This window comes from Glandiceps talaboti, chromosome 5, assembly GCF_964340395.1.
Source record: "Glandiceps talaboti chromosome 5, keGlaTala1.1, whole genome shotgun sequence".
NCBI lineage: Eukaryota > Metazoa > Hemichordata > Enteropneusta > Spengelidae > Glandiceps > Glandiceps talaboti.
Window position 1 is genome coordinate 9,872,501 of NC_135553.1, and position 222,996 is coordinate 10,095,496.

The window sequence follows — 222,996 nt, forward strand, 5'->3', positions numbered from 1 at the left end:
CGATCATGTATGTCTATATGCTATCCTGTCAATCTTAATCTATAGCTCACATTTAAAATTTAATAACCACTTCGTGTGCCAGTGCTTGAAGAACAATGGAAATGTCTATTAATTGTAGTTGCTTGTGGCTACTGATGTATTTTGAGTAGGAATGTAAAATAATGTTTTGCGTGCTCTATTTCTAGAGAAATAATCATGGTTATATAACATCTGGTATTGACGTCATACATCACGTGACTATCAAGTCAAGAAATTTAAAAAAAAAATAACAGTGGTAGTTTCCTTGCAGCCAAGTTGAATGTAATTGAGCATAGTCAGATACGGTTCTGTTGTACTTTTATACGCATATAGTAAGCAATATTTATAGAATTCTGGTTAAGTTGTCAGGCTACGTGACTGAAATCAATCACACTTTGACCATTTATGACTTCTTTGACGATCAGTTGCTTGGAAACCTACCCTCTGTTTGTATTTTCCAGTTGGCTGGCTGTAACATATTGTCCCACTAATCGAGAACCCGTTTCAAACTGTAATTAATTTTGCGTTTTCAGACAACAGACAAAAGTGTCGGGAATAACAGGAACGCTGTCGTTAGCAATTTGTGTAGAAGAAAGACTAAACGTGTTGTCCTATGTAACCTGCAATTACAAAGCCTACTTGAGTATGTTTACTGATGCATTTAAACAGCACGAACTAGACTAGGACTGTGTGTGGAACATTACTCGGCCATAGCAAATCACACCAGTCCTGACTATGCATACAGGTTGTACGGGCACCGTATGTGCCAAACACCGGTCTGGGCCAGAACCAAGTTATGGAGTATACCGGATAGTGCGTTCCTTAATCACAGCTCCACGAATTATCACATTTTAATAAACAAAATCGGATTAGGGTCAAAAATTTGGCGTGAAAAATCAGTGGTATGGTAGCTATAGAAAAATGTAGTCCAGAACAAAAGAATAACCCAATCTAATGGTTCCACAGATAAGATAACACCCATGCAAGAACCTGGGATTGAAACCCTCGCCTTTAAATACAATCGTAATATGAATGTGAGAAGTGATGCGTGAACATGATCGAAGTATTAAAACTATAAAGATTGGCAGAGAACATTCTCCGTGTTTGCAATACAATATTAAATGACAAAACCTGTCCAGGGTACCAGGGGAGAAGCTAGTTAATTCAATGCGACTATCGTGTTTTCTCAACTGAGTACAGTTTTTCAGCCGGTCGATAGCGCCACTTGATCGATGTTTGGCTGACATACCACGATCGTGATCTCGGCAACTGTCGTATTATAATGGGGACTGGAGTTGCAATACACACTTTTGTGTCTCACAAGTCTAACTTAGGAAGGCAGGTAAGTAGGTAAGAAAGTAAAAAAAAAACGTGTACATATTTGTCGACAAACAACCACGTGTCTAATAGGTCATTTGGGTGCTGAATAGGTCACCTTTGTGTTCTCTTCTTTACGCAATGAGTATAGAAATTTTGTGTACTCTTTATTCCGTTAAAGAAATGTTGAAACAGGACTTCTGTCTAAGACTTGAACCGTGATTGTGTAACGAAAAGTCAACAGTCAAAGATATAGAACGTCGCGACTTGAACTACACTGACAGCCAGTTGACTTGAAACCAAACGTCAGGCTCAACAAAAATCTTACGTTGTTATAATATTATCATCTGGTGTGGCAAAATCATACCAATAGTGCTAAAGTTTCTTTTGCTTGAGCTGCCCTTTTACTTAGCACACTGTCGCCAAATCATACACATTTGCAACAATGTATATTTTTTCAGAATAATATGTAGCAGTTTCTATTGTTGCAGACAATAAGATGTAGCAATGTTATCCTAAGATTTTTGTCGAGCCAGACCACATGACTCGTCGCGGTGCGAAAGAAGTAGCTAAATATGCGCAGAGGTTAGAGGGCCGATACTGTAACCTTTTATGAATTTATTGGTAACCAAAAAAATATGTTATAATGACATTTTTTACCATTCCTGGTGACAGTCCTACCAGTTACTAAACTTGGGATTGACATGTTTTAGTTGTTGGGATAACGTAAATACATATTTCAAAATAAAACAAAAGTAACAATCAACGACTGTTCCCTTTTAAAACAAAAGTAACCTAAAAAAACCCACAAAATTACAGACTCTATCGCTTTACAAGCAGTAAGGTCTCATGATGTTTCAATTTCGTGAAATCAGCTTTTTTTCTGTCAAGATGCAAGTATACGTATGGACGGCATTATTCAATAAAGTTTAGGATGAAAGAAATACTAGTATATAGCTGTCTACGTTTAAAATGTACTGTGGATGGAATCCTAAATGAGGTAAATTACAACTTGCTATACTAACATTGGTTACAATCCTTCATAAAGCCAAATCCATATTGTCAGAGTCTTGAGAATTGAAATAATTAAACCTCTTGAAGAATGGAGTGAATTGGACAGTCATGGGAAAAGTATTATCCGATTTCGATATGTTTCCTAAAAATCTCTTTCTTTGTGGGTTCATGCCTGTAAAAAAAAAACATTTGCAGTGATGCAAACAGTGAGTTCGGAGATATTTATTGTATAGGGGGAAAATCGAACAGTTCAATGGTGTTGCTTCAGTCTCAGGCTTTATGTCACGTGATAAATGTACTTAGTGATGACGACTAATGTTCAACTGTTGTCTGTTGGTGGGCAACCACAATATTCTATTCCTGTTGACAAAGACTATAAGTTATCTATCTCTGCCACGATTACCCTAGATTCATTTCGCATATATGGACGGTTTTGGTGATTTACTTTTTCCGAAGGTGTTCTGGTAGTTCAGGTTCTTCGATGATTCCTAACGTTGCATGTCCCGATGTTTTGTAAGCCATTACCTCCCTGTCAAGATTCTGTCCCACGTCTTCCATCTCGTCAACGGCTACGTCGGTGTAAAGTTGTGCAAATGTCTTTAGGAGTCTCTGTTCCGAGGTTTTTGGATTGACGTCGCCGGTCGCGGCATTTACCTTGGACCAATCTATACTTGGTTTGGATCTACTTTTCATTGGTTCGTTATTATTGGTTTCTGTGTTCATGTCGGGGAGGTCGCTAAATGTTACCTTTGTTGGAGACCTAGGCTGACTTTCCGATTCCTGATCTTTGTCAGTGCTAACAGCCCTGGTGTTTTCACCTTCCAAAGATAATATTTTGCTAAGTGAAGGTACTTCTTTCTTTCTCTGCTTACGATCAACGCCCCCAGATCGTTTCTTTGATTGTTGCGGTTGACTGCCAGTTGTTGTAATTTCTCCGTTGCCAGCCGCGAACACGTACTCGTCCGAACTGGGTAAGTTTGTAAAACCACGTGGATTGTTTCTTCCAGAACTGCTCTTCTTTTTGTCCACGAAAGCTTTCCTGCGGTCTACGATGTCACTGATTTCTCTCTTCAAAATCTTACTTGCTCTTTTGCTCTCAAATGCACTTGCAGGAGCGTTTGCACGATCCTCTCTCAAATCGTCTACATAAGCTGGTCTTGGAAAACTTGCATCGTTGTAAATGAATTCTTTGATAGTAGTCACTGTAGTTTTAGAAGGGCTGGGTGATATGAATGGGTAACGGACACCTGACTCTCCTATTAGGTTTGTCTCACCTGCACTCGTTGCTGTGTTTTTCCTTAGTGTACTCGTCGTGGGTCTTGTATTCGTAATTCTGAAATACTCTCCGAAGCAACCACGCCTTCCCCTGCCCTCAGGTCGATAAAGTGGTTCCGTGTGAGAAACCAGTGACTCTATAGCTCTATCGAGCACTGATTTCGTTTTTAAATGATCATAAATTCGGCTTCTTTCGCACAGACGAGATCGAGTCGTCATCGTTTCCACTTTATCTCTCCAATTCTCGATTTTGTTGAAGTTTTCCGAGTCATACGAGCTCTCGTCAGTGGTTGGTGATTCACGGCGGTGGTTGCTAGACACAACTCCGTTGACCATGATATGTTGTCTCGGCATGTTGGCGGGGAATTTACCCTGTCATGAAAAAAAATCGATCGCACAGTTTTCCACACAAACAAAGGGGTTTTTGTTATATGTTCTATCTTTTCTGTAGGAATTGCACTCTAAATAACTTTCAACGTCTCTCTGGGCTCCACATATCATATCAGGATGGTTGTTCCTCTGATCCAAACTAGAACGAACCGCTGAATACGTATTTGTTTTTATTATCACAGAGATAGTTACCACGGTTTGCAGCACTTCACTGACGTGTATAAGCCAAAGTGGTGTGTATTATCGGCTTTAAATCAAATTAATTGAAGAACACCCAGGTCAGAAGCGCTGACACCTTGATAATTCGTCATATCTTTTTTTAAAGTCCGACTATAATAACACAGTTTACCACACATCCCTAACGAGATCGCCGATGTTCACTTGTATAACACATGTAAAACTGTTTTCCCCAGCCAAGTTCAGCGTCCATTAGCTCTTCCTTTCCCTCCAATGACTGCGTCAACCACAAATCAACTGGCACGGTGCAGCTAGCTACAGGTATGAACTCTATTTAGCGACAGTATATTGTTTAAACTGAGTGTCTCACTCGAGCGTTTCCTTAGGTACCTCACAAATTGTGGGTCTCACAATACCCGGGCGACGACGCAGTTCACTATCCCGAAGCCCCATAAACAAGTCACCATTTCAACACAGGACACAAAATTAATCCCCGAAAAGATACCACTCCTGGTTCGTTAAAGAAACCGTGACAGCGATCAGTGAATTGGTAGTTTCCCACCTGTCCGATTAGATATACGTAGCTCGTAATCATCACCTTTTAAAGTGACTGATCGCCTGTCAATTGTGTTTGGCAATCCTCCGTCGCTGTTGATACATGGCATGTTGCCAATGACCTTACACCCCCGTTTCTACACAACGATGCACACACAACATTGTATGTGCTGCATTGTTACCACTATTGACATCCTTGGGGCGACCAGAATAATGAAGTATTCACTGAAACTATGCTGAGCAAAGTCTGACAAAAAATATCACCAGTTGAAAAAAAATGTGTAGACTGAATGCAACAAAGAAAATGATAGCCTCTCGCGATTACCCACTCGTTGGTGTTTTGCTTACATTAATCTAATGAAAGTGTTACCTTGATTGTAAATATGGCTGAAAACTATATGTTTGTCCTGAGGAAAGTCGCTCCTTCTAAAGCTAACACAATAGGATCGTGTTACACTCCCGTACTATACTTGCCAAATCGTCACCCTTATGCTGATCACTTCCAATTAACACAGAGATAAAAAGAACATGCAGGGTTCGAAAAAACTGTCAGTAAATTGTGAATTCTATGGAAAGAACAACCTATTTTCGACACTAGTGTTACACTCTCGTGAAATGTCCTTGGGGCATATGACTTTTAATTTTTAGTCTCCGTCTCTGCTTTTGTTAACCCTTATATCCACATGAGTTGCGTTTCTGGAGCTTTGAGGAGCATTAAGCCAAAACTTTTCAATTTCACACAGAGAATAGAAAAAAATAGAGCTTATTTGTGCAAAAGTGCTGGGGGTTTGTCCAAACATTTGGAAAGCCTCTGTGTGTATTTTCACATTCAAGAAGCCGAGGGGTCGATCCCCTTCTGTGTAGTGCATTGAATGAGACAGGCTCTTCAAGAGCTATTCAGTTGCGGAAGAATGTGCCGTAGAGATGTGTTTTGAATAAAAAAAATCAAACATCCATCGTTACAGAAAGTCCTCTGTAATGAAGGCCTGTGCTAAGCCCTCTTTTGAAAATGAGGACGATTTAATGACCGGTCATGTACATGAAAAAAACCCTGATATATTCTCGTCGAGTTGCTACACAGCACAACGCCCATCTTGAACAAATATTGGTGGCAATTTCTTATATTTGTCATTTACTTGACAAAACAGACTCAGCTCTATGGCTACCTGTTTCTCCTGGACTTAAAAGAGTGAAGATGGTTTCTTTTCACACTGCAAATGTTGTTGTTGTTGTTGTTGTTTTTCAAAAAATAGTTTCCCCTTTTCAGTGAATGCGTCACACCATCAATTTATCATTTATAATGAAAGAAATACCTAAATTAGCGGGTAAAGTAAATGTTTACGTGTTTCATTTTATCAAATATTACCATGCTAAGTACCGAACATGTGAAGTAATGATTTTATCTACAGTTGCTCAAAATTATACTATATAATTAATTGGTATTTAGATGCACATATTGTACTTTAATCTATCTAATCTATTAATTAGCATTTTCACTCCAATACTTTAAAATGGGAGGTATTCTATGGCTTTTCTGTAAAATTATGTTTCCTTCAAGTTTTTGTTCACAATCTAAATTCCCGGGTTCGATTCTCCAAACTATTTACTTGTCAATAAATCACCCTTATAAACACAATAACTGGGAACTAAAATATCCCCATTTTGGCTACATTTAGTTCCCACATCCTTCAATATATTCGTGTTTTTACGGTATTCATGTTTAGGGGACGGGTGTACGACTATATTATATATTCATGTCCAAGACTACACCTTTTGGTAGAGTATAGACTGTCTACATAACACCATCACAATCCCATATTGCAGCAAATAGAACAACAGAGGGTTGTCGTACAGAAGTGCCAAACATAAATAAGCCATACTGAAGACCTGTTGTTCTGTGACCGATGCCTTAGTCAGTGTACGAAATGAGATACATAGTACATGTACACACTAAAATCTATATTTAGAAACAACACGATTCGTTCAAACTGTCTCCAAAAAGGGGCATTGAAATCAATACTATGTTTTTCTAATTTATTAGTAACCAAATAATTATATCATAATATGTTTATATAATTAGATTATATGAATCCCTTTTTGAGAGCCCGTCAAGTTACTAGACATACTAGTAATTCAAAACGTTTTAATAGTTGGAATAACACACATATGTACGCATGCGCACACTGTCACAGATAAAAAAGTGCACACTTAAAGTTACAGACTGTATACCTTTAATAACTCGGATACGGTGCAGTAGTCACAGAATAGAAAAGGTGGTACTAGACATGCCAAACTAAGCAAAGTTTATAATGTTATGCTTGATTAAATTTCACAGTCTCGAAGGCTAAAAGCAGCCATATTACACTTTTTCAAATCACGTACTTGGTAGACTAATGATGCACCTGAAGGCATGTTTTACTAGTACTACAAGACGTGTTGTTTCTAAGGGCCACGACACCTCTGTCACCTTCTTATCCTTAATCCTCGGATGACGTGTACAATGGAACCAGTCAGGTGTGTCTCAGTAGATAATTCGCTAGGTGGCCAAACACTGGTCGTATAAACACGAACTGTATACACTGTCGACAACTGAAAAAAAAAAGAACTAAATGTGACAATCTTTGTCGGTAAAGGGGAACAGACAAAGTCTCAGGGGAGCTGATACGTGTCACTTTGCTGCACAGTTATATGTTCTCATTGGAGTCAGGTCTTAAAGTGGCACAACCTAAATGTACAAGCTTTTATACTCGCGATCGGTGGAGAAAATATTTACATGAACCTCGACTATACCAATCCAGTATAAAGTTAAAGTCAATGTATGCCTGCCATGGCATTACAGTTCTTCTGACATGGCTAGCACGGGGATTTCCTCGACATTTTGTTATACGTATTATAAATTGTATTATGTCTGAATATCAGGTTTGAGTTTCTGCCGATAACAAGTGGTGATTTAATGCAAGTTCCTTTGATACGCAAAAAAAAACTGTCCCAAAAACGTACATATCTACCGTGTATCTCTTGAACAGCCAGCAATTTTAATATTTCTGACATTTACAGATATAGTATATATGTATGTGAAAATCTTTGTGGTAAATTTTTTTTTATGAACCCAGGACGTTGAAATCCAGCATGGTGTACTAGGTGTAAACTGTACATGTTTGCTTTTATCATATAGACAATGAATGATATGGGGGTGTTCCCCTCTATCGTATCGTGCTTTTATTCAGCTGTGTTTCTGATGCCACAGATGAACGTACAAGAAGCCAAGACACGAAGCGACAGTCTATTCACTGCTATGTGATTGATGGATATCTGGCGCGACCCCTTTAGAGGCAACTCACTGACCTTCCGATCATACAACCAAGGTCCGTATATAACTGATCTAAAGCAGATCTAAACCGTCCGAATATATTACAGAAAGTGTATTCACAGTAAATCTGTAGAAATGTATGGCATGTGTCATATTATCTTTAGAATTGTTGTTTCAAAGTCAAGTAGTACAGACAGTGCCTTCTTTTTTCGTCCATGAGACTACACTTTTTGCTTTATCATATGGATAATATGGGAGATCTTCCCCTCTATCGTCTATGCTTTTATTATTATTTTTATTTAAGCTTTTTTTTGTCCTCTCCCTGTGTCTGCTTCGAATTCAACCTGTCTCTCCGTCTATCTTTTTCATCTCTGTCTGTGTCTCCCTGTTCTCTCCCCCAGCATCGCAATTTCTCCTCCTTAATTTATCTCTTTATCATATTATGACGTAATCTGACACGTGTTGTTCATCGGTTTCAGTGCATTCTACCAATTTTTAGTATTTTATTAAGTAGGTGATTGCATAAATGCAGTGTGTTAAAGGTTTAGACGTCCATTACGGTATCTTTTCAATGAATGAATTACGCTTTGTTATCTGATGTTTGTTAAAGAGAGCCTAATGAATTGGCAATACCATTCTGTAACTGATACATAGATGATAGGACATAAAACCTTCCATTACAATCAGAATTCGATGTTGTCAGTGACCAAGCACTGTGTTGTATATACTCCCATGCGAAAGTGTAATAATTAGAAGTGAAATAATTGAATCGGTGTTCAGAAATCATAGACATATCGAATGTGTAATATGATAACCAGAACCTCAGGCCACTATAGAGAATTCTCTATAGTGGTCTGAGCCAGAACATATGCATATGGGTACCAAGGTGTTCTACTATGACTGGGGAGATAGTTTGGTGTAAATTAATACAACTTAGACTCCTCTCAATGAAAATCATGTCACCTACAAAATAAAAATGCGCCAAATAAAGACATTTGTAAATATTTATTAAAAGTGCTAACATTATTACATCTAATGTACAAGGCAACTTCAAAAATATTTCAGAAATTAAACTTGCAGTTAACACCGACGCTAATTGGTAACTGGTATTTTCTACATGTTCAATCAAGTATTCGTTAGATCAGTGACATAACAGTTAGGCAGACAGAATAAATGATACATTGACATACTTGTTGATGCACGTGACCCATAAAGTGCTACTCAGTGACATCTGGATTTGAGAAAATGTGAAATGATTCTCAAGTAGGCCGATATCACCCATGCAAGCCGTAAACCATGATTAACTGGAGGCGTATATGAAGCTATTTGTCTACGTTACGTAGGTTTTCACTCCTCACCGCAGCTGAAATATAAAAATACAATGAATGGTCTTCAAATGGAAATCATCTGTGTTGGTAAACCATATACTAGTAGTTACTTTATTGAATTTAACTTTTGTTGCAAATACAAATTTGAAAATTTTACCTGAAATCTGTTGACAAACACTGCAGTGTGTGGTCGCAAATTTCAGGTAAAATTTTTAAAAGTTGTGATTCGAACAAAAGTTAAATTCAATACTTATTGTGAAAAGTACATTTTATACCATTCGAAATATAATGATATCTCGTGATCAGCCTGAAAATAAATCCATACCAGGAAACTATGCATAACAATGCAATGTCATAACAGACAGTCGGGTTTTTTTTAAATATCGTCGTCAACAACAGCCTCTTTTACGGCACCGTCCATGTCGTGAGAGTGAGCTGAAAAATACACTCTCCCTTAGGAGAATCTTTTATAATGATTTGCGCTGCCCCTACTATTGAAAGAAGTCTTTTTTATTTCACGACAATCGCGCCAGTATTTTAACGACAGGGAAGATCAAGACATGTGTAAAATGTTCAGATATTGCGGGAAACATTTTTTAACGTACCTGTCAGGAACGACCCAGGTATCAATGAATTCCTGTATCCCAGCATCGTCAAGAGTCTCAATGTCGATGCCCCCATCAGCGTTACCAAGGAGACCGCAGACGTGTCCAAAAGTAGCCGGATTAAGAGACACCTTTACAGACTTGGCTCCATCCCAGTAAATGTTCATGTCAGGTTGCATGTTTACAACAAATATCTCGTCGTCTGTGTATTCAATCCCGACTGACGGACCAGATGGTGAAGGTAACAGAATCGGTAGTGAACTTAAGGATAAATAACCACCATTGATCTATATGTGAAAATATATCATGGGAATGATAGCAACTTGCAACTCAGTTTTTTACCATGGAAATAAGTATATTTAATCAGATCAAAGAAAAACAAGGTAACGGGGTCAAAATGGCGAGCTCGTCGAGTCTAATCCACCACCAACACCACCACCACCACCACCACCACCACCACCACCAAAAACAACAACAGTAAACAAAACATGTTTTTTTTTTTTAAATATTCCATGCGCTTTGAAAATTAACATCAAAGTAAATACAACGTCCGACCCCCCCCCCCCCTTAACACCAGGACAATACATAAGATGATTATTAGGCAAAGTTTGAAATGCCATAATTTGTCACATCTGATCACGTCCAGAAACAAGTGGACAATATTTGGATTTCTACAGCCAGAACGATGCCTCTTTATAACGGATTATACACACCAAACTAGTAAGAGACTACCACGATGTTCTCTAAGAACAATAATAGTATGAGGCCTAAAAAATTGTATAGTTCCGGTTACCGGACCCCACCTTGTCTTTCACTGCCAACCCTAAACTTTCTTTTTACATATTCAAGAAAAAACTAATAAAATCGCGAAAATTGTGTGAAGTCTGGACAGAAATAATGCATGCGGAAAGTGACAGCAACTTAAAAGACACTATTAACCGTTCTTCCAATCTGTACTAGTAATGGCTGTACATCTGATGAGAAGAAATAACACAGAAAACATATGGAAAACAACGGAAAACATACTAGTGACTACCTGAACTAGACACACATAAAAAAAATAATAAAGTAAAATAAAAAATCTACCTATCCACCTTTTCTAAAATTGAGCGTAATCGGAACCACACATTTTTTTATTAGGCCTGAGCTGACAGGGAACGTTATCACATTGTACTTTCTATACTGTGTGCTCTGTCCTTAAGTTGTTTCAGTCCTATGCATGAATCAAAACGTGTGTATGATTATTAAAATAACTTGATAAACAATGTGGGCGTTCAGGAGTACAGCTACTGTACCCAGTCCCATGCGGCCTGAGATGACCAGTACTCATATTACTTAGTACTTACTTTCAACTGCCTGTGATTGTGAAGCTCGACGATGTAGTCTCCGAAATAAATAAACACAGTGGTTATCCGACTAACTACTTGATGATGGTACTGTCCTGCGTCTTGCTGAACCTCTACTCTAAAAGTTGGTTCCTCGTTGAAGCAGTCTTCGACCAGAATGTATCGACACACGCCTTGGAAACTGAACTTAATGCCATCGAAAGTTTTGTAGTGAGGGTCTCCACTGCCGCCACCATCTTGTCACAAAACAGAATGGTGAAATATAAAAAAAAAAACATACGATTTATTAGAGGGTTGTTAAGTTGAATTACTGGTCTGTCGTCTCTAGTACTATGCTACTACACATCACGTAGAATAATTAATGTGAATATAACCTAGATGGTTGTAATATTAATCATTTTTTTAAATGTTGTTAAAACATTGTATAATTACGCCCTGTGATTTGCATTGATAACATAAAACCGTGAAGTCGCACTTTCTTCATAGTATTTCTGAAACACACACGCACGTACGCACACCATGCACAAACAGACAGACAGACAGACATACATACATACATACATACATACATACATACATACATACATACATACATACATGCACGCAAGGATGCATCCTGCCAGCCAGACAGACAGACAGACAGACAGACAGACAGACAGACAGACAGACAAGCACGCACGCACGCACGCACACACACACACACACACACACACACACACACACATACATACATACATACATACATACATACATACATACATACATACATACATACATACATACATACATACAGAACAGTCAATAATGGCCATCATTGGTTCATTGATGGCGTCTTTATATGGAAAGCCACAACTGACTTAAGTGTGCAATTACTATTATTGTATGTGCAAATACTATGTTATTACGTGCATTCAATAGTTTATTATGTGCTTACCTTAAATTATTATGTGCATACTGTATTATTCTATGTACAGTTACTATTACTATATGTGCAAACACTATGTTATTATGTGCATTAAATAGTTTATTATGTACAGTTACTATTATTGTATGTGCAAACACTATGTTAGTATGTGCATTTAATAGTTTATTATGTACAGTTACTATTATTGTATGTGCAAACACTATGTTAGTATGTGCATTTAATAGTTTATTATGTACAGTTATTATTATTGTATGTGCAAACACTATGTTATTATGTGCATTGAATAGTTTATGTACAGTTAGTGTTATTGTATGTGCAAACACTATGTTATTATGTGCATTAAATAGTTTATTATGTGCAAATCTTAAGTTATTATGTGCATACTGTATTATTATATGTACAGTTACTATTATTATATGCGCTAACACTATGTTATTATGTGCAAATCTTAAGTTATTATGTGCATACTGTATTATTATATGTACAGTTACTATTATTATATGTGCTAACACTATGTTATTATGTGCATTAAATAGTTTATTATGTGCAAATCTTAAGTTATTATGTGCATACTGTATTATTATATGTACAGTTACTATTATTATATGCGCTAACACTATGTTATTATGTGCATTAAATATTTTATTATGTGCAAATCTTAAGTTATTATGTGCATACTGTATTATTATATGTACAGTTACTATTATTATATGCGCTAACACTATGTTATTATGTGCAAATCTTAAGTTATTATGTGCATACTGTATTATTATATGTACAGTTACTATTATTATATGCGGTAACACTACGTCGTTATGTGCATACAGTAGTTTATTAAGGGCTTTCGTTAAGATCCCCCGCTAGAGGGCACACTTTCTCGCCGATTCAAACACGCACGCGCAGACTCGAGTTGCTGTTGTGTTATCCTTTTGTGAGCACGTCCCGTCGTCGTCTAGTCTGTCATGGAGTCCCACGTCTGTTCTGTCAGATTTAGGTCTGTCAGCTTTCACAGCACGTTTCTTGACAGAGGGAGTCACTTTCTCTCATGTGCTCGACATGACTGAGGAAAATTTAATAAGTTTTGGTGTCAGAAGATTGGGTATGACCGACTTGATTTAAGAAGTCGGTGCCGGGAAGCTTTGGGGCGGGCCGGGCCTGGGAGCTGACAGGGGGTCCAACTCGTGCGGCAACTAGATCGCCTCGTGACGTCTAGATCGAGATCTACCGTAACTAAGGGGAGAACCGTTTGATTTCTGGGGGGGGGGGGTATGGAGGAAGTAGGTATGGGAGCAAATTTTTTTCCCAGTCAGAGTGACAGCAATTTTTTTTTCTACTGTCAGTCCTGCATCAATTTTTTTTTCAAATGGAGTAGCAGTGCAATTTTTTTTTTAATTAATCATTAAGTTTGAATGCGTTGTTCATACTTATACCACGTCACAATGGTTCACAACTGTACCTCTAAATAACTTGTTCTGTGCAAGTAGAAGAATTAGCAGTTAGTATGAAAGACGTCTGTCTACGTTAAATTACAACTTTAAATTATAGAACAGTTCCAAAATCAACTCTGATCAGTACTAAACTTGCTTTTCTTTGAATCAGTCAATTCCTGTAAGTTCTCAGGGAAGATATTATTTTTTGTATTTCGTTATATTTGTTGTTCCTCAATTTTCATTCTCAACTTGAGAAAGATTTATTTGTACATCTTTATAAGAGATTTATATTGAAAGAAAAACACTAGATTTTAACACTAGTCTATTGACTCCTGTCTTGTTTTTTAAATTGTCTTAATTTACAGAAACCAAATAGTCCCCTTCAGATATTGACTGTGTCATTGAGATATTGCAACAAAAATCCTGAAATATGTTTTCTTGGGTCAGAAAAGGAAAGGAAAACTTATTAAATTTTCCTCAGTCATGTCGAGCACATGAGAGAAAGTGACTCCCTTTGTCAAGAAACGTGCTGTGAAAGCTGACAGACCTAAATCTGACAGAACAGACGTGGGACTCCATGACAGACGACGACGGGACGTGCTCACAAAAGGATAACACAACAGCAACTCGAGTCTGCGCGTGCGTGATTGAATCGGCGAGAAAGTGTGCCCTCTAGCGGGGGATCTTAACGAAAGCCCTTAATAAACTACTGTATGCACATAACGACGTAGTGTTACCGCATATAATAATAGTAACTGTACATATAATAATACAGTATGCACATAATAACTTAAGATTTGCACATAATAACATAGTGTTAGCGCATATAATACTAGTAACTGTACATATAATAATACAGTATGCACATAATAACTTAAGATTTGCACATAATAAAATATTTAATGCACATAATAACATAGTGTTAGCGCATATAATAATAGTAACTGTACATATAATAATACAGTATGCACATAATAAAATATTTAATGCACATAATAACATAGTGTTAGCGCATATAATAATAGTAACTGTACATATAATAATACAGTATGCACATAATAACTTAATATTTGCACATAATAAAATATTTAATGCACATAATAACATAGTGTTAGCGCATATAATAATAGTAACTGTACATAGAATAATACAGTATGCACATAATAACTTAAGATTTGCACATAATAAAATATTTAATGCACATAATAACATAGTGTTAGCGCATATAATAATAGTAACTGTACATAGAATAATACAGTATGCACATAATAACTTAAGATTTGCACATAATAAAATATTTAATGCACATAATAACATAGTATTTGCTCATACAATAATAGTAATTGCACACTTAAGTCAGCTGTGGCTTTCCATATCTTTACCTTTGGTTGGGGGTTCTGTTGGTGCTGGACTACCAGGTACTGTAAGTCATATATGAGAAAGATCATAATTATAATTTACTAACATTAATGTTTGGTGTAACGGTGTTCATATAAATCGCTAACATATAGCTGACTTACTATTTACATGTAAATTCTAAAATATCTCGAGTTCGTTATGTACATGTTGATTGTTACATGTTGCTATGGCTAACACCTTACAGCATCTCTTGATTTGGTTTCATTTGAATTGCTAAGTTATACAAACACACTATTAGAAAGTCTTCTGTTTGATAACTTGGATTGTACATAGCATATAATGACTTTCCTGTAATTACACCAAACGCCAAGTATGACCGATACAGCCAGTTGTGGATAATTCTCAGGCTGTCAGATCTAGTGTAGGCAATTACAAGTATAAAAGAGAGCAAGTCATTCACACCTCGTGATCAATTATCAATGTTACTCTACAGTTAAGAGTGCCTATCATTGCGGTATCCCGTGTTCCACTTGGGAACACGGGCCATTCTGTCATCCTCGTCCCAGCATAGATTTGTTCCTGACTCGTTTGTCTCTAAATCCAAGGTGCAAGAACAACACTCACGTATTAATAATTACAATTTTTGAAGGTTTCGAAACACTAGGGGACATTATAGTTCATATGACCTCAAATATCTTAATATTATCCTCGAGTTAAGGAGTCTTCGATCTTCTACTGGATGATGATTCACTGATTTCAACAAGAAATTTATGACATTTCTGTTATGTCTCTATATCTTTGCTGAATGTAATACTCTATAAGGTTCGCCGAGTTTGGAGCGCCCTCAAGCATCTGCCAAACCGGAGAAGCGACACAGCGTATCTCACAGACGCTCTGTGATCAGGGCGAAAGTCAGTCGCGTTTTTCTTTGTTTGTTTTTGTTTGTTTGTTTGTTTGTTTGTTTGTTTTAGACATTTTGATTTGATTTTTCTAGACCAGCTAGCAATTAACAAGTCTCGAACCATTAATTACTTGAAAGTTAAGTGTCATACTCACCAATGCAACACGTTGTACTTTCACTGAAATGAGACTGTTCGCACACGCAATCGCTTGGTGCAGGAACTGAGTCACCTAGGCAACCAAAGTTTTGACATACACCTTCACACACCTCTGAACACCTATGTACATCCGGATCATCTACAGATTTCAATATAAAATATTTGATTTCACCAATATATTCGTCATTATGGCACATCCTTTGACGCGAAGGAAGCCCTATTTGAAGTAACTTGTTAGCCCCTATTTGAAGTAACTTGTTAGCCCAGGTTAGTACTGGTTATAGCTGGTTAGTAACTGGTAACATGACCAAGTCTGCAAGCATCCTTCAATAACCCAATCGTTTATCTGGATCACCTTTGATCCTATACAGTTTCAATTACTATCGTTCAGGGACGGTTAGGAGCCAAGAGAAAGATTTATTCTGGCAATGATGTGTTGAGATTCGTGCTTATGGACCGGAGGGGTGGGGATAACTTGGGGTGGGGCATCATAACATTTCATAAACACAACTAAAATAATGAAAACTATCATGACAAAGTGTAGACGTAATATACGTCGTATCGCTCAGCAACCAATGGGCTTGCTTCTAAAATGAAAGTATAAGTGGTTGACTTGTTAGGTGTGAGGGCGCCCCAACACGACGTACATACTGGAGAAAGTTGGCCAAGTAAGATATTCACAGCGTGATATGTACTGTAATAGGTTCTATAATATGTGCATATGCTTCAGTGTGTGGCAATTTCAAAGATTTCTCAAAATTCGTCTCCCAAAATGTCTTTTTGGCGAAATGACTATTCTTAATATCCCTTAAGTTGTCATAAATATTTGTTCACTCAACAGAACGTGTATATTGACTTCTTGCATATTGCCCTCTCAATAAATCAAAACATCAAAATGCTCATGAGTGATTGTTTTCCTTTGGGGGAATATTTGTCTATTTTCCAGATAAATTTATCCGATCCCGATTTCTAACATCTGAGAAGATTTTCTACACTGTTTATATGTCTTACAGGCCAGGCTGTTAGAATATTACAAAAGACCAATAAGAGTATTGCTTACCAACACAACACTTCAGACTTGGTCCGTACGCCGACAAGCAAGTACAGTCGCCCTCTGGCTCTTTCTCGTCTATTTTACATTCTTCTCGACAAACGCCACCACAGTCAGCATCACACTGCAATGCATCGGGATCCGCTGGCAACAGAACAGATTATGACTTCACTGACACTTAAAAACCGACACGTTACTTTGATCAAACAAAGGAAATGTAATTATCCACGTTTGAGAGCCTCTCCAACGTCCACGATATAATTACACACATAGTAGGGTAGCGTCTCTGAAAGCAAATTTTCCTCGAGTTGCTGCACATCGTGATTATGTATACTATATTGATTACCAAGCGATTATATCCACATAATCAATGCACCGCTAATCACCCACTTGTGTAACGGATGACGCGCACATGCAACTTTAGTTTATGAAATATTGGTTTGCCCATAGCTTGACTTCCGTAGTAGTATATTCCATGCATAATACACGATAGATGGAACTCGAGGATTGTTGCTAAATCACAACATCACAAGAGGAGCTACTATAAAAGCATGACTAGCAAATTTAAACGAATCGTACTTACGGACACAGCAGTACTGACCGTCTTCACAGGTACACGGTTCGTCGTCGTCTCCTATAGCTTTTTCTCCGCCTTGACATTCGTCTCGACATATGCCATCACAGTCTGCATAACATGTGGATGGTGTTTCACTCTCTGTGAATATAAATGTACATGTTGCAATGTGGTGCGTAGTTCGAGGGCTATATTTTTGATATTTGAACCGCTGAAAACAAGTATTCAGTAACTCATCAGTGACAAACAAGCGATTCGAAAATGACAAAACTGTTTTCAAAAAACCACGGATAATGATGAGATTTGTATGAAGACGCTTTTGTGTGTGAGTGCAAATCAGAGAGAATTATGGGTAACATATTGTACAGTGGTGCCTGCATGACACATAAGTTGGTCTAAGAAACTATTTAATGTGCGTTTATCTGACAAAATGATGATCGTATAATCCCAATAGTACAATGCAATGAAATAACTATAATCCAAAGGTAATCTCAAAAGTGATACATTCCGATCCTCTGACGTCACTGCAGAACCAGCAAGTCAACCAATGAATACCATGGTGTACGTTCTTTACTCACCAACACAGCATTTTGTCCAAAACGACATGCCACAGTCACAACTCGCGGCTTCCTCTTCACCCTCTCGGCAATTCCACAAAAATTCACGACATTGGCCATCACAGTTCCGCTCACAGTTACCATTAAATTCTAAACAACGTGAAATATACTAGAACTAATTTGATAGCAAAAATAGGGTCACGTGACCCTTACAGGACGATGAAACATGATCAAAAATTTAACCTGATCATTACTTCAATGTTTTATATATACACAGTACTAGTAGTTTACTATAATGACATTTAGATTTGAAACTAAATTACAATAAATGAAAAACAAGTAAACATCTGCCTAGTTCCTTCGGGCTTTTAGTCACTTTTTTTCCTAAAGTAACTTAATAAACAAACAAACAAACAAACAAACACACACACACACAAACAAACAAACAAACAAATAAACAAACAAACAAACAAACAAACAAAGAGAACGACTTTTGGTATTTCACAGTGTACGTATGTAAATATAGAAGAAAAGTAAAATACAGCCCACAACCGCAGTGATTATTTCTCTAAACAAACGACAACTCAGCGCGGGCTACGTCATTGGTTCTGCGGTTCTCGTAATATCATTCAAACTTTCCAAACCGCCATTATTTTTTTTTATATTTTTCATAAATTATACTTGGGGAGGTATACATACGAGTGACCTAAGGGTTTTGTCAATAATAGTCTAGCGACTCGAAGTGAAAAGGCCACTTAGGTCACTCCGAATTTTCCTGGGCTGAACGAAGACAAATGTTTGGTAGCACTATAATAAATATCCTTGATACGTTTACGTGATATTAAAGGCATAATGAAAATTAACTTACGGCGGTTCTTCAAGTGTGAGAGGAGGTCCACCTCGTTCTGTTTATCAATAAAGAATTCAGAATAAATGTACTTGTGCACGTGTTAAATTCTGACCTACACACACACACATACACACACACACACACATGCGCACGCACACACACGCACGCACGCACATACATACATACATACATACATACATACATACATACATACATACATACATACAGACAGACATATACATATACATACATACATACATACACACACACATACATACATACATACATACATACATACATACATACATACATACATACATACATATATGCATGCATTCATGCATGCTTGCATGCATACATACATACATACATACGCACGCACGCACGCACGCACGCACGCACACACACACACATACATACATACATACATACATACATACATACATACATACATATTTGACTCACCTTAGTTTTATTCGTCTTCGCTGTTTGAATCTCGGAAAAAACAGCGAGAAATATTACCAACAATATGAATTTCGCCATAGTCGTCGTGGTTTGTTGTGTTGGAGATGACTTGGGAACAATAAAAGAGAAGCTAATCCAATCTCTAATGACAATGTGATAGTCAACAGTTATTATCCCAAACCATATAGTCTAGATGCCAACGTGGTCGCTAACTAAACCTGTGAGTGGAGGTGTAAATCGTAACGATACCATATGGGAACGAGACTATTTACCTGAAAGCCCACTTCGGATTCTCTCAGGGTCTTGGTAGAACAAAAGAAATTATATGTTGAGAATATCTTTTTAGACTGACTAGCCAAGCTGGTGCTAATTTTCTGTTTAAAAGCATAGCATTTAAAGCAAGTGTAATATTTTTCTGTTGGCGCATTTGTGTTGCTAAGTTACATCTTCCTTTGCAATTCGTAAGGGTATTTTTGTTCTATAAAATACAAATACAAATTTGATGCTCAAAATGTATAGAATGTGGCTAATGAAGGAAGTTATAATAATAATAGGAACATCCAAGAATGCAAAACTCAGAGTGAGCTCCAATAAAATATTGTACTGCGTGTTGTTGCCATGGAGTCATGGTACAATCTATGAGAACCAGGTTTTCTTGGTGATGGCGCTGTTTATGACTTTGTCCATCATGCATAGCTCCACTTTTCCACACATTATGGTCGAATGATACTACTACGAAAATCAAGCTATATGCAATTTAAACTAACGCAAACTAGAACTCTCGTTGTCAAATTTGGTAAATTACACAAATTGGTGATATTGTGCCTGTAATCAAAATAATGTAAGTAAATCTATCATAGACGCATCTCTACTAGTACTGGTACTGTGTCTGTGAGTTTATAATGGCAGGCAACACGTTTTGGAACGAAGTCTCAGGGTCCTTAGTCTGGATGCCAACATGGTTTCTAACTAAACCACGTCTAGTCAAAGTCCCTCAATCAGCAAAAAGTTGTTCATCCAATCAGTGAACCCCACCTGTTATAGTTACGTAAACAGTGTATAAGTAGCACCCTGAGCTGACGAGTATACCATATTTGGACATTACATAACTGCCCTAATAAACACTAACTTTATGAGGGACTGTGTTATTGAATTCTGAGATTGCTTAACAAAGATATGATGTTAATGACTGTGTGGGTGGCTGTGGATGAATTTTAAATTGCATCTCATGCATCTCAGAACTTCTAGAGTAATGACTTTCACTAAAACTGTGAGTGGAAGTGTAAATGGTAACGATATTGTATAGGAACTAGACTACAGGGTACTAGGATTGGTTTGAGTTTTAACAGTGTGTATAACATATGATCAACAATATTCTTGTTTGGTACAATTTGCTCATGCGACCTTCAGACTAATATGCAGACCGGATGTACGAATTGGACGGCGGAAATAATTTATTTACAATCTGATAAATATCTTGTACGCTTGACATAAAGTGTTCTAGTAGTAGTGCAAATTTGACAATGTGATTGAGTTGTGTACGGGGGGGGGGGGGCAACTGCCATTTACAACTACATATGGATCCGTTGGAAAGGAGTGGTTGTTTTTGTGTTTATAACGTGTGGGATTTATAACCTATTAAGATTTTGGAAAGATCTGCCCAACTGGACAGGTTGATATTTCTTCAATTTTAGAATCTTTTTCCAAATTTTGCCCATAATTGTTAAAAGTAAGATTTTATTTCTCAAAAACAGTTATTTTGGTCATTGTATATGTTTTGTGCGATACATGTACAGTTGGTATGAGAAAAGGTCTCCTATTTTTGGGTGTGACGTACGTGTGACAAAGGTCTTGGTTTGGTGGTCTCAGAGAAGCTTTCCCCTCCCCCCATATCATTTTACGCAGAGGTGACCCCCCTGGGGGAACTTATTTACAAATCGATAACGCTTGAAAATGGAAATACTTCCAAGGTCGATCAAGATTTAACAATGTACATGTATTTAATCGTTACGTCAACGTTTCAACTTGAACTATGACATCATCATGGTCACAGGTGTCAAATTCCTGAACCTGGCGAATGCTTCGCTGGCCCTGCAGTGCTACTGTAGTCATGATCTCCAAATAACAACACGTGCTATAATTTGGAACGTGGATTTTACAAGTAGTAAAATTACAAAAGTGTTGAGCTATTGAAAGTTGATATTGTAACTTTTCAGAATCGGATAACTGTTTCCCGCCACGAATTCTTTTATTGTTGAACAGTGACATGAAATTCGTAGTCAGCTACTTTGAATTCATCATATATGGACGAGTTCTGTATCACGTGTAGAGTATGCGGTGAAAGACAAATAAGGAGTACTAAGATGTTGTGCAAACACGAATATAAGTAATCTTGACGTCGTTGTTCTTCTGGGAGGTGGCGTAAAATAGTTGTTTTGTTGCTGATGTCGTCGTTGTTTTGTCGTCGTCGTCGTAGTCGTCGTTGTTGTTGTTTTGTTATTGTGTGTTGTTGTTGTTGTTGTGGTGGTGGTGGTGGTGGTGGTGGTGATGGTGGTGGTGGTGGTGGTGGTGGTGGTGGTGGTGGTGGTGGTGGTGGTGGTGGTGGTGGTGGTGGTGACGGTAACGTCGGCGGTGGTGACGGTGGTGAGTGAGGGAGGGAGGGAGGGAGGGGTAGGGAAGGTGAAATAGATAACTAATCCGAGGAAAATTCGCAACCGTCTTTCCGAGCTTTGATTTCATTTCTCCACGGTTCCATGGTATTTTGAAAATGATAATCTTTTGTTAAATCTCTAAATTATGTAATAAATTCAACTTTTAAATAATATCATCACGAACCATGCAATTCTAATCCAAATAGTTCAATGAGACTGAGCTCATCTTCCAATTCAGTGGGTCAATGTATAATAAATTCAAATTATATTAAATCCACTGAACTAAACTTTGAAGCGGTATACCTACATTCCATACTATGACTGTAATAAGTAAACTGAAGCGGTGAACTTCAGCTTGGTGTGTCATTTACTTATCGAATAATGAAGACTTAATACAAAATCTTATTAAAATAATATGTGTCTCACCTTGCTGTATTACACGTCCCCCTGGGTGGAGCAGAATGCTGTATTCTACTGACACCCAGTTGTGATGTCCTTTTTATCGAGAACTGAAAAGTACAGCCACGTGGTTATATTGTACTTTGTGAATCACCAACTTCCGATATATCTTGACCGAGTCAACAATAAAACTTTTTCGTCCAATGATATTAGAACTTTAAGTAAAGTTTAGTTGCATATGACCCTCACACATATACCCCGTGATGACCCTATCTGACCCTCTCCAGTAAAAAACTTTGTTTCAATGTGTCGACCCACATCAACCTCAACAGTTAAAGAATTTGAATTACTCGAATCCTAGCAACGGTATTTACTGTCGAGGCACAATATTTTTTCTGCAAAGGTTGACAATGTTTTGTCCCGTTACGCACCATGTGAAACATAATTTAATATATGATATCGAAGAGTGAATAAATAGCTAAATATTTATGACCAGAGTTTGCGGATAATTCTATTCTAATAGACTATTACATCATGTAGAGTCTATGATTGAAGACTGAGTATTATGCTTGACATCAGTGAGATGGGACTGGTATACGTACGTGACGTAAAAGGGTTCGTCTGGTGCATGGTGTTACTATAGCAACATTGGATGACTCAACCATCGAAGTGCCACGATGCAAAAAATGAGGAACGCTGTAAACACGTCCTTGGCTATGTGTGTTCCCTATTCTCAAATCTCCAATTTGTAACTTTTTATCTGCACGGTGAACCGTCAACTTCAAATTATAAGTCAAACCATAGACAGTGGAGAAGTTTGCTCAAATGAACATTGAAACCATGAAAAGAATCAAAGAAAATGACATATAGCAGGAAAATGAGAGAGGGAGAGAGAGAGAGAGAGAGAGAGAGAGAGAGAGAGAGAGAGAGAGAGAGAGAGAGAGAGAGAGAGAGAGAGAGAGAGAGAGAGAGAGAGAGACAGGGAGAGAGAGACAGAGAGACAGAGAGAGATAGAGAGAGAGGCAGATATAACTTTGACAGCGAATCTATAAACTTAATTATAAAATATATTAAAACACTTTTCGTTTTAGAGATGATCCAAATGATTGATTATGAGTTAGATCACCACTCTTGCCATCATTGTGACGTCACTGCGCTGTACATGTACTGTGGTGAAAATTATAATTGCACGTTTACCTAATTATTTAATGAGATATATCTTTTGAGAGGAACACCTAATGCATCTCTAGCCGTTATCATGGGGGGGGGGGGGGGGTTAAACGGTAGATAATACTGTAGAGCCGTTTGTGGTTCTTGTAGCCAATGGCGTATATTCTGAAACCATATGTCCAGAGCAAGCCTTTTTGTACGTAGGATACTGCAAGGTTGCAAATACAAGTGCAAGCAAAATGTGTCCATGGTTTTGAAGGTAAATTATTTTTTTTAATTTAACGCATCAAATAAGTACAGCTAGAGTCAGAGATAGATGTGGAGTCATGATGGGTGAATGGTTAACCGGCTTGGAATCTCCAAGTTGCAGGTTCGAGCCCCGTTCTTCTGAGTGGCTAAGATTTGAACATTGGGCAAGATTTGAACCACGACTGTGCCTCAGTCAACCCAGCTGTATAAATGGCGATAGGATGTAGGTTGCAATGTGAAGGCTTTAATCCTATGCGCTTAAATGGCTGCAATGGATTGTATGCTCCCCGGGGAGTTGAGGAAGACTAAAGGGCCGTTGTGCTGTTCTGATCCGAGCCAGGGGTAATAATTGTAAAGCGCTATATAAGAACCCAACATTATTATTATAGCAACAACTTCCAATGTAAGTTGAATTTAGATAATTGTTATCATCGAAATAAACACACACGCACACATTGTAAAGCCTGCATGATCTATTGATGGCCTTGTGTCACTGTCACCATATCCGTGATATATTTTGTAATTTGTTTGAAAAACAACTTTATATTGTACGCAATATCGCTTGTTTGATCATCGCCACTTACTGACATAAAAAATGTAAAGATAGGCCATTGGACATTTTGTAAATCATCTAATGACGTCATTTCAGTGTGGTGTGACGTTATCCAATTAATTACATATTTTCATCTGGTCAATCAGTAGATAAAAAATGATATAAGTAACTTTGACATAAACAGAGAGTTGTAAAGTCGAGGGAAGAAGAAAGACTACACGATGTGTCATATAAGCTTTGTCTGATGAAATTTACAAGAAAGTCAGATTACTACATATGTTTAACTTGAGTGTTCAAAATTTGCTCGAATTGATAACATACACGTATTTTGTATTGGTTACTCCATCAGTCCAAGTGCACTGTGTTGTTATCCAATGAACCAGGGTTTGAGTGGAATAAATATTTAGGTTTAAAAAGAAGTATCTAGGTCCAATTGTATCAGTTAAATCTATTTGTGGTTCGGTCTCTCACAGGACACATCCCCGAGAATCCGAAAAAGAATTGCCGTAGGTTATGAAACTCTGATTTTGGTAAAATCGAGACAATTTTTTCAAGACGAAGATTCTTGACTGGTACTCAGTAAAAGGTCTTTACTCTTTACCCAGATTATGACAACACCTGCAGCTGTGGGTCGTGTTTGTTGCTAAAGGTCAGGGATACTTCATAGGTTAGGTCATATCTACTCACTGAAACCATGGTAACGCTATCTCAAATGAGTAGAAGCACTTTTACAAAATAAATGCCACTGCGACGTAATGTTCAAAAAAAGCTCCACGTCACCAGTTTGATTATTGGAATGTATCAGCACCGTCACTGTTTGTAAAGTACAAAATATTATTTTGCTTTTTTTCAGAGCGTTTGCATGAAGATCGAGTTTGTCTGGTCTAGATTTAAAAGTAAATTCTCAAATCAAATTACTCCGATTTCATACTAGATAGTTCGAAAAGTTGGCTCTCCGATAATATTTCAATATTAAATGTGTAGAGTGTGCTAACGTGACGTTGATGTCGAACCCTGACCCTCGTTCTTATAAGTTATAACTCTTCGACTAAGTTATATCCAAACCAGTCCCTTGAACACACACACACACACACACACACACACACACACACACGCACACGCACGCACGCACGCACGCACGCACACACGCACACACGCACACCTACCGTGTACGTAGACATCCGACCAGATAAGATGCTCGTGAGTCTTGTCACGGGTAAAGTCAAGTGTAATAAAAAGTAACAGAATATAAAGGGGCACGACCTTTAAGACGTTATTAATATTTAAATTATGTTAAATACTTAAAAACTAATCTAGTCTGTTGATTTGTGCTTTGAAAGGAGTATAAAGTTTCCATTTTACATTGGCAAGTTTATGTACCTGCATATTCTAAACAATCCTTTGCATTTTTGGAAGCACCAAAAAATAAATAATTTATTCGGTTATTCGGGTTACCTAGTGTTATGCCACAGTTGTCATGGTTACCGTATGTTCATCAGCTTAGTAGATCAAATGATTTACACGGGTTATAACATACAAACAGTTCATAGTATTTTCGCATTGAACTATCGATTTGTCTTGGGCAACTATCAATGCTAGATACATGTAGTTCGATGCCCCGCCTCTGTTGACCTTGGATTATAGCGTCAGTTGTTAGCCCCCACCCCACCCCTCGATCTTTATCGGGAACTCGAGTGTGGATGTATCAATAATGGTCAGAGAGTCGCATGGCCCAGTCGATCGTCATGACTGTAGCTACGGGAGTGTTCAGCTAAAGCCGATGCTAAAGTGTTTGTCCCTCACAGATTTGTGATGTTCTTCGATCCTGGTTTTCAATTGTCTTCCCTATTCGCCAATACATATTTGATCACAGTCCTTACACGGTACCTTATATATCACCCCACAGATGAATTTGAAGTGAAAATGAATTTGAAATAAAAATCGATTTGCACGTAAAAATAATAACGAATTTAAATCTCAAAAAATAATGAAAGGACTTGCTAATGCAATTTGATATGAAAGAAACTGTTTTGTTCTTTTTTTTAAAAAATCAAAATTGATTTGTGATATCATGAGACTTCTCGTTTGCCGTACCACAGTGATGTCCAGGCACTGTCTTATCCCTGGCCTTGGGTGTGAGACGGCAAAGTGCATCGTAGAGTGGCACAGCGTGGTACAACCATGATTTGAAATTTGTATTGAGGCCTATTAGTTAATTTGATTAGGCAAAATGTCGATTTTGCTATTTTTATATGTAGCAGTTTCTTGTTGGTTTCTACATGGTTGTATCAAACAGAGCCAGTTAAACGTCAGATGGGTTTTACAAATAACACACTGATATGAGAAAGACGATCAGATCAGATCAATATCCCTTTTGGCAAGGACATGTACCAAACTACGGCATATAAGGAATAAAACTCGTAAACAGACATTTGCTTGCTTCTTTTAGTTTACTGTGTTCTATATATAGGCATACTGAACAACAAAGTTTTCCGTGAAACTTGCCTTTTTCTTGAAAGGGAATAAAGATAAGGCTGACTTTGTCTTATTTACCTGCATTTCTTATACTCAGGAACCCAGAAAATTAAAGTTGTGTAAAACACGTCTCTTCTGAGACAGATTTGCATATTTTCATAGCCCTACTTAAAGAGACTTAAACTCTAAAAAATGCACCTAAAGATGAAATCAGTCTCTCTCTTGTGTCCCCTTTTAATGATGTCATGACTTGATACCGCTGCTGTAAGCCCAGTGGTACTAAATCGGTACTAATTTATCAATATAGTTTGTTGATGTCTTGGAAGGAGCGATTTTTTTTGTTCAGTATGCCTAAATGAAATATACATGTACTCAATCGCCTATAAAGTAAAATATATTAAAGATTCCGTGCAAATATTTGGCAATAAAATTCATATAGGCAGATTCCGAAGAACAGAAATAGATATATTAGCTGTAAAGGGTAACTAGAACTCTTGAAAGAGGTGAAGTAACGATGTTGTATTGGTGCCATGGTGATGAATGGATCAAATGCTGGCTGATATAACATCACTCTGACGTGACGTCATAACTCGTTCTCTTGACCTCTGACCTATACTTCAGCGTAGCAGTCTTAGCAGCTGAAAAAAGAAGGGTTTTTTTTATCAGTTTACTATGTAGCTAATAGTATCACAGTGTTACAGAAATGTCAAGTTTGAAGCCTACCCAATGTCACTGATTTCACATTATAATTTCCACAAACTGAATTTATACAACGCATATTTAAAAGATTCTCACAGTACTCTACTTGCTGAAGAATACATCATAACCATTGCTGGTAATAAGGTATAACTTGTGAACGGTCCAATGACGTTATTTATTGTACGTACGAGGGCTAACAGGTGTTGTGTCATGGGACGACCAGGCTATGAATCTTATGTTCTATGTTTGAACACTATAACTTGCTCTTCTTCTCTTTTAACACAAATTAATGCTGTCTTACTTTTCATCTACCTTCCACGATTCTAGAAATGTGTCGATATCGACGGTGGCCCCATTCCTATCGACCATGTCGTTGGTAGAATCTCCGTCAGCGTTGCCTAGGAGACCGGTAACTCGTCCGGCCAAAGATTCATGGATGTGAACAAGAACGTTCTTTTTTCCATCCCAGACGACAGAAAGATCCGGCATAATGGTCGCATGAATGACACCTTGCTCATGGGATATAGTTGTGACAGGGCTTTCGCTATCCGTCAAGATACACGGCAATGTACTCAGCGTAACCAGTCCATTGTCAACCTATACATTCGGGTTTTTAAAAAAAATTGTGCATTTCATTAAAATTAGTTAATATGATAACAATTTGAAAACAAGAGTATTTTTTCACGTTATCAGTATTATCATAGTTATGTTGGAGAGTCTTACTTTTTTAAAAAATGTTAATGTCATGACAATACATCCTGGAAGGAGACCAGGGGATAGGTTGAAAGCTATGATAAATATCCAAGCAATTTAGTGCAGTGCAGTGTTCCGTTGTTTTTCTTTTTTGTAAACATATATTTACAACAAAATGTAAATCATTCTCGTAAGGTCTCTCCTAGACGTCTTCTAAAAGGAGGAACCTGAGACCACTATTTTCTATAGTGGCCTGAGGAGGAACCCAAGGGGCAACGTACATAATAACAGACAGTTAACCCGAGACAGAGCATCGTCTGACTCGAAAACAATCTTATTAATATTTACTACATTTTATCGTCTACATCGATAGAAGTCTTAGTAAAATTGGCACATTTCATCGTCTGGCGCTACAAACATCTTGCTGTTTCAATTTCTTTGCGTGATCTATATGTATGTGATGTTTATAAAAGATTGAAATGTAATATATGTAGTTAATTTTGTGTCCCTGCAGACGATAAAATGTAGCAACCTTAGTGAGATTTTGTCGAGCCAGATATTGTCCGGTTCCAGGTAAACTGAGTTCATTTGTACAAGATTACAATGTAAAACATCAGTTGACTGGCAGAACATGCTGTGAGTGAATAAAAGGTTATCGTCTGCTTACAATTAGAACTTTATGTTGGTCCATTTCTATCTCATGGTCGCCAACTCGAATGGTGACGGCATGTATCCGTGACACAATCTTATCTTTGAGTGTCCCAATTTCGTTCTTTATTTCGACAACAAATTGAGGGATGTCGCTGACGCTATCCTGGACCAGTACATACGAACAGTTGCCCTGGAAACTGTATTTGCTCTCGTCAAAGGTCATCATATGTGGATCTCCACTTCCGGTGCCATCTATTTGCAACAAAATGGAAATGTAGGCTTTATTACGCCATAAAAAAGTTAACTGGTTGACACTACACGTCATACGACTGTGGAAAGTCAGCTTTCAGCTATTTTTATAGACCTCTATGATCTTCATGTTTACATTTTGGCAGATTTCCAGTATTGTCTCCTTGAGTAATCTACCCCAATGAACAACAATAGTTTAGTTTGAAAGTAACTTTGTTACCCGAAAGCTGGCATTCCGCAGTGGTATCCGTCAAATTCTCAGTTCAAGTGAGACGTTGCCTACATGATAGCAACACTTAAAAGACCACGAATTAGTCTCGTTTAATCATTCGAATATGACTCATATCAGTAACAATAGAAAATATATCATTACGTTCTCTTTCAGACTGACTATACTACTGTAACACGCGTACGTTTATTAACATATCAAATGTAGTCACCGTGTTGCTACTATATAATTAGTCTCAAACTCCTTCAAATAAAATATGTGCGATATATACACTCGCATTTTGTTTTGATAAATTCCTGCTTTTTCCCTCCAAAATCTTACACGATCCAATAATAGTGTACTTTTTCCGTACAGTTTCAGCCATATATTCATGTATCAAACGTATAGTCTTCTTACCCTCTGTTGGTCCCTCGGTTGGCAATGGTACTCCATCTGGTTCTAAATAACATAATGGAGACAGAAATAAGCCATGATTTTATGGAATAATACTTTGAAATCTCTCTCTCTCTCTCTCTCTCTCTCTCTCTCTCTCTCTCTCTCTCTCTCTCTCTCTCTCTCTCTCTCTCTCTCTCTCTCTCTCTCTCTCTCTCTCTCTCTCTCTCTCTCTCTCTCTCTCTCTCTCTCTCTCTCTCTCTCTCTCTCTGGACTATCGACAAACAGTAACCTTTTGGCTACCTTGGCAGCAAACTCTGTTCCCACCGGATCCCTGCAAGCAGTCGCAGTTCGTCGGAGCATCAAGTTCGTCTTGTCGACATCGATTGTACCGACATATGCCGTCACATTCTTGACCACACACTTGAACATCGGGGTCATCTAGGAAACGAAAAAGACACGAGACCACGTGCGTATTACTTCAGCCTGCAACAATTACGACGCGGGAAACCGGATGTTCGGCTAACTAATAATTTAAAAATAGACATAACCTACAACAATACTGATACGACGACATATTCATGTCAGCGTAACGCTGCGCCATTGATATATTAGTACTGGTCACTGTCTCAATTCCACCTCTATGCTATAAAATTACGTTAAACTCCACAAAGTTTCTCTTTCTCCTAACACATCAAGTACTGGGATCCTCGATCTTGGGTGGAGGGGAGGATAACTCAGACTACATGCGATTTTCATGGTTAAATTGAAACCCTTAGATACAGCATCGGAGCTGACCTTTGACCTTGACCTCCATATTCAAGGTCAAATAGAAAAATGGTCAATAAATTATGAAGTTTTGTATCCAGAGACACCATTCAAATTTGCACAATTTTGCAATAAAACACACCACACTCTTTTATATTAAGTATTGTGTAGCATTACAAGAAGGCAAAATCGTGTCATCCTTACCGACACAACAGAACGAAGGCTCTTCACCATTCGCCATACAATAACAAGGCCCTGTAGAAAGTCTTTCACCAAGAAGGCATTGTGTTCGGCATCTCCCACCACAGTCAGCGTTGCAACGTTGAACAGTAGGATCAGCTATGGCAAGTCATAAACAAAAGACAGTGACACATGAAACTTCTAGTCGTGTAATAATGTTAAAGTATGTATTAAGCCTGTTGGCACGCTACTCCGGGAAATAAAAGTATTTTCGTAAACTATGGGGAGTCACTCACTCACTCACTCACTCACTCACTCATGTTACTTTACTTACACACACTACAAACTGATCATGGTAGGTTGTTAGGCATAGTACACATGATACGAATACTACATAAAACAGAGAGAAACATTGCCGTCTTTCTTACGAATGCAACATGTTCGGTCCTGTCCACATGTACATGCACCCGGTGCAACCATTTCACCAAAGTTACAGGTTTCTCGACACATGCCGTTACACTCGGAGCAAGGGATAGCTGTAGGATCGTCTGTCAAGAGAGAATAAAAAATTTAAGTGAATTAACATATACATGTACTACTATAATATCAAATAAGATACAATTAAAATAAATCATTTATCTTTTAGCAATATACGAATGGAAGTCAATGTATAATATCTTGCAAGTGAATCTTTCGGTCTCGACCGTCTGTGCAACCTTCTTATCAAGACGAACAGCCCACTTTCAAGGTCACGAGCTTCAGTTTCGAACTCTATAATACGACGGGATCCGACCTTGCCGAAAGGGGTACATGTATTTGATTGTACACAGGTAATTACTCGTTCTGACTAGTTGTTGAGATTCTTTTGTGAAAAATAAGTTCATTAGCCTGAAAGAGTCGTCGTTGCGGGCGCTCCACGTTAGGGAAGCGATCGAATCTTTCAAGCTAACAGTAACACTAGTTCACAAGAAATCCACAAAGACGGAGATATTTCAAAGTGCTACGTCAGTATAAAGTACTTCACCTAACTAAACGTTATCACACTCTCGCAACTTGAGGCCAGGGCACATTTTACCGCTGACGTGACAGTGTACGTGAGGTAGCATTGCAGTAAACAGTTTTGACGGCGTTAATTTTGATGTATTTTCCTACCATTCCGCGGCTGTTCCCATTTCACTCCTTTAGTGACATTAATAGTCTTAGAGTCTAAAATTAGCTGAGAATTTAAAACTAGACTCTTTAATACAGTGATAAATTCATTTAAATAGACAAACTTCAATCTAGTGGCTCAACTGACGGATGTAAACAAAATTATGAGAACAATCATCACAGTCCCATTTTCAGAATAGAAAACTTGTCTGACAAACTCACTTATACAGCATACTGAATTCCCGCCACACTTGCATCCTTTCGGTGCTTGCATTTCTAATGCCAGACAGAAATTCAGACGACACACGCCATTACAATCTGCTGCACAGCCCTTTGCAGTTGGATCACCTGTGGATGAAATAATAGTATACGTAATGATAATGATTTTTCAACATATGGTTATTTGATTCTAAATAACATCGTCTTCTTATATTTTCAATGACAGTTATAATAAAGTAAGACCAAAAAATCACACTTTTATACTTTTAATCTGCGTATCTTTGACGGAATGAATCACCATGTCATGACTCTACCCATTGCACCTCACATACAAAGCAAATTTCAGGCCAATCTTTCGATGAGCCGCACAGCGCCGCCAGCGATAAAACTGATAGTTAGCGCTTACCGCGATATGGCGAGTGTTCAGGATATTACGATTTTATTTTATCTCGAATGTCCATGTTGCTGGCGCTGTACAGTGCTTACTTTAGTAGTAGACGAGAGCTAGCGCAGATACAGTCCTGCTTCTAGACCTTAAGGCTTTCCTCTGATATGTATGCGACCGAAGGTCGCTTAATTATTAAGGGCAGAACGCACGAATGGCTAGACCTCTTTTATAAGACATCATTGTAGACCAAAATGCATAATCAGCGATATGAAAAGAGAAATTATTATGTGGTTCCATCCAGGACTCCACTTTAGACCAAACAAAATCGAAAAATTGTCTAAAGAGGACCCCATTTTAGACGCCTTATCTCTACAGAATACAGTACCCAATAAACCCAATAAGTGGAAGTACCCACGTTTTTATCCTGAACTCACCCCATGAGCGGTCAAGCCCACCCTCTATCACTGAGAACACTCAAACTCTAGATTACATGTAGCTCCTTCACTATCACGTGATATGTTTTTTAAAAGAATAACTTACTAATACAGCACTGGAATGATGAGTCACATGTACAACCGGAAGGAGCTACCATTTCATCGGCTCTGCAGTCCCTCGAATTAGTACGACATATCCCCTGACACAGTCCACTGTTGCACGTATTAGCTGACGAGACAGGACATAGATGGTGGCAAAATTTAGGAGGGTAAATAAACTCTTTATCAAATGAATGAAAATGTTATCAAATATTGGCAAATTATGAACTGACTATATTGTATTAAAGAGAGGGTATCTATCTATCTATCTATCTATCTATTTATCTATCTATCTATCTATCTATCTATCTATCTATCTATCTATCTCTTTATCAATCAATCTATCTATCCATTTATCTGTCTATATAGTATGTATATCCATCTATTTATCTATCTATGTATCCATTTATCTATATATCTATTTATTTATTTATTTATCTATCGATCCATTCATCCATATATTTATCTATTCATCTATCTTTATATGCATCTATCTGCCTATATATATATCTATATATCTATCTTTATATGTGTCTTTCCATCTATTTTATCTATATTTACTGTATACATATTAACGTCTATCTCTCTCTTCGTTCATTATCATTCGATTTATACATTTATACGTATATCTACATGTATCTATCACGATGCAATTGTCTGCCTGTCCCCTTCCAGAACCATCAGTTTGTTTGTTTGTGTCTGGCTGTCTGTCTGTCTGTCTGTCTGTCTGTGTCAGTCTGTCTATCTGTGTGTGTGTCTGTCTGTCTGTCTGTCTGTCTATCTGCCTGTGTCAGTCTGTCTATCTGTGTCTCTGTCTGTCTGTCTGTGTCAGTCTGTATATCTGTGTCTCTGTCTGTCTGTCTGTCTGTCTGTTTGTCTGTCTGTCTGTCTGTCTGTCTGTCTGTCTTTCTGTCTGTGTCTTTAGCAGTCTAACCCACCCACAAGTACTGCTTTTATCATCATCAATCTGTCGTTTAGCGTGGATGACTATTTTAACTATCTCTTATATCGTATCTACTCACAGTGTAATTTTTTTTTTCAAAACAGACTACTTACCTAACACATTTCTTTGTATGTAGAGTCTATACATTCTTAGCCATACATATACTCATCGTATAGGCACTATCAGACTGATAGTAGTACAGAGTTTCAATTAGGCTGCATAATGTTCAATACGTCTCACACAAACAAATCACAGGTACTGTAGCAGGCTTATAAATTGTTATATCTTATCTAACTGTGAACACAAATACAAGTTGTACATAGTTTTGTGTTCGAATGTTCCCTGTCTCATCTGACCGTGAGATCAAATGTATCATTTTATAAGTTTTCATCCTATTAGTGTCTGTATTTTGTTTTGTAAACGTTGTGTTAGATGTACACAGAATCGTGTCCCCTAATTGAACTCTCTCTAGGTTGGTACTTTGTTGTCTAATTTGTATATTACGTGTATTTTGCATATCTGATGAAGTTACAACTGAGCTAATAATCACATCACCTTTCGTCATTCTCTGATTCAAGTTTCAATACTGTACATTGTCATGATAGCATGAACACATATCTAGGTACAACGTGTATCACAAAGGCATATTGTAAATATAGGTTTCATTCCCTACATGTTAGTGAGTGAGATGCCATACGTGACAGTCACTTGCTATACGGCCTGTATGACTTACGAGATTGCCGTTGGTACACGTGAAGCATAAGATCGGAAGCTTTTTCATTTCCATCTTTCTGCAATTGAAAGAAATTAATCGAATGTGTAACATTTAACATTAACATATCTGGGGTTAAAGCTTCATTTACACCAGTGGACTAGACAGTTCTTTGGATTGTATAAACTTACTATCTTCTGCATCACTCTCATCATTTAATTCTGGCGAAATTGCGCGGTTTTATTAGAAAAAAATGACCCCGGGGCATCTCGATAAAACCATGTAGTAATAAATGCTATCGGCGACGAATCATATTACGTATTACATATTATACGAATGCATATATATATAATACATTGTACATATAAGCCATAGCAATAGTTACTATTACATACAGTTACTAGAAATAATTTCCATACCCATACCATATCTACTATAAACGTACAATTTCTTAGTAGTAGCTACCATTAACATATTACACTTTCTTAATAATAGCTACCATAAACGTACAATTTCTTAATAATAGCTACCATAAACGGACAATTTTTTAGAAATATAGCCAAAAACTTATCAATCACCAACAAACAGCAAAAATATTCCAGTGGAAACGTTGTTTTTTTTTATGTTTCACCTATCTATCTATGCCAACAGTGTACGAGTACTACGTGTGTATAACAAGGACATAACATCTCGAAAATGTTTAGTACATCCTATTTGGGGTTGTCCATTATTTTATGGGAAGTACTCTCGAAATTTTATGAATTGAAAAAAAGAAAGTTCAAATTTACCTCGCTTTTGGAACTTCGGCTTTCTTTGATATTACTACACCAAATGATACATATTATCAGTAACGTGGAAAACCTTTTCATCATGGTATCTTTTTCTGAAAAGAACATAAAACTGTTTTCAGTATCACGTGATTTTTTAACGCACATGCAGAACAGGAATACTCCATTTGTCAATAGAGGGTATTCCTCGTTCTTTTCCCGTTTTTTTTAGAACTGAAATAATGTTTATCACATTCTCGACGAGATTTCACTTTGTTGGACAATTTAAACTTGTTTTGAATGTGAACATTTGAACATTCTGGTACTCTCTCAATAAACAAGTACATCCAATAGCAATTATTCTTTGCAACAAGCAAACACTGGGGACCCTACTCAGAGTAATGCAAACCCTACACTCGAGTCTGTACTATAAATCTGTTTGCGATCATCTTTGTGCCAGTTTCAAGTATTATTCTTAATATACCGTAATTGATAGCCGCTCGAGAGTGTGGTTTTTGGGATTAGTTGTTGGTATTTTACTGTAGCTATGAGCTAACGACAGCTTGCGCTACACAAAGTCAGCTTAGTACAACACAGAATATCGACACACATGTTTGTAATTCATCACTAGTACTGCTTTTCAAATTTGCGACAGCATTGAACAGGGAATGTTGCCTTTGACATGGTCCCTTTCATTTTACTATAATAATCCAATGACTGTGCCTACATACAGCTTGCAGGAGCTCAATGCCGTCTCCACCACCACCACCACCACCACCACCACCACCACCACTATCACCATCACTGTCATGGCCACCACCATAGTTATCATCGTCGTCGTCATCGTCGTTACCACCACCACCACCACCACCACCACCATCATCATCATCATCCATCATCCACATAATAGATCTATATCACCAAACATTGGATAAACCTTGTCACCATCTTATCGTCACAAATAAATGAAATATTTGATATCTGACTAAAACTCATACATACATACATACATACATACATACATACATACATACATACATACATACATACATACATGTACGTATTCCTCCGATGATCGTTAGCATATTGTCATACATACATTTTACAAAGTATAGAGTAAATTAATTTTTTCCCCTATATATTCTTTCCCCTTTCACCCTCGCCATATTGAGACAAATCTCAATATGAAGGATGACGTCATAAAGTTTGCTAGCAAATTTCATAAATAGCTTCTAATTTCATACAAAGCACTAGCTGCAGCTGGGACGTTTTTATGTTTTGTTAATGTTAGGTACAATAACATACTCGTTCTTAACGTACACCCCGGACAATGATGCATCACCTGTTGTTGTATCTGTTTACATAGTAAATCTAATCAGAGTGATTTTGAGATCCGTGTGGATACTATCGACTCCTGATTAACAATACATCCTGTGGTTGTCTGTTCAAAAAATGGTACTCCACTTTGGCTGGCGTCAGAATTTATGGCAGGGGAGGGGGGGAGAAATTATCTTGGTCAAAAGAAATCGCAGCCCCCCCCCCCCCCCGAAATGAACCCAAGAATTTTCGTATCCGCCCTTCCCGGCTACACATATTTTAATGTGTAATGATACAGTACCCCCCCCCCCCACTCCACTTCAGTGTTGTATAGTATGGTGCACTTCATTAAAGTAACAGTGGAAATCAATTTCAGCATCCATTCATAATAATGAGATATTTCTTTAATGTGGGCTTTGCGAAAAAAGGTCTAACAGTAGGGTGCACTTTGAGATACTTTGTCAGCAGCGTTTTATCTTTCAATCTTGATTCTCGGCAGAGAGAGAGAGAGAGAGACAGAGACAGACAGACAGACAGACAGACAGACAGACAGACAGACAGACAGACAGACAGACAGACAGACAGACAGACAGACAGACAAAACAAACAACAAACAAGCGGATGGTTCTGGAATCTTGATTCTTGGCACAGAGAGACAGACAGACAGACAGACAGACAGACAGACAGACAGACAGACAGACAGACAGACAGACAGACAGACAGACAGACAGACAGAGGAAGGCATACACAAATACATTCGCATGGCTGTCACCCAACTCATCACTGAATATAGGTTTTAGAAGGTATTGAGATTCTTTTAATTTACTCGGTAAACCACCGCTCATGAGGTTTTATTTGGTTCAAATCATGAGCAAAATATTTCGGCCCCTCCTTTCAGAATTGTCATGGTCCCTCCCCTTTGAACCCTCATTTTTTTCATGGTCCCCAATTCTCCCCCCCCCCCCCACCGTAAATTCTGACTCCAGCTTTACAACTAGTACAGTTTCATAGCGACTGATTTAAAAACCAAGCTTTTACTAGCCAGTGTAGAATTAAAACCAATATCATACATTTAGTATGTTTAGGTCTATAACGTGTTATTGATCTATCATCATTCGGTCAAATGTGTTCGTTGCCGATAGATCATACACGTCATGTGCTTTTGGAGTCGCCCTCTAACAACACATCAGGGAAATGATTCTGTCAAATGTCAAACCTCTCCTTCCCCACATGTATCATATCAGACCACTAACGTTAGTGGTCTGAGGTATCATGCATGCATTTTCATATATCCTTCGAAGTAAGATAGCCACATGAAATGAGGTTAAAATGCTATGAAAGTGTGTATAATTGTTAGGAGATAGTAAAACTTGTACACCTCTTAGATAATGTGGCATCTGATCAAGTACAAACACGATGGTTAGGAGCTCATGAACTGTTCATACGTACTTCTCTCTCTCTCTCTCTCTCTCTCTCTCTCTCTCTCTCTCTCTCTCTCTCTCTCTCTCTCTCTCTCTCTCTCTCTCTCTCTCTCTCTCTCTCTCTCTCTCTCTCTCTCTCTCTCTCTCTGAGAGAGACATTAATTGTTATGGATCTTTTCGCACCTTATCACTTTTCATGACCTGATATTTCATAAACGCTACATTTAATCATTTTGAAGAGGGAGAAAGACGTGGAGAAAGACGTATAGAAAAATGAACAAAAAAAAATAAGTAATCTATTGATGTTCCGAACTCATCATCTTCCTGCGCAATTCACCGACACGTAACTGTGACGTCACTAGATTAATACGAAACAGTTTTGAATGGCCCTCATGTCCAAAGTACTTTGACATGTGTCGCCTATGATACCATATTTGGCAAATATATCACTTTCGCTCACTTACTCTTTCAAACCGTTATTGTTGCATGTTGTTGATGATAGCGATTGAGTAGCAAGGGTTGAACTCGTGGAATGAAAGAAAATTGACTTTTTAAATTCGTCTCGGGGATCGCATTTTTAAAGCCACTTGTTGATCGTTCAACCCAAAACCCTGGTTATTAGGTCACAACTGAGGTGTCACATATCATCTCATAGGTGGTTGATAGATTCTATATATTAAAAACAACATTGAGAAATCCATCTTTTTGTCACAATTGTGCGATGTAACTGAGTATAACTGTTAAACACGTAGAAACCGGCTTACTTGAAACAGATCGTCGTCTGACTCCCGGGGGGAGGGGGTACTCAAATAGAAAGCTATACTGGTATGTGCCGCCTTGATGGGTCACTTTAATTATACCAGCCTTCACAACATCAGAAAGGTAATTGACCGGATGGTTGTGACTGAAAATCCCTAATGGGTCTGGTTTTTTTTAGATTATACATGAGTCAGTGTTTTAAACTTTTAGTGCACACCCCCGTCTGAAAATTGTGGGGTATACCCCACCCCCAGGGGGTTTGACTCCTCAAATATGTTACGAACAATGCCCCCAATTCATCACCTGGTGCGACAAAAATCTCATTACAATTATTGCCATCATTTTAAGAGTTGGTGTGAATCACCTACAAATAGCTCACCTACAGAAAATGTAAGAACAAATTTTTGTCGCGTCGTATGATAAAATGAAGCAAATATTAATACGAGTTTTCAGTGTGGAATCAGACGATGTTCTATGTCAGGTCAAGTGGACTCGTTTGTAAATTATGACCAGCTGCAGTGTGAATGCCCTTTCCACTTTTTTTCCGATGTTTTAGTACGACGTGTACAATCCTCAACACGGACTTTATATGTTGTATGTTGATTTGTCTAAATTTCGGCTACCAGGCTGATGTGGTCACTCTTTCGTCATATACAAACACTAAGATTTCATAGACATGGAAACATGGTGTTGCTATCAAAAGTAAGATGGTTGCTGCCCTGAATAGTTTTCACAGCTCTATTCTGAATACATGACAGATTTTGATACCAATGAAATACACAAACATTAAGTTATTACTAACACAAACACAATGGTCCCAATTTTTTTTTTTAGAAAGTTGCGCTGTATACCCTACCTGTAAGAAGACTGCAAATCGTCCAATGATTTCACCGTACTTCGAGATTGTTTACAGAGGCCACCACAGAAACACAGAACTCACTCACTCTCGCGAGAACAGAAAATCTCGCAAATTCCCACTCGGTTCTTGTGTGCAAGTTCAAAACCTCAGATTAATGAAGAAAACGTAAATAAATGTGCGATACTTTTCGTCATCTACTGAACTTTGAATTTTTTTATTTAAGTTTTTGACTTCATACATAAGTACCCTGGTAATAAAATAGTTAATACACTTCATATGGACAAAGCCAAAAAATCTTTTAAAATTTAAAGCTGACGCTGAAACATAAGCTTAGAACGGTTTTCGTATTAGACCTGCTGTAGATTTTATGGGTGTTTGCGATGTATAATCGTAGGCCTAACAAAAAGAAAAATTTCCTCTTCAAGGTGATTGCAATATATATAGGAGATGTATTTTGTCTGAATATGTCAGCCCCGGGGGATGTCAGCGAATCTACTCACCCACGCATACACCTGATGATCCCTTTGCAGTTTTGGTGAAACGGACCGTAGTGTAAATACATAATGTAATAACATACTCGTCTTCTTTCATTTTTATGTATGTAATACTATGTATATATATGTTTATATAAGAGACGTATTTTGTCTGTATATGGTATTTTAATTGTATTTTCACATCGCATATTCTAACAGGTAAATATTATTATATAGCAACTTACAGGGTTTATCGAAAGTTTTTAATTTATTTTTAAGATGGAGAAATGGAAAAGAGTGAAAAATTCTTCAACTTTGATCGTGTACTGAAACAGGCCTAATGCGAAAGAACACAAAGAGACGTTATCACGAAACACAAACGGCTTGTCGCAACAGTCATTAATTACTATATGACGTTAAACTGGAAACCTTGGTTCGATGAATTCATTGCCTCTCGACTCGATGGATTCGTGACTTGCCACAGAATTTTTAAAGTGGAAATCGTGTAGACACCATTCCTCCGTATTGTGGCACCAACAAAGTCCTTGTCTAAATACCAGGCCTTCAGTTCGGTAAAAAATGACACTTGAAATCTGTTTACTATACGATCGGAGGGCAAGGTACGATTTTCTCTATCATTTTACATGACTGTGCACTACTATATCTGAATATCTGGCAAAACCGTTGAACTTGAACGAAAAAACGAATTATAACTACTTTTCAATTATTTTCTATTCACGTCAATTTATGATTTTCTACTTTCTTATCTTTTCACTTCTAAAAAGTTAGTTTGAACAGTCGATTTCTTTCTTTTAAAAAAAAAACAGACTCGAACAATTTTTTAAAAGTGTGAAACTTACCCGTTAAGGTGTATAGCAGAAGAGTAACGAGACTTTATAAACAGCACACTGCAGTCTAAAAGTACTGGCGTCGTCGCTGATGACGTTTTCTCTAAATGGTATCCAATACAACTGTACAAATGCCTATATAGACGTATTTCAAGAGTTAATATGTCATACCGTGACAGAATGTTTACTCACTAAATAAAAAACAACTAAATATGCTTATCGACTTTAGGCGACTGGTCCATGAAAATTCATTTCGTCATGATCCTGTCAAGGGGGCTAATTACTCAACATCATAATTTTGATACAATGAAGTTGTTTGCGGTCCAGGTATCAAAAAATTAGGAAATGTAGCGACTCAGTCTACTCCACCTGTGCATCAATTACTTGGTCGAGTTGTACATATCCTGTTCTACTTAAGATTAGGAGCATGTATATTAATCTTTATGAGTCCCTACAAGTCAATATAGCTCTGTCGGAAATGAATCAATATTTTCAGATGTGGTGACAAGTTTTTAAAAAAATCTCGCCACGTGGTGTTAATTTTCAGCACTTTTTAAGTACGGAAGGCTGATTTTCTTTGGCCCTATGATGTCAAAAATTTGAGGTGAGTTTAACTTTCCATGCAGTACCCCCCCCCCCCCCACCCACAAGAACAAATAATAATTCTTCGTTTCTTCAATATATATTGCCATATGAAACATCATTGTAATATGTTGTCACATTGTTATCAAACTACGGCAGCCATATATATTTAGATGAATCAATGTGGCTTGAACGCCGGTTCTCCTAAACATCCAACTAAATCTAAATAACACCTGATTTTTGTACCTGTTTTCTGTAGAGTTTGATAAAATAATGTTACTCCAGGATCCAACAGTTTCAGGTGACTTTCATTTAAGCAAACTTTTTTCCAACTATCGCGTACATTCTGCAGTTGTGTCCTAAGTCAATTCCGTATCCAGAAACTAATCCGTTATCTTTCAACGCGAGTACCAAGGACCGATCGAGTATGCTATATTAATGAATTCGAAAGTGCAAGACGTAATTGATCTGTAATTGTTATGCTGTTAAGCAGAAACTTCGGGTAATCTTGTGAACAGCTGTTGGAAAACATTGTGACCCTATGGAGAGCAAAGCCTATAAGCAAATTTACTCGATATGGTATTCAGGTAGATTGTATTACCATTAATCAAAACTGAGACGAAAACCAAACATTAGACATATGCTGTACATGCCGAAAGTGGTTGGAATCTCCTTGTCGCAATGGTACCGATTGACTTCATTTATATAGGAATGTGCTAGTTGTCGTCTCAGCAGCTATTGCATGGTTTGTCAGCAATTGGCGCCTAATTTTTATATGATGATGATGATGATGATGATGATGATGATGGTGATGGTGATGATGATGATGATGATGATGATGGTGATGATGATGATGATGATGATGATGATGATGATGATGATGATGATGGTGATGATGATGATGATGATGATGATGATGATGATGATGATGATGATGATGATGATGATGATGATGATGATGATGATGATGATGATGATGATGATCAAGGAGACCTCAATGTTTGAAACCCTTTACTTGAAATCGAAGGGTTTGTTCTGCTCTCAAGTCAAGTCCGAATATTTGAATAAGTAACACGACGTGGCAAACAAAAACTTACACATGTACACATTGTCATTGATGTCTTTCAGAAACGTACTATTTGACCTCTTGACCGTTGAAGTGAGTTTACCATTACGACACTGTTTGCCTATGGAATGTTAAGTTTTGGAAGGTATAATATGCATACGTGGCTGAGAAGTAAAATAAAGAAAAAAATAAAAAGTGTAGGCATTTATCAGACTTGTCGAATAAAACATATAGAATACTTTGATAAACAGGCTTTGATAAAAAGCATCCGTACAACACTTTGATACAAATTACAAAAACACACTGGGTTTGTATACTTTTACCGTCATTTGCACAAAACACTGTCGAAACTGTGTGCATCACACATATATTTTTAACTTTATCTGTGACATTTTGCAATGTATCTATCCAGACCTCTGTACCTCAGACTGTTTTCTCCACGTAATAACTTCAACGGTAACAAACAACGTTGTGTGGAGTGGGGTGGGGGTTATACCCTTCCTACATCACTATTCACCAGGAACTAAAACTCTGATTCGGCGCCATTCATCAGTGTTTTACATTACGATTACATCTGTTGTTTCTGTAACGACTCGACATTTCTGTAGAGTTCTCCTAATCTAAATATACGGATGGACGCGCATAGGACGGAGCCCATTCACGTTTTATACGTACATGACGCACACACCGTAACAGTTGGTCGGCGTCAACACGAGTATGCAACACGGTTTCGACCGACTATCTCGATCTCAGACGTTTACTGTTTACCTTCCAACTAACTCGTCTTATACCGGTCTACTATAAAAGTGCTCAACTTCTATGAAACATTTCAACCAGTCAAATATATGGAAACGCCAATATAATAAAGTGATATATGTAATTTGTAATGAATATAGAGATGAATTTAAAGTTCGATATAAATATTGATTAATTAAAAAAAAAAGTTTGGTATACAGTGCCTTGCAGGTCACTGTTCACTGGCCCTGTTTGAAACAACCATGGAGAAGCCAATAATAAGAAACTATTCGTGCACAAGAGACAGCAAGATTCGACGAATATAGTTTCTTGCTACATTTTGTCTATTAAAATGAAATTAACTTTCTCGCCACCATGCAGATATCAAATGCAGACGTCAACACACAGGAACTCGCGTGGCTGTGTCTAGTTACAGTATGATCATTAAATAGTTTATTCCATTCAGGTAATATGTAGCAAGTAATTTCGATCATGCTATGTTAAAGTCAGTCTGTATTGAGACTCGGATTATATTTTGTCATATTCCTAAAAAAAAAACTTCTGAAATACTTTTTTATTGAAATACTAATTGTGTGCACATACATAACCTATGTGACATGCGATATAGTCAGCATGTACAGTGTAATTCTGTGTTCTATACACATGATACAGAACGCGCGCTACTCCGCACTAACACTGAGGATTCGAACACATAAACATAACCCGTCTTGACTTCAACAAACGTCCAACGCACACCATGTTTTAATTCTATTAATTTCAGCGGCAAAAATAATATTAAAAGATAGATTGCAAAAAATTCAAGATGACTGTTGACAGTCTATGTTAAAGTGTAGAATGTGTAGTATTGGTTTCTGCATGGTTGTATCAAACAGAGTCAGTGAACAGCTACCTGAAACACATTATATTTTCTAGTTGGAGAATCATCTTTTCATGAGTTCTCAACCAAATTTTAAGCCTACCTTTTCACAGTGTCCTAAAAATGTTGTCTAAAACTGTTTCAGCTTACTGACAAAACGAACGTACAGTATATAACTACATTTGAAGCATCTCGCAAACAGTTTTTAAACGGTCTTCATTGACACGGTAATTATTTTAAAAACACTTAATAGAGATGTGCTCTTCAAAATGAAATGTCACCAGGGCGAACAAACGTTCCCTGTGTTGTCTTGACATGTTTCTGTTTGCTTGCCTAACGTCAAGTGGTGGCATGGTGTAATAAATCTTGATAGTTTGAATACACTGCCCTCTGCATGATATATCATCCGGGTACTAAGTGTCAAGCGTATGGTTCATACTACTACTATTACTAGTAATGCCATTTATGTATTAAATTCACACCACAGTGTCATTATGCCCCACCATCGAAGATTTAAAGAAATAAGCTACAGGATTTATCGTTGTGACCATGGGTAAATAGAAAAACCGGTAGATTCAGATAGAGACAGACAGACAGACAGACAGACAGACAGACAGACAGACAGACACAGACAGACAGACAGACAGACAGACAGGCAGACAGGCAGAAAGACAGAGACAGACAGACAGACAGACAGACAGACACAGACGCACACATACATACATACATACATACATACATACATACATACATACATACATACATACATACATACATACATACATACATACATACACACACACATACATACATACACACACACACACACACACAGGGGAGCTCAGCGTGTCATAGTGACATGAGATATGTTATATTCTAGGTTTAGATTGTTGCCTCACAGAATAGAAACTTACACAAAAGTGGGTTTTTTTCCAAACCTCGAAATGTGTTTATGAAATATAAAATACTTGAACTGTTTTGACATAGTTTGAAATAATATCATTACATACTAGTCGTATGCAACATAGTTGAGTCACGGATTACATATGGTGTCTTTCTCCATGGCAGTGTAGACAGAAAAGATTATAACAAAACACAATCCAATAATAAGGCTTCCGACACCAGAATGTCTCATTATGTAGTAAGTCGGATCGGTCCCTGAAGGCCACGAATTGCGGTTGGAAGATGAAGATGAATATCCGTCGTCTTCTGTTGAATCTGTATCATCAAAGGCATATCCAAACGCTAGAAGTAAAATTCCCCCAAAGAGGAATCCTATCATAAAAACGAGCAACCAGCAGAAAACCCAGCCTTGTGGAGTGCTCTCACGGTAAGGTCTGTTTCGGTAATCACGAGACGAATAATACGGCATGATGCTTTACTTCAACTTCCTGCAAAATACAAAAGTCATACTACAGGAAAATGGAATATTTCACATGTTGCAACATGAGGGTGACCTTATTTTTTCTGTTTCTCATCACTTTTTTTCAAAGCAACTATGGGTCGATTTTTAAAAAATTAGTATGAAAAAATCATCTTCTTCATATTTCTCTGCCTCTCCTTTTTCTCCTCTCTATCTTCTTTTTATTGGATTCATAGGCCCTTTCCCATCTTCCCTACACAATTGGCATTGCTTCTTCTCTAAAACCCTTCCCCCTACTTTAATAACTTCCTTCATCTGTTCGTGAACAAGCGTCGTCGCCGCCACGACTGAAGATAGCGTCGACAGTCCAAACACTTATTTATTCTTGCCAGAAAGGGCGCTGTTCCGCAAAATATTAGGGTTGGGCGAAAATAAAATAAAATACAAATTTTATTTTGATGTTTGAGCTAAAAATTTGGGTAGGTCGGGTAATGAGAAACAGGAAAAAATATGGCCACTCTTAGTATCTGAACAGAGACTATCTATTCACTCAGACGCTTTGGAATACAAGCCTTTCTACCCACCGTGCAACGAACGAGGCTCGTCATACACGGTGTGCATGTGGGACATTATATTACCAGCAGGAAAATTGTTCCACAGAATCATTAAGTCCCAGTCCGAGGGCCTAAGAAAGCTTTCCTCTAAAATAATTGTTTTGAACAGAAACCCCAAATACGATGTCAAAACTAATCTACCACTTGTCGAGTTTGCAAACTGAATGTAGGTATAACTGATATGAACGGTCGTGTCAACTAGCACTAATATTACATGTATTGAAATTGTGCCCAAGTACTATCGACGGACAAAGTCGCCTAAAAGGTTAAATCTTCATCCTGTTTCATATTGTCTGTATTTAACCTGCCACTGTCAAATATTTGGCTTCAGAGTTGGGCAAGGTTTACAAAGGGTGTGGCACTTTTCTTCTTCATGTGATTGCTCAAACACGGTTGGTTCTCTTTTTAAAAAGCAGGGAACAAAGAGAACCTAGAACGTTCACACTCTTTTAATACACACATTGTAATAAGGTTACAAATAAGGTCACGCATGCTAGTTCCTATTAAACGCCCATCAGATACCATACAGTTTACTCTCAAACCAAGTAATATTATATTAATTAATTATATAGCTTTTAAAAAATCTGTCAATGTTTCATCGGCCATTATTCTAGTAAACGTATAAATGTAAAGCATCGATACTATGCCATACTAACTACTGTCTGAAATGTGAACTCGTGCATCGCACATATCGAGAATTTCACTCCTATGGAAGTACGTGGAATATCGAGAGAAAATTATCTCGCAATGTTTGCTACCCTGTACGTCTCTTTGGTTGTTTTCATTTGCAGTGTCTTCCTTTTTTCTGTTGTCATGACTTTCGTCAGAGCTAATAGAGAAACTGGTTTCTACATCATTACTAGTAACACAGCCAAGATCGTATCAAAGGACAATATTTAGTTAATTATTCAGATGTCTATCGTTAGATTTAGGAAATTCTTGAATAAATATGAAACTACGTGTACAACAAATGAGATACTGTAACAGTAGCCATGCACTGACATCTTTTACTGTGGAGACTTGTAACGATGACTTGTTATACCATGTTACACAACGTGAATAAAGTGTCTCAATATATACATATATACTGTGGTATAGTAGTCTGAGAAATATTATAACGAGTGGTCCTACTTGCAGACGGAGTAAATGGGGACTTGGTTCTAAAAGGGAGAATGTGAGTATCGAGTCCAGACTTTAATACTCCGTCTCCAAACAGGACTATAACAGCTTTATATAACAAAGATATTTTACCTTCAATGAAGTAAGCTTACTACATACAAAAAATGTATGACACCTTTTCAGTCATAATGTTCACGATGCTGCTGGTTGCTGACGTCTCCCTTCTGGTGTGTGAAATAAGAGTTGGGAAGTATTGTTTACGCTGACCATGATCTACTCTCTATGAGGTTACATGACGCATTTTTCGGTAAATACTTTCCGTGCTAGCGAGAAATTGTTACTCAGTACTACTTTGTTTTTGCCATAACACTTCCGTTCATGCGCACAAGAGACCTTCACTAACTCCAGCGTGTTATGACCTTATAATGATCTCCATAGCAATAATGGTAGACTGTCGACAGTCGTTCGTGCCTTTTGTTCGTTCATTTTTGTAGCTGGCTGGGGGGGGGGGTGAATTTGGTGCGTACCGGGACTGCCCCCCCCCCCTTCGTCGACAAGTGACCGGCCCGTAAATACGAGACCAAAGTTAGGACGTTAAATCAAGTTTGTACGTATGAAAGTGATAACACACTAGGGTTTTGTTCGCTTAAAATTGACGATAAGTGTGAAACACTATTACCTGTGTTGTGCTATTTTAATACCACTTTTTTACATGGTTGTGCCGTGCGATAAAAATAACAAGATCATCCAATTCAAATTTAAACTACGACTCTGTGTTCTTCTTCCACTCTTGAATTATAACTGTAAAGACCGTTCAAAAGACAAACAACAACACACTTTCATCAAGACCTGTATGAAGTATTTCTCTTATAGATTTATTAGTATCCCAGTCTCTTTATAATGTCGAAAATTTAACTCCTTTAGCGTTACGACCTCTGTAATCCATCTGATCTCTACCAAGCTGATGAACATTTTAGTCATTATGCACGTGAATATAGTTCTTTCCAAAGGCCCAGGTGTACTATAAGTTTACAGGATGTAATGTAACACACAATGAGTCACATACTATGACTTTGCAATGTCCACAGCGGAACACCAAAATGTGTTGCATTTCATGAAAAAAAAGTCGTAGTCAATAACTGTAGAAAGTTCATTTTATTCGAACGCAATGTATACGTACATATGTACATACTATCAAACACTTTAAGGCTATATTCGGTAGACGAAAGGTAAACTTAAGACGTGTCTGCGGCAATATTTGCAATAGTGTATTTCAAAACAAAAACACAATTCGTAATAAGTAGTAATCCTATAGTATATTATACAATGTTTTTACAACAAATGCCAAGTCGAAGGTCAGAGTTCAAAGTTAAAAGAGGTAGTTAGTCACGAAAAAAGTCACCCCTCAGTGTATATATATATACATACGTGTACACTCATTAAAATTTGCTGTAAAACCTCCATAATTGTACGTTTAGAAAATTGGTGACGTCATATACAACGTCACTTAACTTCAAACCGTGACGTCATATTTTCTGTGTAAAAGCACGAATTTGATGAGTAACACGTCTTGACAAGATGTTGTGTGTCAACTCAAATACATTAATGCATTACTATTGAATCACTTTTTACAATATGTATTTTAAAAGATCTTTCAAAATTTTCAAATTTAGTAAGACTGTCTAAATCCCGATGAAAAGACTATTATGTAAGAATACCTGACATGATACAGAGAATTTTATGTGTGAAAATGTCATGTGACAAGTATATGGGTCCCTCATGAACTGTTTAGCGCGAAAAAAAATGAAGTGGAGTATTAAATCTTCATTAAAACACTGTTTTCAACAATTTAAAACAAAAAGTCCCTTGAAGTAAAACCATTTTCTGACCGCAGGGGGCGGGCTTCAGATACATTTATCTCGATCTTGGGACGATATATACCTTGGTAAGTCAAAATACGTACACACGAACACACCAAACTATTGTTGTTTTTTTCATCAATTATGCAGTATCTGTTCAAATGTATTAAGTAGGATCAGTCAACAATGAGCTATAGAGCAAATGCAATTTTTTTTTCTCCTAGATATTAATAATGGGAGGAAACGTGGAAATGTTAAGACCACAGCTCCCCTTTCGGTGGTTTTTATGTCTTTACTTATTAATATTTTACTGGTGTCATGTCGGTCTGAGATCCTTGCGTTTTATTTTCACCATCAAATCCTTCGTTCTTATGCCATCCTTTCTCCAGTTGTCCATCCGTCACGGCGTGTACCTTGGTCTTTTGTCCTACATCTTTCGTCACCATTTCCTGTCCTTCATTTCCATCATCGTCACCATAGTCACAGGCAAGGCAGTGACCACGCTTGTAAAGCATCCTGTAAATGACTATGACAAGCGACAGCTCAGCTATCTGGATAGGGCCGTAGAGGGATGAGATGACCAACATCCGGGCTCTCTGTGGACCAGCTGGAAACGATGTGTTGATGACGCTGAGGGCAAGCGCGATATTCTGGCAACCTGTTTCTATACCAACGGTGCGTCTCTTTGAGCATGGAAGGCGTATGATAGTGGAAGTGATGAAACCTAGTGATGCTGCGAACATCGGGAGGAAAAGTGCTATCAGCCAGATGTACCAAGATGATGTGAATGCATCGGGTTTGATATAGGCACGAAGAATGATACTAATGACAATACCGATTGTTCCGATCAAGGCACACACCTGTAAAGACACAAATAAACAAATAAAAACATTATCTAGTGTACACCAAATACAAAATGTAATGGGTTTTTGGCAATACAATAATGTAGGTTGAACATCTTACATCTATAGCGTCATGCTGGTCAAAGATGGGACGGTAGCAGACATATCTGACGTATCCAAACTGGAAATTAAAATTGTTAATGTTAAGATTCCTAACGCCACCTTCTGAGATTTTTTCCATTGCTTAAAAGTGAGATGAGAGCTCATAATTATATAACTTTCAATCTAATTTGTAACAGCTTGGTAAGGTGGATACACACACGCATGCAATATCTATATACTGACCCCTTTCGGACAAACAAGTGCAAAAAAAACCATGAAGATGTAAAACAAGTATTTTTCACTTACGTTTGTTATTTTGTTGATATATTTTGGTAATTTATAGCGTAGAAGTAAGCCAAAGGCAGCTGGTACAAGTAATATTAACAATGTGACAGTTACGATCAGATATGGAACTGTGAAGTTGGCACCTGAGGTCCACGAACGTCCGTATAGAAACAGGCACAGTGGCATTGCACCCACAGCCAGAATGGTAGAACATGTTGTTAAACATACACTGAAAGAAAACAGTTTGTAGAAATTGAAATTTTCTCCTTTTATTTTTAAAAAACAATCATTTTTTCTTGCATTACGTGTTTTATTTGTGTTACATATATTTGTACTTGGAAGGTATGAATGTTTTGGGCCTCTGTGGGTCACAGTAACATGTGAGTTTGAATAGCGCCAGCAACGTCTGACTGTGGCGATACATCACCATTTAGTGTAGTGTGGTATAACATGTTCGCTGTCCCCCTATCATCTTCTACAAGAAGGGGTCGGTGACCTATTGAACGAGCATCGGGAGGGTTTTTGTTGACGGAAGAGACCCCGGACCCGTCTCTTCGAAGACGCGTTGCGGTCCTCGTAGCATATATACAGAACTAGCAGTACATGTATAAGGTTTAGCGAGTTGTATCTGCATGGATCCCAACCCGTCATTCAAATATCGTGTCGATCTATACGACTGCTAGAGTTACAACTTGCCGAAGAATATTGGTGGTATGTGGAATGTGTGATATAGTTACATGTCAAATTCGGATTATTTTGTTACCACCTTGTCTAAAATATACACTGCAAGGAATAGATCGAAGTCTTTAAAGGTATGAACTTATTTGAGTTCACTAAATGGTTTACCAACATAAAGAGGCAAGGGTGCATGTATGCATTATTGTACTAGTACTCCAGTGAGTGCATATATATATCATTCCTGTGGTTCTCTTTCTATCCAAAAGATTAAATGGGCAAGTCGATGTCATCGGTTGTCTACAGATAATAGCGTGTGATTTTCTTTTCGCGTCTAAAGCACAGACAGTGTCCTTCGCATGCTGGTATATTTGATTTTACTTCGAAGTGTTTTTGTATAGCAACTGTACCACAATTTAACGTGTCAGGCTTCCAACACATTGACAATGTTTTCAATGCCCAGATTTTGAAGACTCGGTGTTTCTATTTCGGCCTGTGACACTCAAGAGTTTATTATAGTAAATGTCCACCGTTATTCGCCGCTTTCTTGTAATCTGTGGTAGATTTAGAGAGAGTGGGAAAAGATGAAGACAAAAAAGGTACACTCGAGGTGTTCAAATTCTATATCAAAGTGACACAAGCGGAGTTTGCCTGTAAGGTTATCTACTACTATTTAAGTTGAACACACTTACAGATGCACAATTTTTTGACGCGTTTGTTGATTTGAATAGAGGAAAAATTTCACTTCCTTAACGTACGATGCTCACGTCGTATAGCTATATACTGTATGTGTATAATGCTTTTAAGAGAAGGAAAACAATGTTTAGATAAATATCACCATAGGTGTACATATGTTCTTTGTATTTTTCTTCTATATTTACATACTGTATGTAAGTTTATAGATGTTCTGTTTGCTTAATTTCTTTTGGAAAACGGTGACTTATACGACAGTCCGAAGGGCTGGGCAATTATATATCTTTCCATATATTCATTGTAATTTATTTTTAAAACTGCATGTCACTATAATAAACTACTACTAGACAGACTAGACTAGACTATAGGAAATCCCTACTATACAGTCAACATTTGTAATGTCATAGAATTTAGACATGTATCGACATTAACAATACTGTAACACTTGAAAGGGTTTTATGTAAGTATTTTTTACTTATGACAAAGGCCTTAAACTGAATTTGTGCCACTTTCAAAATCATCTCCTGACATTGTAAGTACAGTCGACGGCATAATAATCTAATATACATATAATAATTTATGTTATCGAATCGTTTTTAGCATGCCTAAAATGTAAGGTTTAAGTTTTATCAACAGGAAGTGGTCGATATCTACACTTCAGTTCAAAAAACACCCGGGCCGTAAAACGTATAAATTGAGTGGTCCCTTCAGACAGAAAATCTTCACGATAACATATGTGACACGAGTTTTATTATATATCGCAGTGACGACTTCGGGGTGTCGAACGTGGGGCTATGGTTGATGTGAGAAATAAAAGTTTCAACATAATCAATCAGCCCCTGAATTTACTGTTGGGTCGTCTTCTTATTGTCGACCTAGGCCTGCTGTAAGTATAACTTAAGGTGGCAATTTCAACGATAATTGGCCTCAAGAGGTCCTTCACTGAGGAGGAATTTTATTAACCACCGGGATTCTGCGCGAGTGATTTAAATTCATTTGCGACGATTAAAAGACGTTGAATTATAGATCCTATATGTCATAATTTCTCGTTTGAAGCAAACTGTCAATTTCTTGCACGTTAAGTTAGTACTAAAAATTAACAACGAGCTAACAACTTGTCTCGAGTGATTTTTCTAGAAATTACCAGCGCCACGAAAGGAAGCCACAGCGCCACGAAATTTAAGAAAGCTATATCCCTCTCCCTTGATGTACGATTGTGCGGGGAAAATGTTTCCATGGGCAACGGTTTGATTCACCGAGGAAGGGGTTCATCAGTTTGGTCCTTAAAAGGCCCAACTTTTATGCACTTTCCAAAGTTACAGGGACCACGGAAGAAACCTGAGTGACTGAAGAAACCACCTGTTGTACGCAGTATTGTATTGTTGTTATGATGTCCTTGATGTAAATAAGTCAAGGCCAATTAACTACAAAAGTACAGTCACACAAACTATTTTGCTTTTGCGGACGGACAAAACATAAAGCAACCCGCATTTTTTTTTCAGTGATTGAATTCGTATCAGAGACTAGAACACAGAGATTCATCAAGTAGCAACAACACTCAAAACTATATTAATTACAATGAAAGTTTGTAAACACTTTTCAGAGTAGGTATTCGACTTCAAATTTATGGGTTTTGGAGACATTTCATATTCTCAAGGTTAGGATTTGTACAATGTACATATGAATCTTAATCGATAAACAATTCTGAGTCAGTAAAGAATACGTATACATCGATAAAATTACAGTGCTGTCTTGGAAGAAACCAATGATTAAATTTTACTTCAGGTTGGACATTTTTTTTAATTTCTATAAAATTTTGAATGCAGTATAGAGATACTAGAATCAAATTAAACGCAGATAACTAACGAAAATTAACTTATTGTTCGATGAGGTTATGAAATTTGCGATTTCTCATTTTTTTAAGAGATCCATATGAAAAACAAAGCACAAAGTGTATTCGATTGTTTTGTCAACTTGGGCATGCATGTTTCACGTGAAGAAAAATATATACTATTCGAGAGCATTACCTTAGAGTGACGTTACCTCTAGCGTAGTAAGCAAAGACATTGGAAAGACTGCCACCGGGTGATGAACATTGTACGATCAACCCAATGGCGAACTCAGCTGGAAGGTTTGCTGCGTGGGCTAAACCAAACCCTAATAACGGCATGATGATGAACTGTGACAACCAACAGATCAAAATTGCCCACGGTCGTCGTAGACTTTTCTTCAATTCTGGAACTTCAGTCTGACCCCCCATTCCGATCATTATGAGCACCATGATGACGTATATCATGTATTGATCAACTTTCTGTAAGGTAAGGAGATGAGGAGCTAGCTGCTCCATCACAGTTGAGTTGGTGTCCGCTGTCGACATCATTTCAGTAGTCGTTGCCATCTTGGAAGAAGTTGAGTTGTGATCTGTGAGACGTTCGTACTAACTGTTCGCAACTGATTATTTGGCAGTGCGGGAAAGTTTATATAAATGCTTATGAAATATATATCCCAATAAAAAGACAATAAATTCTTCCACCTGCCTGTCAAATTATACATATGGACAAAGTGCTAAATCAAAATAAACACAATAATATAGACCTTCCCCTTCATTCCGTTGGTGCTGGCAACAAAACATCCCTAACAACAACGTTCAGATATATCTTTTACATCTCTGGTGAATTCAAAAGTTGTGACTTGTCCAGGTAAATTCTATCCATGTCTAGTCAAACGTTATTCTTGTTTCAGAAGCAGAGTCCAACTTAACATGTAGTGTATATAGGATAGCCATAGATGAACACCGTGCATTTTTCTCATGAAAAGTACAGTTTAGGAACCTAAACATTATTTGAGATCACCTTCCAAACCCACCATCAAACCTCATGATCCCCAATAATACACTCTGATTGTGAGGAAACAAAAATGATTTACAGAACACTTGATATTTGCAAACATTTACATAAAAGCAATGAAAGACGTTCACATGATGACATCTCCACTGAATATACAAGACAAGGGAATTGTTATTATCCAGTACCCTTCAAACAACGTGTATGTACGTATGTATGTATGTATGTATGTATGTATGTATGTATGTATGTATGTATGTATGTATGTATGTATGTATGTATGTATGTATGTATGTATGTATGTATGTACGTACGTACGTACGTATGTATGTATGTATGTATGTATGTATGTATGTACGTACGTACGTATGTATGTATGTATGTATGTATGTGTGTGTGTGTGTGTGTGTGTGTATGTATGTATGTATGTATGTATGTATGTATGTATGTACGTACGTACGTACGTACGTGTGTGTGTATGTATGTATATGTATGTATGTATGTATGTATGTATGTATGTATGTATGTATGTATGTACGTACGTACGTACGTATGTATGTATGTATGTATGTATGTATGTACGTACGTACGTAGGTAGGTAGGTAGGTAGGTAGGTATGTATGTATGTATATACGTATGTATATATGTATGTGTGTTAGAGATATAAGAATAACACTTTATTTTAGTGTAACTAGAATTTAAAGAACTCCTTTCTCCGTTCATGGTAATACAAAGCGGAAAGGGGAAAATAATTTAAAGAACCTAAAACTCAAATATCTTCACTTGACAACGAATATCAACATTACTTCGTTCATAGTCGTTGGTTGGAGATATTAAGGCACGGACAATCAAACTCTAAACAATATTTACAACCCAAATTTGTCCCTGAATTTAGGCCGCGGCCGGTTATCAACATAGCGACCCAAATATGTCTCTTACTTGCGACCATGGATCTATAACTGAGTTATATATAGATCCATGCTGTTGAAAAATATTGCTTGAAGGAGACTTTCATCTAAACAATGAACATTGTATTCTCTATGCAGGCACTTTCCTTCTGAATAGTTAGTGTTCGCTGGTGCTGTTTGATACAAGCACTCAGAAACCAATGAGAAACCGCACATGATACACATAAGGGGGAGCCACTCCTGGAAATAGAGATATTGTCATAAACCATGTGCTCTGGAGAGTCCTGTCATGATGTTACATTATCTACAATTACTTGCGATTTCAGAGAAGCTGATTTTGTGTCTCTATAGGTACAAACAATGTACCACAGCAAATATATCCTATAATAAATGCACAAGATCAACTTTAAATCGTAAGTAAGTGTACGTGATTTAAAATCAGGAAATGACTCTCTAGAATCCATACTTTATAAAAATGACTTCAAAAACAGAGCCAGAGAACACTAACATGAAATGGGCCGTATCGTTGAAATGCTGTAATATAAACTCATACATACATACATACATACATACATACATACATACATACATACATACATACATACATACATACATACATACATACATACATACATACATACATACATACATACATACATACATACAAACATACATACATACATACATACATACATACATACATACGGGGAGAGACTCAGACAGACAGACAGACAGACAGACACACACACACACACAGACAGACACACAGACACACACACAGAGAGAGACACACACACACACACACACACATATATATATATATATATATATATATATATATATATATATATATATATATATATATATATATATATATATATATATATATATATATATATGAAAATAGTACAGTATCAAGTAAGATACAAGTAAGATACACAGGAGCCGTTACACAGTGTTTCATGTTTTTCATTTGTATGTATTTGTGTGTGTACTTACAATCAATTTTGAATGGATAATGATGAAAACAAGCCGACAATCTACTGATCAAAGATTATATTTATGTGAAAAAAAGTATCTTATGGCAAAGCCAATGCCAGACACTCTCGCCAATCAATTTACAATGAATGACATTTGACGTCTCGAATCATTATTATGCATTCGCTTATCGCTCCTTGCCTCCGTTTCTGCAGCTTTGAAGTATCGTTGAGACCCATACTAGTTGATGTAGCATACTGTATATGCTACATCACTGACAAGAGGCGACATGCTATAGAGTAACACTTATGTATGTTGGCATTTTACTTGAAAGACAACCAGAGTGCTATTCGCATGCATGTGAACTGTATGGTGTTGCTTTTGCAGAATCATATACTGTATGTGCCGCCAGAACACATTTAATTGTTAATAGCGTAACTAGTGTACATTCACTTGCAGTCTTGTCTTTATCCATCTCTCTCTCTCTCTCTCTCTCTCTCTCTCTCTCTCTCTCTCTCTCTCTCTCTCTCTCTCTCTCTCTCTCTCTCTCTCTCTCTCTCTCTCTCTCTCTCAGACAGACAGACAGACAGACAGACAGACAGACAGACAGACAGACAGACAGACAGACAGACAGACAGACAGACAGACAGACAGACAGACAGACAGATAGATAGATAGATAGATAGATAGATAGATAGATAGATAGATAGATAGATAGATAGATAGATAGATAGATAGATAGATAGATAGATAGATAGATAGATAATACAAATAACTCGAACAGGTTGAAATGCTTCGGCATTGCTTTCAATCCATTGTGACTATAACACCTTTCTCGTGTTATTCGTGATACATCTATCCAGCCATCCAACCAACCACCCAGCTATACATCAAGAGTATCTGTATATTCGCCCACCTGAAATTGAATCGTTACAAGTTGTCTCAATACATTTAGGTTATGTACAATCTGTATTTGATGAAAACATGTAAATTGTTCGATCGCGTGCGATATGAAGGTTACAGTGCACTGGTGAAAGGGACGAAGTATCGAGCCATAGTTATTAAAATGCCAACAACTCGACGAAAAACTACTTGATAGCTCGTTGGTGCCAGTACACTGTTTGATACAGAGTTATAAAATTAAGGTCGCTTTCACACAAGAGGTTACCTTTTAGATAACATCTGACCCCGAATCATTCGCTTTCCAACTACGATCCACAATGCTTTAGCTGTACTGGTATACATGATTGATCTTAGATTGCGATAAGATATGTTATTTAAACCTACATAATTTACAAGACTTGAGTAAGTCTGGCCCGAATTCTTTCGATGAGACTCGCTTTAATACTTTCCTCCTACCTACCAAAAATTTAGCGTCCCGTGTGCAAAATCTGTCAGCAACTTTTAAATGGGATGAAGTGGTTGATTTATTAAAAGACGTGGTTTTGTCTTATCAATGTCTGTGATGATACTTTGCGACTTCAACAGCCGGTCTAGTGAAATCGGTGAGTCTTGAACATGCCCGGGAGCAAAGGGTCGCCTCGTTATTTTCTAGCTCAGACAGTCAAAACTGAATTTCGAGACATAGGTACACTTCTAGCCACTCAAACTGTTTTATTAATTCTTGTTTTTCTCTCAAGAAAAATAGTACAACATTGTGTGTTTCCAAGTATGAGCAACTGAATGTCTGCAGATTTCACTGAGGCAAGAAATAGGCCAACTGTTTTGTGTTTAGTTTCATGGCAATCTCTTGAGTACACGTTAATTTGTCGGGTACAGGCTCAAAATAATAATCACTGCTTAAGTTACAGAATTTACTCAAAATGTTTTTACTTTATCGATACTACAATAGTATCAATACCAAAGCCCGCATCTGTTTACCATTCCATAGTTTGTCGTGTGTCAGACTGTTCGATAAGTGAAGTAAGCTGATCGCCAGAGTAACCGCATATTTCGTCATAAATAAACAGGGACGTGCACACGTACTCGTGACATAGGAAACTACACAACGTAGAAACTGATGAAAGGCCAGGACCCCTAACACCTTTTGTTTGGAGAGGTACAACGAAATGTAAAATTCACATGGCTCTATGATATATAATAATTGGTTCAATATTTACTGGTTTTATTCAGGAATAGTAAAATGTACCAACACACTAGATAAGGAAATATTTTCATGATGGCTACAATTTTGAAAATACAGTCGCCACAAAAGATGAACAAACAGAACGATCAGTAGCATAAATAAACATTAGCACGATTATTTCCACAGTAGAATTACTTACTCGTGAAGTGGTCTAATTGTTCAAGCTCAGTAACAAATCCAATTTTTTGTTTAGAATTCTAACATTTCAGTACGTTGTCCTATTTCTGAATCAGTTTGATTAACATAAAAAATTACAAAGGTAATGTTACTAACAAAGGGACAATAATACTCACCATTGCACTAAACGCGACATAGATGACTTTAAAAAGGATAATCTATCATGCTAAATTTGTTTTACATTCGATCAGGACAAGGTGACACACAGTTCGCCCCCGCTTGTTGTTGTATCTTGATTATCTGATATGCCAAACAAATGAACAACCATTACTCGTGAATCTTATAATAAGACTATTTACGACTTTACTAGTTTAATTTCGAAGTCTTCACAAGTCAACGTTACAGGCCTAGTATTAACATTCATCCAGCATGCGTTTTCAACTGTAGACCACTTTTGGCTGTGTCAACTAGAATTCCCTAAATATTCTCAATTATTATTATTACCAAACTACAAATTGTAAATAAAAATCTCAACTCATAGGCTTCATTTTAATTGAAGCACCCTGACTAGTGCTACCTTTCGATCTGTTCATCGTCAGAGGACCCACAAAATATACATACACTACTTTCCTACCAATATCTAATACACTATATTGATTAAATCCGAGAAAGTAATAACGACTTAACTTCCTTTAAAAATCAAACAAATTTTCAAAATAAGTGAGGATAGTTGTGTCAATGATTTAACAGAAGTCAGCTATAACATTGAATAATTATGTTCTAATTTACCTGATAATGGTGGGGTACGGGTGAGCTGTTAAAATCATATCAAGAGCGAAACGTGACCCCCATTTGTAGCAATATTGCTAAGATCTTTGTCGAACCAGACGTTATTCTGATTTAGGATCACTGGCTTTCATAACCTTCACCAGACTATGTTATCAGTGGCTACAGACATGCAAACTAGAATATTAAGATTGACAATGAAACAGCCAATCACAAACATCAGATAAACTCACAAAAACTGAAGTAGTACATGGAAGAAGGCATTTGGACGCACTTTCTCTTGACAAATCCACGTGATCTTGCATAAAGTCTTGTAGCCAATCAGAAAGCTTATTTCTCTTGGTAGTGTGTGTTTTAATACTTTCACAGCCAATTCGTCCCCAGTACAGACACCCACTGCGTCACAAGAGGTGACTTTCGAAGAACCTTTGTCGCGTGATGCTGGAAATGTGCCTTTACAGTGGACGAAAATGGACATAAACTGGGAATTGTTATCATCTCTGAGATGGTCAAATCTGTGCTTGTTTTCGTTAAGGATACAATATGATTGAAGAGGGTTTGTTTTTCACAGCGACTTGTCAATTTTGGACCACCCATTGAAAAAATAAGATACTACTAGTATTTGCTGTGCAAGAACTTAAGTTTGGAACTCAAAAAAGTAAGCAGTTGATAAAGAAACTCAGTATTACAGAAAATTGTATTTCCTACATGCTAGAACAATGTAAAATAACTCAAATGTGTCAGTTTTCCTGAACTAGTTCTATGAAAGAGTTTAAATGAAATGGGGGCGTTTAGTCTAATGAAACAAATAACACGCAAAAGTCACCATGAAACGAAAACTATCAGGATATTTAGGATATTTAGTATTTGGTTAGGAGTTTTTTAAAAGTGTACTTCTCGGTCGTCAGATTCTACGTATTTGTTCCACTACTTGGGAATAAGGTCTTCGTATTACTATGCTAAAATACAAGACTGACCAACAGAGGAGATGCAAACCGTGTTGTTGACGATTTAAAATGAATCACTCCAAACCAAGATGAGAGATCTTCGTATTACTATGCTAAAATACAAGACTTACCAACAGAGGAGATGCAAACCGTGTTGTTGACGATTTAAAATGAATCACTCCAAACCAAGATGAGAGATAGTCCTTGATTCTATTAATTATAAAGAAACTTGAACGTGAGGAAATGGATCAACTAGTATATTTTCACCTCCACGAGTAGAGGTTTGTGATACACAAGATAATGCTGGTATACCTACATCTGACTCCGCACACGTGTTGGATGATGCTAACTCACTACAATCGTCCAAATTGATGACAAAATCGAAGACAAAATTTGCATTGGATAAATGTTTAGACACAAGGTAATTTTGTCAAGTAACAATATTGGTATTCATATATGAAAGTTGATATTTTGATATAATTCCTTGAATTTCTACTGGTTCAGAAATTGAAGTAAAGCTTGATTCAGAGTCCAGTCTAGTCTAGTGTATTGCAGTGTAGCGTTTGTAGTGTATATGTGCAGTGTTGTATTCTGTTGTATTGTTTTGTGTTGTGTTGTGTTGTGTTGTGTTGTGTTGTGTTGTGTTGTGTTGTATTGTGTTGTGTTGTGTTGTGTTGTGTTTTGTTGCGCAGTGTTGTATAGTGTTGTATAGGGTTCTGTAGTATTGTGTTGTGTTGTGTTGTGTTGTGTTGTGTTGTGTTGTGTTGTGTTGTGCAGTGCTGTGCTGTGTTGTGTTGTGTTGTGTTGTGTTGTGCTGTGTTGTGTTGTGCTGTGCTGTGCTGTGCTGTGCTGTGTTGTGTTGTGTTGTGTTGTGTTGTGTTGTGTTGTGTTGTGTTGTGTTGTGTTGTGTTGTGTTGTGTTGTGTTGTGCTGTGCTGTGCTGTGTTGTGCTGTCCTGTGCTGTGCTGTGTTGTGTTGTGTTGTGTTGTGCTGTGTGTGTTGTGTTGTGTTGTGTTGAGGGTGGGTGAACAAACGACGACATTGTACGTGTAATTGATTCTGTTCGTGTGCCAATGATATTCCACTCTTATTCGAGTCAACAGTCGATATGTCGACTATATTTTCCTGCGCCGCTGACACTGAAGTGTTCATGGTTGACGATCTATTACATTTATACAAATTGACATGAAATTACTCACACAGTACTACATTAACGGAGTATGAGAATGTTTCCCTATAAAGATGTACAACCAATCGAGAATTCGTGATAGTTTTGATATGTAGTGATGATGCCTGTAATATCAGTTTTTTTCTGTGCGTATTTCTTCGACTAAAACCCAAAATAAAAACAAGAAGTCTTAAATTTGTTGACATCAGTTATCGACATTTATGTGGTCAATTGAGGTCAAACATTAATGTATGTTTGCTTTATACTCAGATCAATGCAGTGAATTGTCTTTATACGTCATAATAGCGGTCGTATCAATATTACAAATGCACTCCCTCCTTCCACCCCACCATAACTGATGTCCCTCACATTGAACAGTATAGACTCAATACAAGGTTAAAATCTTCCAATATACGGTGTTATATGTTGTATCATTCAAAGCCCTAGATCTACTGAACTCACTATTTTTCTCTTTAGTTTTTACGGCAATTCAGACTCAGTGTGACATTGGGGAAAGGGACTGATGGCACGTCGTAGCTACAAAGGTACCGAATACTTCAGAAAAAAACAAGGTGATGTGATCGTTCGGCACACTTTGATACTAGGTTGTAAAACCAAGGTCGCTTTCACACTAGAGATTACTTGTAGATAACCGTTGACCCGAATTCGCTTTCTGATTACAATCAACAATACTTACCCGTACCAGTACGGATTTGATTTGACCGTAATTTATGATTAGATTACGATTAGATATGCTAGCCTCATACCTCCTTGCTCAGACCACGTAGCGGGCTGTAGACAAACCCTGGTTAGCCACGTAGCAGTGGGGTAGATCATGTAGAAACACATAAACGAAGTCTATTTTATTTCAACAAAAAGGGCCTTTCGAAATAATACCATCGTCCATGTATTGAACACCTGACATGCACCCATATAGACAGACGCACGAACGGACAGCAGGTGGACGCAGGAAAGGATAGTGTGAGTTTGTGAGTGAGTGAGTGAGTGAGTTTGTTTGTTTGTTTGTTTGTTTGTTTGTTTGTTTGTTTGTTTGTTTGTTTGTTTGTTAGTGAGTGAGTGAGTGAGTGAGTGAGTGAATGGGTGGCTATCTATCTATCTATCTATCTATCTATCTATCTATCTATCTATCTGACGGCCTGTCTGTCCGTATAACTACATGTCTACATGTCTTTGAGGATAGCTGACTGCAAGTCGGTCTGACTCATTCCGAATTGAAGGCTTCTAGTATATATATAGTTCGTTTGTATGAAATGGTATGATTTATACTGGAAATATCACTCAACAACCATTTCTGATGAGCTTGATCATAAATTCCAATCGTTTCTTTGTCAGTACTTTTTTGTAAGAAATTTTAGAAAATTAAACCTGTACTCTTTCAAGATTTTGTGTGGTTTATTTTTTGTTTATTTGGAGAGACACGTTTTCTCTCTTCTGTGACATGCAGTACGAACGAGAAATGTATGGATATATCAAATTACTAACATGCAAGTTTCAAGATATACATGTATCAAAAGTACCTAAAGAAGGGTATAATTGTTCGATGTTTTATGGTAGTTGTTTTTTCCAAACAGGGTGCAACTACAAATAAAACTATATGTAGCCTTTACGACCTTGCTTACTAACTTCAAATCTGCTATAAAGTGAACGTGACTGGCGGTAGCAACTCAACAACCTTAATTATTTTCGCTATGATCGGCATTTCGTTTTACTCTTTGATGGTGATTTATTGTAACGAAAGTGTAAGGTGACTTGGCAACCTATAAAGTTTCTTATTTTGGCAATTTATTCAAGGATTCTTATTGGTTCGCTTATCATTGCAGCAATTCAAACACTCTCGAAAGGTTTTAAAGGTATTTATCACTCCTCCAATCTGTATAAAACGTTATCGCTAGATCTCTCACCTTATCGACCAGTTAAAACTGACGAATTCTTGAAGATAATAAACGTGACAATTCTAGACCTGATGCAGACATTCCTGAAGTGGTATATACGTGTGTGTACATACCATACCATTCTTTGTAGGCATGTAGGACTGTCACTAATATTTAAGAAAACTAACCCTCGTTCCACGATGAAACGACGGTAAGAAGATTTTTTGTCGAAATGTTATGATTGAGGTTATATTTTCACTTTACCATGAATATGAATATTGAAATGTAATTGAATCATGCGTAGAATATATATACATATGTTGTTTCATGCACGAACATAGTTGATTACATGCATCATAAATAAATGCCTTAGTACGTGTAGGTCATCGTTCGACCGCACGGGGGCGTGATTTGTTACCCTACTTACGACCAGGAGCAGGGTCAAACGACGGAAATACAAATTATTGACAAGAATCGATGTTTACAGGTGGTCGGGTATGGTCATCAAAGCTACAGGAAGAGTGACGTTCGGCTGTGGTAATATTTGTTTACTCGTGTGAATCATTTGTCCTCGTCATTTTTTTTGCCAAGGTAGGAGTCGCATGCGTCAGAAAATAACGACAGAACTTTTATTGCGTTAAAAACAACTTTGATTAATAAACACAAAAAACACGACTGCCCGCGGCCGAAGCAAACTGGACAGCCCGAGAAAACAAAAAAGAGCTAATTGCCAGCTACTGTCGCAGGTTTATATCTAACTAACCGCTCACAGTATATACTGACCCCCAAAACACAATAGGCCTAATTCTAGCTCAACCCACAGACTATAAAGTTTAAACAGTGACTACTAACTGAGAGAAGTTGATGGGGCAAGTTTTAATACCTGATCATCTCCTTGTGAATCTTACAGATTCTTTTTCCTCACCTTGTGTATAACGACTCAATAGCGTAAGCCATGGTTATTACATATATTTTAGTTCACTGATGACTCTTCATACCAAAGACACTTGCGACGCAAGATATTTTTCAGAATACAATGAATTATAGATAATATCGACGTATTTGGCCGATAATAAGTGAAAGGGGTAAAATAAGACGTGTTTCTAAGATGGTGTAATTCCACGAAAGGCTGTTGTGATATCACACTATATGAATAATGTGGTCCTAGAATCCGTGTTATTTTACCCTTTTACCCCTTACCCTTATCTGCCATATAGTCTATATTTCCGATAATTTATTTATACTTTTAAACATACCTCGGGTCAAAGTGTCCGTGCTTCCTAGACAAAAGTTCACCAAGCTTTCAAGTTGAAGAACAAACAATGTTTGACTAAGATACGTAACAGAGGTCACAACTATTAAAATGAAACAATATATGGACTTTCTGTTGACTGTTATTGCGACTACGGGATTTTTCGAATAATTTCACTAATCGTAGCGCTTAATATAGACAGAGAAGAGTTGTCCCATCGTTCCACACGAACGTCTATGTATGTGTTCTCAGACCATCTATAGTCACGTGGTCTGAGATGGTTAAAAAATGAAACATTTTTTTTATAATAATCGCAGAAAAAAAGTTTATATAAATATGGATGACTCCAAAAAGAATAAAGAAAAAAGAAAGTATACGGATAGACATGGTGCAAAATCGACGCTTAGTGCGCTCGCGACAGCTGACGAGCTCCGCTGCTTGGCGTGTTCGAGCTCAAACGTATTCCTTGCTTAAACTTGTAATACAGAGCAGGAGCATGAGGCAACAATTCTGGTGAAACCCGAAAATGATAATGATGTGCTACAGGTGACAAAGGCCCAAGTTAGCTATGAGTCACATTTACATACTTATTTCTTTATTTAAAGTATATTTTAATAAACTCATACATATATATATTTGTTATTTTGGGTATGAGGCCAGAAATGATTTGTACGTATGTATTTGTACACTTTCTGGAAACATTTGTAATAATCGCAGAAAAAGTTTATAATATATAAATATGGAAGACTCTAAAAAAGAATAAAGGAAAAGAAAGTATACGGATAGATTTAGTCTGTAATGCTTTAATGGAACATGATCGATCATGGTGCAAAATCGACGCTTAGTTCTCTCGCGACAGCTGACGCGTGACGCGCTGCTTGCCATGCTCGAGCTCCGAACGCATTCCTTGCTTAAACTTGTAATACAGAGGGGTAGGACACGGCATCGAATAAACCAATCAGGACGCTTCAAATCGAACATGTGACCCATGGATTTTCGCTCGCAGCTCGATACCACCTGCTGCCCTCTTGTGGTGAGATATATTTTTCGCATGCTGCAATACATTGTGGAGTCTGTGGGACATTAAAACAGATAGCCGAAACAGCACATTATTTGAAATGAAGCTCCGAAACGTCGCTTCTGTTGTGGGCGATGTGGTTCCAATCTTGCGACGAAAAAGAACACCAGAGTGTGCTACCCCTCCTTTTTTAGCAAATGAGCAAATTGAGCAAATTGAGCAAATGCCGAGCTCGTGGAGATTGAATTTTCAAAATCCAGTACTTTTATGGACGGTTGCAAAGATTCGAATCATTCGAGCTCGCGCGACAAGACATATAATTTATATGACCGTTGAGGGCGCTACTCAATGGGTACACCACAGCATACACATGCAGCACACATAGTTAGACATAGTTAGACAAACTAAATCACATAAAAGTGTCGTGGCATCGATATCATCAAGGTTCCCCTGTGCTATTTTGTCAAAAGATGTAAGGCACATAAGGTTTACTTCATAGGAACGGAAAGTACTAGAATACTGTTCTTGTTTACTAAGAGCCCAGCGTAATTGAAAATATATTAGGTATACCCTCCCTATTTAAAGAAGCACCTATATTTGTATTTGTATATTGGAAACGAAATGTTAATGAAAATTCAAGTCATGTGATCAGATTCTATACGGTTTCCAACTGCAAAATTGTGAAAGCGTTTGAACATATTACCAGTAGCTAGAACATAGTCATATTTACGCTTTATACCCGGTTCTGATATGTAAGTGAAACTGCCACTTCTGTGTTCATGAAAAAGTCTACCATTAACTATATAGTATCCTGTTGAGGAGCAGAATTCAAGCAATTCTTGACCGTAATTATTGACTTCATCTTCAGAAATAAGATAAGGTATATCATAATTATTACATCGTGTATCGTCGAGTGGTAAATACGTTGTGATCTAAAGCATTTCCAGTCCTACAATGAAAGTCTCCAGCTACAACAGCTTCGCACTCGTACGCATGTACTCGTACGTACGTACGTACGTACATACATGTATACATACATACACATACATACATACATACATACATACATACATACATACATACATACAGACAGACAGACAGACATACATACATACATACATACATACATACATACATACATACATACATACATATACATACATACATACATACATGTATCTATGTAGAGACCTGCTCTGACTACGATCAACAGTTTAAATCTTTCCAACCTACACAAGTGTATATTGTCCGAGTTTTAAATTTGTGTGTATGCATGCGCTTATTTGCCAAAACAAGACAACTATATTTCTTATCGGATTACTTACAGCGTTAATACGGTTTTCTTGGACATCAACAACGGCAACGCCATGAAAAATTTTCTCATACTTTCTTTTCATGGGTATTCCTAGACCTTCAATGTTTTGCACAAACTCTCCAATGTCCATTTCGTTCTGAAAGGCAAAAAGACAAATTCTCTTACTTGGCGAAGACAGTTACTGCTCTTTAAATTTTAAAGTCAATACTTTAATTGTTCATTAACAAATTAAACAAATAAAACTATGTAAATTTTCTAGCGTAAGACTAGATTATCTAACTGTACATCAGAATCTGTGTGGCGTTACCATATGTATGTATGTATGTATGTATGTATGTATGTATGTATGTATGTATGTATGTATGTATGTATGTATGTATGTATGTTTTCATAGAAATTTGTTGTGTACACATATATTCTATTTTACCTTAAGTTTGATCATGTAGCTGTGGCGAACAGCTTTCCCTGGCTTAGCCTTGAAAAGGGGTGCTAAGTGATGTCTAGCTGCTCCAGCGGCAGCGACAAACAATGCCAAAATGATGAGTCTCATGGCTATGTAATGTCGTATCTGAAATAAAAGACAAGCGCACTTAGCGAGTTTCGAATGTTCATGGAGTTCGATATAAGGGTTTTTTTTCAATTGGTTTACAACTGGTATCGATATATATACCACAGGTTGGAAGTTATGATTGAAAAGTGACGGAATTCCATGTATTTCTGAGCACAAATACACAAATGTAAAATGATTGACGCAAGACGAGAATAATAGAATCCATGTTTTTGACTGGAAAGCAAATTTCGAAAAACGAAAAAGATTCGTACTCACCGAATGATTGAGTAAATCTGATAGATGAGCATCGGGACCTTGTTTTTATCACACAGCTTACTAGAATCGTGTGCAAAATATAATTCTTATTAAAACACCTTTTGTATGTATTTCTTCCTGTAAATGTACGTATGTGGTGATACGTGGCGTGGTGTACGTGGCCGGTTGAAAGTTCATATTGTCGTACGGTAATTGTGTTGCAAACCTTGTCTATATCACAGGGTGAGTGGACTTGCGCGATCACAGAAACAAGTGTTATGTTACCCCTTTCATCAATATTATTGATATTATCAACATTTCATTTATTCTGATAGAAATATGTATCTCGGGAAACAAGTGCCTGTTATGTATGGTAGCTAGGAGTACGTGTGCATACACAGGAACTCGTTTCCCGAGATACGTTCTTTATGTGAACGACACATTAAATTTTGCACATCATCAAACTTTTATCATACGCATGCTATTTGTTACATCGGTATACATTCAAGATTCAATGACTTTAAAGTCTTGCAATCTTAACATATTTTACTGTCAGGCCGTGATATGTTTGATTAAAGCAAATATTTCCGTCTACTGTATTTCCATCTAGTGCACTGGAAAAGTTAATGTCAGACCAAGGTCACCATTAAGGTTATCGTAGTTGCACTTCTAATATGTATTTACAACAACAACAACAACAACAACAACAACAACAACAACAACCCCATCCCCACCCACCCACCCACCCACCACCACCACCCCCAACAACTTTAATAGTTGTACAAATCACAAGTGAATATCGTGCTAGTCAAGGATGACCGACAAATAAGGGGACATGAATTGTACATCTGGTATGAAAACAAAACTTTTGAATTATTATGTATGTATGTATGTATGTATGTATGTATGTATGTATGTATGAATACAAACAACACATGACTCCTACGTCGGCGTGTATTGCCCGGATGGCATTTGTGTTGTACCCCCCCCCCCCCCCGGCTATATAGTCCCTTTTGACATATTCTTCCCATGAAGAATTTCATACACTCATCGACTATGTTTTGATTTTTGATAAGAAGACTGACGTCTAATAAACCGACATGTGTCAACAAAGTGGATACACGCCTGTGTCAACATTCAATGTCACACACATATATCGTTACGTTGTGACGAAAATAGCCTACACCATTCAAATATTAAGAGTAGCGGGCGATATTCTTAACTTTTACACAAAAGAAAATCTCGTGATTTACATAAACAAGCTTTGTCAGGTGTCTGACATTCAGACAATTACAAGTTGGAAGAGACGCATTCCACCACTTTTGTGTCTTTCACCACTTTTGTGTGAATGAATAGACAATTTCTGGAATTTTGGGAATATTACCGTACCTGAGTTTTACAGGCTAAAATTTGATAAACTGTGGGTAAGTCGGGGGAGCGGAACCCTTAATGTGATCTCTGGAATGACTTGCAGTAATAAATTCCAGGACACCGGGAATTATAAAAAGACTGTATAAATATTCAAAAATATCTATGCCGGCAAAATTATCTGACTGTGCTGTGAATTATCAAATGAACTCGGAGTCCGAATGCGGGTGCATACACAACGAAGGGATTGGCAGTCACGCAATTGGTACAGCTGGCTCAAACCTCAGACCGCTAAAAATACTGAAGATTCCATTGGCCGTAGAACTGTCTTTAGATGCACAATACTGCTACCACTGTGCGTTACTTGCAAACTTGAATCTGGGCTCTGCTCCCACTGTTCGGTTTGGTCTGTGGATAATGTTGTCCCACCTATTTTAGACAGAGCATGATGTACTTTTCCGCGCGCCAAATACGAACTAAGGGAACAAACAGAATTTACGGAAAGGGGGGGGGGGCTGATGAGAAAATATTTTCTAAAAATTTTTTTTCAAAGTCCCCTTTTCCGTTCAAGAAATGTCGTCGGTCCCCACAGGCTACACTGATTTTTAGTTTTGCTGTTATACCACTTCCCGTATTCTGGAGATGTGCACATGTATGATACACAACATTAATATAACAGTGGCAATCGACTTCAGTGTCCATACATAATAAGAGATTTCTTTACAAATAGATGTGGGATTTACAAGGAGAGGTTGGGTTGTAACCTAGACTTGGAGATACTCAGCCACCAGCTCCCCTACCCCTTAAATTATGATTTTGAGCAGGCACAGCATCCCCATGATCACTCGTGGGGAGGGTGTGGAAGGGAGTGTTTGACTCCCACGTACGGTGAGCACTTTTCTGAATATAAAACAATATTTTGAATTTGTTTCCGGTACCTCCACCTACCCTCCCTTACGATTTTGCAAAAATGTAAAATGTTAACAATTTACTTCTATTTTCATGTACATCCATGTACATCAGCATGCCTTCGCCTTTGTAACAGGAAACAAACACTTCCTAAAGACACGTAGAAGGCCGTTTAGAGGCATAGATTTTAACACTATACACATTGTTGAAGGCCATGAACTAGTAGAATATTGTCGATACCCCAATTTTTCTCTCAGTACATTATTATATCTTATCGACATTTCAACCCATAATTAGAAAGAGTGAAACTCTTTAGTTATGGCTAAGGTCTCCTAATGTCTTGGATTGTATCTATAACACTCTGCAACTAATAAATGCATTGAACACTCTTCTCTCCAGTTTGCCGTCTTTATATATATAACCCCATTTTCTCTTCAGCCCCCCCCCCCCCCGTAAATTTTGCTTTTTCCCTAAATGTGAATCTTATAGAAAATTGTTGCAAATTGTTTGGCGGGCAAAGAGTGTGAATCATTTTTAAAAATATTACTGAGACAAAGCTCGACCCATATCTTCTTTGTGGTGTGTCGGTAAACTCAAAGAAACTATTATGTTGAAAATGGCAAAAGCGAAAATGGGGAAATACAGAGGTAAGCTTAAGAAGTGTGCTTTATTCTATCTGATGATGTCAGAGGAAGTGTGATCAAGCAAAACCAACATGACAGGGTATTTTCCTTCAATACATACGATTGTTTGATCATCTCAGTGAACACTAAAATGAATATAAACGATATAGTGTTAACATTGTTCAATATTTCACGATTTAAAGGAAAATGGACCTGTTATTAACCTTCTCTGAAAATTTTGAAAGGGGTTTTAACGACGGTTATGTATGTATGTATGTATGTATGTATGTATGTATGTATGTATGTATGTATGTATGTATGTATGTATGTATGTATGTATGTATGTATGTATGTATGTGTGTGTGCGTGCATGCATGTATGCATGTATGTATGTATGTATGTATGTATGTATGTATGTATGTATGTATGTATGTATGTATGTATGTATGTATGTATGTATATGTGTGTGTGTGTGCGTGCGTGCGTGCATGCATGCATGCATGCATGTATGTATGTATGTATGTATGTATGTATGTATGTATGTATTATAAAGGTAGAGGACGAATATCACTTTCTCGTAATATGCCCACTTTATGATAATTTAAGAATCCAATACTTGCCATGTGATATGTTTTTAGAACCAAATTACTTTAAGTTTACTAAGTTTATGAGATCAACCGATTCAAATATTTTGCTTAAACTCTGCAATTTTGTACATAAAGCAATCAGGCTTAGAGACTAGGTATGTTTGACGTGGTTGCTCCCATTATCATTTGATTGTATATATCAATTTTCAGTGAATTTCTCTCAGAACGCTTGTATTTTCAGAGTCTTTCACATTGTATTTATCTTTTCATTTGTTTTTGTTAATACCACTTTTTTTTCTGATGCATCCACCTTTGCATTTGGGCCGGTGGCCGTGAAACGCAAATAAAACCTATTATGTATGTATGTATGTATGTATGTATGTATGTATGTATGTATGTATGTATGTATGTATGTATGTATGTATGTATGTATGTATGTATGTATGTATGTATGTATGCAGGTACATGTACGTAGATAGTTACTCATGCTTGCCTTTACATAAGCTTATGTCGTTTTATGTCCTTGGCTATTACAGATATCTGAGATATGACACTCATTTTAGGTGTATCATAATGTTTCCTGAACATGAGACATGACAAAGTTTCAACCAAAAGTCAAACAGCTTTACTACCATATTATCTGTAATAAACCCAAACTATGTGAACTATGTGAAAGGAGACGACACACCCGTCCCTCTCACCTCAATTGACCCTCTTATTTCATACATGCGCAGTACTGCTACTGGATTTACGCATTACAATTGTCATGCAAATGAGTTCCCATCATACCTTGCGGAAACCTATTAAACATTAGAAAGTGTTGAACAGTACATACGTGTTGAGAATCGATCTGTAAACCAAACAATCAACATGTCCACCAAGGACTGGCATCCCTATACTAAATATATCATTGCCCTGGTTGTTCTAGGGACAGCTGCTTTCCTTTTCTTGGGAGCAGGTTCGGGAACAGACTACTGGGTCACTACCACTCATGCTAATATGACGGGAGAGTACTTGGAGAGTAACAGGGGTTTATGGAGGGAGTGTTACCATCCTGAAACAGTGCCGAACCCAGGTATATTTATGGTTTTATTCTTACTTATTCAGGACTGTCTATTAGTAATGAAATAATATATCGGATGGACTGGTGGTTGACTGACAATATTGCCTCAATTGTAACGTTTCCGGGTAAAAAAGTGGAAGTTTAATCACAGCAAGGCCGTGACCGAATGTTGTGTATTGTATTCACTACCCACCTTTGTTAAGTCATATATTGTATGCTGTAACTGGGTTCTCAGACCATTTGGTCCGTTTTACTGCACGGGTGTATTATTCGAACGGTAATACGCACAATGCCCGTTATCTCTTCAGGTATGACTGTCCTAATTGGCACTGGTATAACCGTTTGTGCAACTTTTCCTATGTGGTTTTAACAATTTCTGTAAATATTGCCGTGCGTGTAACAAAGCCAGCATGGTTTCCTTTGAACTTTGGTGTCATATAGGTATGTCTACCCGACACCAACGATTTTTACAAGTGGTACAATACAACGTACTAAACAAGTATGCATTTAGTCTTCCTCGGATCAAAAGTGTTTTGTTCCAGAGGTTGTTTTCACTTACTTAACCACAATTCCGTAGTTTGCAAACTAACGTGACAGAAATAAAGTACTATGGCGATATAAAAAAAATGATCGTAAGTATGACCAGCTATTCAACGGCGACCTTTTTATAACAAAAATGTGTGCCTCGTGACATTTCATTCAAGAGACATCAACATGTTGTACGACTTGCTTCATTGAAAAAACTTATCCATTCCATGGTCAAAAGAAATTCCCAAGGTTGAATCGTTAACAATGGATGGAAAGTGATTTTATCCCAGCAACACGATCGCTTTTCGGTATGCATGAATGTACACGAAGCTAAACCTAAGTAAAAACTAATAATGCTTTGGAATCACTTGGGAAAGGGTGGAAGGTGTTCTTTTGTGTGACTCTTGGACAAATTTAAGCAAATTGAAACAAAAATCACGAAACGAGAAAACCGACAGTGATTTGGAAGAAAAAAAAGTCATTCAGTCGGTCGGTCGGTCGGTCGGTCAGATCAGACCAAACTGTTCTATCAGAAACTAAATGACGTATAAAGAAATTGTCGACTCTTTGTTGAGTTTGAGTGTCTCTCATACAGATTCAATAGACATTTATGGTGACCTCGACCATAGCTACCGTCTACTAAATTAGGGCAACCAGGCGGGACAGTCAACATAGAACTATTTCTATTCATCACGGTAAAATCTTGTCTTTCCTTTTTTGAAGTAGGTTTGCATTTTTATCAGAAATTTGACATATATGTCATAGCAAACATTGTGTAGGCGAACGCTATTAGGTTTACAATGAATACAACACAGATTTGATTAAAATGCAAACCCTAGAGAGGCATTTATGAAGCTAAATTTCATTATGTACTCTAATTCCCAATTGTTAATCATACATTTCATCAGTTTTTACTCTCCTAGTAACTAACAATTGAAAATTCAATACACGAATCAAAATTTGACATCATCACAATGCCACAATACCACTGTCGTATTTTTATTTTCACTTTTACGGCTTGGGACAAGCCTTGGTCGCAAGCCTTGGAGGAGAAAGAATAATGTCATGAACTTGTAATTACCGTGTTTGGGTTCAGACATGACGCTGTTTATATATGTCGCCAAACACCTAGTTAAAGAAATAAATATCTTGTATTGCATAACTGTGGGATCAGTAATAAGTATGTGTAGTGGAAGGATGTACTGCATACGAGGCAGATCTATGGAGTAAAAGTGGAACATAGACTTTATTTCGTGTTAGCCAGGAATTTGGTCTAACGGCGTCACTCCAAAGCCAGGGCCAGGAGAGACAGTTGCTCCCAGCTCCACGGTGAAAACCAAAGTATTTATTGATCATGACAATAAATCACGCATAAGATGGTCGTCCTAAGATAACAATAGGTTATGCATAATTATGAGCGTCTGCTGGGGCATGAAACAAAGGACGCTATATAGTACCTATTGTCTTGACACCCAACTATTGCAATAAAAGGTATTCATTTCTCCTAACTAGGTGTTTGGTGACATGTATAAACAGAATCATGTCTGAACCTTTAGTAATTACAAATTCATGACACTACCATGACCTTTATACTTTACACTGTTGTTACAGATACATTTTACAATCATGGAAGTTAACACTAATAATAGTAATTTTACTATCAGTGTGACTTTTATTCCTGTAGCTAGATAGCGTTCGACAGAGCCCCATCTCAAATTAATTTGTTGAGATTTAACGCAGTCAAAACCAAAGACCTATTTCCACTATGAATCGTACGTATAAATTGAGTAATGTAAACTATATGTATTATAACATTTCGCTGTTATTATTATTAGCCTTTATTTCAACTCGATAGACTGTTGAGCCAAATGGCTCTTTTCACACAGTGTCGAGCAATAGAAAAAAATTACACTTGATACATTATACATGATAAAAACGTAAAAACGCAGACAGGTATAGACTACACTGTTTCTTATTACTTTCAGAGAACTCCAGAACATCTCGATGTAAAAACGTTGATTTTAGAGCCATGCCAAACAAATTCTCTCCTGGTTATGACTACAAAATTACAATGTACGGTAAGTACGCTTTAAGAATGTGAATTGTCAAACCAAAAGGTAAGTTTGAGCACCAAGGTCTATGTAGCCAGTTTCTTCACAACTCTACCGAGTTGCCTTTAACTGGGGTGACCTTGCACATCTGAAGAATTGGGGAAAACAGCGTGAGTAGCACTTACAGCATTAAAATTGCATCGTATGTATGTATGTATGTATGTATGTATGTATGTATGTATGTATGTATGTATGTATGTACAAGGATGTTAATCCAGTGTACATGTACACAATACCATCAATGACTAGTAGACAGATGATGCAGTTAATTACTCTGTTCTAGTTTAGTTCCCATACAAATAGTTATGCCCAATCTTTCTAGATATTAAGCTATAGAGGCATCACGAATGCCATATTATTGTAGGGATTCGAACAGACAGGATAACCTTATCAAAAGTACTCGTACACAAGTAATAATATTTACCTACATTCAAATAGTGAGAGGTATATTAAGTTTATTCAAACATTTCAATCGTGCCAGGAATACGAATATCTTACATCGAATGAGTAAACCGTAGAAATGAGTTGGCAGTGAGCCTTGGCACATACATAGAAAGATAATTATATTTCTCGATGCTCGAGACGCTCGGCTGAACAAAAGGAAACGTGTTGATGCGATTCTGTCTTTTCTTTGTCTGTAGTTTGGGAATTCATTGCAATCTTTACGGGTCACTTTGCCTTTAATTCCGGCTTTCGAATCCGCGGTGTCCTTCAATACCGACCAACAGCCATGGATACAGACTAGTCTTTCCATGCATCGTTAGTTTGTCGAAAAATGACAATTTATTTATTCAGTACGTATGTCTCAAATACTAATGAAGTAGTTGAGCATATACGTTAAAAAGTCATAAATTGAAGTTGAATACCATTGAAACTACTTTAAAAGCTGAACACCACGGCCCGGCGTGGTGAACTCTTACTTAGTTCAGTTAATTGCTATTATGCTCTACTTCATGCCTGGACTTAGCGAGGCGATGCAACTGAAATACCCTAATTGCTGATGAATGCCTTTCCCGTTCGTATACCTTGACAAATTATATGAAACCATTCTTTTTTTGACATGCACTACTAATTTCCAGACACTTTTCATTAAGCAAGCCGCTTCGTTTCATTTAGCAAGACGTTCGACTCTTACATCTCGGGATTGACTTCGTAATGCTTTGGAACAAGATTGTGTAATGTTAGGATTGAAATTGATGGTGAAATTAGTTTGACAAACTGAGTAAGTCTTGAAAGAATTCAGTGCATATTTCCTCTGATTAAGGCTTTAAGTCTGGTATTCCGGTGACGAATTGGTGTACTCGATTCATCACTTTACGTGAAACGTAACTTGCATACGAAATCAAGGGAAGCGAAGTTACAGTGCTAGGCGTACATTGCCTTGTCCATTTCATCTGGTTTCTGGATTTATTTTTTAAAGGGAACTCCTTAATTATGTCCAATGTCATGGCAAGTTATATATGCACATTGCATGAAATATCGCATACTAAATATTCAAACCGACTACCAGTTGCTATCTGTACAGCATTGCGTTGGAATTTAATACCATGTTTAATTTTTAAAATCACATCACATCACATCACATCATACCACATAACATCACACCACAGTACAGTACAGTACACCACACCACACCACATCGCATCACACCACACCACACCACATCGCATCACACCACACCACATCACACCACACCACACCACACTACACCACACCACACCACACCACACCACATCACATCACACTACACCACACCACATCACACTACACCACACCACATCACACCACACCACACTACACCTCACCACACCACCTCATATCACATTACACCCTCTTCCGAATTGTAAAACAATCGTTAATACCATTGTCCAGAGTACATATAACTGCACAAGTCTGGAATGTAACCAATGCCTTAAACTTACTTTAGTCTCACTTTGGCTCGAAACTGGATATGAAATTTCCAGAAGATGAGTGTGCCTTGTGTATATAGAAGCCACGAAACTTCGATTCGACAGCATGACGCGAAACGTGTCTCATAAACATTTTGAAGCAAATCCCAACCTTTCATGTTGTCCCATTTCCATTTTCGATAAACATTAAGCTTATTAGCTTGAAAAAATTCTGACTGGGTCTGTAGCTGAAATGTTGACACAAACGTGCATTTCACAATATATTCATGAAATAGGAGACCAAAAGGAGACCTTAACCAATGAAACAACCACCTGTTGATCGTCTTGTTATCAGCCGCTCAGTTAGTATCAACCATCTGACAAGACACCTAGGATTTCGAATTGTTCTTCAAAAGTAAATTGCTAATAACGGTTTCAGTTTAGATCAAACAGTTGGTATTTCATAAACACACACTCATGTGTTCTTTAAGTATATCATAGAAATCATCAATCATCCGCACTTATCATTTTAATTAATTAATCACACTGACAGACAGACAGACATACACACACACACACACACACACACACACACACACAAACACACAAAACAAACACCAGACAGACAGACAGACAGACTGACTGACTGACTGACTGACACATACACATACACATACACATACACACAAATACACAGAAATACAAATACAGAGAGAGAGAGAGAGAGAGAGAGAGAGAGAGAGAGAGAGAGAGAGAGAGAGAGAGAGAGAGAGAGAGAGAGAGAGAGATACGCACATACATACGTACTTATATCAGCACACCCAAGGAACAGATACAAGCATAGACAGATAGTAACATGCTCAGAAATACATACTCAGACACAGAAAGCAACATATGTATGCACAGAGACAGATGCATATACATTATTTACACATGTATTTATCGTCTAACAGCGACCGACAGGTGACCGACGGACTGAAATACAATGACATTTTACCCGTAGTGTACTTGAAATATTTTTATACCTTAAATACCATTAAATCTATATATTTCTTTATTTTAATATTCCAGCATTAGAATTATCGTCACTAATTCTAATTATAAGTGGTCTATTATTGGTTTTCTTTGGGGATCTACTATCTCTGTGTACTTTGGGAATGCGGAGAAAATCATGGTTTGTTGCAGCTGGCACGTTTCACTTACTTGGAGGTAAGACCGCATAATATTTGTAAAATAATAATGAACTCTGATATATAATTTACCAAAGTCGACTAATATATCTAATTAACTATTGTGTCGTGTGTTGAATGTATGACTTGGTATACTTGTATTACTTGTATTAAACTCAAAACAAGTCTCAATTCACTAATTGGCGATATTCTATATACAAAATGTAATACCTTGTGTGTTTAATAGCGTAAACTTTATATAATGTGATTCCGACGACCACCATCACTACTTTTTGTTATTTTTGTTGATGTATTTTATTGGCAATTCTGTGTAGATATTACAGTTAACTTAGTGTCAGTCTGTCATTAGTTCATGCGATTCTGTTTGTAACAAAAACACGCTTAGCTTTTCAACGTTTCAGCCAAAGCTTGTTCTTTCCTTTTGTACGCTAAAGTGGTCTTAATCACGGAAAAGTAAAACGTATTTTATTGTGTTCATAATCAAATCACACATTTAACGATATGTTCCGATTACAAAATAATGTTGACATCTACATTTTTTTGATCATTGCCATATTTTTTCAAACAGGAATATGTGCCCTTGTCGGAGTCTGTGTCTTCATCACCATGGTCACACACCAACACAAATGGTGGCCAATTTCGGAGCTCGGAGAACCCCCAGATATCGTAATGAAGTTCAGTTGGTCATTTGCTCTCATCTGGATCGGATTAACATTTGCTATAGTAGTTGGGGGAACATATATTTGGTTATCACGTCTTTATGTCGAAGATATGTTATAGACTTGTACAATGCGAGAACTACTCTTTGAACGGAAATCAGACAATATCTTTCGGTTGGCTTGTAGTATACTGTATATGCTGTATATGGATTTTGATACAGCGCCAGTTCGCAACAGAAATCTCGGCTACAGCCTTCTTGTCGGCACTGTAATTTAAACTGTACTTTTAGACATTTATTGTTATTTGACGTCGCTAAGCTTATTTCATGAGTTTTAGGCAAAAATTCAATCGATGGTCAATAGGCATTCAAAGAGTGGGAAAACTGGTCCTACAATTTATGCACATATACTAGTATTATACAGCGTACCTCGAACCCTGAGTATTTACAGTTTTGTACGCAGCGCAAAGACAGACAGCTTGGTAAACTACTTTATCTTCATTTCTGGAGAACAGTGTGTAGGATTTACAAGCTTAAAGCTTCATTTAATTCTCATATTACAGGATTTGGGTTCGGTATAAGCCACAGCTTATGAATCGATAGTACGACATGATAATACAAGTTTTGAATCGCGTAAACGAAATGAAAATTAAAGGCTCAATTTATTTATCTTTTTTGAAAAAAAAACCAACTCTAACTGAAATACAATATGCATGAATTGGATTTACGCATGTGCAGTCAAATGTAGTGTGTGAATCAATATTTAGCTTGCCGAAACTAGAAAACAAAAGCAAAACTAACATTCGTTTCATTTGAGAATTTGCCTCCATTTATTATTCTCAGACTGATATACCGTTTTATCAGATTAACAAACCATATCTCATTCAGACAGTATTTTCTCTAAATACCTCGATAGCTAATCAATACTGTATGATTGATCTACACATACTTGCACACGCACACGCACACGCACACACACACACACACACACACACATTTGCATAGACAAAAGTACAACTATACACAATACACACACAGACCAACACACACACACACACACACACACACACACACACACATTTGCATAGACAAAAGTACAACTATACACAATACACACACAGACCAACACACACACACACACACACACACACACACACACACATTCATTCATATATACAAAATCAAACCTACATAGACATACGCATATACGAACTTACAAAATATTTTTTCACATAATTATTTTTGGAGTTAGTCCATTTTAGGATAAGGATATATTACGTTACATTACGATACATAATATTACATTACATTACATTACATTACATTACATTGCATTGCATCACATTACATTACATTGCATTGCATTACATTACATTACATTACATTACATCACATTACATCTCATTACATCTCATTACATCACATTACATCACATCACATTACATTACATTACATCTCATTACATCTCATTACATCACATCACATTACATCACATTACATTACATTACATTACATTACATTACATTACATTACATTACATTACATTATATTCAAGACAAAGCACACGCTTTCCATATTCAGCCGCACTTCACATATTGTATCAATGTCTATACCTAACCATGCATTGTCTCCATGGAGACCGAGGTACAAAGTTTTAGGTTTTTATACCACATCCAGGCATGCAACTACACGTACAAGTAAAATGACACAGTGTACAATAACTCCAGGTGAGCTTTTAGTTTATAATGGAAAAAAAACCTAAATATAATCGCTATCTGTAATCTGTATGTTTGTTTACACCAACAACATTTTTTCGAACACATAATGAATCATATATAGGGGCCGTATTGTGAACCGGCACATATACTAGTATTGGAAACTGAAACTACCATCAATACGACCTATAGATATATCTGCTTTGCTAAAATGGCAATATATATACGCCTGCGCGTTTATAACATTTACATACGTCAGGGAATGTGCCCCAGTATCTGTGTATTCCCACATAGGTATTTTCGCTTACTACACTTGGCAATGGTGAAATTGCAGTCTCGCTATACCTGATAGGGACATTGGTGAAATATATACATTGTATATACATTTAAAGTGGTCATTTAATCTATGAAGTACAATGGCGTCAATTCATAATTTAAATTTTGTATTAAAAAGACAGTACTAACGTTATCTAGAAGACATTTCAATTGTCAACATATTAGTAGGGCTTCCATTTTATGTTGTATGTCTGTTTAACAGAACTTCTCTCCAATATTGTAATGTACAGCTTGTTGCAATTTTTGTTCATAATTAAGGAACTTGAAATGATATTGTTTGATAAATGTATCATGTCTCATATATATATATATATATATATATATATATATATATATATATATATATATATATATATATATATATATATATATATATATATATATATACTCTTTCTTGGTTGTATATAACATATAGATATATATAACACGAGGAAACTGACACATAGCATCCCTGTTTATGTTTAATATAGGGTCAGTAGTTATTAACTATTTTTTTCAGGGTGAAGGGAAAGAGACTAGTGTCTTACAATTGGATTTTATAAATATCCTCCAGCGTCACCTGAGAGGCGCTGAATTGTTTTAAAATCTACGATAATATATTATATTTCATCGTACTTTAAAAAATACAACGTAACGATAACTACAAATAAGATTATTGAAGAATCTGAATAAAAAACTAAGGTTTAACCTTGGCAAGTTAATTTTTTACTCAGATTCATTAATCAAACAAATACACCCTCCATTCACATATTGGAAGTGTTCATCTCACATGAGTATTTCCTTTCCATTTCATTATATATATTACTCCTGGCCATGAGGAAAATGTCACTATTTTATTTATTATTGTAAATGAGGATTTTCATGATAGAGTGTTGATCAGCTGCTGTCTGGTAAATAAACCATCATCAGTGGAATTTTTTTTTCTTTTTACAGCTTTTTTTGACAAAATAAAGACCTAAAATGTTTACATAAATGTTTTACAAACTCCCGTGCTGACATTATCTCCCAAGTTTTAATGTAACCTCAACAATGTCTGTCACTGTTGTAGCAAATCTAGAGACAAATTCTGAAACCAATATAATACGAGTATTAACCTATCAACATCTATGTAAACATTTTTCTTCTTTATTTTGTCAAAAAGGCTGTAATTTGTTTGACGTGTGTATAATGAGTTCGTCGGATGCCTATGTGTGGATGTTATACACCACCAAAGTTGCTGGTAACACCACAGGGATAGGAAAAATACATTTACAGTATCATCTTTATTGAACATAATAGTACTCAAAATCACTCGTTAATCTTAATATTTTTCCCATCCCCTGTGGTAACACTAGATTTCATACAGTCAAGCATAAAAACAAAGGCTAATATTAAGTTTCATGATTCGATTAACTATCCGCACATGACATTTATCCAATGCATATAAACACGCCAAATAAATCCTAAAGTTGTTGATAAGTATTTTATATAATACAAAAGGGGAGAATACATAAAACACTCGACTAGAGCCAGCTAGTCTGGAGAGAACACAAACTGTGGCACAACTCGAGATAAAATACAGTTTTTTTAATGATAGTCGGTAGGAGTAAATGAATAAAGATTGAATTATTCTTCAAGTTTTACATGTAAAGGTGTACGTGTATGACCTATTTATTTTTGAATGGTGTTTGTTGATAGTGTGCATATCGTTCACCAAAGCATAAATATACCATAACTCATTGTTTTGAACTCAGACTACCTTAATTTATTGTGAGACGTAAAAACAACAATGAAAAGAATTCTAAATCTTGGTATGTATGTCATTGTTAGCTTTATGATTGAAAGCAGTCTTTAAACTTTGGATCGACTGTGCACTCTGGCGTTTTAAGAATAGAATCGTCTGTCCAACTTCTATTCTTCTGACCATGAGAGCATTCCATGTTTGCTCAATTGTGTGAATTTTGAACAGGCACTATGAAAATGGAGACAAAACTAAGTTCTATACTTCGAAACAATTGAATAAGTCTGGGCCCCCCCCCCCTCCCTCAGTTTCTGAAGTTAGTAGCATAGTTTACGAGCTGAATCGAGCAAAGTTGTATTCATTTGTTGTTACACAGGTGAGTGATTTAATCCATCCTATCGCAATGTGGTTATAGTTGGGTCTGACCACCGTAAACGTCACCGGAGTGTTTCGTAGAACTACTATACATGATTTGGGTATGACGTATACTTGTTTCTTTACATCCCTCAAAACCCTTAATTATTTATGTCATCATTGAAGTTATAGACAATTTTTGATCTACATATTCAAAACTACTGCCAGTAACGCAGTGTTTGTCTATGAGGCGTTGTATATAACAGTGGGGTCAAAATGTCACCTTGAGAGATTGGAAAGACTGCTAGCTGTTCGTGCATGGAGAAACCCCGCGGGATCGACAATTTTACGGGCTGTACTTTGAGATATGTTGTTCGTTGTTGAAGTAGGTAACCTAGGAATGGAGACAATTTTATGTTTCTCGATATGTTCACTCTGGTTACAGACAGACCATCAATAGACTAAATATCGGATCCTGGGAAAAACTTACTTGGAATGACGGGGTATATAAAAGCGAGATAATATCGTCAAGTTAGTCAAACCCATATCTGTTTATCCAACTTCAACAAAAATTGGCATAACAGTCTGTGTGTACAAATAATGCAGCGTTCTCCTTTCCTTGCAGAGACAGGGCCTGACAAAGTTGTACAAACTTTTGATACTTCATAACAAATTATTTGACTGGTTATATACCCAGTGTAATTCAATGTAGGGAGGGAGGGGGATATGGAGAATACTAAGGTGTAATTAGTCTATCTGCTAGACCTCGGATGTTCTTCCGATAGAATGCGACACACGACCGAACATCGCTATCGAGGATGTTCGGGCAAGCCATCACTGCGAACTTCGTTCGCTTATAGTATCGAAAGAAAGCCCGAACGTCTAGCAGCAAGACTAAGGTGTAATCTGCACTTTCCTTTGTTTTACTAAAAGGACGGGTAGATGGGGGGGGGGGGGGGAGAATGACCAGATGGATAAAGTGAAATGAAATAAGTCGTGTAAAAACATTTAGGTAATTCTTATAGACCCTTTTTATTTCTTTATTTACTAATTCATAATGGGAAAGGAAGGGGTGGGGAAAGGGGTCAAGAATAAATCAGATGAACGATACATGACGGTAGCTAGCATTAAGTTGTAGTGTATTTTTTATTTTACAAAATGATCAGCAAACATTGAACATTGTCATATACACTAACAACACTATCATGTACATTGCACACTTATATCAAAATCATCCAAAAAATCCACATCAAGATTCCACTGGGTAACCCTTTCTGTGGCCATTGGTTTTTCATTGACATGGTCACACTTTTTTTTTTTTTTTTTTGCTCTGTTCAGGAAATCATACAGCCCCTGAAAGTAATATTGGTGAAAACACCTGTCTTTAGATTAATCGTATGTACATACGACTTTATTGGTACTGAAGATGAGCAGCTTAAAGGGGGAGGCTCCTAAATGTTTGGATGATGGGAGTTACTTCAACATGAAGAGTGATACGTGTCATGTTAACTAGGCATGTCAAATAGTGAACACATAGATCAGAGGGTTACATATTTTTCAATCTGTCAATCCTTCATACCATGAAAGAAGGTCAACCTCATAAACATGTACTGGAACACAAAATGGCCGCAATCTGGAATGGTGCCAAGAACTACATGTTGAATGGCAAATACCCCTTTGAGAACACAAAATGGCCATAATCTGGAATGGTGCCAAGAACTACATGTTGAATGGCAAATACCTCTTTGAGAACACAAAATGGCCATAATCTGGAATGGTGCCAAGAACTACATGTTGAATGGCAAATACCTCTTTGAGAACACAAAATGGCCACAATCTGGAATGGTGCCAAGAACTACATGTTGAATGGCAAATACCTCTTTGATATCCAAGTCTTAATTTTAGAGCCTACATGGATATTACCACACTGATCCTTAGTCATTTCAACAAAAACAAGTGCATTTGTTTATTCATACTATTTTTTACTTCTGTAAAGGGTGGAGAACAGTACATGTAAAACAACACTCTAATGGTAATGCAGCACATGACAAACAATTTCTATATACAACTTGAAACACTGGAATATCAGATATTTCAAAATTGTAGGATTCCTTCTGAATATTCCTGATTCCAATATTTCTTTCTTTTAAAAAAAAAAAAATTTGTTTGATTCTCTGCAGCATCAGGTTGTACTTGATTAAAATTTGACAAGTGTTTAAATATATCATAACATATATTCATATATTTACAAGTGTTTGAACATCATATTTCAATTCAGAAATATTACATGGACATCAACATGTAACATTTATTTCAATTTTATAAAAAAACCAAAAACAGAATAGAACAAAATATTATCCCTGAATCTTTTCTTGATATTTTGGAAGAAATTTCAATGTTAAAAGTGATATTGTTGATGGCATCATTGTTTCATCATATTTTATATATACTGAGGCAGGTGGTCTATGCACATGATGTTAAGTTAACAGATCTAGCCCCATGGTTTACACATACATCAAATGAACATGGGTCTATATGTTAGCAAAGTTGGTGTACTTAAAATACAAGAAGTGTTATTTTACAGCAAAAGATTTATACTCTTTAAAATATAGAGAGAACATACAAATGTTATTCCACAGCAATGGTTAGTTGCATATCAATACAAACTGCTATATAGTATTACTTGAGTGATAGATGTCTCTGTTAGCACATTTTTTCCAAAATGAACTCCAGTAAAACAAAACAATTCTGAGACATAACATGAATCTAGTCATCGGTGTTCTCCTACTTTCATTGACAGAGACACAGTTGCTGGAGGACATCCCAATCATGGAGAGTTAGGGGTGCTTCATCTTGCTAGTGAGGAGTGGCTTCATTATACCCTAGTGAGGTGTGGCCTCATTTCCTCTAGGAGGGTATCTTCATTCCTCATAAAGAGGATGGCTTACTTTCTCCAGTATGGGGTACCTTCCCAAGTGGAGATAGCTTCAATTTCTCAAATGAGGGGTACTTCATTACTTCTAGAGAGGGTAGTTTCATTCCCCCCGTTAGAGTAATTCAAGCCCCCCCCCCTCCACCCGAGGGTAGCTTCATTTCCCCAAATACTACACTAGTTGATGTCAAAGCTGACAATATCACTGTGTTATAAGCTCTGGTGTCTTCTCGCTGCCTTTCTCATAGATCTTCTTTTTGTTGATGAGAAGTAGCAGTATAAGTAAGGGTAGATGAAGTAAACTGAATTTAAAAAGTTTCCTTGCTGATTCAGAATCTGCGTTCTTGTAAAATTTCCACCCTAACCATGTCAGGTACAAGTTCAAGGGTAGAGAGTCTAAAGCAAATGTCCAGGTGGTCACTTCAAATACAGGTGCTAGCGTAGATAAACCAATCATTGCTACACAGTGCCGGAGTGCTACTCGTCTACAAAGTCCCGGATCGGTGGTTGCCATCATGCGGTAACCACCTCGTGAATAATCTCCACGTAAATTCCAACTTAGGGCATTGAAGTGAGGAAACTGCCATGCGTACAGGAAACCAGCTAACAACAGTGCTCCTGAAAAAAAAGATCATTTATTGATACATTTGAGATATGAATTCTGACAACTTGGGAGAGCAGCGGCGAAAACTAAGTTTGTACAAGTTCAAGGTGATGGTCATGCGTACACAAACACTATGATCTTACAGACCTATTTCTATGATTACATTGAACATTGAACTACATCACCTCAAAATAATTTGGGCTATTATCACCATGCTATTGATGGTAAAAAAAGTATATATCAAAAATGTAAACGCATAAGCCCTATGGCAGTACCGGTAATAGCAATCAAGGTCTGCATGAAGAAGGGGACCATGTATATTTATAAATAAAGTATATGGAAAAGAGGGGGAGGGGGTTTCATAACACCAAAATTTATTTTCGTTGAACTTCTTACACTTTTAATTTGCCTAGTGAGGGTTGCTTCAGTTCCCTCAGTAAAGGTAGCTGCATTTTCCTAATGTGAAGTGTTTCATTTGGCACTAAAGAAGATGGCTTCTTTAAAGTGTAAAACGGGAAATACAAATATAAATGACTCTGTATTTGGATTATGTTCAATTACTTTCAGTTTTGATGACACTCGACAATGAGTAAGCAAAGCTCTTTTGATATTTTAGAGGCACCCGGAGTAGGTAGTAAAAACAACCTGTTGGCATTTAATATTACTCTACATACAAAAGTCCTAGATTGATCATGCTAATTGCAGTTTTCATGGTTATGATGTTTTCTGTTGACAAACAAGGGTTTTGGCCTCTTGAGGTTGTACCTTACAAAGACTGACTGTCATCACTTATGGAAATCACTGTGTCAAAATTTCTCAAAGCTTAAGTACATTTTGACTGGTTTTCAAATTACAAGTATTAGCATGTAAAATTTTAAGAGTAATATTTGTAAAAAATACAGATTATTGTGGAATGTTTTTTTAACAACTGGGTTCAATTTTTGCACACTTGGTGAAAATGACATAATAATTTGTATTGTTGACAGCCTAGAATACGCTGTAAAGAATTTCCACAGAAACAGTGCTTTCTGCGGAGATACTTAACTGCATAAATAAAGTATTCCACCTGATACAAAAATCCTCAACTTTGCTTTCATCTCAATACATAATTTTTGACTTACCATAATCAAGGTGTCCTGTACATGCAGCCCATCCCATGATTGGTGGTACAGCACCAACTACTGCTCCTATCCAGGTATTCACAATACTGACACGTTTCATTGGTGTATATACCAATGTGTAGAGAGCAAGATTACCAAGACCTAGGGCAGCAGTTAATGGATTTGCACCTAGTGCCAGCAAGGCCACACCAGCTGTTCCTGAGATTGCAGCAAAACTGACGGCATGTAGTGGACTGGGGAGGGAAAACAAGAAGTACAAAAAATGAGATTTTTTTTACCAAGATAAATAAATGTCCAAAACTTGTACATGTAGTGGACCAAGAAAACAATTTGTACTAAATGAAGATGAAGCTGAAAAACTACTTAGACATAAGTGACAAAGAGATGAAATCTGGAATCTGGATTCACATTTACTAATGAAAATTTGTATTCGTGGTCAAATAATTCTACAGCCCATAGTACTACATTCCTGATGATACTGCTGAGGCATCAGCAAAAAATTGGGATTTGCTTCCAAGGAATTTTTTGACTCTGTGATTTTTATGAGTAACTGTTGACCATACAAGATGTCAATGAAATGCTAAAGTACAGTATTACCTTATCAATTGTTGAACTAGAACTCTATTTCTGGTCCTGGCCATTTGGGAATCATAGGGTACTTCAAAGAACTGTAACAAGATAACACATACAGATGTAATGTGAACCCCAACATGTGTACATGTGGTGAAATGATTGTGGACAGCTTACCGGCATGGAAACAACAGTAGACTGAACTGAGTGATTGAATGATGCAAATGGTGACATCACCTGTGATGAATGGCAGTAGTGTTATTTCTATGTGTTAAATAAGATATTGCAATTATTATAAATACCGTAACGATTGGGCAGGTTGTCATATCAGCATTAAATTTTACTTTAAAATAAGAAACATTGTGTTATATGAAACGACAATATCCCTATATCTTAAGGGTCATTGATGGATTAGGATCGATCAAAATATGTGAAAAGGTGATGTAGCTCCACATATCAACAATCATTTATGGGTTTGAAAAAACAGGTGTTTGGCAGAGCTATCAAAGAAATTGGTCCAGAACAAAAGAATGATCCAATGTAATCCTTATCGCTCAACTGATAACGTAGCAGCTAATCAGAGACTGTGGGATTGAAATATTGGGGTTTAAGTTAAGAAATTTAGAACTGTTTGTTGTACTTTTGGTTTCAACATCATAATACACATCATAACCTGTGGATGTTGGAAACAGTAATAACAGACTTTATGTCCACACAAACAAACACAAGCCATTGTCACATGTAGATAACAATAAATTGCGGTAAATAACATAAAATACCAATATTCTATTACCACAATAAAAGACTAACAGACGACTGTATTGGAAATTAAAATGGGTATAATGAAGAACTCAGATGGATAGAGATTCAATTATCATAAAACAGAGTGACAAAAAATACATGAATGAAATAATTGTCAATTCTTGTTTATATGGTATATTTCAATGCTATTGTCAATTCCCTGTGTACCAATCCACTTATCACCATGGCATAAAAATTGAGACGAAAAAGGGAAAGGAAGTGCATGAAGTAAACATTTCAGATAAAAAGTAGGTGAATACAGTAGTTAAGTATACCTGGTTGATTGCATTAGCTGAACTTGATGTGAGGGCAGTTCCAACAGATGTAATTAAGAGGGTGATTAGATGGAAATCACCTGGTGCCATAATGTAACCACCAGCTGCTGTGATCACCACCAACACTGTAATTACCATCAAATGTATTCAATTTAGTGAATGCAATAGTTTCTCATTTACATTTCTTGTTTTGTTTTTTTATCAATATATGTGCATCTCCTGGTTAATATTGATATTGTATCATATATCTACTTTGTTTTCTGTTCTGACTCCTGTTTAACTTAAGTAAATATATCCTTTTCATCAACATGTGCATATGTAATGACAATCTATCTTTATCTATCAACCTACCTACCTACCTACCTACCAATTGAGTAATCAATCAATCAATCAATCAATCTGTCTGTCTGTCAATCAGTCAGTCAGCCTGTCTGTCTGACTGTCTACCTATCCATCCACCCACCCACCAAGATGCCTACATGTACCTACCCAACCAACCACATTGGCAAGTTGGGAAAAAGTTAATCAATAACGTGATTTTGACATACAACAATAAGTGTTTCAATGGGTCTGACTCAGTGACAATCATTAGATTCATTACCCAGATTAGGAAAAAAGTACATGGAAAAAATAGCTGATATAATTTTGACTTGTTCTAATATTACACTTTACCGATGTTTGTAACATGGAACAAATGTACGTAAAACTTGTGTGATACTTTATGAAATCAAATTATTGAAATATGCAATATTCTATAAGCACACTTACTTGTCAGTCTACTTTTGGACAATTGTAAATAATACGAAGGTAGTTTAGAGAGATCCAGTTTTTGTTCAGTCCATGGTTTCTCTGGTGGAAAGGGATCTTTGTTGCCATCATCGGGTTCAAGAGGACAGGGTGATATTGTTGTTAATGTATTCGCTAGTGTTGTATCCAGTTTACTTGGTATGGCTTCATCAGCTGGTTCAGGTTTAGCTCCTGTGGACTTCACCACTGAGAGGTCATCGACCTTTAATCTGGTTGCTCCAAAGAATGTGGATGATTTTGTAGTCAACTGTAATGATGAAAGTGAGAAAGAGTGCTCTAAGTTTTAGTTCTGGTTCTAGTCTAAAAGGTACATGATGACTTACTCCCTATCTGTTTTTCACATCTAATTTCGATCATAATCTGATACTATTGTTGGATTTCAAATAAAATGTTGGAGTGAAAAAAGTTGTCTAGTAGAGCGATAGGAAAAGTTGGTTCCTGAATAGAAGTATGATCAGTTTTAATGACTCCACTGACACAGTTGATATGATGTTAGTTTGGTGTTTCACTCATGTAACACGACATTTTTACAGTCAAACATCATCTATTGTACAAGAAACATAGGTGCCATGCACAGTGGGGATGTAGAAGTACCGTAGTCAAGTTGATATGTTGATTATCGGTTAGAAAATAACCAACTGAAGCCATTACATGTAAAATCATCAAGTCCATGTGTATTGTTTTCATTAGAAGTCTGTTTTTACTGCACTGTGAAAGAACAGCAATGCTTATCACTGTTCAATGTGATTGGGCAAAGGGTTTTGCTGCATGTGTTGTGTCTCTCTTATTGTTAATCTAAAGTTGAAATATGTCTATCTCTGTGTCAAAAACGTAATGTCCCATGAGTGAAACACCAAACTAACATCACTTTTAGATTAAACTTGCACTATTTGGGATGTAAATCAGTAAATCCAGTGATTGCCCAGAATCAAATCCAGATCTTAATAACATGTTTAATATCAATATACCATATGCTGGTTATTATAAACTGAGAAGGAAAGATGAAAGAATGAAAAGTTTGGCCTCTTGGAGTGCTGTTCAGAAGATACTGCTTGACTGGAGATGCAGGACAGAATATTGAAAGAAGTTTTTTCCCAGAATTTTCAGGCAAATATTTATGGCATTCTTAATCTTAACAAGTTAGCATATTTGAACCACTACAACAAATAGCTTCATGTAAAAATTGTTGTATACCAAATGACAAAAAATGAGACACAATAAACGGTATTTTCCAGTGATGTTGATAATTTTCATCAGAATGTTATTTCAAGCCATTATAAAACAACAAATATATATCGAATGAATAAATTAATTGAATTGAGTGCACATCAGGCTTTTAGCTGCCCTAATAAAGTTAGTAGATACACAATACATTGACCTCCTTCAATATGCTCAAATGATTTATTGATTTCTTATCATGCAATAGTGATATATAACTCATAATATTTGTTATCTTGTTTGTAGTTACAATTATATACCAAAAGAATGGTTTGTAAATTTAGTTACAATAACATTTTCAGAATTCTTTGTATACATTAGTAATTTTACAAAAAAAATACACAAAAAAAACAAACATTTTAAAGACTAATTCTTGGTCATAGATATCACAATACAGTGTACTATAAATTCCATTATTTAGATTAGTGTTTACGTATACTTGGGTATTCATATATTTTCATTTATTTACAGCAATGCTGGTGTACTACTACGAGTATTTTCTTGGCCTCTACTCACGGTCAATCAATATGTCATTCGATCTAGGACACGTCGATAAGTAAATAAAAATTAACATAACCCACCTTTCGAATTGAAATTGTTGGTGAAAATGAGGTATATTGATGTGATAAAGCCGTTGAATATTTTGGTTTATATTGTGATGTGTGTATAGAGCCTTCTACGCTGGTGGTTCTAACGTTTACAACTTTGCTGTGGTGTGTTCTGCTAATGTAGGCCATGAACCGACCGACGTCACGTACACCACCGGTTGAAAACACGCGGTGGCCATATCCAGCCATCAACCTCTCTCCACACAGGCCTGTGGAAAAAAAGGACTCAAATGATTTGTGGAAACAAAATATGTTTAGGAAACATCGTAATCGACATTTGTAACAGATCACATGTTCAATATCGCTTGAAAATTTTGAAGGTACTCACAGCAAAGTTGACCGGCAGCAACCATTTTGGTTGACCCTTTCACGCATGTGCAGAGTAGTAAAAGTTGTACAATTTATTTACCGGAAGTTACCTTTGACCACTGGATCAGACATAAGACAACGACATCCACACAACACGAGTACAAGATACTATATGGCATGATGCAAGATAATGCAAAGGCTGTGATCGAAAAGTGACAGTGCATAGTAATTCTGAAATTCGTTATTTCTGAAAGGTTTACTTATTGTAACTGACTATGAAAAAACGTGGATCAAAAGCAGCCAAGAAATGGCATGTACCAAACAGAGAAGCATTTCAAAGAATGAACTTTTTGTATCAGGTGAGATTGAGTGTATCCATGGCAACACTACATTATAGTAATGTACCTTATTCTAAAACATTAGTGATACCCACATAGTTTAGAGAAAATCATTTATATCGTCATGTGTCTTATAACTTCAAAAGATATTTTTTTATATATTTTAATATTTGTGTATTTTCTTTCTTATATCAGGGATGGATTGGCTGTGGGTGTGCTGGTAGCATTTCTGATTAACAGTCATGTTGCAAACCATTTGTACTCAAATCCTGAAATGAAATTAACACAGGTCTGGGTACATTTTTTCCCCAAAGATATTGTCAATTTCATCCTAATTGAGTCTCTTTCAAATCTGTATCTAGGCAGCTCACAGTACACTGGTACAGAACCCAGATAATGTGGAGTTAGCCAGGTTCTACATTGCCACAATGAGGACTATAGCCAAGAGATTGGTACTACGAATGTAAGTTAAGTTAGAGCTAAAAATTTTATTTGCATAAAAAATCAACAAAGCTGTCCTACATTACAGTGAAAGCTCAGTCAAGTCTTGATAATTTGTGATTTTTAACTGATGTGGGTCACCCGTAATAATTTGACTCTCGAGTCCCTGATCACCTAGGTAACTATTCTGCCTTTTTCATGAAGTCAATTTTGTACATTTAGCTTTAATAGTCAGCTTCAGTCAGTACCCAATTATGCCACAAGGTTTATGTGTGTTGCATTATTAGTCCCAAAGCGTGTTTCTTTATCAGAGAATTGCATGGATGTCCTTCAAGTATGAAAAAAATTATTATTTCTGTAATATTCCAAAAATGACCAGGATCGTGTATTGTATCCAATACAGAGTCAAAATAGTATTTATGATGTCTATAGCTGTATCTTTGCTTTCTGCACTAATGTATAATTAGATGTTTCCCTAATATTTTTCTTCATTCAGCCAAGGAAAATATGAGTGACCTAAGGGGCCTTTGTCACTACGAGCCACTAGACTCGTAGTGACAACCCTTAGGTTATGAGCGTTTTCTGGCTGAATAAAGAAAAATATTGGATAATAACATTGATATACCGATGCAAGTAATATCAAAGAAAAATTGGAGAAAGTAATGGCAATTTTGACTCATATTTCGAACACAGCACAACCAGTGCAGTGATGTAGACATGCATTGTCATGACATAGAATGACCAAAGTATATATTCCATATTTTTTGTTTCAACTTGGCTTGTGCATGGTATGATATACTGTATTCACATTATTGAGCACTATAGGTACCAATACTTCATCATGGGCATTGTAAATAATTCAAACATTTGTTTACTTTTGTAGTGATCCCTCCATCAAGAGAACTATTTGTAAGAAATGCAACTTACTTCTTATACCAGGTATTACTGCCACAGTAAGGATGAGAGGTAATGACATTAATTTATATCAACAGTTTTTGTTTGCCAAATTCTTGATTTTTTCTTTTGATATTAAATTCCAACCTGCAGTGGTTCTTTTCTACCCGAGCAATAGAAATGCTATTTGTATTTTTATATGAAGTTTTGATAATTCCTTAGATCTGACATGACTCAAGGACTGACAGACAGACAGACAGACAGACATACAGACAGACAGACAGACAGACAAAGTCACAGACAAAGATACAGACACACATACACATAATACTTAAATATATTTCTGTATGACAGGAAAGTGCTTTTACCAAAATAGCACATAGATGTACAATAATGCAAATGATAAAAAACAACAAAAATTCTCAACTGAAAAGTTGTAACGTTGTATTCATGTTGTTTCTCATTCTCTTTCCAGCTAAACGTGAACAGCATGTAGTAGTGACATGTTTGTTTTGTAAAATGGTGAAAAGGTTCTTGGCTAGAGAAAATTACCAACTATGGTCAGAAAGACCTGAACTGAGACTTGGAAGTGAAACAGGTATTAATTGTTTGATATACTGTCATGTAAAATTACACAAGTACTTTCAATTTTTGTTATAAAACGCTGGTTTTTGACATCAACATAATTTGATTTCTGTCTTCAAATGACTGCAGAATATATGTGTGTAAGATGTTATATAATTACATCACTGCTTTCATAGTACACATTTTTTCCTCATTTATTAGCATTTTAACAGATTTTTGAAAATACCTGTATTTTTATAGGGTAATGAAGTTTGAATAGTCAGAATGTAATGTTGGTGAACGATGTGTGTTAACAAGGAAAGAGTCAGAAGGAAAACAATGTCATGCATGATTGTGAATCTAGATATTCTAAATATTTGACTGCATTTGATACATTGTGATATGTAGGATGCTATGTCAACACTTGTCAGTGAAGTACGCCCTCTAGTGACGTATATGAGTAACCTGCTAACACCTTATCGCACAGTTGGTGCATTGGGAACCTAGAGTGTTTCTTAGGAATGTTACACTGTAATGGAGTAGACTATTTCTTCAATTCCTCAGTATTCATACATTATAACTATATTTGTAATTTGGTGGCATAATTGTGGATAATTCCTTGACATTAAGTTGTGCATTATTTTAATGTGTTGTGACTGAATACTAGGTGTGATTTGTGCCAATAGCAAGCAATGGTTAAATATGCATAAGTTAGTACAAGATTATCGGTACAGTGGTAACTGCAACAAAAAGTACCCTAGAGAACATAAATTAACTTATGACATTTTTATTTGTCTTGTTTTTTGTCTTTGCACGTTCTGTTGTAATGCATAAGTTGCCAAACTAATAGGACGAAAGACAGAAGGTACAAAAACAGCAAAAAGATATGGTGAATAATGCAATGTGAGAGCTACACTCTAATCATTCGCTGATTGAATGGTTAAAGAAGTGTACACAACAGCAGAATTTGCAGTCTATGTGAAACCTTTCCTTCGTATAATATCAGATTGTCATTATTTATTCACATCATGTAACATTTTCCTTTCAATCATATTACAGATGTAACAGTGACAACAGAGAAAACATCATGATGGAGAATCAAACTGTTACAAAGTATAGTTGCAGATGAAATCAAGACAGAGCCTGTGCTATGTATATATCCATGATATCAAACAGCTTGTGTATCATCAGGTTTTAATCTGATGTATGTCACACACTGTGCCCTCCAGTGAAAGACAAAACGTTTTGTAATGGGTGGAAATGATAGAAACTGGGTTTTCTAGTACGTGGGTTAAGTCACCACCTAGTCAAGAAATAGGTTAACACCAGATTTTAAGGCATCAGCAGAAACTGTTACGCATTAGTGACATGTCAAATTGACTTAGAGGGCATAATGGTAGCACAACAACATGACCCAACAGTGTGACAGAATGTGTCATCTGGAACCAAGACAAACACACACCATGAAATAGGAAAGATATAAATTTCAGACTTGGCCATATGAAATGTCTATTTCTTTATCGTGTTTGTACATCATGGGTGCCGATATCTAGTTTGTCTTTTCAATAGGGAGGCCATTGAAATAAAGAATACTGAAACTATGTACTTGAGATGTTGTATTTATTCTCACTATTATCTCTATCTACATTACAAAAGTGTTAGACATAACATCTGTATGGTAGTAGTATGTACAATACACAGGACACATGTAGAACAGTGGACCATCGGCATTTCGTGTTACATATTTTAGTTAAGTTAGGGAGCCTAACACTTTCAGGTCAAATACCTGTAATTCCATTTATAAAAATATGAACTAAATCTGTTCCTAGCGTAACCTGAACTCCCTCATTTGAATGTATGTTTCTTATACAGCTGCTCCACTGTTCCAAGCAAATTGTTGCCCAATACTGATTCACAAGAAATAGTAATGATTTCACACTGTAAAACAATACAGTGACAATTCTACACTTCTAGAAATATAACACATGATAGGGCTGAAAGAAGTACAAAAAACAGGAGATACTGACAGGAAACAATGCAGATCCTCTCTTCTGCACCTGACTAATTTGTAAAGTAAACATTAGTTGCTGAATTTTTGTATTTCACACTATACGTTAGTCTAGAGGCTATCCACTGGGTTTGAATCTAAAGAGCTTCAGATTCAAAGCCCTGGGTAAAGATATCTCCAGATTCAAAGCCCTGGGTAAAGATATCTCCAGATTCAAAGCCCAGGGTAAAGCTATCTCCAGATTCAAAGCCCTGGGTAAAGATATCTCCAGATTCAAAGCCCAGGGTAAAGATATCTTCAGATTCAAAGCCCAGGGTAAAGATATCTTCAGATTCAAAGCCCAGGCTAAAGATATCTTCAGATTCAAAGCCCAGGGTAAAGATATCTTCAGATTCAAAGCCCAGGCTAAAGATATCTTCAGATTCAAAACCCAGGGTAAAGATATCTTCAGATTCAAAGCCCAGGGTAAAGATATCTTTAGATTCAAAGCCCAGGGTAAAGATATCTCCAGATTCAAAGCCCAGGGTAAAGATATCTCCAGATTCAAAGCCCAGGGTAAAGATATCTCCAGATTCAAAGCCCAGGGTAAAGATATCTCCAGATTCAAAGCCCAGGGTAAAGATATCTCCAGATTCAAAGCCCAGGGTAAAGATATCTCCAGATTCAAAGCCCAGGGTAAAGATATCTCCAGATTCAAAGCCCAGGGTAAAGATATCTCCAGATTCAAAGCCCAGGGTAAAGATATCTCCAGATTCAAAGCCCAGGGTAAAGATATCTCCAGATTCAAAGCCCAGGGTAAAGATATCTCCAGATTCAAAGCCCAGGGTAAAGATATCTCCAGATTCAAAGCCCAGGGTAAAGATATCTCCAGATTCAAAGCCCAGGGTAAAGATATCTTCAGATTCAAAGCCCAGGGTAAAGATATCTCCAGATTTAAAGCCCAGGGTAAAGATATCTTCAGATTTAAAGCCCAGGGTAAAGATATCTTCAGATTCAAAGCCCAGGGTAAAGATATCTTCAGATTCAAAACCCAGGGTAAAGATATCTTTAGATTCAAAGCCCAGGGTAAAGATATCTCCAGATTCAAAGCCCAGGGTAAAGATATCTTCAGATTCAAAGCCCAGGGTAAAGATATCTCCAGATTCAAAGCCCAGGGTAAAGATATCTCCAGATTCAAAGCCCAGGGTAAAGATATCTCCAGATTCAAAGCCCAGGGTAAAGATATCTCCAGATTCAAAGCCCAGGGTAAAGATATCTCCAGATTCAAAGCCCAGGGTAAAGATATCTCCAGATTCAAAGCCCAGGGTAAAGATATCTCCAGATTCAAAGCCCAGGGTAAAGATATCTTCAGATTCAAAGCCCAGGGTAAAGATATCTCCAGATTCAAAGCCCAGGGTAAAGATATCTTTAGATTCAAAGCCCAGGGTAAAGATATCTTCAGATTCAAAGCCCAGGGTAAAGATATCTTTAGATTCAAAGTCCAGGGTAAAGATATCTCCAGATTCAAAGCCCAGGGTAAAGATATCTCCAGATTCAAACCCAACAGATAGCCTCTAGACTACCTATGTGTATGAGCATTGGAAAATGTAGGTTTCTTACAAGTCTTACATAAAAAGTGTCTCAAAAATTTCTTATGCCACGGTAAAAGAAAAACATCATTATTGTTGGGAATACCAATGCCAGACATTTCCATGTAAGGAAAACACATATTCCAAGTGACATCACAGGAAAAGGATTGAAGGTTGTTCAGACTTATGCATCTGTATTTGAACTTGTCTGTTTCTAATACCAGTAAGTAATTCATGCACCAAAGCAAAAAACAAAACGACCTGGTAAACTCAATAGCAACTGTCTAAAAGCTACAATAGCTGACATCTAGGGTAAATGGCTTTACTTTTTTGGTCAATATGACAGCTTTTTAATTTGTTAGTTGCGTTCATAAAATACTCCCCCCCCCCCCCCCCCCCCCCCCAATATGTTTGGTTGCATTGCTCAGAGATCTGTGTACACAAACCATGGGGTACATAGCGAATGAAAGAAATATCTTGGTGTTTGTATTTTAAAACTGAAATTATCAACACAAACCAAAGTGTACAATAAAATTGATACTTGACTCCATTTTATTATAGTAATAGTAATAAAGTTACCTTTGTGGATCACTAAACTGATGGTGTCTGAGTACTTTTCCCAAGTGAGTCAAGATGAAAGTTATGTAATCGCTTCAAAACTAGATTCCAAAATGTAACTTTGTTTATACAGGTGAGATTGTACAACCCATAACCCCAAAGTAAGTTGTTTTCTGCTTATACCACAATCCCCTTATAGCATCCGTACCAAGTGTAAAAATATACTGTTTCATTTGCTAATTGACCACAATAGAGAAAGACCATGTGCTAGGTTTGTAAATAAACCAACTGAAACAGTATACTTTTACACTTGATATAAATGCTATAAACGAGTGTAGCACATAGAGAAAGTGCTTTACTTTGGTGTTATGAGTTGTGTATATGAAATTTAGTTAATGCCTGTGGTAACTATTAGTGACCATTTTATAACAAAAACATTGCAGTACCCACTGACAAACAAAAGTATAATACCCCGGTAATTATAATTCAGAATTTAACAGATTTCTTGTACATTTAGACAACAATGCACTATGTTCATCTTCTGGTTAAAATTAATATGACTTGCTGTATTGAATAATTCCAATACAAACTTGTGAATTCTAAATCACATCCAGAGTTGATATTTTTCTTGAAATATAGTTTTTCACTTTGAGTTTACAATGAATACATTCTTAGATTTGACTATAGACGTTAGAATATCGAGGTCTTGTATTTTATTACAATTATGAGATCACAAAAATGAGATTACAGGATACTCAAAATTATATCCTATCAAAATGCTTAGTATGACATATAAAAAGAATACATATTTACTAAAACTTGGGACATCTATGCTGTTGGTCAGTACTAAATGTGGTAAATATCCATTGTTCAGATAAGTACTTTCACTTATGCCTTGAATGCACCATATTCCAGTTATCACAGGACAAAGACAAAAGAAGTCATGGTTCTGCCACTAGGAGTGCTGTTCACAAACCATTTCAGGTCTGGAAGTGAGGCTCAGAATAGTTGATAATTGTAACGCCAAGACAGCAGACATGAAGATGCTACTTATTTTTCGAGTTGTTCCCACTGTACTGTTTTATTAGTAAATACCAGTAATCAAAACGTGCCTAACCACTGCTGTAATGCTTTTTTTTAAAAGAGCACACACAGTTCTTTGACACACATTTCACTCAAGGCTGTGTGCATGGCCATACAATCAGTAGCCAAGACCAAACTCTAGCCTTCACTTTCATAGCCAAATCTGGAGCGCCCTCTTGTGGTGATTACGTACAAAATAGCCAGAACTTCAGTAACTGGAATATGGTGTATTTTGGGTCTCACCAGTACCAAGAAAAGTAAAAAAAAAACTATCACTAAATCTACAACCAATTCCAATGCTCTCTCTGAAAAAATAACTAGGCCCTGTTGTAATTTCTGAGCAACCTTGTCATAAAATGAAAATCATACTCTAATTCACTAACTTTATTTTATGCAAAAATAATTTTCAAAGTATCCATTAGATACAAGATGCACCCTTCGTGGTCTCTAAATGGCAAGTACAGAAAGCATCACTAAGCCCACTGAGACACATTCTAGGGAGAACACTGAACTAACGAGGGATTCTAGTGGAAAGTTTTACATTTGCAGCAACAGACTACAAATGTCTCATATACAACACTTGGATAGTGATGAAGGGAAGACAGACAATTTCACATTAGGAGGTGTCTTTGGTTAATTCATACAAAATGAGACACTGCGTATATATAAAGGTATATCCCTCCCACATCATTGCCATGAAAGCATGGCCATATCATCCATTTTGTAGTACCAGATCTACCATCTAATAATATCTTCTACCCATCTAACATTTCTTTCAGAAACTTGGCTTGCTAAAGGTATGACTATGTTTTATACCCCTATTATTTTCTGACATATTGTAGAGAAATGCTTGATGAAGGGTCTTGTAAGTGCTCGACTCCGAGTCGGACTGAGAGTGGAGTGACCATCATTATGTCATCTGATTTCTGATCAGGTAAACACAGAAAAGTGATGGACATGTTACAAAAGTTGAATGGAGTAGTACCCTTGGGGATGGAGCTGGAAACCTGTACCAATCCCCACCCTCTCACAATGCCATTGTAAACAGGGGGATTATCGTGAATACGAAGACCAAAATTATGGAACCAATTCGGCCCAAATATTCACTCAGAATGTTTACATAGTAGCAATTTAAGTTTAACTGTATGGGGACATAAAAAATGTGTTTCCATGGAAACAGGATGATGGATGTTTACTTTGGTTTGCCCATGGCCATTTCTTCTCTGGATTTGTGTGCTAGAGCTGGACTGAGGAAAGCCAAGTGACCTTTTGGGCATTTATTTGCATAATGACCTTTCTCTCCGCACTGAAAAAAACATGAAAAATTTCTTAAGTTATTCAAATAGCAGAAAGACCATAAATAAGCATATTCTGACAGGAAATGCAATTGAAGACAATAGCATCACATTCGGCATCGTCACTAGTCTGGAAGATTTGCTGTGTCAGGGCACTGTTATCAACCTGTAGTGAGAGTGGTGGCTGATAGGGTGTGTGGCCACCATGACATGGCATATCTTACAGTTTACATGTTCACTCATGTTCTACTTTATGGTGTCTTGCACACCCTTGCACTTCCATATATATGAAAATTGTCAAACTTACTTTGAAACATGTAACTGACTCTATCGGCCTGATGGGTCCTTTAGGATGAGGATGATATGATCTTTCTTCATGATGATTGCTCATACTGGGAGGTGCACCCATAACTTGAATCTGTTGCTGTGAAACAAGTTTTATACAAGTGAATATTAGTTCATATCAGTATATTAAATAGCATGTATTGTCTCTAGATGGTGCTATTGAATGTTGGAATGATTGTAAAAGTGTGTGTATGTTTGTACCAGGTACATCAAGTCACTACCAATGAAAATCCTAATTATAAAACTCAACATACATTTCATATCATACTTTAATGCAAGTTACACTCACTCGGCATGTACTAGAAATATTACAACTCTAACATGTGCTTTTGAGACTTTAGATCAGGATGTTATCCCCTCCACTCATGTTGGACAGATTATCATCCAACCCTCGTGCACGACACCAATATTTTGACAGTATTATATCATATTTACCTTGTCGCTCTGTGACATTGGATATTTTGGACAATTGATGGCCTTGTGTCCCTGTTCACCACAACTGTGACATGTTATGTTAGCTTTCTTCTGTGCTGTTATTGGATCTGATATCACTGGTAGTTCAAATTTAGGACTGAAAACATAAAAGGGAGACCAAACATGACATAATTCTGAAGTATGAGCGATTTTTTTGATATCGAGATACACAAACTGTTATGTATGAGGGGAGAAAGATTATTTTTGACATCTGTGTTCAAGTTTGTCATGAACCCATCACAACGTTCAAAGGGTAAAGAGATTAATGCAATAGGTTTGTAATGAAATTAAATTGAACACAGATGGCAAATATCACAAAATCAGTCTGTATGCTCATAATGAGGGAAAGAGTGGCCTTTGAACCTTGACGCCACTACATGAACTGTGCAATAAGTATGACAATATTGGTATTACATAAACTTCTGCATATCGTACCTTCGTAATAGAAAGATTTTAGGAACGTGTCAAAATGAAAATGATTCATTATTGGAACATGTGACTGATCATTTTAACAACTCTACTTCTTATAAATTGAAATTTGTCAATTTAATATATATGGTTATGGTAATTAATTTATGAATGCTATCATTCATTAATTTATGAACATCGACATTGTCCAGGACTCCTGCTAATGTGGGGAGTTCCCTTGGTATTCTGATGATGGCATTTGAAGTCATGACTAAACTAACACAATTGAAATGATACCAGAACAGGCACCTTAGTGGAGTCATAAATCAAACCAGTAGACAGGCTATAAACCGACAATCCTGTCTGATCATGAGTTCTTATTTTATGATCTTGGCCTTCAACTTCTAGCACATACAATGAAGAGACGTGATATTGTTACTTACTGCTGGAATTTACAGTTAGGGCCATCAACACAAAGACCACACAAATAATGAACACAAATTACTCTTCTTGTGTGTCTATTTCTACAATGTGGACCTGGTAAAAGAGGAAATGAAACCTACATCAGTTTGTTTATAATATACAATATCTTCAAAATTTAAATGCATGCAATTTGCCACTAAAAAATTTCTCCTGTGGCTGAACTCCAAGAGTTAGCAATGGAATGTGAATGTGAAGCCCCCAAGTAGGCATGACAAATGTTGACTTTGCATCTTAAATTTTCAAAGTATGCTCCAGTTGCTGTCAAATAGCACCCCCTAGTGGCCAAACTCTACAACATTTTATCTGCTGACTGGAACATGACATATTTGACAATTTCGATATCATATATGTAGAAGAATATCATATGTGTAGCAATGAAGCATATAAACTCTTACAACAACAAACACGGTTTCTTTGCTCTGGAATCCTCCAGTTGAAGAAAACCGAGATATTTTGCCAAAATATATGACAAATTATTTATGCCCAGTTCAGAACTAATACCCGCAAAAAATATGTAGAGAAAACAGCATAATGGTAGACATGCACAACTCTATCTGTCACAAAACAACCCAATTTCAATCAAACCTAGCACAAATGTCAGACATGATACTAGGGTACATATGCATGTTGTTTTATAAAAATTCTTACCGTGTTTACAGAAGCCTCTATCATACCAAGGACAATCTTTAATTTTTGATTCAGGATCTATGTGTAAAAATGGACATTCTCTATTGCTGCACTGACCTGGTGAAAGACAAAAAAAAAACATCAACAAATTATACAAACTAAATCATTTCTCTGGTGTCATTTTGATTAAAAATCAAATGACAGTAAAAATGTTAAGAAAGTTGAACTGCTTCCATTGCATACCATTTTGTCTATTTGGGGCTCAATACTTGAGATGAATATGGAATTTGTAATCCAGACTGAGCATGCTCAGATGCAAAGGACTATGGGATTATCTGTGGTTATCATAATACCTAATCTGGAACTACCAATAAAAAAAACCTCCCACAATAGTCAGGGTAACTATGAATTGATCATTCGTGGTTGCAAACAATGTAACAGTATTGTTTACAAATCCGATTCATTAGTATTTATTATCACATTTCCCATGATGCAGCATTCAACATGGCGGGTTTGCAAGTTCCCTATTGTGTCCCAGCTGCTGTATAGTACACTGGTGATGACGTTATTACAAAAATGTTGCCACCGACACAAACACACAGTTGATGTTTTTACAGATTTTAGAAACAATTTTTAGAACTGGAGGAAAGCCAGTACCCTCGTATCATATCAAGCCCAAGGTCTAGCAGCTAGATCATATGATACAGTACAGTGCACTTAATACAGTATGATCAGCTCTGTCATCTATATGTGATTCATTTGTACTACTCAATGATTTGGTAAAATTTTTAATATCAAATTTCAACTTATACCTATAGGTAAGTCTCATTTACTATTTCAATTTTCTGTGGAAACTCCAGTAGTGTGACTGAAGAACTCAGGTATATTTTACATAACTACTACCCTTAGTAAAAACACTGTAATAACAAGGATTAACTTACCGAATTTTGAAAAGAAGAAACATTCAGGCATTTTTGTCATGTCGTACTCGTGAAGAAATTCACACTGGTCACCTTTCTTGCACAGTCCCCTTAGCCAATGTTTGCAGACAATACTTCTGTCTCCCCTTACATGACGGAATGGACAGTTACCAGCCTTGACACACTCCCCTCTCTTGTAAAATACACATATTGCCGAACCAGACTCTGGCAAAGGAAAACAAATCTGAAATTGAGTTTCATATCTGGGAAAATATACACTATTTCATTCACCAGAACTTTATTTACTTTATACTTACCTATATGATTCTTATGGTATTGTACAATATTTTGTAATGTGTTATTTTTAAATCACGTTTATAGGGAAATATACTTATGATATCCTGTCATAATTTTGTATTTATGAAAAGAACAAATTAATTATTATATCAAAATAACAAATTCCTCATTTCACATGTCTCTTCTCAGACATATGACAAATAGCCCATTGTAAGACACCCCTGATGATGTTGAGGAGACATCAGTGAAAATTTCGGATTTGCTTCCAAGAAAAATTTTGACTAGATGTGAGTAGAAATCTCATTACTAAGTGTGAACCCAGAGTCCGTAAACATTCATTCTCGCAAATTCATTACTGATAATGTATCTACATTAATCACTGTGAATGGAAATGATGTGTTAGTTGATCACTACGGATAAACTGGGAGGTGGGAGGGGGTGGGGTACACCTGAATAGTGTGAGAGTATATATATATTCATTGTTTTCAACAGTGTAGAATTGATTGACTGCAATGACTGTCTACTGAAATAAATGTTTACAGCAAATTAATTCTGTTTGGCTCAACTTGTAGTTATTTGTGTATTTGAGAAAGGATTACTGAATACTATAGACTATTCATGGAGTCTAAGTCTTCTTGAACTAATTTACTTTTTGAATTCTGTTCCAAAGGCAGCGTCAGTCATTTATTATTCACCGTGATTAAACCTTCTGGGCATACCCTACAAAAATGAATACAAAAATTCATACCAGAGAATGAAGTATAGTCCCTTCAGAACATTGACATTTGAAACAATTTCGATCTATTGCAGAACTTGATCAGAACATGCTGGTAATTCAATATGAATGTCTCTAAAACCAAATGACTTTATAGTTTCTCTAGGCTTTGTGTTACTAATGAAAGATTATTTGTACATGCAAGTGTATGGTGGTCATGTGTCATATGTGTTTTTGTGGTCTGCCCATTCAGATTACAAGCTTCTTTTTACCAACATTCCTTCTCTTTACTTTCACTAGTAATGATATATCTGTATGCCTGTAGTACATCCCTGTGGTCCAGGCATCAACAAAAATTAGAGAATATTTTAGAAAATATATATATATTTTTGCTCTGTGAGGTGGAACATTTAAATAAAACTATGTCACACAATGTCTATGAACATTCATTGCTATGTTATCTATCTTATTTAGGAATTCAAGACCATTTTATACCCCATCCCTGCATGTATTTATTCATGTTTTACCATACCTGGCTCATTACTGAACCTACTATATAATATACCTGAACTCAAGACACTGGTAAATTCTTTCGGACACAAAATAAAAGTATGTTGTTGCATCAAATATCAAAAGGAGACCTGAAAGAATCGTTTGCATTACAGCAGAATGTATCTATATTGAAGTGTTTCAAATTGTCATTGTAGCCTACTAGGCTAGGTAACAATACAGTATGTGGAAATTATTAAACTAATCTTTCTACCAAGGGGTATTTGTTTGCACACACTAAAAAACTTACAGGTTGGGGGGGGGGGAGACACATGTAATTGATACCTGGATTTGTATGTTGTTGGACTTGTTTTTTTTATCAAATTTTAGGTTGTACTGGAATACAATGTATATTCAGTAATCTGATTGCGTATGTTTGTGGTGTGTTTGAAATTAGATAAATTAGCCCCCCCCCCCTCCTCCCTCCCCCACCTGATTAAGAGATTTTTTGCTCACATCACGATCTACTCTGAAATTAAATGTGAAAGCACTGTGTATGTGCAACCCATTCCTTTATCTGTACAGCTTCTTATGGGTGTACATCTTCATAGTGCCATGGTTCTGTAGCACTACAAGTATATACCTTGACTGTAGTGGTGCATACATACAGACATGACCTGTTGACAAAATGTAATATTGTGGAGTGTGTTGCATGCAATGCTGAGGAACATTTCTCAGACACTGGGCTACACAATTCTGGATGTAATTCAACGAATACAAGTTTATTTCTCCAATGTAAAGATATACCTGAGAAAGAAAAACATCTTTATTTCCCAGTTTTATTCAAAATCAAAACAACCAATGCGTAAAAAAACTCTTCTGCATTCAGTACACATGTTATAATGTACATATCAAAGATTTCCAAACCTATCGTACGTACGTATTTACTATCATCAACATTATCAACTTACTGTCCATTCCAGGGAAGGGCAACGGTTGACTGCCCAACTGCTGTTCTAAAGCATACTCTATGTCAAATTTAATGTTACCGACACTCGCTACAAGGTTCTGCATCTTGGTAAATATGTCCGATCAAACTATAAAAGCCACTGTCAAATATATATGACAGGAAACTACGACCACTTCTTTCTTCTCTTCGCAGACCACACTGCCGATTAGTATTGTGGGTAATTTAGTGAACTCCCTAGGCACGCGAGAACTAGTGTATTGAAGCTTGACAGCCAGTACCATATGCAGCAGATATACAGGAACGCGGAAGTGCAGACGAGGTGCATAAATTAGCCCGTGTTGTAAACCTGTAAACCAAGTCCACAACCCCGGACATATTCTTGACAGAACGTCACAGACGTAATAGAACTGTGACTCTCGATCACGTAGTACATGTGGGTTTAAATCACTTTGATTTGTGTGCCAACATGTGCTTTGACATCAGACTCCAAGATCCGAGATGATAGCATATGGATGATGATGATCGCTAATCTATTCCACATAACATATTCGTCAGGAAATGAACCAAATTAATATAAGAACTGAGAAGGGCGATTATGTCGGAGGAGAAACCATATATGGGTAAGTCAGTATTTTAAACATTCGTACAGATGCTACAAGTATAATTAAATTTAAAGTTACAAGTAAGTTTACCGGTAAATATTAGTTGCAATAATTGTAGCGTCTTGTTGTGGTTTTGAGGGTTTTTTCGTCTGTTTTGGTGACTTTTTAAGTTTTAGTGTTTAACCCGCACTTAAACTTAAAAAGTCACCAAAACAGACGAAAAACCCCTCAAAACCGCAGCAAGACGCTACAATTATTGCAGCTAAGGTAAATATATGCAGTCTGGGTGGTGTCACCCTAGCTCTGTTTTTATTTACAATACTTTTTATATTTTTTAATATATTTTATTTTGTGTGACTCAACAGTGTTCGTTTTATTGTTTATTTTCTTACGGGGTTTGCAAAGAAAAACGAAGTTCGAGTGTAGGACCGAGAGCGACGTCGCGAAACCGTTACAGTACTGCCCGGGAGTACTGCATCTAGTGTCAACCAGATGATGAGATATGGACTTCAGACGATCTTATAGGCATTCCATCCATTCATTCATTCATTCATTCATTCATTCATTCATTCATTCATTCATTCATTCATTCATTCATTCATCCCACCATCTGTCTGTCCGTCCATCCATCCATCCATCCATCTATTCATCCATCCATCCATCCACTCATCCACTCATCCATCCATCCATCCATCCACCCATCCATCCATCCATCCATCCACCCACCCACCCATCCATCCATCCATCCATCTACCCACCCACCCACCCATCCATCCATCCATCCATCCACCCATCCATCCATCCATCCATCCACCCATCCATCCATCCATCCATCCATCCATCCATCCACCCATCCATCCATCCACCCATCCATCCATCCATTCATCCATTCATTTGAAATGAAAACATAATGTCCGAATGTCTCATGTAGTGTCATATATCCTTTGAAATGACAACGGGTGTACATCTTTTTCAGTGCTGTGTATTTGAGGATAAGTGGTTCAACAGGTGCCCACATCATATTGTTGAAATTTAAAGGTTATGAAAGCTGTAAGTATTCTATTAGTCCATAGTTTCAAACACTTCTGAATTCATTAAGTATGATCCAGTCACAAAGGTCTTTGTTATCCAGAATCAGTGTTTGAAAATTTCACATATATAAATATTAGTCAGAGATTTTTTTCCAAAGGTCAAGAGAACACTGTCTAGTACAAGGGTGAAAAACATGATCACCTGAAGGGAGAACTATTACAAATCATCTCTAAAAGGTAATATAGAATAAGAGAAATAATCACATACACAATTTAAAAAAATCAAGCTGCCATTCAGTCATGGACATAGAAGTAAAGTATTTGATGGGGTGGGGTGGGGGAAGGGGGAAGGGGGTCTATGTCTTCTACAAAGACTTGAATCTCATATAAAATTACAATTTTAGAAGAGAACTTCCGAATCAGTAATCTGAAATGTTATGATATCATAGATGCTGATGTCAAACTGCTAAATAATAAAATAATAATAAATAAAAAAAAAAGAAATCTGCTTCACTATTGAATCTTATAAAGAATTAGTGATAATTTTCTAGAAATCAAGGATAAATTCACTGTTTGGATATTTTTGAGGACAAATAGGCAAATTTCATCTTTTACAATGATAAACAAATTGTAATTCTCTTAACTAATGAGAGCAATGGACCCTCAGAAGAAGGTTACTGAGCACCTTAAAAATTTTTGAAAAAATGCTCAGTGTAGACATACAAAGAATTACAATTTCACCAGCTATGCTTATCATAGAAATAGCAATCATTTGATCCCTTGGTAGACAGAACTTCTGCTCCACTTGCTACATGTACATTACTATAGGTGCATGTCAAATGTCTTGTTCTATTTTGACATCTAGCATGAAATAAAAATACAGCTACTACTGAAGATTTATTGTTGAATTGATTGTAGGTACTATAAAGATCATGTTTATACTTTGGCTCCTTTAAGTTGCTGTTTTTTGTCTCATTTCACACCCTATGTGTGTAGCTGAGTTCTTCAGAACCAGGAGGAGTAACTTTACAGCATATACAGGTGAAGACCAAGAAGTGACCGATGTGGCAACTGGATATGAGAGACCTCTGAATGTTTTGAAGGGAAAGAAGGTTTATTTCAACTCAACTCTCAAATTATGGGAAGAAAAAGGTATACCAAGAATCATATGACAATCTTGTAAAGTAAAGTAAAGCCCAGTGTTTGCATGCCATGGTGTCTTGTACCATAATAGTATAATTAGGATTTAATGCACATGTGTGAGGAGTGAACTTTATAGACTGAGATGTGTGGGTTCACTGAAAATAGAGTAAAAACACAGTATGTTTCACTTCTGTTTTCCATGTAAAATGTTAGAATGCATTATGCAGAGGAAGTGTACAGTGAGTCATTTGTAAGTTCTTTGTTCAAGAGGCAAGTCACTGTGGCAGAGAATTTACATGAAAATCAAAGTTATTGAATTTAATCAAAACTTTGCCATCAGAAAGGTTGTTCCTTGTCCTTTTGAAATAATAAAAATGTTCACCAGTCTCTTATTTTTAAGGAAATCAACAATCTTTCATTTTCTCATCATTTGGTGATGATCTCGAATGAGATGAATCGCCGACTGTCTATAGTGCATTAACAACATACCTTCTAAGAGCATTCTTAAATTTGTTTTTACTATTGATAGATCTTAAATGAGTGTGGTAACTTATTCCAAATCTTAGCTCCATGATAGCCAAAAGAGAACTGTATTTGGCAGCAATTTTGGATCCTAAAATTGGTAGCATAGGCATTGAAAAGATCTCTCTCTCTCTCTCTCCATGTTTTAAGATAATTTTGACTTCTGCTTCAAAACTTTACATGGTCACGAACCTTCACCTCAGTTTCTTCTTGCATGATTTTAACCATACACGTCCTTGTTTTATCATTTTTCCAAGGCACATATCACATTAAAAGTTGCTAGAACTGATTTTATGATCTTCATTTCAGAAACACTACCACAGGGTCATTATGTATTTCCCTTCCAGTACCAACTCCCACCAGATTTACCAGGTATGGTTGCCACTGAAGTAATGTGATATTTTAGTACCAATTGTACATAGTTATATCAAGGCAGTATGATGCAAAATTTATTTTTAGGCTATGACAACTCTCAGCTATGTTTAGTATGGCCCACTTCAGATCAGATGTGAAACACAGTTGTTTGGCAGAGCTATCAAAAAAGTTGATCAAAAAAAAGAAGAAGATATAATAGAGATGCGATGACCTGGGATTGAAATATTGCCCTTTAAAGGCCAGGGTTTCAATTCTAGTTGTTCACATTAATGTAGCTCTTATCAGTGGCACCACTAGGATCATTCTTTTGTTCTGGACCAACTTTTTCTATAGCTCTGCCAGACAGCTGTTCTTCACAGTTAAATTGTAACTGTACTTTTAACTAAGCCAGGAAGGAAAACAAAATGTTTGAAATATTGAAAAAAATTCTGACATCCATTTACATCAGGAAATACATTTTTGTGGGTTAAAGCATTCCATGTTTTTAGACTTTGTGATGATGTGCAAATTTTTTGTTGTTGAAATTATGAGTAGATAGCTAAACAGTATCCTGTGTCAGGTTACATTTTCTTTTGCAGGAAATTACTCAAATACAGTTGTATCCAGTTTCATAAATGTAATTCAGTTTGTGTTTATGTTTTCAAAAAACATGATTTTGAAACAGAAAATCTTATGCATAATTTGTTCTGGAATTAAAGATTCAAGATATTTTGACATTGAATCAGTTACAGGAAGCGTAAATAGTTATACAGATTGTCTGCATTTGCCATATCTATTATGTTAGTAAGAAAACTTTGAAGTGCAAAGTATTAAAATTTTGAAAAATAAATATTGTTGAATTTTATACTCTTTCAATTTTTTTTTCTCAAAACTGTGCAAGTTTGATTTGTAGTCTGCCTCCAGCACTCTTACCCTACAAAGTGTAAATATACACAGTTGATGGTGTAGGAAAGCTGTCAACTAGATACTCTCAACCTCAAATTAATGTTTGTTTTTTTCACTCATTCTCCACGATAGGAACTTTTTATCATGAAGCTCAAGGGGAGAAATTTTGGAAAGGCAATGTCAAGTACAAACTGAAAGCTACTATAATCGGAGACAATGAATATATCAAATTCTCCCAAGCAGTTGTTATTAAACCATATAATAACAAACTTAATGAAATTACACCAAAACCAATGAAACAAATAGGCATTGTGAAAAAATGCTTTTGTTATACCAGTGGTGAAGTTCACGTAACAGTAAGGTATGTATAAGTTGTGTGTCAAATATGATGCTAGATATTATTCTCCAATGTTTATTCAGTCATGAATAAAATTGCATGAGATAAGGGGCCTTGTCACTATGAGTTGAGAACATGTAGTGACAAAACCCTTAAAGTCACGATTATATTCCAGATGAATGAAGAAAAATATTACAGAATGATATAATCATATCTGTGCAAGCTTAACGATTTAAAAAAATGTCTGAAAATACTCATTTTATCAAAATTATGATTTTTTTTATCTCAACTTCAAAGGACTAACAAAGCTATTTACAAAGCAGGAGAACTTGCCCATGTGCATATCACTATAAAGAATGAGTCTTCAGAAGATATCAACGCAGTACGTGTCAATGTAAGTAAATATTAAATATTTTATTGAATAATCTGATGCAAGAACAACTATGGTAATACAAGATATAAGAAAGTCATGCTATCAGAAAAGTATTTTACTCTGTGCTAGGAGGTCAAATCATTGACAAGTTGCATCATGGGTAAAATGTCAAATAACTTTTCTGTGCATTCATTGGATTACACCATGTGGATAACGTTCGTCAGTGAGAATGAAATGTCACATATTGTATCTTGTTTCTGCCTGTTATCAAAATAACTTGGGTTTTCTTTCTTTTGATATCTATTTCTCTCCACACCTAGCACAAACCAAGTTGCACAATTGACCAAAAAAACTCACTTAATTTGTCCAAGTCCAAAATATGTGATGCTATGTAACAGTTTATCATCTTGTCAATACAAGATGAGAATTGATGTTTTAAAAGAGTCACCTATTAAGGAGTTCAAGTTTGACTTCGATAGCAACAATATCGTAAAATTTGTCCTTATGAATGTCAGAATTATATTTCTTGTAAGTGTTACCTTGAACAGGCAAAAGTGATATGAACTAAACATTTGGAGTCATAATATTTTTTTAAAAAGTAAATCTGCTTAGCATGTACATTGTAAAGATTTAAAGACGATTATTTTCCAGTCATTTCAACAATACCATTACTACATACAAGTTCACTGCATATCTTCATTCCATGGTAAATGTATCATTTTATTTTTATCCCTTACATTTTTGACAGCTGAGAAGAACAGTACGACTTCTAGGCTGGTGGCAGGCAGGTAACCATGGTGATGAAAATGATGTAGCTGAATACCATGGAAAACCAGCAGATTCTGTCTTTCCTGATAAATCAGTGGTCGTGTGGGCAAATCTTTTACAAGGACACCCTAAGTCTGAGGCCAGCAATGTCTGTGAAAGGTATACTGTGTTACCTCACAACTTTGTATATAGTAGTACACTGGATGTGTACTGATTGACATGTGATAATGATGACATTTTTTCCTGAATGTGATATTTTGCAGCTGCTCCACTTTTAATTTTGCTGTGGTTTTCAATCTATTCTAAAGTTTAAATTTTCAGCTGATTAATGTAAAAGTATAAATATCTTAAGTTAATACCAATTTTTACTAAGTGTCCTCACCAGGCCCAAAGGAGTGCTGGTCGGTAATTGATATTCATAAGTATTAATTTTTAATGAGGTAAATGAATATTTGATGAAGTCAAATGCAGGTTGTGAAAAATGATTGGACTGATTGTAAGCATGTACCATTGAGGTTTACACTCTATGAGTGCCTGTTGCTACCGACTATGCAGACAACCTGGTAGAGTGTAACATTAGGATGGGATGTGAAAAGTGAAATAATGACACTGTGGTATTTAAGATGTTTAAATGGAAACTTTTATCTTTTTATTTCAAAAGAGATGTAGATATTCCACTTGTTGAAAACTTGACCACTCAAAATATGGTTGTGCCATTGTTGCCTTCTACCCTAGGTTCTCTAGTCAGGGTAAGTACGCTGACTTTATTTTCTTTGAAATAGAATTCCTTCTATAAACTGAAATGAAAAATTTAGGTGGTGGTGACGTGTGATGTGGAGAATGTCAAATCATAAAACATATGTGACATCAGACATTGGGCAGGGTGGATTGGTTAAGCAATTCTATGCTAATTGTCATCACATATAATGAGCCTTTGCTGTGAGTATATGTGTGATGTTTTATAATTTGACTCACTATAACATTGGTACTTTGAAACTGAGATGAATGGACTACAGCCATCACGGGCACTTGTACAGCCAAGAATGTAAAGTATAAGAAGTTAGAATATACCTACCTCTAGGTTGATGAGATTCATACTTTTTAGTTGTTTGACGTTTTATAGACTTTACTTGCAAGTACTAAGCTCACAATGTAGTCTTTTAGGATACCAGCTAGGTGTAGGTCTATTGTTCTCTTAGACCTAGTCTCATAATACGAGGAGAGAGCAATAGTCCTAACTGACTTCTAGAAACTATGTCATAGGCCAGCAAGTATGGGTTGTGGGTTGTTCACGACTGAGTGATTAGCTCGTATGCCTCCTACCACTGCAGTCTAAGTTTGAACCCACTCGGTTCCGATTGGGTTTGATTAAATATCAACCATGCAGGCCTGTTTGCAAGAAGATGTTAATTGACTGCCGGTCATACAACACAAGTTTTGTCTGGGTACTCTGGTTTCCTCCTGCATTTTCAACACTAGTGGTGCCCATTTAACAAATTTCCAAAACCACTTAGATGAATAAAGTTATCATTATTATTAGTAGTAGTACCGGTAGTAGTATTTTTATTTAACAAATGTACTGTGATTGTAATGATCATGCTGTCACTGTTCTCGCTAGACTGTCAACACTTCACACGACGTAATACATGTTACCCATCTCTTCTTGGTATGTGTAGTACATCACATGATTTGTGTCACATCTTTTTCAGTGTGCCTATCATTTGTCAGTGGATGTTGATGTGCCGTATGCTCCTGACATCACTGTAGTTGTGCCAATTGTTGCTATACAGGCTACTTCCAATGAAGAGGTAGATACAATTTTTGTTTTTCCGTCTAGATAGAACCAGATCAGTGGAAAGATAAATTGTTCATTTGCGGGCGTTTAAAAGACCTTCATCCTCAATTGACACTCTCTTGTAATACAATTTCAGGTGATGTAGTTTAGCAAATACAAATCTCAGACATATCCCAACTTGAACATCAATGGAAAAAAACGAATTTCGAAAAATTCATACACACGAAGTGAAACCTGTCCTTTCATAACTAAAAACCACTGAAAATCATCAATTATGATTTATTAAAACTAACAGTTGCAGCAATAAGCTTTATTAGGCATGTGCACCCTGGTATCATGATCAAATGTATGTACCAAATTATATAGAACTTGAAGCTTGCACTCTTCAGATATAGGTGGGTGGAGGGTCTATGATATACCCCTGGAAGGTGTTGTTGAGGCTGATAGTCTGATTCAAGTAATAATTCATAACTGAATGTCATTATCACTGTTTGAGAGGTAGATTCTTTATATTTTGATTTCAATAGTTTGCAGTGAGAAAGTTGATTTTGTGTATTAAAATATGATGATTTTAATACTTCTCATGTTATTGCAGTGGGCTGATTGGACGCCACCAGACTGGATCACACACTGCCAAATTAAACAGTCATCTGATGAGTGCTCAGTCAGACAATCCATTGTTGGTAAGAGTGTATTCATTGTTTATATTATATACAAGTAGTTGAATCATGATGGTTATATCATAGACCCTCCACCATCGGGGTGGGGGGGGGGGGTATGGTTAAATGGTGACATTTCCTGTGACAAAATTGAAAGTACTTACTAATAGGGATATAATATCAATTACTGTTTAATAATTTGGTTTGTGACTGCCATATGATATATTAAAAATCATCATAAGATGGAAAATCTGTGATATTGATTCTTAATTCGGTTATATCAAACATATTTTGATTTGAATCTGCATGTTTATGTCACAACAAGTATCCTGGTATACACAAAATTGTAATTTAAAAATCTCTGAAACTAATTTGATTCTGTAAATTTTGCATGGAAATATGATTGCTCCGTTGTCCTTACATGTCTTCTGGTGCGAGTCATGGTGTTTGATTATTCATAGTAAATATTGTTCAATATCGTGTTTTTTCATTTATTTCAGATTCACATATCTTCTCTAAAATTCCTCCCTTCCAACCAACATGATAGATGGAAAGATGGAGACACGCTCCTGACCCAAATAATAGATGGAGAGATACATTTTCCCTTACATCCAACATGGCAGATGCGAAGGAAACAAACTCCTTCTGACCCAAATGATAGATGAAGTGCTGCGGGCTCCATTTATTATGATTTCATAGATAGTAGAGACATCTTCCCTTTCATCCAAACATTTAAAGGGACCTATTCCTTCTGACCTAAAAGAATAGATGAAGAGAAACATCTTTCAAAATATGCAACAAGAGAGAGGCAACCTCCATGACACAATAAGATAGTAGATTTGAAGCATTGTGTATTTCATCTGAACATGTAGACGGAAAGGAACACATTCCAGCTGACCCAAATAATAGATGAACACTACAGCATGATTTCATCCAACTGACATGAAAGATAGAGATGGACATCTTACCATATAACTGATGAGATAGATGAAAGAGGATCATAATAGCACATTCTCTGTACATGTACTAATTTCAGTCTAGCATATTATCTGTAACCCCAAATCAGATGACAGTGTGCATAGAAACTGTGGTCTTGGAAACATCTAAATATAAGTATTTTATGACTCAGTGCACACGGAGACTATTTATCTTGGAAACATAAACTAATTCATTCCTATCTAAATATTAATATTTTGTGACTACTATGTACAATTAGATATTATTCCCCAATATTTGTCTTCTCAATACTCGTCTTCAGCCAGGGAAAATACGAGTGAGATAGCGACTCGTAGTAACAACCCTTAGGTCACACGTATTTTAAAAGTATTGGGGAATACTATAATTATACTATCACCACTAATATTTTTTAAAAATCAGGGAAAGTAATGGCAATTTTGAGCATTTTAATATTTCAAACACAGCAGAACCAATAATGTAGAGACGCATTGAGGTGACATAGAACAACCAGAGTATATATTCCATATTTTTTTGTTGAACCTGGCTCATGCATGGTACAATATTTGTTGTACAACATGTTTATGAATGGTTCAGAGTTCTTCAAATATTTGCAGAGCAATATGATGATCATTTCATAACTCTAATTCGAGGAAGACTTTGAAACACGACTCCAGTGAGGAAAACAATTCACATACCAGTGACTACTATCAAAGACATTTTGTTACTGTATATTCTGAATGTAGTAACAGTACATATTACAACAAAAACTTTATAATACTTAGAGTTTGAAATATATTTAGATATTATACCCCAATATTTTTCTTCATTCAGCCAAGGAAAATATGAGTGACCTAAGGGGCCTTTGTCACTATGAGTCGTTAGACAAGTAACAACAACCCTTGGGTCACAAGTATTTTCCGGCTGAATGAAGAAAAATATTGGAGAATAATATAATTATACCAGAGCCAGTAATGTCAAAGAAAAATCGGGGAAAGTAATGGTAATTTTGAACGTTTTGACTCATATTTTGAACACAGCAGAACCAGTGACATAGACACACGTTGTCATGACTAAACGTGTATCGTCGTGATGTAGAACGACCAGAGTATATATTTCCTATTTTTTGTTCAACTTGGTTAATGCATGGTACAATCAGTAAATGTAGATATGGTGTTCACTAAATGATTTGATGCAGAAAACAGGATCAATCTAGCAATGCAGACATCTACAAATGTGACTTTTATAGGACGGTTGTGTTTTTAGAGTGAAGTATGTGTGTATTGTGATGTTCACACAGGTGTGAGGATATGCTCCATGGTGAATTTAACAAACACATCTTTGCTCTCACTCCAAGTACTTCAACATTCAACAAACACACATCATTGCTTAGACTGTCCACAGTCGGTCGTGCCTTTTTGCTATGTTTTATCTAAAACTAAAGTCGTCGCCTTGCTCTCATCCGGAGCAATACTATAAACATGTACTGATTGAACAGCGACTGCGGGTTCGTGACTTCGGCACTCACAGTTCCTATAAGTATGCATTAGTATTCAGTGCTACGGAGCTAGGCAACGACTTTGATTTAGATGAAACGTAGCAAAAAAGGCACTAACGACTGTCGACAGTCTAATCTTTGCTCTCTCTCACACCAAGTACTTCAACATTCAATAATCACACTCCATTGCTATCTCTCTCACACCAAGTACTTCAACATTCAATAATCACACTCCATTGCTATCTCTCTCACACCAAGTACGTCAACATTCAATAATCACACTCCATTGCTATCTCTCTCACACCAAGTACTTCAACATTCAATAATCAAACTCCATTGCTATCTCTCTCACACCAAGTATGTCAACATTCAATAATCACACACACACACACACAATGTGTAATGCTAATGCTTATGCTTGTTTTTATTTGTTTATTTCATTGAAGAGGATTTTTCTTAAATAAGAAGTCGTAATTCTAAATACATGTTATGGCTAGACCAAGTTCCTGCAATAATCTTTGTACCCTTAGCCCTGTTCAGTAAAGCATTTTTTTCATGGAGTTACACCTAATATCTGATGTTTTGTGGTTGGAAGTCATCACAACTTGGTCTAACAGGCCCACAGTTTACATCCTATTTGCATACTCATGATTTAATATGCAGTGTTTTACTTTTACATGATATTTGCTTTCTACTTAATGCATGATGTTTTACATATTTGTATGGTAATTCAGGACGCAATGTATTACAAAATATTTGCACTGTAATTAAATATGCAAAGTTGTACATATTATTTGCATACTAATTAAATATGCAAAGTTTTACATAATATTTGCATTGTAATTAAATATGCAAAGTTTTACATAATATTTGCATTGTAATTAAATGCAAAGTTTTACATACTATTTGCATATTAATTTAATATGCAAAGTTTTACATAACATTTGCATACTAATCTAATGTAATATTATACATGTTGCATGGTAATTAGGGTAAGTAAGACTTACATATTGCATATTAATTATGCATGCATGGTTATACATTGATTAATTGCCACCATGATTCAAAGTCCAAATAACTACAGTGAACAAAAGTGAGCTGTTATCATTTTGTTGTTTTGTGACTTGTCACAGCAGTTTTTGAAACTTAGTGATGGAAAAATGTTTTACATTCCAAATTGGTTTCTTTTAATAATATACAAATACGAACATTAAAATGTAGGCTTGTAAGACAAGAAAAGTCAGACTCGATATATAGATACAATGCTGTATAATATAATTATATCAGAGCCCTTCTAAATTGATGGTTGAAAGTGAAACTTCCATGATATATCATGTGTTAACTCTGTTATATTGACTGTTGCCATGACAACATGATACTGTATAACAGTTATGCCATGTTGTATCCTAACTTCTTCCTATTCCTAACCATACAAATCTGACTGAAACAACATGTCCAGATATTAACAATTATCAGAAATGAGAATGACTATAAGAGCTGTTCCCTTGCTATCGTCTCACATGATACTGTGGTAGGGTGAATCTCTGCAATCTGTACAGCAAGTACATGTACTACTATATATTGTGTATACTGAGTGGGGGTTCCTTGGCACGGTCATTGTCTTCTTAGTTCTAATCAAGTTTGTGTTATTTCTTCTTTGTCTTGCTGGCTGCAGCAGCTGTCAAGATAAATTAGAACATTTAGACACTATATCCAAATAGTGTTCTTCGTTCAGCCGAGTGACATAATCCTTGTCATTACGAGTCCTATATACACAGCGGTTACTAAATCAAACTCACAAATATCTTTTGGCTGTATGAAGGAAAACATATAAGGGGATGTTGTACACTTAATGGTCAAGGAAAGGTCTATGCACATTAACTGTGCTAATATGACATAAGGTGGTTTTTAATGCCCATTGAAAGTATACATTGACATTAACATTATACTAAAAAAGTATATCATGATTTTATGTATGTTTTTTCAGTTGAGTAAAATGACTTATATACATGTATAAACTTTAAGCTTGTGCCACTAGACTAGACTAGACTAGACTAGACTACCTTGTGCTACATCATGGGCTATCTCATCATATAAATTCATACTGATTCAAATCAAAAACATGAAGATTGAGAAACAGAATGTTTCAACACAAACAACATTCAATTTGTCAGTCCAACAATAACCATACAATATACCTTTCATTTCTTCTTTTCTCTTAGCCGCTTCAGCTCTCTCTTTCCGTATAATTGCTAATCTTGCTAAATCTGCCCTGGCTTCATCTGTTTTACCTTCAGCATGTAATTTTTCATATCGTAATTTAGCCTGCTGTCTTTCAATTTCTTCTCTGTTTAGAGGATGAAAACAAGACATTTCGTTAAGAAGCTGAGGAGGCTCAATCAGCAATAGCCCAACAATACGCCATATTGGTTATAGGAAGGGTAACAGATATCAAGGTTTGGCCACTAGGGGCGCTGTTCACAAGCTATTTGGAGACAAGAAATGAGGACCAGAATAGTAGAGTATAGTATTAAGCATAAAGATGGTGGACACAAAGTCACCACTCATTCTCTATGTTATTCCTACAATGTTATTTTATTAGTGACTACAAGTAATCAAAACATGCCTAACTACTTCTTGTAATACTCTTTTAAGAACCCATACCAGTTCTTTCGCACACATTTCATTCACTGCTTCATCCATAGCCATACAACCAATGGCCATGACAAAGGTTCAGCCCCTCACTGTGCCAAATCTGTTTCGCCCTCTTGTGGTGGTTACTTGAGAAATGGGTGGAACTTTAGTTACAGGGATATGGCGTATTAGATTTCACTTCCTGGTCAGACAGGATGTTCAATTCACACATTTCACTTCTTGTTGTAATTATCATTCATTATAATATTGCACATATTTCATCATGAAGAATGAATATAGAAGTCACAGTAGTATAAGAAAATTGAAAATAATGTTCTCCCTGCCCCATCCACATTTCTACTGGAATACATATGTTTTTTGTAAAACCACAGTATCTGATTTCATCTGACATTTTCCTGTGATTTGAACATACTAAAGGATCCTATGTTTTTAGCACTGGATTTAATTTAGCTGAATACATGCAAAAACAATAGTTCTGTGGAAATACATCCTGCTAACATATTTCATGAGTTGTCATAGTTCTATATTCAGCTGTTGTGAAATGTTACTGACAGTTGCGCCACATATGGCTGCCGACCAATAAGTTATTATCAAGTAGTGCCTACTTTCCCCTTGCACTGTCCGTCAAATTAAAATGCGCCTAAATTGTGATTCTGCTAATTTTTTCATGTCCAAATAATCATGTTTACACTAGTTTCACATAATGTATTATATATGGGAAAAACTAAGCCCAACCCCCGCTACCACTTCATATAATAAAATGATAGAACCACATGATGCACAAGTGCAAATGTGGCACTCTTGGGTTATTTACATGAATGCTTGCAGTGTTCTCTTCAGCAGTACTGTCACAAACGTAGCGAGAGAAAGTGCAGCAGAAAACACTGCAAACACTGTATACCCCTGAGTATACCCACAGTGGCACTCAAGCGTCATGGGGTTCTGTTTTTATTACACATGTTTATCCGAAAAACAAATTTCCGTAATGACACTATTCAATCACACACTTTCGTGTAGAACGAACGACCGCGTCCTCATTTGTATAGAGGTACATAATAATGATTTTGGTATTGCACTGCAGTGCCAATACCACTGGTATAGGTACACACCGGTGCAAATAATCTCTGGTACATATGTAATAATGTAATATCATAGCATGCAACAACAACCAAAATACTGACAGTCATGAAATCATGACACAAAATAACACCTTACTGAATTGAGTGAAAGCACCAAATAGATGAAATCTGTATTATGTGGTTGGCATACTTTGAAACATCATTCCATACCTTTCTCTCCTTGACAACTGTGGTTTTTCTGTTTGCTCTGTATTAACTTCAGATGCTTTTTTCATTTTTTGACTAACTCTATTAGGATTTTCAATTTCTATTAAGCCTTCAACTCCCTTATTTGATTGATGACCCTACAAAGTAATAGAAACAATATTTAGTGAGAAATTTGTGTAAATACAACAATATATCGCAGTGAGTGTCCTTATCAGCCTTCCCCTTAAGACTGTAGACACACTGTAGGATAGTGTGGTGGAAATCAAAGAAAAAGAATCCCGCCTACTGTTGCCGGTGGATATCTGATATAATTAGGTAAATGAAATATGTTGCTGACATAGTTACATAATCTCGTATTGAAGTTGCCAAATACAAAACATTCATATATGTCTGGGAGCTATCTGCCGTCTTATTTGATTTTGATCACACACACATTATGTCCAGTGTGAGGTGGACATCAGTTAATTCCAGGACGTCAACAAACTGTAAAGGAGTCATATGATTGGATGTAACAACATTTTGTTGCAAAACTGCAATCAGACAGTTCCTCCCCTTCAGTTGTTTGTGGAAAGGAATGAGAAGAGCACCCACACCAGCTGATCTTTCAGTCTAAGAGGCAGTACCAACAAGGAACCGGAACAGTTAATTGCAAGCGATGGTGAAGTATGCTTCGGTTAGTTGAATACTGCGAGTACCTTTTAAATATGCAGCAAAAAAATATATCCCAAAATGTATGGAATCAGCTTGTGCCCCTTTAATAACTATTCTTTTTTGATAGTTTTGATATCAATTTTATTCCTAGTTCTGACTGTTCACTATGCTGTTTCACTACCTGAATAAATAGGATTTGACTACACTACACTTGACTACACTGCCAAAGATGTTATGTTGTACATGGTAATCAGTTCTCTTATGCTAACTAGTAAATTTAGTCTGGTCCTATACACGCTACAATCCTCTTGATCGTCTCCATGGGCCATGCAGTCAAATGGATTTCTCTAGCACAGAATTCCGTTCTTACCACCAACAACAGTTAGTTTATGCTATTGGAGCAATGATATAAACGTGATGACGATATCGCATCCTCACGTCACTTACTCTCGAAATGGAGGTTGACTTTGTAGTAATCTGAGTGAAGTTAAGTAACCAATTACAGCTATCTGTCAGTGTGTGATGGATTACTACTGACATGTGCCGTTCACTCTTACCTCAGCAGGAGATTTAGCTAGATTTTCAGTAGAATTTGTCTATTTGACTATACATGGAGACAGAAATCGATTGTAGAAAAAAAAAACGAGCAAATGTATAGTATAGTAACTAGATTATAGTAAATGATACTTACCAATTCATCTTCAGAGTCTGAATCTGAATCATCACTACCTTCCTTTGCTGGATCCTGTCAAAAAGTTAGAAACATTATCAATATTACAATAGTGACTAAGTCTATGATATTAAATACTGGACAGTACTTTAAGGTCTCCCAAGAAATCTGGTGAGGGCTGACTCCCATTGATTAAGTGTTATTGCAGGCGGAAACCAGAGTGTGCCGGGAAAACATGCGTTGGGGAAAACCTGCGCTGTTTGTTTTGAATCAAACTGAACAACTCCTTCATAACAAGCAACAGCATGGCAAACGTAATCAAACCCTGACTGCAGTGGTGTATTTTAAGCACATTGACGGTATTATTATAATGTAATTACTTTTCTGTACTAACACTGTAAAGGGCACAATACTTATATTATTCCCCAAACTCGTACTTCAGTCTGCCAGAAAATATTCATAAACTAGGTTACTTGTCTTTCAAATTGTAGTGACAAGGCCCCTCAGGCTTAGGTCACTTACATGTTACTTGGCTGAATGAATGAATGAATGAGGAAAAAGTTTATGACAGAATTGAAAAAACTAGATCTTCTCTAAAGCTTTCTGACAACACTGGTAAACAACAACTAATAAATAACAACAAATGATAGACTAGGAATGGTCGGAGATGGTTACATTTAACTACATGTTTACAATTTACATTTCAGCTTCCAGACTTATAGTTAAACCTCTAAAGAAACTTAAGTTTAGCAAAGTTTTTGTTTTTGCCACTTCTTACCCTAAATTTTGTAGATTCTTCTTTCATCTGAGCAGCAATTTCTTCTGGGCTGGTGAAGTGACGGTGCTGTCCCTTATGGCTCTTCTTTTTAGCTAAGATAAAATCATGATACCATTCAGTTTTTTGCAAACACTAAAAGTTACATAGAACCATTATATGGTAACAATATTACAACAAAAGCATACTAATTAATTGCTTGTGAGTGAGTCTGATCATACGCAATGGAAGGGGACTCCCTTCAGTTTCCTAGGGTCATTTACTAGTTCAATATGCCATATACCAGTTATCAGAAAGACAAAAGATTTCATGGTTTGGCCACTAGGAGTGCTGTTTGCAGGCTAGGCTGTTTTAGACAAGAAGTGGGGGCCAAACTGATCACAGACCTACACAAAATGTAGGTTCTATGGAATGATTGAGTATTGTAGCATAAAGATGACACACATGAAGTTACCCCTCATTTCTTGTGTTGTTCTCGCTGTACTACCCGAAATCAATCACGCCTAACCATTACACTGCAACGCTCACACACAGTTCTGTTACATAAATTATGTTCATGGGTTCAGATTCATAAGCTGTTATACAATCAGTGGCCAAGTATCTTATTGAAAAAGTTGATATATTAGATCTTGCCGCTATCAGTCATGTTTCATCTTTAGTCTTTAGGAGTGGTACAGACAACATTCTTCCTTGCTCTGGAAATCATATTGCATACTAGTTCCAAACTCAGAGTGTAAATAATTTACCGAGCACATTTCAGCTGTACATGTATACTTTGTTTTGAGGAGAACACGAGGAGTGGTGTTCTCCCCACAAACAAATGATAGATGTCGCATCGTGGAAATTTACCATTTGTTATATGTTCATAATATTTCTCTTGTTCTCAAAAGACTATATCAAAAAACCCACTATGAAAAAAAGACCTGAGAGTAAGTATATTGGGAATTTCACATACACGGGCATCAATTTTTTATTATTTTGATGGCATGTGTAGTATGACAAACCATAGACAGTGAATGGGACAGTTTATGGATACATGTACCAGTGTATGATGGCTCATGTGATGACCTATACATTTTCAAACTGATTTCAACAAAACTCATGACTAATTATATTCAATATCATAAACTCTGCCCCCTTGCTTTCAATATGTTGAATCATCAGGTCTTTGTGTATTGCCATTGGTGATTTACAACTAATCAGTACAGAAAAAGTATGCCACCACTGGCAAAGTACATCACATAATATTGCACGACTGAATGAAACTAGCACTGCAACTTTTAACAGATTTGACAGTGAATCTATTGACAAGTCTATCATTATATAAATAATAATATTGGAAATCAATTCGTTAGGTTTATCCATGGAATGGATGTATTAGGAGATACATCAATGGTTTATCCATGGAGGAGTCATGCAGTGATTCTTCAATAAACCGTGGACGGATCACTCATAGTGGGTGATACTTCGAGAACTAAACCAGATGGGTTCAGTTCACGTACATGAACAAATGGAGAAGTCATTAATTAAGATTTTTGTGGTTAGTATTTCCTATTTACTTGACATAGACCCTCCACGCTGGACAAACATCATGAATGAAACTCTACCATATTGATTACTGTATTTTGTGACACCGGTAATAGACGTAAGTCACGTATAAGTTCGTCATGAAAAATACTGTTTATGTGTCTACCATATACGTATACATATCTCTGTAACATCCTTATAATTATACGTGGCGACTACTGTAACTCTAGCCTTGGCTGACAAGGTCGAGACTCGTCGCCGCGCCATGATCTCCTCACTTGAACTTTAGTAGTAATACAATCCTGGAAGTACGCAAGTCATTGACCAAATGTCTATCAAAGTATAACGAACGGTTAATACATTTCGAGGTAAATTTGCTACTTACATTTCGACATCTTTGTAAATGGTTAAACAACGCAGAATTCAACGTCTGAAGGCGAGATGGGGACAATTTCCGCTCGAAAAATAGGAGGTATGAGAGAAGCGCTCGACGGTCACACACGGTATGAAATTCTCGGTGACGCAATTTCCGGTTCAATGTAAAACTCCCTAGGTCCACTCTACATGTTTTATTTTGTTTATCGTTATGACGACGTATCTGATTTTGAAACTTTATCAAACCTTCCCCCGTTCCGTTCTTTTTACCGAATTGGAGTATTTTCTAAGCTCTATCAAGTGATTCTAAGAAAGGGCATGAAGCTTGACCATAGATATTTTTTTTTATCTTAGCTGCCTCCCCTCTGAATGTGCTTGAATGGTACATTCCTCGAAGGGTTTGCCTTTCTTTCATACGTCATCCCGCGCGATCATACATGTCGACATGAGTGGGATTCCCGCATGTTTTGAAGTTGAATCGATGTAACCTAAACCGGCGGCTCGTCTAGCTGCCATACAGTCCAGAAAAATGATTCTAATGTCACTTCTGGCATTAACGAAACGACTGATCGTGCGACCCTTCACAGAGGCACTAACACGAGCAACAGTGTTCACAGAGAAACGTAAACACGACAAAGATGACACGACGCACAAAGAAAGCGGAAATAAAAAGAAGATGGTACGTCGTTCAGAAACCGGTGATGTAGCACTAGCAGTAAAAACGAGGATGAAAACATCGCATGGAACCCCTCCCATCAAGAAGGAATCTCTGTCTTTAAGGGTGACAGATTCAAGAAGAGAAATGATGTTTTTAACCAAGGGAGCGGGGATATGTTTGACGTGTGTCTGTGATGGGTTTTTACCCAGTAAAAAGATAAAACGGACACTCAGTCGCTGTTTTATGACATTTTTTGTTATCACGGTTATAACATTAACGTCGTGTACTATTTGGCTTCTGCTCCAGCAACGACAGGTAAGATTTGATTATTTCTTCATGTATATTTTACCACTGGCCTCCTCTTTGTATCAGTTGCTTGGCAACCCACATCTTCATTACCAGTGAAACTATATAATGTATGAAATTTTCATAGAAAAGTATTAATCTACACAGGAATTTTGAAGTGAGTATTTTATGGAAAGGAATCTCCAGGGTAGTGGTGGAAGTGATGTAATGTAATATATGCACAGAGTGCTCAGGCTCAGTTAGTTTTGTTTACAAATACAAACAAACAAGTAAAAAAAAATAAACAAACAAACAAACAAACTACCCGACACATGAGCAGATACATACATGAATAAACGACAACAAACCAACGAACAAACACTGCCACCCCCCACCCCCCCACCCCCCCCCCCCCCGCGAAATGGTCACAAATGGAAATAACTCACCATTTGTGACCATTTGGGGGGGGGGGGGGGCAGTGTTTGTTCGTTGGATTGTTGTCGTTTATTCATGTATGTATCTACTCATGTGTTGGGTAGTTTGTTGGTTTGTTTGTGTTTGTTTGTTTGTTTGTTTATTTATTTGTTTGTTTACTTGTTTGTTTGTTTTTTGTTTTTGTTTTTTTACTTGTTTTTTTGTATTTGTAAACAAAACTAACTGAGCCTGCGCACCCTGTGATATATGGTGGGGTGATTTATTTGAAAATAGGAAAAGGTAAAAAGATGGAGATTGTATTTACATGCATGTATAATTTTATAAAGGCATGTGTTGATGATCTTGATGTCACACATTTATGTAAGATGCAATTTCCAACTTGTATTCCTCCATTTACATATTTATTATATTATTTACATATTTTATTTATTTATTATTTATTTGTTTGTTTGTTTGTTTGTTTATTTATTAATTACGTGCTTAGGTTTGGTGCCAAGCAAGGCAGGATGACCCCAATGCATTCTGTGATACTGACATCAACAAGTTTGAAAGGGACATGCCAAGCCTTTGGTCTCTGGGTCCAACAGCTGATGATGTAAATTTCAAGAAAGGAACATTGCCTGCCACAGCCCAGTACTCATATCCTAATTTAGAGACAAGTCTCCTTAAGTTTGTGTTTAATACGCCAGGAGAATTACATATCATACGGCTGTACAATGAATTTGAAAACGTCATCTTGAATACTGCCAAGAAGCATGAACTGAAAGGTCTTGTCTTCAACTTAGCATCCCATCAATCATTAAAACACAGTATTGCATATACAATACTTCCATACCATCCCAGTCACACGACTTCTAGTTTAGCTTTGAGAAGTTCCTACCTGTTGTCATGGGAACGCAGTGAAATGAGTGCAATATTTAATGAAATGGTACACCAGTCTCTGTTGCTGACTCAGTACTTATCATCGGAAGGAATTGATGTGCTGCTGGATGCATTCCAAAGTACAGTCACTGAGTATAGTGCAAGGTACACAGATGCATCGTCTAGGTTACACATATTTATACAGAAACCAGAAGTTCTAATGAAAGATGAAGTAACTGGAGATGAGAAAGAGATTGTTTTTAAGTTTCTGAAAGTATTGTTAGCTTTGGTTGAGAAGTGTGAAATTACATTGGTTGTGCTGCCTCATGGAAGAGAATTCACAGAATGGATGGATGATATCACAGCTATAGGTATTATTGCATATACATACTAGAGATTACTTGCACCAGTGTGTGTGCACATTAGTGGTATTTGCACTGCAGTACAATACCAAAAATATTATTGCTTACCTGTATGCAAATGATATGCAAATGAGGATGAGGTCATTCGTTCTGCACAAAGCACGTGATTGCATAGTGCCATTTTTATGGAAATTTGTTGTTTCGGATAAACTTATATAATGATAACAGAACCCCATGCCATATGAGTTCTAGTGTGGGTACTCAGGGTATTTGCACTCATGCTTGCAATGTTTTCTGGTACACTTTCACTCACCATGCTTGTGAAATACTGCTGCATGCAGCAAACACTGCGAGCACTTGTGCAAATACCCCATGAGGTTCTGTCATAAGATAGTACTTGTAGATCACATTTTCCCCCCAGTGAGTTGTTGAATTCAATCTTACAACCAGTACATGATTTTCACCCTGTCTTCAGCTTGATTTAATTTTAGAGTACATTTATACATAACCTTGTATCAGTACTTGACCTTGACGAGGGATACAAAATTATAAAATAATCCAATTATAAAACATCAAACTAATCTCTTTGTCTGGACACTCTTTGTATTTGTCAAGACAAAGAGATTGTGGTAGAAGTGATGTCATTGGGCGAAGTTTTCCCATAAACCCTTGCAGGAAATTCTCAAAATGGCTGAGCAAATGTCAAGTGCAGTAGGGCTTAATGACGAGATTTCTAAATTGAGTAAGTTACTGAGGTACTATTTTATCACCCAAATTCATATTAAAGTTGATAGCATTAATCAATATTAGTCCACTAAAGGCAAAAATAAGTCTGACTGGACTTTTCCCTGAAGGTTTCACGCACATACGCATGCTAATTGGTCTTTGCTATGTCTAGTGTTTAATATCCTCTCAGCAAATATCATCCAGTTGCTAACACACAATTTATCTTCAATCATATCAATGGGACACTCTTTCTTGTTTATATAAACTTTTGACAAAATTTCACATTGTCATTCCATATTTATTATAATCACAGATCTGAATGATTTTAAATCTTTATGCATTTCTTTTTTGACCAGATTCTTTTGCGGTAGATGACACCAAGAAATGGTACATAGGAGAACCTATCTATAATGATACTATCACATGGCTCAATGGAGAATACGGATCTATTTTAACCAGAAAAGATACGAAAATGATCTTGGACAATATTGGTTCTAATAGAAAGCAGATCAGTAGAATTGTCCAAAAGGTCATCCAAGGTCAAAAGGTCAAAGGTAGATTGTTATCTGACGTATATATTTCAGTAATCTGTCAAAATGTAAAATATGCAATGTACAATTTTGCTGATCAGGTTGAGATCATATAATAGTGAAATCCAATGCTGCCCCCCCACCCATACAAACACACACACACACACACACACACACACACACACACACACACACACACACACACAGTACTATAAGAACCGTAGAATAGCAAACTGATTTTACACAAGTTTATAATGTATCTTCAGAATTGTTGATACATAAAAGATTGTGTTCTGTCCATAGTATGTAAAACTTTGAAAAAACATGTTTCAATCCCAGGTTTTTAGGAATAGTATTATCTTATCAGTGACGCCATAAGGATTACATAGGATCATTTTTTTGTTGTGGACCAATTTTTTTCAATAGCTCTACCAGACAACTGTTTTTCACACCCTATAATTCAACCTGCACCTTTGTAAACATTTTTTTTTTCATTTCCAGATGTTATCAACACTTACAAAGATAATGCATTACTACAGTTCACAACCAAGATGAGAAAGATGAAACACCCTGGATTATTGTACCATCTTTTCCAAGATTTCTCCCAATCACATCCACCATGTTATGAACTCAGTATGATGACAGCAATGGAAAACTACGGATCAGAATTTGTACTTGGTTTGCAGAAAGCTCGGATGATCTTTTCACAGCATGGGAATTCATTATATGGAAACTGTGGTAGTAACACCTTTAGACCTGTACACAAGTACTTGATTGGGTTTAGAGAATTTGAAAAGAAACAGCTTACAGGTATTGTCACTGTTTTATGTGTTAACCCATACAGTACTCCTCTACCCTTGTTTTTGTGTTGCACGTGGACTAGCATAAAATCTAGATTTTATAACTGTAATTTCTCTGGAGGATTGTGTGAATATTCATGAGATGTTTGACACTGAATGGAAGTTGCACTTAGGAGTCATGAAAATTCATTGTTCAACCGTGAATATATTATTTCTGCTGACTCCCATAATTCATTGGCCAACAGCAAAGATACCCTATAATTCTAAAGGCACAAGATCAACTTAATGTTTCTCTGAAATTGCAAGTAATTGTAGGTGAACTAAAATTATGAAATGACTCTCCACAAAGTTGATGAAAATGCATTTATTTCCTGGAGTGGCATTTGAAAAACAAAGTCCAGGTTACAACATTATTCTTTGAAACTTTCCAACTCTGATCCCTCACAGAGGGTCTTCCTCAGTGAATCTCTTATCTACAAATAGAAGATTTATAGTAGGAAATTTGTACTGATTTACAATATTTAGGACATGATTTATTCAGTTGATCACACCAGAAGTGGCCAGTGTATAATGATAGATTGATGTGCACTTGCTATTTGTTGTCTTGCAGTGTTATCAATTCAAGTTGTCGATGGAGATGAAGTCTATCACGTCAACCTACAAGAACTGACTGTCTTACACCTCATGACAAAACTAGAGGATTATGGGATAAATACCTCAAGCATTGATCACTTCTCAGTGAACAACAGTGAGTGGCATTATGGGAACATTTACAGCAAGAGTGATCATGTAATGAGGTATCTTAACACTGGTACAACACTACATATGAAGTACAAGGTACTGGAAGATGTGATTGGTAGGCCGAGTAGTGATCAGGGTGAATCGTCTACAGAACAAGGCTGGATGGACTGGCTGATACCAGGTTCTGATGGAGACCAGACACAACAAGGCTTGATTGGCTGGGTTGTTTCGTTTGTCTGGTAACAAAATCTGTTTTTGCCAATGTGTCTATGTGCAATATTCTGCCATTTACAATTTTCATACATACTGACATATATTTTTTGTACTCTTTCATGTGGAATGACCAAGGATATAAGAATTTATTTTTAGAAGAACTAGAGGCTTGATACAATCTAAAAATCGGCTTAACAGGGTTATAATTTTTCGCATTATATGAACATTTTATGTAAATTGTTATTTTGCTTACTGTAGGTTTTATTTTGCTGATACTGATGAAGTCAGTACAGTTTTGTAAAAAATCTACCAAAAAATAATTGTACCTGACGGAAATCTTCATTTTCATGTAAGGTGTACAGTACTGTTGTATATAGATTCACAGTCCAACCATTGTCTGTCTACAAATCACATTTACTCTGCAAGAATGAAAGTTTATGGACTCTGAGTTCATAGTCTCAAATTGAAATTTGTACCCTCAGTTACAAGAATTTTTTGGAAGTGAATCATAAATTTTCACTGACATCTCATCAGTATCATCAGGGGTGTACCACAGTGAGCTAATTGTCAAACGTCTCGGAACATTTTTCTTTGTTGTTGTGTATGGTCAAAGACTACGTAAACACTTAATCAAAATGCGAAATATATTTGATATGTATTGACTTTCTGGTTTACATGTACATGTATGTGTGCAATTATTGCAGCAATATGTACTTCTGTGGATATCTATAAGAATACGGTTTTACCGTGGACAATGCATTTCCATGACCATTTATGTCAGTTTCTAGATTTATTTCTAAAAACAATTATCTGATTCAATCCCAGCTTCTCACTTAATGTGCTATCATAACAATGATGCCATAACGATTATTAGTAGATTTGACCATTGTTTATGACCAACCTTTTCTAAATCTCTGCCAGACAAGTGTTTTTCACAGTTACATTTTATGCCAAATCTGAACTGGGCCTTTTGTAGAATATAAAGCTATATTGGTATATCAAGGACAGTATAAATCATTGTAAATATTCACATTCTTACTATGTTTTATGCTTAGGCCTAAAAAAAAATTGTTTGGTTCCGGTAATACCCGACCCCACCTAGTTTTTCACTGCCGACCCTAAACTTTTTTCCGTATTCAAGAAAAAAAATTATAAAATCACAAAAATTGTGAAGTCTCATGAGAAGTACTGGATGTGGAAACTGACATCAACTTAAAAATAAAACTGTTTTTTCCAATTTAAATGTAACAAAAAAGGAAAATGTAACTACCTGAACTAGACACACATGAAAAAAAATTTAAAAAGTAAAAAATCTACCTACTCTAAAAATGATCATAATCAGAACCACACAATATTTTTTTAGACCTTACAGCTAAAAGTGTGATATTGATTATTTATCAGAGCTAAGTTCAAGGAAGTCCTTATAGACAGTCACAGTCTGAAACATTCTATAAAGTCATATTATTTATATTTGTAGAGTTGATGAGATTCTCTTTCAGCGTAGTTTACACATTTCCTTGTGTTATTCACAAAGTTAATGAACATATCAGATAATTCATTGAGCATGTTGTACAAATTATTATTCAAACCACAAAAATGAAAAAAAATGTTAGTGCTAAATTTTCCAAATACATTCTTTGATAGATATAACACATTAGCATATCAGTACTTACAGATGATTATAAATGTGTACTATGTATCACACTGTTAGTTGCAGTACTAGTGTGGACTTTGTTTATCACAGATTAATAATGCTACAACCCGCAAAAAACATCGGTACATTTGCTTGACTGAAGTGAGCTCTGAAAGACTTCATGCAAAGACAAAATTAAGTAAAAACAGTACAACTGATAAAAAAAACAACAGCGGGTGCCTCTGATGTAGGTTCAGGTGACGATTTATCAGTTTGGTTATATCTGTGGAAGTTATCATGTAAAATTTGTATTTGATTTTTATAACATGTAGCCTTCTATCAGTAAACAGAGATATGGGATCCTGGCTCCTGTGGTGGTTATATTTGATGAGTCAGAGTAATACCGACACTAATTATGTCTGCAGGAGACTTGTCTCATTCCTGCTTACCACAAGCAAGCAAACTCACTGGTGTTTTTTTGCAGGTTGTACATGTATATAGTTGATGAAATGTGCTGTGTTGAAAGCTGCATTGTGTCAAGACTGAAATCTAGTTTATACTGAAAGTACTTGTTTCATTATTTAGAGTTTTTTACGTCAGATATTTATTGTAAAAAGATTCTATGAATATAGTTTGTTTTTATACTGTAACTTTTGGTATTCCAAATGTCTATATTGTTAGTAAACTCAAAGTTATCCAATGCTTTCCTAAATGTAATCCCACCAAGTTTTCAATAAAGTGGATTATTGAAGAAAAAAAGACGTCTTATGATTGCTTGTTGTAATAATTAAAGGTTTTGTGTTGTATGTGGAATACATGTTATAGATTATGATTCCTATTGCTATAATTATGTAAAGCCCTGTTCCTCATTCTTGAAATTGCAGACACAATTTTATCATCTATGGATGGCAGTATTGGATTGCAGGACAATTTGAATTGAACATATTGTAGACTGTAAGATACGTTGTGCTGTTCTGCCCTCGCTGGCCTCCTCTCACCCTGGGAGGGGGTTGACTGATGTGCGAGTGCGCCCTGTCATGGCATACTTTACAGACTAAATAAATTGATGAGATTTCAATTTCAGATAGGTCGTACAATGAGTGTGTGCTCTCCAGGGAGTTGAAGTATAAAGAGCCATGCATTGCTGCTGTTTGATCCATATCAGGGGTAATAATTGTTAGTGCTTGGAGGTCTCCAGGGGACAGACACATGATAAATACACTTTATTGTTATTATAAAGGTGTTTGCAGCATTGGAGATATTCCAATGTAAACACAGTCATATGTGTACCATAGTCATTTTAGCTGTGTTAATGGGGACCTAGTAGGATAGGTGTTGCCATGTGAAGGATTTAATATAAGGCTGCAATGTAGTGTATGCTTTGCAGGGAAGATGTACGAGTTGTTGAGCATATCGTAATCTAGACTCACACAGTCCTCGGAGCTTCGCATAGCAAAAACTTGGGTCCAAGCTTTGTGTTAACACAAAGCGACGCACTAACACGTCAATGAAAGGTTAGCCCTGTGTGATCAATGAGGGCGCACAGTACAGGGATATTCGAGTAAAATTATGCAGAAGATACCGGTACATACAAAACAACCCAAGTTTTAGCTATGCGAAGCTCCAAGGACTGTGAGAGAGTCTAAACATAATCATAAAGTGCTTTAGGCAGTGGTGGAAAGCACTTTTAAAATTCCCAGATTTTAGATTCCAAATGTTTAAGTGCATGATAAGAATTACTAGCACTTATCAATAACATCAACATCAGTACTGAAAGAAACAATGGACATAATAATTTATTTCATTACAACTTTATCTCATAAAATATGTTTTACATATTTTCATCATTTTATTAATCTGATCAATACATATTTCTCAATACATTTACTTTAGTGATTACTTTAATATATAAAGCAACTACTCTTGTTTCATCTTTTTTTCTTTTCTTTTTTTTGAAACATTTTGATATTTACTATGAAAGTTTCTGTTAGTCTCAAAAAGCCTAAAGTCTGTACAAAGACAACTGCATCAAAACAGACATAGCACCTTTGTCTTTGAATGGTATGTACCAAACTGTAAGGCTGATATACAAAAACTTTGCAAACATGTATTTAAATTAAGTACACATACATGGTGCATCTTACAGACATTACAATTACAGCCTGTGAAAAAACTCTGGTGCGTTTCCTTGCTTGTGGTAAGTGGGAATGATATAAGATTCATGCAAAGACATATAATGTAATCTGTGTGGAAAACTTATCAAAGTATAAACACTACATGAGCCTGGATCTATCCCACAACTGTTGACTGATGAACACAATATTATATTACATTGATTATAACTGTGACTGTTACATTATAACTATCACATATATAAACAAACTGATAAAAGCACTGCATGAATCTACATCAGTGTCCCCCACTGTTATTTTTGTATCAGCTGTATTGTTTTCATATAATTTTGCGTTTGCTTGAAATCTTTCCTTGGCTCGCTTCATTCAAGCAAATGCACCAGAGATTTTTTGCAGGTTGCATTACAGTAAATACATCAAGTCCTGGCATCATGTCTAAATTACTTCAAGATATCGATTAAACTTTATAAATCTTGCATAGAATTATTTGTAAATTAATCACAAAATCAATAATAAATTACTTTTTAAATCAATAGCAAGGTGTCATAAATGAAAGAAAACTTAGGCAGCTCTTATAGTTCTCTCTCTCTCTCTCTCTCTCTCTCTCTCTCTCTCTCTCTCTCTCTCTCTCTCTCTCTCTCTCTCTCTATGTTGCATAAGTACTAAGAGACAACCACTTCCAATTTTCAAAATCTAAGGTATACAGTTCTCAAAATTCAAAGGACAGTATCACAAAGTCAGTACAAAAATACAATGGACGATTTTTATTAAGATTATACAATAAGTATGTTGTAGGCAAGGTTTTATTTTGTTAACACTAAAAATACAAAAACTGTGATCTTGTCCAATGACGTAATCATTCATAAGATATTTTTATACCGAGCTGTCATTCAAGGGAAATATCGTTATTCTTTACCAAAACCTAAGTATGCATCAAATTTGGACAAAGTTTCATGTTTTGTTATCTACAACTTCCACACACTGTCCCTTTGCAGTATTCTGTTGACTCCATTTTAAGTTATTATTGATAATATATCAAAATTTATGTTTTAAGAAATGTTGAGCCCATTTCTTTAAATTTGGCAGGAGTTTATTTATTTGTTGGTATCTAAGTACATATGTCAAGACTATTCTCAACTACTAGTCAAACTGTGTTTTGTACGTTGCCAAGTGAAGTTCTCTTCTCATTCTGTCGGCTTCTAACTGCCTGAAGTATGCTGTGTCCTCTTCTCGATGCATGTTTTCTTGTAAGTCTTGTATTTCCTTCTCCATTTTCTGTCGTAATTCCTTCTTCATTCGTTCCATCACCTGTGTGAGTTAAAACAGAGCCGGAACAGTACATGATAAGTTATTGGTGGTCACAGTTAAAACTGGTTAGAAGAAACCCTCCTCACAATATCCTAAGGGTAATGGAGAGGTTAAAGTTCGTTCTAGCAAGAAGACACCATTCTCATGGATCTCTGGGATTGGGTTACGGTGGGATGGAATTTATGGTTGCCACCAAGAGAGACAATTTTAGACATTTCAAAGGAACAACATTCCAGAAAGTAAAGGGATTTTCATATACTTTGGGTTTTGGAGAGTCATTTCATGATTTCACATCACATATATTTGGCAAGTTTGATTTTGATTTTCATGTGCGATTGCCGTGTCTTGGCCAATCAGAAAGACGCTTTGTGATGATGTTTATAAACATGAATGTCATGATGTTTAATGTCCAGAAGTGATATTTAGCATCAAAAGTCATCATGAACTATTGATCTGGGTATAGGTACATTTGTATATGATAAGGTACGTCATCCTTTACTGACCTTTGACTGTGCCCTGTCCCTCACTTGGAGGTCATACCTCTCCCTTGAAATGGTTTCTGCCAACATATTAAACTGATCTTTGTAGCTGGAAGTAATTGGTTAAAGAAATAGATAGCATAGTACAATAGAAAACAACATTCCAAGATTCTCATTTGTCCAAAAGATGTGATTTGACTGAATACAAATATGACAATGTCAATATTAAAATCATATCACACACACAGAATTATATTGAACATCATACAATTTTAATATTTTTAACTTTGTGTATCCTGTGTTTATTCTGCTGACCAGCAGTAAACCACTTGATTAGTCAGCCCATAGACCCTCCACCCTCCCTCTTAGTGGAAGGTCTATGGTCAGCCAGGCTTTATTATTAATAGTCTGCCTGGCATAGCTATTGTTCACATTATCATTGTATATACAAAAATTCCCTAATCACATACTATAGACTCAAGATAACTTATCCTCTCCTGACTCGGGTAAACCCAACACTTTCCTATGACCATGAAGGTCAGGTGCCACACTTTTACTGTGGCTGTGTTCTGTGGAAAAAAACCCAACTTTTTAGATATATGGCAACAACTAAAAACCACCAACCCACTAATCAAGGAAAAGAAAATCAAAAGTTTCAACTGAGAGCTTACTGAAAATGGATTAGATTTGATTTGATTTGATTTGATCAAAAGGATACTAATTTTCCAGTGAATCAATCTCATCTTGTTGCCTTTTAGCAAGTGCTTCTCTCTTCTCTTTTGCATATGAACGAAGTTCTTTGATGCGACCCTTTTGAATATCTAGACCATCCTCAAACAACTTCTTGAAAATCTGAAAAAAATGAGAAATAAGGCATGAATAAGATTAATGATTCATACCATGTGTGAATAAAATGTTTTTGAGTTTAGGCCAGAAATACAAGAGTGCACTTATGTTCTGATAAACTCAATATGGTTGGAATCCAAATGATCAGCTTGGTTGTGAAAAATACATAGATGCTGCAAATGAGTATATGATGAACCTGACCCTGTGAGAGCACATGAAGTACCACACTGTAGAGACAACAGGCCACCAGTCCTTGCAGCAATTAGAATCATGAATCACATTTTACAGAATCATAAACTGGCACTAATCCTCCAAAACAATTTTTTCCCCTTTTGATGTCATAAAATAATTTCAAAACAAACTGAAGTACCTGGTATGTATTTACATTGCTGTGCAAGTTTTATATTATTCATTACTTTTAGTTTTGTTTTATTACCATATGCCTCAAGGTATGGGATTTCACAATAACTCCACCAATGTGGCAATCTCACAAAGAACAATAAATGAAGGAAAATCATAGCACGTTATCCTGCTGAGCCATGTCAGCGCCCTCACATGGGCAAGAGCCCAGTGCTTTTGTTTTTAACAAGCCTAGTTTCCTGGGCCTAGTTTTTTTGAAAAGATTCTGTTTCATTCCCAGCCCCCACCCTTCTTATTATGTATTTACCATTAGAGGAAATGTGAGAAAGTGGAAATGTAGCAGACCAACAAGAATGAAATAAAGCTATTTCCACTGACTAAATTAGTGATATTGGAAAAAAAAACATTAGAGAAATCCCAATGACTTCAGAAGGTCCACAGAATTCAATGAAGAAAGAATTCATTAATCGTTTGTATACAATTCTTTAAGTACAAGTTGGGAGAAACAGAATTTATCACAGTTGTTTTGTTCTTTATAGAGAGCAATATAATGTATATCCATATTCACGTTATACTTTTCCTGAACATGGGAATGAAACGTGACATTATGAAATTTACCTGTTCTTCTTTGGTTCTTCTTTTCAGCATCTTAGCTCTCATTCTCTGTTGGAATTCTTCATAATACCTCCTGGCCCTAGCTGTGGCGAGTCGGTTTTCCCGTATTCTGGTCTTGACAAGCTGCTGTTGGGCAGTTTTTTCTCTCATATCCCTCTGACAATTTGACAAGAGAAGAGCAACATTAGTAGGAATGCATGCATATGAATTTATAAACACATTTCAACTGAACAGAAGGTAAACATTGACTGAAATATGGACTTTGTGCACTGAAGTTGCACGCTGCAGATGTGCCTGACTTTGGAAAGTGTATAACATAGAGTAGATCAGTCACACCCATATTCATCGATTGACATAATTAGATATTATTTCCCAATATTTTTCTTCATTCAGCCAAGGAAAATATGAGAAACCTAAGGGGCCTTGTCACTACAAGAGGCTACATGTGTAATGACAAACCTTTAGGTCACTAGTATGTTTTGAGTGAATGAAGAACAATATTTTGAAATAATTTAATAATAATACCCCCCTCAAGCATAATCTATGAAAAATCAGAATGGCAATTTGGAACGTTTTGACTAATATTTCAAGTACCACAGAACCAGTCAAATAGACCAGGGTATATAACCCATAGTTTCTGTTCAAACACAATAACTTGGCTTGTGCATGGTATGAAGTATTTTATCATAAACCCTTATATTATATGATGACAAACTGAGAAACTGACACCATGTATTTTATAATCAATATTTTAACTCACCATTCTCTGGTTGTGTGCCAACTCTTTCCTCATAATACTCATCAGAATCTTTTGTCTTGACTCAGCTTCCTCCAACTGATAGTGAAAAAGTAAAACATAGAAAATCTTTTGAAATTTTCATTGCTTAAAATCAAACATCAACACTGAAGTGTTTTTGTTAAGGGTGGTACCGTAAGTCGGTAAAAGCTAAAATCTACCAAAGTTCCCTAAGCATTTTGATATGGAAAGCTGTGCAATTTTACCAGATTTCCTTCCTCCGTTACCAGGGTTCCCAGACCTTGGCAAAAACACTGTACCAACTATTGAAACATGGAAACATCTAGGGTACCAAGGCAATAATCTAGTAAGTATGTGATGTACTGGATACAAAAATCTTTGTACTGTTTATACCATGTAAAGAATGATGAAAAATCTAGGGCTTTACTGAAACAACAGCTTTTGACAAGGACAGGAGTACAATGTGGAAATAATCACAGCAAGTTGGTAAAATCATCTTGAGTTCTGAAGGCATTATCTTGGTTTCTTTACTAGTACTTTCGCTACTTGTGTAGAGTACTGTACAATCTATCTGTAGTTCCTACAGTCAGTACAACCCATAACACCCAAGTAAAGTGTTTTCTGTATGTACCACAATCATTTATAGCATCCACATCAAGTGTAAAAGTATACTGTTTCATTTGCTAATTGACCATATTAGAAAGACCACATGCTAGGCTTGTAAATAAACCAATTGAAACAGTATACCTTTATACTTGATATGAATGCTATAAATGAGTTTTTAGCACATAGAGAAAGTGCTTTACTTCAGTGCTACTTGTTGTATTAGAGTTGTCCATAGCAAAGCTACTGAAGGAGTGTATGTGAATACCTGGCGTTGTGTTTTTGTTTTCTTTATGTGGTCTTCTTCAGCCTTGGCTAGTTGTTCTATTTGCCTCATTTGTTTACTCCACATATCGTGAGCTGTTTGTGGAGATACATGTAGGAATGGGAACTCACTCAGCATGGTTGGTAGCAGATCATCCTCATGTACTGTCACTGAAACACAAACAAAGTATCAAAGGTTATATTAGTCATGGATAATTTGACATAAAATAATTTCTTTACTCCACACATCGCAAACTGTTTGTGGGAATATCTGCAGGAAAGGGAACTCACTCAGCATGAACTGTCACTGAATATGACATAACATGGTATGACATCACATAACATGACATGACATGACATGACATAACATGTCAAAACATAACATAACATAACATGTCAAAACATAACATAACATAACATAACATAACATAACATAACATAACATAACATAACATAGCATAGCATAGCATAACATAACATAACATAACATAAAACAGTTATCAAAGGTTAGTTCAAGAAAATTCCTCAAAAATTGAATAAAATAAAGTCACTTTTTGAGTACCGTTTCATAAAGAGATAGGCCTAAATTAGGCCTACCGGTAATCTTCAGGTCCATTTATGAAAGCCAGGATAAAATAAATTACAGCTTCAGTGTCAATTACAATGAAAATCATGTCACCTAGTAACAGAATGTCATGTGGGTTTATAAAAATCTTACTCACACAGCTATGTTTCATCATTTGGCTTTACAGATTGTTACACTGCCAATAACTTGGCATGGGCCAGCTAAGTTGGTAGTACTTCACATAATGAAAATGTAGCAATGTTAGTATAAGATTTTGTCAAGCTAGACAGCACTGTATTCCAGGTGACATGATTTTCATTGTATTACATCTGATTCATTCCATATTTGTCACTGTTACTAATACTTACAAGGTCCTACAGCTTTGATACCGGCAACTCTCCCTGGACTTGTAATTGTAGTTTTCTTACGTTTCTTTGCTATTGGTGTTGTAGGAGCACTAGCTGGTTTGTAACGAGTGGGTTTACTGACACTAGCTGATATACAAAACAGAGAATGGAGATTTATAATCAGCTTATTTATGGAAAATTTGTGAAAAATTGACATTTCAAAGTAAAACAAACATACTCGAAATCATCATTATTTCATTTCTGGAACAAAATGTACCGGTACTTATTGCTTATACTACAGCTGAGAAAAAAGAACTTCATCATTTTTGAAACTAGTACTACTTCTATACAGTGTAAAAATCCAGCAAAGATTATCTAGGCATAACTAGAAATTTTGTGATGTGAAATCTAAGGTTTAATTCTGTGTAAATAAAAGTAAAACATACAATCTCTCTTTAAAAATGAATTCTATGAATATATTATCAACTGAAAGTTTTTTTGTGATGCTCTAAATACCTGAATATTTGGACTGTGCCTTGTATTTGGACGATGACATTGGTCTTTTATTAACTGTTTTATAGATCTGATCCTGTAATAGAAATATTTTATGGAATTAGAAACATGTTATTGATTAAGAAGGCAATTACTACCTTGATAGTTGAGCCTTCGGTTCTCTAAGATAGATACAAACTAAAACTATTGTTGCAACATGTTGGTACAACAGTGATAAGCTATTGAATGGACATTGGTTTACTTATAGTCTCGGTAGGGAGGCATCTCTGAAAACTAGTTTATTTATAGTGTAATGTATTACTAATACTCTGGTAATCAAGTCTTCAGTTTACTAAGTAAGACACAAACATGTTGATACAACAGTGATAAGCTATTGAATGGACACTGTTTAATTATAGTCTCAGTGGGGAGGCATCTCTGAAAACTAGTTTATTTAGAGTTCCATAAACTTGCAGTGTTGTTTTGGGACTTCCAATGTTTACACTATGTTGATCACAAGGTGTTTAGAATCGCACAACAGAAGAACCACTATCACCCACTTGTATAATCTACCACATTGAAGAACAATAGATTTAGTTTGCGTCTATCTTAGTAAACTGAAGGCTGGATTACCAGTGCCGTAATATTGCTACTTGCATATAGAAAACCGTATGATGCCACTTGGCATAGTATTACTAACATCTTTTGAACTTACAATAACTTGGTCTATTTTATCCTTTTACTTTTTTTTTTCACATCAGACAGTTGATATACTGATGTCATGAATGAATAGATGTAAGATAAAGGAAAACACACAAATGAAATGTTTACTTACAATTTTTTTAACTTTCCTTTTCTTCTCAGAGATTGTCTTTTTCTGAGCATATTTGACATCTTGAAGATGGTTTTCATACAGGTGCTTCATAATCTGAAATGAAATGACAGGAATTTACAAATAAAGTATTTTCACTTGTCCATACTGCAAGTAGTAGTTGTACGTCTCTCTCAAGTTTGGTGTTCTTGTACAATTTTCAGAAAACCTGCCCCTATACATCGATACCAGCCACAAATTATATTGATCACACCACCACTAGCCAGTTGTTAATAGTGAAGTCATCATGATCAGCTGATCACAGCATCATCTAAGTGTACTGGCCTGCTGTAATTATGGAACAGTTTATGTGATAAATCATTATGATCATTGACTCAACAAGATTAAAAGCTTCGTGTAATTTGACATTCGACTTTAAAAAGTTGAGCCAATGTTGAATTTGGATTAAAATTTGGAACCTAAAAACAGTTTTCTGCCAGTGCTACAGAAAAAGTTAGTTCAGAACAAAAGAATGATCCTATGTAATTGTTACACTTCTATTGATAACATATCCATAATGTGAGAACCTGGGATTGAATCCTGGGCCTTTAAATATCGACTAAATAATCTACCAAACTAGTTGCCACAAATATTATGATAAACCCTACCTCTGTTTTAACCTGTCGTTTTTGATCTTCTTTTCTCAACTGTTTTCGGACTCTGGCCATTGGACCCTTGGCATCAGCATCGAGTGCAGCTTCAAACTGTGTTTGTTGAAGACGTCTTGGCGGTGACCTTCCATATTTTGGTCGAATGTCAAGGTCATCTTCACTCTCACTCTCAATTATCATACCATGCCGATGGGGTCTGAAATGGAGAAATGTTAAGTTTTCATGGCAAAATCATGAGGTGATCTTAATCCTTGAATATCTATTAATTTTTTAAATGTCAGAAGATATTTACTGACATAATACTGTTCTGTAGATTATCTTAACTGACAGTAACAGTTTGTGTCAATGTTGACTCTTTATTGAAGCATACATGGTCATCTTGGTGGCAGGTCTATTTGTTTTGTATGGCAATTTTTAGTTCCTCTGATTACCTGACCCGATCCAGTTTTTCCTTGATGACCACAAATTATTTTATGAAGTGTGAGAAAAAAAACTGAACTAATAGAGATATCATCCCCAATAATAAAAATTCAATTGTAAACCAATCTATCATTTGGTAGTATATTGATAGTGTGCTGTTAGAGAGCTTACTGTGGAGTTACGATGATCGAATGATTAGAATTGTCAACTTGAAATTTACATGTTGCTGGCTTGAGCCTCAACACTGCCATTTGTTTTTGAAAGGCTAAAGTCCTTTAGGCAAGATCTGAACCCCAGTCAATCCAGCTCTATAAACAGGGATCTGATAGGATAGAAGTTTCTATGTGAACAGACAGAGGCTGCAGTGGATTCCAGGGAGTTTAAGTATGAAGGGTTGGTGTGCTATTATAGGTCCATGCTAACAGCTATATAAAAAATACCATTACAGAGAGCACATCATATATATTTACCTTTCCCTTGCTTCTTTCAGCATATTCCAAATATGTCCATAATCTATTTCACTATCACTATGATACGACACATTAGCTTCATCTTCATGTATCATCATTGGTTGTCTTTCCCTGTCCCTGGTGCTATGTATCACGTCTCTGTACTGTCTTAGATTGGCTGCTTCCTCCAGCATTCTGTCTTGTTCTCTGCGTTCCCTCATCCCACGCTCTTTGCGAATGATGGGTTTGCGTGGCGACCTCTCTCTGTAGGATGCTGCAGTTCTCGGTCTGTCCTCTCCTACTCTCTGTTTCACAGTCTGTCTTGGTTTTACTGGAGAGTCACTGCGTCTGTCTTTTCTTGGTGATGGGACGCCAGGTTTTGGTGATCGCTGTCTTGACGTTGATGGTTTGGCAGGTTTGTCAGAGCCTGCCCAGGCAATTTTCCTTGTTTTTGGTGAGTCAAAACTGGTGTCAATCTATAAATGGGAATAAGGAAATCTGTTTAAATATTTTCTTTGGGAATTACAATTTGGCAACTAATATGTTGTCACTTATTAATCTTAAATCTACAATTCTTTTATAAGGAAATGTTAAAGTGGCGATATGGATGAGGATTGAATACTTATTTTGGATTTTTAATTTATAAAACAATTTTATCATGGCTTCATACTTGAAAAATCAATGTGAAACAACATAGACCAGGTCTGTATTTGTAACTCAATAAATTGCAAAAGAGCTAAAAATGAGTTAAAAGTTTGCTATTGTACGTACAATAACAAATATTTTACACATTTATCAATCTTTTGCAATTCATTGAGTTACAAATAATGACTTGGTTTATGTCGTTTCACATTGTTTTTCAAATAGGAAGTCCTGATAAAATTGTTTTATTAATTGAAAATCCAAAATAAATAATTACCCAATCCTCATCCATACGCCCACTTTAACACCTCTAGTTGGAGAAATGCAGTTGAGACAATAACATTTAAAATAAATATAAAGATACAAAATAATGTCAAATAAAATTACAGCTGTATATGAAAATTGAATTTCTAGATAAAGTAACTTACTCTTCTCCTAGCACCTGGTGTTTTAACTGGTGATACTGACTTTTCCCTGGCCATGCTAGCCTGCCTTGGATCTATCCCAACAAATTGATAAAATTTGATGTATTAGTATTATATCAAATACAATAAAGTTGAAAGTAATGACATTTCAAATTTGAAAACTGCCATTCATAAATCTCAACTACACAGATTCAGAAGGGTCTAGTATACTAATTATAGTAATCATAATAGTTTAATATATTCATAGATAAAAAATCTAATTAGAATAATTAATGTCAATAATTAGAATAATTAATCAAATAATGTGATTGTGATGTATCTATAGAGAAGTGAATAGAATTAAAATATTTCTCATCTTTTTGGTCGTGTGTATATATTGTGTGTGCCATTATACCATACACGAGCTAAGTTGAACATAAAATATGGAATATGTACTCTGGTCGTTCTACGTCACAACAACACACGTCTATGTCATGACAACATGTGTCTATGTCATTGGTTTTGCTGTGTTCAAAATCAGTCAAAACACTCAAAATTGCCATTATTTTCCATGACTTTTTCTTTGGTATTACTGGCAATGGTATAATTATGTTATTCGCCAATATTTTTCTTCATTCACCTGGAAAATAATCGTAACCTAAGTGTTGTCACTACGAGTCGACAAAGCCCCCTTAGGTCACTTGTATTTTCCTTGGCTGAATGAAGAAAAATATAGGGGAATAGCACTAAAGAGTGCAATATAGAGTCTAGTCCCTGACAACACTTCATCCATCTCTTGTCCAACTCCAACTGCAGTATAAGTTTGACTTTTTATATACACCTTTGGTAACAGACATTTATGTAGAATCATTAAAGTTTGAGTTTCTCACCAGTTCTTTTCGGTTGTACATCACTAAAAGTGACACTCTTGGATGGTGAAGACACAGCAGATGATGGCAATGTACTTTTGATGACTGGGGATGGCTTAGATGTGGAAACTGAGGATGAAATAAGAAAAAATAGTGAATATTAAGTTAATAACATGCAATTAAAACTAGGGATGTGATGGTTAACTTGTATGAAGAAAAGTAATAAACACTGATAATGAAATATTTATATCATATTTTTCATAATATAAAAAATATCTTGAGTGATTAATTCATGGGTTGAAATTCATCCAAAAAATGAAACATCTTCGTTGTCATGGAAAACATTCATAATATATCATATCCAGTAGTAGTTGCTATAGAAACAAGTAAACAAACTATACATACATGAAGAAACAAAGATAACCTAAAAAAAAAAAAAAAAACACTATGAAGAAAGCCAGAATTTTTTTTTCATTATCATAAATATCTATCATAAATAAAAATAAAAATCCTAAAATTTCATACAAAAGATTTCATGATTAGACCGAAGAAGAAATATTACAGTGATTACCAAGGTCTGGTCTGGGATGTCTATCAGCCATTGGAGAAGATGCTAGACTGTCTGTTGTAGTAGTTAGGTAGGACCTAGCAGGGCTGTAGGGCTCCCTAAGTTTACTTCTATAGACCAAAGGTGATGATGTCGTACTCTGATCTGTGACTGTAGTGGATGCCTTTCCTGGACTATAGGGATCTTTGTGTTCATGGCCCCATCTTTCTCTGTACTCCCTAACTTTAGCCATCCAGTCTTCACTGTCACGAATCAAATCTTGTGTATTGTCTGCACCTAGAAATGCAGAAATAGATATGTAACATGATAAGGTAGCAGATTTCATCTTAGATAGCTTTAATTTTCATACATTTTGACAGACACGTGCAAATATGGCAAACTACGTAATCTAACCTTCTGTACTTTCAAAACCATTCCTGGAAGTGTTTTTACTAGAATTTGAAAACCCTGGTAACAGAAAGGACGAAATCTGGTTAAACCTGCATAGATTGTAATGATACCCTCTACCTATAATTTTGGTGCATTCAGGGAGACTTCACCTTTAAAACGGCGGCAAGTAAAATCTCCACTAAATTTATGATACTTGGAAATCTCTGCAAGTTTTACCACAATTCCCCTGTTTTCAGGTTCTGAAAGTTTAACAAAACCACTGCTTCATTCATTACAACTTACCGTTTGGTTGAGGTTGTTCATCCAATGCCTTACGTCTTAGAATACCATTGGATACATAGCTACTAACATCAGCATCATATTTACTACTAGAAGTTGTCATATCTGTAGGATGATAGGAAGACATCAAACAATTCTTTGATCTATTTCACTTTTAAACAGATGTTACAATACAATCAATGAATCTATCCCGGTACTATTTTTCTTCTTTCAAGAACACATGAAATTTCAACAACAAAAAAATGCCATTGCACTGTAATGTTACAGACTTATATCAGATATGGGATATGTCAGATATATTAGCTGTGAAAATCAGTTGTTTGTCAGCATTATTGAAAAAGATAGTCCTGAACAAAAGAATCATCTTTTCAATTCCTATGCTCCACTGACAAGATAGTAGTAATCCAAGACCATGAGATTCAAACTTTGGGGTTTAGAATCACAAGTTGTTTTACATTCAGTCAATCTAAACCAACAAACACTGAGTATAAAACACTTTGATTTCATACATAGAATGTGATTTCCATCCTTACCAGATTTTGCTGGTGATGGTTTAGTTCTGTCATTTCTGTGGTCCAGTACACCTGTTTCACCAAGTTTGATCAAATCAGCTGTTGTATCTCCTGGTTGAGTATTGTCACCTGCTTTACCTTCCCATCTGTGATTATACAATGAACAGATTCAATGGAAAAGTTGAATTGATGATAACTAAATTCACAAAATCATGTGCAATTCGGTTTATACACATTTTCTTTATGATAAATGCAATTTCAAAATTGCTGTGTATTTGTGATGGCTGATAGAAAATTTTGGTAAAATTTATGAAATGACAACATGCAATAATACTTTTTATTACACAAAAATATGAAAAAAAATAGTTTTGAACAGAAAATATGATAGATACGTTTATTAAAATAAATATGATGGAAAGACAACTACATGTATATCAAAATATCCCTATATACATGTAATATGCAGTAATACCGTTCTGTGATTTACTTTAAAAATGATAATTTAGAGTAAAAATATGTGGCCAAGTGTAAGATTAGAACTTTCAGCACATATTTTAGTATAACTGTAGAAATTATGGATGTTTCTGGCTGTTGTTTACCTTTCACCCAAGTCAGGTTTCCTACTTGATAGATTATAGGTGCCATTGTAGTCAGCTCCCAGTTCTTCTTTTAATACATCACTTATAGTAGATAGAGCCCCTGATGTCAGGACATCTGGATCATCAGATATTGCATCAACTGTAAAATTATTATCAGAGGTGTAATGTATAACTTTGAATAATTTACTAAATATCACTTTGAAAACTCCACTAAACATACTTGTTTAGACTCTCTCACAGTCCTCGGAGCATCACATTGTATGTACTGATATCTACCACATAGTTATTGTACTGTGGGCCCTCATCAACTACATAGGGCTAATCATTTGTTAAGGTGTTACTGTGATGCCCCGAACAAATGTTTAGCCCTAGTATGTAGTCGATGAGGGCCCACAGTACAAGGATATTCTAGTACAATTATTCGGTAGATATCGGTAAATATAAAAGAGCTTATAATAGCGATGCTCCCAAGGACTGGTGAGAGAGTCTAATACTTGTTCCACCATGTAAATTGTCATGGAAAATTGGATAGAAATATGTATCACCATTGTATTAGCTACATCTGGAAAGCTTTTTGAAACTGATGTGTTAGATATGATTTACTCATAATATCATACACCCAGTATTGAATCACCTGCGGGTATGTATATATACAGGTATATATATATTTGTGCAGCTGTACACATAATGTGTTGCTATAAGTAAAATCAAATTGTCAATGCCAAAAGTTAATGGTTGTGGAGAAAACACTAAAAGAATCCAACATAATTTTACTATGAGTGGAAGAGTGTTCATTAGAGAAGAACATTAAACTGAGTTGAGTGTCTCCTTTTTTGTAAATATAAACCTAGCATTTGTTTGGTATGTCAGAAAACCTTAAATTACTAAAAATGGGAAACAAAATGTTAGTTGTGCAATATGCCATATTTCAGTTATCAACAGAAAGACAAAAGATTGTATAGTCTGGCCACCAGGAGTGCTGTTCAGATGCAGCTTTTTGAGGGCCATGATGGTTGACCTCCATCGAAAAAATAATAATTTGTAGTATTTTGATGCCAACATTTTTCTTTGTGTCAGATCAAGGAGTAGTTTTAGCCACATTTTAGTGACAGTTTCATTTACTACTGTGTGATTTTAGCCCTTATTTTGCCTCATGAATAGCACCCTCTTGTGGCAGGTTTCAGAAATGACTGCAAGGTGAGTAACCAGAACATGGCATATTTACTGTATGGAAAGCCTATATTTAGAAGTATACAAAATTGGTTTTAATATTAACATCATATTTACCATCTGCATCTGTTGATCCTCCCTCAGAACTGATTGCCTCCATCACATACTCAAATAAACCAGCAAATATCTCTATTAGGTTTCTGACGGCAACAAAGTCACCATCAATAATACTCTCTCCAGTGATATGTGACAAATCAGTTCTTAGTATATCCACAGCTAAGGAATCAATCACCTTCTGTGTATTATGGATTTCATCTTCTCTGGTGACTGGTTTCTGAATCAGATCTACACACATGGGATATGAATAGAATATCTATCAGTTTGTTTCATGATGGCATCAAAACAAGATACAAATTTCCCCATTGTAACACAATTATAATTGATAAAACTTGGAATTTCTAATATTAAATCTATGTGGCTGCTTTCACCCTAATGGTGGGGTGGAGATAGGGGTTATGGTACTTCCCATATTTCAGTTTTTGCGTACACAGGGTATATTTTTCTGGTTACATTGGTCTGAACAGAAATAAGGTATGCATATTTCAGGGGCTGACAACACACATATAATAACAATAAAAAAGAAGAAGATTCATAATGCCACTGATCTCTGCTAACAAAGGTCTAGGCACAGAATATGATTTGTGTTGCATACAGTCTAGACATACACTGTACATGAATGTAATAACAAAGCTAACACTCAGTGAGACATGTCTGGACATGACCTCAGAGTCATGTGTGACCTACCTGGTAGAGTATCACCAAGAATTCCCTCATACAACGCAATGAAGCTAGAAGGTTGAAATTCTGACAGTACAGCTATTGCTGATAGGTTGAATTTGGTCAGTAACTCATTAGCCAAGGCTACAAATCCTGTAATAAAATAAAACATTCTTAATAATTTTTAGTATTCAAAATTTCAACTTTATCAAACAGAATCCAATTACTCACACAACATAAAATTCAATATACTGGGTATATTACTTATGTTAAAACATTGTCTGATGGTAGATGAAAATGACATAACATTGACCCATTGGGTAATTTGTAGCCTTCTCAATATAGTCTGAGAGCAACTGCATTGTCTTCATTTCCATTCCAGCTGATATAGTGAAAGAGTTGAAACAAAACCAGCACAACATGACAACAAAATATTTGGCAGTCTGAGATTTTACCAACCTTGTTCCTCTTCTTCATCTAAACTGCGACTGAGACTATGATCCATTATTATTAACTTGATTTTGTGTTGTCAAAAGTATCAGGGATCACATACCATTCAAGAAACACACCCTGAAAATAATGACAATGCATATTATTTCAGTGTACAGCCCATAACTGTAATAAAAGTCAGGTTTATCATTCAGTTAGGACCAATTTACCCTCTTGTTATATCCAAACTAAAACATTACAACTGAGGAATTCAAGGTATAATGTCTCCACATTGTGTATAAAAATGAACCATGAATACATAGCAAAATGACAAATGGGCAGAGCAGAATGCTGTAATCGATGACAGCTGATATGATAATGTACCAATGATGTTTGGCTATACCTCTGCATGTTACGCACACATTGGCTTTCTTAATCAAAATCACTTACATGTAATAGTTACTTGTATTTTTGAGTGGTAAATGTTGAAACTGTGAATACGACACCTGACTGGTAGGGCTACCACCACACAGTAGTGTCACGGTATTCGTGCATGTGATAACTAATCATAAAATTTTGAATGCTTGCGTTCAAATCACGTTCGTCGATCTGGATCTGGTTCAATATTTCCAATATCCGAAAACTGGTTTCCTTATCATACGTGGAATTGGTTTTATGTGGACTTGTTCTTTCGCAAGTAAAAATATATAATTTACGGGTTGATAAGTTTGTAGTATACAGTTCAGATTTGTATACAAACGTACCCATTTACTCGTCCGGACATGTACTGTGCTATGTAACTTGTAAGGATTGGTCAGAGATTGGTACAGTGAAGTTAACAAGGGAAAATGCTGCATTAGTGACGAAAAATTATATATTTCTGTTATACAGCCTTACCTTTAACTCGAGAAAGTTGATAAAATGCGATAAATTTGCAATGCTCGTCAACAAGCAGGCTACTGGTGCTCGTGTGGTAAATTTTCAGCGAACCACAACAACATTCAAACACTGCGCCGCCATTTTGGGTAATTTGAATACAGTCCGGAAATAAAAGGAATGTTGTAATTGGTTACTACTTAGGTCAAAGATCATACTGAATAAAAGGAGTCTTTTGATTGGTCATCTTCGCCAAGGGCTTCTGTCTAAGTCTGTCTCACATGGCGAGAAAAGGACATTGACACTTCTTTGTGACCGTGTCTGTGCCATAAGTGAAGTATATCAAAACACACGACACCGCTGGTCATTTAAAGACGGCTGAGTAAGTATTTTTCTGTAAGACAGTACGGTATTTCGCTGAATGTGTCCAAATATGCTCACGAGTTTCACGAAAAATGTCGTGCAATTTTGAGCATCACTGTGTGTCTTCTACATGTACAGTTCACACTCAGTCACAGTATGAATTGCAGTGGAGAGATAGTGTGTGGTCGAGTCTGTCTATCTAATTAGTTTAGCACCGAATGCTAGCACGTATTCTGAACTTATGGTAGTGAAATGTTTAGAATCGTTGCTGCTACCGGCCGATTGCTTCATTCATTGTTGACCAAACTGGAATGTCATAGACGTCAAAGCCAAATATATTTCCCTATCAAACTTCTCTGGAACGAACGAACGACTTCTCTGAAATTTTACTTAGTGAAACCATGGAGGGAGGAATGACTTAGTTCTGCTTGCATACGGAGTAATCCGGGACTCGATTCTGACAATTGTCGGTGTTGAGGGTTGTGTCAGTAATATAGACCCGTGCACCGTCTGCAAGCAGGACTGGGAAGGACTGTGTTCTACCTCCATGGTGGAAAAGTACACGAACGTCATTGTCATCACCTTTATCCAGTATCAGTTTTATTTCCCGTTTCTCCACCATTGATGTCGTCCTCTCCCCCCCCCCTCCATCATCATCATCATCATCATATCAACTCTCTCACTCTGTTTCTTACCATGTTATATTGTTTTTGTTTTCTTACTTCAATGATAGAGATGACAGCAAGTGAGGATACACACAGATTTTGTAAAGAAGGAAACTCTGAAGAATGGAATTGTGTATTAGATTTATACGACAAAGTACTGGAACTGAAAGCAGCTAAAATTACAAGACCAAAAGGAAAAGAAGAACTAATAGAATTAGACAAATGGTAAGTTTGTATGATAATTTGATATGGTTAGATTTGTTGAGGTCATTTCAGTCAGCTGGTAGGTAATATGTATGGTTTAACTTTTTGTAAATATCACAATGTCCTGGTATTCATGTTGACAGTTCTATTACTGTTTAACATGGCAATTTCATTTCTGCACTACAACATGGCTATTTGAAGCCAGGAATCCATACTGTCATGTTCTATAGTATACTATAGCATGGCTATTTGTAGCCTGGAATCCATGCTGTCCTGTTCTGTAGTATATCGCATGGCTATTTGTAGCCTGGAATCCATAGTCCTGTTCTATAGTATAGCATGGCTATTTGTAGCCAGGAATCTATGCTGTCCTGTTCTACAGTATATTGCATGCCAGCATAGCTGTTTGCATCCTGCAAGCCATACTGTCCTATTGTACACTATAGCTTGGCTATTCGTAGCCAGGAATCCATATTGTCTCCATGTACAGTATAACACCATGCTGTCCTGTTCTTTATGGGGAAAGGGGGGGGGGGGGGGGGGGTAGTAAAGCATGGCTGTTGAAAGCAAACATTGAATTGTAAATCACTATAGGTTATGTGAAACCTTTTGAAGTATGTATGCATTTCATATCAAGTTATTAATATTATTCTCTGTGGTACAAGAAGAAAATAAAGATATGTACTAGCATCTGTTATGAGTATCTTGGTTTTCAGAGTTGCTATCCTGTATGTAGCAATTCAGTATACTATTTCCATTGCCATCATATACACATAGAATTAAGTTTATTTATTTATTTATTTATTGACCAAAGATAAAGTTCAAGTAGGATATGTCTTTTGCCCAGGAGCTGTTTGACTATGTACTTGACTTGTTGTAACATAAGTAAATCAAGGTTTGAGCAATCATTGTATGCCAGAACATCCACTGGAACATTTCAAATGCTGATACATTCTTGTGAACACCAATATAGAGTTTATTGTCAAAACAGCTATTTTAATAAAGGAATTATTTTTACAAATCAGCACGTCCAATATATTATAAAACATGTAAAATGTAGGAATATGAGGTGATTAGAAATATTATACTATAACATTTCGTTACAGATATGATTTCAATTACATTTCATACAAATATCTCAAGTGTCAAGAGATTGCTGCATATTGATATTAGAATCTAACCCTGCGTGAACTGACCTCCAACTCTTGGGTCAAATATTCCACAGTGCCTCAACAAATGTTCATATGTCTAATTATCTTGTGCGTGGCTTCTTAAAAATTCTGTGTAGTGTTAGTATCATAAAAATCCCTCACATGGAAAGCAACGAGAAGTGTTGTTAAATGAGTGTGATGTATTGCTTCCACCTGCAGGTATCAGGAAGAATTACCTATCATGATTAATAGTAGAGACGACAAACATATTACGCTTCAAGAAATTACCAAACTTATGAAATGGAAACTAAATGTAAGTATTGGCTTTATTTTTAGCAAAACAACTTACCAAACTAACTACTTTATTTTTAGCAAAACAAATTACCAAACTTACGAAATGGAAACTAAATCATGTAAGTGTTGGCTTTATTTTTAGTACAAGACTTGGTGTTATCATAATTCATATATTAATTTTCAAAGGGTCAGAGATCATGATCCTCAGGTCAGAGGTCATATACTGATCCTTGGGTCAGAGGTCAAGGTTGGGATATGTAGTACTGTACTTTATCTGTCTTTTGATCATAGTCAGTATGATATTATGACTAATGATAACCTTAGCATGAATGATATATGACTGAATGTTTGCTTAGTAATAATGACTCACACACACTTATCAATAGTTAGTCAGGAGTATTTATGTATGGAGTAGGCTCTTGCATTTTGCATAGTGTGTGTGTGTGTGTGTGTGTGTGTGTGTGCGTGCGTGTGCATATGCATACATGTGTGCATACACAGTACTATACATGCATGCATGTGTGCATGCCCATTATGTGATTGTAACTGTGGGGTGGTGAATATTATGGATGGGTGTGTGTGTGCAATGCATAAATTCAAGTGTAATGGAGCAAGTGTTTGACAGTATTAGAAATTGTCCTCTGGGATATGTAGCTATAGCACAGCTGTTGGTATATTGGAGTCACCTCTACACTTTAGTAAGTGTATACTAAATTTACGTATGTCGATAAATTATTTATCCCTGAACACCAGGTTGAGAACAAGTGATGATTTTGTGTAATTCAGTGAACAGAATACTACAGGTACACTTGTAAATATGCAGCAGAAATTATCCCCAAAAGAGTATAACAAACTCGGCGTGTGTGCCCCTTCAATTAACATTCAATGAAATGTCCGTATGTGTACTTAGCCTGGTAATGATATTTGTTCAGTTGTACCTTAGTGCCATTGGGAATATCAAAAGCTTTTATCCAGCAATGTAGGATGGAATCATCCAAATGCTATGGAAACTTAGAACTAAAGACAGTATGATATGTGTATTGATTGCATGTAGCTATTTTGACACTCAATGTAGGCATATGCAATGTTTGAAATGCTGCAAATTTGTACTATAGTATTAACTGAGGTAGAATGCTAAAGACTTAACTATGCCTTGTATTGGGGTCTGGTTTTCTTCATCATTCAGATCACTCCAAACTTTGTTGTATGAAAGCGAAAGTCTTGTCCTTTTGAAATAATTCAAGAAATTTGGGGTTCACCCTCTTGTTTTGCAAGAAAATTTAATAATCTTTAATTTTCTAAACACTGTATGTGGCGGCCATTTTGAACTCTAAAATAGGTTCATTTTGATATTTAATATTTGACTGCTATTTCAAAAAATTGCATGGTGACCCCTATTTTTTTTCTTGATTTTAACTGAGACTAGGTTGTCATTCTCCAAGGCAAAATACAGTTAAAGTTCAAGACTTTTCTGAGGTGCTAATTACATTTATTTACACTACCCTGTATCAGGAATACAAATTACAATGATAGAAATAACCTCTGCAGGAGCTGTATACCCTAGAGTGATTACTCCTGATAGGTCCTAATAAACCTTATCTGATGACTCTACAGACATCAATCTTAATAAAAAAGAATAATGAGGAAAGAGGCTACATTTACTTGCATCACACTTTGCATGTAATAGGTATTTTTAGCCCTTTGTTCATCAGTTATGTAATTTGATTTATTTGGCTAGACTGGGACAGTACATTGCAACCACCCAAATTATACAACTAAATATACAAACATTGAAAAAAAGTGCAAGCAAAAAGAGACAGTGAACAAAGATAAGGAAAATGAGAAAAATGTACTTTGCCATAGTTTGTACCAAGATTGACCAATATTCCTGTGAAATTTTATGAATTAGAAAAAAATTTTTGCCCTCCTTTTCTTCTTCCAATCTGTGAAAAAAATGTTGTGATCATTGAAAACTGTATGCTCTTAATATAGTATGTAATTAAAGCTTGCTATGGGGTAGTCCAATCTGATTAATATCTTAGCTGTTACGTTTACTGTCGTTTCTTCTTTTGTGAGCCCTCATTACATACATCTGACACAATACCATAGGTTTTCGTGAACCACATGAGAGTGCTTAGTGAATTCACTCAACCAATGGAAACAAATAATACGCCAAAACATACAGGTACAGTTTTTTTAGCGCTCTGTTTGAAAAGAACTCAAGCACAGAGTGCAGACAACAATGTTATCGTTATTGTTTGGTCATTCTCTTTCTTTCAATTTTGAATGTTGAGTTTTATATTTTAAGATGGATTCTGGTTGGCTACTCATAAGCACTAGATTGGGTTTGAGAAAACCTATGGTATTGTGTCAAATGTATGTAACAAAAGAACAAATAACAGTAAATGTAACAGCCAAAAAGAAATCACACCATGTACACTACATCAGATTTTAATCAGATTGATGTATGCTATACACTGAATATACATACAACATTAGTGGATTCAAATTTATGAAATTTTGGCGTGTCAGTTCTGTAGTGAACAGTGAAATATTTCGATTATGTTCTTATCACAATTACTGTATTTCATTACTATTGTCTTTATTTACAATTATCATTCATTCGATATGTGGTTTCAACACAGAGAGGAAAGTTTCGACCAAGACTAGCTGAGATGATTCAGACAAACAGTGAAGAAGCCGTCGTCAAGGCTAGCAAGAAAGCGTTTCAGTGTTTACCAGACATTACAGCCGCCATTCAGGCTCTGACGGTTTTGAAAGCTGTTGGCCCAGCCACTGCTTCAGGTAAGTGTTTCATCTCATTAGTCATATTTTCATGTTGTATAGCTCACATAGAATTTTTTTCATGTTTACACCAATTTGATTAATATCCGATGTAGTGTACACTTTGCAATTTCTTTTTTGGCTGTTATGTTTACTGTCGTTTGTTCTTTTGTGAGTGCTTGTTACATACATCAGACACAACACCATAGGCTTTCCTGTACAAATCTAAGTGCTGAGTGAATTCCCTCAATAAATGAGAATGCGTAATGCATCAAAACGTATGGGTACAGTACTTCAGAGTACTCTGTCCAAAAAATAGCATGAGCATAGAGTGCAGACAACGATGTTTTTGTTATTGTTTGGTGGTTCTCTTTCTTTCAGTTTCGAACTGTATATATTGTAAGATGGATTTTAATTGGCTACTGTATGCAATTTGGTACGGGAATGTCTATGGTGTTGTGCCAGATGTATACAATGAGTGCTCACAAAAGAACAAACGACAGTAAACGTAACAGCCAAAAAGAAATTGTGAAGTGTACACTACATCGGATTTTAATCAGATTATATGTACACTTAAAGCTTCACTAGCTGTAACTGGAGCATTTTTTGAGAGTGTTTTGTTTGACATAATGATTTGGCTCATAATATTGTACACCCTGTGTATGTGTATTTCTGTATGACAGCTGTCCTTGCTGCAGGAGCACCCAATCATGCTGCATTTATGGCAGATGAAAGTATGCAAGCATTCCCAGAACTCCTACCACTGGACTATACATTAAAGCAATACACCAGATACACAGAAGTTGTCAATAAGCTTGTACACAGGTTACACAAAGCAGGTAAGTGGAGGCAATGTTGTAACTCCTCAATGGTGGTCGGGAGAGGTGTCACTGGAATGTATTTTGTCCATCTTGAAATGAACAAGGTTTTCTTTGTCAGGCGTGGTGAATTTCTTGGTGTTGAATTTTCTGGGTCCATATCTTAAGAAATTAATTATATTTCTTCTGTACTGGTAGTCATCAATACCTTGATGCATAGTAATGTGAAAACTAAAAAAAAAATTCTGAACGCTAATATTATCCACTTGACTACCCTAATAATGACATTACAGTAAAGTCACTTATCAAACAATATTCCAACAATGAAATGTAAGTTTTGGATGTTCTTATTTAGACAAAGTTTATGACCAAAAGTTGCTTTTCTTTTCTTTTTTCAATTTTTCCTAAGATCCGGAGTCAAGATGGACACCTCATAAAGTTGAATTGGGGCTGTGGACCCATGTGATGGCTACAAACTTAGATGGTACAATATTGGAAGAAATCAGAAAGAAGAGGAAAAAACAGGATGACAACAACAAAACAAGGAGAAAGAAGCTAAAGAAATAGTTACCAGTTGTTTTACTGAATTCTGCCGAAACGCTGAAATAAAACTGTGTTTTACTGCCATTTCTTGGACTTTGTGGATTAACCTATCTTGCTTTGTGGACATTCTGAAATTTAAAATTTTTCTTGTATCAGACACCTTAACTAATAATAATTCTGAAATGTAGATGTGTACATTATCTTGCAGTGCTGAAGTTTTTGTGAGTCTAGAAGTCGCATTGAGCTCTCACAGTGGCTACAAGTTCACTGCCAATTTCAATTTTGTCAGTTCTTCAGGTTTTCGAAAGCAATGTGTGAAATACATTAAGTGTTACATGATCAACCTAAGACCTTACCTCTGTTGACATTTATGTGTAAAACTTAGATGTTGTAGAATGTAAACAAAAACTTTGCATGTGAAAATGTAAGATTTTTTCAACCCACAAGTTTACCTTATCAGGTTTTAACTTGATTCAAGTTAAAACATGTAAGCCTTTCAGACTCTCATTTTTGACCGATGTGTGAGGGGAGCTTTGTCACAGCACACCTTTCTGACTGTTATTTTTTGACCGATGTGTGAGGGAGCTTCGTCATGGCGTACCTTTCAGAACTCTCATTTTTGACCGATGTGTGAGGGCGCTTCGTCACAGCATACCTTTCAGACTCGCATTTGTAATTCTCTGATTGTAAACCAGGTTGAGAAATCCCTATTGATGTCTGCTTTTTATCACAAGATCTCAGGATAAACAAACTACATTTTTCAACTCGACCAATTCACATCAGAGTTATCGATATTACCCTTAATAATGAACTCAACACAGGAGTGTGTAGTAATAAATCAAAAGAGAAGACTGAAATAAAATGACTTTCAACAACATTCTGATAAACCACACATAACATGAAATATATTTTTGCCCTAAGTTTGCAAAATGTAAAACATTTCTATTAGCATGAAAAGTGTAGTGACAGTAGAAATATTCACGTAAACTGAAATATTCAATATTGTTACACTCTGTAATCATTTATGTTTAGCTAATGGTTACAGGCTCACTCTTTCAGTCAAAGATGCACTAGCGTCAAGTGGAACATTTTTTGAAAATGTTTTGTTCGACACAATAACGTAATCGTAATATCATACACTTTGAACAGTATTGATTCACTTGAAGGTCATTTTTGTAGCTGTATACATGATCTGGTACAAATAATGTACAATAAATCAATGCTGTGTTAAAACTTAGCAACAGATTCAAAACCAAATTTTCCCTCAAGATTTAAACATGTCACTACACCACCTACAGATAATATTGACCACTAATTACATATAACAGATACAATGTCGTTTTATAAGTAATTGACCAATTTTTAGTGAATGTATCTTTGGTTTAATACTTGATAAAGAAAAATGTCCCAGTTGCAGTTAGTGCTGGTATAAGTATTCATGTTGTAGTGAAGAAAACATACAGAAGATAACGATGGTCACAAATGATACTAGTTAGCACATCAGCGTCCCTGTACATATTGTCCAATGCTGCCCTAGATAACAAGTCACATGTTTTGGCCTGCATTCAAAAGAAACTAAATAAAGGATCATACTGCCACATTATTTACAAGCAGGACCAAAGGGGTAGGAACTTTACAGAGCTGAGGTTACACGATATATGCAATTGAGTTCACAGGTATTCCCATTTGATGAAACCCCTGCTATGTTTTGTGTGTATTGTACTTAAATACTTTTTGTAACACTCAGGAATAAAAGAGTTGTACATGTACCATAATATGCTTGAAATGTCTTTGTCCATGGTGTTTGGAAAAGTGAATACGAGTATTATGAAATTGACATGAATGAATGAATGAATGTCATAGTAGCTGAAGGGCTAGAGGGTTAGCTCTTGACTCGCATTTTCAGTTGGCTTAGCTAAATATACTTAGGTGCTGTCCCTTATACAGTGCACCCTCACTAGTTACACAAGACTAATCAATCTATGCAATGGTGAATTGGCAAAACCAACTTACTGGCTATGTCAGTGCATCCAGTGTGTTTAGTTAGCCTTATGTGACCAATGAGGGCGCACTATACAAGGGATTGGATTTCCAAGATATAGCTACATGCTTGGTCAACATGGTGAAAGTCTAGGTTAGCTTACAATCTGTACAAGGTTGGTTTGACCCTTGACCCTACCACTTATTCTGATTGGAGACAGTCCTTTGAATCATTGTGGATCCAGTCAACCATGCTGTATAAATGGAACCAAGTTGAACAAAAGATTTCTTGACTTGCATTTCTAGCAAACCAAAAACCACTTCAAACAGGTATAGCCATTGAATATTTATACACCATACTGCAGAGGTCTGTGGTTTTTGGATGCTGTTGAATTATTGAGACAAAAAAATGATGGTTTGAACTTAGAGGGCGCAATTCAAATAGAGACACACAAAAGGAAGAAGTATGGCAGGAACAAATAATGAACTATTCCTTGACAAGTCAAAATGAAGTTTCACATGTTCAAAAAAGTGTTGTCACACACAGATGAAAACAAGAAAAAAAAAAACATTTTAGCTGATCAACTCATATCTTTATTAGTTTACTTGCTCTACGCATTTCTCATTCTCATTTTTACATTTAAACTGAAGGAGGCAATAATCATGCCATGTTATTGTGACAGAAGGTTGTTATTCCATGTAAGGTGATGGCATTGGCTGTCTATGTTAAATGATACCAGTACAATTGAAACCAGTAAACCTGAAACAACATTGGCTTCCTCAATCTTACATTGCTACTTTCCACTGTTTAGCTTGACAAATGTTTTACTTACAATGCTAGAGTTTATAATCTGGCTTGACATATCATTTTTAGTAACATTTAATACGACATTTCCTTTGCATGTAACACTATCTTATATAACAGATTTGTTACACTGTTACAGTAAATGACTTGATCTGATTGGCCACTGCTGTCCATAATGTAGGAGTATTCATAAAACTATACATTGTTACAATATACACGATTTAGCAGCACCAACAAACAAACAACCAAAATGTAGCAATGTTGGCAGATTTTGTTGCTCTAGATGACATCTGTTTCGGGTTTACTGATTTCAATTTTATGTTAGATTCAACATCAAGATTCTATTTTTGTGGTTTTCCACCACCCTTTCTTTTCTTTGGCTTCTTTTGTCCAGTTCTTTCTTTTTTCCTCTTTGCTTTTATCTGTTTATTTTTCTTTTGAAGTTTCATAAATCGGATAATTTTCTTTTTTCTTTTTAACTGGTGAGTCTTTCTGGATCTGTAAACAAATGGACAATCATTTTCAGTGTGTAATGACAGCAGTTTGAACAATTCTAATTGTATATTATATTATATTTGTTCCGAACCCATCAACACAGCCTTGTTTAGCTTTTATTGTATACCATTCAATAATGTAGACATGTCAGATGATCACTGCATCAAACGTCAAGTGAAAGAAGCCATCAAGATCAAACACTTAAAGGAAAACAGCACTCCAAGAAATAAAAACATTTTCATCAACTTTGCATTCTAGAGTCATTTCATGATTTCACATCACATGTATTTCATTCACTTGCCAAGAAACACTAAATTGAAACTCTTTGTCGCCTCTATTGTTCTTTAGGTGATGCACCATTGCTGGCCTAATGGCTCCTGGCAGACATGAATATCTATTAGATGAACAATGCATATTCATGACTACTTGTCTGAAGGAAATAAGCATGTATAGACGAGACTTACTTTGAATCTGTTTTTGTTTCGGTTTCTTCTGTGTTACTCTCCTCAGTCTCAGATTTATCTTCATTTGTATAATTGACCTAAAAAATGAAATGTCATGACAAAATTACTACCAAACCAGAAAGACTATAGAGTTTTGACTCTATGATATTTAGTAGTGCACTCCTGACGATCCTGACATGTCGGCGAAAATTTAATAAACTTCAGATACCTGAGTGTAAATAACTACACTTTGAAATTTGCATACATTGTATTATAATTAGACCCACTGTACAATCCTTGATAAACCGAAGTAATTCCCATCTCTGTAACTTTCAAATAATCGAAAAATACTGTAATGAAAATACTAAATGTGCAGACTTGTATATTATGCCTGGGTTTACAATTACTCCAAGAGTACAATTTTACAAAGATCTAATGTCATTTCTAGCTCAAACATTTTGATATGACCAGGGACGCGTTCGATTTGCACAATCATAATCATGATTTATCAATCACAATCATGATTTGCGTTCGATAAATACCAATCACAATCATGATTGGTAATCATAGTAATCATGCCCCCAACCATGATTGACGTGATTACAAGATGGCGGACAACGTAATGATAGGGGATTAGGTCATGCGCCCGTGGCTGACGCAGTGACGGCAAGTTAGGAATGATGGAAAACATTATGTAAATAAATTGTGTTCGGTCAGATTGGTAATTTGTTATCAGTGTAATAATTTTTACGATGTAAAATCATTTAATTTATAGGAAATGTGCAAAACTTTTTAAAAATGTTTACATGTAAGTAAGTAATCATGATCGTGATTGAGGGTTTTGTTTACAACCTCGTTTCGAGAAATGACATCAGATTAATCAATCATGTTTGGGCACATCGAATGCACCCCTGGCCTGTTTCACATTTGTTTGTTAGTTGTTGCTTACCTCATTTGGTCCAATGACATTTTCATCAAGATTGATGTCAGTGATAGAGGTAACAGTTACAGTGTGTTCTGGGTGGTCGTACACAACTGGATCATCGTCTGATTTTAGAAACCCATCAAATGCTAAAAAGATAAGGAAAACATTTTAAAATGTGGGACATGCTGTATTGTGTACCCGTATCAGCTACTGTTGATACCTGACATGGCATATCTTACATTATACCATGCACACGCCATAAATATGGAATATATACTCTGGTCGTTTACGTTTCGACAACGCGTGTCTATGTCATGTCTACATCGCTGGTTCTGCTGTGTTCGAAATATGAGTCACAACATTTAAAATTGCCATTACTTTCCCTGGTTTTTCTTTGGTATTATTGGCGGTGGTATAATTATGTTTTTCTCCAATATTTTTCTTCATTCAGCCAGAAAATACTTGTGAAATAAGGGTGTTGTCGCTGCGACAAAGATCCCTTAGGTCACTCATATTTCCTTACCTGAATGAAGAAAAATATTGGGGAACAACATCTAATTACAGACATATCTATACCCTAGTTTAACACTATGATATCAGTGTATAAATAATTGAGCATGGGTTATTTCTTCCAGATTTATCATCAGATCACACCAATTGGAACTTATTATGGTTGCCTGAAACCTGGAACTGAGCAACCCAATACAATTTTTTTGGCGAGTAAGGTGCTAAACTGGAAAAATTTTAGACCAGAAACACAAACTGAAACATAATTAAGTTGAAAGTGGCCATATGGATAAAAATCGGTATTTATTCTGGATTTTTTATTCATAAACCAACTTTACTTTGTTTTCCTACTAGACAAAAGAATGTGAAACAACATATACCAAGTCCTTGTTTGTAACTCAATAAATTTCCAAAAATTAAAAAAATGTGTAAAATATTACAAACAAGGACTTGGTATATGTTGTTTCACATTCTTTTGTCACGTAGAAAAACAGAGTAGAGTTGGTTTATGAATAAAAAATCCCATAATACTTATCGATTTGTCATCCACATGAGCAAACTACATTAATTACCTCCATATGATCCACTTGTTTTCTGTAATTTTTGCAGCTGTTCTCTTATATATTTTCTTTTCTCTTCTTTTGCTTTACTTTTTTCTTCTTTTTGTTTTCTTTCAATTTCTTGTTTGGCCTTTTTTTTCCTTGCTTCTTTACGCTTGTGAAACCCAGTCAGAAATTCACTATGGACAGAATGGAATGATAATACAGACTGTTACAATAGTTTACAATGTACAAGAAAATGTGTGTTCAATCATGGATACTGGGTTCATAGTATCAAATGAAAATTTCTATAGAGTCCACAAATCTATAATATTGTATCTCAAAGTTCGCTCACGTTTCATTGCGGCTTATCCTGAGATGACAATATGCAGAAGCTAAAATCCTAATTTTGGTAAATTGCCAACTGAGAATCCATGTTGTCCATAATGCAATGGCTAAGATGATCTGGTCACTCGATCACTTACAGCTTGTAAGTTGTAAATCCCAGCTAGTAGTGCACTGATACATGTAATGATGTACGATGTGTACAGTGCAATGTACTACGTCCAGCTAAAATTATAGGACTACTATAGTATCACAGGCACTCGAATCAATCTGTATGATTTTTAAAAAAATGTAACCATTCATTATTACTTTATATTAATACTCTACATTTAAAAAAAAATCATACAGATTGATTCGAGTGCCTGTGTAGCAGTGGACATGTACTAATGTCAATACTGAAGTACACATGATTGGATCATCCATGGATCAGATATACATAATCAATACATTAACTGTGATTGTATCCATGAATGGATCATGTATAACCATGGAAGTATAACCCATACTTCCATGGTATAACCATGGATATATCTCACTAATACATCCATGGTAATGGTATAACCATAAGAACACATTCGTCCCACTCTCAGAGAACGCCGTTCAAAATTAACAATAATCACCCAACGTTAAATTGATGTCATCATACTCACTTTCTATCTTCTGCATCGAAGACAAGATGAAACTTAGTCTGTCGATTCCTAGGGTTCTTCTGTCGAAATTTGTGTTTGGATTTGCTCGCCATGCTGTAATTTCTGACGAAGGTCGCCCTCTACAGAGAAATCTTGGAAATGTTGACCCCCTAACACTTTTGTGTTTCTGATATCAAAACAAATGGCTGTCTTTTCTCTAACAAAACTAATATTTTCTCACTCATGCAAGAAATTAAATAGGAGAAGCAACCCAACTCGACCCATTGTCTTTTTCAACCAGGTTTGTTAACAGTGACTCACTTACAATAATGGGTTATTTATAACGGTAAAGACTAACCTAAGGGTGCTCAATGATGGCGGAGACAAGTTCGTGATCACCGGTGGAGTCGACAACCTTACATTATCTTACACAGAAAGAAGAAAGGGTGCCACGAAATAAACCAGAAATAGGCAAAGCCTTTTAATGGATCTCTAGGAACACTAAGATAACACCCCTTTAAAATTTAAAAAGCGCATACAATCTGAACACGCATCCCAGAGTTGTCATAACAGTTTACCTGGAAAATCAAGTTCCGCAATCAAGCAGTGCATGCTATGGGCTGTCTACGGTGCCCATTCAAAGTTTAGTGGGTACTCGTGGTGCAGAGCAGATATCAGAGATACGCTATCCACTCCCTTAGTCTTCTGCTGGCAACCTGATCAACATGGTCACAAGGTAGGGTGTTTTATTCTCTTTATTATTTGACTGGTATTCATAAATTTATGCAAATTTGAATTTGAATCAAAATAATTATCAAAATCATAATTTATTGACGTCTATTTTATATAAATTTTAGGTAACTTTATTTAACAACCCGCTGCTTCCGTCCATTGGTCTTTCTCATTTTTACCCGATTCAGATTTTTATTTACAAACACGTACCTTGTACATGTTTGTAGACTACTTGTAGATTCTTTTCTGAGGTTTTACTGCAGAGGAATGTACATAATTATTATTATCATTTAAGTCTGTTTTGAGACAGAGTTAAAAAAAAAAAAAAAAAAAGTCTCTGTCAGCGAAATATTTAGATAAATCATTGAAGACTGTAACAAAGTGTAAATGGGAATATATCTTAAAACCAAATCAATGGAACAAACAACAATGGTAGATTTATCTTTTATTGAATTTGACGTGGTATCTTGAAAAATATCACCTGAAATATACTTCATTTTTGGAAAGAGTAGAACAATGGAACAAACAATGGTAGAATTATTTTGATTGAATTTGATGTGGTATTCCTCTCCTCACTACACCCAAACTCCATGATAACTAGAAAATAGTACCAAAAATATACTTCATTTTCGTAAAGAGTAGAACACATATCCAGGTGTCAACCCCCCCCCCCCCCCAACCAATGAAAATTATCAAGTAACCAAATTATACAAAAAGGAAAAACAATTATTTTCAGTTTTAGTTAGATATTCATGTACTTTATTTACAGTGGCAATATGGATGACGAATGGGTGTTTATTTTTAATTTTTAATTTAAAAAATTTAGCATGGCTTCCTACTTGAAAAAAATACTGTGAAGCAGCATAGACCAACTCCATGTTTGTAACTTAATGAATAACACACAGCTGAAAAGTGTAGAAAGTGTTTTATTATACATACAATAACAAATATTTTACATTACATTTTTTGCAATTTATTGAGTTACAAACATGGACTTGGTATTGTTATTTCAATATCATTTTTTCAAGTATGGTGGAGTTGCTTTATGAATTAAAAATATAAAATAAATATGTGTTTGTCATCCATGTGGCCACTGTAACACTACATCATAAATTGTTTTATTTCTATTTTCCCTATAAAGTTCGGGCTCAGTTTAATGAAATTTCCCCGAGAGGGTATAAAATTCAACCGAAAAATATACTGAATTTAACAATTTTAGGTTAGAGCAAAGTGTGCTATAAATGTCTTATCATCTTTGTCTTTTTTTCACACCCTCTCTACAGATTAGATCGATTGTTTCTTCTCCTTGATACTGGTTCTACTCCAGTCACTCGGAAAGCTGCTGCTGAGCAACTTGGACAAGTCCAGAAACTTCACCCACATGAACTACATAATCTACTTGTCAAGGTAACCTATCGTCTCTTTTGTTGTCATTGAACTACAGAAATATCACAATATTACTAAGACTACACATATACTTACCAGATCAGTACTGCAGTGTGTCCTCTGATACACCCTAACTCTAAGCCAATTTGACGAGCCACTGACGCACACAATTTCTAGTGACACACCAAAATTTGGTGTTCCCCTATCTCTTATTATGTGGCGACTCACAAGAAATGCCAGTTTTTCCCATTTTGACTCACAACAGCAAATTTTCGGCACCCAGGACCTGATGATGTTCTGTTAACAGGGTGAAAGCTAAGTCAGAACTTTTGGAAACCGCTTGAGTTGAGTTTTGCCAAGACTGTCCAGTTTTCATTGGTGTTATTGTATTAATATAGTCTAGTTCCTATACAGTATCATTACGATTTATACCTTCCCTCACAGACCACAGTTGGCATCCAGACTATATTAAGAGTTTGTGACTTCATTTTTATACACACTTCTGACAAATAAACTCTAGCATCTGTAGACTGCTTGCAATTGTGAATGCTGTGAAACTGAAAGGAGAAAAACAACTCAGGGATGAAATACTTGTACTTTTTCAGTCATTGCTTTCTATTCTAGCTTTCGTTCACATCACATCTCAAAGACTTTACTGTACAAAATGTGAGGAGTTTACATACATATCATACAGATGTTATTCACAAATTAATTGAATGATGAAAGAATCAAAGCATTGTGATATTACCATTAACAGCAGTGTGGGTATACATTTAAATATTTAGATACCATTAGTCAATAAATATACATCACTTGTGCAAATAGAATTTGAAAGTCAACATAGCAGTAATGGAAGAACTATAGATTTGTGTGCAATTATGGCACTTTCAGATGACATGTACAGTAATATTATACCACACTGACATGTTTAAAACTTCAGTACATATAGCTATAGCTTATTTTTCATGTTTCATAAAAGTCCCTTTATAGAGACTGTGGTTTTGTCATATTTTCACTGAAAAAAAATACATTAACCCTTTACTATTGATATACTGCAGTAATTAGCTGAATTACCTGTCTGGTAATGTATTCACTGGCTTGATTTCTGTTCGTTTAAGTGTAAATATATGATACAGACTACCCATTTGCCAAGTTACATTAGAGGTTGGTATGAGAAAGTTTGAATATTTAGTAACAACTGTAGGCCATCTAGGAGTACCTGCTTTAGAAGCTCAGTGAGTAAAAAAAAAACATGAAATGGTCGAAAATAAGAAATGAAGTTATGAAAAATGCAGATGAATTTACAACATTGTGTTAAATTGATGTAGATTATATATTAACTAAATCAATATGCAAAATCCATATGGATAAAATTCTGGTAAAAAGTTCAATCAGAATATACTGAATACATGATTATTGTCATTCCAGTGTTTGTCCATATTGTGTGGGTTCCATCATTCCAGTGTTTTTCCATATTGCATATTGTGTGGTTTCTCATTCCAGTGTTTTTGCATATTGTGTGAAATTAGTTTTCAATGTTATTGATGTCATTTGTAAAGGATGTATTGAATTCAAAACTGGCAGATCACTTTCTGTACAGTAATAACTGTGAATTGTTTCCACTTGTACACAATGTGTGAAAGTGGTATAAAAAATATGGATGATATATCGACACCAATTTCAACAATGTATAGTACGTCAGCTGGTACATACATATGTGTCACCAACAAAGTGGATTACTCTCTATGGCATTACATAACAAATAGAAGAGTACATGTACTGTATTTATGAATGCAAATACAGTACATACCCAATCGGATTAAAATCCGATGTAGTGTACACGATTTCTGTTCAGCTGTTACCTTTACTGTCATTTACTGTCATTACATACATCTGACACAATACCATAAGTTTCCCGAGGTACACGAGAGTGCTGAGTGAAATCACTCAATGAATGAAAACACATAATGTTCCGAAACATACGGGTACAGTACTTCAGTGCGCTCTGTCCGAAAAGAGCACGAGCACAGAGCACGGACAACAATGTTATCGTTATTGTTTGGTGGTTCTCTTTCTTTCAATTTAGGAAGTAGAGTTTTTTTATTGTAAGGCGGATTCTAGTTGGCTACTCATAAGTACGAGATTGGGTTCGGGAAAACATATTGTGTCAGATGTATGTAAGCGGGGTGCTCACAAAAGAAAAAACGACAGTAAAGATAACAGCCAAAAAGAAATCACGCCATGTACACTACATCGGATTTTAATCAGATAGATGCATACCAATATTGTTTGGTTATATAAAGTACACAGATTCTGGCTCCAAGTTTGATATTTAGTTTTATGACAAACTGACAAATATGTAAGATGTTACTGAATCAGCTGACTATTAAACCGTTGAACTAATGTTAATGATGTGCAAAAGATTTATTACAAGGTAAAAAAAAAAATTGTCAATGTAACTGATAGCAAATAATATTATAGATATTTTTATTTTTAATACAAAGATAAGGGGTTTAGTAAAAGTAGAAGAAGATAAGGTGTCTTAAACGGTTGTCAAACAAAGAGAATATTGAACCAGGAAAGAAAGAGAAATGTGGCAACACAAAAAATCATTTTTAACACAAGGTGTCATTCTTTATTTTAGTCAACAATCAGAGAAAAGACTGAATGCAACACAAAGTCAAAAATCTGTTTTATTTCACCACAGAAAAAAAGAATCCTTAGTCTAAATCACATGGTCACTACCGGTACTCCCTATGAGAATACAAGTTTGCTAAAGAACGTGGAGGAGGTCACTACCATTATTGATCAAGATGTGAACTTTTATCTTTGATCTTTGCATTTCATATTTTCAGTGTTTTTCATGTCCGCTGTGTTAACCTGGTAAAGGCTTAAAATCCTAGTTCAGAATAGAGTGAAGGTTTAGATCATAGATAGACAGAATTTGTTAATTAGACTGTAAGATACATTATGTCATTCTGCCTTCACCGGCCTCAGACAGACTAGTTGTTAGTCAGAGAAATAGAAAAGATTGATTCAGAAGAAAAGAATGATCCTATGTAGTTCTTATGGTTCTACTGACATAACACTAATGTGAGAACCTGGGATTGAAACCCTGGCCTGTAATTGTGGTGGACATCTGTCGAATACAATTTTAAAAGTTTATCAGGAAATGAGGATGTGTGACAAATATTAAGCGAGTAATGTAAAGTCTGAATATCAATATGAAGATTGTCAACTGATGATATTTTTGTGAATGACTTTTGGTTTTACAACCAATTACCAATACTGCTCAAGTTTTGAATTTAGCAGTAGTTCTGAACACATACATGTAGACTAGTAAACAATGTTCATGACTACCAAATACAAATATAATTATGTAAGTTTGAAGTTATTATATATATAATGTTAGACCAATGGAAAGCAGTGGAATTTTAGCTGAAAAAGTTCATAGGGCTAAATCTGCCTACCAAGCATAAAAGTTAAATTTGATCCCTACTGCTGAATAGGTGTACACAATGTATTATAGTATGCCAGAGATGGTTATAATGTGAATGTGTTGAATCTTTCCAAACCACTGTCATGTATCACACATCAATAATGATGTATGCTGTCCTGTTGATGAGTTACATCCTGTGACATCATCACCTCCATGACATTATTAAGAGATGTATGAAAGCAGAAAGGTTGTTTTTACTGTAGTGTTTGTGTGAAGTGAGAATTGACACTTCTGTGTTAGAAGAGGGCCTACATGTATGTGTAGGTATATGCTTAATCTAAGGATGATTCTACTTGCAGTGTTTTTTGCTAAGGTGGGGAACCCCGGTAACAGAAAGGGGTAAAACTGGCAGTGTTTCCCCATAGAATGTATCATAATTTTGGTGGGGGAACCCTGGTAAAATAATGTGGGAACCAGGTAGATTTTACCTACTTACCACCCTTTGCAAAAACACTGTATTTGTGTATTGTTTCTTAGGGTGTCTTTTCCTGAAATATAAAAAAATTATAAATCAATAAAGTTTTCAAGCAACCACCATGGCAAACAATGACTTCAGTGGCAATTTTACTGTAGAACTAGTGTATGACCCAAGGAGATATGCATATAGAATTATGTTTTGATATAGTAGAAAATACAAAATCATAAATATTATAGCTAAAATGATGTAGTCTTGGTATTTCACTCATGGGACATTAAGCTTTTGACACAGAGATAGACATATTTCAACACTATAGACAAACAATAACAGAGACACAATAAACACAGCAGGATCCTTTACCCAATCACATTGAAAACTGATACGCATTGCTATTCTTTCACAGTGCAGTAAAAAAAAGGCTTCTAATGAAAATATCACACATGGACTTTATGATTTTCATAGCTGCATTGTTTATTTTCTGATAATCAGTATATATGTATATCAACTTGACTACTTCTACATCCCCCACTGTGCACAGCACCAATGTAATTGTTTCTTTTGCATTTAGAAGTTGTCTGAGGGTGTGCATTAGATGTCATGTTACATGAGTGAAACACTAAACCTACATCATTTTAGCTGTAAATGGTTATCATTTTTTATTTATTTTCTCCTAATTCCTAATTTGAAGGCATTATCATGGTATGACACAAAATAGAATTAAATATGGTAAATCAGTTTGTTTTCAGACTATATTGTCTCTTTAAATTCTAATTTGTTGCTACTAGAAACATCATAAAAGTACAATAGACAGCCTGTACAAACACTGTCAATTATTTGGAATGAGTTGTTATTTGATAATGTCATATTGATTCTATACATCTGTGATATGAATAATATAAATATACTGTATTGTCATAGTATTCACCAGTAATCTATAATACTTTTATGGGAAAAATAATATTATTAAAATGGATATATATACATTATGAGAAATGAAATAAATTACTCATTATAATGTGAAATGAAAACAAGTTGAATTATAAGGCCTAAAAAATTGTTTGGTTCCAATTATGCTAAATTTTAGAATAGATTTGGTAGGTAGATTTTTTATTTTATTTTACATTTTTTTTTTCATATATGAATATCTAGTTTAGACAGTTATGTTTTCCGTTGTTTTCCATATTGTCTCTGTGTTATTGGTTTCTTCTCATCAGATGTACAACCATTACAGATTGAAAGAATAGTTTTATGTTGTCTTTTTAAGTTGATGTCAGTTTCCGCATCCTCTATTTCTCGCAAGACTAACAATTTTTGAGATTTTATTTTTCTTGAATATGTAAAAAAAAAAGTTTAAGGTCAGCAATGAAAAACTAGGTAGGGTCGGGTAACTGGAACCAAGCAATTTTTTTTTGAGGCATAGTACATGTAAATTGTGATAGTTGGATGGGGTTCAAAGTGTTATTTTAGGATTTCTACTGTTATTCTCAGTATTAGAGGGACAAAATTAAACTGTTATAAGAGTGTCGAAACATGTTCTCATGTACTTGTATGCATTGCAGAAGTCATAATGTTGACCAATATGGCAATAAATCAAATAATAATTATATTTATGACATGAATGTGGTGAAATTTTGTTACCTGTGAAATTTACTGAATGCCAGAGGCTCAAAATAAATCAAGAGTATCAACTTTTATCTCGTGCACAAGTTTTGAAAATAATTCATTGCAAAGTGTGGAATTAAAGTCACAAAGTCAACCAATAAATCAAACAGTTCGTATATTTATGAAGTCTAGACATGGAGGTGGTGAAATGTTTATTTCCAGTGTATGAGAATTATCCTACTGTGTTATTTTGTAATTTCTTAGTACGTGATTTCAAAATAAAATAAAATTTATGGTATTTATATATTTTATGAGGCGTATTACTAATTGTGTTTTTATGCAAAATACGTGACTACCAGTAAGTTTTAGAAAGGAATGATTCTCTTCTGCTGTATTGTCTAATTTAAGTAATTATCCAAAAGTGAACACAAAATATACAGTCGGTGACATTTTGAAAATGACCAACACAGTGATATATAATATAACTAGGTAGTGTCACACTTGACATTGAAAAGTCAAAGTCAAAATGAATGAAGTAGATATTACCTGTAGTAACCATGACAACAACTTGTGCACCATTAATATGGCAGTCTTTACAATAAAATATTGCAGAATCAAAATTTTGAAATGTAAACTTTTCAACTGTTGATTGTAAGATAATGTTATGGAATGTCAAAATATGTATTCAGTAATGTGCACTATGGGAGTATTAGTTTTTTATCAACAATATATTCACTGAAAATTGTTACATTATTTGTAAAATACCAATAAGTAGACTTTGTACATGTCGTTGTCAATCAGAAGTTGATTTTATCTATAAGTAGTATAGCAATATGTTTAAATCATGATTCATGGGGGGAGGGGGTGCTGATTTTTGGATACGATCAATTTGATTAGATGTATTGTACCATATTATTATGAAGTGTACAGGTACACAAATATATTTACCTAGAAATGATTCACTATTGTTCAAGGTGTAGGCATTCTCACAAACCAGGGTTATTATTTCTACTACTACATTTTGAAATAAGTGGGAGGCTCGTTAAGAACATTGCCGTAAAATAGGCCGTGGTTTGCAACGATGAGTGCACGATATTATGAGTAACTTCAGTAAATGAATATAATTATTTAACAAAACAGTTTTCAAAAACTTTACAATTGCAGTTAGTGCAGCCTTACATAAGCTTTTGATTTGTTTCACTTATAAATTCATAATCTACTTTCGTTTATTTTGTTTCATTTCCATGATTCATACCGGATACTAGGATAAATGATACGTGCTATATAGTATAATAATTATATAATATATATTGCAGCTAGGTCAAAGGTCGTATGTTTAGGGTGCACTGACAGTCTGTATGTATGGATAATTGATGTTGTCATGTACCAGTAAACCTTGCTATATGTGGTCATGACCAAACAGGAAATGAGCTACAAAGGGTTAATGTATTGTTATTTTGGTCTTTAGCCTGCAATTCTTGACTATCAACTTACAAATCTTTCTACTGTAAAACAGGATGGATTCCAATCTACAAATAGCCATGCTCACTGTAATAGACGAGTGTGACGGAATAGATTCCAGGCTAAAAACAGCTATGCTATAAAAAAAAAACTGACCGGACATTGATTCCGAGTTTATCTGGATTAGTCTTCATCTACCCGTGGTATTGAATCATTTTGAAGTGATATCTTGAGATTTGATGTCTGGGATAACACTAAGTAGCTGGCTAGGATGACTTTCACAATAGAAGAATCAATACACTTTTAGATCTACTGAATGAACAGAATGAAAACCTAGACAATTTATTTTAGGCACATTGAGAAATTTGTGATTTTTTTTGTAATTACTTGGTCACACTTTTGCTGTACAGTATAAACTTCAAAATGTTGCATAAAATGGACAGTGAAATCAAGTGTAACACAAGGCCATGGGGACTAACAGTCCAGACGTGTTTCTGATTATTTTGAATAAATCAGGTACCCCCAAAGAGTTGTGAGCTTCACAGATCTCAAGATAGTAACACACAAGTCAAGTCTCTGGGCTAATTATCAAGTAACGACTCTATATGTATTATCTCCCTTTTGTGCCTGTCCCGTGTCGATATATTTTCTTTTCCTTTCACCTGCACATCTATTATTTTTCCTCCAGTAGTAGTTTTGTTTATTATTTCCCAAGTACTATTTTCAGATAAAATCAAGACAAAATTTGCAGCTGATCATTTCAATCACGTAAACCTAAAAAATTATGCAATTATTGACTTCTGATGAACGATGTAGTCAATTAGCCTCTGATCTTTCCATGTATGTTTTCGTGATAGAGTATTACAAGGTATATCAAGGACAGCTGGTCCAGATTGTTTTGAAAAGTAGTCAGTCGAGAAAGAGGTCTTGCCAATATTGCTACGATGTTAAATTTTCCAAGCTTGTTAACACTATGGTCATGCAATGTGACCAAAATCCTATCAGACACATACAGGTTTCTGCAGCATATTAAACTATAGACAGTGGAAAGGCTTGTCCTCTGTCTATGATTGCACACAGACTAGCTTTTCGGTTCTTTCTGCCCATTGCTTCTCTGTCGTTTTAGATTTTGTCAGCAAGTTGTCAGTGCTGGCTATTTTTTAGGACGAGTGGACAGAGCCGTAGCAGCCCACAGCAACCCTGTGATTGATAATTATGAGAAATTCTCCAAATATACCTTGGGACAACCTGTTTTCAAAAAAAAAAAGTTGCCAGAGCTGTCAAATCACTTCTTGTCCAGGACAAGTTAAAGGCTGTTATTTCGAGCCCTGAATATGCCTGTTTTTAGCATGTTGATAATACAAGTTCTATTTATGAATGCATCCGGTTTGTATATAAAAAGCAGTCAAACAGGAAATCTTTTTGTGTACATTTATGTATGTTGTCATTATAATATTTACATGTATCCATCACAGAAATCAATTTGAATCTCTATGATGATGACAGGACATGCAAGGTTCCTGAATGAAGACATACATGTAGCAACATTTCAGATAATCCCTGAGACTTAAGTATTTCATAATGCTGTCATTTTTCACAAAATTCCAGAACCGAGTAGCTAGACTCATAGTGACAACATTAAGGTCACGAGTATTTTCCAGCTGAATGAAGAAAAATATTGGAGAATAAAAACATAATTATATGAGTGCCAGTAACATCAAAGAAAAATTGGGGACAGTAATGGCAATTTTGAACGTTTTGACTCATATTTCGAACACAGCAAAACCAGTGATGTAGACACGCATTGCCGTGACATAGTCTGCAACCGGAATACATATTCCATATTTTTTATTGAACCTGGCTCATGCATGGTATGAGTATGACACACTGTCCAGAGTAAGTTGTCAGAAGGTTTGTTGTTTTCCCGTTACAGGTACATGTATATTTAAAGAGTACAAACTGGGATACCAGGATAGCAGCTGGCCAGGCTATAGAAGCTATTGTCAGTAATGTACCACCATGGCAACCTAACGCTACAAAGATTAAAGATGGTAAGTGTCACAGATTTCTACACTACTGTAATTCTCAGTAACCACCTAAAAATAATGATTACATGATTTCTTGGTCAACATGAAAACTTCCATACACTACTCATTCACTACTATAGGCATGCGTGAGAGTAAGTCATTGTGACCCTCTAGGCTCTAGTATGAGGTAAACTGCTACTGCAGGTACCGAGATCGAGAATTCAATCATCGGATATACCTTTAAAGATTTGTCATGTATTAAAATTTACTCATAATAGATAAGCAGTATTTTCACTGACAGAAAAGTGTATGAACATTCTTTCATTCAAAAGACATAATGCCAAAATATGACAGTTTAAGTATGGGTTTTATTTGTACTTTTAATCTTCAACAGGTACAGCGTAAAGGGTCTATGAGTTGTAGGAATCAGCATCTGTGTGTCCATTTGTGCATGGACAGGCCTATATCTCTGACACCTACATGTATAACTCCATCTCAATCAAACTTGACACAAAGGTCACACTATAGAGTATATATGCATGTCACTTTGTTTTGTGGTCTTGACCATTACGGCTTAACATCATCCACATTTGTGGTAAAAATTAATTTCTTCCACCATATCTGAAGAAAGTTGTATACATAGAGACATTGAGTATTATAACCCATGTTATCAGAGATAAGTTTTCCTTGAAGACTTGTCCTTTGACCTTGACTTTCAACTCCAGGCCCAAACAGGAATTTGCTCAATAACTATGAAAGTCTTATAGCTAGATACACAATTTCAAATGTCTATACCTATGTTTAGAAAAGTAAGCTTTCAAGTCAGAAACTTAAGTTTTGACCTTGACCTTCATCTTCAAGGTCAAATAGCAAATTGCTCAATAAATTTGGAAACTTTGTACCTAGACACACCTTATAGAAGTAAGTTTTCAAGTCAGACTCTAAGACAGAATTCCAAAAATATCTTGTTTCTCTCTTTTTTTTCACGTTGTAGAAGCAGATACACCTGACAGTAGTAGAACATCTACACCAGTACAAAGAGACACTGGCAGACTAGAATTCTCACAATTTGACATATCAAGAGTTTTACAGAATGGAACTTTCCTGGCAGGATCATCTGGAACTGAATATGAAACATCAGAAGAAGCCAGTAAGTCAGTTTGGGTAAAAGTTTAGACTGTAGAAACTACACATGTGCTATGATCCCTGAATATAATACATGTAATGAAATGGCACAAGCTGTAGGGTTTATAAGCCGTTTTATTAGGATGAAGCTATACATAAAACCATGATTAAACTCATCTAAAGATAATATAAATACTGCTGTATGCCTTTAATGCCATTCAAAATTGTGTTTTTGTGTTGTTAGCAGAGTTGATGGTATAGTAAGAGTCTCCTTGTCATAATATTTGAATATGTGTTTAAACATATCAAATAATTTTATCATATATAACTTTATTACAAAATTATTATGCCTGATACTAGGTTTGAGGTTTTGCTGTAGCAAGAGATGATTAAGTATTTCTCTGGAAGGGGAATACTTTTGCTTTTACAGTAACAATAAACACCCCCCCCCCCCCCAAAAAAAAAAAAAAAAAAAAAAAAAAAAAAAAAAAAAAACGCACACACACACACAAAAAAAACCCACCCCCCCAAAAAACGACAACAACATACCAAAAAAAACAATATGATAACAAATTGTCACGCAACACAGAGGGCATATTCATGCAACCCCAGGTCACATGTTACTTCATATTCTTGCTTGGTGCTAACTGACTATACACATTTAATATACTGTATTACATGTACTGGGGAGACGTGTCAACTAAGGATATAGGCATTGTAATATTATTTAATGTATAAGTTCAGTAAAGTTGTTTATTCACACACATATAGTGTTGTGTGATGTAAATTTACAGAAACAAACACCCCTAACTAACCAACCACCCCTCCTCCTCCTCCTCCCAAAATAAATGGAACGTAAGTTACAGAAACAAATACCCCTAACCAACCAACCAACCAACCAACCCCCCAACCCCCCTCCTCCCAAAATAAATGGAAAACAACAACGAAAGACAATATATCAACTCAAAAGTAAAAGGCTGAGCTTGTGTTACATGTAACGTTTATATAGAATGTCTGAATACCAGGTTTGATTTCTGCCAATAGCAAGTATGGTTGCTGGTTAAGTATACCTAAAGTCGGTAAAATACTACAAATACATCTTAACTATAAAACACAGCAAAAATGACCTCAAATAGTATATAAATGCAGGTGCTTTTGGTCCTTTCAATAATCTATATTCAGCTTTTCATCAACTACAATGTACAAAAGAAATACAATACAGGAAATGAATGGTTGAAAAGGACAATTGATCGCCTCAGGAAATTTTGACAAATGAAATGATAGTCAAAAATATTTGTTATATTTATAAGGTTTTCAGTAGATAGATAGATAGATAGATAGATAGATGTCATTAATATTTGATGAATCAATGAAGTTTGACTATATGGTCTGATAACCAGTGTAATTATCTAATTACAAATTTACATTAGTTGTTGTTACTACCAGTAGCTTGCCTCTGCAGAGTTCTTTCTTTCTTACTAGGCTATTATTATTATTATTATTATTGTTACACATTGCAATTATATATCTTCACTGAAGCTGAACTATATCTATCTTCAAAGAATTAAACATAGTATCTTAGCACGTATTGAAATAAAATAGAAAAATATCGCTGGACTATAGTATTCGGTACACTCATGTTAACACTTTTGGGTTTGGAGAAACGACGGGTATAATGTACTACAATCTCTTGTAAACATGTGAGTTGTACATTAGCAACAACAGCTAAGAAATGGGAGAAATTGCGATGGTATCTGTCAATGTTAAATGTGTGACAGAAGAGAGTATGGCGGAGCATGTTATAGTTTAGGGCCAAAGTTTCAATTGCTGTAAAAAAAAATGAAGTTCAAGAGCTTAAAAAGATTAAAAACTGTGTTTTTTTGAAGAAAATACTGAGATACCCAACATGTCAAAAAAAAATTACCATAACTACAAGTGTAGAGTCAATATAAAATGTAAAACTTATGGTGTATTTATTTTAAAATGGAGTCAAGTATCACTTTCTGGTCTACTATTTTATCTTTACTGTGAAAAATTGAATATTATTGAAGAAACATCAGCCAGCAAAAGTGTATCAACCATAATCATTGGAAGGAAAGTCATACCCTCATATAAATTACTTTCCATTCTTTTCCCAGGTGACGATCCAAAGGAAAGACTGGCCAAGCAAAGAAAACTTTTACAAAAGAGACTTGGTTTGGACATTGCTGGTGGTGCACTGGGTTTTGAAACAAATGAATTATTCAATGATGACGACCTCCAGGATAGACCAGAGTTCAGGCACACAACACAACAGGTTTGTTTGTTTATTGTGATGTCAGATTTTGTCTTGTCATTAGCTGTAGGGGTGTTTGACCAGAACATTTATGTTATAGTTGTAATTCACAGAAAGTATCAAATCAATATGGAAGTTAATGCTGGGAAAAGGAACTCTGATGGCAGCTTTCTATTTTCTGTTTTGTTGTGTGTGTGGTTTTCACATAATCTTATTATTAGAATGGTAAGTTTTTTGTAGATGACAGTTATCATGGTAGGAAATTGGAAATTTTTGTAGTGACTTGACAATTACAGAAAATTGTTTCATCAGCCAAGATCAGTTTAGCTAAGTTGGTTCATTATTTCGTTAAAAAGCAGGTTAACTTTGGTTTGATTGGCAAACAGCAACAATTTCTGAATAAATATAGTAGGTAATATTATATCATTCTTTGTGACAGTCATTGCCAGGTGATATCGTGAGTCAAGAAATGAAAGCCATGCTAAAACCTGGTATGAGTTCAAGAGAAAAGAACCGAGCTAAAAGAAGAGCTAAACTGATGGCAAAGCAGAGATCCAAAGATTCCAAGGAAACTGGTGCAGGTGTAAGGTGAGAATCTGACATTACTTATTATAGCCTAGAGGCTGGTCGTTTAATCTGAAGTGGAGTAAAGATATCTTGAGATTCAAACAAACGGATAGCCTCTAGACATTACCCTAATCAACTTACAGGTACTTACAGGTCCTCCTTCTGACTGTAGGCCTTGGTTGACCTCTAATGTCAGCTCTGTTTGATTCTGTGTAGGAGTAGGTTTATCTCTATTGGCCTTGCTGGGCCTCTAATGTCATCTCAGTTTGATTTTGTGTAGGAGTCGAGTGGGTTTATCTCTGTAGGCCTTGCTGGGCCTCTAATGTCAGCTCTGTTTGATTCTGTCTAGGAGTAGGTTTATCTCTGTAGGCCTTGCTTGGCCTCTAATGTCAGCTCTGTTTGATTCTGTGTAGGTGTGGGTTTATCTCTGTACATAGGCCTTGCTGGGCCTCTAATGTCAGCTCAGTTTGATTTTGTGTAGGAGTAAGTTTTAATTATCTCTGTAGGACTTGCTGGGCCTCTAATGTCAGCTCTGTTTGATTCTGTGTAGGAGTGGATTTATCTCTGTAGGCCTATTGCTGGGCTTCTAATGTCAGCTCAGTTTGATTTTGTGTAGGAGTCGAGTGGGTTTATCTCTGTAGGCCTTGCTGGGCCTCTAATGTCAGCTCTGTTTGATTCTGTGTAGGAGTGGGTTTATCTCTGTACTTAGGCCTTGCTGGGCCTCTAATGTCAGCTCTGTTTGATTCTGTGTAGGAGTGGGTTTATCCCTGTAGGCCTATTGCTGGGCCTCTAATGTCAGTTCTGTTTGATTCTGTGTACGTACGTACGTACATACTTATGTATGTATGTACGTATATATGTATGTATGTATGTACATACGTATGTATGTATGTACGTATGTATGTACGTACGTACGTACGTACGTACATATGTATACTACATCTAAATCTGTCTTAAAAGTTCAAATTGCAAAGTGAACCCTATTGTACAATCTGCATAAATATATGCATATTTATGAGACTATTTGCATATTTGTTAGTTAATTTGCATTGCTTTTTTATAGCTCATTTTCAATATCTACAAGTTTTCGTACCTGTAAGTTTGACTGAAAAACTTACCTTATCAGCTTACTTTTCAGACAACCACAGTCTGAATAGCAGTAGATTGTAGGAAGAGAATCCAATTCAAAATGCTAATTTTCCTCTGGGTCTCTGCAGAAACTTTCAGCTGTCTGAAAACACCACACACCCTCAAACATGTGATAATATGTTATAAGTACACATTGTGAGCTCAACTGTGGGTATTAGTGTCCATTATGTAAAAAATGGGTGAACAAAATGTGTACCAGAGATTACTTGCACCAGTGCATGTGCAGTGACTAGTGGTATTTTCACTGCAGTGCAACATTATTGCATACCTGCATGCAAATGAGGACACAATTGTTTGTTCTACCCATGTGGGCTATACTTCCATGTTCTACCCAAAAGTACATGATCGCATAGTGTCATATTTAAAGAAATTTGTCATTTCAGATAAACATGTATGTATTACTAACAGAACCCCATGCCGTGTGAATGCAAGTGTGGTATACTCAAGGTATGTGCACTCATGCTTGCAGTGTTTTCTGCTACACTTTCACTTGCTACGTTTGTGAAAGTATAGTGTACTGCCACAGAAAACACTACAAGCACTTATGCAAATACCCCGAGTAGGCTACACTTTACACTCATGCGTCATGGGGTTCTGTCATAGAATTGAATTGCAAAATCTTTAAAATAGTGCAAAATAGTTCCATGTAAAGTTCAACCTTTCACAGTGCTATAGTACTTGGTTTGAAATATTAGAATATCTTTCCATTAAATGCATACCAATCATTGATTGAAAAACTACAATGTGTGAAAAAGGCGTTGCTTGATGCTTGATAATTGGAAAAGAGTTCTCAAGAGAGAGAGAAAAACAAGCAGAGATGAAAAAGATAAAACTGAAGGAATATACTCATATAGTCTTAGTCTAAGAGGAAGTTAACCAGCCATTGGTATTTGCTTTGGCTGAGTAGTAATGTGGGCATATTGTTACAAACAAACACAACAATTGTCAGTCAGTAAACTTTGATAGTAAAAGGGTTCATTCCATTATGCTTTAGGCTCAAATCTATCTCTGGATATATGGATAAATTGTTACAAACAAAATAAAGCAAAAACAGTTTTATGCTTGAGGTAAACTTTGAAATTAAAAAAGAGTTTAGTCCATTATGTATTTTGATGCATGTCCCTATATGAGAACACAACTAGTGTACAACAAATGATGATAGCATTGTTCAGTACCTCAGGTAAACTTTTATATTGCCCAGAAATTAAAAGGACAGCAGTCTGTATTACAGCTGCAGCTGGATGCTATTTTTAGCTCTTTTTGATATTAAAAATGAAATGGATATGCAGTGCATGTACTTTGTATATTATTCATGAAAATATTAAAGTTCATATTTGATGACGAGTAACTATTTGAATAGATTTATAGAGAAATAAAAATTTTATATGTGGGAGTTTTTCCTCATTTATAAATTGAAAAAAATGAACAATGAGTTGAGGTAGGTTTTTAGCACAACTGAACTGATAAGTTTCAGTAGTGCTATAGGCATGGCAAAGTGTCTGTCTATCTGTCTGTCTGTCTGTGTGTGTGTGTGTGTGTGTGTGTGTGTGTGTGTGTGTGTGTGTGTGTGTGTGTGTGTGTGTGTGTGTGTGTGTGTGTGTGTGTGTGTGTAAACAACTTAAAGTCAAAACCGGTGGACCGATTGCCATGATATTTGGTGGGTGTATTACCTTGGGTGTCTAGTTGGGAAATTGTTCAAATTAAAATGATCTTACCACTGATGTGTGATTTGGGTCAAAAAATCTGATTTTTGATCAAGAAACTTAAACTTCAAAACCACTGGGCAGATTGGTCTGAAGTTTGGTGGGAACATTCTTGAGGGTGTTTAGATTAAGAATTGTTCACAACATGATGATCCCATCAGTGATATGCAAATTAGGGCTAAAATATGTCTCTTTGGTCAAAAGCCTTTAATTCCTAAACTACTGAGCAGATTGAGCTGAAATTTAATGGGGATGGATCTAGGGGTGTATATATAAAGAAATATTAAGAATATGATGAGGTCTTCAGTGATATGCAAATTAGGTGTAAAAATGTGAATTTTGGTTAAAAACTTATATCTCAAAAAGTACTTAGTCAATGAGACTGAAACTTTATGAGATGTTTCTAGTTCTAAGTGTTATTCTGCAGATTTTCTTCAAAACGTTTTGACACAATTGGCCCTAGCAACCATGACCATGCCCTTAGCAACAACCAAATGGCAGTATATTTTGGATAAATAACATCATCTGGTAGGCAAGTGAATAAAAATTCAAAAATGTATGCAAATATCCCTAGCAACAATAACCATGCCCATAGCAACAGCCAAACAGTGGTGTATTTCTCAAAGATTCTTAGACAAGTGAACAACATTCAAAAAGTGTATGCAAATATGCCTAGCAACAAGACCGCACCCATCACAACAGCCAAATGATCACATATATTGCAAAGATAACATGGATTAATATACAAGTGAATAAACATTCAAAAAATGTATGTAAATGTGCCAAGCAACAAGACCACCCCCATAGCAACAGCCAAATGATCACATATATTGCAAAGATAACAACAGGGATTAATAGACAAATGAATAAACATACAAAAAAATAGATGCAAATATACCTAGCAACATGACCATGCCCATAGCAACAGCCAAATGATCACGTATATTGCAAAGATAACAACAGGGTTGGATAGGTAACTGGATAATCATTCTGCAAATGAACACCTATATCTAGCATGGATCAGCATGTGGGTAAACATTCTTAATGACTATACAGTTGTGCTACAATGACATTGGTGTTATTTTTGTAATAGTAAAGTCTGGGACTTCATGTTTAAAATAGCAAAAATAGAGAGCTTCGAGCAAATATTTTAGTCTAGAAGTTTTTGTCCTCTAGCACCAACTAATTGTAGCATGATGACAAATACTGACATGTACTTTTATTTATAATAGATTAGAATGAATTCCTTAGAATTGATGCCCTTTCACAAGTATGTGCCCTTTGGTTATAAACAACCTAAGATGAACTACAGGTGAAAAGTACCAGTACTCCTGTACTTCAGTTGCCATAGATATTATTGTATGTATATATTGGGTTGTGATATAGATACTGTCTAATATGCAATGTATAATGCATACCCTGTATATATCAATTTAATGTCTATTCATATGACATATGGTTGGGGGGGGGGGGGGGGGTAAGGCAGAGATCAGGATGGACAAACTGTAACAAACAACAAATCACAGTACTTTCTAGTCTGTTCCTTGGGCCAAAGATAATTGTGGTGGGGTGGGCAGAGGTCAGCATGGAGAGACTGTAACAAACAACAAAACACAGTATTTTCTAGTCAAGTCTGTTCCTTGAGGCCAAAGATATCATAATTGGGGTGGAGTATGGCAGCGGTCAGCATGGAGAGACTGTAACAAACAACAAGTCCAAAACACTGTGTCTTAGTCTGTTAAATGTAGAAGTGAGGGTGTTGTGGGGGGCTGGATGGACAGAGATTGTAAAAACAATATGATATGATCATGATGATACTAGTCTAGTGTGTAAATGTATCTCCCCCCCCCCCCCCCCCAAATCTGTTGCAGTGTACAAAGCTGAGTTAATCTGTGAGCTTCAGGGGAAAGATTTGCAACTGTTTTGACAATATTAAATCAACAATGGTAAACTCCATCTACCTTTAGGAGCTATAATACAGGTCTAATCTACTATGCAGTGTTTATCCCATTTTTTTGTCTAAGCCTATTAGTTGCTTAGACCTAGTGAATAAAAGGTGTATGCTCTGAGGAAAAAAACTGGAAAAAAAAACCTGTAGTAGTCAGTCTATATCATAATTCCTTTATTATGTTAAAGCATTAAATTACAACTTACAGTGTTCATTTCATTTCTTTGTTTATTTTTAGGTTCTTAGGCCTACAGAAAAAACCTTATGCTCTGAGGAAAAACTGAAAAGAAAATTGACTGAAAATATAGTCAGTCTGTATTGTAGTTTCATTCTATAGTGCAATGTTTATCAAGGTCGTTAGTCTATTTTTAGTTGATTTGGCCTACAGATAAAAGGTGTGAACTGTGAGAAAAGTGAGAAAAAAAGATGTATAATCACGTCTCAATGAGAGAATGACTGTGTTACCAGCTTTATTTAATATAATCTTTCTGTAGTTAGTCTATCTTCAGTTCCTTAGGCATTAATATAGTTTCTCCAGGTACTCTGGTTGCCCACCTGCCTCTACAACACTAGAACATTCGGGTGCAGTTCTGTGGTGACCATTTGACAAATATCTGAATTTATTTGGATGAATAAAGATTATTATGATATTAATATCATTCTTATTACATCATAGCTATGGTAAAGTTTCATTTGGTTATCCAGTCTAAGAAACATCAGTGTGAATAAAATGTGTACAACCATTTGGTAAAAAACGCTTGCGTCAATAAATGTACAACATATATATATATAGCCATAGAAAATGAAATCGTACATGTTTGTAATGTCTCACCAATCTGTTAGTTTCTTTTGAGTTTTTGTAGGCCAAAAAAGAAAAGATGTATGCACCGAGAGAAAACTGAAAAAAAATATATAAATGAATGAATAAGTAAATAAATAAATAAATAAACAAAGAAAGAAAGAAAAGTACAATCGACCTACATGTATGTACTGAATGTTCTGATAGAAGTCAATCTGGTTGAATTTATTGAGGGTGTATCGTAATTTCTTGTCAGTTTAACTTATTCATAGACTATTAAGATATGTTGTGTCACCCATCCGCCCTCACTGGCTTCTTCTCATGGGAGGGGTTGACCGATATGTGAGGGCACCCTTTCCTGGCGTACCTTACAGACTAACTTTATCAGGGTGTTTTTGAAGAACTGTACAGCACATTTCTTCGAAGATTATAAATAGAATAAAAATTGTGTTTTTAGCAATCTGGGCTAAAACCACTCACTTATATCTTGAGTGTTAGACTAACTAATCTATGATTCACACACTTTGAGTTTTAAATCAGATCAAATTATATGGATTCACAATATTTAAACTAATGTTATCATTCCTGCATAGTGATTATGTTTTGTTTGATTTTTGTAGTGAAGTAACAGAAGATGAGCCAACCGCCAAGAAAGCAAGAACTGCTACCGTTGTTGTCAACCAGCCAGCACAGCCTGATAAAGTTTTATTGGACCATGTACTGGATAGTTCTGTATTCTATGAAGAGGTGATAGTCTAAATATATACTGTGTTAATTTACATATCACTTTTATTCCTAAGGTTTTTGTCTGTTTTCTTCCACTTGTCGTCTGGTGGTAGAATACACTTCAGGAACCAATTTTCTCTTTAAAAAATCTCCAACTTTATCTCCTGGACCTTTATAAATAATAAAAGAAATGAGGGTTTTCACTGTCTTCTTTTCAGGAAAATTAAGTATCTTTTATTTTTCCATGAGTTTCACAGTATTTAGTAGCCATATTGGATTCTAAAATCATGGCTTAATTTTGATAACATTTTGACCTCGATTTCAACATTTGGTACGATAACCCCCAAATTCTTATTCTTGTTTTTATTTAAGAATCTGAGTGTTCACAAACCTTTAAAGTAACAGCAAAAAGTAAGATTTTATTTCCCATGGTGCATGTTATTTTATTTTTACAATGAATATGGCCAAATGTATTCCACAACTTGATAAATCACACAAAATTACAATGTTACCATAGTCAGATAAATTTTTTCTTAAAACTTTGTTCTTTGTTGCAGGCAGGAGAGTGGCCATTTGCTTCCTTCTGTGAACAGTTGAGTACTGATTTGTTCAGTCAGTCATGGGTAGTAAGACACGGTGCAGCTACAGGACTCCGTGATGTCATCAAAGTTCATGGCAAAAGTGCCGGTAAAACTGTGGAATATCCAGTAGACCAGGTAGGAATCTTCTACAGTTTTCACTATATGCATAGTTTTGTAAGAGTAAATTTGCATTGTCAATAATGTAATCTGTATTATTCCAACTGGAGTTGCAATGGTTGAATGGTTAGAGTGGTCAGCTCAGAATCTGTAAGTGCTAGCCTTGCCAATGCCTTTAAGTTATGTTTCTGCAATGGCTGAAGGAAGTCCTCAGGTGTGATTTGAGCCATTACTGTGCCCCCATCAACTCAGCTCAGCTGTATATGTGGGAACCTGGTAGGAGAAAGGTTTCTATGTGAAGGGTATGATCCTGTGTGCTCACAGAGGCTAGGTCCATGCCGGGATAATAATAATATTGTAAAGTTGTTTGAACATAGAGTAGGAAAGGGCTGTATAAAAATTATACTTATTCTATTATTTAAATTTTATTGATGTGGTTGGCATGTCAGTCTTTATACCCACAAGATATTAATTTCCCTTATTTGGTAAATGTCTCAAAAAAGAGTCTAGAAAGGATAGGTATGCTATCTTTTCTATACAGTGATACATGATGTTTCTGTTCGTTATTGAAAAAGCTATCCTTGTACAACATCCAAAATAGACCAGTACCAGTCATTTTTCCAAAACATTGACCCAATATATGCAGTATTTATAGATGAATGAATAGAACCATATGATATGGTAGAGGCTCTAAAAGTTAGAGCAATTCTCAGTACCTAAAAATAGAATATTACTGCAAAGGTGAATCATAAAAATAATGAACATTCAAGTTCTTGGTTGACACTGTAACTTCACATTCATTTTGTCACGTGTGAAAATAGGTGGACCTTCTTGTTCTATTTTGGCCTTCTAGCATTAGGTAAAAAAGCTATTGCGGGTTCTGAGAATTGTCATTCAGTTCTCCTAAAACAAAAGTAGATGAATTCATTGGTTGATAAAAGGGGGTTTATTGTATGTCGTATGTTAAAACTGACATAAAATGTAAATTAAAATACACCAGACAAGAGTTTAAGAAAAAGCAGTCATGGATTTGTACAGTGTAAATGCTCAACAGTTGACTCTTCCTGCAAGCCAAAGCATGTTTTTCTGCTGATGCACAAACAATGAAAATTTTCACTTTGTTTGAGTGAGTGTTAATTTATAGTCTAGTTCCTATACGATTCATTACGATTACTACAATCATCTCCACCCATGTATAGGGAAATTCATTATTCTAGCAAAGATATTTGTGCTGGGTGAAGGGTAAACGACACATGTCAGTAGTAATCCATCACAAATTGAAATCGGTGCAATTGTTTAGTTAGAGAATTGCTCATTAACCGAACTCCATACACCTCTCCAGTTTGAAACTAAAGTACGATAATGTCAACGTGTTTATATGAATGCAGTCAGGGGTAGAGTTCTGTGCTAGAATAACGACTTTCCCTATACGTGAGTGGAGATAATGGTATTCATCAAAACACATCGTATAGGAACAAGACTAGTTAATTTAGTACTGTCATAGACTGGCACCAGTCCCTTGGGAAATCGTTTTGTTCTGTCTCATAATTTTTTAATTTGTTATTCATTTCTAGTTTTTTAAAATGAAAATGTCCTCAACTTTACTCCCAGTTACTAGTAGTGTCCTACTCTCTCAGTGTTGTATGCTTTCACCTGACTGTTTTCAGTCACTCGGTCAGGTCATCATTTCACACAAAAGAGCACAATTGTGTGTTTTTTTTCCCCCAAATATACTTTATTCAAATAAAAAATGAAAAAAGCCTGGAGACTTGAGTAAGTCTAGCGTTGTCATAAAGAGGACAGTGGGTTACAATGCTGCTGAGAAATCAACTGAAAACCATCAAGACATAATATTTTTAAGTGTATCTTCATGTTTATTAACGGTAACTTTAGTGAATTAATAAAAAAGAATGTTGGAAGATTTAGTGAAATTTGTTGTGTATCTATTTCAGATTGTACCAAAATATTACGTTAAATTTGGTTCTGTTATTACCAAAATGTTGTCACTTTGAATAATAAACACCAAATGTAAAAATTTAATTCTGTGTTTCTCTAATTCAGCCATTTTGATTTTCAATTGTTAACATGGATTCTGACTTTTGTACCAGAGCAGTGTGTATGTGTGCAGGTATTATGTGGGAGATATCAGTGATAATTTGTAAACTTATGTACATCATGTTATTTGTCAATACTGTGTTCAAATTGTTTTGCAATGATTACCCTTGGCATGGACCTATAGTGGCACAACTTACCTAGATACTTTCTTAACTCCCTTTGAGAAGATTGGTACCTCAATATAAACATTATAATGTTCCCAATCTTTGTTATAATTGATACAGAGGGCTACTACGGACTCTCGACATGGATTTGATATAATTCCACTTTACCAACCAAATGTTATTATAGTATTATAAAGTTACATGTATTCTGACTTTGCTTCTACAGCAATATTCACTGAACCAGATGTGGTTGGAAGATATGGCATTGAGACTGATCTGTGTGCTAGCATTGGACAGGTTTGGGGACTTTGTGTCAGATGAGGTGAGTTACAGCCCATTTCAAGTTACCGCTCACCGAGTCTATTTGATACAACCAAGCAGAAACCAGTGACAAACTGCATAAGATCGCAATTTCTTGCTACATTTGGTCTATTATGAAATAACCAATGACTCTTCGTGTCAACTCTGAAATGTTGATGGTTGTCAGGCGTCGGAAGTACTTGTGTGAATCAAATACTTTAAATTTTTTTTTAATTTTAATTTAAGTTCTTTATTCGCAATAACACAAATTAATAAATAAAAAAAAATGAAATTAAAATAATGAAAATGACAAATGCGTCTGGGTGCTGGAAGATAGCTACATACATTTCGGGTGTGAAATATACATTAAATACATATATTTAATGTATTATAAAAATACATTAAATACAAATAAAAATTACATTAGAATAGAACATTAGAATTAACTATGCAAATGAGCATGAAAGCACTCCAAGTACATATCATGAAAACGCAGGAATCACACAGTTTCATTTTCACAAATTGTTGTGTTGGATATAAAACACGATATACATGTACATTGTAATTATAAAAGAACCCAATGATGGATGAGTACCAGTGCGGATACTGTTAATGTTTGCATTCATGCTTGCGTCGTTTTGACATCGTTTCACTCACTTCACTCGATGTGATGTATTGTCACAGAACACCACAAGCTCCAGACAGTGCAAATATGTTGAGTACGCCACACCTTCACTCAGACATTGTGAATTTCTTTACTGAGTCATTGAAAATGATGTAACAGTTAGTTTTTAAACTGAATACTCTTCCACTAGGTGGTAGCTCCAGTCAGGGAAACCTGTTCACAGACACTTGGTGTAGTGTTACATCACATGAGTACAGCCAGTGTACAGACAGTGTTAGTCATTCTACTTCAGTTATTAGCACAGCAACAGTGGGAAGCCAGACATGGTGGCCTGCTTGGTATCAAGTATTTACTTGCTGTCAAAAAGGTATGTGTTTTCCTGACACTGTACTATGCAGATCTTTTAACTTTACCTAAAGAGATTAGTGAAACAACTGTGTGGTAAAGGAACTGCGTGAGTGTATTGTGTTACAACCTATTTTAATGTAGATGAAGGGAATGTAAATATTTTATTGGGAAATCTATAGACCTTTATTGTGAATAGCACCACCTTTAGACACAGTATTGATATTCAACCAGATGAGACCTTTGTAGTGAACAGCGCCACCTATAGACAGTTTTGGTTGTCATCTAGGTAAGATGTGTACAGTGAATTTCACCACCCATAGACTGATCGCTATCATCCAGATGAGACCTTCACAGTGAACAGCGCCACCTATAGACAGTTTTGGTTGTCATCTAGATGAGATACAGTGAATCACACCACCCATAGACTGATCATTATAATCCAGATAAGACCTTTATAGTTAACAGCGCCACCTAGATACAGTTTTGGTTGTCATCTCGATGAGATGTGTACAGTGAATCGCACTGCCCACAAGAGACCTTTATAGCAAATAGCAATCCCTTTTAACGCAATGCTGTTGTCATCCATATTATTGAAAAACATAATGACTTCTTCTGCATTGTGTGAATAATGAAGATAATTAATTTTGCGTCATCCCTTTTTTCCCCCACTGTAGGAAATGACAGATGAATTCTTACCCCAAGTTTTACCATCAATAATCCAAGGTCTACAAGACATTGATGATGACGTGAGGGCTGTGGCAGCAGCTGCTCTAATACCTGTAGCTGAGTCACTCATAAAAGTAGCGTCCAAAGAGGTGAATACTTTGTCTACAATGTTAATCTCCAAGTTAAGCTGTTGGCAGTTGCATATCCTTATCCCCTCCAATGTCTATGGTTACACCAAAATTATAAGTATTTTTATGGCTTTTGCAAACAATAGTGAATTTGCTTATTTATGCTAAAAAGAAAAATGAAGGTGATTAAAGTCAAACTATATCATCAAAATTGGATTATCATGTTTTAAATAAATGAATTGTTATTGCCCAATCACTGAAGCCATGTGAATAGATAGTATATTTTGGTATTTCTTGGAATTCTCAGTTGAACTTGACAATGTCCACAATGTCAACTTCATTTTGAAAAGTCATGTATATTTAATATGTAATGATGGGTGAATGGTTTGAGTGGCCGGCTTTGAATCTGCAGGTTGCAGTTTGAGAACCTTCACTGGCATTTATTTCTGAATGGCTAAAGACCGTGGGCAAGATTTGAACCATGACTGTGCCTCAGTCCACCCAGCTGAATAATTGGAGACCTGGTAGGATAGAGGTTGCAATGTGAATGCTTTAATCCTATGTGCTTACAGAGTCTGCAATGGATTGTATGCTCCCCAGGGAGTTGAGGAAGCATAAAGGGCCATTGTGCCACCATTGATACATGCCAGGGGTAATAATTGTGAACATCCTGAGCTCTCAGGAGGAAAGACGCATTATGAATTCACATCATTGTTATCATTATCATTATATATGAGATATATTTTTAATAGTGTCAGTGTTACATAGAAACAAACTAAACTGAAATGGACACTTTGTGGTGAAGAGTTACATGAAAATCCCAAAATTTTATGAAAATGCCTCCATTTCTCTTTTCCTGCAGATACCACTTATTATTCAAACACTATGGGACACTTTACTAGATTTAGATGACCTGACAGCTTCTACAAACTCTATCATGACACTGTTATCAACTCTAGCTAGTAAAGCACCCAGTAGGACTCATCAAAGTCTAAGTGAACTGATACCAAGACTATGGCCTTTCCTTAGACACAATATCTCATCAGTTAGAAAGGCAGCTCTGCAGACTTTGTATACTTTACTAACAACAGAATATCACATGGTAAGACATTTCAACTTCTTCAGTTTTACTTTTTATAAATGGCACAAGCTGAGTTTATCAGTTTTTGAGATTTGTGCTGCATATTCAAAAGATATTCTCAGACTTCTTTTCATCTCAACATTACAAAAAGCCGTATCAACTTCACTTATATATAAATATATTGATGTATGATGTTATTTATAGCAAACTAAATTACAACATACTTAGCTGAATAACATTCTAAAAATATATATATATATATACTACTAAATATATATTTGTGTGTACGGATGTGTTCGTGACATAGTACATGCATATGTGTTTGAATATTTGTGTGAAAAACTGACAATGAGTTTCTTGTTTCTGTATGTATGTATGTGTGTGTGTGTGTGTGTGTGTGTGTGTGTGTGTGTGTGTGCTTGCATACATGTGTGCCTGCATATGTGCCTGTGTGCGTGCTTGCATGTGTGTGTGATTTCTGATTTGTATATCTGCAGAATGTGTACCAGATTCTCCTGTGTATGTTTAAACTGTGTATGTGTGTGTGTGTTATATTTCTGTCCAGCGTCTATGGTTTACAGTCCATTCTGCATATTCCCCACTTGTAAAAATGAATATGATGTTTTCAAGACCTTGATAACTAAATGTCACAATAAATTTCACCCGACATAAGCTTATTATTGCTTCATTTTGTGTTTGTCTCTGTCTTTATATAGATTGTGTAAAAGTAAGACAGACAGGATAATTAGATTTTGTAACAGTATCCTCTTTTCAATTTATTCAAAGTCAGATAGATTCTTACTGAAATCTGATAATGTTAACAGAAGGCACTATTAAATCTCCGTTGACTTTTCCAGTATTGACGATTTTATAGTTTAAGAATGTTTAGTTCAATTATTTCAGTTATGAAGTTGTTAAAAATTGAATTGTTTTCTTATAAAAGTACTCACCTGTGATAACTAACAGACATCAGATGTATAATTCATTGATGTCAGTCAGACCAGGGGATTATGCTATATGAAATCAAAGGTACTTTACACATTGCAAGAACTTATTCTACATTTTGGCAAAAAAGTCAGCTTGCCAGCATTTATTTTTTAGTTCAACTCCAAAATTTGTTTATGTATGATTGTGTTAATAGCTGTAGGTTATATGTTTTACATGTCGTGCTTTTATACAAAAGACAACTAAGCCGTAGGGTGGTTGTGTTTTTATAATCTTACGTTTCTCATTGTAACATTTTACAAATTATGTCTTGGTTTGGGTCTGTTAAGAAAAAGCATGCATGCTTATGTACATGTTGAAGATACATTTTGTATTTTCGATTTAAAATCGTACCTTTTATCAGTCTGGTTGCCATAGAAACGACAAGTATAGTTAGAAGTATACTGTAAACTGTTTAATTTGAAATTAATCATTTGAGGTCTCAAACATCAGCAATATGTTGTCATTTTTCCCCAAAAAATACACACATGTGATGTCGTACGTCAACATCTTACCATTGTTTGAAGTTGTATTTTATTCTATAAAGTTGGCCGTCTTAGAGGGTTTTAATTCTTTCCATTTTTTGCGTCAGATTGAAGAACTATACTGTGGTGAAGTCATTCGAAACATAGAAATAAGTAGGTTTGAACAATACCATGAAATATTAACATAGAAGGTGAAGGATTTTCTTCTATAAAACAAATAATTTAATCCTGATATGTATAAGGGGTGTATAAATCTCTCTGAGACAAGAAAGTCCTTCTGGCTGTGTCTGAAAACAAATCCATCCTATGTACTGTGTTTAATGAATAAATGACTATTTTTGAAATGTTAGATGCCGTGCCAGCAGTGGTTACCACCTATCCTACAAGACGCCCTGAGGCATATCTATCAACGGTGCATCTTGGAAGACAAAGCTGATATTGTAGAATTGATTGAAAAGGTAAGTAATTATCAGGATTGTAGTCTCAAGTACAAATAAGACAGCCCTTTTTTTCATCCAGTGTGGCGGAAATATACGGACAGACAGATAATCAGTAAATCAATCAAGCATATTAGATAGCTAGATCTATCGATTGATCGATAAATAAACAGACTGGTAGATAGATAGATAGATAGATAGATAGATAGATAGATAGATAGATAGATAGATAGATAGACATGTGTGTATGTATATTATTTGATAGATAAGTAGATAGATAGGCAGGCGGGTGGGCAGGCAGGCAGGCAGGCCGGCCGGTCGGTAGGTAGGTAGGTTGGTAGATAGATAAATAGATAGATAAATAGATAGATAGGTAGGTAGGTAGGTAGGTAGGTAAGTAGATAGATAGATGTATAGATAGTTAGATAAATTAATATGTGTGTATTTATATAATTTAATAGATACTAGATAGATTCGAAAATATTCAAAAATGTATGCAAATATATCTAGCAACATGACCACGCCCACAGCAACAGCCAAATGATCGCATATATCGCAAAGATAGCAACATGGTTGGATAGGCAACTGGATTCAGCAAATGAACACCTATTGTTAGCATGGACTAGCGTATGGATAAACATTTTTATAAACTGTACAGTTGTGCTACAACGCCATTGGCGGTATTTTGTTTGTTAATCCAGGTATGCTGTTTCATATCATACTTTGAATCAAGCTTTTGATCCATATATAAGGTGTGCCATATTAGATGATTAACTTTTTGGTTAATCTCTTAAACCAGGTTTGGTGTGCAATACTTGCAAATTGTCCCGTGGATTATCTGATAGCTGGAGGTTGTCCATGGATTAGTGCTTGGCTGTGCCTAATCATGCAACCGGCTAATCTCCGAATCGACCAAAATATGCTGATTGAAGCGAAACATAAAATTAAGGTAGGTGAAGTCTCCCAATTGATCAAAAAAAATTACTTTGAAGACCAAGTTTAAAATGTAGGCGTTGAAAACCAGAGAGAAAAACGTTAGTCCACACGACAAAAGAATAATCTCCTTATGGCTCCATTGATAAGATACTATTAATGTGAAAACCTGATGTAAAACCATAATTAAACTATTCTTGTGACTTCAGTGGCACTGAAATCGTATTCTGTTATTGTTTGCACACTTGATAGCATAAACATACAGGAGTTTTCCTCAACATTTTAGTATTACATCATCAAATTATTTACCGATGTATGTGTTTTTCCTAAATGCAAGATTTGAGTTCTGCCTATAGCAAGAAATGGTTAAATATGCTACTGAGTAAATCCTTTGACCAAAATATATTGATAGAAATTGAATGTGAAGTTATCAAGGAAAGCAAAATTTACCCACTGACAAATTTATTTTGACAAACTGAGTATAGAATAAATTCTATTGATCAAAATGTATTAGCATATGTTGTGCATTAATCCAGGCAAATGGAAGCTATCCACTTAGTAAATGACAAATTTAGAACATGAGTACAGTTTTAAAGACCTCTTTGGAGCATGCATTCAGTTTTAAAAATTGGTCTTTAGAATATATTTTATATAGCACAAATAAAGTATGTACATTGATTCCTAGTGGGCATAATGACTTCATTCTAACTAGCTCTAATAAATGTATTGATAATTGAAATATTACATATGGTGTGCAGATGGTGTGGAGGTGAGTCATATGATGTAAAGACAGAGTTGTGCTCAAAGCAGTCAATTGCACAGAAACGAGTAGATATTACAAAGGAAATAACATGACTGTCTAACTCACAGGGAATAGTGTCAGACCTTTGAAGTGGCTCTTTCTAGGGAACCTAAGGGGCCCACTTTCAAACTTTCAACCCATTAAAACAAGGGCATGACTGTTTTAGATACAACCTGATTAAAATCTGATAGAGGAATCTAGATTTCCTTTATTTCTGTTATAGGTAACTTATCATTAATTTTTTTCATTTTGTTGTTCTGAGCGTGATTATATATGAATCATTTTTTGGACTATCCATTTGCTTATCTTACCTGTATCTTGTTTGTTTGTCGGATTTTCACAGGAAAAGTCTTATAGAAGTAAAGCGTCACCTGGTAAAGAAGAGAATCACTACATAGGTGGTAACATAACTGATACATCATCTATAAAGAAAGATTACAGTGTCATGCAGACCAGACTAAAAGCTGCAAAGTGAGTAGAAATGAGAAATGTCAATGATTAGTTAACCTTTTGTTTGCATATCAAAATATTCATAATCGGAAATGATATTCAAGCACTCACAGAAGGTCGTATGACTTTTAAGCACTTGTATGTTACAAATGATGAAGACATGTCTGTTGCTAATGGCAACATGTCTGTTACCAATGGCAACATGTCTGTTACCAATGGCAACATGTCTGTTATCTATCTGATGGTGGGGTGGTTATTTGTCTGATGATGATGGGGGTATTTATAGTCATACATCCTTATGTTTGATTTTGAAGATAATGTTTTCAACTATTTTAGTTTTGCAATTGATAGCAATACAAGAAAAACAGCTTCAATATTTGTACACAAAATTTCTTGAGTAAAAATTACTAGTATATTCCAAATCATATAGTAGAAAACAATGCATATAATTATATTGTCACTCTAGTATAGTTAATTTGCTATGTATCTATGATGTAACATCGATAGTTATTTGTTTTTTTTCTAGAACAATGTGAAATTCTGTGTTCTTTTTTATGTCCACAGACTTCTAGGACAGTTATTTGTATATGTTACTGACAGTTCACTACCAGCAGAAAGTAATGCTTCAGAGTCTATAGGACAACTGTTGGCTTTTCATTTGGATAACAAGTCAGCTTTGCAGAGATTTGTAGTGGGTTTGGTTGTCACAGAATGGGCTGTAGCCACACAGGTAAGACTGCATGGGTTGTAGTGGGTTTGGTCGTCACAGAATGGGCTGTAGCCACACAGGTAAGACTGAATGGGTTGTAGTGGGTTTGGTTGTCACAGAATGGGCTGTAGCCACACAGGTAAGACTGCATGGGTTGTAGTGGGTTTGGTTGTCACAGAATGGGATGTAGCCACACAGGTAAGACTGCATGGGTTGTAGTGGGTTTGGTTGTCACAGAATGGGTTGTAGCCACACAGGTAAGAGTGCATGGGTTGTAGTGGGTTTGGTTGTCACAGAATGGGCTGTAGCCACACAGGTAAGAGTGCATGGGTTGTAGTGGGTTTGGTTGTCACAGAATGGGTTGTAGCCACACAGGTAAGAGTGCATGGGTTGTAGTGGGTTTGGTTGTCACAGAATGGGCTGTAGCCACACAGGTAAGACTGAATGGGTTGTAGTGGGTTTGGTTGTCACAGAATGGGTTGTAGCCACACAGGTAAGACTGTATGGGTTATAGTGGGTTTGGGTTGTCACAGAATGGGCTGTAGCCACATAGGTAAGACTGTATGGGTTATAGTGGGTTTGGTTGTCACAGAATGGGCTGTAGCTACACAGGTAAGACTGTATGGGTTATAGTGGGTTTGGTTGTCACAGAATGGGCTGTAGCCACACAGGTAAGACTGCATGGGTTGCAGTGGGTTTGGTTGTCACAGAATGGGCTGTAGCTACACAGGTAAGACTGCATGGGTTGCAGTGGGTTTGGTTGTCACAGAATGGGCTGTAGCTACACAGGTAAGACTGCATGGGTTGCAGTGGGTTTGGTTGTCACAGAATGGGCTGTAGTCACACAGGTAAGACTGCATGGGTTGCAGTGGGTTTGGTTGTCACAGAATGGGCTGTAGCCACACAGGTAAGATTGCATGGGTTGCAGTGGGTTTGGTTGTTACAAAATGGGCTGTAGCTACACAGGTAAGACTGCGTGGGTTGTAGTGGGTTTGGTTGTCACAGAATGGGCTGTAACCACACAGGTAAGACTGAATGGGTTGCAGTGGGTTTGGTTGTCACAGAATGAGCTGTAGCCACACAGGTAAGACTGAATGGGTTGTAGTGGGTGTGGTTGTCAGAGAATGGGCTGTAGTCACACAGGTAAGACTGAGTGGGTTATAGTGGGTGTGGTTGTCAGAGAATGGGCTGTAGTCACACAGGTAAGACTGAGTGGGTTATAGTGGGTTTGGTTGTCACAGAATGGGCTGTAGCTACACAGGTAAGACTGAGTGGGTTGTAGTGGGTTTGGTTGTCACAGAATGGGCTGTAGCCATATTTTATGATTTTCTTGCTTATGGTTGGTTAAATTGACACTGAATGATGGGAAAAAAGATCACACCAAATGACAGCAGCTGTTATTTTCATGGAGAGAAGTTGGGGAAGGGGAAGGTTTAACAGTTACCATGGAGGTTCCAGTAGACTGCAGTACAACAGCTGTGGTATTGACCATACCATAGTCAATACCAGTAGTCTAAGACTGTATGTACAAATTTTGTGATATTCACTAATCTAGAATGTTTTTCTCTTTTACCCCTGTCACAGGACTGTAGATGTGCAGACATAATCAAGAGTAAATTATTAGAAGATTTATGTAGTAATGTATATTATGATGAAGTGTCTGCTCCTTTTATGAGATTACAAACTGAATGTCAGGTGAGTACTTGTGTGTTTGTACAAAGTATTACCCAGTCTTTACTGAATGTCAGGTGAGTACTTGTGTTTTTGTACAAAGTATTACCCAGTCTTTACTCAGTAACTGTACCAGTTTCATATACAGTCTCTGTGTAGTGTTTTTGAACTTCAAAGACTCTTCTTAGCCCACAGTGTGATATCTAAGAACATAAACTGTGTTCTAGGTAAGCTATTGGCTTAGAAAAAGAGACTGTACAGTAGAACTGTAAGGCAGCAATATCACATGGTTAGAACATGTAGAGGAAGGGCACTACTGATCTGGTCAATGGTAGGGAAGGGATTAATATGAAACGTGGTGCCAGTTGAGGCAGGTAAACCATGTTTGAAGCTGAGTGATACAAGTTGGAAGTGAATGGGTGGTGGGGTGGGGGTGGTGGTAAGTATGAAGTACAGAAACCAGAGTGTGGAACAAAATTACTGTAATCAATAGCAGGATGGCATTATATTGCCTGTATGATTATGGGGGGGGGGGGGGGGGTAAGTATGAATCAGAGTGTGGAACAAAATTACTGTAATCAATAGCATGGTAGCATTATATTGCCTGTATGATTGTGTCAACTGTGTGCTCCATATGTGTGTTTGTGTGATTTACTTGAATACCGAATTTCTTTGTTAAGCCATTGCAATTTGTACTATTTATTTATTTGAGACAGATAGGCGTTTGATTCTAATTTACAATACAAATAAATTATTTTTGAATTTCAGATATTAGTGAACACATGGTGTGAGTCCAATAGAAGTGTTCAGAGAAGCACCTTTCCAACGTAAGTAATCCACATAGTTTGTTAGACTGACAAGGACAGCTTTTAATATATAATTATCTCACAATGAAGGAGTGAGAAATAATTGTCCACCTCAGAACATAGAACCCAGTGGAATAAATAAACAATGTATATCATTCGCCACCATCTAACCAACTATTTTTATTCTATTTTTTTTTATGTGTATGTATGAGTCCTTTTTTTAGTGAGCATGATTCATTAGATTTTTAAGGGCATTACCATTGTATTCTTACCTTTTGTTTTATTAAAAAATCCAAAATTTCAGTAGTTAGCAGTAATTGTCATCCAATACAGACTTGTGCTGTTGCCATCTTACTTTCAGTGATGTTGTGATTTTTGTCTGATGTGGCCATAGAGGGCTGCAATGGTTTTTCACCTTTTTTTGTAAGATTCAAGAAATATAGGGTTCTGTTGTGCTAAACTTAGTATAGTATAGTTCCACTCTAATGTGGCAGACACTCAGGGAAAGGAATAGTAAGTTCCTGATATCCTTCTGACTTTTAATGGTCATTTTTAAGGCATCCAGATTGTTAAAAGAATGATTACAAATTGTAAATATTCTACATTGAAATAATTGTTTATATAGCAATTCAAATCTAGTATTGTGTTTTTGATTGCTGATGTTGTTTAGTTAAAGGGGAACACCACTCCAGGAAATAGAGACCTTTGCATAAACTATGGATTCTGGAAAGTCATTTCATGAGTTTACATCACCTACAATTATTTGTGATTTCAGAGAAACATCGAGTTGATCTTGTGCAGTTATAGGGTATCTTTGCTATGGACTATTGCATCATGGGAGTCAGCAGAAATAATATATTCATGTTTGCACACTGAATATTCATGAGTCCTGAGTATCTAAATCCTTCAGTGTAAAACATCTCATGAATATTCATTGTGCAACTCGAATACATAATTTCTGTTGACTCCCATGATGCAATGTCCAACAGCAAAGATACCCTGTACCGGTAATTACAGATATTCATAACGTAAACAAAAAAATGCTAATATGTCTGTTTATTCTGATAGTATGTTTACAGTGGAGCAGGCGAGAGGAACTGCCCAGGGTATCCTTGGACAGGTTTCACAGTGTACACTGCCATCAAAAGTACAGCAGTCTATCAAAGATTTATGTCAACAGGTATTATCGTCCATTACTGAAATAAACACAGAACAACAAAAACTTAGTATCAGGTAAGAATTCAAAATACTGTTGTCTTTATTAGTCAAAGTGTGAAGGGAGAAGTCTCAGTGTAGTGAAAACCAGTAGTAGACAGGGAGAAATAGCAAGCAGTGATAAATGAGTACTAGTTTAAGTACAACTGCTGACATCAGAACATGGGCAAACAAAACCTATTACAAACAGGGAAAGTAAACAAATGAATTGGATTAATAACACTTGACTCACCATGTTGGAACAGTAGATACTTGTATTACATTCCATCATTGAATAAGAACAGTTTTATGGACTCTTCATGTGTACATGAAATTCCAGGCGGACTGGAAATTTGTTTGTGAACGTGAACTATTACAAGTCTCTGTATTTCCAACATGTGGCAAGTGTTATTAGCCCAATTCAGTTGTTTACTTTCCCTGTTTGTAACAGGTTGAATTCGTCCACAGTGTGATGTCAGCAGTTGTAAATTTCAAGTGATGATGTCACTATATTTGGTTAGTAAATTCTGTATTTTTAACTTGATATGAAAGTATTTGATGATGATTTCAAGAATAACCAAATTTCTGTGATGATTTCTAAAGGACCAAGAAACAAGCTTTTGTAAGTCAAAGGTATTGATAATTTGAGCTATTTTGAAGTTACAACAAAATTGTCCCCACAGCGTGTTCTTCCTTAAAACAGATACAAACTGCAAAAAAACACCAGCGTGTTTATTTGAATGAAGTGAGCATAGGAAAGACTTCATGCAAAGAAAAGATTAGGTAAAAACATCAATACAGCTGATACAAAAATAAGAGTAGGTGCCTTTTAGTGTCGGTAATTCATGTGACGATTTTATCGGTTTGTTTATATCTGTGTAATTTGTGATGTAACACTAACACCCACACTCAATGTTATAAAGTGTAGCATTCTATCAGGAACAGAGTCATGGGATCTTGGCTGCTGTGGTGTTTATACTTTGATAAGTTGCCCACGCAGATTACATATATGTCTTTGCATGAACCCTGTCTCATTCCTGTTTACCACAAGCAAGGAAACACATCGGTGATTTTTCACAGGTTGTATAATGTAATTCTCTTGGTATTTGTGTTTTTTTATGTCAGAGTACAAGCAGCATTAGCAGGTGCTGTTGTGGCGTTAAAGTCACTTCCAGATAAACTTAATCCTATTATTAAACCTCTTATGGAGACAATCAAGAAAGAAGAAAGCTCTCTTATGCAGGTAAATATTTCATAAATTCAAATTGTAAGAATCAACAGAAAGCTGTCTGTAATGTACAGATAACAAATTTCCTGAATTCCATCAACAATATCTGAAAATAAACTAATTTTCTTGCCAAAGTTTCTTTGGTCAGTTCTTTTTAAAAATCCCATTTCAGAGAAATCAAGTCTTTCAAAAAATGTCAATTGAATTTATTCAATACAGTCTGTATATTGTGTTTATCTACTTTTCATATAATTGTCTTCATTTAATTTTATTACACCTCAAAAAACTATCACACAAGTATTATGACCAAGAAGTACTAGTATATTGTCTGTAGGTCGAAGCAATTTCTCAATAAAAAAAATAAAAAAATAAAATAAAATAAAATAAAACTCCCACCTACCTACCCTATATTCTGAAGTCATGTGATCATTTTTTTTCATTTTGGGTTTATGAAACATTTTGTGCAAAAACAAATCATTAGTAATTCTAATATACAAATTATGATTTGATTTACAGAGGCATGCAGCCAATAGTTTAGCCCGACTTTTACAGTTATGCGTTGACCGAACCCCATCACCAAACCCTAAAATCATTAAGAATCTATGTAGCAGTCTATGTGTTGATAGTAATCATACACCCAACGTTACCCAGCCTATACCCAGTGTGGCAATGTTAGACACTGGAAGCTCAAGTAACAGTAATGGAGGACGACCCGGTACACCCACTGCCTTTGGAAATATGAGTTGGACTGAACAGTGTAACAAACATATAGGAATCCTTACTCTTGTCAAACAACAGCAGGTAAGAATTGTGGTTGGTGTTAGTAAAAAAATATCAAGTATAAGTTTGTGAAGTTAATAAATTTATGTATAATTGTAGCAAAATAAACAGTGCTAAGCAACTCTGAGGGTAGTCTAGCTGCTAGACCCCCGGGCTTTCTTCTCAACACTCTGTTTCTGAAAGGTGCAATCGAGGGTGAACACCATTCAGGCTATCACTCTCACCAGCGACCTTAGGTAGCCTTCACAGTGAGCAGAATAGCCCTAGGAGTCTAGCAGCAAGACTACTCTGAGGGTTATTTGGTATTTTGCAGGTTTTTTGTTTGTTTTTGATGACGTATCAAAATAATGAAATAAGTGCGAAAGACTATATATTTTGGGTAATATCAACACTTGACAATACCTGAACTTTGGGAAAGACAGGATAGAAATGTAAAAAAAATTCCATCGTATAAACAGTGAATCAAAGTGTCATAATTATAATAATGTTTATACTTATACGACTGGGATTCACTGATTTGCCAAGCTGCAACTAAGTGCATAATGAAATATACAACACATGAAGGGAGAAAGGGATGAGGCATTCTTAGGCAATCTCCAGACCAACTGCCCTCTCCACCCCATTTGTGTGCCCCTAAAAATTCAGCATCCATTGATTCATTATTTTAATTAATTCACATCCACTGAAATAATCTATGAAGTAGCAGTGACATGTACATACTGTAATTGTCAAGTTGTGTCTATAGATAATGAAAGTAAAAAAAACCATAGAGTGATATCTCATAGTCTGTAAGGTATGCAGTGACAGGGCACCCTCACTCATCGGTCAGCCCCCCTCTCTGAGAAGGCCAGTGCGTGTGGAGTGACATGATGTATCTTTAAAGTCTAGATATCTGAGTAACAAGTAAAACGTAGAATTGTGTAAATGTAGAATTGTGTAAGTTGAGGAAGAAGAGAATGATATGGTGATAAATTATTCAAAAGCCCCTGAGATACAAATCCGTAGGTCAGGTTTCATTCAAGGCTAATCTGTAAAAAAAAAAAAAGGCTCAAAGGTGTGACTTTCATATAAATACAAAAAAAAAACACTTCAAAGACGTAACAGAATCTAATCTGAATTTGAGAAGGAAGGAAATAAGAACATGCCTGCAGGGTAATATATCACATTGAAGTTAATTCATCATTGAATGAATTATTACAGACTGAAATGATTGGTTGCATGAGTATCAATTCCTAGAATGCTGTTATACAATCCTGTGAAAAATGATTTGATATTCTTTTGTTTGAAATGATTAAACTCACAGGAAATAGATGCTTTTTTCCCCCAGACTTGCAATGATGTCGTATAAACAGACAGATTAAAAGAAAAAAACTGAGTGTTCCAGGTGTGAAGTTTTAGAAATTATCAAGTTCTTATATTTCTCTGTATTTGTTGTCCAAGTCTTGAACCAGAGATGGTGAATTATAGTGATAAACAAACTTGTAATCACATCTCTGTTGTACAGATTTATTGAGTTTTATATAGGCAGGGGCAGTGTGCCCTCTAAGCCGATTTGATGCGCCACTGACGCACACAATTTCTAGTGACGCACCAAAATTTGGTGTTCCCCCATCTCTCACTATGTGGTGACTCACAAGAAATCCCAGTTTTTCTCATTTTGACTCACAACAACAAAATTTGGCTATCATTAAAAATGTGCCATACATTCCCACATCTTCCCCAGGCTCTATAAAAAGTAAAATACACATCTTTGGAGAGAGGCACATACTGGTGGTACATGCTTCCGTATACACATTCTACCTGGTCATTGTGTCTGATGGTTACTGGATAAGGGAAACTTAAATTGTAATGCCCATGTGATGGACTGTTGTAACAGGTGAATGGGATATGGTAAAGTTTTACATCAATTTTGATACCTTGTACCATAACAGGTGGGGACCCTGGTAAAAAAACCAAGGAAAGTCAGTCAGATATTACCACCCTTGACAAAAATCACTGCAATCTGTTTGTTCATTACGTTTTTGTTTCTTTGATATAAAGGCAGCCATATTGAGCACCATTCCTAGGAGAGGTCCTCATTCCAACAGAAGTAGGTATGTGATTGATAACACCAATCTGGATGAAATCCGAGGTGATGAAGATACCAGTAATGCATCAGAACGACTACAGAGGAGAGGGGCTAACTATGCACTGACAACTCTGGCCAAGTATTTTGGTGAAGATGTAAGACTCAAGCTTAACAAGTTATGGGAAGCAATGACTGCTGTGTTGTATCAACACATAAAACCACAACAATTTGGTAAGTTGGCACTAAACTATAGATATATATATATTTATGTAAGGACGCTTTTTTTGTGTATCTGTATTGTTGCACATGTTAAAGTTAGATTGTGAGGGTATGACTATATATATATATGTCTATGTACATCTGGTAAGATCAGATATCAGGGTATGTGACCATACGTCTATGTGCACCTGGTAAAGTCAGATTTGACCATATATGTCTAATAGTATATACAAATAATAATGTCAGATTGACAGGGTGCACCTGGTAAAGTCAAGTTGTCTGATCAGGATATGGCCACATATCTCTATGTGCACCTGGTAAAGTTAACTTCTCAGATTGGTGTATTCTTTGATTCTTGGTGAAATTGCCAAAATCTTACCACACATTTTACTTTAATAGTGTGATAACATAATTTCTGTGGTGATTCCTACTCAGATCCTGCATCTTTTCAAGACAATGATAATTTAGCACAAGACCTCGTCAACAGTTTACAAGTATTTGAGGTGCTGACATCAGTTTTACATTCCAGTCTTCATTCTAAAGTAAGTGTTCTACGTATGGTAAGGTCCATTTTCAATGTTTTTGTTGTGAACCTCAAAGAAATAACATTTAGGAGAACTGGAGAAGACACTGTCTATAGCCACGGGGAACATACTACCGTGGGTTAAGGGGCACTGCCACGACGAGTTGAAGACAGTAGTAATCTTGTGTCATTTGTCATTAGTATTTTCCAGCTGATATGAGAGATGAATGTAATAATGCTTACATATGCAAGCTTAATTTAAGAAAAAAAAAGATAGAAAATAAATGATTTTGAACATTTTGACTCAAATTTCAAGTATGACAGAACCAAATGACATAGACGCATGTTGTCATGGATGTAGAACAACCAAAAAATAAATCCCATATTTGTTGTTGGAACACCTATAACTTAGCTTGTACAAGGTATTATGTAATATTCTGGGTGTAACAGACATTGTGGATGTCACCCAGCAATTAGATATGTGCATGAGAAGATGATAATATAGAACATCAATTATTTTCAATTTCTGCTTTCTTTATAGCTTTTAGAAAGCCTACCTCATCTGTGTGTTTGTTTGGAGTATCCCTACACAGCAGTCCGTTACATGGCAGCAAGGTCTATAGGTGTACTCAGTAAAGTGGTCACCATGGAAACCATGGTATATGTTGTAACTAAAGTACTGCCCTCTCTAGGTGCATCAGAGAATGAAATCAAGAGACAGGGTGCCATAGAAACACTCATCAGTATCCTTTTGTTACTTTGCACACCTGTTTGTTGGCGCTGCTGAATGAAATTTTTTTTTTTTATTTCTTCTTTATTACTTTCACTGTCGTTGGCAAAGTAAGTGATGAGTAGACTTCAGATCTGCCAATTTTCCTCATCAGAGAACTAAAAGTTTAGCGCGTGAAGGTTTCTTTAGTGTTGAAATTAAATACCAGCGTCTGTAATCCTGGATAAAATTAATGATTCCCTTAAAAGTGACCATATTGATTAAGATTGGGTTATTTATTTTGGATTTTTCATTTATAAAACAATTTTATCATGGTTTTCTACTTGAAAAACCAATGTGAAACAACATTGACTAAGTATGTGTTTGTAACTCAATACATTGAGAAAATTTTTTTTTTTAAATGTGTAAAAAGGTTTGTTATTGTACAATAACACAACATTTTACACTCTTATCAGCCTTTTGCAATTTATTGAGTTACAAACAAGGACTTGGTCTATGTTGTTTCACATTGATTTTTGAAGTAGAATGTCATGATAAAGTTGTTTTATAAATTAAAAATCCAAAATAAATACCTAATCCTCATCCATGTGGTCACTTTAAACCCCAGTGTTTTAAATCCCATGGTTTTGGAGTAGTTGCTATCTTATCAGCACAGTCTAGGGATCAAATATGATCATTCTTTTGTTCAGGACCAACTTTTTCTATACCTCTCTCAGACTACTGTTTTTTCACAACCAAATTTCAACCGTAATTCAACACTGGCCTTTCTATGTCACTTCTAAATTCTGTGTTTTCCCTAACTGTTGTGTTCAGATGTGATTGACATGCTACAGTTTGACATTGTCCCCTTCATAGTCCTGTTAGTAGTTCCTGTGCTTGGTAGAATGACTGATCCTTTGGAAAGTGTTCGACTCATGGCCACACATTGTTTTGCTACACTCATAAGGCTTATGCCAATAGAGGTAAGGCTGTGATGAAGCACAGTACACTTTGAACTTTGAACTTTGACATTGCCCTACTGCTATAAGATATAAAGAAGAATGCGTTTTGAACTTTAACCTCGATCTGGTCGATTGTTCTAATAAAATGATAACTATGCATATTGTTCCTACTAATTATATGTAATTATAAATTATTTCATACAAATTAATTGTTTATCCAAATAATTCTGTTATGGGAATAAGGGGAAAAGTGACAAATCATGATATTTTGAAAGTGCTCGATGCGATTACTTGTATCTGTGTATGTGCATATTATTAGTATTTGCATTGCAGTGCAATACCAAGGATACTATATATTTCACACCTAAATGTTCCATGTACACTAAATCATGTGAACACAGTACTTTTTATGACATTTGCTGTTGTGGTTCAACATAACAGAACCCCATGAAGTGTTAGTGCTAATGTGGATACTCAGGCTATCTGCATGTGTGCTTGCAGTGTTTTCTACTGCACTTTTGCTCACTACTGATGAAAGTATAGCTGCAGCACTCATGTAGATATTTGAGTGCACCACATTTGTATTCGCATCTCATGAGATTTTGTAATGTCAATTACTATGGAAACATAATTTATAGTATTTGTTTGTAACTTGAGAATTTTTTAAAATCATACCTTGTTTTTTTGACAGGCTGGAATCCCAAACCCTCCAACAATGACAGCAGAACTTATAGAACAGAAAGCAAGGGAACGAAGATTCTTAGAACAGCTGTTAGACAGTCGTAAACTTGATAATTACAAAATACCAGTACCGATACAGGCAGAACTTAGAAAATATCAACAGGTACAAAACTATTTTGATGACGAAATTTGTATTTGACCATTTGTGAATGTTGCAGTGGCCAATAAGTGATAAAAACAAATCCAGTTGATTAAAATGTTACATAGATTTTTTGCCATAACACCGAAGCCTTTGTTTTTGAAGCTTTGTATTGTACGGAACTGTCTAAGAATGTCATGAAATCATATAAAGTAGAATTTTTTTGTTTATGTTACATTCCACCCTAATCTAATTTGAATGTACATTTTTGTAATTTGTGCTCTGGTGATCAGATTACTTTTGATCTTGTCATCATAATACTTGAATCACACAGATTATTTTTGCCATTATTTGTAGGATGGTGTTAATTGGTTATATTTTCTGAACAAATACAAACTTCATGGTATTCTATGTGATGACATGGGACTTGGTAAAACACTTCAGTCTCTATGTATCGTAGCAGGTGACCATGTCGACAGAGAACAGAAATATAAAGTAAGTTCTGAAGGTGTGGATATCACCAACTATGTCATTTGTACATAATTACATTGGAATTTATGTGACGTCAAATATCAGCATATGCATTTCAAATGAACCAAAAAAATCTACAGAAAATTGTTTTAAAGGGTTACGTTTCAATACCAGGTCATTGCGTTAATGTTATCTTAATAATTACGTGGGATCAGTCTTTCATTCTGGACCAACTTTTTCTATAACTCTGCCAAATAACTGATTTTCACACCTAGATTTTAATCCTAATCTGAAGTGGTCCTTTTAAGGTATTTGTAAAGGTACCTGTTGTATAGTCTTACAGCTAGACCACAGGCTTTCTTCTGATAGATATGAGGCTATTGCTCTCACTTAAAGCGACCTTTTGTCGCCGTCAAAGTGAGCAAAATAGCCCAAGGGATCTAGCAGCAAGACTACCTGTTGTATTACTCTCTGTAGCATACTTAAAGGGCCATGTGTCAATCCTTGGTCATTACATTAGACATTATCCTACTAAGGATTATATGGAATCATTTGTTCTGCACCAACTATAGCTCTGTCAGACATATGTTTTCCAAGGCTAATCCAACATCAAAGTGGACCTTCAAGCGATGACACAACTAGACTTATGACAGGATTACTGAGAACTTTTGACTTGAACCTCTGGCATTCTTCACTCACTGCAGAATAGTTCTTTTATCATATGAAAATTTCTACTCACAAGTCAAAAAAAAATGTTGACTCAAATCCAAATTTTTGCTGACTTTGACTTTGTGAGTTGAAAATTTCATTTGATACTATGATGTCAGAACCATGAATATTCATTTGATACTATGATGTCAGAACCATGAATATTCATTTGATACTATGATGTCAGAAACCATGAATATTCATTTGATACTATGATGTCAGAACCCATGAATATTCATTTGATACTATGATGTCAGAAACCATGAATATTCATTTGATACTATGATGTCAGAACCATGAATATTCATTTGATACTATGATGTCAGAACCATGAATATTCATTTGATACTATGATGTCAGAACCATGAATATTCATTTGATACTATGATGTCAGAAACCATGAATATTCATTTGATACTATGATGTCAGAAGCCATGAATATTCATTCTCAAAATAATTCTTCATTGGAATCTATTAATTTGAAAGATATTTTCATTGTCAGCATAATTCTGCATCTGGTATATGTCAGCAGTTAAAGAATGCATACATTGTTTATTTGTAGGTTTCTCAAAGGCCAGACTGTGCCCCTTTACCATCATTAGTGGTATGCCCTCCAACACTGACTGGTCATTGGGTTTATGAAGTAGAGAAATTTGTAACACCTCAGTACCTCAACCCTTTACACTACACAGGACCACCAGTGGAAAGATTACGGTATGAACTTGATTTCTTGTGGTGTTCAATTGAACAAAGACTTTAAAAAACACTAGTGTAACTAATTTGTAGTGATTGGTTGGTTTTTTATCCCCTTTAAAATACACCAAACTTTTACTGGTAGTGATTCAGTTATTTTGAGTACATCTTTACTGGTCATTGATGGGTACTCTGGTAATGGCTTGTGTGTGTGTAAACTTTTACATTGTCATCTTGAACTTGTCCTTTTGTCACACATTACAAATGCACAGAAAGCCAGAGTAAGCTTACTAAATTCTTTTATTTTTGAGATATAATGAACCCATTTTTTTTTTGATGATGAACTCTTGAATCTATAGCATTTGTGTTCCTGAGATATTGATAGTTCTTCTTCTGTTAATACACAGACTTCGAGGTAAAGTCAAGAAACATAATTTAGTTGTGGCATCCTATGATATCGTGAGGAATGACATTGATTTTTTCAAGTAAGTACAGTACACATCTTGTTTACCTATTAAATGTCATTGTTTATAACAAATTCTAGTAAAATAGTGTTGTAGACAAATGGTTTACAGATAGTACATTGTCTGTTCAACTGTGTTTTTAATCTCATGTTTGTTTGTGAGTACTTTGTATTATATATTCATTTTGCTGTAGCACAGTTTCAAGGAAAGGGCCATAGGTCAGTGTTGGAAGATTTGGGGTGGGGGGGGGTGTTGGTGTTGGTTTTACAGCATGACAAAAAGTGGATAAAAAACTGTAAGATATAAACATTATATCCAGCAAAACCATCTCCGAAAAGAATGAAAGTTTACTTTACTGAACATAGGCAACACTGTGAGTTAGTCCTATGTGGTATTATCATTTCATCAAACCTGTCATAAAAATTGATACAAGAAGGATGTTTTAGTACGTGAATGACTAACAGAAAGTGAGGCAGAAATTACTCCCATAATGAGCACTATTGGGTCAAAAGTCAGACTGTGTGGGAGGAAGTTTTGGTTAGTAGTGTGTTTATTAGTACCTTCAGGGAATATACAACCTTGAATGTGGACTAAATTTATTCCATGTTGTAAAATTGAAAGTGAAATATGATCATGAAAACTGTTCCATCAATTTTCATTGGTAATTTATAAATCTAGTATTCCATCTTTTTCCAACTGTAATAACGTCATGTATGGTATGACTGATAACTACAAACACACCATATATACACATGTCAAAGTATGGCAGTCACTATGAACATAGAACTCTGGAATGTTGATAAAATATTATTTTTTGGTCAAAAAATGTTATATCTTTTGTAAAAGGAATAGACTGTGATAAAAGTTTAGTTGAAAAGTAACGAAAATGACATACCTGCATGTATATGTATTTATAATTTTCCTTGGGGCTGCATGGTTATACTACTATGTAAGTTCTAACATATCTTGTCAATGTTGCATTTTTCTACCCGAGGGAAAATTTGTCGATAATACAAATTGTATTGTGTCTTTGACCTGTATTTGAAGAATTTGATGTTAGAACTGTGGACAAACTAAATTTATGTCTTGTACTAAGTCAAGAATTTGATGTTAGAACTGTGGACAAACTAGTTTGATGTTTAGTACTAAGTCAAGAATTTGATGTTAGAACTGTGGACAAACTAGTTTGATGTTTTGGACTAAGTCAAGAATTTGATTTTAGAACTGTGGACATAATATTTTAATGTTTTATTACAGGGGAATTGACTGGAATTACTGCATACTAGACGAAGGACATATTATCAAGAATGGTAAAACTAAGCTATCAAAGGCTGTCAAACAGCTAAATGCAAACCATAGGGTTATACTGTCTGGAACACCTATACAGGTATGGACATGTGAACATTAAATTAGATTTATTGAAAATACTAATACGATGGAAAGATGGGTTTGTTGATGAAGTGATAGACAGAGGGAGGGACTGAACTATCTAAACTGTCTGGAACACCTATACAGGTATAGACATGTCTAAACTAAATAAATTTATTGAAAAGCCTAGGAGATGAAAAGATGCTTATGTGGGTGGTTGGTGGTTTATGGATAGATAATGGGATGGATGGATGAGTGAGTTGGTGGATGGAATGGCTAGAAAGAAATTGGTAGGTGGGTGAGCGGATGGATGGATGGATGGATGGATGGATGGCTATATAATGGATAGTAGAATAGCTGGATTGACAGATGGACAGATTGACTGTCTGTCTGTCTGTCTGTCTGTCTGTCTAATATGAGAAATATGAGAAAATATTATATATTTAGATTTTTCTTTGTTGCTGTTTGACCCAAACAATGAGATTTAGCTGATGAAAGCAATGTCCATGTGTTCTGATTAATTGCAGAATAATGTAATAGAACTGTGGTCTTTATTTGACTTCTTGATGCCTGGCTTTCTGGGAACAGAGAAACAATTTACAGCAAAATTTGCCAAACCAATTTTACAAAGTCGTGATGCAAAGAGTTCGTCCAAGGAGCAAGAAGCAGGAGCATTAGCTATGGAGTCATTACATCGTCAGGTACTACCATTTCTACTTAGAAGACTCAAAGAAGATGTACTTGATGACCTTCCACCTAAGATTATGCAAGATTATTACTGTGAACTCAGTCCATTGCAGGTATGTTGAACAGTTTATCATTTGTCAGTGGCTGAGTGATTACTAAGGTTGTATGCCTCTTACCAATGCAGTCTGGGTTACAAACCTTCCCAGTGTCATGTGGGTTTGTTTAAAAAATTAACCAGGTCTGTATGTAAGAAGGGTGATGCTCAGTTTGACCCTGCCGAACAATGCAGGTTTTCCCCTGACACTCCTCCTCCTGCTTCTTCAGTGCGAGGGCACTGCTTTTGTGGCGACCATTCAACAAATTTCTGAAGTTGTTTAGGATGAACAAAGATCATTTATTTATTCATTTATTACCATATTTTTCTCACTTTCCACAGTTTGAGTGATTTTGCACATGGGCTGGTGGCCTAGAAAAAGGCAATAAAACATTACTTGGCAATATGTATGTAGGAGTTAAAGCCAAAAACTGTCTAATGCCACTTTATGTGATTTTTTCACTTTTAACAATCCTAGGTAGTTTTCTGTTGCTTTTCTGATCTGGTAATTGGGTAAATATCATGAAATAAATTTGCCTTTGGGTCATAGGGGCTCAGTACCTAAAAACGTTGAACTGACGTGAAATGTTACATGTTTACAGGTGCAATTATATGAAGACTTTGCTAGATCCCGTGCTAAACGAGGTGTGGAAGATACCATTCACAGACAAGATGACGGAGTCAAGACACAGGCTAGTTCTCATGTATTCCAGGTAAGGCACCATCACTTAAACTCTTTTGATTACAGTCCATGTATAGGTAGCTTTGTCGGTAGATTTTGAAGGAAAAACCACATTTCGTTTTGCTCAGAATGTCCACATAAGGCTGTATTTCATACTATTGAAAATGTAAAGACTGTTCTAATATCTTTAGAACCACTACACATAAGTAGTTGTTTGAGACAACCCAAGTGTGGATTTTGATATTTACATTTCACTAGTGTAGTAGATTTAGGTACACACAGAAAATGAATCAATAGAAAAGTGAATTTTACATAACATGCTAGCATTGTGTTTTTTTCCTGTGCTTGTTTTTTTCCCTGTCTGCCGGGTAGGTTTTTCTCCTGTCTGCCGGGTAGGTTTTTCCCCTGTCTGTAGATTCTGGGAAAATTCAAGGATGGCAAACAAAGTTGATGGAGCCTAATATAGCTTTGTATCATTCATCAAATCTGTATGGCATTGTCACAACACTTCAAAAATAACAATTTTTAGTTATATTAGCCATTACAACTCTTTCAAGAATTTAACCAATAGAATGAAAATGTTTACATCGTTTTTGATAGATTACTTGTATAATCTTGGTTTCCATATCAGTCTCCAAATTTACTTCACCTGGTGAAGTGTACAGGAAACCGGTGGATATTTTATGATGTATCTGAAAGGGGAGCACACTCCAGGAAATTGATTATATTCAAGTTGCACACTAAATATTCATTAGTCTTGAGTGCCTATACCCTTTAATGTAAAACTTCTCTCATGAATATTCATTGTGTAACTTGAATACATTATTTCTGCTGACTCCCATGATGCAATAGTCCACAGCACAGATACCCTATAAATGCACAAGATGAACTTTTTCAGAAATTGCAAGTAATTGTAAGTGATGTAAAATCATGAAATGACTCTCCTGAACCCATAATTTATGAAAATGACTTCATTTCCTGGAGTGGCATCCCTTTTAAAAGATAGTTGGATACTTATAAGCTAACTTTTCTTTTATTTTTACATTCAATTCTCGTAAAAGAATTCAAAAACCTCAGAAAAATAAACGGCCATTGGCAAAGTAATGTTTGTCTTCTTCATCTGTGTACTCCATCTTGAATCAGATTCTTGTAGCATTTTTTCAGTTTTTAGATCTAGATTATTATATGTTATTCTGTTTCAGGCTCTTCAGTACCTACGTAAAGTTTGTGACCATCCGTTGTTAGTATTGACACCACAACATCCACAGTACGACAAGGTTAAATCTCAGCTTGCAGAACAGCAGTCATCGTTGCATGACATACAACATGCACCAAAACTGATAGCTCTCAAGTAAGTTTTTCTTGACCTGTATAAATGAGCCATATCTTATGAACATTTCTTGTAAGCAGTCCAGTTTTGGAAACATTGTGATTACATATACATATGCATATATTTAAAATGTTTATTAAAATGTTAGGTTTTTGAACACTACAAAAGTAGCTGTGATATTTTTGACGTAGTGCTTCAAATTTTCAAATGTTTCTGCATAATTTAAATTCTTTCAGTTTGTGATAAAATAACAGTCAGTGTTTATCATAGTATGGCTACTATTTCCATGTTGTTTGAGTTTTATAAATATAATGTAGATTTGTATTCTGTATTACTGTTTCCCTATTACATACAATTATAAATATGATGACAACTTGGCACGAATTCTGATCTCTCTCTCTCTCTCTCTCTCTCTCTCTCTTGGCATTTGTAGACAACTTCTTGGAGACTTTGTAAAATCTTAATTTATGTACATGTAAATTTCTTTGCCATGAATCCATGATATATTAACTTTAGTCTTGCTGTTTGACATTTACAGACAACTTCTACAAGACTGTGGTATAGGTGTCGGTCATCATCTCAATGGACAGCAGGGAGAATTAACAGAATCCGTGGTCGGACAACATCGTGTTTTACTGTTCTGTCAACTCAAGAGTATGTTGGACATTGTAGAGAAAGATTTACTGCAGTAAGTAGCCAAACAGATTTTGTGTTTGTCAATAAAACTCTAATAATTCATTGGGTGTATTGGTAGATGTACGACTTCTCTGTTTTTTTGTTTGAAAGTGAAAATGAAAAATCTGTGATCAACTATTCTCATATTTCAAGTGAATGATAATGAAATACCCTTCCTCAGTTATAATCAAGAAGATAAATGATAAGTACGTGAAAATAGAAGAAAATGATAAAAATTGTGTTATACTTCAAAATGGCTGCCAAATGCTGCATTAACATCGTATGGGAAAATAATAGATTGTTAATTTCCTGGAACTGGGACATTTTTTTTCATCAAATAACCAAAGATATATTCATGAAAAGTGGGTCAGTTATACTTATAAAAAGACATTGTATTTGTTTTTTAGTGGTCGATATTATCTGTTTTTAGGGTAGTGACACTTCTAAATCTTGAGCAAAAGCTTGGTTTTGAATCTGTCACCATGTTAAAATTGTACTAGTTGTAACTGGAGTATCATCTTTTGATCAGACAACCACAATATATGAATTAAAATACCAATAATTAGAAGTTGCACATGTTAATCAGTGGTCGATATTATCCTTAAGCAGTACATAAACAGGTTGAAATTGTGATCGCCGTTGAGGGCGCTGATTTTTGGGTGTGGACCCAAAAATCAATTTGATTTTATTTATCATGTATACAGCGACAAAAAATATGTTTATCCACAGGTGATTCAATACTTTTCACAGTGTACAATATTACAACTAAGTTATTTTACCTAACAACACATTTAAAAAAAAAAAAAAAAAAAAAGTTCCAGTTGCAACTACATGTAGTACAGCTTTAAACAAGATAGTGAACCAATCCAAATTCGTTTATGATTCTGAAAGGAAGCCTTCATACAGCAAAGATCTGGGATGATTCAAACTAATTGGTCCTCTGGGCACATTCTTCCTGCACTAAGTTGACAGTGATAGTAGTACCACCCACAAGCCAAGTTAAATACAACAAAAATACTAAGTTTTATTCTCCGGTCATGACAACTCACATCCTTGTCATTGCTTCTGTGGTGCTCAAAATATGAGTCGAAATATTCCACATTTCCATTATTCTTCCCCAATTTTTCATAAATTATGCTTGAAGAGGTATAATTATATAATTTTGCAATATGTTCCTTTATTCAGTTACAAAAAAAACTGTGACCTATAAAAAGGGTTTTGTCACAACTCATCTTCGACCCAGAGTGACAACGCCCCAAAATCGTGCTCGTATTTTCCCATGGCTGAATGATGAAAAATATAGTGTAATGTTATCTAATTATGATCACGTTCACTTGTACTGTTTACATCCGGTCAACAAACTTGATTAGATTCGGTAGAGTGGAATTGTTATCTGACCATCAATCTCTTACAGGCTGTGAGTGACAACACACATAAAAATCAACTACTTTCATGCCTCACTGATCAAAATTATCAGCATGTGTATTCAAGTGTAAGAAACACGCTACTTCTCTCATTTATAGTCACATCCCACTGTAATGAAATTTGACTGTGTGGGCTACCAGTTGAATTTGATTCTCTGTGTCTGTCTGTCTGTGCAATGTTATATACACCATGTTGATCCCCGTCTATAGTCACTAAATCTGTGTGTGTGTGTGTGGGGGGGGGGGGGTATGTATGTATGTATGTATGTATGTATGTATGTATGCATGCATGCATGTATGTATGTATATGTATGTACGTACGTACGTACGTACGTACGTATGTATGTATGTATGTATGTATGTATGTATGATTATTTTTTGTCTGTCTGTCTAGTGTCTCTGTCTGTCAGTCTGTCTGTCTGTCTGTCTGTTCATGTTATTCACTATGTATGTGTATGTATGTATGTATGATTATTTTTTGTCTGTCTGTCTGTGTCTAGTGTCTCTGTCTGTCAGTCTGTCTGTCTCTGTCTGTCTGTCTGTCTGTTCGTGTTATTCACTATGTTGATTCTTATCTTCAGTTACTTAGTAACTTACATGTAATATGTGACACTGTGTTCACATCCATTGCTCATGTCATTCTCCACTCTATTCTTGTTTTGTAATTTTTAAATTTTAGCTCAATAAAAACAATTATTTATGTAATAAATTGCTATTCAGACAGAGGACTATACAACAACTCTTTAGATTCAAGGCAATTGATGCTTTGACAGGTAGAGCAATGGAAGTTCATGGTATTGTCAGGGTCACAGCAATTGTAGGTGTTAAATTTACATCAAGCTATGTGTTATCTTGCAGACTTCATATGCCTGATGTCACTTATCTCAGACTTGATGGTAGTGTACCACCAGGTGGTAGGCATGAAATTGTACACAGGTAAGTCTCAGCACAGTGTGTTTACACCATTCTCACATCTGTGAGTCATTGAGTTCTTCGAAAGGTCTGAGAAAAACAATTTGTCAAAGACTCAAAACCAAGATTGAGTGCATCATCAGAGTATGTCAATGTGGATGATACATCGGCAGTAACTACGGTAGATTGAAACTTTTGCAGCTAAGAATCAGTTAATGAATGGTCCTAGTACTAAATAGTTGGCATAATCAGGAGTCATTTTATAAACATTCACAAAATTTTGTCACCAGTGACCAGCACGGGAAACTATTTTGTGAATTCAAAAACTGTAGGCTCTAGAACTCAGCTTTACCTTGCAAATTAAATTCTTGCTAGTTGTAAGATTTGTTGTCAAGACCAAAACAGCCAGCCTCTATGCTTTCTCAGAAAAGACTGTCTTCAGAGAATACTATTTGTAGATGAGAAGTAAGGTAAATCTGACATTAGCCTAGAATCCATTTGTGTGGGAATTTTTGGCACTGGCCAGTACCCTACCACGCCTGGCATTACACTAGTGGCTAAAATTAGATTAATGATTTCCCGCAGTGATGTTCAACCCCAATTGAATATGGTAATTATGTTGATGTCATGTAGCTCTACCCTCTGAGTTGGTTCTAATCATGTGGTCACACTATTGATATCATCTCACAGTGGGAAAAATCTAACATCTAATACGAACTAGCACCTTCTCTGTGGTCAAACATCAAAAGTAAATGGCCAATAGCAAAATGCCAGGCATTGTAGGAGGCAAAGGTAAGAGCCAAAGTCCTCACATGACTAGATTCCAGACTAACAGGATGTACAACCTGAGGTATTTCTATCTTTTCTGTAGATTCAACAACGATCCAACCATAGATATTTTACTGCTAACAACCCATGTTGGTGGTTTGGGTCTTAATTTGACTGGAGCTGATACTGTCATATTTGTTGAACATGACTGGAATCCCATGAGGGACTTACAGGTGAGTAATAATCTCACATACTAGAAATCTTTACAGTACTCAATTTTGTTGTTGAAGGGTCTATGAATGAAGTAATAATCTTACACATTTAGAATCTCTGATTATAATTTCCAGCCATGTTTGTAAGTTTGATTTATGTATGAAGAAAATGGACTTAGCACACCCAATATCTGTGATCATAATAATTCATTTTGGGAGGATTTTATGTAACTATATAAATTAGTCATACTTTCTATTAAATGAATAATGATTAGTATTAGATGAAGCCCTCCGAAAAGTTCAGATTCGTAAGAAAATGAAAAAAATGACATCTTTTTTTTGTGTGTATTGTATATGATTATGATAAAGTATAGCAGTGTATGCTTTTCATCTAGGGAGACCCATTCAGACCCCTTAGTTATGGTATGATTCTTAACTTTACAGCAGTGTACTGTAACGACAATAATGAGATATATGGGAAAGACTTTTTGTTTATGTAAGACAGATCATTCATTAACACATGTAAAATCATTAGAAAAGGAAAATTTTCAGAGCAATGTATGAATGACACCATCTAGTCAGTAAGTGAATATTATGGTCAGTGAAAATTTTCAAGTACATACTCACCAATGCAAACAAGCTAAGCACATGCATTCTATACTTTGAACATACTTTCCTATGGTGGATAGCCCACGGGGGATTCGTTGGGAAGTGTGCCCACAATTATCTTTTCACAACACTTTGATGAAGAATTGTTATTCAAAACACCAACGATACAACTAATTGATAAGGACTGTCTTACTTGTAACTTTTGCTCTCCTAACCCACGTGTGTTGTTTTGTTTTGTTTATAAAACAGGCAATGGACAGAGCACACAGAATTGGACAGAAGAAAGTAGTGAATGTGTACAGACTTATAACACGAGGTACTTTGGAAGAAAAGATCATGGGGTAAGGATGGAATAACAAATATATATGTAATGAGTGTAGGAATGAAAAAATTGTTCCTTCATTTCATTTTTAAAAAAAAGTTTGAAGAACAGGTATATAGTGTGTAACTGTTCTGATTGAGATTGGATAGATTGAGTAGCCACAAATGAAGAACAGAAAAGACCGATATTGCAAAAATAAATTTAATTAGTGAAGGAGTAGATACTATTTAATTCCCAACTAGTATTATGTGTACAAAACAAATACCCCTTGAGAGAAAGAGGGATAAACATCATCAGTTTTGAAAACATTAAAACATGTCTGTCTCATTTATACAAAATTTCAAAACCATGTAAAAAAAAGTTCAAAATTTCAAGACCACGTAAATAATGACCTTTTGTCAATAACTGACAGAAGCACTTATATCTAGAACTGAATATAAGGTAGTTTAATCAAAATTTTTACCAAATTTTTTTAGACATTTAGTCAAAATTTAAAAAAAAAAAAGTTTGAGATTTTGCGTCATTTGTAAAGTCACTGATATCTGAAAGTTTAAATGTTTGAAAGCCATTAAAATTTGGTTGTTGTTGACATAAACAGCAAAGATCTGAAAATATCATATATATTTTTTTCATCATTTGAATCTCAGAATGCAGAAGTTCAAGCTGAATATTGCTAACACTGTGATAAGTCAGGAAAACGCCAGTCTACAGTCGATGGGTACAGATCAGTTACTGGACTTATTTGCACTGGACCAAAAGGGAATGAAGCCAGACACCAAGAATGACACAAGAGACTCTTCAACCGGAGTGAAATCCATGATGGAAGAACTGGGGGAACTATGGGATGAAAGGCAGTATGAGACAGAATATGATCTGGGTGGTTTCCTTAAGTCTCTCAAATAAAACAATATGAGACTAAAGTCACAGCCTCAGAGGTCTCCTTAAGTCTCTCAAATAAAACAGTATGTGACTAAGTCACAGACTATGATCTCAGAGGTCTAAAATAGCACTGTATGAAACAGTGTGAATTTGGGATCTTAGTAGTTTCTCCAAGACTCTCAAATAAATGGTACAAGACAGGGTCACAGAGTATGACCTCAGTGGTGTCCTTAAGTCTCTCAAATAAAACAGTACGAGACAGTATGATCTTGATAATCTCCTTAGGTCTCCCAAATAAACCAGTATGAGATAGGGCGCGTTCAAGATACCATAACGTATGTCAACGGCTAATGAAATGGTGTTAAGTGTATCTTATCCGTAAATAAGGTTGTCCCACGAAATACCAAAATGGCAGGTTCATTTAGAATCAGATGTTTTCGTGTTATGTTAGAAATTTGTTATGTACTGTTAACAAGGGCGAGTCAGCCAATTAGCACATCCCATTGTAGTTTCATCAGGACACGATCGGAAGCCTCGAAAAGTGGTCTATTTACAATTTTGTGAACTATTTATCGTTCTGTTCATACTATTAAAGTGATCTTTGACCTGTGACCCTAGCAGCAAGTGTTGGGTCATTAACTCACACGATGTTAAATAATTCATCTTACCAGTATACATGTCTACTTATATGGTTTTGCGCTTTCAAATGCGGTGATCGAAAGTATTAAAACAAATAATGTACGTGAACTTTCTCGGTTAAATGGGTTGAAAAAATTACTACGTTATGAGTACTATGCTCAAAGTTACATTCGCCAATGAAATGACTTTACGCAGACCTGGCATGCAACCATCTTGCTTTTTGTATGGCGAGTCATATCCCGAAAATGCACACCACCGTTAGCTTACGGTATTTTATCTTACGGTATTTTAGCCGTTCAAGAGGAAATGCTACCTAATGGATAGCTAACAGGATGTACCCTGAACGCGCAGACAGATTTTGATCTATTAGTGAGTGGTCTCCCTAAGTCCCTCAAATAAAAGAATTTGAGACAGCATCATCTGAATGGTCTCCTTAACGTTTTCATATAAAACAGTATGATCTATGAGGTCTGTAAGTTTCTCAAAACAAAACATTTACAAAGTGTTAGTATGATGTCAGCAATAATGACACTGCCAAATATTAGCATATTTACCCAAATCTTTTGTAGTATTGGAAATCACAACATTACTGTTTTAGTGAAAATTTCTCTTTTTAAAAATTAAAGTGACATAAGTTGAGTTTACAGTGCTTTTCACTTGGGTGAAGATACTGATGTAAAATGTCAGAGCTGCATAGCATTAAAAGTTGTCTTCTCTGGTTGTTAGCACAATAGAGGGCATATTAAATAGAAATTTCCTCATTATTTTATTCAATATATACATTATTATGTCATCAAATCATACGTATTATGCCCGAATACCAAGTGAAGTGATGATTACATCTGTGTCAGTAAGCAGGGATGTAGAAAAAGGGTGGTAGCCGGCAAAATCTGCCGGCTACTCTGCAAATCTTGCCGGCTGCTTTTACGGGAATATGTCTTTAAAATTTCTTTGTTTCAACCACTATACATCCATCGTTTGGGCTGATTCATGCACCTCTCTTGTAGGTATGACCACCTAGTTTTACAAGTTTAAAAGTAGCTAATAAAAGAAAATAACCCCCCAAAACAAATTTTAAAAATTAAAAAAATTAAAAAAAAAAATTATGAACTCAGCTTATGCCCTTTAATGATCTGAAAAAATACCACATTAACTGTCACAGTTTATGCTAATTTACATTTTCTAGGCAGTCAGAGATTTTTATGGCAGTTTGACTGGAATTTTCTGAAGATTTTCTGAAATGTATTTTGTTGTTTCTTTATTCTGAGATGCTTTTACTAAGCAAATGAGATGTTTGGAATTTGTACAAACCAGTAGTGAAACTACTTATAACGGATTAAAATTTGTTTATTAAGGAAATAGATTATGGTCTGAATTGAAAATTTTCCATTATGAAAAAATAAAAGTGGTGATTCTATTCCATGTTGTACAATATGTCATTGAAATTGTATCATTTAAG

The 222,996-nt window shown here is 35.9% G+C and overlaps 13 protein-coding genes across 13 annotated transcripts; 6 read left to right on the plus strand and 7 right to left on the minus strand.

The window, feature by feature from the left end:
- Window positions 1-27,210: 27,210 nt before the first annotated feature.
- On the minus strand, window positions 27,211-42,277 carry LOC144435830 (uncharacterized). The gene is made up of 13 exons (XM_078124465.1): window positions 42,159-42,277; window positions 41,343-41,465; window positions 35,675-35,769; window positions 34,908-34,965; window positions 33,239-33,361; window positions 32,314-32,439; window positions 31,371-31,490; window positions 30,967-31,101; window positions 30,298-30,435; window positions 30,019-30,060; window positions 29,161-29,396; window positions 28,102-28,397; window positions 27,211-27,739 (listed from the first exon to the last, which is right to left on the minus strand). Exons 3-13 carry the CDS (start codon window positions 35,756-35,758, stop codon window positions 27,733-27,735), a joined length of 1,365 nt encoding a protein of 454 aa, XP_077980591.1. The 5' UTR covers window positions 35,759-35,769; window positions 41,343-41,465; window positions 42,159-42,277; the 3' UTR covers window positions 27,211-27,732.
- Window positions 42,278-49,844: 7,567 nt separating this feature from the next.
- LOC144435328 (ileal sodium/bile acid cotransporter-like) lies at window positions 49,845-54,540 on the minus strand. Its single transcript, XM_078123924.1, has 3 exons — window positions 54,170-54,540; window positions 50,796-51,003; window positions 49,845-50,405 (listed from the first exon to the last, which is right to left on the minus strand). Exons 1-3 carry the CDS (start codon window positions 54,538-54,540, stop codon window positions 49,845-49,847), a joined length of 1,140 nt encoding a protein of 379 aa, XP_077980050.1.
- Window positions 54,541-72,629: 18,089 nt separating this feature from the next.
- On the plus strand, window positions 72,630-80,185 carry LOC144435857 (claudin domain-containing protein 1-like). Its single transcript, XM_078124495.1, has 4 exons — window positions 72,630-72,878; window positions 75,380-75,472; window positions 78,466-78,603; window positions 79,153-80,185. Exons 1-4 carry the CDS (start codon window positions 72,674-72,676, stop codon window positions 79,362-79,364), a joined length of 648 nt encoding a protein of 215 aa, XP_077980621.1. The 5' UTR covers window positions 72,630-72,673; the 3' UTR covers window positions 79,365-80,185.
- A 4,351-nt stretch (window positions 80,186-84,536) lies between these two features.
- LOC144435099 (protoheme IX farnesyltransferase, mitochondrial-like) lies at window positions 84,537-92,662 on the minus strand. Its single transcript, XM_078123658.1, has 7 exons — window positions 92,632-92,662; window positions 92,277-92,512; window positions 90,439-90,724; window positions 89,671-89,795; window positions 88,622-88,692; window positions 88,025-88,257; window positions 84,537-86,917 (listed from the first exon to the last, which is right to left on the minus strand). Exons 1-7 carry the CDS (start codon window positions 92,654-92,656, stop codon window positions 86,502-86,504), a joined length of 1,392 nt encoding a protein of 463 aa, XP_077979784.1. The 5' UTR covers window positions 92,657-92,662; the 3' UTR covers window positions 84,537-86,501.
- An 84-nt stretch (window positions 92,663-92,746) lies between these two features.
- Window positions 92,747-96,435, plus strand: LOC144435846 (ribonuclease P protein subunit p21-like). Its single transcript, XM_078124483.1, has 5 exons — window positions 92,747-92,971; window positions 93,313-93,413; window positions 94,275-94,357; window positions 94,761-94,883; window positions 95,909-96,435. The coding sequence occupies exons 1-5, from the start codon at window positions 92,888-92,890 to the stop codon at window positions 95,938-95,940; spliced, it is 423 nt and encodes a 140-aa protein (XP_077980609.1). The 5' UTR covers window positions 92,747-92,887; the 3' UTR covers window positions 95,941-96,435.
- A 2,408-nt stretch (window positions 96,436-98,843) lies between these two features.
- On the minus strand, window positions 98,844-107,282 carry LOC144435100 (cleavage and polyadenylation specificity factor subunit 4-like). The gene is made up of 7 exons (XM_078123659.1): window positions 107,091-107,282; window positions 104,640-104,843; window positions 103,720-103,815; window positions 103,032-103,125; window positions 102,142-102,277; window positions 101,669-101,785; window positions 98,844-101,372 (listed from the first exon to the last, which is right to left on the minus strand). Exons 1-7 carry the CDS (start codon window positions 107,191-107,193, stop codon window positions 101,259-101,261), a joined length of 864 nt encoding a protein of 287 aa, XP_077979785.1. The 5' UTR covers window positions 107,194-107,282; the 3' UTR covers window positions 98,844-101,258.
- Window positions 107,283-107,415: 133 nt separating this feature from the next.
- On the plus strand, window positions 107,416-117,942 carry LOC144435115 (arrestin domain-containing protein A-like). Its single transcript, XM_078123675.1, has 11 exons — window positions 107,416-107,709; window positions 108,668-108,741; window positions 109,719-109,874; window positions 110,697-110,759; window positions 111,780-112,008; window positions 112,282-112,378; window positions 113,106-113,284; window positions 113,787-113,874; window positions 114,835-114,933; window positions 115,516-115,603; window positions 116,080-117,942. The coding sequence occupies exons 1-11, from the start codon at window positions 107,648-107,650 to the stop codon at window positions 116,121-116,123; spliced, it is 1,179 nt and encodes a 392-aa protein (XP_077979801.1). The 5' UTR covers window positions 107,416-107,647; the 3' UTR covers window positions 116,124-117,942.
- Window positions 117,943-118,423: 481 nt separating this feature from the next.
- LOC144435581 (28 kDa heat- and acid-stable phosphoprotein-like) lies at window positions 118,424-126,113 on the minus strand. Its single transcript, XM_078124167.1, has 6 exons — window positions 125,981-126,113; window positions 124,072-124,163; window positions 123,315-123,368; window positions 121,976-122,109; window positions 120,230-120,378; window positions 118,424-119,709 (listed from the first exon to the last, which is right to left on the minus strand). The coding sequence occupies exons 1-6, from the start codon at window positions 125,988-125,990 to the stop codon at window positions 119,678-119,680; spliced, it is 471 nt and encodes a 156-aa protein (XP_077980293.1). The 5' UTR covers window positions 125,991-126,113; the 3' UTR covers window positions 118,424-119,677.
- Window positions 126,114-126,400: 287 nt separating this feature from the next.
- Window positions 126,401-133,931, plus strand: LOC144435055 (uncharacterized). The gene is made up of 5 exons (XM_078123599.1): window positions 126,401-126,943; window positions 127,833-128,580; window positions 129,654-129,851; window positions 130,329-130,637; window positions 131,238-133,931. The coding sequence occupies exons 1-5, from the start codon at window positions 126,500-126,502 to the stop codon at window positions 131,609-131,611; spliced, it is 2,073 nt and encodes a 690-aa protein (XP_077979725.1). The 5' UTR covers window positions 126,401-126,499; the 3' UTR covers window positions 131,612-133,931.
- A 2,216-nt stretch (window positions 133,932-136,147) lies between these two features.
- On the minus strand, window positions 136,148-151,048 carry LOC144435750 (centrosomal protein of 95 kDa-like). Its single transcript, XM_078124363.1, has 20 exons — window positions 151,003-151,048; window positions 150,571-150,696; window positions 149,884-150,111; window positions 148,597-148,735; window positions 148,019-148,143; window positions 147,489-147,590; window positions 146,820-147,092; window positions 146,270-146,377; window positions 145,404-145,474; window positions 144,355-144,809; window positions 143,462-143,660; window positions 142,818-142,910; window positions 142,007-142,079; window positions 141,512-141,637; window positions 140,583-140,749; window positions 139,715-139,789; window positions 138,958-139,110; window positions 137,852-137,985; window positions 137,158-137,242; window positions 136,148-136,654 (listed from the first exon to the last, which is right to left on the minus strand). Exons 1-20 carry the CDS (start codon window positions 151,046-151,048, stop codon window positions 136,487-136,489), a joined length of 2,946 nt encoding a protein of 981 aa, XP_077980489.1. The 3' UTR covers window positions 136,148-136,486.
- Window positions 151,049-152,090: 1,042 nt separating this feature from the next.
- Window positions 152,091-158,694, plus strand: LOC144435329 (uncharacterized). The gene is made up of 6 exons (XM_078123925.1): window positions 152,091-152,230; window positions 152,945-153,101; window positions 154,451-154,544; window positions 157,171-157,330; window positions 157,993-158,148; window positions 158,537-158,694. The coding sequence occupies exons 2-6, from the start codon at window positions 152,947-152,949 to the stop codon at window positions 158,692-158,694; spliced, it is 723 nt and encodes a 240-aa protein (XP_077980051.1). The 5' UTR covers window positions 152,091-152,230; window positions 152,945-152,946.
- A 2,553-nt stretch (window positions 158,695-161,247) lies between these two features.
- Window positions 161,248-165,465, minus strand: LOC144435862 (nucleolar protein 12-like). The gene is made up of 5 exons (XM_078124500.1): window positions 165,360-165,465; window positions 164,398-164,564; window positions 163,343-163,464; window positions 162,415-162,491; window positions 161,248-161,953 (listed from the first exon to the last, which is right to left on the minus strand). The coding sequence occupies exons 1-5, from the start codon at window positions 165,449-165,451 to the stop codon at window positions 161,797-161,799; spliced, it is 615 nt and encodes a 204-aa protein (XP_077980626.1). The 5' UTR covers window positions 165,452-165,465; the 3' UTR covers window positions 161,248-161,796.
- A 500-nt stretch (window positions 165,466-165,965) lies between these two features.
- On the plus strand, window positions 165,966-221,118 carry LOC144435209 (TATA-binding protein-associated factor 172-like). Its single transcript, XM_078123788.1, has 38 exons — window positions 165,966-166,074; window positions 167,354-167,477; window positions 176,370-176,487; window positions 177,458-177,613; window positions 179,727-179,884; window positions 180,303-180,451; window positions 186,650-186,776; window positions 187,313-187,471; window positions 189,899-189,994; window positions 190,788-190,964; window positions 191,620-191,760; window positions 192,602-192,841; window positions 194,640-194,747; window positions 195,526-195,675; window positions 196,805-196,932; window positions 197,476-197,641; window positions 199,205-199,315; window positions 200,060-200,118; window positions 201,166-201,330; window positions 202,417-202,534; window positions 203,036-203,320; window positions 205,340-205,598; window positions 206,022-206,128; window positions 206,651-206,852; window positions 207,653-207,801; window positions 208,472-208,624; window positions 208,958-209,095; window positions 210,342-210,493; window positions 210,880-210,957; window positions 212,194-212,323; window positions 212,832-213,104; window positions 213,688-213,798; window positions 214,970-215,118; window positions 215,636-215,785; window positions 218,055-218,132; window positions 218,980-219,109; window positions 219,947-220,038; window positions 220,667-221,118. The coding sequence occupies exons 1-38, from the start codon at window positions 166,064-166,066 to the stop codon at window positions 220,920-220,922; spliced, it is 5,553 nt and encodes a 1,850-aa protein (XP_077979914.1). The 5' UTR covers window positions 165,966-166,063; the 3' UTR covers window positions 220,923-221,118.
- The last annotated feature ends 1,878 nt before the right edge of the window (window positions 221,119-222,996 follow it).

Excerpts from the sequence above, each read along its gene's own strand:
- LOC144435100 (XM_078123659.1), bottom strand. The coding sequence starts at position 107,193 with ATGCAGAACCTTGTAGCGAGTGTCGGTAACATTAAATTTGACATAGAG. Across the intron at positions 104,844-107,090 it reads GCCCTTCCCTGGAATGGACA|AGTCTGGTTCGGCAATATGT; the intron begins GTAAGTTGATAA and ends TTCCTTTGCCAG. Across the intron at positions 101,786-102,141 it reads CAATGTCACAGAGCGACAAG|CAACAGATTCAAGTTATGGG; the intron begins GTAAATATGATA and ends CTTGTTTCACAG.
- LOC144435209 (XM_078123788.1), top strand. Across the intron at positions 200,119-201,165 it reads CAGAGAAGCACCTTTCCAAC|TATGTTTACAGTGGAGCAGG; the intron begins GTAAGTAATCCA and ends TTATTCTGATAG. Across the intron at positions 210,958-212,193 it reads AATGACATTGATTTTTTCAA|GGGAATTGACTGGAATTACT; the intron begins GTAAGTACAGTA and ends GTTTTATTACAG.
- LOC144435830 (XM_078124465.1), bottom strand. The coding sequence starts at position 35,758 with ATGATGAAAAGGTTTTCCACGTTACTGATAATATGTATCATTTGGTGT. Across the intron at positions 31,102-31,370 it reads GGACCGAACATGTTGCATTC|CTGATCCTACTGTTCAACGT; the intron begins GTAAGAAAGACG and ends GACTTGCCATAG. Across the intron at positions 30,436-30,966 it reads GCCTTCGTTCTGTTGTGTCG|ATGACCCCGATGTTCAAGTG; the intron begins GTAAGGATGACA and ends TTCGTTTCCTAG.
- LOC144435329 (XM_078123925.1), top strand. The coding sequence starts at position 152,947 with ATGACAGCAAGTGAGGATACACACAGATTTTGTAAAGAAGGAAACTCT. Across the intron at positions 154,545-157,170 it reads TTATGAAATGGAAACTAAAT|AGAGGAAAGTTTCGACCAAG; the intron begins GTAAGTATTGGC and ends GTTTCAACACAG. Across the intron at positions 158,149-158,536 it reads ACACAGGTTACACAAAGCAG|ATCCGGAGTCAAGATGGACA; the intron begins GTAAGTGGAGGC and ends ATTTTTCCTAAG.
- LOC144435055 (XM_078123599.1), top strand. The coding sequence starts at position 126,500 with ATGATTCTAATGTCACTTCTGGCATTAACGAAACGACTGATCGTGCGA. Across the intron at positions 129,852-130,328 it reads CCAAGGTCAAAAGGTCAAAG|ATGTTATCAACACTTACAAA; the intron begins GTAGATTGTTAT and ends TTTCATTTCCAG. Across the intron at positions 130,638-131,237 it reads TGAAAAGAAACAGCTTACAG|TGTTATCAATTCAAGTTGTC; the intron begins GTATTGTCACTG and ends GTTGTCTTGCAG.
- LOC144435328 (XM_078123924.1), bottom strand. The coding sequence starts at position 54,540 with ATGGCAACGACTACTGAAATGATGTCGACAGCGGACACCAACTCAACT. Across the intron at positions 51,004-54,169 it reads AGAGGTAACGTCACTCTAAG|TGTATGTTTAACAACATGTT; the intron begins GTAATGCTCTCG and ends GTTTTCTTTCAG. Across the intron at positions 50,406-50,795 it reads ATATCAACAAAATAACAAAC|GTGTGTGCCTTGATCGGAAC; the intron begins GTAAGTGAAAAA and ends GTGTCTTTACAG.
- LOC144435862 (XM_078124500.1), bottom strand. The coding sequence starts at position 165,451 with ATGGCGAGCAAATCCAAACACAAATTTCGACAGAAGAACCCTAGGAAT. Across the intron at positions 164,565-165,359 it reads TTCGATGCAGAAGATAGAAA|TGAATTTCTGACTGGGTTTC; the intron begins GTGAGTATGATG and ends TTCTGTCCATAG. Across the intron at positions 162,492-163,342 it reads ATGTCATTGGACCAAATGAG|GTCAATTATACAAATGAAGA; the intron begins GTAAGCAACAAC and ends TTCATTTTTTAG.
- LOC144435581 (XM_078124167.1), bottom strand. Across the intron at positions 123,369-124,071 it reads AAGAATCTACAAAATTTAGG|GATCCAGCAAAGGAAGGTAG; the intron begins GTAAGAAGTGGC and ends ACTTTTTGACAG. Across the intron at positions 120,379-121,975 it reads CAGTTGTCAAGGAGAGAAAG|AGAAGAAATTGAAAGACAGC; the intron begins GTATGGAATGAT and ends TCCTCTAAACAG.
- LOC144435750 (XM_078124363.1), bottom strand. The coding sequence starts at position 151,048 with ATGGATCATAGTCTCAGTCGCAGTTTAGATGAAGAAGAGGAACAAG. Across the intron at positions 141,638-142,006 it reads GGCACAGTCCAAATATTCAG|CTAGTGTCAGTAAACCCACT; the intron begins GTATTTAGAGCA and ends TTTGTATATCAG. Across the intron at positions 137,986-138,957 it reads GAAGAACCAAAGAAGAACAG|ATTTTCAAGAAGTTGTTTGA; the intron begins GTAAATTTCATA and ends CATTTTTTTCAG.
- LOC144435857 (XM_078124495.1), top strand. The coding sequence starts at position 72,674 with ATGTCCACCAAGGACTGGCATCCCTATACTAAATATATCATTGCCCTG. Across the intron at positions 72,879-75,379 it reads TGAAACAGTGCCGAACCCAG|AGAACTCCAGAACATCTCGA; the intron begins GTATATTTATGG and ends TATTACTTTCAG. Across the intron at positions 78,604-79,152 it reads CACGTTTCACTTACTTGGAG|GAATATGTGCCCTTGTCGGA; the intron begins GTAAGACCGCAT and ends TTTTTCAAACAG.
- LOC144435115 (XM_078123675.1), top strand. The coding sequence starts at position 107,648 with ATGAACCAAATTAATATAAGAACTGAGAAGGGCGATTATGTCGGAGGA. Across the intron at positions 107,710-108,667 it reads GGAGGAGAAACCATATATGG|TGCTGTGTATTTGAGGATAA; the intron begins GTAAGTCAGTAT and ends CATCTTTTTCAG. Across the intron at positions 115,604-116,079 it reads AGTCAGACAATCCATTGTTG|ATTCACATATCTTCTCTAAA; the intron begins GTAAGAGTGTAT and ends CATTTATTTCAG.
- LOC144435846 (XM_078124483.1), top strand. The coding sequence starts at position 92,888 with ATGAAAAAACGTGGATCAAAAGCAGCCAAGAAATGGCATGTACCAAAC. Across the intron at positions 92,972-93,312 it reads GAATGAACTTTTTGTATCAG|GCAGCTCACAGTACACTGGT; the intron begins GTGAGATTGAGT and ends ATCTGTATCTAG. Across the intron at positions 94,358-94,760 it reads TGCCACAGTAAGGATGAGAG|CTAAACGTGAACAGCATGTA; the intron begins GTAATGACATTA and ends TTCTCTTTCCAG.
- LOC144435099 (XM_078123658.1), bottom strand. The coding sequence starts at position 92,656 with ATGGTTGCTGCCGGTCAACTTTGCT. Across the intron at positions 92,513-92,631 it reads TGCTGCCGGTCAACTTTGCT|GCCTGTGTGGAGAGAGGTTG; the intron begins GTGAGTACCTTC and ends TTTTTTCCACAG. Across the intron at positions 88,693-89,670 it reads CAGCTAATGCAATCAACCAG|TTCTTTGAAGTACCCTATGA; the intron begins GTATACTTAACT and ends ATCTTGTTACAG.